The following is a 288,358-nucleotide window of genomic DNA, read 5'->3' as shown; positions in this document are numbered from 1 at the left end:
TGCTCAATTTATCATCGCATTCTTTAATGTAATGTACAACTTTGCAAATTGTATTACTCTTTGAATGTACTGTTAAATATCTTGCTTACTAATTTTCAATAAAGCGAGTTTAAAAAAATGTGGATTGGATAAATTACATATACTACAATCAGCAAAGGTTTGTAAACTATACCAGAGATGCATTACAAGGGGTAGCAGAAGAACTACACATTCCAGAATTGAATGGTGTTGGATATGATTCTTTCAGAGAAGGGCGGAGTGTGCCGAGTATTGACTGATCCAACCTCCTGTTGCACATACATACTAAATAATACTGGCCCCACTGGTAAGGTCACAATAGCTATAAAAAAAAGCTGGAAGATCTGTCAATAGAACTGAAAAAGAACTCAGGTATAAATAATCCATGGGATCAATACTTTGCGTGGTTCACAAGTTGGAAACAAGGTCTCATGCAACTAGGGATTGTCATACTAATAGTAATTGTAGTAATAGGTGTAGTAGCATTATGTGTTATTCCTTGTGTGAGACGAATGCTAGAAAAAGGGCTCTCTAATATGTCATTATATCAGACTACTCTACCCCAGGAGGATCGAAGCCCAGATGGGTATAAGAATTACCTAATATCATATAGAGAAAAAAAGGGCAAGAAAGAAAAGAACCATGTAGTGTGATACACTCAGGGCCGGTACAAGGCAGGGGCCGAAGGAGCGGGTGCCCTGGGCGCTACCATTTGCGGACAGGAGGGGGGCGCAGGTGAAGTGCCCCCCCTACATCATGCTGTGTGCCCCCCCAACTAAAATGACCCCCCCCCCCAAGTGAGCAGCCGCCGCCGGGCACAGGGAGATGAGCGCTTCCATTGCGCTCATCTCCATTGTAAACTGTCTGTGCCAGCGGAGGTGCAGGGGAGGGAGAGGCGTGTCCCTTCCCTTTCCTCTGATAGGCTGCAGGCAGGCACCGAAGTGGAGGAGAGGCCCCGCCCCCTAATTACTCCTGTTTACCTTTCTAAAGCTAAAGGACCTTTGATGATGTCATCACAGGTCCTGTAAGGGAACTGCACTGTGTAAAGTGTAGTTCCCAGGTTAGAACAGTGCATCTGCCAGGACCTGTGATGACATCATCTTCAACATCACAGGTCCTGCAGAATCTAGCAAAGGAACTGCACCAAAAATGGTGTAGTTCCTAGGTTTCAAAGGTACATCTGCCAGGACCTGTGATGACATCATCACAGGTCCTTCAACCCCTAACAGCAAGTATTAAAAGTTCACAAGCAGCTCTGTATTGATCCATACAGACTGGAATGGAGAGGTAAGAGGAGGTCCTCCACTTTTCATCATTTACCCCCCCCTCCCCCTCCATGCCCTGTTTTTACTCATTGCTCACTCATGTATACTACTTCAGACAGTTACCACTACCTCATGTACCTCACAGTGACTATAATGCATAACTGACCACATATTTCTATAAACACTGCATCTACAGTATTATACCTTCTATGTGTCACATCAATACACTGCTCTGTATATATATATATATATATATATATATATACACACACATACATACGCACACACACTGCATATATTACACAGTATTATACATGCAATATGTACAGATATATAGTATATACCGCAGTGCACTGATATGTGAGGTATAATAGATGCTGTGTGTACAGATATCAGTACACTTCTGTATATACTATATATGTGAGGTACGAGGTATAATAGATGCAGTGTGTACAGATATATAGTATATACAGCAGTGTACTGATATGTGAGGTACGAGGTGTCAATACACTGCTGTATTTACTATATACCTGTACACACTGCATCTATTATACCTCGTACCTCACATATTACACTACTGTATATACTGTATACACTGCATATATTATACCCCGTACCTCACATATCAGTACACTGCTGTATATACTATATACCTGTACACACTGCATCTATTATACCCTGTACCTCACATGTCAGAACACTAGGGAATATACTATATACCTGTACACACTGCATCTATTATACCGCGTACCTCACATAACTGTACACTGCTGTATATAATATACATCTGCATCTATTATACCTCTTTTGTGTGCCAGGGCTGTTTTGTAATCCCATTCCGGCCCTGATGGCATAAATTATAAAACGCAGCAGCAAGAATAGTTCATGGAACAAAGGGAGGGGCTATAAAAGGGGAATGGGGGCCCAATTTAGATTCCTGCTATGGGGCCCAGTGATTTTTATGTACGCCCCTGGCTGCAGGCACTAGGCCGGCAGCCTATCAGAGGCCGGCGCAATGACGTCATCGTGGGACACAGGAAGAGGCTGCATCGCATCGCTGACACTTAGGTAAGTATAAGTGTTTTTTTTTTGTTTTTTTTTACAATAGTGTTACTGGCACATTGGGGGGGCTTATTACAAAACTGGCACATGATGATGGGGGGGACTTTATACTGGCACATGATGATGGGGGGGAACTTTATAGTGTCTGTGACTTTCAAAGTCCCACAGTCCTTTGTTCTATTGCTTTAAGTATATTCTTGTTTTGAAACAACATTGATTCTTTCTTAAAAACGGGGGGGGCGCAGTTTGCCATCTTCGCCCTGGGCACCAAATGGCCTTGTCCCAGCCCTGGATACACTAAAGGTTCTAAGAGGGGATTTGAAAGGAATCCATGTTTTTATATGTTAAAACGAAATCTGCTTTCTGTTAAAGTTTCATTTCTCTGTTAGAAACTAACTCTGATTGCTGTTAAGTATCTTTTCTCTGTAACCCTGAATTTTATCTCTTTGACACTACTCCCGGACAATATTCCTAATATGGAAGTTCCGTTTTTGTTTCTCTTTTGCTGTCTGTAGAATAGAACGTGTTAATATGATAGGTTGAATAAACAACTTACGTTGATATGCTAATAAAGGGGGTAAAACCCCCTCTATATAACCTGTGTGCATTAAAAATAAACTTCAGAGTGTTCATTCAGTACACCATTGTTGTGTATTTTATTCCTTACTGAGTGAAGCGCTCTCCTGACGTCAGAACAAGACTCAAACCAAGCCGATACTAGAAGTTTGGTGCCAGGGGTACCAAGTGGGACGTTGAGATTTCCTATCAGTAACTCCTGTTAGACAAAGTTCATGGCAAACAGTCTCATATCATAATTTGTTAAGTACTCACTATTTGGTAGTGCGCAGCTCTGTGGTGTCCCACATGTTAAGGCGCTTACCTCGGTGTCGATTCAGTTAGATGCAGACGGTAGAGTATGATTACTTGCTGATGTCATAGATCGGAACTCCGTTGGATCACTTCTATTCTCACGAGATGAGCTGTTAACTTTCTTTCGTATAATACAGACTCAAAATCGCAGTTTATGTATGTTTTTATGTTCTAATAAATTGCACTATTTTATTTTATTTTATATTGGTCTTCTGCGTGAACCCATATGTTTGAGTGCCGGTCTAATTAAATACATTTTTATCGTTTTTGAAAGAATAATATATCATGATTCTAATTTTGTGCAGATCAAGTCGTCATTATATTTATGCACGTTGTTTCACTTCGGATTCCAACCTAAAATTCTTAATATTAGTCTCTGTTTCATTAAATCCGCTATATCTGTTAAATGATGACAACGTCCATAAATATAATGATGACTTGATCTGCACAAGATTAGAATCATGATATATTATTCTTTGATACAATATGGCTTAACGTAATAAAATTTTGTAACTTCTATACTTTTGTTATGTTTGTTCTATACAGTCCTGCGTGACTTTCCATTGTATGATTTGTTATTTTAATTTTGCTATGTATAACAGAACAAATTAAATATAAATTCCTTAGCAGATTAACTATATAAAAGTGCCTATATATTACACCGCCTGTGGACAATGAGTCTGATGCACAGTACGTCTATGTATAACTGAACAGATTAATTAATAATGACACAGCAGATTAACCAAGTACACACGCCTATATATTAGACCGGCTATTGAGACTAATTCTGATGCACAGTCAGTTTTTGTATATCAGAACAGATTAAGAATGAAAGGCACAGCAGTGGAATAAGATGCACAGGACAATAAAAAAAATCCTGCACTGGCCCTGCAGTCTCCCTATGCTTTCCCTACAGTGTCTCAAAACTTTCCCTATGATATCCCTACACTGTCCCTATCCAATATTGTACAAATTAAAAGATTGCTAAAACACTGTCCCTAGCACTTGCCACGTCTCTCCCTATGCTCAGTTCATGGTAAAATGCTTTTTATCCCTGCGTTTTTATCATGATATGCTTTTTAAAAGCTATATAACCAAATAAAACAAACTCTTTTACTGTTACGTCCTGCACAAGGTGTTTTATCTCTCTATTTTTTTCCCCTGAGTTGCCACTTAAGCACGAGGGTCCACAAAATAGCTATAAGTGACGTCATCTAAAAATTTCCTCTCCCGACAAAGGTGGATTACCATATCGAATGCCCGGAGGGAATAAGCTATAAAGACCAATGGACAGCTGAAGTGACAAGTGGAATTTGGCCAGCACTGCAGACCAACTTACCAGGAGGAGAGACTGAGTATCACCAGTGTAGTGGTGAGATTTATCTCTCAAAACTGATCCTATTTTAAATAGACTTTATTTTAACAGTGATATCTGCACGCTCCAAGTCGTCGTACCCTATTGCTTTTCTATGTCTCCCTGATCACGGGAGTGTTTTGTGACTTGTTCTGAGCTGTATGTGATCCGTGTATTTTCTTTTGATTTTACTATCAGTATAATGCCACCTGCTGTTTATTCTTTTCCTTATTTTCTATTATCCTCTGTAACATCACTGAGGTGGATACACATGCTTAGATCTGTCCTTCAATTGCCACAAATTAGATCCTCTGTTAGCTGTGACAGAGGGAGAAAGCTGCAGCTCTCTCTTTCTGCCGCAGAAAGGACACACCCCCTTAGTAGGGACATGTTCCCTGAGCTGCCAACTTGAAATAAAAAGATCCATGTGAGGTACAGGGCTAGTTCTAGCTTTCCTAAAAAGAGATTGTCATGTAATTTTATTATTATGTCTGATTTTAATGATCTTTACATTAATTATGGGATAACCCCTAAGATGAGATCTTTACAGTTTTGGTACATTTACGGTTAAGGGTGGAGGACAGTAAATTGCTGATAAGAGACAGAATAGCCACATGTAAAATGAAGTGAGAATGATCAAGAAGCAAATTTTACGTACAGTTCTCAGTGATCTGACTACTGATATTACCCTTCACTTTTGTGTAATAAAACATGGTTAGGTCTCTGGTGATAGGAAGAATGAGCAGATTGTAGAGTTTGCTGTTGTAGGTGATCCCTGAGGAAGACAAAAAAGTTTGTTGTCCAAAAAAATGTCATATTCAACATAGTAACATAGTACATAAGGCCGAAAAAAGACATTTGTCCATCCAGTTCGGCCTGTTATCCTGCAAGTTGATCCAGAGGAAGGCAAAAAAACAAAACTGTGAGGTAGAAGCCAATTTTCCCCACTTTAGGGGAATAAAAAATTCCTTCCTGACTCCAATCAGGCAATCAGAATAACTCCCTGGATCAACGACCCCTCTAGTAGCTATAGCCTGTAATATTATTACGCTCCAGAAATACATCCAGGCCCCTCTTGAATTCCTTTATCGTACTCACCATCACCACCTCCTCAGGCAGAGAGTTCCATAGTCTCACTGCTCTTACCGTAAAGAATCCTTTTCTATGTTTGTGTACAAACCTTCTTTCCTCCAGACGCAGAGGATGTCCCCTCGTCACAGTCCTGGGGATAAATAGATGATGGGATAGATCTCTGTACTGACCCCTGATATATTTTTACATATTAATTAGATCTCCCCTCAGTCGTCTTTTTTCTAAAGTGAATAACCCTAATTTTGATAATCTTTCAGGGTACTGTAGTTTCCCTATTCCAGTTATTACTTTAGTTGCCCTCCTCTGGACCCTCTCCAGCTCTGCTATGTCTGCCTTGTTTACAGGAGCCCAGAACTGTACACAGTACTCCATGTGTGGTCTGACTAGCGATTTGTAAAGTGGTAGGACTATGTTCTTATCACGGGCATCTATGCCCCTTCTGATGCAACCCATTATTTATTGGCCTTGGCAGCAGCTGCCTGACACTGGTTTTTGCAGCTTAGTTTGCTGTTTATTAAAATTCCTAGATCCTTTTCCATGTCAGTGTTACCGAGTGTTTTATCATTTAGTATGTACGGGTGACTTGCATTATTCCTTCCCATGTGCATAACCCCGGGGTATTTGGCAGATTGGCACCGTTGTCGCACACCACTTTACCAACTGTCAAATTGAGCGGGATTAGCCACTGATTGGCCTTTGACCGCAGAGCTGAAAGCAGTGCTGTACAGCATGGCAATGTTTCACCTGGGACGTCGAATAGGTTCTGGGGACCTTTGGGGGTGCAGCAAAGAGGGGGTAGCAGTGGAAAAGGAGGAATCAGCCAGGGAGGAGACGGAGGATGGAGTAGGAGGAGGAGAAGAAGAGGCAGGCCTACATGCAATCCTTGGCGGTAACACCAAATTCACACCGGAGCCACGGGTTACATGCTTGACGGCCGTCAGAAGGTTCACCCAGTGGGCAGTAAAAGTTATGTACCTTCCCTGCCCGTGTTTGCTAGACCACTAGTCTGTGGTCAGATGTACCTTGGCACCGACACTGTGTGCCAGATATATATTCACTTGCCGCTGAACGTGGCCATATAGCTCTGGGATTCCCTTCTGGCAGAAATATTTCCTTCCGAGGACCTTCCATTGCGGTGTACCAATGGCCACAAATTTTATAAAGGCCTCCGAGTCCACCAGTTTATATGGCAGTAGTTCGCGGGCTAGCAGTTCCGACAAGCCAGCGGTCAGCCGTTGGGCATGAGGGTTATCCGGTGTCATAAAATTTTTATGCTCGAACATTTGGGCCACGGAAGCCTGCCTTTTGCCAGATGAATGCGACGAGGGCACGGTGGAAGGTGGAGTGGAGTACAAATGGGAGGAGAGAGGAGAAGGAGAAGAGGCAGGACGTGGAGCTCCGTGAGTGTGGCTTTGTTGGTTCTGACGGCGTTGCTCCCACTGGGCTAGGTGATGGGAGACCAGGTACCTTCTTAAGGCAGTCGTCCCTAGGTGAGTGTTAGGCTTACCGCGACTTATGCATTGACAGCAAGGGCTGCAGATGGCAACACTATTGTCAGCAGCTGACACGTTAAAAAAATCCCACACTGCGAAGCCATGTGCCGGCTTCCTGGGAGCGCTAGAAGTGACTGTGCATGGTGGATGGCTCGCTCCAGATACATTTGCAGTCTGTTTTTGCCTCCTGTGCCCTGCGAGCTCTGCCTGCTTCTCCTCCTTCTCCTCCCTCACTGCTGCTCCGTATCTCCCTCTGAACTCCCCTCCTTATTCCCCCTTTGTGGATACCCACGTGACGTCCATTGACACGTCATCATCATCACCTTCACCACCACTGACATTAGCGATCTCGGAATAGGCAGCAACAGTGGGCACCTCCCTACTTGGGCTGATCTGGGTACTGTCGTCAGACCACTGGGTGGCGGCCGTTGCTACCTCCTCTTCCTCATCCGATGTCAAAAATGGCTGTGCATTGGTAAGGTCTGAGAATTGATGGGAAAATAATTCCTCTGACTCGAGTGGAGGGGCTATGGTGGTGGTGGTGGTGGTGTATTTGGGGGGGCACACAGCAGAGAGTGAGGAGGGTGCAGATACAGAGGATGAGGAGGGTGCAAAAGTGGAAGGGTGAGTGACCCACTGAACCTGCCTGTCATTTTCAAAATCCCTAGAGAAGAGCAGTATTTGTGGAAGCAGGTATATCGCAGCCCCCAATCAGTATTTTGTGGAAGAAGGTATAGCACACCCCTCAATCAGTTTTTTTGGGCTCAACAGGTATATCATACCCGTTGCAAATAGTTCCAATAGTGCTTGTCCCTCTATATAGCTGTGGTATCACAGCAGAACTGCACACAACTGCTGCACAATACAAATGCACTATAATAAACTTTCTATGTTAGAAAGTATATTATAAGTATATCACACCCCTCAGCATATCACACCTATCGATAGCAGACCTATTCTAGTCCTTAAAAGGACTTTTGTGGCCCTATTAGCTAGCATTTGGTGTCCCTAACAGCCTGTCCCTGCTCCACAAAGCAATCTCTCCCTACACTGGCAAAATACAGAATGTAAAATGGCTGCCAGATCGGGTTCTTTTATAGGGCGCGGGTGTGTCCATGTGCTGAAACGTCTCAATTGGCTGTCCTGTCCCACTTGATGGATGTGTCATAGGTCAAAGTTCGGCACAATGCAAAAGAATATGGCGCCGGCGGACATTGCCATATGTTCGCATGTTTGGCGAATCACGAACGCGCAAAGTTCGCCGCGAAATGACCGTAGGGCGAACCTCAAGGCCATCTCTAGTGACATGTACTGGTCACATGATGTTGTACAGAGAGACCTCACACGAAATGATTATAGATGAGCGAATCGAATTAGACAAAGTGGAATTTGATCAGAATTTCAGGAAAAATTCGTTTTGCAGGGAATGTGAATTTCCTCGCACTTCGTGGTAACGAATTGCAATTTTTCCCATAATGGCGGCTACACGTGTGAGGACATGGGGCAAGAAACTCTGGGAAGGCCCTGTGATGTCACAGCCCTATAAATACGGCAGCCATTTTAGATTCTGCCATTTTCAAGCGTTCTGAGTGCAGGGACAGACGTGAGAAGACGCTAGGGACAGCAATTGAAAAAACCTCATTGTGAAAAAAGAAAAAAAAAAAAGATTTATAAGTGCAGGGAAAGGATAGGGAGGAATCATTTCACAGCATCTTAGTGCAGGGAGAGACGTCAGAAGGCGCTAGGGACAGTGCTAGAAAAGCGATTTACAAGTGCAGGGAAAGATTATTTGGGGATCCCTCCAAAATTGATGAAAAGACGAGAAGAAAACTGCTCTGGGAGGCTAGCAAGAGGCCTACAGCAACATTAAAGAGCTGCAGGAATATCTGGCAAGTACTGGCTGTGTGGTGCATGTGACAACAATCTCCCATATTCTTCATATGTCTGGACTATGGGGTAGAGTGGCAAGATAAAAAGTATTTTCTTACGAGAAAAACATCCAAGCCAGGCTACATTTTGCAAAAACACATATGAAGTCTCCCAAAAGCATGTGGGAAAAGGTCTTATGGTCTGATGAAACCAAGGTTGAACTTTTTCGCCATAATTCCAAAAGATATGTTTGGCCTAAAAACAACACTGCAGATCACCAAAAGAACACCATACCCACAGTGAAGCATGGTGGTGGCAGCATCATGCTTTGGGGCCGTTTTTCTTCAACTGGAACTGGGGCCTTACTTAAGAGAGAATTATGAACAGTTCCAAATACCAGTCAATATTGGCACAAAACCTTTAGGCTTCTGCTAGAAAGCTGAACATGAAAAGAAACGTCATCTTTCAGCATGACAACAACCCAAAGCATACATCCAAATCAACAAAGGAATGGCTTCACCAAAAGAAGATTAAAGTTTTGGAATGGCCCAGCCAGAGCCCAGACCTAAATCCGATTGAAAATCTGTGGGGTGATCTGAAGAGGGCTGTGCACAGGAGATGCCCTCGCAATTTGACAGATTTGGAGTGTTTTTGCAAAGAAGAGTGGGCAAATCTTGCCAAGTCAAAATGTGCCATGCTGATAGACTCATATCCAAAAAGACTGAGTGCTGTAATAAAAATCAAAAGGTGCTTCAACAAAGTATTAGTTTAAGGGTGTGTACACTTATACAACCATATTATTTTATTTTTATATTTTTTCTTCCCTCTACCTAAAAGATTTCAGTTTGTTTTTCTATTGAGTTGTACAGTTTATAGGTCACATTAAAGGTGGAAAAAGTTCTGAAATGATTTATCTTTGTCTCATTTTTTTACATCACAGAAACCTGACATTTTAACAAGGGTGTGTAGACTTTTTATATCTACTGTATTTCATTCCAGCAATTTGGTCTTGGGGTGCAAGTGCTATGTTGAAAAGCCTTTAGTGGCTTATATCTTTTCAAGCAAGACAAATATAAACGCAGTTCACTTCTGTAGTTATATGTATTGAAAGCGTACAGAAAGAAAAAAATATTCACACTTCACTGGTGCACTTATTTGTGGCAAAAGTATTTAGTGGCCTATTTCAGTACAGAAAGAAAAATATATAAGCTCTTTACTGGTGCATTTATTTCTGCTAAAAGCATTTACTGGCCTATTTCAGTACAAAAAGAAAAATATATTATCAGTTCACTTTTGCAGTTATATGTGTTGAAAGCGTACAGAAAGAAAAAAAATATATACGCACTTCGCTGGTGCACTTGTTTGTGGCAAAAGCGTTTAGTGGCCTATTATAGAAAGAAAAAATATATACACACTTCACTGGTGCACTTATTTGTGGCAAAAGCGTTTAGTGGCCTATTTCTGTACAGAAAGAAAAATATATTCTCAGTTCACTTCGGCAGTTATATGTCTTGAAAGCATTTAGTAGCCTATTTCAGTACAAAAAGAAAATATATTCACAGTTCACGTCGGCGGTTATATGTGTTAAAAGCATGGCTGGGAGTCAGCAGGGTGGCAGCAGCGGCAGTTCGGGAGCCAAACATGCCCGGGGTAGACCACCCACTTTGCAGCAGCCTACCTTCCCGGGAAGTAGTGGTTCAGGAGTTCACGGAAGTAGCGGCGGTAGCAGCCCGTCAGTGCGGCAGTTATATGTTATTTTGTATTTCAGTACAAAAAGAAAAATATATTCTCAGTTTACTTCAGCGGTTATTTGTAGAGATGGCCTTGCGGTTCGCACGGCGGTCGTTTCGCAGTGAACTTTGCTCGTTCGCGATTCGCAGAACATGCGAACATATGGCAATATTCGCACGCGCCATATTTTTTTGCATAGCCCCGAACTTTGACCTATGAGACATCCATCAAGTGGGACAGGACAGCTTATTGAGATATTTCAACACATGGACACACCCTCACCCTATATATAAACCCAATCTGGCAGCCATTTTACATTCTGTTTTTTGCCAGTGTAAGAAGAGGTTACTGTGTGGAGCAGGGACAGACTGTTAGTGACACCAAATGCTAGCTAATAGGGCCACAAAAGTCCTTTTAAGGACTCGTATAGGTGTGCTATCGATAGGTGTGACATACAGATGGGTGTGATATACTTATGATATACTTTCTAACATAGAAAGTATATTATAGTGCATTTGTATTATGCAGCAGTTGCGTACGGTTCTGCTGAGATACCGCAGCTATATAGAGGGACAAATGCTATTCGAATAACTAATTGCAACTGGTGTGATATACCTGTTGCCCCCAAAAAATCTGATTAAGGGGTGCGATATACCTGCTTCCACAAAATACTGATTAAGGGGTGTGATACACCGGCTTCCACAAAATATTGATTGAGGGGTGTGATACACTGGCATATACCAAATATAGATTGAGGCCTACGATACACCAGCTTCCACCAAATATTGATTAAGGGGTTTGATATACCGCTTCCAGCAAATACTCATTATTGAGTTATATATACCTGTTTCCACAAAATACTGATAGAGGGGATTGATATACCGGCTTCCACCAAATATTGATTGAGGCCTGCTATACACCAGCTTCCACAAAATATTGATTAAGGGGTTTGATTTACCGGTTTCCAGCAAATACTCATTATTGGGTTCTATATACCTGTTTCGACTAAATACTGATAGAGGGGATTGATATACCGGCTTCCACAAAATATTGATTGAGGCCTGCGATATACCTGCTTCCACAAATACTCCTTTTCTATAGGGACTTTGTCACAGGGTCATTTTGAAAATGACAAGCAGAAGAGACAGGTTGGTAGGGGTTGGGCAGGTGCACCAGGCCGGAGCCTAAGTGGGAAATTGGAGAAGCTGCGTGCGATTATGTCAAAGGACGCACCAGAGTTGGTTGAGCAGGGCGCTCCACCGCTTCCAATTTAGTGCAAATGGGGGCCTTCATGCTCCAGTGTTTGAAGAGGGACCCCCGTATAAAAAGCATAAAGGGCAAGGACCAGTACTGGGTGGCAACGTACTTAGACCCCCAGTACAAACACAAAATGGCTGACATGTTACCAGCATCACAGAGGGCTGGCAGAATGCAGCATTACCAGGCCTTGCTGCGAGGGATGCTGCATTCTGCTGTTGCGGGCGCTGGCAAAAAGAGGGAGGTTTGAAGATGTGTTGGTCACTTCGGATATGAGATCATTCTTGCACCCAACCCATCGACAGCCGCCCTCCGGATCCAGCCTCAGAGAACAACTAGACCAACAAGTGTCCGACTACATCGGGTTAACGGCCGATGTGGATGCTCTGAGAAGCGAGGAAGCCCTAGTCTACTGGGTGTGCAGGCTTGACCTGTGGCCAGAGCTGGCACAATTTGCCATGGAACTCTTGGCTTGCCCCTCGTCGAGTGTCCTGTCCGAAAGGACGTTCAGCGCAGCAGGGGGATCGTGACCGATAAGCACACTCGCCTATCTCACGACAGTGTGGATTACCTCACATTTCTAAAAATGAATGGGGCTTGGATCTCGGAGGAATTCAACAACTCTGATGACCACGTGTAATTGAATGTCCTCATGCCAGCCCACACATATCCGCCACAACCCAGAACAAATAATCGTCCCTGTCTTATGTAAATACAGCGGCATAAAAGGCCTTTTCTGTCTGGTGAATGGGGTTTGTTTTTTTTTTCAAGAGGAGGGGATTTTTGCCAATGTTTTTAATCCAATTTTATATTTTTAGTTCTTTTAAACATATGTATTTGACATGTATTTGTACTGGCCTGCCGTAAAATTGATATCCAATGACCATCTAATATACCTCCAGCCACATAATCACTTGCTCTTTTCTGTACTGTGAATGCATAATTTTTGGGGCCCATAATCTAACTGGCCAACAGTAAAATTGTTATACGGTGACCGCCTAAGGTACCTCCAGCCACATTATCAATTGTTCTTTTCTGTACGGTGAATGAATAATTTTTGGGGCCTGTAGTCCACTGGCCTGCAGTAAAATTGATATCCATCGACCATCTAATATACCTCCAGCCACATAATCACGTGATGTTTTCTGTCCGGTGAATGCCTAATGTTTGGGGCCTGTAATTCCGTGGTCTAAAATAAAAAATTTCTAGGCTCCAGCAGGGCACATTTTTGACAGTTTCCCTTTAAGACGCATAAAAATTGCCCCTGATTAAAATACATATGTTTTGTGGGAATTTTTGCCATTAATCCCCCTCTGGTATGTCACTGTCCATGTTGTGGGATGATTTGTGCACTTCTAGTAAGTATTTGGTGGCTGCAAATATGACCTGAAGGTTTTTCAGGTTCGTCTGCCATTAAAGTGAATGGGGCCCGCCGCGAACATTTGCAGCCTGGAATGCTGCGAATCGTCCTGGCCGATGTTCGTCCATCACTAGTTATTTGTGTTAAAAGCATTTAGTGGCCTATTTCAGTACAAAAAGAAAAATATATTCTCAGTTCACGTCATGCCATCTCCACACTATGTCACCTTGCCACTCTATGGTATCCTGATGCTGCTGCTGCTGCTACTGCCATCTCCACAATTAGTCACCTTGCCATTCTGTGGTATTCTCCTGATGCTGCTTCTGCCATCTCCACACTATGTCACCTTGCAACTCTGTGGTATTCTGATGCTGCCTTTTACCATCTCCACACTAGGCCACCTTGCCACTCTGTGGTATCCTCCTGATGCTGCTGCTGTCTCCACCTCCACATTCTGTCATTGGGCCACTCTGTGGTCTCCTCATGCTGCTGCCAACTCCAGACTCAGTCATTGTGCCACTCAGTGGCCTCCTCATATGGCTGCCAACTCCAGACTGTCAGTGTGTTACTCTGTGGCCTCCTGATGCTGCTGCCACCTCCACAATCTCTCATCGTCGTGCTACTCTGTGGCCTCCTGATGCTTCCGCCAACTTCAGAATCGTTCATTGTGCCATTCGGTGGCCTCCTCATGATGCTGACGCTGACGCCACCTCTAGACTCTGCCATTGGGCCATTCTGTGGTCTCCTAATGCTGCTGCCAACTCCAGACTCTGTCATTGTGCCACTTGGTAACCTCCTCATACTGTTGCCAACTCCAGACTTGGTCATTGTACCACTCGATGGCCTCCTCATACTGCTGCCAATTCCAAACTCGGTCATTGTGCCACTCAGTGGCCTCCTCATACTGCTGACACCTCCACAATCTCTCGCCGTCGTGCTACTCTGGCCTCCTCATGCTGCTGACACCTCCACACTTTGTCTTCGTGCCACTCTATGGCCTCCTCATACTGCTGCCACCTCCAGACTTGCTCATTTTGCCACTCGGTCTCCTCCTGATGCTGCTGCTGCCACCTCCAGACTCTGTCATTGGGCCACTCTGTGGTCACCTCAGGCTGCTGCCAACTACAGAATTGGTCATTGTGCCACTTGGTGGCCTCCGCATACTGCTGCCAACTCCAGACTCTGTCATTAGGCCACTCTATTGTCTCCTCATGCTGCTTTCACCTCACTATTATGTCATAGGTCCACTCTGTGGACTTCTCATGCTGTTCCCACCCTCCCCACTTCATGACTGGGCCACTATTTAGGCTTTCGGCCTGGCTGACATAATCATTTATTTAACCTTTCTCATCTGTCAGAAGGAAGGAAAAATGAGACGCACAACAGATCCTGTCTGTGTAGCAGCTGTAAGGCCTGTATGGTCCCATCAGAATTGGCGTATGATTTGGTAGCCAAAAGCAGGAGTGGGTACAAAACACAGAAACATGCAAATATTCCATTCACGTGTCATCTCTGTTTAAGATCCACTCCTGTTTTTTTTTTGCATTAGCAATACTGATGGATTATTGAGCAAATGCTGACAAAGTGAAGGCGTATGTTCCACAGACAGGATCCGTTTTTTGGGGGTTATTGTTCTGACGGATCAGAGGAAGGGCAAATTAATCAGTGACGTCAAAACAAACTTACTGCTGACACCATCTTCACTCTGTCCAGGGGGCTTTGCTTGTATACGTGTTTAATAGAACAGGTTCTGTTGACATCTCTGTCGACGGTGTAAAAGAAGTGCACTTCTTCTTGGCGCTAACAAGCCAGAGTTCATACTTGAGTTATTTGGTCAGTTTTGGCCCTGTGACTGCCCCAATAAGTGAAGTGTGCAGTGATTCGAAGAGCGACGCCTGTCATCTGCATGTCATACGGACTAACAGTATTTTTTCACTACCAAAGCAGACACCCTATGCATGTTACTACAAGGCACAGTGTTCTACACCACAATAAAGGCTCTCAGCAGCCAGGAAATAGAAGTTTTTTAACGTTATTCGCTGCAAATATATTCGGATCGGACCAAATTTTTCCCAAAAAATTTGGCGAACCGAATTTTAAAAAAATTCGCTCATCTCTAGAAATAATGTATGTAAAAACCCATAGTTACCATAACGTAAACACTATGGGTTGGTGAACCGGAAGGAACAAAATGTCACAAGAGGTGACTTGTATCTGGACAGGTTCCTAGGCAGCCTGGAATGCCGATAACCATAAAGAGCCATGTTAGTTATAACCTAAGTTTTAAACTCAAAAGGAGGGGGGGGGGGGCAAAAATATGGACACAACATACATAACATACTGGCTTGGTTTATAATACAGAGGGATCATCATTTAGATAACACAGTTCCACTGTTATTAATGTGTCCCTGTGTAGAGTGGCCGGAATTTTTTTTGTACTGGGATCAATATTTAGGTGACCCCTTCCTAGTACATCTTGAGTGTTCCAGGCAAACTAGTAGGTTGCCTACTGCCAACCTCCCAATGAACCTATTAGTCCCCACACTTAGACAGGGAACAGAGTGGAAAGGCACACATTCTCATACTCATCCAAGGACCATCTATATAATGCTGCAACCCACAACTGTAACTTGTTGGCTCATGATTGGAGGTACTAAAGGAGTATACAAATTAGTAGAAGAGGCCCTGAAGTTAATTAATGAAGGAGACTCTGAAAGTTAGCCACTGTAAAATAATATAATTACCACATGCCATCACGCTGACATCCAAGACCTGGATTCCTCGGGATGTCCAAGGTGTCAAAATATCTGAAGAGAAGGTTAATGAAAAATACTTTAAAGACCTATCAGCACAACATACACTCACCTAAAGAATTATTAGGAACACCTGTTCTATTTCTCATTAATGCAATTATCTAGTCAACCAATCACATGGCAGTTGCTTCAATGCATTTAGGGGGGTGGTCCTGGTCAAGACAATCTCCTGAACTCTAAACTGAATGTCAGAATGGGAAAGAAAGGTGATTTAAGCAATTTTGAGCGTGGCATGGTTGTTGGTGCCAGACGGGCCGGTCTGAGTATTTCACAATCTGCTCAGTTACTGGGATTTTCACGCACAACCATTTCTAGGGTTTACAAAGAATGGTGTGAAAAGGGAAAAACATCCAGTATGCGGCAGTCCTGTGGGCAAAAATGCCTTGTGGATGCTAGAGGTCAGAGGAGAATGGGCCGACTGATTCAAGCTGATAGAAGAGCAACGTTGACTGAAATAACCACTCGTTACAACCGAGGTATGCAGCAAAGCATTTGTGAAGCCACAACACGCACAACCTTGAGGCGGATGGGCTACAACAGCAGAAGACCCCACCGGGTACCACTCATCTCCACTACAAATAGGAAAAAGAGGCTACAATTTGCACGAGCTCACCAAAATTGGACTGTTGAAGACTGGAAAAATGTTGCCTGGTCTGATGAGTCTCGATTTCTGTTGAGACATTCAAATGGTAGAGTCCGAATTTGGCGTAAACAGAATGAGAACATGTATCCATCCTCTGATGGCTACTTCCAGCAGGATAATGCACCATGTCACAAAGCTCGAATTATTTCAAATTGGTTTCTTGAACATGACAATGAGTTCACTGTACTAAAATGGCCCCCACAGTCACCAGATCTCAAGCCAATAGAGCATCTTTGGGATGTGGTGGAACCTGGAGCTTCGTGCCCTGGATGTGCATCCCTCAAATCTCCATCAACTGCAAGATGCTATCCTATCAATATGGGCCAACATTTCTAAAGAATGCTATCAGCACCTTGTGGAATCAATGCCACGTAGAATTAAGGCAGTTCTGAAGGCAAAAAGGGGTCCAACACCATATTAGTATGGTGTTCCTAATAATTCTTTAGGTGAGTGTAATAGTTGGGTACATATTTAATACACTTTACAGTTCAAAAAATGTGTATCCCATCTTAAATTCCCTATTAAGACCTTTTGGCTCTAACTCCACCTCAATTCAAATCTTTTAAGAATGGCTTCATGCTCCCCCATCTATGATCCTAAATCTCAGTTGTGAAATATTATGTCTGAATCAAATAAAATCTGGTACCAGAAAATTAGTCTGTTTGCTAGGTACAGTATGGTATATTTGTGGTGGGCCATTCTGCTGTTAATCCTTGAGTGGTCTCACCTACATATAGGAGTCCAGAAGGACATTGAAATCGGAGTCACATGTAAACAATTGTTGAATACCATAGCATCTGCTGGTGTGAGGGTGTACAAAACTACTTCCCCTACTCATACTACTGCAATTGCAGCATTTGAGACAACGGAAACAGTCCTTTCTACTGGTAGTAATGGTTTTACCTTTAATGCTCTCGAAACATACCAATTCATGTTTCAGGCTACCGGTTTTCCTGTATGACATCAGTGGAGAGGCTTTGAATTCCTAACATATCTACGTCAGAATCTGCCATTTTTTTTCTAACAACAGATGCTATTTCCTGACATAAATGGGTATCATTTGATGCAAATAATATCCTAGTACCGTTATCCTTCTTATCCCTGTCCTTCCTTTCGTTTAAGTCCCATAACACGTATCTGATATCTCTGTACCAATGTTCTAGAAACAAGCCTTTGGCTCTTCTCATTAATTCTGTTGTTGACAAATGTTTCCACCGCCACTATTCTCCTATACCTCAGGAGTGGGCTATATAAAGTAAATTGAATCATTCCTCATGGATGTAAACTCTCAAATCTCAGGACCCAGTAGAACCCGCCTAATTTGGAAATGGAAAACCTGCAATATTCATTTTGCATTGTCCACTGTGCATTAACTTTAGCAAAAGATCTGTGCTGTCAAAATGTTCACTCCACTCCTTAATACCTGTAAAAATTTGGTCACTTTTTAAGGGTTTCACTTATTATTTTACCGCAGAGCCTTTACAGTTGTCAGCACAAGCTGCATAAATCACTACATTCGGCCTCAAAATGTGCATGGTGCTCTTTTACTCAGGCAAAAAATTAGGACTATATGTAGAGTGTTTCTAACACCAGGATATACAGTACAATAATAAGAGGGCTTACCTTTTACACTGGCACACCCTGGGCACTGAAATCTGTGGAAGAATTGCAATTTTCACCATCAGTTGTGCATTAATTTTTGCAAAACACCTGTAGAGTCAAAATGCTCATTACACCCCTTAATAATAATCCCTCTGGCATGCAGGATGGGCACTTGTCAGCTGAATATAATGCTTTTAGTCTCATTCCTTTTGTATTTTAAATGTGAAAAAAACACAGGGCCAGATTTATCATTATTCTGACAGCTCACTCCACTTTCACATATGGCTAAAGTCAGTTTTAGCTAAGTCAGATTTATGATTGGCCTTTTAAGAGTGTAATAAATGTAAAAAGCCTTTTACGGACACAGGGCAACCTGTATGCCCTGATGTCCGGGTTCTTAAGGACACAGGGTGTACAGGTATGCCCTGTGTATTTCCGATCACCGCCGCGCGGTCATTGGAACCAGAGTGTCTGCTGAAATAATTCAGCAGGCACTCTGTGACAATGCCGAGGGGGGTCCTGTGACCCCCCCCCCCCGTATCGGCGATTGCAGCAAACCGCAGGTCAATTCAGACCTGCGGTTTGCTGCGTTTCCGGGTCATTCGGGTCTCCGGTGACCCGATAACCCGGAATAGGATGGTGATCAGTGGTGTGATAATACACCACCATTCACCATCCTTAGATCCTGAGAGGTGGCGGTGACATCACCTCTCAGAATCGCTATTGGCTGGATGGGCGGGAGTGGGTTAACTTCCCCCAGCTCTGCTCTCCTCCTCCACATTGCTTCCGTGGAGAGAGGAGCATCCGTCCACCCGAGCCCAGCACCTCCAGCACCCCCACATGAGCCACTTAAAGTTCGCAGGGAAAGGTTAGATTAGGCAGGGATAGATTTAGGGGGGAAAAAATAAGAAATTAAATAAATTGCTTTTTTTTGTCACCTTACATCACAAAAAGTGTAATAGCAAGCGATCAAAGAGTCATATGCACCCCAAAATAGTGTCAATAAAACAGTCCTCTCATCCCGCAAAAAATGAGCCCCTAACTAAGACAATCGGCTAAAAAGAAAAAAAAAACTAAAAACTGACTCTCAGAGATACTAAAAAGTTTTTTTTTTTTTGTTTAAAAAATGGATATTATAGTGTGAAACCTAAATAAATGTAAAAAGTAGACATATTAGGTATTGCCATGTCCGTAAGAATCTGCTCTATAAAAATAACACATGACCTAACCCCTCAAATAAACAGTCAAAAAAATAAAAACATCTATTTTTTGCCAAATTTTCCATTTTAATCCATTTTTTCCATTAACAAAGCAAGGGTTAACAGTCAAACAAAACTATATTTATTGCCCTGATTCTGTAGTTTACAGAAACACCCCATATGTGGTCCTAAAATGCTGTATGGCTAAACGGCAGGGCGCACAAGGAAAGAAGCTCCATATGGTTTTTGGAAGGCAGATTTTGCTGGACTGGTTTTTTGACAGTTTTTTTTTTGTCCCATTTGAAGCCCCCCCTGAGGCACCCCTAGAGTAGAAACTTCATAAAAGTGACCCCATCTAAGAAACTACACCCCTCAAGGTATTCAAAACTGATTTTACAAACTTTATTAGCCCTTTAGGTGTTCCACAAGTGGAGATGAAATGTAAGATTTTTTTTTAACCTTGCCTCACAAAAATGTAATATAGGGCAACCAAAAATCATATGTACCCCAAAAATAGTCCCAGCAAAACTGCCACCTTATCTGATAGTTTCCAAAATGGGGTCACATTTTTGGAATTTCTACTCTAGGGGGGCATCAGGGGGGCTTCTTTAAATGGGACATGGTGTAAATAAACCAGTCCAGCAACATCTGCCTGCCAGAAACCATATGGTGTTCCTTTCCTTCTGCGCCCTGCTGTGTGCCCGTACAGTAGTTTACAACCACATATGGGGCGTTTTTAAAAAACTACAGAATCAGGGTAATAAATATTGAGTTTTGTTTGGCTGTTAACCCTTGCTTTGTTACTGGAAAATATGGATTAAAATGGAAAATTTGCCCAAAAATTGAATTTCTGAAATTTCATCTCCATTTGCCAATAACTCTTGTGAAACACCTAAAGGGTTAACAAAGTTTGTAAAATCAGTTTTAAATACCTTGAGGGGTGAAGTTTCCAAAATGGGGTCATTTTTGGGTGGTTTCTATTATGTAAGCCTCACAAAGTGACTTCAGACCTGAACTGGTCCTTAGAAAGTGGGTTTCGGAAAATTTCTGAAAAATTTCAAGATTTGCTTCTAAACCTAAGCCCTGTAACGTCCCCAAAAAATAAAATGGCATTCCCAAAATGATCCAAAACATGAAGTAGACATGTGGGGAATGTAAATTAATAACTATTTTTGGAGGTATTACTATGTATTATAGAAGTAGAGAAATTGAAACTTGGAAATTTGCTATTTTTTCCAACTTTTTGGTAAATTTGGTATTTTTTTTATAAATAAAAATGATTTTTTTTTACTCCATTTTACCAGTGTCATGAAGTACAATATGTGATGAAAAAAAAATCTCAGAATGGCCTGGATAAGTAAAAGCGTTTTAAAGTTATTCACACATAAAGTGACACTGGTCAGATTTGCAAAAAATGGCCTGGTCCTTAAGGTAAAAATGAGCCCAGTCCTTAAGGGGTTAAGACTGTAATAAATGTGGTTTGACGGTAGCAGTTTATCTTATGCGACCACGTCACGGTGTCTCAGCAAGCATGGGGTCCTACCACTCAACTACCCGTGGTGTGTGAACAGGGTCTGAACAGTGCTAGAAACCAACTCACAGCCAGACTCTCACATGCCTCCATAGTGGTATCACCAATGCACTGTGAGGTAGAATAAAGCTGTGACGTGGTGCATGAGGGGCTCCGATATGTTCCTGACTGGAAGATATTGGCGAAGTTCTCAGCTTTTAACATTGGCTTGAGGTATTAGATAGTATTGTCAGTTGCGTATCATTTTGGTGCATTTTTTTCAGTGATTTGTGTATGTATATATTTTTTCATCTGCACAATGTATCATTTTGTGTAAGATGTTCTTGTGGTGCATGCGGTCCGCCCTGGTATCCTCCATTGTATGCATTTTTTGCTGGGGATTGCATGTGGAGGAATTGCTCCCCCGGTTATAGACACGCTACAGTGTCTGGGTTTGGAGCATTTCCACCCCTTTAGGCCACTTTTTTCAGTGAGTTTTTGTCATTATGTGTATGGACTGTGCCACTTTATTTTGTTGGTAACATTCTTTTGCACCTGGTAGCTTCTGTGTCACATGGTCTGTTGTGGGTGTGGCTTCTGTGTCACATGGTCTGTTGTGGGTGTGGCTTCTGTGTCACATGGTCTGTTGTGAGTGCGGCTCACAGCTTTATTCTACCTCACAGTGCATTGGTGATACCACCATGGAGGCATGTGAGAGCCTGGCTGTGAGTTGGTTTCTAGCACTGTTCAGACCCTGTTCACACACCAAGGGTAGTTGAGTGGTAGGACCCCATGCTTGCTGAGACACCGTGACGTGGTGCATGAGGGGCTCCGATATTTTCCTGACTGGAAGATATTGGCAAAGTTCTCAGCTTTTAACATTGGCTTGAGGAATTAGCTAGTATTGTCAGTTGCGTATTATTATGGCAACATGGCAAGAAAAGCAAATGTGTAAACTCTCCCTAGAATCTCACTGCAAGAAATCAGGATATTCGCTCTGAAAAGGATGGCGCCGTTCCCTGCTGCTGTACCTAGTATATTAAAGTATAACTTCTGCAAATTTAGCCGTATCTTGTGATCTTACATATCGTGACTACTAAAGTCTTTTAACGCTAGAAGCTTGGTGAACAAATTGGCGGGGTCCAATACCCTAGTTTTCAGAAACAGATTGAGAACGTAAAGTGGCACTGGAAAAAAACTAAAAGTATCCCAATGTTGTAGGTAGGTCAAAGTGACAGAAAGTGGGGATAATGCAAGAAGGTGGGGACAACACTGGTAGGCATGCCAGCAGTAATAGATATTATAATAAAGCACAAAATATCACAATACCATAGTGCAGTGTGAAATACGGCTTTAGCAGCACCAAATAGCCGCACAAAGTACCTCCCCAGAAGCAGCACAAAGTACCTCCCCAGATTATATGGCCCCCTCAGAGCCATGATCTCAACCTCATCAAATCTGTCTGGGGTTACATGAAGAGACAGTAGAAGTATTTTGCCAAGCCTTCATCCACAGAAGAGGTGAAGTTGACTTTTCTTATCCTTTGGACTTTCTGTGGATTGTCTTGTGCACTGTAGATTTGCAGACTGTAGGGATTAGATACTGTATATTGGTTTTGTCCACTGCTCTGTACATAATATAATTGAAAGTAACTTGGAATTAAGTATTTCTCTGCTACTTTCATTTTGATGACTTTTTGTGTTCTCAATCTCTTATACATCTACGTTCTAGCATTTTTTAAGATGGCTTCTTTTCTGTAGAGAAGTCCATGGGAAAATGGCAACAAAAAAAAAGGCACATCAAGAGAATGCTGTGATTTGAAATAACATCAAGGAAAGAAAATGCCAGGAAGCTGTTACAGTGGCAGTTCATGGCTGTCGCTGTCCTGTGCACATGGGCGACGGCTTCCTGTATGTGAATTAGGGCCATTGCTTGTTGTTGTCTCACCTAATTTGCAGTTCTGCAAGAATTAACCTTTTTTTGCTCTGTGAGGTACTGCGTAGCTGTTCCCAACTGCTGATCAGCCTGGGCTATTTAAATTCTGATATTTCCTCACTTACTTGTCCTTGCCTGAGCAAGTGATATCTGTAGTTGTTGCCAGGTCTCTCTAGTCCACAAGGGCCTGTAAACAGCAATAATCCATTTGTCTGCCTGTGTAATGATGGCTGCCTGTTTCCTGGTCCTCTGTCCCATGGCATGATCTGTCCCTGTTCACTGTACTGATCTTGTGCCACCATTTTGGATCGTTTCATGGACTTGCATGAACTCTGCCAGCCTTGACCTCTTCCTTTTTCCAGACTCTGTGTTTTGCCTCATCTCTTGGTGCTTTGCAATGGTATCTCTGATTCCCATGTGTAAGCAGCCAACCACACCACGACTGTTCCAAGACGTAGTGGCCCATAAGTGAAGGTCAGATCCCTGTAAAGGAGATAAAGGGTGAAAACCAGGGGACCACCAGGATAATGTCCTCAGGACTAGCCCAAAGTCAAACTTGGTTGGCACAGTGAATACACATCCAGTGCCCGTAACAGAAGCTATCATAAAATGCGACACAAAAACTATTTTTGTAGGGCATTTTATATTTTACTGTTGCCCAACATGTAACACCTGGACTTTACAAAAAATGCAATTAAAAATGCCACAGAAATGCTATGGAGAAACCTGTCACCACCCTTTCCCATTAAAGTTCTTCCCATTAAAGTGCTTTTCTTCAAGGTTGTTCCTTTAACCACTTGAACTGCCCCACCTTAAGATCCACTGAACAATATAAATGTTCTGTACGGGAAATTGGAAAGGACATTTCAATCTTGTGCTGTGCAAGACTGTCAAAACTGTATTGCACAATATTTCCTTCCTTGACTCTTAGACAAGAGCAATAAGATTGACAACATTCTAAGTGTTACCACGTAGTACAGTAAATTACACCTTACAGCTTTAGAAAAATAGTTATTAAACTTCACACAAGATGTTTCCACACTGCCATGTTTAACTTGTCTGACAAGAACAACACTGAAGCTGTAGTCTAGAGATCCAAAAGTCCCCTACATACACTGGGACAGATATACTAATACTGTCTAAGGGCTCATACCGGCCCGTGTGCGTTCCGCAATTTGCAGACCGCACATGGGTGTCACTCTCATAGAAAATGCCTATTCTTGTCCGCAATTGCGGACAAGAATAGGACATGCTCTATATTTTTTGCGGGGCAGCGTAATGGAACAACGGATGCGGGCAGCACGCGGTGTGCTGTCTGTATCTTTTGCGGCCCCATTGAAATGTGCAGAACGGGTGCGGAACAAAACATACAGCCGTCTGAATGACTTCTAATTCATAGATAGCAAAAACTTAGACTAGACATTCTAAGGGTACTACCAAGTGGTGTGGTCATGTTGCGGCTGTGATGCAGCCGTGCTGCGGTTGACTACTGCTGTGGTTGTATGGGCAGCAGTTGTCTCTAATTAACCCCTTAAGGACCTCTGCCGTACATGTACAGTAGAAGTCCGGTCTCTAAACATGGCGCCCGCTCGCACATGCAGTGGGCGCCATAGCTGCCTTGTCTCTGCCATTTTAAATACATACTTACATAAGGCTGATCGCAAAGGGATCGATTTTCCCTTTCAGATGCCGTGGTCAAATGTGACCACAGCATCAGAGCAGTCTGGAGGCGGAAGCCGCGCGCTTCCACTCCGGTAACAGCGTTCCCCAGCTGTGATCGGGGAACCTGTTACATTGCTCCAATAGACCGAAGCCTATTTTGGCTTCAGAGTCTATTAGATGAATATACCAATACTGGCCACTAGGTGGCAGCACTCTAATGTTCTATTGAAAATTAAGTGTTCAGTGGTGGCTATCAATGAACACAATGGGCAATCTAATGATTGACATTTATAGTCACTGTGAGAGGTAGCTTTATTTCAGGGGGATCATCCTCACAAATACCTTCGCAGACAACAGGTTTTAAGGTCCTTTTCTTTAAACAGTGCATTTATTGTGGCACATCAGCAAAAGCAAAAAAAAAACAATAAACACTCGCCCGTCCAGGCTCTAACTAATACATAACGTCCCTGACTCACCTATTAGGTACAGTTCACAGCCCTGTGATCCCATGCGGCTTTCCCAGTCAATGTCCCACAGCCTCCTGGCCAGTGGCGTAGCTAGAAATGACTGGGCCCCACAGCAAATTTTTGAATGGGGCCCCCCTCCTGTGGCTAGTAAAGATTGCTCTCTCAGACCAGGCCTGGCAGCTGTTCCATCCGTTTCCTACACTGTCTATACTGTCACTGTATATAAATGCATTGTGTAATACTGTTGAGGGGGCCCTGACAAAATCTTTTAGTCCTCCCCCTGGATGGGCCCCTTCTGGGTCAGGGCCCCAAAGCAGCCACTTCCCTTATAGCTACACCCCTGCTCCTGGCTGTAACAAGCTCAATGTCTCTTGTGGGGGATTGGGGCTCAGTAGTCTGCCTGACTATGGGCCTGCGACCCTCCCAGGCATCGCTTTGTCCCCCAGGCTTTCTCCCAGCCTTGTGGTCTCTCAGCCTCCTGTCTGAAACCACACATCCAGAGCCTCTGCCAGACTCTGCTTCCACACTCTCCAGGATCACACTTCCCAGGATCACACTCTCCACCCTCTCTCACTCTGAGGTTTATTTTATGCTCAGGTGATTGTGGCACCTGGTATTGCCTCAGGCCTGGCAAATGACGGGGAAGATATGGAAAATCCTGACATACACCTCCCCTAACAGCCATGAGGCCTGTCACTGCCTCACATACCCCCTCCCCATCCTTTGTTCAAACCTGTGAGGGTGAACACATGTATAAACATGGGAGGTTGGTATGAGGGCATCTCCACTAAGCAAAGTCTTCCCCTGGTTCATCCACAACCACGCCAGCAGAGCCCAGTTTATCACAAGCACCAAGCTCACCATCTTGCCACTCATTTAGTCACATACCACAGACGTCTGGTTGCCCTTAACAACCACCTTTGTTTCACAGGACTTAGATGTGGCAAGCTCACTCTCTGAGTTGATACGCAACTGACAATACTAGCTAATTCCTCAAGCTGATGTTGAAAGTTGAGAACTTTGCCAATATCTTCCAGTCAGGAACATATCGGAGCCCCTCATGCACCACGTCACGGTGTCTCAGCACGCATGGGGTCCTACCACTAAACTGCCTGTGGTGTGTGAACAGGGTCTGAACAGTGCTAGAAATTATCTCACAGCCAGGCTCTCACATGCCACCATAGTGGTATCACCAATGCATTGTGAGGAAAAATAAAGCTGTGAGCCGCACCCACAGACCATGTGACACAGAAGCTACCAGGTGCAAAAGAACGCTGCTACCACCACAATGAAGTGGCACATTCCATACACATAAAGACAAAAACTCACAAAATAAAGTGGCCTAAAGGGGTGGAAATGCTCCAAACCCAGACACTGTAGCGTGTCTATAACCGGGGGAGCAATTCCTCTGCATGCGGTCTGCCTGTAGGTGCTGTGTGGCCATTAACAAAACAGACCCACTGATTAATGCAGTCTTATTAGTTTAATTACAGGTAGCTGAAGCCCATATGACAGCAGCAGTACTTGACCGCAGCATGGCTTACTCTTGCAGGCAATGTTAAGGTGCGGGCAGATCTCCGCTGGATCCGGAGAACTCAGAACTCAGAGAACTGCCTGCTGGAATGCTGTGCTGCAAATGTAAAACTTTCTTAAATCAGTGTGATATTTTGTATGTACTCCCAGAAAACCCCTTACATTGAACAAATACACTTTACATGCTAAGAAACATCATTGATATATTGAAAAGTGAAGCATTACTCATAAAATGATATCTAACCGTATGAAGCATGATTGGAATACTTTATTCTTGACATGGCACAAATAGAACCTCCACTGCTCTGTGTGAACAAAGTTATATGGAGATAAGGACAAACCACGATTAGATGATGTGGAGATTGTACTGTAATTGCCATCCATATGTACTTGTCTGATAAGAGATAACATGGTGTCTTGATAATTGAGAGCTCATTTTCTATGTGATATAAGGTATCATCTGTAGGACACAGAATGCAGAGAAGAAAGGAAATGCACCGTGGGAATTATTTCAGTGTGGTTCATGTTAAAGATAAAGCAAATATAAGACTTTTGTTGTGAAAACAAAGAGGGAGTAGTTTCTTCTTTTCTTTTTCTTCATCATGTCATTTGGATAGTTTTATATTAGTTCTAGGTAACAATATGCCAGCTTCTATATTAGACCAGCACTCCTAACATTTACTGGAACAATGTAATCTATTATCTTAATCAAGTTAAATATAAAGTCCAGTAAATATAGCATGACTTCCGCACACCACACGCCAGGAACACCCAGTACATATTGAATAAGGCCCTGCTAAAACAAAGAAAACAGCTTCTCTACAAAGCAATGCCAACCTATCTGCTATAAAAATAAAGTTCACTGGCAAGTGTAATTACTGCTTTGTTATTGGACTCAAAAGTAGCACACTAGTTATCCCCTTCCTGACGCATCAATTTTCCATTTTCTTTTTAATTTTTTTACTCCCTGCCTTCCAGGAGCCATAACATTTATATATTTTCCATTCACCTAGCGTACGAGAGCTTGTTGCACTTTCTAATGCCACTATATATATATATATGGGCTTGAGGAAGGCTCCTGTGTTAGAGCCGAAACGTCGCTACAGCCTTATGGGTAAATAAAGTTTTTTGATTTTTAATCTACTGGAGTGCTGCCCTTTTTCATCGTCTATATATATATATATATATATATATATATATATATATATATATATATATACGATATAGGGGGAAGTTGGAAGAAAATTCTAAATGGGGTGGAATTGGTAAAAAAAAACACAAATCCACACAAATTGTTTTATGGGTTTTGTTTTTACACCATTCCCTAGGCGGTAAAATTGACATGTTAACTACATTCTGCGGGTCAGTCTTTTTTTTTACAGCAATGCCATCTTTTTATAGTTTTTTTGTGTTTTAATAAAAATTTAGATTTTTTTTTTCTTTGTATCACCATATTCTGACCCCTATAAATGTTTGCTATTTATATCTACGGGTCTGTACTTTTCATTGATATCATTTTGGGGTCTGTATGACTTTTTGATAATTTCTTTTTCACTTTTTAGCAGAATTGAAGCAACCAACAAAAAAAGAAGGCGAATCAGCCATTTAGATTTTTTTTTCCATCAAGTTATTTACCGGGCTGCATACATACTTTTAATAGTATTTGGCATTTTGTCAATTTACTTTATTGGGGAAAATAGGGTGATTTTAATTTTTATCTTTTTTTATTTTTATACGATTTTTATTTTTTTATTTTTCACTTTTTTCATCATCTGATTGCTTAACTCATAGACTGCAATAATTTACCATTGGAGTCTATGAGAGAAGCAATCTAATGATTGCTTGTTCAGGTTCCCTAAACTATTAAAAAGTGTAAAAAAAAGAAAAAAGGGTAAATTTTTGGAAAAAATATATAAAAATTTAAATCCTCCTTCCCCAAAATAAAAATACATATATATATACATACATACAACAATTAAAAAAATTAACATCATGGGCATCGCCACATGTAAAAACAGCTGTACTATTAAAATCTAAAAATATTTATCCCATATGGAAAATGGCGAAATAAAAAAAAAGTCAAAATAGCCAATTCTCAGTTTTTTGCTTGCTTCACCTCCCACAAAAAATTGAATAAAAAGTGATCAAAAAGTCATACACACTCTAAAATTGTATCAGATCGCCCTGCAAAAATTAGCTCTCACACAGCTCCATATACATAAAAATAAAAAAGTTATGGTGGTCAGAATATGGCGATGCAAATAAAAAAATTTCAGTATTGAAATGCAAGAAAAATGATACATATATAGTATTGTTATGATCATGCCGACCAAGAGAATGAAAGTAACAGGTCGACTTTACCGCATAAGAAACACTGTAAAAACAAAAACATAAAACTGTAGCAGAATTGTGTTTTTTGGATAATTCCACCCCATTTGGAATTTTTTTCCTGCTTCCCACTAGAAATGGTACCCTAGTCTTAACAGCAAACCCAACTGGCATATGATGCGTCAGATGTATTAAAAAGTAAGAATTCTGTCCCACAGACCAGAGTTCCATGCACCAGAGAAAGAAATTTACACTAGCAAGGGAATTAATTGGTGTAGATTTTTAGTGCATTTAACATTTTCCTGCTCACTTTTAATAAAAGTTGCGAGGGAGGTAGAAAAGGGCAGAAAGTCAAAAAAATTTATGCAAAATGTCACTTGCGCCTAAAATTGTGTTTCAACTAGCATGCAAATCAAGTAATTGGAAGTAACAAGCACCTGTCTAAATGTAGGTCTGCAAAACTTTTAACAGTGAAGGATGGACGCTACCATGAAAATTATTTTTATCACATATTTAGGGCTCATGCACACAATCGTATGTATTTTGTGGTCCGTATTTTGCAGAACGGAACAGCTGGCCCCTGATAGAACAGTACTATTATTGTCCGTAATGCGGACAATAATTGGACATGTTTTATTTTTTTGCGGAATGGAAATACAGACATACGGAAACGGAATGCACACGGAAAAACCATTTTTTTTTGCGGACCTATTGAAATGAATGGTTCCACATACAGTCCACAAAAAAACCTGAAACAGACACGGAAAGAAAATACGTTCATGTGCATGAGCCCTTACAGTGTTTATGTGTGAATATTATGTGTTTTTTTTTTTTACAAAAACAGGTGGATGGTTTTCTGGATATCATTTTCGAAGTTAGTCCATGAAGTTACTCCTCCCGGCAATCGTCAGATAGCTAGCAGAAGCCAGAGCTGCTATTACATACTGCAATGTCCTGTGTGACATGGGGAGGAGTAATCTCTATGCCATCGCTTGTCCCCATACAGGGCAGCAGTGTGCCGGCAGCAGATCACTATTACACAGCGCAATCTGCCGCCGGACCCATGGTGACTTTTAAGCATTCTTAAAAAACACAATTGCCTGATGAACGAACGTTTCCTCATTCATCTGGCATTTGAAGGCAGTATTAGACTTCCAGATGAACGCTAATGAGTGTTCATAGGCCAGAATATCTGCCCATCTAATACACCCTTTACTTTCTGTTCTAGTTCTTATCTGCCTTTTTTGGCTAGACTTCCATCATGGCAAACAGCCTCATTTGACTTTCTCAGTTGGATTAGCCAGAGATAGAAGAGGGATGAATGACTCAGTTAGAGAATCTCACACTAAATTGATAAGTGCAATGTTCTACTGTGGTCATTTTTATCTAGGCCTATCAAGAGAACAACAGAACTGCCATACTGTCATTCTAAATTATACACCTACTATTATACTAACAGATAACATTTTTCCCTTGCATCAGCAGTAAACTAAATAATGGACTACATATCTATATAGGAGTATTATGCCTTGGTGCTCACTGCACTCAAATTTTTCAGTGAAGGTAGACATTGCTTTTATTCACCAATGTGACATTTCAGCTCAGCTATAGTGAGTTTTAGGGTTTTTAACTCTGCGTGAGTAATTGCCACATAGAACTGTTCTTCTTGAGAGTTACACAAAAGACTTGTGTTTTTGCATCAGAATCTGTGTTGCGACATTCCTGTCAGAAAAGTACCGCTCCTCTGCACCATTCGCCAGCGATTACACATAGGAGATAGAGAGCACATTAAAGCAATTTTTGCCGCACTCTTAATCATTTTCCCACTGGGTCAGAAGTTAGAAGATATCCCACTTGATCACTATGGACTGAATACTTACCGGCAAAGTAATTACAAGAATGTAAGTGAGTTCAGTAATGTAAGTTCAGTCAGTGCAAGAAATAATAGACCTGGATCAGAATAAACCATCTAGATACCACAGAGAATACTAAATAAACCTTGGAATCACTTTATATATTATATGAATTGCCTGTTGATGGACAGGGCCAGACATCTCTCCCCGTCCTGATAATGTTGTTCCTGCACCACTGCTCCAAGCAGCAATTGCGCATGTTCCACTACACTTCCGGGTAGAGGCACATAAACAGTTGCTGCTCCCAAAGCAGTGGCGCAGAAGCGACATTGTCATCTTGTCCAACCTTGTCAATCAATAAGCAGGTGGGTTCTTCTTCACCTATGGGGACAGGTGAAGAACTCTTGCTATCGAGATGCATCGATTCATTAGAATCGATTCGCTCATCCCTAATTGGGAGACTTTTCCACTAGATCATCAGATGTTGGAAGCTATATCATTATGGACTGGACACTTACCAGCCGAGTTACTATTGGCAGCATGCTATGCACTCCATCAGGAAAAACTGAATGACCTGCCACAGGGTCATTACAAATGGACAGGGACATATTCAGGATTTTGTCAATAGGGAAGGGGGTTGACAGGAATAGATGCCTATAAATACATGTTCACACCCATAGACATGTACATACTTGCCAGAGTTCCTAAATCATGCCAATACACTGTACATATAAATAATCTCACCATATATTTTCTAATGCCATACAGATAGCGCCTTCAAAAGTAGGGCCATACAAAATAGTACCATGCACACAGCACTCCTGAAAAATATCACACAGGTAGCATCACCTTATCTCCTAAAATATTGTCATACAGAGTACACCTTGAAATAGCCACTATTCATACTCATCTGTTCCTACTTCGTGAGGTCACTGGGTCTGACATAGAAGTGGCCAACAACATCATATGGTTCCACTCTGCATGTAGAGATAGTTTCTTATGTACAACCTACAAGGTGTATGATGGGGCTTGGAGCCAATAGTCTCAAAATATGACTGTGATTTTATCCTTGTGCTGGTTTTTGGCCTACAAGGTGAATGGGGTGGGTGGGGAAAGGGGGGGGGGGGTGTTGGGAACTGTTTTTCTCTGATCCAGTTTCAAGGCAGCCATTGGTCCTGGAGGACTGGCAACAGTTGGGCTGATAGACCTCCCCAAAGTGAAGAGCAAGAGGCTGAATTTAATCCTGCAACTCTTCTTGAGTATGCCTTTGTGAATTAAAATATTCAGAGTTAAAATGAGCAAGATACTTTGCCACTGAGCGACCAGGAACTGCACTGTAACCTGGTTATTTACCAGGGGCTAGATCAGAGGAGGGCAAACTTTTTGACTCGTGGGCCACAATGGGTTCATATATTGGACCCAGGGGCCGGACCAAAAGTAGATGGATGGGGCGTTTGTGTGAATTAATATAAATTAATTTCGTAACATTAAAGGTTTAGTTTAATTCAAGGTAGAAAAGCATAAAAGAAAAGCATAAAAAGAGTTATTGTACAAAACTTTTATGCAATGTATTTCTTTCATAACATAGTATGTATAACTCACCTTCAATTTTAGTAGGAACAGTGTTGTTGGTCTCCCTTTTTTGCTAAGGCATCAAAGTCTGGAGTTAGCTTTGTTGTTTCAATTCGCAGAATAAATACTGTGCCAGTATATAGGGCCCCCATAGTGCCCCCCATAATGTGCCAGTATATAGGGCCCCCATAGTGCTTCCCCTCTTCTCCATAGTGCCCCCCCCATATAGTGCCAGTATATAGGGCCCCCATAGTGCTTCCCCTCTTCTGCATAGTGCCCCCCTATATTGTGCCAGTATATAGGGCCCCCATAGTGCTTCCCCTCTTCTCCATAGTGGCCCCATAGTGCTTCCCCCTCTTCTCCATAGTGCCCCCCCATATTTTGGCAGTATATAGGGCCCCCATAATGCTTCCCCTCTTCTCCATAGTGACCCCATAGAGCTTCCCCTCTTCTCCATAGTACCAATCCATATTGTGCCAGTATATAGGGCCCCCACCCCCCTTTTTGCCACAGTATACTATAAATAATAAAAACAATAAACACATATACTTACCTTTTGCTGCTGTCAGTAATGCGATGCAGGCCTCTTCCGGCCTGTGTCCCGCTCTGTACGGCTCAGGCGGCGCGATTACGTTATCGCGCTGCCTGCACCGGCCTCTGATAGGCTACAGGCACTAGGCCTGTAGCCTATCAGAGGAACGGGCAAGGGAGATGCCTCTCCCCTGCTCTTCCGCACCATTCATCTGCATCGCTGTCCTGAAGACGGCGATACAGATGAATATGGAGATGAGCGCTTCCACAATGGAAGCATTCATCTCTACTCCTGCTGCCTCCAGACAGCTCTGCCGGCCGGATAAAAAGGGGCCGTAATTTGCCCATCACTGGGCTAGATACTATACCAATGGGTCAACAAGGACCGGATATTCTGCCAGGTTCTCATTAAAGTGGCTAGAACCTTGCCATTCTGTGAGGTGGAATACCACATCATGGACACCAGGGAAGAGGCTCAATTGCTAGGCATTAAGAAATGTTGCTAAACACTCTTTTTTAAAGTCTATCTCCATTGGTTATCATGACTCTACATTGTATTAGGATCATCAGTGACATAAATATTTATGTACAAACTCAAAAACACAAATGCAATAGCACTCTGCAACCAGCACTCTGCCCTGCCTCTATGCTGGATGATTCATTGGTGTACATTTTGGCCAAAGCGTAATAAGCCACTCACCACGTCAAGGTCGCCTCTATGAGTGGTCCCTAACACTAGCTCCTACCTGTTTATGGGCCATGATAGCCACACAAAGTCCAGGGAGCGCAGGCACATATAGTGGGCTGAGCATGCATGTTGGTACTTGCATCCCTGAATCCGATGAAAGCTGTCACGGCACCGGACAGGGTTAAAAGCAGAGTGTGCCTGGCGTGCATGCTGTGCCTGCGCTCCCTGGACTTTGTGTGGCTATCATGTGCCGCTCATAGAGGCGACCTTGACGTGGTGAGTGGCTTATTACACTTTGGCCAAAATGTACACCAATGCCTCATCCAGCATAGAGGCAGGGCAGAGTGCTGGTTGCAGAGTGCTATTGCATTTGTGTTTTTGAGTTTGTATATGTATTTCGCCATAGCGATGTGCACCTGCATAAAGGGTTGTGCTGACTGAATCCCCCACATAATTATTTATGTGCAAATTTAAAAATTACCAGACCACATGAAATATAAATATAATTTATTGACACAGTTCATAAAACACAGTCCATACATAAAACCTAGTGCAAGGAAAAAGGCGACATCCACAACAGGAGACACAAATGGGGACTCAATCCCAGATGTACATAATAATAAAGTGCAAGTGCATAGGGCATATAAATGTCCAATACATATCATATACAGAGTCTATTTACTAGTGTTGGTCGAGCACCAAAGTGCTCGGGTGCTCGAGCACAATGGAACTCAATGGGAGAACTAGAGCATTAAACCAGGCACCCCCTGCTCTGACGAGGGGAGGGTGTCTGGTTCACAGGAAAAGGTCTGAAATTGATGGAAACACCACTGAAATGGTTCAGGAACAGCATGGGGAGGGTAGTCTGGATGCATCTTGGACTCCCAGGTCGCTGCTGGGAACGATGTTGTCCGAGTAGTACGACACTTTTACAGACTAACAATAATACGCACAAAACCATAAAAGATAAAATCGATTTAAGAGGAAAAATTGTTAGGAAACATTCTTTCCTGTATATTTGCTTGTATATAAAGTGCAAGTGCTGCCAAAAATTACAAGGAAAAGGCACTCCGATACAACCTGTATATCACATAAAGGAGGGCCTCATTCACATTGTGGTACAATTGTTCAGGTGGTGGGACTCCTACTCTCATAAAGCCTATGCACTAAGTGAAAGGGCTGCCAAAAATTACAAGGAACGGGCACTACAATACACCCTTTGTTACACATAAAGGAGGGCATCCTACACACCCTTGAAGAATTATGATTGATGGCCTGCTGGTGACCCTCAAAAACTATTGGAGCGGATGCGCTTATCAGTTATTATGACCCCAGCAGCACTAAATACACGCTCTGACAAAACGCTGGCGGCGGGGCAGGCCAGCACCTCCATGGCATAGAACGCCAGTTCGTGCCACGTGTCCAGCTTGGAAACCCAATAGTTGTAAGGCACAGAGGGATCACTGAGGACGCTAATACGGTCTGTACTCCTTCACCATCTTCCAAAATGTTTCCCTCCTTCTGACACTAGGCCGCGCATCAGGTTGAGGGTGCTGGCGGGATGTCATAAAACTATCCCAGGCCTTTGAGAATGTTGCCCTGCCTCTGTTGGAACTGCAGTGTGTTCCCCTCCTTGGTTGGCCAAGGAACTACGTACTCTGCAACCAGCGTTGTCAGCTGGAAATTTTTGGAGCAATTTTTCCACAAGGACCTTCTGGTATTGCACCATTTTGCTCGTCCTCTCTATCACAGGAATGAGAGATGAGAAGTTCTCTTTGTAGCGGGGGTCGAGTAGGGTGAACAACCAGTAATCGGTGTTGGCCAAAATGCGTACAACACGAGGGTCACAGGAAAGGCAGCCTAACATAAAGTCAGCCATGTGTACCAGAGTCCCAACAGACAAGACTTCCCTGTCCTCATCAGGAGGATAATTCTCAATCTCCTCATCCTCTTCTACCCATCCACACTGAAAAGATGAAATAAAACTTGCATGGGTTCTACCTCTGAATCGGAGGCAACCGTCTCTTGCTCCTCCTCCTCCTCATCATCCAATTCGCACTGAGAAGACGAACTGAGGGTGGTCTGGCTATCACCCTGTGTGCTGTCTTCCCCTATTTCCACCTCTACAAAGCGTCTGCCTTAATTGTGAGCAGCGAGTGTTTGAGTAGACACAGAAGTTGGATGGTTACACTGATAATAGCGTTATCGCCGCTCACCATCTGTGTTGATTACTCAAAGTTGCGTAAAACCTCACATTGGTCAGACATCAATGCCCACTCGTCAATTGTGAAGAGCGAAAGCTGACTGGAAAGGCAACGACCATGTTGCAGCTGGTATTCCAGTACTGCCCTCTGCTGCTCACAAAGAATGGCCAACATGTGGAACGTCGAGTTCCAGTGCGTGCTCACGTCACACAACAGTCGGTGAGCTGGCAATTGCAAGCACTGCTGCAGCGTTGCCAGACCGGCAGAAGCTGTCGATGACTTGTGGAAATGGGCACACATGCGGCGCACCTTCACCAGTAGCTCAGGCAAATTGGGGTAGGTTTTAAGAAACCGCTGAACCACTAGGTTGAACACGTGGGCTAGGCATGGTATGTGTGTGAGTGTTACAGCCATTATCATACACAACCATGCCTGGTTCTAGGTTGAGTGGCGAGAGCCACAGCTCAGTCTGGTCTCTTATCCCCTGCCACAGCTCTGCGGCGGTGTGCTGTTTGTCACCTAAGCAGATCAGTTTAAGCACAGCCTGTTCCTGCTCCAGCACTGCAGTGCTTCCAGCTACTGACTGATGTCTGACTGGTGCTGCAAGATGATAATTCAGAGGTGGAAGTGGAGGAGGTGGCGGAGGAGGAGAAGGGGGGATGCAGCCACTAACGTAGGTGGTGGCGGAAGACCTAATGGAAGTAGGGCCTGCAATCCTTGGCGTCGGTAGCACCTGTGCCATCCCAGGGTACGACTTGCTCCCGACCTCCACAACGTTCGTTAGGGAAATGTAGCGTCCCTGGCCAAAAGCACTTGTCCATGTGTCAGTAGTTAAGTGGACCTTCCCAATAACTGCGTTGGTCAGGGCACGGGTGATGTTACGGGACACATGCTGGTGTAAGGCTGGGACTGCACACCGTAAAAAATATTAGAGGCTGGGGACAGATTAACGCGGGACGGCCATGTGGCAGGTGCAGCACTATGAAGTGCCTTTTGCGCTGTGGCATTAGAATATTTTTTTTTTCTAACCAGACTGTCTATTACTCTGTAACTCCTCTAGCGCCGTTCTATGGAAACACTAGGTTTAAAAAGCACACCAAATGCTTGAAATGACTTCTTTATTAACTTCAACTTTTCTTCATATAACACTGCCGCCTCCGCAGCAGATACTCCATGTACAAAACACGTGTTGAAAAGATATCACAAAATGGTGGTATGCATAAGATGGTGGTTCAAATGTTCAATCTTGTCATTCAACATAAAATGGTGGATATATTTCTCTCTTCAGTATCTGTACTATCACTTTAAGTTATTTAAGCACTTTATGATCTCTCTGAGAGGTATATCTGAGGTCTAACTAATAATTCTACTTGCAGTATGCAGTTAGCAGTGACTATTTGCAGATTGGTTGAGTATAATCTGGTATGGTTGTGTGCAATTTGGATTGCAATAGGGAATCTGAATGCTTGCAATTTGTAGCTTGCAATTTGTATTTGCAATTGTATGGTTGCAATTGGTGGAACTATAAGTAAACACATATATATCTAGTTCAGTATACAGTTCTAAACACAATACTAACAATATGAACATTATATAACTGTCGTAAATACCTATATTGGCCTCTTGTTCCCATAAAATTCAGCTCTCAGTGGAGTGAAAGTCTCTTCAGCTCCTGTCTTTGGTGAATAATGATTCTAGCAGCTCCGGCTAGGGGAATTCCCAGACAGGCTGTGTGTGAGGCTGGCTGTGATTTGTAAAACTCTTGCTGTGTGAGAAGCTGGCTGTGATTGGTCTAGACTTCTGCCCAGCAACAACAGATTAACATTATGATTTGGAAAATAAAATATATATTTATATAAAAAAAAAACAACAGATTAACATTATGCTTTCTGTTGTTTCTGCTGTGTCACTGAACTTACCTTACATTACAAAATTAATCTTAAAGGCATATTATCTTTTTCTGCTTCTGTGAACACAAAATATAACAGTAATATGACATCCAAAACATGATGTCACAGTAAATAAATCTGCTTTTGTCTCTAACACATAAACATAGGAACTGTATTAAGGTTATTGGTAGGTACAGCTGTATACACATATAAACCATACTAGCAACCTTGGACAGGTCCTAGCTGGCCAGCTATAGGCCACCGCCATCAGACTGCAGAAAGCCTCAGTGTCCGCAAGCCTAAATGGCAACATTTCCAGGGCCAGCAATTTGAAAAGGTGCGCATTTAGTGCTATGGCCTGTGGGTGGGTGTCTGGGTATTTGCGCTTTCGTTCAAAGGCCTGGGGTTTAGACATCTGTACGCTGCACTGGGACACAGAAGTGGATGTGCTAGCTGATGGTGCTTGCGAAGGTCCAGGTGCATGGCGGGAGGCACTTGGGCCTGCGCCTTGGACAGGGGATTGGCCAGCATGTAACACAGGGGAAGAGGAGGTAGTGGTGTGACCCGCAGACATTGATTGTGGACCCAGGCGTTCGGCCCACCTATCAAGGTGCTTTGATGCCATGTGGTGGATCATGCTGTTGGTGGTGAGGTTGCTAGTGTTCACGCCCCTGCCCATATTAGTACGGCACAGGATGCAAATGACAATTCTTTTATCGTCCGTGGTTTACTCAAAAAAGCGCCAGACTGCGGAACACCTACCCCTTGGCAAGGGAGATTTCCTTAAGGGGGTGCTCTGGGGAACAGTTGCGGGCCTGTTTGGTGTGGCCCGCCTTCTCCCTTTTGCCACCCCACTGCCTTTTCCAGCCTGTTGCGTTGCTGCGGATCCCTCCCCCTCTTTACGGCTGTCCTCGCTCGGCTTGACACCTTCCCAGGTTGGGTCAGTGACTTCATCGTCCACCACCTCCTCTTCCACTTCCTCACTCTGGCTATCCTCCTGACTTGTTGACCTAACAACAACCTCAGTTATTGACAACTGTGTCTCATCCTCATCATGAACCTCTTGAGACACTAATTGCGGTTGACTTATTGGCAACCTTGTCTCATCATCATCATTATCCACCTCGTGAAACACTAATTATTGTTCCCCACCGTCATCTTCTTGTGAATGTGGATGCTCAAGAGTGTGGGAATCAGGGCACAATATCTTCTCATGTCCCTCTTCAAGCGGGCTTGTCGAGTTGCCCAAATCAAGGAATATCAATGAAAAGAGCTCCTCGGAATATCCGAGTGTGAGATCACTTGTTTGCCAAGACTCTCCCTGGTGGGAGGAAGGAGTATCAGGGTGAGGATTCTGTTGACCAGACTCTTGGCTACTGAGACTGGACTTTGTGGAAGACAGGTTGGTGCTTAACCGACTGGAAGCATTATCTGCTGCAATCCAACCGACCACATGGTCGCACTGGTGTGATTTCGAGAGTGGTGTCCTGCGCCGCCCTGCAAACTGGGACATGAAGCTAGGTATCTTAGATGAGTGTGTTTCTTGTGCTCTGGCAGCAGGCACAGTTTCACCGCGCCCAGGGCTACGGCCTCTGCATGCACCATCACCAGCACGGCCACTTCCCCGTCCCTTACTGCATGTCACACGTACAGTAGCGCAGGTTTTGTAAGTGTATGCGCAAATATACACAGAATGTCACAGATATTTTTAGGATGCGCACACGCTAAACAGGAGATGTAGCACAGATAATGTCGCTGTCCGCAGCGTCTATGAAAAAAGTACACTGAATGTCACAGATAATTTTAGGATACACAAACTTTATACAGGAGGTATAGTGCAAGTAATGTCGCTGTCACCAGTGGCTAATTAAAAATTACACTGAATTAATGTCACTGATATTTAGGATGCGCAAACGTTATACAGGAGGTATAGCGCAAGTAATGTCACTGTCACCAGCGGCTAATAAAAAATTGCACTGAATGAATGTCACTGATATTTAGGATGCGCAAACGTTATACAGGAGATGTAGCGCAAGTAATGTCGCTGTCACCAGTGGCTAATAAAAAATTACACTGAATTAATGTCACTGATATTTAGGATGCGCAAACGTTATACAGGAGATGTAGCGCTGGTAATGTCGCTGTCACCAGTGGCCAAACAATTGCGCTGAATGTCACAGATATTTAGGCTGCGCAAATGTAAAATAAAAGGTGTAGCAGAGGTTGTGTCACTATCAGAAGCGGCACTAACAATTGCACGAAATTTAACTCAGGTTGCGCTAATAATATATATTGCAGCCAGATACAACTATAGTCCTTAAAACGACTTTTGGGTCTCTAACAATTCCATGCAATTTAGCGCAGGTTGCGCTCATAATTATATTGCTGCCAGATACAACAATAGACCTTAAAAGGACTTTTGGGTCTATCTAACAATTTCAACGCAATTTAGCCGAACACCGCGTTGTGCCGAGCATCGTGATGCTCGAGTAAAATTAGTGTTCGGCAGAGCATGCTCGCCCAACACTACTATTTACCCATTATGTGTCTCCTCTGGGATGGCGCCAGCCCTGACGTGCGTTTCTGCGGACCATCCCAGAGTAGACACATAATGGGTAAATAGACTCTGTACATGATATGCATTAGACATTTATATGCACTATGCACTTGCACTTTATTATTATGTACATCTGGGATTGAGTCACCATTTGTGTCTCCTATTGTGGATGTCGCATTTTTCCTTGCACTAGGTTTTATGTATGGACTGTGTTTTATGAACCGTGTCAATAAATTATATTTATATTTCATGCGGTCTGGTAATTTTTAAATTGGCACATAGGTATATATTCTTTGCCACAGGCATGAGTGGATTGTGTTATGCATGGTATATATATATATATATATATATATATACGGGCGGTTGTTCCATTTTTTGATGACTATTGGCTTACAATTCTTTTGGGTGTATGTACATAAAACGAGATTTTTGTATAACTTACCAGTAAAATCTCTTTCTAGCTCTTCCTTGGGGGACACAGGAGACCTTGGGTATAGCTCAGCTCCCTAGGAGGCGTGACACTAAGTGAAAACTGTTAAGCCCCTCCTCCAGCAGCTATACCCTCAGCCTGGAGAGAGAGACTGCCAGTTGCGTGTCCAAGTAGTGAGAAAAGGCAATGACCAACAATGTGGAACCAACCAGCCAACTACCCAACGGGGTAAACCAAGTCTGTAACCGTGTAGAAAAAACCAATGAATGGGTGGGTGCTGTGTCCCCCAAGGAAGAGCGAGAAAGAAATTTTACTGGTAAATTATACAAAAATCTCGTTTTCTCGCCCATTTTCCTTGGGGGACACAGGAGACCTTGGGACGTCCGAGAGCAGTCCAAGAGGGGAGGGACCACAGCTCCAAGGCGAAGCACCCATAGGCAACAAGGAACCGCACAAAAATCATCACTACCTCAGACCCGAGCGAACGGACTACCAGTACAGTTAGTAAGAGACTACGGCCTACCATTTAAGGGCCAATATGGCAAGGAATAGAAGGTAAGTGCTGGAAGCGCTACCGTTACCACTGTAGAGACACAGATTCAAGCCTGGGGGTCAACTTACAGTTTACAGTTTACAGCAGGACCCCCGCCTAGAACGGAAAAACGCAATCTGTCACCTAAACGTGAGGACAGAACGCGGTAGGCACGGTAAGTGGGCACACGGCCAGAACAGCTAGTGTGAGCGAGGGAGACGGTCCGAAGTCACAACAGGAACTCCGGAACCATCCAAGTCAACAACCATACTCTCCCGAGGAGAGGGCTGTGAAGGAACAGCCTCTGAAGCCTGACCAGGGCAGAAGCCACATCGGAAGGGATAGGTTCTGAGCAGGAGCCAAAACAGAGCCGGCGAGAAGAAGCAGTCGAGCCAGACGCCGGCATAACCCCTCCAACCGAAAGGAGGAGTGGGTAACAGGGTAGTCAGAGTAGGACAGCTCAAAAGCAGAACACCCGATACTCTTTGTGTCGCCCCGGCTCACCGCCTCGCAGAAGGCGAACACCCTGAAGAACCCAAGGTGGAGGTCCCCGGGACCTGGCATAACCGAAGCACCCAAGAAAAGTTGGGTGACCTTCCAAAGGAGAGAGACCTGAACCTGGCAGCAGAGCGGCACTAAAGTGCAGAGGGCGCCCATAGGAAGGACTCATACCACACCACATCCGAAGAGGAGGGAATGGTAGTAGGTGAGGGAACCGTAGTCCCGCCAGAGCCAACGTAGAATTCGAAGGGCGCTGCAGACAGCCCTCTCGTCCATGAGACCGCTTGCGCAGAAAAGTAAAGCAGCAGGAGGACGCAATGGGTACGCATCCAGCAGCCATGAACACTCCACGGGTGGAAGGGCCAACGAGCATGGTCGATACTGCCACAAGCAGAACTGCAAAATACTGTCCAAACCCGAGAATGAGCACCGCCTAGCTCGGTGCAGGCAGAGAGCAAGTAGACCGCGTCCATGGTGGAAGCAGAATGATCTCTCCGGAGAAGAGTGTAAGGCGTGCGGCTAGCATCTTATCCCAAGGGAAACATGTATGTCGCGGGAGGAAGGGGGACATACGTATGGTCAGTGAGAATGCCAACCCACCTACGGGAGGAGAAGGCATATACGGCCCATACAATGCACAGAGCGCGCATGAATGTTCACCCACTGTACATATTCACTCTGGGAAGGGGGCCATCGACAGAGTCCCACCCCGTGGCCGGAAGAGTCAGGCGACCGGGAGCCCGTGAATCCCCATGGCAGGGGCGGGCAGAGGAGGGTTTGGGGCGGCTTGGCACGGGCCTCCCGGCCCTGCCGCAGGAAAAGAGGCAGAGCGGCTATACCATGGCTGCCGCGGAGGAGCGGTGAGGTGACCGCCAATGTCCCATGGAGGTAGGGGGGCAGGAGAAGAGGGGAGCTTGGAGCATGGATTGCAGCCCTTGGACACCCCAGGAGCCAGCCTGCCCCCCGAGTATGCCCCCTGTTATCAGCCATTTCAGGGGAGAGGATGATTGTAGGACAGGAGCCAGCCTGCCCGAGTATGGGGGTCAGTCACGTAGGAGACCGTGTAGGGGGGGGGGGGGGGTTGAGCTGGAGAAGCCACTCTCTCACCATTAGCCGCCTTCACCCGCGGTCTGTTCCAGCAGGGTCGCCCCTTTAGCTACTGGCACCGTAGTGGCAGGATGCTGGAAGAGGGACTTGGCGTGCGGGCGATCGGGCGACCCTTACGCTGGAGGGATGCAGGGGAGCTAGGCTGCCCTGGTCCACCTTGCCTTCTGTGGGGGAGGCAGCAGTGCGGATGACCGGCACTGGCGCAGCTCGACCCCTGGAGAAACAGAGAGGTATAGCGCGTCTCTGTTGTCCCTGAAGAAAAGAATAAAAAATAAATAAAAAAATGATAAGGAGAGAAAAAAACAGCCCTGCAGAGCAGGGAGTGTCTTGCCTCCTTGAACACTAAGCAAAAACTGGCAGTCTCTCTCTCCAGGCTGAGGGTATAGCTGCTGGAGGAGGGGCTTAACAGTTTTCACTTAGTGTCACCCCTCCTAGGGAGCTGAGCTATACCCAAGGTCTCCTGTGTCCTCCAAGGAAAATGGGCGAGAAATATTTATTACATAGAGGATGTCCCCTAGATATTGGTTGTGATAAAGAGCAGAGCCGATGAATGATGAAACCATAAAAAAAAACTGCTGGGACAGACCTGCTTCTGCTGTGGTAGACTTCTGGTCAGGTGACACTGTGGCTGCTTTTGGTGTAAGCTTAAAAGCTAGATAATTAACTCCAAAAGGTCCAGACTGCACTATAAAGATGTGAAATGATGTGAAGGCCATATACAAGTATGCAATGCTAGAGAGAAAAGACAGTGTTAGAAGGTATAAGGAATCATCGTGGATGATGATGTCACCGAGGTTCCTGGCCTCGGTGGAGTAAGAGACGGTTTTTATGTGTCAGCAGCAGTTGCTGTTTGACACCTTATACTTAGTATGGCTGTAGTCAAAGTGCTGGGTGGGTGACTACTCCCCATGTTCCAGGCTGGGTTTTGCCAGGCCTAAAAACCAGCCAGCACTTCCAGGTGAGGAGGATTACCTACAGTAAGTCTGACAGTGGAGCTCAGAAGGTGTGTTTGCTGGGATCTGAGGTTTGTGCTGTGCTGGATGGACTTTCCATTGTGTGTGAACTAACACCAAGGCTGCAAAGTGACGTTTTGTTTTTGCTTCATGTGTGAATAAACACGGAAGTTTGATTTAAGAATTTGCCTCTGTACTGCGTCCGCACACCCTGTCTACCAGAGCGAATTCCCACAACAGGCACAGAGCACTTCATAGGGCGATATGTTTTAAAAAAGTATGGTGAACAATGAGCTTCTGAACATGCATAACTATGCGTGCACCCACAGTCCTGACCATTACAAAAGGCTGGTGCTCCTAGAGTTTGCTAAAATGGCCACCGTTGCTTTATTGCAGCAGTCTCCATAACCCCTGGAAACGAGCAGTGTATATAACGACTGAAAATTTAATCAAGCCAGCAAAGGACACTTGGAGTAGCTGTTATGGACAGGGTGAGTACACGTCTTTGATGGCCCATTTGGTCAATATTTTTTGTGGCAGTGGCAACGCAGCACTGCAGCAATGAGGCTGTAGCTGTTGGGCACCCACACAAAGTCCCATGGAGAAGAAGGATGAATTGCTACCACTGGAGAAGGAGGAGTCTGATGATGATGATGACTCTGGGCATGGAGCTGGGGTGGACCTGGAAATAACTGGGTCCTCGGCCACACTGGCAAGCATGGTAAGCTGTATGTTTGCTTACCTACTGAGAGGCATAGCATATCCCTATCATCAAGCAATCTGATAATTACTGAATAGCCATGCTTTTAGGCCCTCCCTATAAAAGCAAAATGGGGGAATGTTTTCCTGTTGCTGAAAAGGAGGCCAAATTGCTTTTGGAAAGCAGATGCCTGATGCCCGCGTTTCTGTCCAGGAGGCTCCTTTACGCCCCATCCCGCCGAGTCACCCACCTCCTGCCATCTACGTTACCACAAACAGTAGAATCCGTAGCAGCTGCAGTCAGTTCAGTATTATGAACATGATTAAGCAGTTTTTTTTCGCGTGCCACGCCAGACTGATGAAAATCAGTAAATGGAGACCTACCGCCTTAACACCTAGGTTCAGATCTACCTGAACTGTGGCCTTTCTCTGGCATATACCATGTTTCCTGATCCCATGGACTGCAGATTGGAACTGGCCTGGTATGCTCTCTCTGTACTGTGTTGTCCAGCCTCCATTGTCATCTCAGAGAGGGTTTGCAGCATGCCAGGTGGCATTGTCACACCCCAATCAACAAAATTATCCTCCCTCACTTTTGTCATAATGAATCAGGCATAGATCCTTGAGAATTTTCACGCTCCTCCAGCTGACACTGAAAATAGATCTAACATTGCTGACGGTGGCCTCATCACGCCACTGCTGATGTCTGCCTGCTTACCATCATGTTCTGTACATTATGGCTGCTGCTGCCACCACCCCACAGCTGCTACTCCCCACTGCTAATCCCCCTACTGCCACTTCCATTACCCCTACTGCAAGTACCATTACTTCTACACAGCTGCCACTACTATACTACTACCCCAGCAAAGCCTTGCACATATCTAATTGCTGCCTTGTCTGTTCCATGCTGTGCTGCTACTGCTGGCACTACTATTGCTGCCACTATTATCCCTACACACCGTACCTTTTCCACATCCACACTTTACTACTGCTACCTCTGAATAAAAGGGAGAATTTTTACAGGTTTGTTGAACTTCAGAACAAGCCACTGTTTCTTCTGACAATTAACATTTGTGTGTGTATATACAGTATAAGGGTAGACATTCTAGCCCTGTTAACAAATTTTTTTTGGACGCTTGTGAAGAATAATAAAAAGCATAACAAATGCGATGATGCAGTGTTTTTTTACACACTACTTATTAACACTATCAACCATGCATTTACCCATAGCTATATACTGTATGTCAGTGTCACGCTGACATTATTTGCGATTACTGTCATTAGGTTAACCCGTACTTGCAAACAGATATAATTGTATGTCCAGATGCAGTCTTTTAACATGGCACCTGCTCAGCTTCTTTGTAGAGATAATGTCCACGATCAGAAATAATGCAGATAGTGGACATTTAACACCTCAGATGCCATAGTCAATTGCGGCAACGGCATCTGAGAGCCTTTTCCCCAGGAGTACTCCACTGCACTTTTAAAAATTTAAAAAAAATCATAGGCATTGCCATGTCCCAAAATGGCAGTGCTATTAACCGCTTGAATACCGGAGTTTTTTTTTATTTTCACTTTTTTTTTTTCTTCCCTGTCTTCAAGGAGCCATAACTTTTTTATTTTTCCATTCACATAGCCATATGAGGGCTTGTTTTTTGCAGGGAAAGTAATACTTTCTAATTTCACTATTTAATATGACATACAATGTAGTGGGAAGCGGCAAAAAATTCCAAACTGGGTGAAATTGGGAAAAAAAACATCGTTTTACGGGTTTAGTGACAAAAATGACCTGTGCCTATTATACTGGGTCAGTACGATTACAACAATACCACCTGTGTATAGATTTTTTGGTGTTTTAATACCGAAAAAAATGTTGACAAAAATTTATATTTTTTTGCATCGCCATATTCTGAGCACATCATTTTTTTTTATAGCTATAGGTACTGAGCTGTGCAGCTCACTTTTTTCATGACAATCTGTAGTTTTTATAGATATAATTTTAAAGGGCGTGTGACTTTTTGATCACATTTTATTACGTTTTTTGGGTAAGTGAATTGATTTGCCGTATGGGATCAATATTTTAATAATATGGGTGTTTTCGTACGCGGTGATGCCCATGATGTTTATTGTACGACCCTGGAAGCTTAAGGGTTAAAATATAAACATATGTATCCTGTACGGTGAACCAGTGTTTAAATAGACTTAAATATAAAAAAAAGTTATCGGGGATCAGAATATGACAATGCAAAGAAAAAATTAAGTTTTCTAATTTTTTTAAAAGTATTAAAACACAAGAAAAACTATGTAAAGGTGGTATCACTGTAATTGTACTGACGCGGAGAATGAAAGTAACATGTCAGTTTTACCGCATATGGTAGGTAATGCTATAAAAATGAAAACCACTGTGGTGGAATTTAGTTTTTCTCTTCAATTCCACTCCATTTGGATTTTTTTTTCCAGCTTCCCACTACATTGTATGCAATATACATATGTATGCATTGTATGCATAGTGCCATGATAAAGTACAACTTGTCATGCAAAATATAAGCCCACACATGTCTATGTGAATGAAAAAATAAAAAGGTTATGGTTATGGGTGCAGGAAGGCAAAGTGTTAAAAGCAAAAATAAAAAAATTGAAAATGGCCTTGGAATGATGGGGGGATGGAATGGGATAGAAAGAGTTAAAATGTTTTAAAAAAGTGACAAAATATATAAAATCTGAGTCGTAGAAGACCTCATAGTGTCATAAACCAATGTTCAAGGCAATTAGAGCACATTTAATTTGTGTAGAATCAATTTGGCCAAGAATCAAATTTTTACAAAAAATTTGTCGAAAGGGACACAAAACGAATTTCAAGAAATTTGCTCAACTCTATCTTTAATGTTTAGACTTTTTGGGACACTTTTCAACACATTTTATACCTGCTTTCCCCTAGTAATTTTATACAGAGTCCTAACATTTTGTCACTCACATGGCACATTCCATATGTCAGTTCCAGCTGATCGTGTTTCATTTTCCTTTTTCCATAAAAATAAAAAAAAACAAGCTCCCTTACAAACATGAGCCTTATCAGACCTCTCCACCTGCACACACTAAGCCGCTCAAATGCCCAGGGTACTCCAAAGAGCAAGGACAAACAAAGGACCAGACAGGACTCTACCAGATATATTCATCTGGAGGAAAAAGATATGTCCCATGGTGACCGCATTATATCGGAAAACTATATAAGAAAGCTTTGTTTTGTATTTTATTATTTAATGATAGAGGACTCTGTGAACAGTACCATCAACAGTAAAATATATTACATAGCAGAAAGTGTTAAGTACCGTAATCCGTATAGTTGGTACTTTGAGAGGAAAGAAAAAAAAATCTACCGTAATTTTATTATGTGTCTATTTTTATGTATTGTTAGATAACATTTTGTTTACCCCCAGGTTTATTTGTCTACAAGGATAGCACAAGAATAAATATTAATATTGATACTACAGTATAACTATAACAATAATGGCATAAAACTACTACTAATTATACTATAACTAATAATATTAACAAAATTATCATTATAATTGTTGTTCTTTTAGTTATAATTGTCCCTTCTTGTTACACGTCACGTGTGTTTCACCATGCCTAAACAACCTGTTGCTTCAGAAGTCAAGTCAGGGTAGAGTGACTTGTGCATGGAGAACACTGCTATCTCACAGACCATATTTAAAGTTAGTCAACCCGCCTTTTCCACTTGACAAGTGCTTTACATAAGGCCAAGAGATGGACTCAGATGAGGGTCTTGTTTTTAGTTTTTTCTAATATTGAGACTACTGTATTTTGGATGCAAACTTGAGATCTGAAGAATGAGTCACCAAACTTTTTGCTTCATCCTGCCCAGGACTTTTATGAATGTGCTGCCCACAGGAAAATGACGCCTTGAATCTGATAAAAGAGGGTTTTCTGCTCTCAACTTAATTTTGATGTGCCGGAGAAAGAACTGCAGCTGCCAAGAAGCTAACAGTGGGGGAGTGTTGAAAGACTTCATGATATGAGGACACAAAGTACTGTGCACTTGGTCCTGCTGGAGGCATGTCTACTGCTCCTGTTCTGTACTCAAGGCTTTACTGGTGAGTCTCAGCCCTGTGAGACAGTGGCTGCTTATGGATGTATTACTTTCTGGAGAGAAAAGGACTGTGTCTTGGGACAGCACTGATTATTAGAAGTATGCATTTTCGTCTCTAATACAATGTAATTAATTGCAGTTATAACAATTATTATTATTGTACCTGGCAACCAAATGCATACAAGTCAATCATATTCCTTCTCGTCACTCTGCTGGGTTCACATGGGGTTATTCTAGTGCAGTTTACATTTGTTTGAATGGGAATTTATGAATTACAGAATTACCATAAAGTCCACTATACACTTCTCTACTGCACTTATTCCTTTCATTTTACATGGATCACCACCAGCCACATTACAGACGTAATTTCCCAAAGAAACAATGCTAGAAATACCTATCATATATGTTGCAGTATAGAGGCATAGTATGGCATCACACACAGAGCCTATGGCTGGAGCCTTGGTTAGTCTGTGTGCTATCATAAGGCTTTGTGCACACTGATCTGCACTGTGCATAAGGCCTTATACTCTTTGATATCATGGTTATTATTCTTGGCTACCTGGGCTATGCACGTTTCTTATACCTCATGGCTTCTATATTAAATTTATATTATAAGACAACTTCTCTTTTTATTCATATTTTCATGCATTTTTCACTGAATGTTTCATTCCAGCAGATTAAATGAACTAAATATGACAACTTGTAAATTTCATTGTGAACTTCTACCATAATGGTTAGTCGGGGGTGGGGGAGTTTGTTCTGTATGGACTACAGAAGCAGCAGAACAGAGTATGTCCATTCACCATGATATTATGATGTATTTATTTTGGTTTTACACAGGACTATAGATAGACCTACTGAGCTATCTTAAAGATGCTCAGTCACCTTTAGAGTACGGCCACACATTCAGGTGTTTTGAAGGCAAAACCAAAAATGAATTCAAAAAGAGAAGTGGTATCTATCTTTTATACGTTCTCTTCTTTTATGATCCACTCCTGAATTTAGCTTCCAATAGTGCATCAGGAAACCTGACTGTGTGGCCGTACCCTTAACAGGATATTAATATAAAGGTTCACTCTTATTGTAGGACCAACCTTAAATAATAATATGTAGCCAGAATGCACTAGTAAGCAACACATAGGGCACATAAGCAGAGGTGCTCGTCACGAGTCTTGTGCTACTAAGTTTTACTTCATGTTCTAGTAAATATATTGCTTTGGGAATGTTTTAATGCAAAATATTAGCTCCTACAATGTCTGAAATCATAGCCACCACACAATGAACACACCTTATTAAGGAGATCTTTAGGAACTGCATTGTATTTAATATTGAATTTATATTATATATCATGTACTAACTGGATAAACGTGTTGGAGAGCGCTTCTCGGCGTATAAAGAAAGCTAGTTCAGGTCCAGGGATTAGGTTCCAGTGCCAGTTCAGGGGTTGCCCTTCTCAGGGCGGGTTCTCAGTTCATGTCTGGCTGTAGGCTTAGAAAATCACCTGCAGCAGACAGCTAGGGATGTTGTACCGACTCCGCTCTCGTGATATTTAAGGAAAAATATTTGAACCCCTAATCACTAATCCATTCAGAAGCCACGCATATTGATCACTTTGGTTTACAAAGTTCAGTTTTTATCCTAATGACAATAAACTTTATGTTTTAATTATCACGTTAGCTGCATGTTCCACCTCAGTATTTTTTGTTTTTCTAAGCTGGAAACATATTTGGACTGGGCGCACGTATCATTATACGTTTTTTTTTACCTTTCCCTTTTTAAAATAGGGACATATCAGGGACATAGATTTATAATGACGCACTAGAAAGCGCTGAATTAAAGTGGTCTATTGACACAGTAAAATGCATTGAATTAAACTGGTATATTGATGATGAATTAAACTGCTATACTGACACATTAGAATGTGCTGAATTAAACTGGTATACTGATGCAGTGAAATGTCATTGAACTGTGCAATTTTAAACCCTAGCAAAATTGCAACAGTTTTTTAGAAAAAGGTGCAATTGTGTAGAGTATCCAGCAAAATATAAGCTGCTGGAGGTGCTGGGAATAATTGTGTACCTATAAAAGACTTATGAACTGTAATAGTGTAATCGACCAACTGTGGCAACTAACTGGTTTTACTTTGGGTTATTACCGAGGACATTGTTCTGGTGGTCCCTTAATTTTCACCCTTTAACCCCCATACAGGTATCTGCTCTTCGCTGCAGGGGAGCCACCAGGTTGCTACCTCTTAGAATAGTCCTGCTGTAGTTGGCAGCTGACCCACAGGAATCAGAGACACTGGTACAAAAACCAAGGGATCATGCTATACTCGTAGTCACGAAACAGGCTGAGTATGTAAAAATCTGAATACAGTCCAGAAGTAAGGTCAGGCATAGGTCAGGTTAGTCAGCAGAGAAACAAAGTCCACGAGACAGAAAGAAATCAGTACACAGACAGACAAATGGATTACAGTGTCTGTAGAGACCTATTGCTCAGGCAACCAGCGAAGGAAACGGCTAGGTATATATATTGGAATAGCTAATTAGAAATTGGACACAGCCATTTAGCAGCTCACAGAGCAGGACAAGATGAACCCATGCAATGTTGCAGACAGGTTCAGAGAATACAATTCCTAATACACACAGGACATTGATACCCTGGGCTGCTGCCAGAGTGCTAGAACTATGACAGACACATGGGGAGTGGGGAATATATCCCTAAACTATCCCTACAACACTCTAATATGGCTGGCTTGTGTCTGCAACTGATGTCTGCCAGACTCGTGGTAAACACATCCTCTCACATCACTGGCTGAGCTCAGAATGGCATCTGTGCTTTACACATAGCACGGAGCCTGAAGGACTTCTCAATATCCTGCCCCCTGATAGGCTGAGAGACTGCCTGTTAAGCATTGTGGGCAAACCTGCTAGCTAGGGCTCCTCCCAGAGTCATGTGATTCTTCGTCTTCATCTTTCCTGCCCTGTTGATCTCACAGTTACTTTAAAATGGCTTAATTTTTTTCAAAGCGTATGCCCAAAACTTCATCAGAGTCATTTTTGTTAAACTTGTGACAAATCTGACTCATTTACAGTTGGCTCACTCATTTTTAATAACAATATATTTCTATTAGTCAGTGGGAACATTATAGGTCAGTGGTGGCGAACCTATGGCACGGGTGCCAGAGGCGGCACTCAGAGCCCTCTCTGTGGACACCTGCACCCTGGAAAAAGTCTATGTGGTACCAAGATGCCTTAGACTTTTCCTGCCATTGATCAGCAAAGGGCGCTTTGAAAGCAAAAGGCAGCGCATTGAATGTAGGCAGGATATTATAGCTAATGATATTACATGGAAGATATACCATATTGGACTGTAGTATTCAGGTTAAATTGTCGCGTTGGCACTTTGTGATAAATAAGTGGGTTTCGGGTTGCAGTTTGGGCACTCATTCTCTAAAAGGTCACTATCACTGTTATAAATGGTCAGTTTGTTTAAGCAATTGTTTCAGTTGTGTTAGGCCTCATGCAGATGTAAATTCCATGTCCCTCTGGAACCATAATATGGTGCCTATACAAATCCACGGACTGACAATGTACCTTTCTGGGCCTCCTATTTCATATGGAGGCACACACAGATTTTTTTCTGATGAAGTAATATAACACATTTCATTGCTGTATCCAGAGTTGAGAGAATCCAATCCAACGGAGTGGAATTCGTTCCAAATTTCAGGATAAATTTGATTAGCTGCAAAGCCGAATTTCCTCGTGCTTTGTGGTAGCGAATCAATTTAACCTGAAATAATGTAAAAAAAAAAAAAAAAATCATACTTACCTCCTCTATTTGCTCGCAACAGGCCGGCTGCCGCCATCTTGATTGAAGATCTTAGCCGAAATCCTGCGTGTGGTGACATATGACGCCAGCCGGTGTGACAACGTCATCTGGGGCCGCGCCATGGCTGCGTCCATCTTCAAGCAAGATGGACGCAGCCATTCAGCAGCTCACAGAGTAGGATAAGATGAACCCATGCGCTTCGTGACAAAGTAATTCATCACAAAGTGAATTTAAGATTTGGCGAAGCAGCTAAATCGAATTTTTAAGAAATTCGCTCATTTCTAGCTGTATCATGTAGGTACTATACAGTGGCACTAAGACTGCTTATGGGTTTTTAATATGAAACCTTTAGGAATCCTTGTGCTACCATACAGGCTTAGGCTCCATTCACACGTCCGTAATAATGGGTCCACATCCTTTCCGCAAATTGCAGAACGGGTGCAGACCCATTAATTCTCTATGGAGCAGCGATGGATGCGGACAGCACACAGTGTGCTGTCCGAATCCGCATTTCTGGAGCGCGCCACCGATCTTCCGGTCTGCGGCTTCGGAAAAAAATAGAACTTGTCCTATTCTTGTTCGCAATTGCGGACAAGAATAGGCATTTCTATGGGGGTGCCGGCCGGGTGTATTGCGGATCCGTAATGCACTACGGACATGTGAATGGACCCTTAGTGCATATGGTTTTGCCAAGTGCATGAGGCCTTATAAAGTTAGAATTTATATCTTTACTTATTCCTTATAATAGTCAGCAATAGAGAACGGCTCACCTAAATAGATCCATGCAGAAAAACATAAACTTCTCTCTTTTTCATAAATTGTGATGTTTCTTCATCCATATCCTGTCATATGACCACAAACCATAAACCATAAAGCCCAAAAATAAAGATGTTTTTTCCCTTTTATGATTGTTAAAGTGCAGTGAGATAATGAAGCTCTACTGTTGCAAGCAAATATTGTTGTACCACGTTATACACTAACTTGTGTAACATATCTTTTGTAATTAATCAAGAAAAATGTCCATAGAATTAATTTGGGAATTGATAATACTCAAATCAGCTTGAGTATAGGTCATTAATATCAGATTGGCGGGTGTCCAACACCCAGCAAAGACCATATACCAGGGGTGGCCAACCTTACAGACACAAAGAGCCAGAAAAAAAAAGAACGTATGACTGCGAGGAGCCACAAGCTATACATTCACACAAATATGCGTGCACACGACAGTATTACTGCAATTGAGTTTTCAAACATTTAAAAGTGTATTTAACCACCTCAGCCCCTATAGCTTAAACACCCTTAAAGACCAGGCCACTGTTTACACTTCTGACCTACCCTATTTTCACCGTTTATTGCTCGGTCATGCAACTTAGCACCCAAATGAATTTTACCTCCTTTTCTTCTCACTAAAAGAGCTTTCATTTGGTGGTATTTTATTGCTGCTGACATTTTTACTTTTTTTGTTATTAATCAAAATTTAACGATTTTTTTGCAAAAAAAAGACATTTTTCACTTTCAGTTGTAAAATTTTGCAAAAAAACGACATCCATATATAAATTTTGCTCTAAAATTATTGTTCTACATGTCTTTGATAAAAAAAAAATGTTTGGGTAAAAAAAAAATGGTTTGGGTAAAAGTTATATCGTTTACAAACTATGGTACAAAAATGTGAATTTCCGCTTTTTGAAGCAGCTCTGACTTTCATGTTTCCTGAGGTTCTACAATGGCCAGACAGTACAAACACCCCACAAATGACCCCATTTCGGAAATTAGACACCCTAAGGTATTCGCTGATGGGCATAGTGAGTTCATAGAACTTTTTATTTTTTGTCACAAGTCAGCAGAAAATGAGGATTTATTTTTTTTCTTACAAAGTCTCATATTCCACAAACTTGTGACAAAAAATAAAAACTTCCATGAACTCATTATGCCCATCAGCGAATACCTTGGGGTGTCTTCTTTCCAAAATGGGGTCACTTGTGGGGTAGTTATACTGCCCTGGCATTCTAGGGGCCCAAATGTGTGGTAAGTACTTTGAAATCAAAATCTGTAAAAAATGGCCGGTGAAATCCGAAAGGTGCTCTTTGGAATGTGGGCCCCTTTGCCCACCTAGGCTGCAAAAAAGTGTCACACATGTGGTATCTCCGTACTCAGGAGAAGTTGGGCAATGTGTTTTGGGGTGTCATTTTACATATACCCATGCTGGGTGAGATAAATATCTTGGTCAAATGCCAACTTTGTATAAAAAAAATGGGAAAAGTTGTCTTTTGCCAAGATATTTCTCTCACCCAGCATGGGTGTATGTAAAATGACACCCCAAAACACATTGCCCAACTTCTCCTGAGTACAGCGATACCACATGTGTGACACTTTTTTGCAGCCTAGGTGGGCAAAGGGGCCCACATTCCAAAGAGCACCTTTCGGATTTCACCGGCTATTTTTTACAGATTTTTATTTCAAACCACTTCTCACGCATTCGGCCCCTAAAATGCCAGGGCAGTATAACTACCCCACAAGTGACCCCATTTTGGAAAGAAGACACCCCAAGGTATTTTGTGATGGGCATAGTGAGTTCATGGAAGTTTTTATTTTTTGTCACAAGTTAGTGGAATATGAGACTTTGTAAGGAAAAAATAAAATAAAAAAAATCATCATTTCCCACTAACTTGTGACAAAAAATATAAAGTTCTAGGAACTCGCCTTGCCTCTCACGGAATACCTTGGGGTATCTTCTTTCGAAAATGGGGTCACTTGTGGGGTAGTTATACTGCCCTGGCATTTTCCAGGGGCCCTAATGTGTGGTAAGTAGGTAAATGACCTGTGAAATCCGAAAGGTGCTCTTTGGAATGTGGGCCCCTTTGCCCACCTAGGCTGAAAAAAAGTGTCACACATGTGGTATCGCCGTATTCAGGAGAAGTTGGGCAATGTGTTTTGGGGTGTCTTTTTACATATACTCATGCTGGGTGAGAGAAATATCTCGGCAAAAGACAACTTTTCCCATTTTTTATACAAAGTTGGCATTTGACCAAGATATTTATTACACATTGCCCAACTTCTCCTGAGTACGGAGATACCACATGTGTGACACTTTTTTGCAGCCTAGGTGGGCAAAGGGGCCCACATTCCAAAGAGCACCTTTCGGATTTCACCGGCCATTTTTTACAGATTTTGATTTCAAAGTACTTACCACACATTTGGGCCCCTAGAATGCCAGGGCAGTATAACTACCCCACAAGTGACCCCATTTTGGAAAGAAGACACCCCAAGGTATTCGCTGATGGGCATAATGAGTTCATGGAAGTTTTTATTTTTTGTCACAAGTTTGTGGAACATTTTTTATACAAAGTTGGCATTTGACCAAGATATTTATCTCACCCAGCATGGGTATATGTAAAATGACACCCCAAAACACATTGCCCAACTTCTCCTGAGTACGGAGATACCACATGTGTGACACTTTTTTGCAGCCTAGATGCGCAAAGGGGCCCACATTCATTTTATGAGGGCATTTTTAGACATTTGGACCCCAGACTTCTTCTCACGCTTTAGGGCCCCTAGAATGCCAGGGCAGTATAAATACCCCACATGTGACCCCATTTTGGAAAGAAGACACCCCAAGGTATTCAATGAGGGGCATGGCGAGTTCATCGAAATTTTTTTTTTTTGGCACAAGTTAGCGGAAATTGATATATATTTTTTTTCTCACAAAGTCTCCCTTTCCGCTAACTTGGGACAAAAATTTCAATCTTTCATGGACTCAATATGCCCCTCACGGAATACCTTGGGGTGTCTTCTTTCCGAAATGGGGTCACATGTGGGGTATTTATACTGCCCTGGCATTCTAGGGGCCCTAAAGCGTGAGAAGAAGTCTGGAATATAAATGTCTAAAAATTTTTACGCATTTGGATTCCGTGAGGGGTATGGTGAGTTCATGTGAGATTTTATTTTTTGACACAAGTTAGTGGAATATGAGACTTTGTAAGAAAAAAAATAATAATTTCCGCTAACTTGGGCCAGGAAAATGTCTGAATGGAGCCTTACAGGGGGGTGATCAATGACAGGGGGGTGATCAGGGAGTCTATATGGGGTGATCACCCCCCTGTCATTGATCACCCCCCTATAAGGCTCCATTCAGATGTCCGTATGTGTTTTGCGGATCCGATCCATGTATCAGTGGATCCGTAAAAATCATACGGACATCTGAATGCAGCCTTACAGGGGGGTGATCAATGACAGGGGGGTGATCAATGACAAGGGGTGATCAATGACAGGGGGGTGATCAGGGAGTCTATATGGGGTGATCACCCCCCTGTCATTGATCACCCCCCTGTAAGGCTCCATTCAGATGTCCGTATGTGTTTTGCGGATCCGATCCATGTATCAGTGGATCCGTAAAAATCATACGGACATCTGAATGCAGCCTGACAGGGGGGTGATCAATGACTGGGGGTGATCAATGACAGGGGGGTGATCAGGGAGTCTATATGGGGTGATCACCCCCCTGTAAGGCTCCATTCAGATGTCCGTATGTGTTTTGTGGATCCGATCCATGTATCAGTGGATCCGTAAAAATCATACGGACATCTGAATGCAGCCTTACAGGGGGGTGATCAATGACAGGGGGGTGATCAATGACAGGGGGGTGATCAGGGAGTCTATATGGGGTGATCACCCCCGTCATTGATCACCCACCTGTAAGGCTCCATTCAGACGTCCGTATGCGTTTTGCGGATCCGATCCATCTATCAGTGGATCCGTAAAAATAATACGGACATCTTAATAGAGCCTTACAGGGGGGTGATCAATGACAGGGGGGTGATCAGGGAGTCTATATGGGGTGATCAGGGGTGATCAGGGGTTCATAAGGGGTTAATAAGCGACAGGGGGGGTGTAGTGTAGTGTAGTGGTGTTTGGTGCTACTTTACTGAGCTACCTGTGTCCTCTGGTGGTCGATCCAAACAAAGGGGACCACCAGAGGACCAGGTAGCAGGTATATTAGACGCTGTTATCAAAACAGCGTCTAATATACCTGTTAGGGGTTAAAAAAATCACATCTCCAGCCTGCCAGCGAACGATCGCCGCTGGCAGGCTGGAGATCCACTCGCTTACCTTCCGATCCTGTGAGCGCGCGCGCCTGTGTGCGCGCGTTCACAGGAAATCTCGCGTCTCGCGAGATGACACGTATATGCGTGACTCTGCGCAGCGCTGCCACCTCCGGAACGCGAATCTGCGTTAGGCGGTCCGGAGGTGGTTAAACCACCTTTCCTACCTGTAGTGTAGACAGCTTTAGTGAGACTTCTGGCAATCTGTGTTTTTCATAATGTGCTACAAATCTGGCTTGTATTCAGTCGTTGCTACTCGAGGCAATTCTTTAAGGCTACTTTCACACTAGTGTTAAAGTTTTTCGGTGTTGAGATCCGTCATAGGGGCTCAATACCGGAAAAAAAATGCTTCAGTTTTGTCCCCATTCATTGTCAATGGGGACAAAACTGAACTGAACGGAATGCTCCAAAATACATTCCGTTCCGTTCAGTGAGTTTGCCAGACCGGAGAGAAAACCGCAGCATGTTGCGGTTTTCTTTATATCCAGGGATGCGGAGGAAGACGGATCCGTCATGACCCCCAATGCAAGTCAATGGGGACGTTTTCTCTGGCACAATCTGCCACAATAGAAAACTGATCCATCCACCATTGACTTTCAATGGAGTTCATGACGGATCCGTCCTAGCTATGTTAAAAATATGTTAAAGATAATACAACGGTTGTATTATCAGTAACGGAAGCGTTTTTGCTGGACCCTTGCCGGATCCAGCAAAAAAGGCCTCTTTTACACGGGCGAGATTTCCGCGCGGGTGCAATGCGTGAAGTGAACGCATTGCACCCGCACTGAATCCGGACCCATTCATTTCCATGGGGATGTGCACATGAGCGGTGATTTTCACGCATCACTTGTGCGTTGCGTGAAAATCGCAGCATGCTCTATATTGTGCGTTTTTCGCGCAACGCATGCCCCATAGAAGTGAATGGGGCTGCGTGAAAATCGCAAGCATCTGCAAGCAAGTGCGGATGCGGTGCGATTTTAACGCATGGTTGCTAGGAGACGATTGGTATGGGGACCAGATCATTATTATTTTCCCTTATAACATGGTTATAAGGGAAAACAATAGCATTCTTAATACAGAATGCATAGTACAATAGGGCTGGAGGGGTTAATTTTTTTTTTAAAATTTAACTCACCTTAATCCACTTGATCTCGCAGCCCGACTTCTCTTCTTCTTTGATACCCAGAAGGAAAAGTACCTGTGGTGACGTCACTGCACTCATCACATCATCCGTCACATTGTCCATCACCATGGTGATGGATCATGTGATGGATCATGTGATGAGCGCAGTGACGTCACCAAAGGTCCTTTTCCTCCGAGGTCATCAAAGAAGAAGACAGAAGAGAAGTCGGGCTGTGCGAACAAGTGGATGAGGTGAGTTAAATTATTATTTATTTATTTTAAACCCCTCCATCTCTATTTTACTAAGCATTCTGTATTAAGAAGTCCGGGTTCGGGTTTGGGTACCAAACATGCCGATTTTTCTCACGCATTAAAACGCTTTGCACTCGCGCTGAAAAATCACGATGCCCGTGTGAAAGAGGCCTAAGTCAGTAAGTTATCATCTCAATTTGAGTTGTTGCTTTATCTGTCACCAGAGGGAGTTTCAAACAAATTATGTGAGATGGTACTTTGGGGGTCACTTACTATTAATGTGAGGCACATGGGGTCCAGTCCAAAAGCATGTGCCCAGCCTGACATTAAAAATAAATGACCTCCATCATGTTTAAAACATGGCAGTGGCAAGATTGGGGATAATGAGTCACCACTCAGGAGGAGGAGGAGGCTGCTGCTGCTGTTCGCTGAGCTCACAAGCTCAGACGGCGCAGCAGTTTGTTCCCTCCCCCTCCCTCCTCCTGCTTTAATTAGCCGCCCATTCATTGGTGGCAGTGGTGCGGGCAGCTTCAGAGCCCACTCTTTTCATTGTGCTCAGTGGCGGCCGCGTCATAGCAGGGAAAGACTCCCTCCCTCCGTCCCTCCCTCCCTCTCCACTGTCTGGACGGAGAAAACATAGCGCACGGCACACGCCATGTTCTCTTATAAAAGGAGATACAGTGCAGCCTAGATAGTAAGAGCTGGCCGGATCGCTCCCCTGCGAGCCACAAATGAAGGAGCACGGAGCTGCATGCGGCTCGCGAGCAGTGGGTTGGACACCCCTGCCATATACCTGTCACGGATGAGAGTGGGGGAAACCCTCATCCGTGCGATGTTATGGAATAGGGTAGCTACTAGGCCAGGACCACAGGATCAGGGAGCAGGTCACCTCCTATCGCGTCCCTAATACTGACCCGTTCCCCTGAAGACGCCAAGGCTTTTGGCGAAACATGTCGGGGGGCAGTATCCTGTAAAGTGTTTTAACACAGCATCAGTTTGCAAGGTTCTATAACAATGACTATTAGCTAAGCAGTCAGATAAGGGTAAATAGGAGGAGGGCACGCCAGCTACTAGTTAAGTAATAGATAGGAGTGAGAGTTAGTAAACTCCTGTGACGGACCACAAACAATAGTGGTATAATAAAATTGGAGCAGCACAGCACGTGCAGGAGCTGCTAGATATAAAGCAGCCAAAACAGAGCAGTGACCTGTGACGGACCACAATTGGTGGTATAACAGAACTGGAGCAGCATAGTATATGCAGGGGCTGCTAAATAAAAAGCAGCCAAAGCAGAGCAGTGATCTGTGACGGACCACGAACCAGTGGCATAACTACATTAGAGCAGCATAGCACGTGCAGGTGGCTGCTAAATATAAAGCAGCCAAAATAGAGCATCTATATTATACTACAACATCTGATAGCTGGCAGCACCTCCAAGAGGTACCCCCAAGACGCTAAAAAATTAACAACAATGAAGTTTATTTAGATTGCAAGCTGAGCTGATAATTTTAATTGAGAATGTTATGTCAAACGATTTATTAACTGATACAATAAATGTTATGTTTTATTAAAAATATTATCACATGTGTCAATTTAGAGACAGCCATTGATCCTAGCAATCATTTGAAAAATCCTAATACTGACCCTGACTCCTAACTGTATGAGCCAACCCAGATGGTAGGAGGGCTCATACTCTGGAACCTAGGGTCCCTACTATCCCTCAGGAAAACCCTGTGCTAGAAGCAGGGTAAGACGACCTGTTCCTCCAAGACACGGACGAACAGGAGTCTCACTGGCCAAGCTGCAAGGAAGGGGGAACATATACAGACATATGGATATGGCAAGTGAACTACACCAGTTCCAAACCTACCTGTCACAGCCTCGCTGACTGGAACCCATGCACCAGTACTGCTGTCCACACAAACACTAAGGACACAGCACACACCACAAAACACACAGGTAACCAGGACATCCATAGCTGCAATAAACATAGAAAGGATAACAACATCAACTTAACATCATGCATAACTTTTATGACCACAAGGGTGGCCCTCACTGGACAGATGGTAAATGAACCAGGAGGATGACTCCAGCATAAAGCATGTCAGGAGTACCCCTCAGACTTCTGGCTTCCAGCAGGAGCTAAATAGCCCAAGCAGCCACCCCCCCACACACACACACCAGAAAGGTAATTGTCACTTAAAGGAGAAGTGTACACAGAACAAACTCCCTAACACCAAACATAGAAAGTGAACACTTAAAATCACACGTTGCCAGAGGCAACTGCATGCCGTGACAGCGAGCCGCCTAGCCACCAGCTCCAGCTGCTACACTGCCAACAACCATATGTTGCCAAGGGCAACCACACGTGAGGCAACAAACCCAGAGCCCTCACCTGTGGTTGACAACATAGAACAAACCGCTGACAACTGCATGCGACCAAAGAGTCACGACCATAACCATGGTCGTGACAATACCATAGGGATAGGGCTGGGAGATATGGCCTAAAATCTATATTGCAATATAATTTGAAGCACGTGTGATATAACAATATATTGCGATATATTATTTTCTTCTGTATGTATACAAATTACATGGCCATCATCATTTATGTCCCCCAGCCAGCACCATCAGCCCCATGCCATTGCCATTTGCCATCATCCATGTCCCCCAGCCAGCGTCATCAGCCCCATGCCATAACCATCCACCACCCAGTAGATTCGGGCCCCTGCTAATATACTTACCTTTCCTGCAGGTTGCGGTCTGGCTGATGGAGTCCGCAGGAGACGGACCACGTCTTCTTCCCAGCATGCACTGGGAGGGACCTGACGTCACAACCCTACCATAGACCATAGACCACAACAGCGGACAGGAAGAGAGAAGGTAGATGGCACGTGCACACTGCGCACGCCGTCTCCTCATACAGCTGATCAGTAGGGGTGCTGGGTGTCAGACCCCGCCGATCTGATATTGATGAGCTATCCTGATGATAGGTCATCAATAGTAAAAGCCCGGACAACCCCTTTAATGTGAACCTGTGCAATATTGAAGGTTTCTGAGTGCTGAGACCCCCACTAACAGACAGTGCGTATGGACCAATTGTGACAACTCACCAGTCCCCTGGTATTAACCCTTTAACCCCTGTACTGTGATCTGGACTTCACTGCAGGCAGGGACGGATTGGGAACTCAAAGTGACCCTGGAAAAAAACTTAGAAGTAGTTCAACATTGTAGGTGCAGCCAAACTGGCAGAAGGTGTGGCCAAGCCAAATAGGCGGCGTCACTTTTTACATTGTAAATTTAAAAATGACCCTTATATTGGGCCAATGATATGCGGGTAAACCTTACAAAGCATGACCTGTTTTATATATAACATACACATCACCTGAGAAGTCTCAATAACAAATGACAACTGTCTTCATGCCCCTCAATACCAACTGTATATTGGCACGAACGGAGAAGTTCTTCTGGAGTGATCTCCACCCTCATTATAGAGTTTTCCCTGAGTTTTACAGTGATGATGTATAGGTCATCAATAGGCGAGGGTCAAACTCTTTTATCCCATGCTGCTCAGTTGTTTGTCTTCACTGTTTTCCTGCTCGCCATTGAAAACACAGCTCGCAGCGACGAGCAGGTGTGATTACAGCTCCTCCATCCCATTCACTTCGAAAGGAAGAAGCAGTAAACTGGCTCACCCTTTTACCAACCATCATCCTAACAAGACAGCAAATTCATGTGGAATACATCTCCAGGCATTGTGAAGATGGTGATAACACTTTAGCAGCCAACCAGAGATTAAGGACCCTGGCAGAGTCATAAACTTTTTCTGAGCCCTAGGCACTAAGAAGCAGCCCAGCACCTTTTAAGGAGCTAAGAATTAACCCCTTAAAGCAAAATGCCGCACATGACCAAGATCATACAATGACCAAGATTGGCAATGACGCTGAAGCCATTAATTTAATCCCTCTGATGCCACGTTCAATAGCGATTGCTGCATTTGGGGTTAGGCAGTGGCATGCTCCCTCCCCTGCCTTCTGATCGGAGCCTCCGCAGTGAAATTGCGGGGCTCCCATGGGTTAGTTTGACGATATGGGTCCTGCTGAAGGTTCCCAGGTTTGACATGGTAAACTGTCTGCAAAGCTGTGCACCAAGCACAGCTCAACAGGTAGCGCTTTTACTTTTAAGGGTTAAAAGTAAAAAAAAGTTTCATAATAAACACAAAAATATTAAATTCAAATCACTCCCTTTCATAATTTTACATATAAAAACAAATAAACAATAAAAAAAACATGTATTACTGCATCCAAAAATTAAAAAAACGACTAAAATGTAAAATATTTTTTCCTGCGCAGTGAACGCCATTTTTAGTCACCTTGTCCCCCTCTAAAAAAAAATTATAACAGTGATACAAAAGTTGTATGTATCACAAAAATGGTACCAATAAAACTAAAAAAACAAGCCTTGCAGATGGAAATATAAAAAAGTTATGGATCTTAGTTTATTTTATTTTTTATTTTTTTTACATTGATTTTTTTTTCAATTTTGTTACACAAAGAAGTTTTTTCCCTTTTTTTTGATATGGCTATTGGAATGTAGGGAGGAGAAATAAGAAATGCAAAAACGAAAATAGGCCCGATTCTTAAGGAGTTAACCCACTAAACTACTTGAATCTAAAAACAGAGGTGAGAAATTCAGAGATACCATGACCAAGCGGTCAGCTGGTGTAGTAGACAAATAATCAGATGCAGTAGACATGTCAGATGTAGCAGACCTGAGCACAGCTCATCACCTGTGTCTTTACATAGAAATGCACGTCACAGTCAGGAGCCGTAGACTTGAGGTCAGTAGCTCTATCAGCTAATGTGTAGTAGAGATGAGCTAATCAAATTCCACGAAGTGGAATTCGCCTTGAATTTCAGGATAAATTCGATTTGCCTCGAAGCTAAATATCCTTGTGCTTTGTGTTAGCGAATAGATTTTACCTGAACTAGTTTAAAAAACAAACAAACAAAAAAACATACTTACCTCCTCCATTTGCTCGTGATGGGCCGCCAGCTGCCGTCTTGGTTGAAGATCTCGGCCGAAATCCCATGCATGGTAACATATGACGTCACCATGCCGGCTGGCGTCTTGATATAATCTCGCGCAGCGCGAGATTTTGCTCCAGTTCTTCAAGAAAGATGGCGGCGGCTGGCCTGTCGCAAGCAAATGGAGGCGGTAAGTTTGATAAAAAAATAATAAGATGTTAATTTCTCACTCAGGTGCCGCGATCATGTATGAACGCGGCATCTGAGGGATACAATGATGGGGGCTGCGCTATCGTAGCTCCCTGTGATTGCATCCGCTACTTACAAAAAAATGCACTTTGTGGTGAAGTAATTCGTCACGAAGCTAATTTTTTGGAAACATTCGGCGAATCAGCCGAATCGAACGTTTCATAAATTCGCTCATCTCTACTCACAAGCGCTGAGGACATGACTTCTGTGCGAGGTTACAATTTGCAACAAGGACATGTAAATAGCGGCTGCCTGAAGGGCATTCATTTTCAGGAGACCAGCCAGGTCTGTGGTAGTCCTGATGTAGTTGGCATCTAACCCACAGGGGTCAGAGACACCAGTGTGAACCACCAAAGGGGTCAGGCAATACTTGTAGTCAGAAAACTAGCCTAAGTTCAGGGCAGCCAGGGTTCGTGTGTATCCACGAAACAAGTCCAAGGACGAGGCAGGCGGCAATGGGACAAAATGGTAAACAGGCAAGGGTTAGGACATGTGGAGGGGAATGGCAGGAATTCTGTACATACGTAGTCAGACAGATAATAGCACCTTCACTTGGAAAACTAGAGAATAGGAACCTAACGTTCAGGCACCCTCCCCTTGGGGAGGCTGCCTAATATACCACTGAACATCCATCCATTGGCTGGGGAACATTTTGGCTGTGCACATTCTGGCCTTTGAAGAGGCTGAGAGCCTAAGGAACAAGTCAGAGAGTCCTCACGCACAGGAGCAGCTTGCATCACACAGCAGACACTGACAGCTAGGAGTGCTACCGGCAGTAGAGTAGGACAGAACAGGAAGACGGCGGTAAGTATCTCAGCGTCCATAAGCAGGGAAGCAGTGGGCATGGACCTCCGGCATTACAATGTCTCTCCTCTCTGCTGAAGATGGACTTGAGTTGGGCATATAGACTTTCTATTGAGCCCCTCTTCAGCAACAAGGAGAGACAGTGCTCTGTGTGAGTGCTTCATTCTTATTTTAGCGATGGGTTGGGGTATTAGCACTTGGACCACCATGATAAAACGTTTGATATGCCACTATCACATATCAAATGTTTTTTTAAAGTACATGTACACTTTAAAGGGTTTATGATGGCAATAAATGCCTTAAAATAATAATAATAATAATAATAATAATAATTCCTATACTTTTTTCTCCCCTCTATTTTCTGCTCCACAGCTCCAAACCTTCTCCAACTGTTTATGTACAAGGTGTCAGCAGTGATGGTTCATGCCATATACTCCTGAGTACAGTGATTGGCTGCAGCAGTCATGTGCCATATACCTGCATGTCACCACTGTAGCCATGTATACAAACAGCAGGAGAAAGACAGGACTGGTGGCACAGAGGACGGTAGGGAAGAAAGAGGTGAATATAGGATTTTTTTTTTTCTATTTTAAGGCATTTAGACTGGGACTACAACCTCGTAGTAGTAACAACACCCCTGTGCAGTGTGAACTGTGTTGCCAGTGCTGTTTTGGGGGGCTCTAGGAGAAGAGGAAATTGTGTTTGCTTACATATAGGCATCCATGTTTGGACATGCACTGATCTCCATGTTTGTATCTCAACCACAGCTCCCATAGGGACATAAATAATTGGTCATAAATAAAGGTTGAGAATAGGAAAAGTAAAGGTTGGACTGCAATGTAAGTGCATTATTGTGTGGCAGTCTTTCTAGGTAGATGTTTCCCAGATGAACCTTTTCTTGCAGTAATTTGCATATGGTTGGTTAATAATGTCCTTACTTCCAGCATAAAGTTCTTACATCCTTGCTTCTTAATGACCTAATCCGGAAGGTTTCAATATGATTAGCACCTGTCATAGACAGAGTTCATGCTTTATGTTCTTGATTTCCTCCTTTTCAAGTCATTTCTCCTGTAAACAATAGCACTTGAAAGTCACCAGAAGTCTCTGTAATACTTCCTCCCTTTAACACTCGCCAATGTGTCATTGTTCTGGTGACAGCATTCAGGATTACATGCTGTTAAATGCTGTTATCTGCTGCGCAGAATTTCCCATTTGTCTATACACTGTTTAGTGAACTACCAGGAACTGTGCTCTGTATGACCATATATGATCATGAATTGTTTAGTATGCAAATATCAAATTTATACATTTTAAAGGTATTTTATTTATTTTACACATCACAATATCACCCCATCAGCTCCAAATAAATGCTAAAGTGAAACATTAGCTACCCCTCAACACCAAATAAATACTATAGTGCAGGCATGCACAACCTGCGGCCCTCCAGCTGTTGTAAAACCACAACTCCTACAATGCCCTGCTGTAGGCTGTTCCGGCATGCTGGGAGTTGTAGTTTTGCAACAGCTAGAGGGCCGCAGGTTGAGCATGCCTGCTATAGTGCAACAGAAAATACCTAACTAACAGTGCCAAATGAATACCACAGTGCAGCACAAAATACCTCCCAGCAGCATTGTCCCCTAACCACCTTTCCCCAACCAGCAGCAGAATTGTCCCCTAACTACCCTTCCCCCACTGGAAGCAACATTGTGTCGGTAACTACCCTGCACACTTGCAGTTGCATTGTCCCTCTAACTACCCTTTCCCAACTGGCAGTAACACCCAGTAGTACCTTTACTGCAGACTGCTGGAAATGTATTTGTAAACTTCTAGCAGGAATAATAATAGAGTCATAAGAATAGATGCTCCAGAATTGTTATAACATGGGGAATGCAAATAGTTACTAAGACAGACATGTCAGTAGAGGTGACGGGTCCTCTAAGTTGTTAATTATTGTTAGTGTAAGTGGGACTATCAGTCGAAAAAAGCTAGTTTAATTCTTGATTCATTTGTTGGCAATGTGACATTATATTGACGGGGGAGCTGCCTCTCAATAATGTGGTAAAACAAATTGGGAAATATTTGGAAGGAAATGGACAGCTCATGAATTTCTTGCTCCCACAAAGACAACTTGCTGAATTTGCATGGATTGCAGTCAGAATTGCATTAACTTTTGGCTTTAAGAAAAGAAAATCTAAGCTAGCAACAGAAGCTGATTCCAGTGTTGTCTGTTCTGTTTTTATGGTTTATTATGTGTAAATTTTGAGAAGCGTACACTTTAGAAGTTGCAGTGCTTGAACCCTCTTAATGTACTAAGTCTTGATATTCATGAGTTATGAGCTACCCTCTTGCTCCAGCCCTTGATTGACAGCTTTCTTCCTATGATCAATAATAGGGAGAAAGCAGTCAATCAGGGGCTGGAGGGTGCGGTTTGCTTGCACCTCATGAATATCAACTCTCATGCATAACGAGGAGAGGAGTGGAACTAATAAACTGTATGTTACTCTAAGCTACATTCTACCCCCCACCCCCCAAATAACAGTATGAAGATAGCAATATATTCCATTTGATAATGGTTCAGTATCCTAAATTAGCAAATGTGCTTCCAGAAGAGTTTGCTCAATTGTCGCCTGATCAGGGGGAATGTTTTCACTGGGCGAACATCAGGAATATTTGTCTGATCCCATGTAAAAGGGTCTTTAGTTTGTAGATATAGCAGCTCAGTGACCTAATGGGTAGCACTGTTGCACTGCAGAACTGGGGTACTCGATTTGTATCTGACCAAGGGCAACAATGGCTTTGAGTTTGCATGTCGTCTCTGTGTTTATGTGGGTCTCCAGGTACTCTGGTGTCCTAACATATTTCAAAAACATACATTAATTTGGAATTTAGACTGTGAGTCTCAATGTGAACTGGGAAAATTTACTTTAAGGGTCCATTCACACGTCTGTGTGTGTTTTGCGGATCCACAAAACACGGACACCGGCAATGTGCGTTCCACATTTTGCAGACCGCACATCGCCGGACCTTAATAGAAAATGCCTAATCTTGTCTGCAATTGCGGCCAAGAATAGGACATGTTCTATTTTTTTTCAGGATCGGAATAGCACAGGATCGTGTGGCCCCATACAAATGAATGGGTCCGCAATTCCGTTCCGCAAAACGCGGAACAGAATTGCGGACGTGTGAATGGACCCTGAGTATTAATGCAGCGAGTCCCTAAAGAGTGGTGGGGTAGTGGCCCTGATGGTGATTTGTCACAGTGTACTCCCTCAGACCATTTCTCCCTGGGGATCGGTGCAGTGAAATGGTGGATTTAAGGAATCAAGACAGAAGTAATAGAATAAAGGTCTCTCTTTACTTAGTGCAAAATAGTTAGTACATCCAGTAGTAGTTCTACACAGTTCAATTTCTCTCCCACATGATGGGGTATGGTGGCTGCCAGAGTAGCTGATAATGGCACCTATGGTATGCTATCTTGCTGATGTCTCTCTCCTGAACTTCTGGTTCATAGCTGCAGGCTAGCATTTGTGGCTGTAGGTGTCCACTTGGTGAAAATACAGACTTTTATGAGTTGGCCTGGATGTGATCTAAGGTGATGGATGACTGAACCATAGTCCCTCATTTGCAGCAGGGTCTGGTTAGCTATGGTTGCTGGTCACTCTGCTGACTGTAATGCTGTAGCTCTGCAGAATATCTGTAGTTTTTGGACCGTCAATCTCACTGGAGTAGTGATCTTACAGATGAGTTGCTTCTATGGTCCTTAAAACACTTGGAGCAGGAGCAATATGACATGCTATCTCACTCGTCACTATCCTAACTAACACTGCCCGTCTTGACAGGAAGCATGACCAGCCCACTCCTACCAAGAGGGGAGGAATGGAGTGGTTAGCCCCATCCCTATGCCAACCATACCTCACCTGCTGGTGTACAGTGCAAAAATGACATAACATTACAAACATTACATAAGATATCAAACTTTGCAGATACATCCAGGTCTGAAGCACTGCACTAACAATCTACGTAAAGTGTTTCACAATATATTGGCAATATATGAATGAATAACATAATAATGGTCTCTATGCATGTTTAAGATTATAGATATATTATCCAGGAATGTTGAATCTTCACCAAAGGACCATTTACACTGGACAGTTATCACTAGAATTCACTTGCTTATTAGTGATCATAATAATAATTGGCCAATAATCGGCCATGATGAATATCAGCAATTTATGTTAATGCTATTGTTATCAGTAGCAAAATAAGAAAATGTAAGTGATAATCTTTATTTATACAGTGCCAATGTAATTCTGCAGCACTTTACAGAACATGCTTGACAAAGGCTCACACCTGAGCCGAAACACGTGTCGTATCAGCGCTGTTTCCTCCATGCTTCAATAAAGCCACAGATTTGTTCATCAGTGAAGTGCCGGTCCTTTGTTTCATATTGTGAGTGGGCTTTCATACCCTGGACACGGGCACCACGACTCTGCCAGAGGAGTGCCGACCGTCTTCAATTTTTGCACTTTACAGAACAGAGGGAACATGTACAAGCAAATCCATACATTACAGAGTAGCAAGAATTGTATTGGTGGAAATGTCGTATTCATAGATCCCTCTTTGGTAGTTTTAAAATTTGTAATTTGTCTGTAAAATTAGGTAAAACAAATTTTCACTTAAAATATTCTCACAAAAATTCTCCTGTGTCTAGACATTGCTGTTACATACTTCTTATGGCTCCATGCTTGTGTCCAGTGCAGGTAGGAGCTGCTTTTAAGTAGTTAATTCTTATTGGCTGTCCTTCACAATATCAGGAATTGCTCCACCACTAATATATAAAACTATCTAGGTGGTGGTACTAAGTTACTGGACATGTGTGTCCACTGGCTTTGGACACATTAGAAAGAAATTCTGAATGGGAATGAATAAAGAAAGAAATGATTCCAATTGGCTAATAATGTTTTGCGCAATCAGATAAATAAAATGTTGAACCGCGGGACAAGCCATTTAATTGTGCAATGCATTTTGTATGTTTGAATATATTCTCATTTATCCTTTTAATCTTCTAAAAACAAGGAACCAGCTTGAGATATGAGCTCATCATTCAGGAAAGGTCCTTCATTTCAGCCCTCACTGCAGTCTACTTGTAGATATTTTCTTGTATCGGTTATCCTGTTGCGCTGAAAGTGAGAAGGAAGCTTATTAGAAGCTGGAAGGAAGTCCAAAACTTACAACAGATTAGGTTATAACAATGAACAGTGTGTTGACATAATGACGTTTATGATTCTTGTGATGAGGTCAGGGGAGGAAGCAGCAGTGTACTCATGTGGTGATTGCAGCATCATTTTTACACAGCCAGGTGCTGAAAGTTGGAAAATAAGGATTTTAACAAACCAATGTCTAGAATGAAGCAGCTCAAGAATGAAAGCTACACTGAACAAAAATATAAACGCAACACTTTCGGTTTTGCTCCCATTTTGCATGAGCTGAACTCAAAGATCTGAAACATTTTCTACATACACAAAATACCCATTACTCTCAAATATTGTTCACAAATCTGTCTAAATCTGTGTTGGTGAGCACTTCTCCTTTGCCGAGATAATTCATCCCACCTCACAGGTGTGGCATATCAAAGTGCTGATTAGACAGCATGAATATTGCACAGATGTGCCTTGGACTGCCCAGAATAAAAGGCCACTCTGAAATGTGCAGTTTGATCACACAGCACAATGCCACAGATGTCGCAACGTTTGAGGGAGCGTGCAATTGGCAAGCTGACTGCAGGAATGTCTACTAGAGCTGTTGCCCATGCAATGAATGTTCATTTCTCTACCATAAGCCATCTCCAAAGGTGTTTCAGAGAATTTGGCAGTACATCCAACCGGCCTCATAACCACAGACCACGTGTAACCACACCAGCCCAGGACCTCCACATCCAGCATGTTCACCTCTATGATCGTCTGAGAACAGCCACCGGGACAGCTGCAGCAACAATCGGTTTGCATAACCAAAGAATTTCTGCACAAACTGTGAAAATCCATCTCAGGGAAGCTCATCTGCATGCTCGTCGTCCTCATCGGGGTCTAAACCTGACTGCAGTTCGTCGTCGTAACCGACTTGAGTGGGAAAATGCTCACATTCAATGACGTCTGGGACGTTGGAGAGGTGTTCGGGTCACTGATGAGTTTTCACTGTTTAGGGCAGATGACAAATAGCGTGTGTGGCATCCTGTGGGTGAGCAGTTTGCTGACGTCAACGTTGCGGATCGAGTGGCCCATGGTGGCGGTGGGGTTATGGTATGGGCACGCGTATGGTATGGACAACGAACACAGGTGCATTTTATTGATGGCATTTTGAATGCACAGAGATATAGTGACGAGATCCTGAGGCCCAACCATCACCTCATGTTGCAGCATGGTAATGCACGGCCCCATATTGCAAGGATTTGTACACAATTTCTGGAAGCTGAAAACATCCCAGTTCTTGCATGGCCAGCATACTCACCGGACATGTCACCCATTGAGCATGTTTGGGATGCTCTGGATCGGAGTATACAACAGCGTGTTCTAGTTCCTGCCAATATTCTGCAACTTCGCACAGCTATTGAAGAGGAGTGGACCAACATTCTATAGGCCACAATCAACAACCTGATCAACTCTATGCGACGGAGATGTGTTGCACTGCGTGAGGCAAAGGCACACCTGTGCAATATTCATGCTGTCTAATCAGCACCTTGATATGCCACATGAGGTGGGATGGATTATCTCGGCAAAGTAGAAGTGCTCACTAACACAGATTTAGACAGATTTGTGAACAATATTTGAGAGTAATGGGTCTTTTGTGTACGGTATGTAGAAAATGTCTGTGAAGGTTCTCATTTATCCAGGTCATGGTATATCTGTAAAGAATAAATCAAGGCAACTGGACTTACTGTGGAAACGTTTTCAAGAAATCCACAGTAAGTCCAGTTGCCTTGATTTATTCTTTACAGATATGTAGAAAATGTTTCAGATCTTTGAGTTTAGCTCATACAAAATGGGAGCAAAACCGAAAGTGTTACATTTATATTTTTGTTCAGTGTAGTAACCTTATAAGACTGACGGCTATCCCTGTAATAATTTATATTTAGGATTTTAGAAAACAATGTATGTACAATTGTGTAAAGCAGTGGTGGTCAACTCAACAAATTGTGGGGGCTTTAAATGCTCATCGCATTCAGTTAAAGTCAAGAGGAGACACATATTTTTGCACAGTTGTACTGGCAGAAAGGAAAAAAAAAACTATTTCTAAAACAGATCTTTTTAAATCTGTTTTTGATTTAGGTAACAAACAAATGTAGTGAACACAGACCACAGGCATAAAAAGCTCATACCAAAACACATATACAACATACACACAACACAACTTTTTGAGATGGGAAAGATATGACAGAGTGCCCTTATAATATTTATTATTTATTTCAGTGGTACCGTTATTTAGTTTCTTTTGGAAGATATGTATATCTCCCTTCCCTGGCATCCCATCACCAAACCATGACCACGGGCCTGTTCATCGTGGCCACAGTGACACAAATATGTATCAGGTTTGTGCCGATTCATAATTCCTTATAAACTGCCGGCCCCAGAAAGTCAGATAATTTCCATTGAACTGGGGAATGGACTAGACCTCCTGCAGAGAGGTCTTTCCTGTTCCATTAGCTGGGTTCCTGGCTGACTGAATGGAAGTCTGAAAAGTTGTAAACACTGGTGGACTGCTAGAGGTCCTCTGCCATCTGCTGGCTTTGAAGCAGGGCCCCCCTGTGGAGCTCACTAACTCTGCTGCCTTTCAGCAAATGGTGGGTGTGGGAACATGGCTGACAGTAAATAATAATCCATATTCCTCACAAGCTCTGAAAAATAAAAGGTGGAACCTGGTTGTCTTTACGCCAGTTTTGATAAATCTCCCCCTTAGTTTGCAAGTATGTCTGATCCAGTATTTTATTTGTAGAAGATCTACTTCAAAGATATTTGTTTTCTGAGTTTAACCACTTCACATCCGGGCCATTTGCCTTCTTCCTGACCAGGCGTAATTGAGCAAATCTGACATATGTCACTTTATGTGGTAATAACTTTGGAACACTTTTACTTATCCAAGCCATTCAGAGATTGTTTTCTCGTGACACATTGTACTTCATGACAGTCATAAATTTGAGTCAATATATTTCACCTTTATTTATGAAAAAAAATAAAAAATTACCAAAAATCTTGAAAAATTAGCAATTTTCTAAATTTCAATTTCTCTGCTTTTAAAACAGAAAATGATACCTCATGAAATATTTATTACTTAACATTCCCCATATGTCTACTTTATGTTGGCATCATTTTGGAAATTTAATTTAATTTTTTTAAGAAAATTGCCAAAACCCACTTTTTAAGGAGCAGTTCAGGTCTGAAGTCACTTTGTGGGGCTTACATAGTGGATACCCCTATAAATGACCCCATTGTAGAAACGACAACCCTCAAGTTACTTAAAAACTGATTTTACAAACTTTGTTAACCCTTAAGGCGTTCCACAAGAATTAAAGGAAAATGGAGATCAAATTTTTAAATTTCACTTTTTTGGCAGATTTTCCATTTTAATCTATTTTTTTCTTTAACACATTGAGGGTTAACAACCAAACAAAACTCAATATTTATTACCCTGATTCTGCGATTTACAGAAACACCCCACATGTGGTCATAAACTGCTGTATGGGCACACGGCAGGGCGCAGAAGAAAAGGAGCGCCATATGGTTTTTGGAAGGCAGATTTTGCTGAACTGGTTTTTAGATGCCATGTCCCATTTGAAGCCCCCCTGATGCACCCTTACAGTAGAAACTCCCAAAAACTGAGCCCATTTTGGAAACTAGGGGATAAGGTGCCAGTTTTATTGGTACTATTTTTGGGTACATATGATTTTTTGATCATTCATTATAACACTTTATGGGGCAAGGTGACCAAAAAATTTGTTGTTTTAGCACAGTTTTTATTTATTTATTTTTACAGCGTTCACCTGAGGGGTTAGGTTATGTGATATTTTTATAGAGCTGGTTGTTACGGACGCAGCGATACCTAATATGTATACTTTTTGTTATTTATTTCAGTTTAACACAATAATAGCATTTTTGAAACAAAAAAATGAGGTTATTGTGTCCATGTTCTGAGGGCTATAGTTTTTTTTTATTTTTTGAGGGATTTTCTTATGTAGGGGCTCATTTTTTGCGGAATGAGGTGATAGTGTTATTGGTATCATTTTGTGGGACATACGCCTTTTTGATCACTTGGTGTTGCACTTTTTGTGGTGTAAGGTGACGAAAATGGTTTTTTTTGACAGCTTTTTTTTATGGTGTTTATCGGACTGGGTGGATCATGTAATATATTTATAGAGCCGACTGTCATGGATGCAGCAATACCAAATATGTATATTTTATTTTTTTCTTTCTATTTTTAACATTTTTTTTTTATTCCTTACTTGGGGATTTTTTTTTTTTTTACATGTGAAACCTTTTTTTATTTTAACACTTTATTTTTAAACTTTTTTTTCGTCCCCCATAAGGTCATACAAGACCTCTGGGGGACATTTAACTTCACTTTTTTTTTTTCACTATTGATTTCTCCTGTAACTGGGGCTGACATAGTAGCCCCAGTTACAGGGGAAATACACCCCCCAGAGAGGCTGTACAGCGGTATACTGCGCTGTACAGCCTCAGTGCAGGGCCGATCGAGGTCTGTGTATACAGCGATCTAGAGGCCAGGGACACCTGGGAACTGTCCCTCCCTTCTCTAAGGGTTGCCTTGCTGTCACTGACAGCGGGCAACCTGATCTGCAGCTGCACGATTAGCGTGCAGCTGCAATCTCTGAATGGACGTTCAGAAACGTCCATTCAGACATATAGAACCACCTCTCGGACGTTTTTAGTCAACGTGTTGACGGGAGGTGGTTAATTAATCTTTTAACACTCTACTCTTTTTTTCCTTCAGCTCTACTATCAAGGGATCTATGTAATTCTTGCCACCAGAATGCCACATGTATAGAAAAAGATAACAAATATTCCTGTATGTGTAACTTTGGATTGATTGGAAATGGAAGGACACATTGTTTGGGTAAGTAAAAGCAATCTTTTTTTAATATTTCTTTCTAATAACAGATTATTATTATTATTATTTATTATTAAAGCGCCATTCATTCCATAGCGCTGTACATATGATAAGGGGTGCACATACATAATACAGACAAGTGCACTAAGCAGGAACAAGACGAGTTACAGACTGGTACAGAAGGAGAGAGGGCCCTGCCCGTGAGGGCTTACAATCTACATGGTATGGGAGAAGGACACAGTAGGTGCGGGTTAAGTTGGTCATGGCGGTATAGAGGCAGCAGGATCACGGGTTGTAGGCTTGTCTGAAGAGGTGGGTTTTCAGGTTTCTTTTGAAGGATTCCACTGTAGGTGAGAGTCTGATATGTTGGGGTAGCGAGTTCTAGAGTATGGGGGATGCACGGGAGAAATCTTGGAGTCGATGGTGGGAAAGAGTCAATAAGAGGAGAGGAGAGAAGGAGGTCTTGTGAGGATCGGAGAGTGCGTGTGGGGGTATATCGGGAGAGTAGCTCAGAGATGTAGGGAGGGGACAGGTTATGGACGGCCTTGTATGTATTTGTTAGTACTTTGAAGTGAATTCGTTGGGCAATGGGGAGCCAGTGAAGGGATTGGCAGAGGGGAGAGGCAGAGGAGTAATAGGGTGAGAGGTGGATTAGTCGGGCAGCAGAGTTGAGGATAGGTTGGAGGGGTGCGAGAGTGCTAGATGGAAGGCCACAGAGGAGAATGTTGCAGTAGTCTAGGCGGGAGATAATGAGGGCATGTACAAGCATTTTCGCAGATTCAAAGTTAAGGAAAGCACGGATGCGGGAGATGTTTTTGAGTTGGAGGCGGCAGGTGGTGGAAAGGGCTTGGATGTGCGGTCGGAAGGAAAGGGCAGAATCCAAGGTCACTCCAAGGCAGCGGGCTTTGTTGACTGGGGAGAGTGTGCAGCCATTGATCATGATAGATAGGTCTGTTGGGGGGGTTGAACAAGATGGGGGAAAGATTATGAATTCTGTCTTATCCATGTTAAGTTTAAGAAAGTGAGAGGCGAAGAAGGATGATATCGAAGATAGACATTGTGGGATTCTTGATAGTAAGGTGGTGATGTCTGGACCAGAGAGGTAGATTTGTGTGTCGTCAGCGTAGGAGTGATACTGAAAGCCATGGGACTCTATGAGCTGTCCCAGGCCAAAAGTGTAGATAGAGAAGAGCAAGGGTCCTAGGACAGAGCCTTGCGGGACACCAACAGAGAGGGAATGAGACGAGGAGGTGGTGCGGGAGTGGGAGACGCTAAACATCCGGTCTGTGAGGTATGATGTGATCCAGGAGAGGGCTAGGTCAGTGATGCCAAGAGATGAGAGAGTTTGCAACAGAAGGGAGTGGTCAACAGTGTCGAAGGCAGAGGACAGGTCAAGGAGAAGGAGGACAGAGTATTGTTTCTTGGTTTTGGCTGTCAGTAGGTCATTGGTGACTTTGGTAAGGGCAGTCTCGGTCGAGTGGTGGGGTCGGAAGCCAGATTGTAGGCGGTCAAAGAGGGAGCAGGAGGAGAGGTGGGAGGACAGTTCTGAATGGACATGTTGTTCAAGTAGCTTTGAGTCATACGGAAGAAGTGATATGGGGCGATAACTGGACAAGGAAGATGGGTCAAGTGAAGGCTTTTTGAGGATGGGTGTAATGGTAGCATGTTTAAAAGCAGAGGGGAAGACACCAGAGTTTAGTGATAGGTTGAAGAGATGAGTTAGGGCTGGGATAAACACTGTGGTGAGGTTAGGGATGAGGTGGGATGGGATTGGGTCAAGTGCACAGGTGGTCAGATGAGATTTGGAGAGTAGAGTGGAGAGTTTTTCTTCTGTAATGGTGGAGAAGCGGGTTTTGGGAGAAGAGGACCGAGCAGTTGTGTAGAGGGTCTGTGGGGACTGTGCAGTAAAGCTTTCTCTGATGTGGACTATCTTTTGTTTGAAATATTTGGCAAAGTCCTCAGCTGAGAAGAGTGGAGAGGGTGGGGGCGCTGGGGGACGGAGAAGGGAGTTAAAAGTGTTAAAAAGTTGTTTAGGGCTGTGTGACAGGGAAAATATGAGAGATGACAAGTAGGCCTGTTTTGCATTAGTGAGTGAGGATTTGAATATGATGAGGGATTGCTTGTATGCGGTGAAATGATCATTTGAATGGGATTTCTTCCATCGCCGCTCAGCAGCCCTGGAAGCTTGTCTGAGTTTTTTGGTCAGGTTGGTGTGCCAGGGTTGTCTGTTGATTTTCCGGATTTTGTTGTGTGTGAGGGGGGCAACAGTGTCGAGAGCTGTATTTATTGTGGTGTTATATAGGGTGGTAGCAGCATCTGGGTCTTGGAGGCAACAGATGGTAGAGAGTGGGAGAAGAGAGTCAGAAAGCAATTGAAAGTCGAGATGTTTGAGGTTCCTGCGGGGGTGTGCTAGTGTGTGGACCGGGGGAGCTGCAGAAGAGACCAGTGAAGAGAAGGTGAGTAGGTTGTGGTCGGATAGGGGGAGAGGCGAATTAGAAAGGTTAGATAGGGAGCAGAGGCGGGTAAAGATCAGATCCAGAGTGTGACCATCTCTGTGGGTGGGAGCTGAAGACCACTGTGATAGGCCGAAGGAGGAAGAGAGTGATAGGAGTTTAGAGGCGGCTGAGTGGCAGGTGTCAATAGGGATGTTGAAGTCACCCATGATGATAGTGGGGATGTCGGAAGAAAGAAAGTGTAGTAGCCAGGTGTTAAAGTGGTCAAGAAAGATGGTGGCTGGGCCTGGAGGGCGGTAAATGACTGCTACTTGAAGGTTGGAGGGAGAGTAGATGCGGACAGAGTGTACTTCAAATGAGGTGAGCGTAATGGAGGGTGGCAGTGGAGTTGGGCTGTAGGAGCAGGTGTCTGATAGGAGAAGACCAACTCCTCCACCATGTTTGCAGCTGGGGCGGGGGATGTGAGTGAATTGAAATCCACTATAAGAGAGTGCAGCAGGGGAGGAGGTGTCTGAGGGTGTCAGCCATGTTTCTGTGAGACCCAGAAAGGAAAGGTTTTGAGAGATGAAAAGTTCGTGAATGTACGACAGTTTGTTACAGACGGAGCGCGCGTTCCATAATGCTCCTGCAAGAGGAACCAAAGGAGAAGGGGTCAGAGGAATGGTAATTAGGTTTAAGGGGTTGGAGAAATTTGTAGAAGGAGATCTGTAGTGGGACATGGAGGTGATAGTGGGGATTTGCTGAGGGGGTCCTGGATTTGGAGAGATATCACCAGCAGTAAGGAGAAGCAGAGAAAGTGTTAATAGATGAGAATAAGAGAGGGCATGAGGTGTCTGTGTGTGTTTGGGAAGGAAGTGTTTTATGTTGGCAAACAGGTTTGTGCAAAGGGTCAGATGAGAAGGTAAGATGGAGGAAGAGATAAATAGTTCCTTGCTGGGTGAATGGATGTGGGGGTATTTCAGGAGGTTGTGGAAAAGTAGGAGGAGTAAGAGGAAAAAGTGAAACATTGTTTGCATTAACTATGTCTGTAATTACCTGTGGTCCCCTTCTGGTCCAATTCTGGTATAATTCAGTCAGTGCACTTAAGATTTGCACTTGAGAGATGTTGCATGTGGAAAGACCAAGGTCTAAAAGACCTAGGATCTTAGATTTATACCACTCAGTGTTCAATCAGGTGTGACCAAGAGGGGAGGGGGCTACATATGTCCTAATCAAGGAGGGCCAGATACAGGGGTGAAATAGTCAATGTAAACAAATACTCAATAAATCCAGCAGGGAAAGAGACATTAATAGTTCAGACAAGACATACCAGGATTTAGAAGGAGAGATGAGAGGGATGGACAAGATCTAATAAATAGAAGAAACTTGGACAACCATTTAAAGGTATTTTTAAACACTGAAATAAGCATTTTAGATGCTTAGGATGTATGAATTTGGTAGCTTGCAAGTATGTCCAAATATAACACAACCATCAATTTCCCATTAATTTCTAAAATCACCCAGCAGATCAAACAATCCTCCATTTTTCCTGGCATTGTTCGCATATTTATCTATTATAAATTTATTGGCAGAAATATACTTTTTCTAATACAATTGAAGTATAGAACTCAATAAATTGATTAACTGATCTCAAACTTAAAAAATAATGCAACACACTCCCTAGCTTTTCGCTCTAGCATAAATGTACAGATTTTCAACTAATTAGAAAAATGTTTTCCTATCCTTTCTGCACTTAAAGGGGTTGTCTCACTTCAGCAAATTACATTTATCATGTGGACAAAGTTGATACAAGGCTCAAATACAGGGTGACCAGGAAGGGAACTGCTGTACATGCGTGCCTATGTGCGCTCCTATGGCCCTGGCCATCAAAGAGGCTGGTGTTTTTTCCCATAGCGTGCAAGCATGACCATCGCTGCTGGATTAGAAGGTGGCCTTAGCCCCTGGAAACAAGCAGTGTATATTGTGTTTGAAAAATGAACCAAACCAGCAAATATGGAGAATCACAATACATTAGTAAGTGCCTTGTATTAACTTTCTCTACATGATAAATAGTATTAGCTTAAGTGAGACAATCCCTTTAAGTGGTTGTCTGGCCTTCATGCTAACAACCCCTTTGGTCCAGACTTGTGCCCCTGAACATAAAAAGGGAAGACTCACCTGACTGCGGTGCTGCCACTCATCAGTTCCCATGACCCATCCACTCTAGTAGGGGGCAGCATAAAAAAATAAGTGGAGCAGCATTTCTAGACAAAAATTTGGGATTTAAAGATGTGCCAAATTTAACAATCAACATGAGCTGTTTAAGTATGCATCAGATGTTACCATCTTGATAAATCCCCGCCTATGTGTATATACACAATGACACAAACGTCACTGCTATAGCCAGTACCTCTCTATTCTATAACTAGACTCCACCGCAGAAATAGTAAAGTTACTGAAGAAACTTATTCCGATGGTAATATATGAAGTCAGTTTTGCTTGCGTTGGCATATCTTCCATCAAATTTATCAAATACCATACATTGTTAAATGTGCTGCATCTTTAAACCTAACACTTTTTGTCTAGAATCGCTACTCCACTTTTAGGACTCTTTCACACGAGTGAGTTTTCCGTCTGGATGTGATGCGTGTCCTGAACGTATAGCTTCCGGACTGAATCCTGACCCATTCATTTCAACGGGTCTGTGTACATAAGCCTTATTTTTTACGCATCATCTTTTCCTTTCAGAAAAATTGCAGCATGTTCTATATTGTCAGTTTTTCATTCAGCCGCCCACTTTACAAAACTGGAGTGAGTGGTGTAAAAATGTAAAAAGTTGCATCATTTTGGCCCAAACAGTTGCAAAACTTTATCTTGCGACTTTTTGAAGCCAGAATTCCGATTTTATGTTATTTCTATGCTTGATCTCAATTCAACTACAAATTGACCTGCACAGATATCAGGAATAATAATTTGCTCTTCTTAAGATTCAGTTGGTATTTAATTTTCAAGTTCAGGGAAATGTTAGATGAAGATGTGACATATTTACAGAATACTCTCAAATTAATCTGTTCAAAGCAGTGTCATTGTGTACTGCATATGGCCTTTACAAGTGTGTTGGCTGAGATGGAAAAATATCTCTCTGCCTCCAATTATACTTACTTTGAGGGTATGTAATAGTATTCCTGTAATATCCTTTAGGATCTCGAGAGACTTAGCAGGTAGTACCTATTATATTTTATTATATGTTACAGGATGATGAATGATGAGGGTATGATGGGATTAACGAATATGGAAAAGTGGAATTTATTTATTAAACTTATTTATTAAACTGAACCTCTAGTTTATTTCAACCAAATATTTCCAGAATTATTACAGAGGTCAGAGCTATGTATTTTCCTAATACATTCCTGTACACTACCATCCTGTAAAAAAGAGGTTGGCCAATTTGTTAAAAATGTGTTGCAATAACCCCTAATCTGTTGTTGATACATCTGTATAGTACATCTGTATATCAAATCATAACTTACCCCTGCCATGCTGTAGAAGGCCCTCTGGTCTTCATCTGTAGCCCATGTAAGCACTTCCGATCCTCCAGCACTGTGCCCATAGGTCGGAAGATGGAGGCGGTGATTCAATTCACTCATGTTACCGTGTTCAACACTATCACAGAAGAGGATCTCTCCAGAGACACTGAAGAAAGTAGTGACGTTGGTGAATCACGTCACTGCCACTATCTTGCGACCTATGGATGCAGAGCCGGAAGATCGGTTTACACAGTCCACAAATGGGGACAAGGGTGCCTTCTGCAGCACAATAGGAGTAAGTTTTAATGTGACATACAGATGTATGTCACATCAACAACAGATATAGGGCTATTGCAAAATTTAATTAACTAAAATTGCTATGTCTTCAACTGCCACTTTAAGGGAATATCTCACCATGATTTTGGACTATTACCTGCAGTGCAACATGAGTAGTGCTGCACATAAGGAGTCCAGATCGATATTTATTTTTTTCTTTCAGTCTCCTGCAGCCCCACTATCAGCTCTAGATGCTGTGCAGAAATACATTTTTAGGGACTGATGTGCACATGTTAACATAATGGAGAGTACTCCTGTGCATGTGCACAGCAGTCCTGACATTGTATTTTTTGGCATCTTTGAGCACTGACAGTGGGCAGTAGGAAAATAAAAAATAGCAGCTCATTGTTTTTTCCTTAAGGCCAAAAAGATTATATTTTCTTTCAACAGATTACATTTTCTTTCTACAGATAAAGATGAATGTCAGATGGGAGCACACAAGATATGTGGCGAACACACAGCCTGCCATAACACACATGGAAGCTACTACTGCATCTGCCTAAAAGGGTACCTACCATCCAATAACCATGAAAACTTTATACCTAATGATGGCACTTTTTGTGTAGGTAAGTAGCAGAACATAATACGTAGATTGTATACATGTGAGATGAGTAGTAAGAAAGAATACAGAGGTCACTGTCCAGCACCACCACCAGCAAACTCTTAATCTGCTATCTTCCTTCACCATTCTGGTTAGTAGATCTAGGGCTACCCCTACGTGTTCACCAGAACCCACTTCAAGGCAGATCAGATTTGGCTGCTAGGGACCCAGGTTACCTGCAGAGTCAGGCAGCAGAAAACAGGTGTGACGAGCTCACAGATAGCAGACCTATAAGATTGAAAGGAGTAGCAGGAAAGAAGTGCAAGTCAGAGTCTAAAGGTGGATTTAGACAGGACAATTCTTTATCCAATTGTTGGGAAGGAAGCGTTCCTTCCCGACAGTTGGCTGCTTGTTCAGTAAAGGAGACCGCTGCATTTACATGAAGTGATCTCCTTCACTGTATGAGGACGAGAGATCACAATTACAATCCCTCATCCTCACACAGATTCATGGTTTCTGAGCAGCAGATCGCTGCTGCCCAGAAACTATGATTGGTGGTGCCTGCATAAATGACAGGATGATCGGCAGTACATTTACATGGGAAGATTGTCGTGAACCACAGGAACAGTTGTTCCGGATAATCTGGACGATTATTGGCTCGTGTAAATGCAGCTTTAGCCAGGAAAGTCAGTGCGAGTTGAATCAGTAAACATGGGGGTTAATCCATATATAAGCCAAAGTCATTTCATCAGGAGAGACAATTGAAGCCCAATCAGTAGACAAGGGGTTAATCCAGAGATAAGACAAAGTCAGTTCACTAAGAGTTCAAAGCAGTAGTTGAAAGTATCAGCATGGACAAATTAAATAACAGGAGCCTGGACACATATAAATCACATGCAGAGACAAGCAGCAAATTCCAGTCTTAAATCCCCCTCCTAGCTCTGGGATTGGACGCCAAGCTAGGAACCTGATTGGGTTGGTGTCCAGGCTTACTAATAGGTTGGCCAGCCCGCGCTTGACTGGTAGACAGACAACTGCGTGCTGGATCGTAGCTGGTTAATTTTCGGACAGCTTTATAATAAAAGGGTTTTCCCTTTCCAGATAACCTCTGTTATTGCATATTTGTGAAATGGCTTGACGATTTGAATTGTTGAATAATTTTTGTAATCATCACCCTTCTGAAGAATTCATCACCCTTGAAAATAAGTAACTGACCCTATAAATCTAGCAGAAATAATTGTAACCAAATACTTTTTATTGTTTGTCTGATGTTTGATTTCATACAGAGGAATATAAAGGATTTTTTTTTCAATTGAACTCCTACAGAACTGAAAGAATGAACATTGTCTGGATGCTGTATTTTCCCCTAGAATTTTTGTTTTTAGAGAAGAATATGGTCATGATATGGTGCCAAATGATGGCACCATCAAGTGGCACATGGAATGCGTATGGTTCCATAGTATGAACCAGGACTCCATGTGCCTTTCTGCTGTGTACATTAGGCATGATTAAAACTCTATGAATTCTGACCTTTTGGTTTTATTTTTTTAGAAAACTGTCTTGTGAATATAAAGCTAGCCTTGAAATATTGTTGCGTTAAAAGACATTCTGCAAAGTGGGCTACTATTTCTTGTGTTGAACCTTCTACCCCCTCTCCCCTTTAACGTTTTAATCAACCCTCCATGTACTATATGGAGTTCATGTTGGGCTTCATACACATCTGTTAGGTAAATTCAGTAGTCCCTTCTGGCAGAGGAACTACCAGAGTTAGCGTATCTAGCATAGTAAGGCACCGCCATTTTCTATTATGCGATCTCGCGGGTTTCCAGTATAAATGCCAGAAAACTGCCCACAGTGGTATTTTTCCGCCAGAAATCCGTTATTTATGTAGGAAAGCTGCCGGATCCCATTATAATGATTAAGGATCTGCCAGTTCCCGGCTATAGTATGAACACAGAAAAAACGTATGCCAGTCCTGTTCTTCTGCTGGAACAGACTACTGGATTTACAAAATGGAGATGTGAACCTAGCCCGACACTGTGATAGACTTTATACACAGCAATCTGATGAGGCAAAGCATAAAGGAAGGCGCGGCAGCCTGGACCGGTGATGAGACAGGAGGTGTGTCTCTGACTCTCTGTAGGCACTTTAGCTAAGCTGTAGACACAGATCAAAGCAATAACCCAAATGGAGCTAAAACGCAGCCAAGCAGCAAAATGTAAGGAAAATCAATAACAGGTGATTATTCCCTGAGTACAGATTGGATATAATTGGTGGAGGGTCAATTTAAAGGGATTGTGGCACGATCAGTGTGGGGTGGAAAACTCAACACTGAACACAGGAGGAAAGGGGAACAGTAACTGGGCCTGGAAACTAGGGAAGAAACCGGTCACCTCCTAGACAACCCTAATCCGTGCCTGACTACTTATCAATATGAATAGACCTTGAAGGTAGGAATATTCATATGCAGTATACCTAGGCCCTGATTTCCCTATAAGGCCCTGGAATAAGTATAGGACCAGAGACAACCCATTCCTCCACAGATGGACGAATGGAAGTCTCTCTCTCAGGCCCAGATACAACAACAGGGAATATAACAAATACAAACAAACACGACACTTAACTTCTGTAGAGATGGAAGAACAGGAATACCAGAGAGGACCTCACACCAGCTCAGCCAAACCCGAATGAAGCTATCAACCGCATAGTCAGAAGGGTGGGGTGAGACTATAAAGGGTAGAAGTGATGACCACTGAGCAACAGCTGAGAAAAGGGAAGTGGTCATTAACCCTATCAACACTAAATCAAGAGAAATTAAGGAGGCTGTTAGATTCCTCCATGCTCAGCCAATCTCCTTGATTTATTGAGATCAGTCACCTGAGGGACCGTGACAGATTGTGTCATCAGAAAATAACAAAATGTGTCATCAGAAAATGACAAAATGTTTAAAGCTACTTTTTATGTTAAATATATATATATTTTTTTCCTTTGGTGATTCAAATTTTGCATGCCCCTATCTATATTGTATAAAATCTAAAACCAGCCAGTTTTAACACTGACCATGAGGCCTAAAATATGTCAAGATTTCCAATACTTTGAGAGCAGCCATATAGGCCATACAAACAATGGACAGGAGGAGACATCATTGACTTCTGTGGGAGAGCTTTCTGGGCATGCTCTGTGACCTGTGTAGAGGTCAGGAAGGAGTAGACAAGTTTTGACTATCCTTTATTGTGAATGGTGGATCTTGTGTTATCTGTACAGAGGTGATATCTGTCATTGTATTTCTGCTATGATGATAATGAGATGGCTACTGAAATTTTACCTATGCAGAACAGGAAGTCTCAAAATTGTTTTAGGCCTAGTGTCAAGTGCAAAAACTGTAGGACTTTAGATTTTTTTTTAAACTATAGATAGCGACATGGAAACTTAAAACAAACATCACTAAAAAAAATTTAAAAAAATGTTTAACATAAAAACATTATTTAAACAATAGATCACTTTCCGATGAAGCTTTCCCTTTTTTTTTTTTTTTAATAAGTAATTGTATTTGTGATAAAATGTCATTTGTGTCATGTCCTATTAGACCCTGCAGAGGTCATATTAGTTTATATGTTCCCCGCCCCCTAAGTGTTACTTTAGATTTAGAGCAACTATTTGCAATTATTGCTACTAAAGGTAAAGAAACCATTTAGTTTAGTAAAACTGCTACAGTTCCATATGTTTTACTCCTATTTAGTATATGATTAGAATACGTGTCCCTTATTTGCAAACGGTACAGCTGCACTTGAAATTAAATGGGTATATTTTCTAAATGGATATCATCAGGAACAGATATCCCTCATGTTTTCCTTGTTTGAATTGAACAGGAGTCTTGTATACATTTTGTTTGGTTGGAAGATTTAAAAAATTATATATGATTTTAAGGATTCAATCGGCACAAGTGCTTATTATGAAGAGAATTTTACTTTCCTGTATGAATGCAGGTTGTGATAGATACACTGTTATCAGTCTCATTCAACAGAAGAAAGGTGTTTTCTATAGACTCACACCTGCCTTGTACAGTGCTTTATGGTTTTTACACTTTCTTTTTCTTGTGACATACAAATTTAACAGACTCTTAAATACCATTGCAATTTAACCGTTTCATAATTTTAGATGGAACATTTCTAATTGCTTTCGGATGTATACATTGCCTCTATATACTAATCAAACTATGGTTCATTTTTGTTCTTCAATGAATTCTCTAGATGAGTTTTTGTATTCTGTAGGTATAACTTGCCTACAAATGAGTGTTTGATGACCTGTATATATACATGGGCCAATTATTGAAAATGAGCATTTATACGAATATTCGTTACCATTAGTTGGCCTGATCATCTGCTGGTGTGAAAAGGCCCCATCTCCAAACTATGTAAACAAGACAAGACTGCTAGCACTAGGGTGTTACAATACAATATACTGTAGCATTTGTTGTTACATAGTTAATACAGTTGAAAAAAGACAAACGTCCATCAAGTACAACCAAGGGATAGGTGGGGACGTGAATCCCAGAAGGAAGTGAGACTCAGATTTCTACACGTTTTCATAAGCATTTATATTTTTTACTTTTAAGAATTCATCTAAACCCTTTTTGAAACTGTCCACTGTTCCTGCTGAGACCACGTCCTGAGGAAGTCTATTCCACAGATTCACAGTTCTCACAGTAAAAAAGCTTTGAGTCTTTGACGCTTCTGGAGACTGAACTTTTTCTTCTCCAGTCGGAGGCAGTGCCCCCTTGTCTTTTGAGCACATTTTACATGGAACAGCTTTTCGCCGTATTTTTTGCATGGCCCATTTATATACTTGTTGTGAATAGGCCCCTTCATCACCTTTAAATTAATCCATGAGGCTTGACTATAGGTTGTGCAGAGGTAGCAGTCACAGCCGGGCCCTCTGCCATATAACAAGACACCAGAAATATAAATTATACTACATAGTAGGTGAAGAGTCCTATTATGAGTGTTGTACTGGGGGCCAAAAGCTTCAAGTTATGCCTCTGAATTAACCCCAAGTATCATTACTCTATGGCAGTGGCAGGCATAGAGGAGACTGTGCCCAATATTAAGAACGGGCAACTTCTGGTGCAGGTTGATGTCACCGAGCTGTCCTGTTAACAGGACAGTCTGGTGCTTGTTTTTCTCCCTACAGTACCTACTTCTTCCAGAACAAAAGGCAATTGTGGTCCTCAGGCTGCTTTCTCCATTCCCCTTTCCTAATATGGAGGTCATACCTGATTTTGGCCCCTTTCTTTTATTTTTTAGTGGTGCAAATACATATTTTGAATGCTATAAAGCTGACCACACTTTTCATTTGTGGCAGGAAAATGGGTATGGCCTTCCATTTACAAAGCATTGTTTTTGAAAAGTGGAGTATAAAAGAGTAGGCCATCAATATGTGATCAACGAAGGTTTGACACCCAACACACCCGCCGATCAGCCGATTGAGTAGGCACAGCCCTCTGGTGAGCCCTACAGCCTCGTTGCATTTTACCAAGCACTGCACTGTCCATTGGAAAGTGGCTGCACTTGGTATTACAGCTCAGCCCCATTCACTTGGGGAATCCAGTGCATGTTAAGTCCTTTCATTTGAGTGCTGCTTAGTCAGTAGGCCAGTATTCATAAATAACCTATTTTATGTGGGTTATTGTAAATGAATGGGATGTAATACAGTAAATGTGAAAGCTCAGTATGTTTGCAACTGGCAGAGGCATTGCATCATTACTTGATGCTCTGATCTACATACCTATATTTTGATAGATTATATTTATGTTAGTCAATACATTCTCACTTAAAATGTTCTTATATTTAGAAATTCAAGAATTTTATCTGTAAAAAATGGTTGTTATTATTCTGCCAAAATCAAGCCATGTTAATTTTCAGGTGAAATGCAGAATTAATGCAGCTGTGATCCTAACGTTGATAAAATTAAACTTTAACTGTGAAGATTCCAATAACATTACCCCATTTATTAACCGGTGCATTGCTCAAAGTATGTTTTTAGCATAACACTGTATTTTTACTTTTCTCTTGTAGATCTTGATGAGTGCGAAGATCCTGATATATGTGGGGTTAATGCGAAATGTAAAAATATTCCTGGAAGTTATGAATGCTACTGTAAGGAAGGATTCGGTTTACAAAACGGTTCTGGCCCATTTCAGGCAAATGGTGCTCAGTCTTTGTGCAAAGGTAAATCAATAAAAGATAAGTCCAAATGTAGGCTTTTCTGGAATATTTTGCTTCACTGTTCAGTCTTTGGTTCTGTATATCTTTGCTTTGCAGTCATTTTATTCACTTACACTAAGTGAATCATTTTTTAAGAAAAGACTTTATCCACGATACAGATGTGGCACCCTGTCTATGGTGCCAAGGTTTGCTGTGCTATTTGTATAAGGCCTCATGCACACAACCGTTGTGTGCATCCGCGTCCGTTCCGTCATTTTTCACAGTTTAGCGGAGGTCCCATTCAAAAAATGATAGTCCTCCATTTTTTCTCCTCGTCCGTGATCCATGATTCCAGTCCGTCAAAAAAATATAACCTGTCCTATTCTTGTCAGTGAAAAACGGAGGACGGACCCATTCAAGTCAATGGGTCCGTCAAAAAAAACGGATGCACAACTGGTATGTCATCCGTCTCCGCGTCCGTGTCCGTTTTTTTCTACAAGACCTTGGTGCAATAAAATTACACTTTTCATTAACCTTCCTTTTTTTCCCCCTGTCAAATAAAAAAAAAGGAAGACACAAGGAAACACAACTGAAGCAAAATCGGACACGGACCACTGAAGCCAAATCACTGACAGTGAAAAAGCACTGTCGTGTGCATGAGGTCTAACGCTGATAGTAAAATAGAGTACAAATCTGTTTGTACAAATGGAGAGTGCTAGATCTGTATTTAGGAGTCTTGTAATACTTGTAATGCTGCTGAATTGCTTTTTTTTTTATGACCATTGCAAGTACACTGACCAAAAATATAAACGCAACACTTTCAGTTTTGCTCCCATTTTGCAGGAGCTGAACTCAAAGATCTGAAACATTTTCTACATACACAAAAGACCCATTACTCTCAAATATTGTTCACCAATCTGTCTAAATCTGTGTTACTGAGCTCTTCTCCTTTGCCAAGATAATCCATCCCACCTCCCAGGTGTGGCATATCAAGGTGCTGATTAGACAGCATGAATATTGCACAGGTGGGCCTTAGACTGCCCACAATAAAAGGTCACTCTGAAATGTGCAGTTTGATCACACAGCACCAGGGGCGTCGTTAGGTCAAAACATTGAGCCCCGGATGTTTTGACCAGTGCCCCGAATGTATTGCTGGCAGTGCACTGGCAGGGTCGGCTGGCGCATTGACTCTCCTGCGCTACAGCGGCCCCGCCGCTCATGTCCTAATCCGCCTGCAGAGTGCAACTGCAGACTTAACTTAACTTGAAAGATTATCCGAACTTAGATTCCGCAGTCCGCAGGTGATTCCTACTGCAGCTCCGCCTCCGGTAACGACAGGCAGTGCGGGCGGCGCTCGCTCACTGACGTCAGGCGCCTGCTACTCCCACTAGGCGACGCAGGCGCGTGACGTCAGTGAGTGAGCGCCGCCCGCACTGCCTGGAGGCTGGAGCTGACTAGCTGTGGGAGACTCTCTGACTGAGTAAGACTAGACTAGGTCACTATCATTCATCATCACTATGAGCAAATTAAGTTAAAGGATTACAGTTTAAAATAATGTAGAGGGGAGGGGGATCTGTGGTGGATGGCACTGTTATGTGGAGGGAGGGGGATCTGTGGATGGCACTGTTATGGGAAGGGAGGGGGATCTGTGGATGGCACTGTTATGGGAAGGGAGGGGGATCTGTGGATGGCACTGTTATAGGGAGGGGAGGGGATCTGTGGTGGATAGCATTGCTATAGGGAGGGCTGGGGGATCTGTGGATGGCACTGTTATGGGGAGGGCTGGGATCTGTGGATGGCACAGTTATGGGAGGGGTATCTGTGGATGGCACAGTTATGGGGAGGGGGATCTGTGGATGGAACTGTTATGGATGATCTGTGGGGTTGCCCAGATGGCTAGGCCCTTCACTGTAGTTATCAACCCCAGTCAGCAGTCCCCCATTCACTGAAGGAGGGACTGCTGAAAGGGGTTAATAACTACTGTGAAGCCCCCCCCCCTTTTTGGTGGTTATGAGGAGAACGTGGCTTCATGGGATGGGGGCGTGGCTTCATGGGATGGTGGCGTGGTTTCACGTGGGCTCGTGCCCCGGATGTCTTCAGATCCTAGCAACGCCCCTGCACAGCACAATGCCAGAGATGTCGCAACGTTTGAGGGAGAATGCAATTGGCATGCTGACTGCAGGAATGTCTACCAGAGCTGTTGCCAGTGCAGTGAATGTTCATTTCTCTACCATAAGCCGTCTTCAAAGGCGTTTCAGAGAATTTGGCAGTACATCCAATCGGCATCACAACCGCAGACCACGTGTAACCACACCAGCCCAGGACCTCCACATCCAGCATGTTCACCTCCATGATCATCTGAGACCAGCCACCCGGACAGCTGCAGCAGCAATCGGTTTGCATAACCAAAGAATTTCTGCACAAACTGTCAGAAACCGTCTCAGGGAAGCTCATCTGCATGCTCATCGTCCTCATCGGGGTCTGGACCTGACTGCAGTTTGTCGTCATAAGCGACTTTAGTGGGTAAATGCTTACATTCGATGGCGTCTGGCACGTTGGAGAGGCATTCTGTTCACAGATGAGTCCTAGTTTTCACTGTTCAGGGCAGATGGCAGACAGCGTGTGTGGCGTCGTGTGAGTGAGCGGTTTGCTGATGTCAATGTTGTGGATCGAGTTGCCCATGGTGGCGGTAGGGTTATGGTATGGGCAGGCGTATGTTATGGACAATGAACACAGGTGCATTTTATTGATGGCATTTTGAATGCACAGAGATACCGTGACGAGATCCTGAGGCCCATTGTTGTGCCATTCATCCATGACCATCACCTCATGTTGCTGCATGATAATGCACGGCCCCATATTGCAAGGATTTGTATACAATTCCTGTAAGCTGAAAACATCCCAGTTCTTGCATGGCCAGCACACTCACCGGACATGTCACCCATTGAGCATGTTTGGGATGCTCTGGATCTGCGTATACGACAGCGTGTTCCAGTTCCTGCCAATATTCTGCAACTTCGCACAGCTATTGAAGAGGAGTGGACCAACATTCCACAGGCCACAATCAACAACCTGATCAACTCTATGCAACGGAGATGTGTTGCACTGCGTGAGGCAAATGGTGGCCACACCAGATACTGACCCCCCCCCCCCAGTAAGGCAAAACTGTGCACATTTCAGAGTGGCCCATGGTGGCGGTGGGGTTATGGTATGGGCAGGCATATATTATGGACAATGAACACAGGTGCTTGCTTATTTATGCATTTTGAATGCACAGAGATACCGTGACGAGATCCTGAGGTCATTGTTGTGCCAATCATCCATGACCATCACCTCATGTTGCTGCATGATAATGCACGGCCCCATATTGCAAGGATCTGTATACAATTCCTGGAAGCTGAAAACATCCCAGTTCTTGCATGGCCAGCATACTCACCGGACATGTCACCCATTGAGCATGTTTGGGATGCTCTGGATCTGCGTATACGACAGCGTGTTCCAGTTCCTGCCAATATTCTGCAACTTCGCACAGCTATTGAAGAGGAGTGGACCAACATTCCACAGGCCACAATCAACAACCTGATCAACTCTATGTGACGGAGATGTGTTGCACTGCATGAGGCAAATGGTGGCCACACCAGATACTGCCCCCCCCCCCCCCCCAGTAAGGCAAAACTGTACACATTTCAGAGTGGTCATTTTATTGTGGGCAGTCTAAGGCACACCTGTGCAATATTCATGCTGTCTAATCAGCACCTTGATATGCCACACCTGGGAGGTGGGATGGATTATCTCGGCAAAGGAGAAGAGCTCAGTAACACAGATTTAGACAGATTTGTGAACAATATTTGAGAGTAATGGGTCTTTTGTGTACGTAGAAAATGTTTCAGATCTTTGAGTTCAGCTCATGCAAAATGGGAGCAAAACCGAAAGTGTTGCGTTTATATTTTTGTTCAGTGTATTTACCAAAATAGATGTGCATGGAGAGCTGATTTGCTGCCTTGACAATTTATACACTTCAAGAATACACAGTTATACACATATATACTTTGTGGCAGTACCCAACTTTCATATTGTAAAAATGCCACCCAGCATGTTATATTTATAGCTGCAACTGTACTTAAGTGCCCAGGTGGCATACAAACTGATGAAACCTTTGAAATACATTAGACTTTAGACAGAGAAATCAGCATGTTTTTCGTGTGACAAATTTACAAATGGTGTACATTTCAAAAATTTGTCACAAAAATAGCTTCAAACAAAGCATAGCAAAACATTTTTTTTTCTATAAGTCACATTTTTATACTTTACCTCCCAAACTAGACAGCCTTAAACTGCACCAGATTTTTCATAATAGCTGTTGCTGGATGATCCATCTGTCACATATTATGTCTAGACCGACTTTACACCATTTATTTGTTGTTTTACAAATCACAGTGTGCTCAAATAATGAATTATTCACTGATAATAAACAGAAGAGCTGTAATGAAATCACCTACATTTACTGGTATGCATTAATTGGGTTTTCCTGGAGTGCAATATTGATGACCTATCTTCAGGATAGGTCATCAATATCAGATCAGTGGGGTTCCAGCACCCAGCACCCTCAACAATCAGCTATTTGAAGAGGCAGAAGCGCACGGCGAGTGCTGTATCTGCTACACTGTATCCGCTCCATTTCATGTATTCTTTTAGAGTAGACAGAGGAATAAGCATGCAGAGTGATAGCGTGTGATGACTGCAGTCTTGTAACTGATGATTTATACAGTATATCCACTCTATTTTCTGTGTTCTTTGAACATCTCAATAGCAGGAATATGATAATAGGGACTATAGCCAGATAGCTGCATATAGCACTTATATTTGCAGAATGTTATTCTACATATTTTTTACTGAGGGGATGTAAATGCAGTTTCATCTCCTCAGACGATCTAAACAACTATCGGGAACATCTGGTTCATTCCTGATAATTGCACGTAACACCGGCCCATTTAAAAGGACCATTACTCTGCATCTTTATCCCACTATGGGAAGTAATACCAGCCAAAAATAAAATAAAAATGGAAAAACTAAAATTGAAATGTAAGTACCTTTTTGACATTTCATTTGCCACCCCATGCCAAAATTAAAAATAAAATAATTAGCAATTTTATTTTTAACTCAAGCATGTAATATGTGACAAAAATGAAATAAAAAAATAAAACGCCTTTTCTAGATTTTTCTAGAGTATCTGATTGGTGGGGGTCTGACACTCGAGGCCCCCGTTGATCAGCTGTTTGAGAAGGCAGTGGGACTCCTGTGAAGCCCACCAAGCACTTGAATGGGGTTGATCTGCTCCTAGGCTACATGACACATGAACATGTCATCACACGGCCTAGGAAAAGCTGAGAGAAGGCTGCAGTGAGTGCCGCTGCCTTCTCAAACCCCTACTGATCAGATACGGATGACCTATAGTCATCAGTATAAAAATCTCTGAAAACTCCTTTAATTTTCATTTTTGTCATTTAATTTTCATTACCCATATTGGTATTTTATGGCCAATAAAAAAAATTGAAAATGGATAAATGAAAGGCAAAGCAAGATTTCATTGCAATTTTAATACTTAAATTAAAATTAAACAGCGCCACCAGGTGCTAATTTTTTTCATTTTCAAGTTTTCCAATATTCAAGTAGAATAGTACTAATAGTTCAAATTAGTACTAGTGGGCCAGGCTCAACATGTAAATAAATGTTGATCAGTCCCAGACTGAACATAGAGCACCCTCTATTGGAATTACAGACATATGAGCTGAAAACGAGTTGCTCCTGAGAACGACTCTGTCATTCTAATACAGGGTACTCTGCACAACAACTTTAATAGCACATTCCTCTGCTCGGTCACACACGGGTCAATGGAAAGCTTCTGACAGCTCGTACCTGGCTTGTGTATCTGTAAATCCAATAGAGGGCGCTCTACACAACTATGTATAGAGCTCTACACAGTACTGACTAAGTGATGAACAACAGCAGTGGTGAATGGGTGGGTAGCATCAGGAGAGGAGGGGCTGGAGTACCAGCCTGACTATGTGACGAAGGGACGAATGGCCAGGGCAGACCAGCGGTGAATGGGAGTGCTGTGTCAGGAGAGAAAGAGGAGGTGAAGCTCCAACCTCAATAGGTGACTAGCCGGTGGTGTAATGAGGAATAGATATGACAGGGTGGCAGGGCCCCTTAGCACTCATGCACACAAACGTATGTATTTTGCGGTCCGCAAAACATGGATCTGCAAACAATACGCTTGACGTCTGTGTGACATCCGCATTGCCTCCGTTTTTTTTTTTTGCGGATCCATTATAACAATGCCTATCTTTGTCCGCAAAACAGACAAGAATAGGACATGTTCTATCTTTTTTGCGGAACGGCCATGTGGAAACGGAATGCACATGGAGTTATTTCTGTTTTTTGGACAAAAAATTGGTTTGTGTGCATAAGCTCTTAGTCCGTGTTGTGTACAGCGCTACATATAGTTGTGTAGAGCACCCAGTTACAAGATTGCAGTCACCACAGGCTATCACTCTGTATGTCTATTTCTCAGTTTAAGGGCTCACGCACACGACCGTATGTATTTAGCGGTTCCCAAAAATAAGATCTGCAAAAAACCCGGATGACGTCCGTGTGCATTCCGTATTTTGCGGAATGGAACAACTGGCCCTTAATAGAACAGTCCTATCCTTGTCCGCAATGTGGACAATAATAGGACATGTTCTATTCTTTTGCGGAAGGGACATACGGAAACAGAATGCACACTGAGTAACTTCCGTTTTTTTTGCGGACCCATTGAAATGAATGGTTCCGCGTACGGTCCACAAAAACAATGGAACGGATACGGAAAGAAAATACGTTTGTGTGCATGAGCCCTAAATGAATGCATAAACAAGCAGATTTTTGGCATCTTCTTATTGTGTCCTATATAAAACATAGTAGGTTATAACTCAAATTTATAACTCTATTTAATATAACTCTTTTTAATGCATACCAATACATTTAGGCAATTTTATTACAGCTCTTCTGTTCAGGCACATTTTTGCCTCACAATAGCACATTTCTAAGGCCTCTTTCACACGGGCGTTGCGGGAAAATGTGCGGGTGCGTTGTGGGAACAACCGCGATTTTTCTGCGCGAGTGCAAAACATTGTAATGCGTTTTGCACTCGCGTGAGAAAAATCGCGCGTGTTTGGTACCCAAACCCGAACTTCTTCACAGAAGTTCGGGCTTGGGATCGGTGTTCTGTAAATAGTATTATTTTCCCTTATAACATGGTTATAATGGAAAATAATAGCATTCTAAATACAGAATGCATAGTAAAACATCGCTGGAGGGGTTAAAAAAAAATAAAAAAATTGTTTAACTCACCTTAGTCCACTTGTTCGCGGCCCGGCATCTCCTTCTGGCTCCATCTGATCTCTGTGCAGCAACAGGACCTGTGGTGACGTCATTCCGGTCATCACATGGTACGTCACATGATCTTTTACCATGGTGATTCACCATGGTAAAAGATCATGTGACGTACCATGTAATGACCGGAGTGACGTCATCAAAGGTCCTTGATCCTATAATTAATGCTCACCACAGGTCCTATTCAGTAAAGGGGACAGAAGGAGATGCCGACATCGCTATCAAGTGGATTAAGGTGAGTTAAATGATTTTTTATTTTTTTCAACCCCTCCAGCGCTGTTTTACTTTGCATTCTGTATTCAGAATGCTATTATTTTCCCTTATAACCATGTTATAAGGGGAAATAATAACGATCGGGTCTCCATCCCGATCGTCTCCTAGCAACCATGCGTGAAAATCGCACCGCATCCGCACTTGCTTGCGGATGCTTGCGATTTTCACGCAACCCCATTCATTTCTATGGGGCTTGCTTTACGTGAAAAACACACAAAGAGGAGCATGCTGCGATTTTCACGCAACGCACAAGTGATGCGTGAAAATCACCGCTCATGTGAACAGCCCCATAGAAATGAATGGGTCAGGATTCCGTGCGGATGCAATGCGTTCACCTCCCGCAACGCATCCGCGCGGAAAACTCGCTCGTGTGAAAGGGGCCTAAGGGTGTGATTCTTTCCCCATGAAGTCACACCCTTCTTAGATGAGCTGCAAAAAATGCCTGAAATGTGGTGCAAAGCATATCCCCCCTTTTTTTGCGCAAATAATGCTAGAATTCTGGCGCATTTTTAAACATAAATCTCCCCCATTGAGTCAACAAATGGTCTGATTAGGTACTGGGGAAAGGGGGTTATATACTGTATAAAACTGCTCAATATCTATAGTAGAAAAAAAACAACTTAAATATGGCAACCAATCAGCATTTCCAGCCTGATTGGTAAGGGTCCATTCACACGTCCGCAAAATGGGTACGCATCCATTCCACAATTTTGCGGAATGGGTGCAAACCCATTCATTTTCAATGGGGCCGGAATGTGCTGTCCGCATCCATATTTGCGGATCCGCACTTCCACATCCGTGCTATCGTTTCCGGAAAAAAATAGAACATGTCCTATTCTTGCAATTGCGGACAAGATTAGGCATTTTCTATTATAGTGCCGGCAATGTGCGGTCCGCAAATCGCGGAATGCACATTGCCAGTGTCTGTGTTTTCACTTACGGACGTGTGAATGGACCCTAAAAAAGAGTGAGAGACGCCTAGAAGAAAAGTTCCTATATCTTTCCTCTGGGGCCCCTGGAAAGAGGCACAAGAGTAGAGATGACAGTCATAAGCTGTGAACTTTCTTCTTGATGCCACTTGCAGCTTCCAGCCTTCCAACCCTCCCTTAGGCTACTTTCACATTCGCGTTGTTCATTCTTGTATTTTGCACATCAGGATGCATCCGTTCCGTTAGGATGCGGTTGCGTGAAATCAAAATGGAAAAAAACGGGTCTGTCACTAAATACATTGAAAGTCAGTGGATGATGGATCCGGGTTTTTAGGCTGCTAAAAGAATGGATCAGTCACCATTGTCGTACATTGTTTTCAGTGACGGATCAGTTTACATTGCAGCGTTTTTGTGTCCGGTCACAAAACGGAATGCTGTCAGAAGGGAAGACATTCTGATGCACCCTGGAGGATCCTCTGCCGCACAGTTAAAGTAGCCTTCTAGGAAAAAAGTAAACCAAAAAGTAAAACTCTTGGTGCCCTCTGCCTTCAACCAATGCTGCACCCTGAATATTGCACCTAGAATACTGATATCACTTTAAAGCTATATCTGCGCTCTATCTGCAAATATAGCTGCAGCGATTAAAGTTCTGATGTTTTACATACTGTATGTCTATGTCAGTGAAAGGTTTAATTATACATAAAGGAATGATGTGTTGTTTACCCACCACAAGGTTGACTATGTACATTTTAAGTCAAGTTTCCCTCTAATTTGTCTTTGCTTCAACACACAGAGGTTGATTGTGGACCACCTCCTTCACGTCTTAATTCTGCCATGATACTGTCAACCAAAACCACATTTGGGAGCCAAGTGACTTACACATGTACTTCTGGATTCGGTCCTGATCATGGAGTCAGTACCTCTGTCTGTACAGCCAGTGGGATATGGAAAGGTGCCACTGTGAGCTGCACAGGTAGGGATAGCAGCTTGCCCATAAGCAACATAGAATTTGTACCATTAGAAATATTGTATGAACTTATCATTGGCGATTGGCATATCCAGATTGTACGGTGACTTATATTGTAATGTTTGGCTTTATAAAGCCCTAAATAATATGAAAATAGTAACAGCCAGTATAAAATATAGACCACCATCATTATCAAAGAGGTTGCTCCATCTCACCTTTAATGACCGAGATGGGGATAATCGCAGCAAGCACTGGCCAGGGCAGGCAGAGTATGCGCCACTCCTTTGCTTCTGTAACTCCCATAGCAGTGAATGGGAGATATACGCAAACAGAATACCACAGCAAGCTACACTCTTTTCGTAATTTAGGAATTATGGAAACATCACAGCTTTATGTGCTACTCTGTTTGCATAGCTCCCATACCCTGCAATGGGAGTTACAGAAGCATAGGAGTGTCGGCCGCTCAGATGTTGATGTAAGTCCATTGACTCCTGGCTGGCATTACTGCATTTATTTCCATCTCGGCCTTTCATGGTATGGACACCCCCTTGTGATAATTTGGTTGTTACAACTGGTTGCTATACTTTTTCCTAGAAACCTAAGGGGGCTGAGACAAGGTGATTAACCATGATCTATCCATGCAATACTATTGATCACACAAATATAATAAATCTCAACATTTTACTTTAACAATGCAACATCAGAACAATCAACCTTTTTGCACTGTCCCTGTTCTAGGGTACTTCAGTGGCAGTCATTTTTAAAGGAATCTGGTGGAGATCCAGAATGGAGCCAGCATGGGAGAAATGTAGGGCACAAGGGATATTAAATATACATGTATCATTTGCAGTCAAACTTTATGTTTAGTAGGGTCACTTTAAGACATCACATAAGTGGCTGTAGTATGGACCTATACAACATTCATATGAATCCTTCATATGGCGTATCCATACACCAGTCTTGATCTTTCTGCACGGGCGTGAGATGCGCCTAATTTATTAAGAGGCAGATGTCTCTTAACAAATCAGGCACATCTCTGCCCTGATGTGCGCCAGATACTGAAGCCTACAAAAACTGTAAAGTAGGGGGAACACCACATAAAGTACGGCAAACCACTGCATCAACAAGAAACCATACAAGAAAAGAAACGCCGCACACACAGGCTGCACATCTTATTTAAAAATCTATAGTTTATTTGTAGGCACAAAGCCCAAAAAGTTCAAACCATTGTATACAATTAGAACATTGTGTTTGGATCAGAAATAAGTCCAACACACACAGCCACAAACACCAGGTTCAACATAAGAACATTTGCAAAACCGCCAAGAAGATATACAATTCATAAGTATAGCATCAAAGACAGTGCAAGATACTTATCAAATAGAGAAGTAGGTGATCATGGTCTGCTGGTCATACGCCCTGAAGATACTGAAGCCTATGCCAGCTACAGGCTGATGCAGACATCAGCTATAACTTCCAACACTTTCTGGCGAAAGCTATAGTAAATGCAAAACCTTGGCCCCTTCCACCTTTTTAAGCCCCGCACCTTTTTCTTCGCCACTTCAGAAGAGAAACCTAAAAAAGTCATAAATTATATATATATCCTCCTAGCAAGTATGATAAATAATCTTTGAAATATGGTGTAGCACATCTTAAAACAAAATAAAAATTTGGAAATAGTAATTGTAATGTTCCCCTTCCAAAGCTTCTGCTCGTCTCTACTTCCTGTTCCCACTTTGACACACAGGAAATGCTTGGAAATCCAATCACTGGCCAGTGAGCCTCCTCATGCAGTGATTGGATGAGTGAGCATTTCCTGGACAAACCCTTTAATGAGACAGTTTTTGTATAAATAGTAAAATGGTAAGCGGACATGTTCTTCTATATGAACATTTCACAGCATATGCCTAGGTTTAAAGCAGCCTTATACATCATAAATGTGTCAAAAAAGATTTCATTTTTTCTGTTTATAGATATTGATGAGTGTGAAGTATCTGAAACCTGCGGTATTAACAGTGTTTGTAAGAATCTTCCTGGTAGTTTTAAATGCTCCTGTAAAGAAGGCTACAAGTTGCAAAACAGCAAAAACACTTCACAAAGCAGTCTCAATTTTACTTGCCAAGGTAAGGAAAAACTACTGTAAATGAATGATTTCATCTTTATATGAGTTCAATATTCTCATGATCATTATTACTATTAATATTATAAATTATTGCAATACTGAAATGGTTTAGTCAGGGTCATAACTATAATTTATAGGGCCCCATAGCAAAATAATAATAATAAAAAAAAAAGAAACATAAATAGCAAAATAAATTAAAGGTATGTATAATAGCTCAATAAAAAAAGCCCATAGTTTAGTGTAACACCCCTTGGAGCTGACCTCTGTAGACAGGGTGTGTGGTAAGGTAGTTCTCACCTCGATATGGTGCAGTGCCTCCACCCAAATCTTACTTGAAGCTCTTCTGCCAGGGGGTCGACTTGGGAAACTCCTGCCCAGCTCAAATACACACTCACTCCAGAAAAGAAGTAAACTAATCAACTGATTTATTAGAAATGGGTGAACAAAGATGAACAACATCTGGGTAAGGTAAACAAAAAGGTAATAAACAGATTACAATTCGGCATAAGGGAGACCCCTAGTGGTGGGGCTGTACTAATGGTACCATACACAATAATGGCAGTCACACACAATCTCTGGTGAAAGATAAGGACAGCATACTCCTCCTATCTACCCCTATCCCTCTGTAGTAGAGGCTTCTGTCCATAGACGTGCGCACGGGGTGTGTCGGGTGTGCCTGGGCACACCCTGATCAAGCCTGCTGGTCGGCGACTAGTGATGAAGCGATTCCATTTGGAAGCGCTCATTAGTACCGGAGGACCAGAAAGTGAACGCTATGTACTTCCTGGTCCTCAGCTGTGCAGGGCTGAACACAGCGTTAGGCGCCTTGTGATGTCACGCTGTGCGTGCCAGTTCAGAGCACAGACGACAGCAGGAGGAAGAGGATCGCGGGCGGCGAGGAGCTCTCTCCTCTCACACATAGCTGGGCTCTCTCTCCTCTCACACATAGCTGGACTCTCCTCTTACACAGGGCTGGGCTCTCTCCTCTCACACATAGCTGGGCTCTCTCTCATCTCACACATAGCTGGACTCTCTCTCCTCTCACACAGGGCTAGGCTCTCTCCTCTCACACATAGCTGGGCTCTCTCTCATCTCACACATAGCTGGACTCTCTCTCCTCTCACACAGGGCTGGGCTCTCTCCTCTCACACATAGCTGGGCTCTCTCTCATCTCACACATAGCTGGACTCTCCTCTCACACAGGGCTGGGCTCTCTCCTCTCACACAAGGCTGGGCTCTCTCTCCTCTCACACATTGCTGGGCTCTCTCTCCTCTCACACATAGCTGGGCTCTCTCTCATCTCACACATAGCTGGACTCTCTCTCCTCTCACACAGGGCTGGGCTCACTCCTCTCACACATAGCTGGGCACTCTCTCCTCTCACACATAGCTGGGCTCTATCTCATCTCACACATAGCTGGACTCTCCTCTCACACAGGGCTGGGCTCTCTCCTCTCACACAAGGCTGGGCTCTCTCTCCTCTCACACATAGCTGGACTCTCCTCTCACACAGGGCTGGGCTCTCTCCTCTCACACAAGGCTGGGCTCTCTCTCCTCTCACACATAGCTGGACTCTCTCTCCTCTCACACAGGGCTGGGCTCTCTCCTCTCACACATAGCTGGGCTCTCTCTCCTCTCACACATAGCTGGACTCTCTCTCCTCTCACACAGGGCTGGGCTCTCTCCTCTCACACAAGGCTGGGCTCTCTCTCCTCTCACACATAGCTGGGCTCTCTCTCCTCTCACACATAGCTGGGCTCTCTCTCATCTCACACATAGCTGGACTCTCTCTCCTCTCACACAGGGCTGGGCTCTCTCCTCTCACACATAGCTGGGCTCTCTCTCCTCTCACACATAGCTGGGCTCTCTCTCATCTCACACATAGCTGGACTCTCTCTCCTCTCACACAGGGCTGGGCTCTCTCCTCTCACACAGGGCTGGGCTCTCTCCTCTCACACAAGGCTGGGCTCTCTCTCCTCTCACACATAGCTGGACTCTCTCTCCTCTCACACAGGGCTGGGCTCTCTCCTCTCACACATAGCTGGGCTCTCTCTCATCTCACACATAGCTGGGCTCTCTCTCCTCTCACACATAGCTGGGCTCTCTCTCCTCTCACACATAGCTGGGCTCTCTCTCATCTCACACAGGGCTGGGCTCTCTCCTCTCACACAAGGCTGGGCTCTCTCTCCTCTCACACATAGCTGGACTCTCTCTCCTCTCACACATAGCTGGGCTCTCTCTCCTCTCACACATAGCTGGGCTCTCTCTCATCTCACACATAGCTGGACTCTCTCTCCTCTCACACAGGGCTGGGCTCTCTCCTCTCACACAGGGCTGGGCTCTCTCCTCTCACACAGGGCTGGGCTCTCTCTCCTCTCACACATAGCTGGGCTCTCTCTCCTCTCACACATAGCTGGACTCTCTCTCCTCTCACACAGGGCTGGGCTCTCTCCTCTCACACAAGGCTGGGCTCTCTCCTCTCACACAAGGCTGGGCTCTCTCCTCTCACACAAGGATACCAGAGGCTGTTTGGGATGTAGCTGAACCTCTCTTCTGTCTGCTCTGATTCTGGGCTGGAGCTGAACCTCTGCATAGTCTGCTGGTAGGCAGGATTCATTTCTATCAAGGTAGATCTGTCAGTCTCTCTGTATCTGTGCCATGATTCTCTCCCCAAGATGGCTGCAGTGTCTCCCCCTGTTTCAACCTTCTCCCACAATTCCCTGCTCAGCCAATGAGTTTTCATGGGATTTGTAGTCCCCTTCACCTGAGAAGAATCGGCACTAATGTCTGCAGGTGTGAGTCCCTGCCTCGAATGTACAGCAGACACATCCACTTTACACACTGCTTTCACTGCAGGTGTTACAATAGCAAAAAGCTTCCATATTGTTATTCCATAGAAAAAGGTACAATGTTCTTGCACCTATTTGGGCCCCTTCAACCTCTGGGATCCATAGTAGGAGCTATGGATATAATTACGACCATGGGTTTAGTCATAGATTAATAGATCACTTGTAGTATAAAACTTAAAGGGGTTAACCAAGCTAAAATGTTAATTATACTAGGGTCAGTGAAATAATAAAATAACTTCACTAGCCTCTCTGATCCAGTACTGCTGCTCCTTCATCTTCCCTTTCTGCAGTCAGTGGTCCATTGTTGAGGCTGCAGCAGTGACATCCTCTCTGCCTCTGCAGCCAATCACTGGCTTCATTGTCTGAGACTGCTGAGGCCAGTGATTGGCTGCAGCTGTATTTGGGACATCATTGCTGCAGCCACAACAGTACATATACCTTTTTAGTTATCAAAGCAATGATTAAGTATAATAAGTAAACAGTCAGTTCAAATCAATGTAAGTTATAGTTTGTGATATAAATGTTTCTCGATATGTAGTAGTAAACACTATAATCATATCCTTTACTGCAGTATATGGGAAATACAAATGTGTAATATTTCCAACTAAGATTTTCTATGGGAATTATTAATATAATTGTGCAAACCTCTTTCCTTGCAAACATCCCAGTTACAAAAATTCTGGAAACTCATTGTACCTTGCCAAGTTTTTTTAACCAGCGTTAGTCTGGGAGTTAGCATAACATCATCGTTAAAGGAGTATTCCCATCTGGGAAAGTTTCCCTTTGGGAGGAGATGAAATAGCAGATGACAAGAATTATGACTGTAGAGAAACATTGTCATGTAATGGTTACAGTTACCACTTTTTGTGTGACCGAAATGGATATCCGTCGGAATTCAGAAAAAGCACTAGAACACTATAGCGACAACCCCATGTACTGTAGAGACCATTGAACTGCACGACAAGAACCATTTAAAAGCTTCCATTCTGTATCTCATATTACTAATAAGTTTACATCCTGTAAAATGGACCGAACACAGAACATTAGTAGAAAGCCAGGAGTATGCAAGCTTGTATGAAGAGTCCTCGTTCTCTACCTCGTGAAATATATTAGCTTAAATGATGAAAAAACGTTTTATGTGTTTCCTCAGCTGTTGACTGTGACCAGCCTCCAGTTCTTCCTGACACTGAAATGGTTCTATCAGGAGCCACAACATTCTCTAACCAAGTGACTTACACATGTATTTCTGGTTTCTTTGGATATGGCCACAACACATCTGTCTGCAATGCTAACGGAACGTGGGAAGGCGCGACTCTGGTCTGCACAGGTAACATTTAATATTTGCATCCTGATGACAATTGAGGGGCTGTTCATGTAGTACCCCAGAAGTACCATTTCAAATAGTTAATTATTATTACAAGATTTAATGCAATGTCAATGAGTTGTGATTTATTGTGTTTTATATGTACTTAATAACAATGTGTACACAACCAAATAGTTAACATATTGGGCAACTATTTAAATTACCGGGGTAATGGATTGGGTCCACACCATGGTTAGTTGAGGAGAGTAGTCTGATCAGAGCAAGGGAGAAGACGTGTGCGTGAAAGCTCCTGCAGACCAGGCCAAAGTTCAGAGAATATTAGTCTTTGGGACTTCATCTGAAGCAACTCTACTACCAGAGTACCCCAGGAGGAAAGGGATCTGACATTTTAGAAGGTCTAGAAACTTATCAGGGCTGTGTTAAAGTCAGTAAGATATTCACTTGTTTATTCGATAACATACTTTAGTGCTGTGGAAAGGATTATTGCCTCCGGTACCTACCACACTTTGAGACAGACTGAAATCTGCACCCTTAAGTCTTTAGAGAGGGAGTACTATAACCACCAACATTGATGTGGTCGTCCGTATGCTGCTACTGAGAGAATATGGTACTGTGATATACTTTGGAACTGTGCCTTTTGCTGCTATTTGTACTAAAATCCCTCTCATCAACTTAGTAAATAGAGACTTTTTTTATGGCAAACAACAGCCTGATTATTGTCTCCATTGTTCACCAGTCTTGCTATGCACCCACCAAAACATCCAACGTTAGGGGCATCCCAATAGACACCAGGCAGGAGCCTCAATACCAGGGCGTGCCGTGAGCGAAGATAGGGTGCATCCTTCACTTGCTGCATGGCCCTAGGTAACGTAAGTGTGGAGATCGCCACTATAATTCGTGAATACTACAACCTCCCTCAGAACCACAACTGCCACTCCCATCCTCCATGCACTTCCCAGCAGCCTGCTGCAACAGCACACTCCCTATGCAGAGAATAGGGAATAAGTGTCAGATTGCTGGGTTTTCAACTGCTGGGATGCTCAGTGATCACTTCTATGGGAATGCCGAGTTAGCACTGAACACTGTGCTAAGTAGTCCCATATAAGTTAATGGAGTGGGGGGTCACACATGGCACCGTGGCTTTATTCACATAGGGAGCCTCCATTCTTATGATTGCTGGAGGTCCAAGCGGTCAGACACCCAACGATCAGACACATACAGTACCCTATCCTGTAGATAGGGTATAAGTGTGTTTAGTGTAAAAACCCTTTAAGACTGCCATATAGGTAAGACTAAATAGACACAATTTTGCTAGATCCATCAGTATTGGTGGGAATGGCTGACCCTCTCAAGTGTATGGGGGCCTGCATACTGTCTCCCAAAGGCTGGGGGTTTGGGCATGCTTAATGGGTGTCTTTCTCCTCTAAAATGCATGTGTATGACCATTTAATACCAAGTCATGCTTTACCTTTAGAGAACCCTTTATAAATTTGTGTGTTCTATATGTATTTTTGTCTTTACAGCTATAGACTGTGGACCACCAGTGGCCATGCTGAACACCGAAATCCACAGGTTTAACAGCACCACATTTGGGAGCAGTGTGACATACATATGTGCAAAAGGATTTATTTCAGTGGGTGGTTACAATTCGTCTGTATGCACTGATGCAGGACACTGGGAAGGAGCTAATCTTGACTGTAGAGGTAAGGCTGGTAAGGTCATGTTTAAATTGGTTATAAATAAGTAAGTAAATATAATGTATAAGTATATAAGTAGCAGAATAAAATGGCATACTATGGTAAGGCTTACTGTCCATCTAGAAGAAGAACTAAGAATCTGTGCACTGTAAATGAATAAATCTTCATTTTGCAGAAAATGGATAGCTCCTCCCTCTGTCAATCACAGTGACACCTCTTTACAGGGCATTATCAGTGGTTGTCAGTGCCTCTGATGTGTACTAGTACTGCCAGTAACTTGACAGGGCTGACACCTTTTGACATCCCCAATCAATGAGTTGGACTGTGATTTGGATCCATTTGGACGCCAAGGCAAAGCAAGAAATGTGAGGGGTTATTCAGGATTAAAAAGAAAGGTGTGCATTTTGAAAAAAAAAAAAAAAACAGACACACTGACCTTCTGACTGTCTGGTGTAGCTCTGTTGTTTATGGCTGAAGACTTATGTCTGGAAAACTGCTTATTCATAGACTTGCAATGAAGCTCTATATAAGTCTATGGTAGACAGAAATTGTAACTATGTTTCTGTTTAAGCTGTGTTTCTCCAAACCAGCCCTTTCACTAGAAGGATCGTGTTCAGTTAGAAACTGTATATAAGGATAGCAGTTAGAGCCCTTATTTGTCAGCAGATAAGGACCAATGCTTAATAGGAAATAATCTGCCAGACTGTATGAGTGACAAGAAAAAGATGCAGAGACAGGGATGCTAAGCCCCAGACCCTGGGTTATCAGCCTGTTGACCAGGGCTCCAGTCAGACAACTTAGCCACAGACCATGGGCAAACAGCCTTTGGCCACGGTATCTGACTTCTGAGAGAGAGGGACAGCTATCTCAGGCCATTCCTCAGCATCAAAGCTTTTTGTGCCCAGGAGGAGACCGGAGAAGCCAGCTTAGCGCCTTTACTTTATTGTTTTGCACTTCAGTTCCTCCAGTAAAGAAGCACAATGGTTTACTACAGACCCTGACTCTCTGGGCTTATTTCCCATTGAGGTGCACCATGCCTTACCATCCCTTCCGGAGGACCCAGCGTAGTGTTGGGGCCATCTGAGACCCAGCCACTGTACAGGAAAAAAAGCCTTCAAAACAGTAAATCAATTTGCTCAGCTCCTCCTTTGCCCTACAACACTGTGCTAGCGGATAGGACAGCATATCCAACATCAAAGATCCACTTTAAATGCCTGTAAGAATTTTTGTTCAATTTTTCTAACCAAAAAGAGGCTTTTATCGCTATTGCTTGCAAAAATACTTTTGGATATTCAAACCTACAACATAAATATTTTGCCTACTTTTGAATTAGTATAATAGGAGCATCTAAATTACACATATATAAGATTGTTTCATTTTAATGTTCTTTTCTTAGCTGCTGATTGTGGGCCTCCGCCATCCTTTAATTACACAAAAAAAAATGAAATATTAAATACTACCTATGGGAGCACTGTACAGTTTCAATGTTTGCATGGCTTCGTTATGGACAGCAAAAATAAAACTGCCACCTGTAATGCAAATGGAGAATGGGTAGGCGATAGCATTGTATGCAGAGGTAAGAGCATATTATACAGTATATACCTAATATATACATCAGTCATTAAACAGGTTGTCTCACTTCAGCAAATTGCATTTATCATGTAGACAAAGTTAATACAAGGCACATACTAATGTACTGTGGTTGTCCATATTACCTCCTTTGCTGGCTTCATTCATTTTTCCATCGCATTATACACTGCTGATTTTCAAGTCTTATGGCCACTGCTGCAGCGCAGATACGAGGTGGCAAGGACAGGAGCTTCCACCTTCTGTTAAACACTATGGAAGTTCCAAATATAGTTGATCCCGGGCTCAGCTATTTCCAGTAGTTCCATAGCGGTGAATGGAGAGGTAGCCATGCTTGTCCTGTGCACTCTCTACTTTTGGACCTCCCATAATGATGAATGTAGAGCACATTGTGCATGCGTGGTATGCTCTATTTCCCTTCGGGGGTCCCGTTCTCTCGATAGGAGAGAACGATAGGAGAGGGTCCCAGAGGTGGGACCGGCACCTATCTGACATTAAAGCATGATATGCTTTTGTTGACATCCAGATTGTAGTGAAATACTTACTGATGTACTAATGTTGTGTCTGACTCTATTCTGCTAAAAGCATGGGTCATTTTTTGCACTCAGTCATGTTCAGATTGTGCACCACACTAGCTGCCAGTAGTGTTGTGTGTAGGCGTTTTGCGTATATACAGTACAGACCAAAAGTTTATACACACCTTCTCATTCAAAGAGTTTTCTTTATTGAAGGCATCAAGGCTTTTTGAAGGCATCAAAACTATGAATTAACACATGTGGAATTATATACATAACAAACAAGTGTGAAACAACTGAAAATACGTCATATTCTAGGTTCTTCAAAGTAGCCACCTTTTGCTTTGATTACATTCTCTTGATGAGCTTCAAGAGGTGGTCCCCTGAAATGGTCTTCCAACAGTCTTGAAGGAGTTCCCAGAGATGCTTAGCACTTGTTGGCCCTTTTGCCTTCACTCTGCGGTCCAGCTCACCCCAAACCATCTTGATTGGGTTCAGGTCCGGTGACTGTGGAGGCCAGGTCATCTGGCGCAGCACCCCATCACTCTCCTTCATGGTCAAATAGCTCTTACTTTCAAAGTTTTCCCAATTTTTCGGCTGACCGACTGACCTTCATTTCTTAATGATGGCCACTGTTTTTTCTTTACTTATCTGCTTTTTTCTTGCCATAATACCAATTCTAACAGTCTATTCAGTAAGACTATCAGCTGTGTATCCACTTGACTTCTCCTCAACGCAACTGATGGTCCCAACCCCATTTATAAGGCAAGAAATCCCACTTATTAAACCTGACAGGGCACACCTGTGAAGTGAAAACCATTTCAGGGGACTACCTCTTGAAGCTCATCAAGAGAATGCCAAGAGTGTGCAAAGCAGTAATCAAAGCAAAAGGTGGCTACTTTGAAGAACCTAGAATATGACATAGTTTCAGTTGTTTCACACTTGTTTGTTATGTATATAATTCCACATGTGTTAGGGCCCTTTCACACTTGCGTTGTCCGGATCCGGCGTGTACTCCATTTGCCGGAATTACACGCCGGATCCGGAAAAACGCAAGTGAACTGAAAGCATTTGAAGACGGATCCGTCTTCAAAATGCGTTCAGTGTTACTATGGCACCCAGGACGCTATTAAAGTCCTGGCTGCCATAGTAGTAGTGGGGAGCGGGGGAGCAGTATACTTACAGTCCGTGCGGCTCCCGGGGCGCTCCAGAATGACGTCAGAGCGCCCCATGCGCATGGATGACGTGATCCATGCGACACGTCATCCATGAGCGTGGGGCGCCCTGACGTCACTCTGGAGCGCCCGGGGAGCCGCACGGACGGTAAGTATACTGCTCCCCCGCTCCCCACTACACTTTACCATGGCTGCCAGGACTTTAGCGTCTTGGCAGCCATGGTAACCATTCAGAAAAAGCTAAACATCGTATCCGGCAATGCGCCGAAACGACGTTTAGCTTAAGGCCGGATCCGGAATAATGCCTTTCAATGGGCATTAATTCCGGATCCGGCCTTGCGGCAAGTGTTCAGGATTTTTGGGCGGAGCAAAAAGCGCAGCATGCTGCGGTATTTTCTCCGGCCAAAAAACGTTCCGGTCCGGAACTGAAGACATCCTGATGCATCCTGAACGGATTTCTCTCCATTCAGAATGGATTAGGATAAAACTGATCAGGATTCTTCCGGCATAGAGCCCCGACAACGGAACTCTATGCCGGAAGAAAAGAACGCAAGTGTGAAAGAGCCCTTAATTCATAGTTTTGATGCCTTCAGTGTAAATCTACAATTTTCATAGTCATGAAAATAAAGAAAACTCTTTGAATGAGAAGGTGTGTCCAAACTTTTGGTCTGTACTGTATGCAGAATAAGAGCAGGTACTGAGAATTACACCCAGTATAAAGGATAGGAGAAGTGATACTATGCAGTGTCCATATATACATATTAAGAGCAAATTATGAGAATTATACCCAGTATAAAGGACAGGAGACATGTGCAGAATAAGAGCAGATGCTGAGAACTACACCCAATATATGACAATAGAAGTGGTACTGTGCAGTCCCCATATATAAAGAGTGAGCACAAATTGGGAGAATTACACCCAGTTTACAGGACAAGAGAAGTTGTACTGTGCAGCACTCATATGTGCAGAATAAGAGAGGATACTGAGAATTACACCCAGTATAAAGGATAGGAGAAGTGGTACTTTAGTGTTTATGCATACAGAATAAGAGCAGACACTGAAAATTACCCCCAGTATACAGGACAAGAGATGTGGTGCTACGTAATCTCCATATATACAGAGTAAGAGCAGATACTGAGAATTACCCCCAGTATACAGGACAAGAGAGATAGTACTGTGCATTGTCCATATACACTCACCTAAAGAATTATTAGGAACACCATACTAATACGGTGTTGGACCCCCTTTTGCCTTCAGAACTGCCTTAATTCTACGTGGCATTGATTCAACAAGGTGCTGATAGCATTCTTTAGAAATGTTGGCCCATATTGATAGGATAGCATCTTGCAGTTGATGGAGATTTGAGGGATGGACATCCAGGGCACGAAGCTCCTGTTCCACCACATCCCAAAGATGCTCTATTGGGTTGAGATCTGGTGACTGTGGGGGCCATTTTAGTACAGTGAACTCATTGTCATGTTCAAGAAACCAATTTGAAATGATTCGAGCTTTGTGACATGGTGCATTATCCTGCTGGAAGTAGCCATCAGAGGATGGATACATGTTCTCATTCTGTTTACGCCAAATTCGGACTCTACCATTTGAATGTCTCAACAGAAATCGACACTCATCAGACCAGGCAACATTTAACCAGTCTTCAACAGTCCAATTTTGGTTAGCTCGTGCAAATTGTAGCCTCTTTTTCCTATTTGTAGTGGAGATGAGTGGTACCCGGTGGGGTCTTCTGCTGTTGTAGCCCATCCGCCTCAAGGTTGTGCGTGTTGTGGCTTCACAAATGCTTTGCTGCATACCTCGGTTGTAACGAGTGGTTATTTCAATCAACGTTGCTCTTCTATCAGCTTGAATCAGTCGGCCCATTCTCCTCTGACCTCTAGCATCCACAAGGCATTTTTGCCCACAGGACTGCCGCATACTGGATGTTTTTCCCTTTTCACACCATTCTTTGTAAACCCTAGAAATGGTTGTGCGTGAAAATCCCAGTAACTGAGCAGATTGTGAAATACTCAGACCGGCCCGTCTGGCACCAACAACCATGCCATGCTCAAAATTGCTTAAATCACCTTTCTTTCCCATTCTGACATTCACTTTGGAGTTCAGGAGATTGTCTTGACCAGGACCACCCCCCCTAAATGCATTGAAGCAACTGCCATGTGATTGGTTGACTAGATAATTGCATTAATGAGAAATAGAACAGGTGTTCCTAATAATTCTTTAGGTGAGTGTATACAGAATAAGAGCAGATACTGAGAAGTAAACCCAGTATACAAGACAAGAGAAGTGTTACTGTGCTGTGTCCATATATACAGAATAAGAGCAGATATACATATCTGTGTCCAGGAGTGTAAACACTTTGAAAATGCTGCCACAACTATGAGGGGACCTGCAAGCAATATTTTTACTAAAAACCTACTTTAACCCCTTAACGCATTTTGCCGTACATGAACGGCAGGGAAAGCAGTGCCAGACCGCATTCCACCGTACATGCACGGCGGGCTGATCGGGCGGTGCAGGAGCTGCGCCCGCCTGATCCACGGCAGGGGTCCGTCAGTCACTGATAACCGGACCCCTGCTGTATGTGAAAACAAACAGATGCCGGCGCATTAACCCTTGATGTGCTGCGGTCAGCGCTGTCCGCGGCACTTGCGATGTCCTTGCGGGGATCGGAGCAGACATCGGGCCCCCGCGCTGCTGTGACAGGGATCTGATAGCAAGCTGGCTGAAGTGCATTACATTCAATAATACAGTTACAGTCAATGCTTTACAATACAGTATTGTAAAGCATTGTAAAGGGGATCAGACCCCCAAAAGATGAAGCCCCAGAGTGGGACAAAAAATAAAGTAAAAAAAGAAGTAAAAAAATAAAGTTTTACAAAAAAAATTACAAGTTTCAAGTAAAAAAAAAAAAATGTCCTTTTCCAAAAATAAAGTACATTTTTTTTTTATAGGGAAAAAAAGAAAAGTACACATATTAGGTATCGCCGCGTCTGTATTGACCGGCTCGTCAAAAAAAGAAATAAAAAACTGTGCTAAAAAAATATTTTTTCGTCACCTTACATCACTAAAAGTGCAACGCCAAGCGATCAAAAATAGCATATGCCCCCCAAATCATACCAAACTAACCGTCACCTTATCCCACAAAAAGTGAGCCCCTATCTAAGACAATCGTCCAAAAAAAATATATATATATAGCTCTCAGACTGTGGAGACACTAAAACATGATTTTTTTTGTTTCAAAAATACTTTTATTGTATTAAATGTAATATTTTTTTTTTTAAGTAGACATATTAGGTATCACCGGGTCACAAAAAGTGTCATACCAAGCGATAAAAAGTCATATGCACCCCAAAAGTACCAATCAAAACTGTCATCTCTTCCCACGAAAAATGAGTTCCGCCCAAAAAATAAAAAAAAATATGGCCCTCAGAATATGTAGACACTAAAACATGATTTTTTTCAAAAATGCTTTCTTATGTAAAACTGAAACAAACAACTAAAAAAAGTATACATATTTGGTATTGTTGTGTCTGTAACAACCTGCTCTATAAAAATACCACATGATCTAACCTGTCAGATAAACATTGTAAATAACAAAAAATAGAAATGGTTCCAAAAACAGCTATTTTTTGTTACCTTGCCTCACAAAAAGTGTAATATAGAGCAACCAAAAATCATATCTACCTTAAAATAGTACCAACAAAACTGCCACCTTATCCCGTAGTTTCCAAAATGGGGTCATTTTTTGGGATTTTCTACTCTAGGAGTGCATCAGGTGGTCTTCAAATGTGACATGGCAGCTTAAAATTATCCCAGTGAAATCTGCCTTCCAAAAACCATATGGCGTTCCTTTCCTTCTGCGCCCTGCCGTGTGCCCGTACAGCAGTTTACAACCGCATATGGGGTGTTTCTGTAAACTACAGAATCAGGGCAATAAATATTTAGTTTTGTTTGGCTGTTAACACTTGCTTTGTTAGCGGAAAAATATTGATTAAAATGGAAAATCTGCCAAAAAAGTGAAATTCAGAAATTTCATCTCCATTTTCCATTAAGGCTAGGTCTACACGACGACATGTGTCGCGTGACAATACATTGCGCGACACATAGGGCACAACTACACTGCAACATGTGTCGCGCGACATTGATGTCGCACCAATGTCGCACGACAATTTTTATAATGATAGTCTATGGTGTTGCACTGCGACATGCGACATGCTGCGACTGCGATAGTCGCAGAAAAATACATTTCAAATGGATTTTTGGCGACTGTTGCGTCGCAGCCGCAGCATGTCGCATGTTGCAGTGCAACACCATAGACTATCATAAAAATTGTCGTGCGACAAAATGTTGCGCGACAAATGTCGTCATGTAGACCTAGCCTAATTCTTGTGGAACACCTAAAGGGTTAACAAAGTTTGTAAAATCAGTTGCAAATACCTTCAGGGGTGTAGTTTCTAAAATGGGGTCATTTTTGGGTGGTTTCTATTATGTAAGCATTACAAAGTGACTTCAGACCTGAACTGGTCCTTAACCCCTTTAGGACACAGCCTTATTTCACCTTAAGGACCAGACCATTTTTTTACAAATCTGTCCAGTGTCACTTTAAGTGCTGATAACTTTAAAAAGATTTGACTTATCCAAGCCATTCTGAGATTGTTTTTTCGTCACATATTGTACTTCATGACACTGGTAAAATGAAATCAAAAAAATTAATTTTTATTTATAAAAAAATACCAAATATACCCCAAATTTGTAAAAAAATTGCAAATTTCCAAGTTTCAATTTCTCTACTTCTATAATACATAGTAATACCTCCAAAAATAGTTATTACTTACATTCCCCATATGTCTACTTCATGTTTGGATCATTTTGGGAATGATATTTTATTTTTTGGGGATGTTACAAGGCTTAGAAGTTTAGAAGCAAATCTTGAAATTTTTCCGAAATTTTCAAAAACCCAATTTTTCGGGACCAGTTCAGGTTTGAAGTCACTTTTTGCGAGGCTTACATAATAGAAACCACCCAAAAATTACCCCATTCTAGAAACTACACCCCTCAAGGTATTCAAAACTGATTTTACAAACGTCGTTAACCTTTTAGGTGTTCCACAAGAATTAATGGAAAATAGAGATACAATTTCAAAATTTCACTTTTTTGGCAGATTTTCCATTTTAATATTTTTTTTACTTTTACAAAGCAAGGGTTAACAGCCAAACAGAACTCAATATTTATGGCCCTGATTCTGTAGTTTACAGAAACACCCCATATGTGGTTGTAAACTGCTGTACGGGCACACGGCAGGGCGCAGAAGGAAAGGAATGCCATACGGTTTTTGGAAGGCAGATTTTGCTGGACTGGTTTTTTTGACACCATGTCCCATTTGAAGCCCCCCTGATGCAACCCTAGAGTAGAAACTCCATAAAAGTGACCCCATCTAAGAAACTACACCCCTCAAGGTATTCAAAACTGATTTTACAAATGTTGTTAACCCTTTAGGTGTTCCACAAGAGTTATTGGCAAATGGAGATGAAATTAAAAAATTTCAATTTTATGGCAAATTTTCCATTTTAATCCATTTTTTCCAGTAAGAAAGCAATGGTTAACAGCCAAACAAAACTCAATATTTATGGCCCTGATTCTGTAGTTTACAGAAACACCCCATATGTGGTCGTAAACCGCTGTACGGGCACACGGCAGGGCGCAGAAGGAAAGGAATGCCATACGGTTTTTGGAAGGCAGATTTTGCTGGACTGGTTTTTTTGACACCATGTCCCATTTGAAGCCCCCCTGATGCACCCCTAGAGTAGAAACGCCAAAAAAGTGACCCCATTTTAGAAACTACATGATAGGGTGGAAGTTTTGTTGGTACTAGTTTAGGGTACATATGAGTTTTGGTTGCTCTATATTACACTTTTTGTGAGGCAAGGTAACAAGAAATAGCTGTTTTGGCACCGTTTAAATTTTTTGTTATTTACAACATTCATCTGAAAGGTTATATCATGTGGTATTTTTATAGACCAGGTTGTCACGGACGCGGCGATATGTAATATGTATACTTTTTTTTATTTCTGTAAGTTTTACACAATGATTTCATTTTTGAAGCAAAGAAAATCATGTTTTAGTGTTTCCATAGTCTGAGAGCCATAATTTTTTCAGTTTTTGGGCGATTACCTTGGGTAGGGTATGATTTTTGCGGGATGAGATGACGGTTTTATTGGCACTATTTTTGGGTGCGTGTGACTTTTTGATCGCTTGCTATTACACTTTTTGTGATGTAAGGTGACAAAAAATGGTTTATTTAGCATAGTAGTTTTTATTTACATTTTTTTACGGTGTTCATCTGAGGGGTTATGTCATGTGATATTTTTATAGAGACGGTCGATACGGATGCGGCGATACCTAATATGTATACTTTTTTTTATTTATTTATGTAAGTTTTACATAATAATATCATTTTTGAAACAAAAAAAATCATGTTTTAGTGTCTCCATATTCTGAGAGCCATCGTTCTTTCAGTTTTTGGGCGATTATCTTAGGCAGGGTCTCATTTTTTGCAGGATGAGATGACTGTTTGATTGGCACTATTTTGGGGAGCATATGACTTTTTGATCGCTTGCTATTACACTTTTTGTGATGTAAGGTCACAAAAAAATGTTTTATTTAGCACAGTTTTTATTTTTTACGGTGTTCATCTAAGGGGTTAGTTCATGTGATATGTTTATAGAGCCGGTCGATATGGATGCAGCGATACCTAATATGTATACTTTCTTTTTTCTCCTATTTTTTACCAATTTTATTTAACTTTATTTGGGGAAAATTACGTTTTTGTTTATTTTTACTTGAAACTTAATATTTTTTGGGGGGAAAACTTTTTTTTCAACTTTGTTTTACACTTTATTTTTTGTCCCACTTTGGGACTTGAACTTTTGGGGGTATAATCCCTTTACAATGCATTCCAATACTTCTGTATTGGAATGCATTGGCTGTTTGAGTAATACTGTGTGTATTACTCATACAGCTTCCGGCCTGTGAGATCCAGGGGGCTGGATCTCACAGGCTCGTCACCGGAAGGCAGAGTGATGCCTTCCTTAGGCATCGCGCTGCCTTCCATGCCACCGGGTCCCCCCTACAGCTGCATCGGGACCCAATGGCACCGCCGATCGCCGCCGCAAACCGCAGGTAAAGCCGCAAACCGCAGGTCTGAATTGACCTGCGGTTTGCGGCGATCACCGACACGGAGGGGTCACGGGACCCCCGCGCATTTAGCCAAGGTGCCTGCTCAATGATTTGAGCAGGCACTGGGTCCCGATCACCGCCCGCTGGGCGGCGGTGATCGGAAATAAACATGACGTACCAGTACGTCATGTGTCCTTAAGTACCAGGACAACATGCCGTACCGGTACGTCATGTGTCCTGAAGAGGTTAAAAAGTGGGTTTTGCAAATTTTCAGAAAAATTTCAAGATTTGCTTCTAAAATTTTAAGCCTTCAAATGCCCCCCAAAAATAATATGCCATTCATAAAATGATCCAAACATGAAGTATACATATGGGGAATGTAAAGTTATAACTATTTTGGAGTTATTACTATCTATTATAAAAGTAGAGACATTGAAATTTGCAAATTTGCTAATTTTAGCAAATTTTTGGTAACTGGTATTTTTTATAAATATATATATTTTTTTAACTTAAATTTACCACTGTCATGAAGTACAATATGTGACGAGAAAACAGTCTCAGAACGGCCTGGATAAGTAAAAGCGTTTTAAAGTTATTACCACATAAAGTGACACATGTTAGATTTGCTGGTCCTTAAAGGGATTCTGTTATGACATTTTAGCCCTATAACCTAAACATATGGCCAGGTCCGTACAAATAACATGAATCCCAAACTGTACTTATTAAATTGGCCTGTGGCTCTATTAGCACATAAAACAGGTTTTTATAACCGCTCAATCGCCTACCTAAGGAGCCCAAGGGGACGTCAGTTAATACAGAGTGCCCGGCCGTCTGGTGCCCAGCGCCTCCTTCCCAGTCTTAATCGCCGCCCTCCTCACCTCAGCGCCGCCTCCGCCAGATCTGGCCGGCCCTCTGCTAGATCCGGCGCCTGCGCACTATGCTCAGCCTGATGCGCCGCGGACTCCTGGCAGCGGCTTCGTTGAGCGAAGTGCGCATGCACCCGGGCCAGGCGCATGCGCACTTTGCTCAACGAAGCCGCTGCCGTACATGTTATTTGTACGGACCTGGCCATATGTTTAGGTTATAGGGCTAAAATGTCATGACAGAATCCCTTTAAGGTGAAAATTGGCTTGGTCCTTAAAGGGTTAAAAACTGTTTTCGCCCTCAACTCATGTAAATCAGTAAAAAAAAAAAAAAAAGCTTTAATGTTGTCTATAGCCTAAAAGTATATATTTTTTTCCTTTTAAGAAATAGACTGTGGTCAACCGCCATTACTTTCAAATGTAATTATGAAATGGAATGGAGCTACAAATCTTGGAAGTGAGGTTCGATATACATGTCAGAAAGGCTTTTATAATCCTGAAATTTGGCATGTGTCAAGATGTACTTTAAATGAAACATGGGAAAACATAACTTTTTCATGTACAGGTAATGTATGGGCTGTATTAGGTTGACAATGGATTTCGGGGTCAGCATGCCCCAGTTCACGCGTCACTGCTATGAAGATAATCATGTAGCTAGTTGTGTCTTTTAATGCTGTATGGGGAGATCATATATGATAGTGTTATACATTCCATTCAGCAGAGACAATCAGTAAATTATTTAGCAAAATATGGCATTTAAGAAGAGTGAAAAGTAAAATAGACTTCTAGAAAGTATCTTAGTCTGCTTTGCACTGTATGTTCAATTTCCTTCTAGGCTTCTTTCACACTAGCCACTATTGATTTCCAGTATTCTGTTGTTTTGACTATAATGTAATCTCTCGGATTCCTGTCAGTCATTTTACATGCCAAAATAATTATGCATGTAGGAATTTTTTGTCCAATATTTTTAATGGAATCTGCAATGGAGGCCCCAAATGGAGCCTCTGATGCAGATGTGAACTTAGCCTTATCAAGACAGTTCAGCTTATTATATGGAATGTGGTGGCCCTATGTTTTGCATTAAATGTATAAATAATTGTATGTTTTCTATTGGAGAGGTTGACTGTGGAATGCCTTTTTTGATTGAACATGCTGATTGGACGTGGACTAATCGGACCACCCTGGGGAGCTATGTCTATTATCACTGTAAGCCTGGATTTAATCACAATGGCAGAAAGAACTTTTCTGTATGCCTTGAGAATGGTACTTGGGAAGGACTGAATATGACCTGCTCAGGTATGGTATTTTACTAAGTTGAAGAAAAATATATTTAAATTTATACAAGTGTGGGTAAAGACTACACCTAAAAATGCACAGGCTGATTGTTATACTGTATAACCAATTCGCCTGTGCATCCAAATTTACCTTGATCAGGGATTTAGTCAATCAACACAATCTTATAACACAGTAAATAGTTTTAAAATGTTTAAAATAACTATATAATAATAATATTTAATAACTATAAACGTCATCTCCCTCCTGGGCGACTGTAACATATTCCTCTGTGGCCTCCCATCTGGCACTCTTGCACCTCTCCAATCTATCCTCAGCTCCACTGTCAGGTTAATCCGCCTCTCCCCTTGTTTCTCCTCTGCCTGTTCCCCGTGCCAGTCCCCTCACTGGCTCCTTATTATCCAGCAAATTCAGTTCAAGATAATAACAACTACATATAAGGCCATCCACAATCTGTTCCCTTACTTACTTCTCTGACCTGCTTTCCACACATAACCTCTGATCCTGACAAGACCTCCTTCTTTGTTTTCCTCATCTGTTCCTCACGCAATCACCTACAGGATTACTCGCATGCATCCCCCATACTCTGGAACTCACAACCCCAGCACATCAGACTCTCCCCCAACATCCAAACCTTCAAAAGTTACCTCATTTATTTTAAACTGGAAAGGTGCCTTAATTACATGGATCCACACTGCTACAAATTAAGCAGAGCGATAACATTTCTGTTGAAGTCTCTGAAATAATTTAATACCTATTAAGCTTTTGTAGCACCAGTGACCAAAAGCTCCCCACCCCTGGGGTGCAGGGCCACTGGAATTCTCTCTATTTTTGCTTTCTCAGTGAACCATGCTGACATCTTCCTACTCCTTCCCAGCAGACAAAGCCACTCAAGTTTCTGACAGCTCCATGTCACATCCAAATCTGCCACCAGCTAATGGTTGCCTTTTCTGAGTTATTTAAGGCATTTTTCCCTAAGGGAGTGTGCCTGAGCAAAAAGGTTATCTAGTTTGATAGTCCCAGCAAAGTTTTTTTTGTTGATATCTGATTTTCTGAGTCTGACCTCTGCCGATTAACTGCAATGTACTGGCCACCCTGACCTTTGGCCTGTTTACTGGATTGAACGTACTCTGCCTGCTCCAACCTCAGCTTTTCCACGGACTAACAATTCTGCCTGAACCCTTTGCTGCAACACACTGGTGTCGCTTGACTCACCTGGGCCAGCTGTCACTTAATGGAGAACCACCAAGAGGTAGTTTTCTGGCAGTGGAGACCAGGTCTTTGTATAGGGTTGAAAGTGCAAAAACTGGGGGAGGCAATTAGAAAATGCCCTTAGTAGTAACCCTAAGCCAAATACGTTCCTTGACACAGTCCACACCCAAGGCCATGGACACCATGGGTCTCCCAAGTTGGGGATACAGGATGTATTCAAAGATATGACTAATCAGTGTAGTCACCAGAAGCAACGTCTGCAATATGTTAATACTGTTTCTGCTTGCCTGATCTGTATGACTGTTTCCACTTCCACTCCACCTTATCAAGTCACAGAGTCTGCACCACAGCCTTAGCCAGTTACTCATTCTGGTAGCGCTAGATTGCATCTACCACCACAGGTCTTGGGATCTCCCTCATGGCATTTCCTGTGCTATGAGGGAGATCCCAAGACCTGCTGTGGGTTTTCGTACCAATACACAATCCATTTGAGTTACAGGCCCACCAGTTCCCCACAGATCCACAGATTGTGCCAAGGTTGCCTTCCTTGTGTCCCTTATGTCTGGTGTAGCCTGGGCCATACCCCTCTGCCAACGAGGAAATCCCATGACATCTAACCCACAATAATTCTTGTCGACCTTCTGGGATCTTTGAAGAACCTGGCTGGACTGCCTTCACAGGATCTTCCTTATTATGCCTCCTCCAGTGTAACTTTGCTGTCGGGCAATATGCCATCCAATTCTGTACTCTGTCCTTGGAGTTGGTCTGGAACAATGAGGCTAGGGAGATGGTTTTGTGAGGCCCTAGCACACCACATCAAAGGTGAGGGTTTATCAGCTACCCCGGATGACTTCATCATGCTGGACACATGTAATGATCTCCTAACCTTTACTGAAATGTCAGAGCATGTTTTTCATTGACCACCCTTTCTGTGATAGGATTGGTGTCTAGATTGAGCCTCCAGGATAGGCGGTGCCAGCGCCATATATAACTCTGCACTTACAATAGTGGCCACTGCTGCTATCTGTCCCATATACAGACCACGCACAATGACACTGCCTGATGAGCCTATAAGCATGACGAAACATGTAGGAGAAAGGAGTAGGTTATGCTGCAGATAAAGCTAGGGCAGGTCAGGTCTAGGTTACAGTGGCAATATTTCCACTATATGGCTAAACAGTGGAACAGTGATCTAAGCAAGACTAGGGTTTGTAGCCTATTGTATGCTAGTCTGAGAATACTGACCCCATCCAGCACAGCACCAGTGAACCTCAGAACTACCTGATTACCTGGACATTTATACAATATTTTCTTATACAATTTCTGGGTCTGAGATACTCAGTTTTATACTGCATTACAATAAAAAAAATAGGTTCTGTGGGACTACAAAAGATGGCTTCTTTTTCCCCAAAACAGCACCACACCTGTTCATTGTGTCTGGTATTGTAGCTCATTTCCATTTAAGTAAACAGGGCTGAGCGGTAATACCCCACAAAACCTGTGTATGGTGCTGATTTTTGAAGGAAGCAGACATCTTTTTGTAGTCCTGGAGAACCCCTGGAAATGTTTTTACCAAACTCATTATATTGTATATAACCAATCCAAGGTTGGTAATATCACAAGGGTTATGGTATATCAACACATAGATCGCTGCTTCAGGTAAATGTTTCAAGGAGAGGAGAGAAGACTTCCATGACTGGCACCTTCCTTCCAAAGGCCCTTGCTCCCCTAATCATCAGCTTTGCAAGTGGAGTCTATGCAACTGGATATAGTCAAGCTGCCCTAGCAGGTGCACCAGCACAGACGCAGCAATAATTTGTGCCTTTACTGCCATCGTAGGTACCATTTGGTGAAAAGTGCCTGACATCAGCCTGTTAACCACATTGTATGTGTTTTGCCTGCTTTGACCTTTGCCTGTTCATCATACTGACCCTGTGCTACCTGCCCTGACCTTTGACCTTTTTACTGGACTGACCGTACTCTGCCTGCTTCGACCTCAGCTTGTCCACTGACTATGATTCTGCCTTTTTTCTTTTGTTGCTCTGCATAAACGGAGACCGCTGCAAGAGGTAGCTGCCTGCTGGTTCCCCTTCAGTGAATACCAGATCATTGTATAAGGGTGAAGACCAGGGGGCTACTTAGATAACGTCCTTAGGAATAGCCCCAAGTCAAATCCAATAAGTGACATAGTTGGTCTACACCAACTGTGTTACAGCTTTGCTCTTAATATTGAGAAAAAGATGACTTGGGATGAACTGGTTTGGATAGTGCACCGCAGGTCTGTATCATTGCTATTTTAAGGAATTTAAGACAGAACGTGCCCTTTAATGAAAAAAGTATTTATTACAATTATTAAATTGTTCTGGATATATCCTAAAGGGAATCTGTTACCAGTGTATGCTGCCCTTTCTCAGGGAAGACAGTAGGTTATTTGCAATTCCAATAGCAATTAGTGGCAGGGGGCGGACAGAGCTGGCAGGTCTTGAATATGAGGACTTCCGAGCTTGCAATCTGCAATCCAGCAGTGGAACTGCTCAACACTCATTTTTAGCAAAATGACTGAGCCTGTTTAAGTAATTAACCTAGCATTTTGCTCATGGTCTTTCTCACCAGTTTATACTGCCCTCAAATTAAACTGGTCACAGATTCCCTTTAAAAATCCCTTTCTTTCTACAAGGGTTCCCTGATGATGATCACTGGGTTGTTCAACTGTTAGTATCCCTAGCAGTAAGCTGTAATCTGGGAATTTGCGCCACCACAGGAAAAATTAAGCATTACGCAAGTTCTCATCAAAATCACTGGGATGCCAATGTAATGCATTGGGTCCTCCATAGCAAGATATGTTCTTTGAAGCCATTTCACCCATTTTGTAGCCAACAAATGCAGGTCTTCTGATTACTCCCTAATATGGCATATGAAAATACATTTTCTGAATCAGAAAAGCAAATAATGATGGATTTTGTAAACTAGATAAACCGATAGAAGGACTCTGTATTCAGAATTATATTGCCTATATCAATGTAACATAAAATAGCTATTTTATTTGCAATTTTTTTCTATATCATACATACACTAGTTCTGTGATGAAAAAATAAACCACAGTTTAATTTCTTTTCAGTAAAAGAAGATCTAATTAGTAGCTTGAGCATTTTTAATGAAACCTGTCTGCAATGGCATGAGAGTACTGATATATCTGGTTGGGAGATTTTGTATAAGGTAAGTCCAGACAGTTGACAATTTTATATATAACGGAGCCAAAAAGTAAATGTTAGGGTCACTTCAACAGATTGGTTTCTTATTTCTTACAACAGTTCAGTATATATGGAATTAGATGGAACGATAAAGACTTTGTTGACAAGAAGAGTTTGAACTACACTACAGACAATGACAATCCAGTTGTATGCTTGGATCTTCTTCCTGATACTAACTACACAGTGTCTATGGTGGCAGTCACTCCCACTCTTCCAGCCATACAGCTCAACATTACGGTGGAAACAACTAGTAGGTAACCATTTATTTTAAGTAATACGTTTATAAATTCAATTTGGATAAGACATTATTGTTACACTGATCTTCTACTGTAAGTTCCTTTGTAAGTAATGATATGGAAAACAATGTGTCCTAGGTTTTTTAAGCAGTTGCCTGCCATATGCTTTTTTAGAGGTTTTTAGGACATATTTTAATATGTCCACAATTTTTGGGCAATCAGTGCCATGAGTCATGGTTATTAAAAAAGAAGCTGTGCTGGTGCTTCACTATAACTATGGAAAGACTGTCCATTTAAATGTGTTGCCTCTGAGCTGACACTCGCTATCTTATGGGCCTGTGGCCCTGAACATAAAAAAGAAGACTCACCTGCCTGCATCCCCTGTATTGCTCAGTTCCCGATTCTTTCCACTCGCCACAGGATCAGGAAGCGACTGGGTCCTGTGACCACTGCGGCCAGTCACAGGCCTCAGAAGTCACATTGGGTTTAATGGCACTCAGAACTGTGATGTAACATTCAACCTGATGTGATGTGACTCAGCCACTTCCTGGTCTTGTGGGGGCTGCGGACAGGTCAGTCTTCAGTCTCTTTTTTTTGTGTTCAGGAGCACAGATCCGGACTCTGTAGCATAAGGGTTGTTGGCTCCAAGGCTGGAAAATCCATTTAACACTTAAAGCTGGCCATCAAAATGAGAGTTTTGGCCAACCATTGTTTGAGAACAGATTCATTTGCAATGGGCAAAAATATAATGTTAAGGGCATGGTTGGCTGAATTCAGGCAATCATTTGCCTTTGTGCTCAGGGACCAGGGGGGGGGGGGGGGGGGGTCAGTTAAAAAATAAATAAAAAAATAAAAAACACTCCTAGTTTGGTCTGGCATGCTGCTGGTGGGATAGTTCAGTTAAACGATCCCACAGATGACTGATCATTGCAACATATCCAATAATTGTCGTGTGTAAGGCTGGCTTTTGATGCTGCAAACAATATTGATTGCAGGCCTAAGATTCTAAAGCAACGGGAGAGAACTGCCATTACTTTAGATATGCCCCATCAAATGCCTGCTATTTTACATGCAAAGACTGTAAGGTATTAGACTCTAAAGATACACCAAAGCATTAGAGTTTTAAGTCAAAAGTGAAAGTCCGTTAGGGGAAATAATACAAATATAAATTAAATAACACATAAAAAAAGAAAAAGCTTTATACTTTAATAAAAAATATATTATTATAGTAATATCACAAAAAGAATAATACATACAAATTTGTTATCCTTGTAACTATGACAACTTGAACTGTATATATTTTTTTTAGAATAACATGAATTTTTATATCCTGAATGGCACACCGTTTTAATAGAAGAATGGTATATGCCTTAGAAATATGTATACATTGTAAAAGTTTAAAACGTAAGCACTAATTTAGATGACCCTTAAATGTCTAAAAATCTACAACACATACAATAGTTTTGCAAACAAATAATGTAAACCGTTATAGCTATCCAGCAGCAGGAAGATGAAACCACTGTATGAAGTTGAATGGAGAAGTGTTGAAATCTATGACCAAGCTGATAATAATGTTGTAGGTGCCTGGGTCAGATAAGTGCTGCATTTTAATGCAATATGGGGCGATTGTTCATTTCTCAAGTATAATGCCAAACATCAGAGATCATTCTTAAAACCCTGCTTGTCCCATCTATGTTACAAAGTGGCCATTGGAATCAGTAGACTTTTCATGTAATGGATGCTATCAGATCATCAAGGGGAGAACTCTTTGCAGAAGAGAAGTTTCTCATTGCCAGAAGAATTTGTGAAGGTGGTTACATATATAAATCAGAGATGAGACAGTAAAATAAACAATTCGAACTGTTACGTTGCATTCACATATATCGTCATTTTCCGCTGCTATCGAATCTGTTGTAAAATCCAAAGTGATTTTGATGAGGATTTCAGGTGGGATTTCCAATGCAATGCAAAGGTGAATCTTCAGCAACTCCATTGCAAATCCACATCAAAATTGAGTTGGATTTGTCGGTAGTAGAAAATTACTGTGCTATGAAAGGACCCTTAAACTATACATAATAATTTAATCTTTTTATTTGGCAGTGAAACAAACATTTGGTGACATTTTGGTACTGAATAACACATGCTTGACATGGACAAGGAGTTCCTCAGCAAGATCACCTGAAGTGTATACAGTAAGTAGAGGATATGTGAGTATCAGTATAAAAGCCAAATATTACTTACTGTACCTGTTGCCTTCTGGGCTATGGTCTTGAAATTTTCAATTGTTCATTGCTGAAAAGTCCCACCTACCTGAACTGAAGTTCAGGGCAGCATATCTTTAATGAATTTTTTCAGAAAAGGTCCTCAAGAGGTGAAGTAGTACTAATGGACATACACACCTTTTTATTGTACTGTTGATTTAAGAACTTTAAGAGCTAGGAATAGTCTACACTTTCTTGCCTAATATACGTTATACTGTTCCATGCCATAATCTGACTTCTAAAAGGGTGGCTCATCCATCACCTGTAAGAACTAAGTCTTTACATCCTGCCATGCCAAAATGATGTCTATAGTTTTCCTCGTATCTACCTCTACTGCATCAAAATCAATGACATATCCACCCAAAGTGTTATATATGTTGTTGAATGAATAGTACAGTTATTTTACAGTTGTAATATGCTGCATATCATTCTCTTGTAGGTGTTTATCCAAGGAAGGACTTGGTCTTCAGTTTTACTCGACAGTATAATGTTTAACTTCAGCACAGACAAAGTTGCTCCAGTGCTCTGTTTGGATTTGTCTCTTGCAGCAGAATACTTTGTTAATATTACAGAGCCATCCACAGAACTGTCTGCATCTACTTATATAAACGTAACAAGTGATGGTGAGTATGGATGCCTCCAAGTTCCAAAAATGTATTTAGTGGTTTTGGTGTATCTGTGCATGAGTGGTGGCATTTTTTTATTTTGTGGTATCTTCCAAGTCTTGTGAGAAGCCTAATGATGTTTTCTGGTATGCTAATAATCATAATTTTTAGAAAGATAAAAATAAAAGTGCATTATGGGACAGTATTGTAGAAAAGTAAATTAATGCATTAATTATATGGATTGCATTAGTGATGAGCGGCAGGGGTCATATTCGAATTTGCGATATTTTGCGAATATTTTGTAGAATATTCGTCGAATATTCGTTATATTCTACATTCTTTTTTTTTACTCGAAAATCGGTAAGGTAATGATCGCATAATATGCAAATATTATGCGATCAATACAGGCGTGGGTCAAAAACGAATATATAGCACTATAGAATATAGTGCTATATATTCGTTTTTTAGAATATGTGTCATTTTTTTTCCATCTGAAGCCATGATTCCTCCTGCTTAAGTTGCTTGTGGGCCAATGACTCATTGGCCCACAAGCAAGAAGCAGGGAGGAATCATGTGTTCTGATGGAAAATTGCAACGAATATTCGAAAAACAAATATATAGCACTATATTTGAAATATTCACAAATTCTCGAAGTGTCGATATATGCGATTAAAATTCGTAATTCAAATATTCGCGCTCAACACTAGATTGCATGTATCTAATTTAACTTATGAGGGAGTATGTGGTATTACATATCAAATTACCCCACACCAGAGGATAGATCTTCAGTTGGAAAACCCCTTTAAATCACATACTGAAACTCGATAAATTGTGTAGTTCATTGAGAAAAAAATTAGTTATCAATAGTCAGTGGAAACCAAAGTTATTACACGATTGAGCACTGGACTACCCTGAAAATGAAAGTAAAAACTTAAAATCACAGGCGGATCCAATCTGTGTGAATTTCATCATTATAACTCATATTGTGTCTCAGTAGTGTGTGACCCCCACATGCCTATATGCATTCCCAAATGCATATGGGCATGATCCTGATGAGATGGTAGATGGTGTCCTGAAGGATCTGCTCCCAGACCAGGATCAGGGCATCAATGAGCTCTTACACAGTCTGTTGCCCTATTTGGTTAGATAATCAGATAGGATGCACTGACCCAGAATGTCCCTGAGGTTCTAAGCTGGATAGAGGTTTGGGGAACATGAGGGCCAGTCAATGGCATCAATGCCTTTGTCATCCAGGAACTGTCTACACACTTGTTCTACATGACACCGGTCACTGTCCTGTATTAGGAGGAACCCAGAGTTTACTGCACCAGCATAAGGTCTGATAATGCCTCTAAAAATGTAATCCTGGTACCTAAAAGAAGTAAGGGTTTTGTTGGTATCACATGGAGGTTCGTGCCACCCTTCAAGGATGTGTCTCCCCAGATCATCACTGATCCACCACCAAATTGGTCATGATGGATGATTGCAGGCAACATTACATTCACTGTGGCATCTCCAGACTTTTTCATGCCTCTCACATGTGTTCAGTATGAACTTGCCAGTGATGGACAATTAATTCTGGTGTTCTCTGGTGAATGATAATTGATCTACTCGGTGCAGGCCTGTGAGCACAAGTCTTACTGCAGGATGTCAGCCCCTCATGACACCTCATGGAGTATGTTTCTGCCAATTCCGTCAGAAACATGCAGAGCAGTAGCACACTAGAAATAATATTGAAGGGCTCTGGCAGTGCTCCTCCTGTTCCTTCCACACAAAGGAGCAGATACCGGTCCTGATGCTAGTTTATATCCTATCCAGCTCTTTTCATGTAATAGCTCATGTCCTCGAATTATCTCCATGCTCTTGAGACTGTGGTAGGAGACACAGCAAGCCTTCTTGGAATGGCATGTATTTATGTGCCATTCTGGAGAAGCAGGACTACCTGTGCAATGTGATTGGGCTGCAGGTGACAAGGACACTAAGCAAATGTATAACAAGAGAAGAATCAGAAAGTAAGGATAAAGAGAGAGCAATTGTCTGTGGCCACCACCTGCAAAACCATTCTCTTTTGGGGGGTTATTTTGCTGTTTCCTCTCCAGTGCACCTGATGTCATTTTCATTTGCACCAAACACATTAAATTGATAGACAATCGCTTATGTTTCTTTACTGGACAGATTACAGTAATTCCTGAAGTTTAAGTAAATTGGGGTTATACAGTCATGCTTGAACGGATTGTCCAGCTTCAAAACTATTCTCTTCATCCCTTCCTCCTTGCTAGACCTGTGGAGGACAGGACACATACCTACTACACGCTGCTGTGTTGCAGCTCCTTTGAGCCCAGTGACCCAAAGGAACCAGAAGCAGTTAAATATCCTGTGCTCCACAGGTCTGGTGGGGGAAACGTGGGGGGGATGGTGAAATTTGCTTAAATGTTGGACAGCCCCTTTAAGTGTTCTCTTAGTGCATACATTAAAAAATAAAATAAGTAAAAAAAGTAAAAAAAGTTATTCCTCCTATCAAGATTCTGGATGGAGTTTTCACTCTGATATTCTAGGAAACTTTTCTGCTCATTTATTATTCAAGTTGAAACTGGTATGCAAAGAGGTATCTCCAAAGAAAGAGAACCTTCTCGCCAATGCCACCTATCTTGGCTACCTGTGAGTCAAGATCTGACTTTCCAACAAAGGATTTCACAAGAGAATATAGCCAGACAGCTGTTTTAGGGTGCTTGCCACTCATCAGTATGGAGTAGGATTCCGGCTGGTCCAGTGCGATGCCTTGAAATCGGCTTAGGCAGGGTGCTGAATCTTCTTAAAGAGACTTGTCCTGTATGGAGGTATACTGGAAGCAAGAGGAAGTGGAAACTGGTTAAGACAAACTGTTGGTGGTATGTTTGTTTGGCACAAACAAAGTTGGTAAAAGGGTGACGGTTATTTCGAATTATGTATGAATGTTCCATTTAAACCATTTAACTAGGTGCACCCCTGTGTGATAAACAGGACAAGAAAACATTTACTGTAGGGTACCGAGCTTATGTGTTATTGACCAGCTGTGATTGCACCTAAGCACTGTCCAGGTCAGGAGCATAGAATAATCAAGCGACAGACAAGAACTGCTGTACATAACTTGTTTTTAATCCAAGGAGGCTCAAAAGTGTAATGTCACAAATAGATCTGCTTCAAAGCCTGTCCAAGTCTAATTGCCTCCAAATGCTGCCCAGGTCAGGAGCACTGAATAATCAGGCAACAGAAAAGAACTGCTGAACATAGCTTGTTTTTAATCCAAGAAGGCTCAAATTGGTACTATGCAACAAGGTTTCAAACTGTGGCAAATACCGATCATACTACAAGGAGGCTAGAAGTTATTCTCTCTTAGTTTCTGTCAATTATCCAGATGACATGATATTTTAACTGTGTGATTAGAATGGGATGGTGGCTCTTTTTCTCTTATCTCCACAAACAAATACAACTATCGGGATTGGCTGCTTTCAGTCCCACAAGGTACCCTGAACCCTACACACCTTCACTTGACTGGTGTGTTCCACTGGTCCTCTGCACTGAACTAAGAGGTGACACAAATAGGCAGCTCTGTCCCTATCTCACACTACTGGACTTCTCTCCAGGAATTGTGACATGCACTCAGATACTTAGTCCACAACCTGAGCATCACATCAACACATACTACCTCCTTTTTTTTCAGAGACATCCATTTTACAGCTCTAGCCAACAGCTGTGCATCCTAGTGATGTCACCACAAGAATTTTGTGGCCACGAGGAGTCTTGCCTCCCTCATATTACAGACTCAAACCTCTGACTAGTAAAGAACAGCCATCTCATTATACATATGAATATTCTGAAAACAGATAACCATTGCCATCCCCACAGTTCAACCTACAGTATATGGGAAGGAAAGACAGAAAAGTTTGTCTAACCAAGATATCCTGTAACATAAGGCAAAAAACCACCTTGTGAAAAGGTTGTTTATCTTTTGGGTGTAAATTCGAATGTTTTCATCCTTTGACAGAGTTGCATTATAGGGCAGAAGGTACAGTTACTTCCACAATTCAGTCCCTCCAAAACTACCTATACACTCCCAGCAGCCATGGGAGTTTCATCATCATAGCCAATATATTACATTTAGTATAATAACCATAGCCAATATATTACATTTAGTATAATAACCAATCAGCAACTGTAAGTATAGGTATCCAAGCATTTCTATTTAGAGGTAGACCTAGAGGGACAAACTCATTTAGATGGAATTGGTAGTATGGATTGGCTGCTCCAGAATGATAATAAAACAGAATGGATGCCCAATATCAGATCCCCAAATCAGGACCTCACATCAGATCCTCATATCAAGAACTCAGTTCAGACCCCCATATTAGGACCTCACATCTGATTCTCATATAAGGACCTTACATCAGACCCCCATATCAGGACCTCACATCAGACCTCCATGTCAGACCCCTATCAGACCTCCATGTCAGACACCTATTAGACCTCAGATCAGACTTCCATGCAGGCCCCTATCAGAACTCCCATGTCAGACCCCTGTCAGATCAGACTTTTAAAATAAATAACATCACTTTATTCTCCTGCTCTGCCGTTCCTCTCCAGGTCCTGCGGTCTCTGCAGAAGTTGTGCTCCCTTGTCTTCTCCGGGCCCGTGCTGCACTGTACGTGGTCGGGACCTGAGGAGCAGCACAGCCCCAGGGAAAAAGACAAGTGATGTTGAGTACAGGGAAGCACTTACAGTGATTCACTCCCCGCTCCCCTCACCTAGTGCATATTGCAAGCACTCACTAGTATTCACTTTATAGGAAGCACTGCCATTTTCTCCCCACTTTTGGAAGGGAAAAGTGAGTCTTATAAAGTGAAAAATACAATAATTAAATTACTGCACTTGAGTGGCCTCCCTCCTTCTTCAGGCTCCATAGCAAATGATCTGATTGCTCTGAATGTAGTTACACTCATGCTGCTGTTTGCTGTCAGTGAATGGGAACATTCTTGTTTACATCTACCATAAAACCTATAGAATGTCTAAAATGGTGAAAATGCTAAAATGCTGAAATCAAAGCATAAAATGAAGACATCACATTTTGTTCTTCAGAAGTTGAAAATTCGTCAAAAGAACACAAATTTAATGAAACTTGTCTGTGGTGGAATCGAAGTTTAGATGGATTACAAAAGATATACAAAGTAAGTGATTATCTTTATACTCCTGTGACTATGCAAATATGTTGTATGGAGGTTCTATCAATTTTAATAATGATGGCTAAGTTACCAGAACTATTACAACCAGGTCTGAACTGAGACTGAAATTCAGCCCTGACATTTTATAACAGACAGGCCCGCTTTTTGTTGCTGCTCACAGACGCTCTCCATCCAGTCCGACCCAGCCTGAGGTATTGTGCACAGAAGAAAGGGCAAACATTTCAGCCTCTAGATGTGCAAAGCTGGTAGAGACATACCCCAAATGACTTGTAGCTGTAATCTCAGCGAAAGGTGGTCCTACAAAGTATCGACTCAGGGGGGCTGAATACAAATGCACGCCACACTTTCCAGATTTTATTTATTAAAAAATCTGAAAACTATGCAGCATTTTCTTTTTACTTCACAAATACTTGCTACTTTGTGTTTGTCTATCACATCAAATCCCAATAAAATATATTTATGTTTGTGGGTGTAACATGAAAAAATATGGAAAAGTTCATGGGGTATAAATACTTTTTGTTTGAGATAGGAATACCCCTTTTAGTGGTACTTCAGTACCATATCATATTAGGCTATATTCTCTAATTGGGGAGAATGGTTCTCTAAAATGTCATTTAATGAACATACCATAATATATTTCAGATTCATATGGAATTCCACAGAATAAAACTGTATGTATAGAGTCATAATCATACAGTGATACAATACAGCCCTATAGAGTTCTTTGAGTGCCGTATTACAGCACCATAAAACTAAGATCCTGTACAGAGCCCAGAGCCATAATATCACTGCATGTATAAGTCCTAATGAAAACATTTTCCCTGGGACTGTGTCCCTATGATTAGTCTTCATTTGCTGGATTTTATAAGTGTATAGAAATGTGAGCAGTACATATGGTCTGCTAGTAGGCTATATCCATGACTGACATTTAGTATGTAATAAGTATCTATAACTAATTCTGGGCTGGTAATAAATGAAATTGCATTCAGTCTTGTAATTTTATCTTTGTACTTACAGCTGTATGCTAAAGGGGAGAGGTGGTCTCCAAAAGAATTATTTCAAGATCTGATGTACAAGATTAATACAGACCATAATATAAGTGCAATATGTGTAGACATTCCCATGGATTCCCAGTATATCAATGTGACTGGAGCCTTTTCCAACCTTGTTAGTAAGTTAAATATTGTATTATAATTCCATTTACATTGTATGGATCTATATGTCCCTTTAGTAGAAAAAAAAGATTTAAAATTCATTACAGTTCCAATGTAAGGCTATAAAATCATATCGCTCTGTAAAGTCTCAAATAAGCTTAAAAACATTTTCATACTATCTTTTGCCTTTATATTTTATAGGTGGAGAACCAATTCAAAACCTAACTGTGTTCAATGAAACATGTCTGGTTTGGAGAAGACACTTCAGGTCAAAAGAGCTCTATGTGGTAAGGTTATAGATTTCTGACATAAATGGGCAAATATACTAGGACTGGCGTTACATACGCCAGTCTTATTAATAAAGTCCGTCAGCGCAGAATGCCTAAGATTTACAAAGAGGCACAGGCCTCCAAAAACTTTAGTTTTCAGTGAATCTGAACCTTTTGGGATTCATGCCAAGCAAATGGCTCAAAATGGCATTCACCATTTTACAAATCAGAAGACAGGGAAGATTAAGAAGAAGGAACTCATGACCCCATCCTGGTGGGCTTGTCCATGATGCCTTGCAGTCAGCCTCAGCAAATCACGAGGGACTGTAGGTCTGATGTAGTGATGACATCCTAACCAGGAATTGCATGTGTTTTTTTGGCTTATACATTGGAAGGATAGGATGTCTGGCAAATCGAGATAAGAGATTTTACAACACAGAATACAGCTAGTTTAGTGTTAGAACGTTTCTTTCACAGTGAGGAAAAGACAATAGCTAGTTAGATATATAATTAATTCACAGACAGATAGGTTTTAGAGACAGGAGTCAGTGTGCCATAATTTAAAGCTATACTACTCTATTTTCATCACATAATTTACAATCACAGACACACATCTTTTACAATATTAATCCTGGTGCCTGATGTATTGTCCTGCATCACAGTTACCGTTTATTGTGCTGGACTCCCAATTGACCATTTTTATAAAAAAAGAAGTTTAAAAGTTAATTTAAAAAATCTGTTGATCACAAACTAGTGTGCCTGATGTATTTTTCTGCATCACAGTTATATTGTACTGGACTGTCCAACTGACCTTTTTTCTTCTTCAAACAATTTTTAAAATTTAATTTAATAAATTCAGTAGATTACACACTATTTTGCCCTGATGTACTGCTCTGCATCACAGTTATATTGTACTGGACTCTGTCCAACAATACAGTGTGCTTTTAGTGGATAGACTGTGTGACTTCTGATTGTTTTCCTTTATAAATATCAGGTTAAAAATAAAATCTCTGCTAAAGGACAGACTGCCAATGAATGGAGCAATGTAAGAGGAAACGACTATGCCACATCATCCACCAGTGAGAATGTGGGTGGCTGTAAGCAGCAGCAGCATAGTCAGCACCAGCCGTCCATCCAGTAGTAGCTGTAGTAGGCACAGTTGTCCCTCTCCTCTAGTAGGCGATGAACTATTATTTTGCCACCGATATATGTGAGAGAAGTCTCTGATGAGGGACAATCTCTTGTACAAGCAATGGAAGATGAACTCGCTATAATCATTCCCTAATAACATTAGTTGCATGTAGAATTCCAGTAAGGGGGATGCAATGGATAAGTCTTTAGGTAATTTATTAAATGAAATGGTGTTAAAGGTCAAAGGAAAATCCTCTCTCCAGCTCTGTGATGCATGTCTGACAAACAGGAAAAGACTGAAAGACACAGGATGTGAGCTCACAGAAGAGGAATTACAAGATGAACAACATAATGAATTACAACCAAAGATAACTTACATAAACCAAATATAACAATGGCCACTAAATGGCAGCAAAGTACACCAAGCATAGTGGTTAACAGATATAACACAATACATTAATGATAAATTCTAATTGAGAGTCATAGCTGGGACAGAACAACTATTTGTCACGGGGTAGAGTCGCGGGTATAAAGATAGAGCGGAGATGCACCCCCTGAGCTGCCACCCGGTCCCCTGTCCCTGCCTACTTGCACCACCCTAGGTGACGGGGCACAACTGGGCGACAGTCCCTGACCTGAGTAAGTGCAAGCAGAGAGATAGAGACATCAGGGAAGCGGACAGCCAATGAGAGGTAGCACTAGAGCGGACAGAGAGGTGGAACAAGCAAGGTACCACCAAAAACGGAAGGGCGAGGCGGGTCAACTAGCCGGGGTCAGTCCAGGAGGTCACATCAGTACAAGAGGAGAGACAAAGACAAAATCCAAAAGCAAGCCGAGGTCAAAATCCGAGAGGTAGCGTCAAGGTTCAGGGAGCAGGCAGAAAAGGTGTCAGGAAGCAGATCAAGGGTCAAATCCAAAGGTAAGCTAAATAACAATAATAATACACAGCCTAAGGGACCAAAATCACAGGCAACCTGTAGCCAGCAGGTTGCCTGTATTTATAGTGGGGAGTGAGGGTCATGACCGACAGACAAACAAGTCTAGCACCGAGTGATCAGCTTGGCGCTCAAGGCAGACCTACGGGCAGGGAGCCTTCCAGCTAGCAAAAGCCACCCTGGGAACGAGGCTGAACACAGATCCTCGCTCCTGAAGCTAAGCAGCAGGTCTGCGGCTGATGGGAGACCGAGTGCGCCTTCGGCGCCCCGTTACACTATTATTGTGGATGACACTGTGAACTGGATGGCTTACTCATCTCAGTAACAGCAGGATGATGTTGATGGTACCTCTCAGTCTGGCCAGTGGAAAAAAATGAAAATAAAAATGGATAAAGTGTCTATTTTTTATGCCTGGCTATTTGTATTTAACACCAGTTTTTTTTTTTTCATTTTACATCTTTTTGTAATGTCTGTTAAAAACGGAATTAAATTAAATGTCTTTTTTTTTCTTTTAACACAAACCCCTGCTTTGCCCTCAGTATATATAATGCCCTCAGGAAATATAATGTCCCCTAAAGTGCCCACAGTATAAATAATGCCCCTATGTATTGCCCCCAAGATATGTAGTTACCGGTATTAATTAATTTTACTAACTTATATAGTGCTGACATATTCCACAGCATTTTACTGACATTAGCATCACTCTGACCACAGTGGAGCTCACAATCTAGGTTCCCTAGAGTGTGGGAGGAGATCGGAGAACCTGGAGGAAACCCACGCAAGCACAGGTGGAACATGCAAACTCCATGCAGATGTTGCCCTTGGTCAGAACTTAAAACCACTTAGAACCACTTTTTTACTGATCAGTGGGGGTCAGATGTTTTGAGAAGGCAGCTGTGCTCCTGTGAGTAACTGCCTTCTGGCAGCTTACCAAGCACATCACCGTACATTGTATAGTGGCTGTGCTTAGTATTGTGCTCAGCCTCATTCACTTGAATGGAGCTGAGCTGCTCCTAGACCACGTTACACATGAACGTGTCATCCAGGGGTGTTGCTAGGGTCTCAAAAGATCTGGGGCCCAAGCCCTAATGAATATGGCCCAGTTCTCTAAGTTGCCCCCCCCCCCCCTCTCCTGCTCCCACACAACGCATTTTGCTATGCTTGCTATACAGCAACACATACCTCTTACTTTCAGTGCCTCCCAGGTGATGTCTCCTCTGATGTAGATCTTCTCTGTCATCATCTTCTCCATTTGGTCTGTACAACTTCTGTCAGCTGGGCCTTGTCTCTGCAGAGTTTGACACACAGACATCATCCCCCAGCCTTGAGTCCCCACAGTGTTATCCTGCTGCTCGCTGTGCTCCCCAATACCCCCAAATACTATCCTGAAGAAATAACAGTGCCATACAGATAGTCCTCCCATAGCAATAGTGCTACCCAATACCCCCAAATACTATCCTGAAGAAAAATTTGTGCCCCCATAGTAATAGTGCTCCACAATGGCCCACCAATAGTAAATCTCTCATTAGTAATACTGCCCCCTACAGTTCCCCCAACCGTGATAATGCTCCCCAAGAAGTTCTGACATTAGAAGAAGAGCCCTCCAGTATTAATAATACCCTCACAGAGCTCCTAGTAGAAATAAGGCCCCCTATTGTTCCTCCAGTGGTGATAAAACTGTCTACAGACCCCACAGTAGTAATAAGACCCCCCATAGTGCTCTTAGTAGAAATAAGGCAGATCTATAAGTCCCTCCTAGAGAGCCCCCAGTAGTAATAAGAATGCCTATAATATCCCCTGGATTTATAATACTCCTACAGTGCCCCTAGTATTTATACCGCCCCCTACTGTTATAATGCTCAGCCTTAAATACAGTCCCATCTAAATACCATCACTGCCTCCCCCAGCAACCTCCGACATACAGTCCCATGTAAATAACATCACTCGCTCCCACAGCGGCCTCCAACATACAGTTCCATGTAAATAACATAATCCCCTCCCATAGCCGCCTTCAATATACAGTCCCATGTAAATAACATCACTCCCTCCCACAGCCGCCATCAACATACATTCCCATGTAAATAACATCTCTCCCTTCGGCCCTAACATACAGTCCCAGTTAAATAACCACAACTTCCAGCATTGTATCAGACCTCACCACAGCTACTTCCCCCAGGACTTCTCCTCTTCACTGCCTTCCTCTCCTGCACTGGTCACATGATGGTGACATAATCGCAGGTCATTCTCAACCACTGCTTGTTTTACTGGTCACATGACCTGTGATGTCATCACAGGTTCTTTCAGCTCTTGCAGGGCATTAGATTCAATTGTATTGCCGTCCTAAAGATGTATGTATCTAGCAGGCAGGACATTCTGGGCCTGGGACAAAACATTAGGGGCCCAGGCCCCGAATGTTTTAACCTAGCAACGCCTCTTGTGTCGTCACTTGACCTAGTTAAAGGAGAGAGAAGGCTGCGGTGCTACTGCAAGCACCACTGCCTTCTCAAACTGCTGATCGGCGGGGGGCTTCGGTGTCAGACCCACACTGATTAGATAATGATGACCTGTCCAGAGGATAGGTATCAAAGAAGATGGGTCGGCACTGCGATTTGCACGTGGTGCACGCATCCAGGGAAAGTTTTCTTTTTTGTGATGGGGCAGGAAGCCATCTGATAACACCAATGGCCACCAGTCAGGTACATGTCAAGTACCTGATGTTCTCAGCGTTAATTAAAGCTTGAAGCATGAAATTAACCACCTCCGGACCGCCTAACGCAGGATCGCGTTCCGGAGGTGGCAGCCCTGCGCAGAGTCACGCATATATGCGTCATCTCGCGAGACGCGAGATTTCCTGTGAACGCGCGCACACAGGCGAGCGCGTTCACAGGATCGGAAGGTAAGCGAGTGGATCTCCAGCCTGCCAGCGGCGATCGTTCGCTGGCAGGCTGGAGATGTGATTTTTTTAACCCCTAACAGGTATATTAGACGCTGTTTTGATAACTGCGTCTAATATACCTGCTACCTGGTCCTCTGGTGGTCCCTTTTGTTTGGATCGACCACCAGAGGACACAGGTAGCTCAGTAATAAGTAGCACCAAGCACCACACTACACTACACCCCCCCGTCACTTATTAACCCCTTATTCACCCCTGATCACCCCATATAGACTCCCTGATCACCCCCCTGTCATTGATCACCCCCCTGTCATTGATCACCCCCCTGTAAGGCTCCATTCAGAACGTCCGTATGATTTTTACGGATCCACTGATACATACGGACGTCTGAATGGAGCCTTACAGGGGGGTGATCAATGACCGGGGTGATCACCCCATATAGACTCCCTGATCACCCCCCTGTCATTGATCACCCCCCTGTAAGGCTGCATTCAGATGTCCGTATGTTTTTTACGGATCCACGGACACATACAGACGTCTGAATGGAGCCTTACAGGGGGGTGATCACCCCATATAGACTCCCTGATCACCCCCCTGTCATTGATCACCCCCTTGTAAGGCTCCATTCAGACGTCCGTATGTTTTTTACGGATCCACGGATACATGGATCGGATCCGCAAAACACATACGGACATCTGAATGGAGCCTGACAGGGGGGTTATCAATGACAGGGGGGTGATCACCCCATATAGACTCCCTGATCACCCCCCTGTCATTGATCACCCCCCTGTCATTGATCACCCCCCTGTAAGGCTACATTCAGATGTCCGTATGTTTTTTACGGATACATGGATCGGGTCCGCAAAACACATACGGACATCTGAATGGAGCCTTATAGGGGGGTGATCAATGACAGGGGGGTGATCACCCAATATAGATTCCCTGATCACCCCCCTGTCATTGATCACCCTCCTGTCATTGATCAACCCCCTGTCATTGATCAACCCCCTGTAAGGCTCCATTCAGACATTTTTTTGGCCCAAGTTAGAGGAATTATTATTTTTTTCTTACAAAGTCTCATATTCCACTAACTTGTGTCAAAAAATAAAATCTCACATGAACTCACCATACCCCTCACGGAAAACAAATGCGTAAAATTTTTTAGACATTTATATTCCAGACTTCTTCTCACGCTTTAGGGCCCCTAGAATGCCAGGGCAGTATAAATACCCCACATGTGACCCCATTTCGGAAAGAAGACACCCCAAGGTATTCGCTGAGGGGCATATTGAGTCCATGAAAGATTGAAATTTTTGTCCCAAGTTAGTGGAAAAGGAGACTTTGTGAGAAAAAAAAATATCAATTTCCGCTAACTTGTGCCAAAAAAAAAAAAATTCTATGAACTCGCCATGCCCCTCATTGAATACCTTGGGGTGTCTTCTTTCCAAAATGGGGTCACATGTGGGGTATTTATACTGCCCTGGCATTTTAGGGGCCCCAAAGCGTGAGAAGAAGTCTGGGATCCAAATGTCTAAAAATGCCCTCCTAAAAGTAATGTGGGCCCCTTTGCGCATCTAGGCTGCAAAAAAGTGTCACACATCTGGTATCGCCGTACTCAGGAGAAGTTGGGCAATGTGTTTTGGGGTGTCATTTTACATATACCCATGCTGGGTGAGATAAATATCTTGGTCAAATGCCAACTTTGTATAAATAATGGGAAAAGTTGTCTTTTGCCGAGATATTTATCTCACCCAGCATGGGTATATGTAAAAAGACACCCCAAAACACATTGCCCAACTTCTCCTGAATACGGCGATATCACATGTGTGACACTTTTTTGCAGCCTAGGTGGGCAAAGGGGCCCACATTCCAAAGAGCACCTTTCGGATTTCACAGGTCATTTACCTACTTACCACACATTAGGGCCCCTAGAATGCCAGGGCAGTATAACTACCCCACAAGTGACCCCATTTTGGAAAGAAGACACCTCAAGGTATTCCGTGAGGGGCATGGCGAGTTCCTAGAATATTTTATTTTTTGTCACAAGTTAGCGGAAAATTATGATTTTTTTTTTCTTACAAAGTCTCATATTCCACTAACTTGTGACAAAAAATAAAAACTTCCATGAAGTGAGAGAAATATCTTGGCAAAAGACAACTTTTCCCATTTTTTTTTACAAAGTTGGCATTTGACCAAGATATTTATCTCACCCAGCATGGGTATATGTAAAATGACACCCCAAAACACATTGCCCAACTTCTCCTGAGTACGGAGATACCACATGTGTGACACTTTTTTGCAGCCTAGGTGGGCAAAGGGGCCCACATTCCAAAGAGCACCTTTCGGATTTCACCGGCCATTTTTTACAGATTTTGATTTCAAACTACTTACCACACATTAGGGCCCCTAGAATGCCAGGGCAGTATAACTACCCCACAAGTGACCCCATTTTGGAAAGAAGACACCCCAAAGTATTCGCTGATGGGCATAGTGAGTTCATAGAAGTTTTTATTTTTTGTCACAGGTTAGTGGAATATGAGTAAATGTATAAAAGGATTGCGCTGCAGGAGTGGAATATGAAACATAGAAACATAGAAACATAGAATGTGTCGGCAGATAAGAACCATTTGGCCCATCCAGTCTGCCCAATATACTAAATACTATGGATAGCCCCTGGCCCTATCTTATATGAAGGATGGCCTTATGCCTATCTCATGCATGCTTAAACTCCTCCACTGTATTTGCAGCTACCACTTCTGCAGGAAGGCTATTCCATGCATCCACTACTCTCTCAGTAAAGTAATACTTCCTGATATTACTTTTAAACCTTTGCCCCTCTAATTTAAAACTATGTCCTCTTGTAGCAGTTTTTCTTCTTTTAAATATTCTCTCCTTTTTTATCTTGTTACTTCCCTTTATGTATTTAAAGGTTTCCATCATATTCCCTCTGTCTCGTCTTTCTTCCAAGCTATACATGTTAAGGTCCTTTAATCTTTCCTGGTAAGTTTTATCCTGCAATCCATGTATCAGTTTAGTAGCTCTTCTCTGAACTCTCTCCAAGGTATCAATATCCTTCTGGAGATATGGTCTCCAGTACTGAGCACAATACTCCAAATGAGGTCTCACTAGTGCTCTGTAGAGCGGCATGAGCACCTCCCTCTTTCTACTGGTAATTCCTCTCCCTATACACCCAAGCATTTCCTGCTGCTCTATGACATTGTCTGCCTACCTTTAAGTCTTCTGAAATAATGACCCCTAAATCCCTTTCCTCAGATACTGAGGTTAGGACTGTATCACTGATTTTATATTCTGCTCTTGGGTTTTTACGTCCCAGGTGCATTATCTTGCACTTATCAACATTAAATTTTAGTTGCCATATTTTTGACCATTCCTCTAGTTTTCCTAAGTCCTTTTCCATTTGGTGTATCCCTCCAGGAACATCAACCCTGTTACAAATCTTTGTGTCATCAGCAAAAAGACACACCTTACCATCGAGGCCTTCTGCAATTTCGCTGATAAAGATAGTAAACAATATGGGTCCCAGAACAGATCCCTGAGGTACCCCACTGGTAACAAGACCTTGGTCTGAATATACTCCATTGACTACAACCCTCTGTTGCCTGTCCCTCAGCCACTGCCTAATCCATTCAACAATATGGGAGTCCAAGCCCAAAGACTGCACTTTATTGATAAGCTTTCTATGTGGGACAGTATCAAAAGCCTTACTAAAGTCTAGATAAGCGATGTCTACTGCACCTCCTCCATCTATTATTTTAGTCACCCAATCGGAAAAATCAATAAGATTAGTTTGACATGATCTCCCTGAAGTAAACCCATGCTGTTTTTCATCCTTCAATCCATGGGATTTTAGATGTTCCACAATCCTCTCCTTAAGTATGGTTTCCATTAATTTCCCCACTATTGATGTCAGGCTTACTGGCCTATAGTTGCCCGATTCCTCCCTACTACCTTTCTTGTGAATGGGCACAACATTTGCTAATTTCCAATCTTCTGGGACGACTCCTGTTGCCAGCGATTGGTTAAATAAATCTGTTAATGGTTTTGCTAGTTCAACGCTGAGCTCTTTTAATAGCTTTGGGTGTATCCCATCAGGCCCCTGTGACTTATTTGTATTAATTTTAGACAGCTGACTTAGAACCTCTTCCTCTGTAAAGACACATGCATCAAAAGATTCATTAGTCTTCTTTCCTAACTGAGGTCCTTCTCCTTAATTTTCCTTTGTAAAAACTGAACAGAAATATTCATTGAGGCAGTCAGCTAGTTCTTTATCTTCTTCTATATACCTTCCTTCTTTTGTTTTTAATTTGGTAATTCCTTGTTTTAGTTTCCTTTTTTCATTTATGTATCTGAAGAATGCCTTCTGGCCTTTTTTCCCTGACTGAGCTAATTTCTCTTCTGCCTGTGCTTTGGAAGCTCTTATAACTTGTTTGGCCTCTCTCTGCCTAATCTTATAAATTTGTCTGTCATCCTCGTTTTGTTTTTTTTTATAATTCCTAAATGCTATCTTTTTGTTTTTAATGATTTGGGCCACTTCTGCTGAGTACCACAGTGGTCTCTTCCTTTTTTTGCTTATACTGACAAGCCTAATGCAATTTTCTGTTGCCTTCAATAGTGCCACTTTTAAGTAGTCCCATTTCTCCTGGACTCCAATGAAACTGTTCCAGTCTGATAGGGACTTGTATACCACTAATCTAATTTTAGAAAAGTCTGTTTTTCTAATATCTAAAACTTTTGTTTTTGTGTGGTGTGACTCAGTCACTGTACTTATAGTAAACCACACTGACTGGTGATCACTAGGTCCCAAGCTTTCCCCTACAGTAATATCAGATACCAAATTCCCATTTGTGAATACTAAATCTAAAATGGCCTCCTTCCGGGTTGGCTCCTCCACTACTTGCTGTAGAGATAATCCCAGTAGGGAATTTAGAATATCTGTACTCCTGGCAGAACTATCTATTTTGGTTTTCCAGTTTACATCTGGAAGATTGAAGTCTTCCATAATGATAACTTCCCCCTTCAATGTCATTTTAGCTATTTCCTCAACTAGTAGATCATCTAATTCTTTGACTTGGCTAGGTGGTCTATATATCACACCTACACGAGTTACCTTATGATTATCAAGCTGCACGGTAACCCAAACTGACTCTAAATTGTTCTCGCTAACTTGTATCAAATTAGATTTTATGTTATCTTTCACATACAGGGCCACCCCTCCCCCCTTCTTGCCTTCTCTGTCTTTCCTGTATAGAGAGAACCCTGGTATTGATATATCCCAGTCATTACTCCCCTTGAACCACGTCTCAGTAACAGCCACTACATCTATATTCTCAGATGCCATTATAGCCTCAAGTTCATTGATCTTATTCCCTAGACTGCGAGCATTTGTAGACAAGACTCTGAGCTTGTCATTTCTTAACCTTTGTGCTACTGGCCTCTTCTGGCATTGTTCCGGGGGGCAGTTGGACTGCTGGATTATCACTCTTTTGCCCCCCTTTCCTAGTTTAAATGCTTCTTAGCAAATACCTGGAACTGTTCACCGAGGACATTCGTTCCTTTGAGAGAAAGATGCAAACCATCTTTCTTGTACAGTTCTTTTCCATTCCAACAAGAGCTAACATGAGACACAAAGCCAAACCCTTGGTTCAGACACCATTCACCAAGCCATACATTGAATTCCTTAATGCGCATCTTCCTGTCATGCTGAAGGTTATGCACAGGCAAAACTGCAGAGAATGAAACAGTTGATGCAACCTCCCGTATATCCTTTCCAAGTGTGTGAAAAGCTTCTTTCACCTTTGAAACCTCATTGCAAGCCAGATCATTTGTCCCAAGATGGAGAATAACATCCACTTCCCTTTCCTGCTTTGCTTGCCTAACAATATTAAGGATCCGTCGTCTATCCCTGCTAGCGGTAGCACCAGGGAGACATCTCACAACACCATTCTTCTCAAACTTCACACCTCTTATGATGGAATCGCCCACCAACAGCTGCTTACTATCAATCCTCACCTTCTCCTTTTTGTCTTTGGCTGCAGTCTTACATACTTTAGGCATGGGAGATGATTGTTTCTCACCCACTGTGCTTGAGCCATCCTCCATGTTGCTCTTGCACTCTGAAAGTGCTGCAAATGAATTATGGAGAGCCACAGACTGTGGGACATGCCTTCTATCCACAACTCTCAGTCTACCAGAACCTACAGTAACCCATCTCCCTATTCTAGGGGGCCTCTGTGGCAGTGGCATTGCAATGTTCTTAGTCTGAGTTTGTTTAGTGGTTAATTTCAAAATCTCATATTTCAAAAAGGTAATTTCCTGCTGCATTATGGAGAGCTGTCTACAGATCAGACAGTATCCAAACCTCTGAAGAGTGGAACCTGAAATAAAAGCACAACAATTCCTGCACAGAACCAGGTCTGCCATTGTAAAGAGGGGAAAGATTTTAAACAAACAAATCTTACTTGTTTAGATTGTATCCACCTCCAGATTACCTCCTGAGTATCTCCTGAATATCTCACTGCTCTTGTAAATCAGCTCTTGGTAAGCAGTCTTGGAAAAGCAGCAAGCTATAATTAGCAAGCTAATACTGTGTGGGTATATATACACACCCTCGCACAAAGGCTCCTCCCCCAACAGCAAATTAACACCTTACTTGCCTATGCTCATTTGCAATCAGACAATAGAGATACTGTGTCTAGCAAATTCCTTACCTCTCTTGAAACACAGTGTCTGAGAATTCACCAGAAACACCACTGAAGTTCTCTCTTGAAACACAGTGTCTGAGAATTCACCAGAAACACCACTGAAGTTCTGCTCTCTTGAAACACAGTGTCTGAGAATTCACCAGAAACACCACTGAAGTTCTGCTACAGTGGAAAAACTCTGAGTTAGACTAAGTTGGTCTCCTGAATATCTCAATGCTCTTGTAAATCAGCTCTTGGTAAGCAGTCTTGGAAAAGCAGCAAGCTATAATTGAGACTTTGTAAGAAAAAAAAAAAAAAATCATCATTTTCCGCTAACTTGTGACAAAAAATAAAAAGTTCTATGAACTCACTATGCCCATCAGCGAATACCTTAGGGTGTCTACTTTCCGAAATGGGGTCATTTGTGGGGTGTTTGTACTGTCTGGCCATTGTAAAACCTCAGGAAACATGACAGGTGCTCAGAAAGTCAGAGCTGCTTCAAAAAGCGGAAATTCACATTTTTGTACCATAGTTTGTAAACGCTGTAACTTTTACCCAAACCATTTTTTTTTTTACCCAAACATTTTTTTTTTTATCAAAGACATGTAGAACAATAAATTTAGAGCAAAATTTATATATGGATGTCGTTTTTTTTGCAAAATTTTACAACTGAAAGTGAAAAATTTCATTTTTTTGCAAAAAAATCGTTAAATTTCGATTAATAACAAAAAATGTTAAAATGTCAGCAGCAATGAAATACCACTAAATGAAAGCTCTATTAGTGAGAAGAAAAGTAGGTAAAATTCATTTGGGTGGTAAGTTGCATGACCGAGCAATAAACGGTGAAAGTAGGGTAGGTCAGAAGTGTAAAAAGTGGCCTGGTCATTAAGGGTGTTTAAGCTAGGGGGGCTGAAGTGGTTAAGTACCCAGCTGGTGACTGTAAGTAGTGATGGAAGAACATCGGCCAGGACTGTTCGCGAACGCGATCAAATGTTCGCGAACCGCAAATTCGCGGCTGGCCCCTTTCACTTTAATGGCAGGCGAACCTGAAAAACCTTCAGCTCATATTTGCAGCCAACAAATACTTAGTAGAAGAGTACAAATAGTCCCACAACATGGACAGTGACATACTAGAGGGGGATCAATGACAAAACTTCCAACAAAAAATATGTATCTTAATTGGGGACATTTTTATGTGTCTTAAAGGGAAATTTTATAAAATGTGCCCTGTTGGAGCCTAGAAATTTTTTATTTTAGGTCACAGGAGTACGGGCCTTAAAAATTAGGCATTCACCTGACAAAAAATAAATTCTGATTACGGTATGTGGTCAATGGATACACATTTTACTGTAGCCACTGGACTACAGGCCCCAAACATTAGGCATTTAATGGACAGAAAAGATCAAGTGATTATGTGGCCGGAGGTATATTACACGGTCAATGGATATCAATTTTACTGCAGGCCAGTACAAATACAGGTCAAATACATATGTTTAAAATAACTAAAAATATAAAATTGGATTAAGAACATGGCTAACGAAATCCCCCCTCTTGAAAAAAAACAACTAATGATAATAGTTGAAATTCGATAACACGTGGTCGTCACTGGTGTTGAATTCCTCCGAGGCACCCATTATTGGGTATTCACCATACAGAAAAGAACAAGTAAGTATGTGGCTGGAGGTGGATTACACGGTCATTGGATATCAATTTTACGCAGCAAAACCGCAAACAAATGCTGCACTACCCAAATGCACTATATAGAAAGTATATTATTAGTATATAACACCCCTGCCTCAATCACTGTTCCAATAGCGTTTGGCACTCTGTGTGGCTGCTGTATTGCAGCAGAACTGCACACAACTGCTGCACAATACAAATGCACTATAATATACTTTCTATGTTAGAAAGTATATTATAAATATATCACACCCCTCAGTAACACATATCGATAGCACACCTATATCAGTCCTTAAAATTACTTTTGTGGCCCTATTAGCTAGCGTTTTGTGTCCCTAACAGCCTGTCCCTGCTCCACACAGCAACCTCTCCCTACACTGGCAAAAGACTGAATGTAAAATGGCGGCCAGATCAGGGGGTATGTCCATGTGCTGAAACGTCTCAATTGGCTTTCCTGTACCACCTGATGGATGTGTCATGGGTCAAAGTTCTTCACAATGTAAAAGAATATGGCCACATCGCCATATGTTCGCCCGTTCGATGAATTGCCAACGAGCAAAGTTCGCTGCGAAACGACCGCCAGGCGAACCGCAAGGCCATCTCTAACTGTAAGGAGGGCTCAGATGGCCACGTGACATCGGCCGACTGGGAGTTTTTTCTTTAGGGTCTATGGCCAGTTGGCCCCTGAATGGAGGCAGCAGGACCTGACACTCTTAGGCCTCTTTCACACGGGCGTTGCGGGAAAATGTGCGGGTGCGTTGCGGGGAACACCCGTGATTTTTCCGCGCGAGTGCAAAACATTGTAATGCGTTTTGCACTCGCGTGAGAAAAATCGCGCATGTTTGGTACCCAAACCCGAACTTTTTCACAGAAGTTCGGGCTTGGGATCGGTGTTCTGTACACTGCGTGCAGAATTATTAGGCAAATGAGTATTTTGACCACATCATCCTCTTTATGCATGTTGTCTTACTCCAAGCTGTATAGGCTCGAAAGCCTACTACCAATTAAGCATATTAGGTGATGTGCATCTCTGTAATGAGAAGGGGTGTGGTCTAATGACATCAACACCCTATATTAGGTGTGCATAATTATTAGGCAACTTCCTTTCCTTTGGCAAAATGGGTCAAAAGAAGGACTTGACAGGCTCAGAAAAGTCAAAAATAGTGAGATATCTTGCAGAGGGATGCAGCACTCTTAAAATTGCAAAGCTTCTGAAGCGTGATCATTGAACAATCAAGCGTTTCATTCAAAATAGTCAACAGGGTCGCAAGAAGCGTGTGGAAAAACCAAGGCGCAAAATAACTGCCCATGAACTGAGAAAAGTCAAGCGTGCAGCTGCCAAGATGCCACTTGCCACCAGTTTGGCCATATTTCAGAGCTGCAACATCACTGGAGTGCCCAAAAGCACAAGGTGTGCAATACTCAGAGACATGGCCAAGGTAAGAAAGGCTGAAAGACGACCACCACTGAACAAGACACACAAGCTGAAACGTCAAGACTGGGCCAAGAAATATCTCAAGACTGATTTTTCTAAGGTTTTATGGACTGATGAAATGAGAGTGAGTCTTGATGGGCCAGATGGATGGGCCCGTGGCTGGATTGGTAAAGGGCAGAGAGCTCCAGTCCGACTCAGACGCCAGCAAGATGGAGGTGGAGTACTGGTTTGGGCTGGTATCATCAAAGATGAGCTTGTGGGGCCTTTTCGGGTTGAGGATGGAGTCAAGCTCAACTCCCAGTCCTACTGCCAGTTTCTGGAAGACACCTTCTTCAAGCAGTGGTACAGGAAGAAGTCTGCATCCTTCAAGAAAAACATGATTTTCATGCAGGACAATGCTCCATCACACGCGTCCAAGTACTCCACAGCGTGGCTGGCAAGAAAGGGTATAAAAGAAGAAAATCTAATGACATGGCCTCCTTGTTCACATGATCTGAACCCCATTGAGAACCTGTGGTCCATCATCAAATGTGAGATTTACAAGGAGGGAAAACAGTACACCTCTCTGAACAGTGTCTGGGAGGCTGTGGTTGCTGCTGCACGCAATGTTGATGGTGAACAGATCAAAACACTGACAGAATCCATGGATGGCAGGCTTTTGAGTGTCCTTGCAAAGAAAGGTGGCTATATTGGTCACTGATTTGTTTTTGTTTTGTTTTTGAATGTCAGAAATGTATATTTGTGAATGTTGAGATGTTATATTGGTTTCACTGGTAAAAATAAATAATTGAAATGGGTATATATCTGTTTTTTGTTAAGTTGCCTAATAATTATGCGCAGTAATAGTCACCTGCACACACAGATATCCCCCTTAAATAGCTAAAACTAAAAACAAACTAAAAACTACTTCCAAAAATATTCAGCTTTGATATTAATGAGTTTTTTGGGTTCATTGAGAACATGGTTGTTGTTCAATAATAAAATTAATCCTCAAAAATACAACTTGCCTAATAATTCTGCACTCCCTGTAGATTGTATTATTTTCCCTTATAACATGGTTATAAGGGAAAATAATAGCATTCTGAATACAAAATGCATAGTAAACTAGCGCTGGAGGGGTTAAAAAAATAAATAAAATAATTTAACTCACCTTAGTCCACTTGATCGCGGCCCGGCATCTCCTTCTGTCTCCTTTGTTGAATAGGACCTGTGGTGAGCATTAATTCCAGGAACAGGACCTTTGATGAATTAATGCTCACCACAGGTCCTATTCAACAAAGGAGACAGAAGCGATGCCGGCTACGCGATCAAGTGGACTAAGGTGAGTTACATTATTATTATTTTTTTTTTAACCCCTCCAGCGCTGTTTTACTATGCATTCTGTATTCAGAATGCTATTATTTTCCCTTATAACCATGTTATAAGGGAAAATAATAATGATCGGGTCTCCATCCCGATCGTCTCCAAGCAACCGTGCGTGAAAATCGCACCGCATCCGCACTTGCTTGCGGATGCTTGCGATTTTCACGCAACCCCATTCACTTCTATGGGGCCTGCGTTGCGTGAAAAACGCAGAATATAGAGCATGCTGCGATTTTCACGCAACGCACAAGTGATGCGTGAAAATCACCGCTCATGTGAACGGCCCCATAGAAATGAATGGGTCGGTATTCAGTGCGGGTGCAATGCGTTCACCTCACGCATCGCATCCGCGCGGAATACTCGCCCGTGTGAAAGGGGCCTTAACGTTGTGATGTCACATGATCACACTGGGGGTGTCAGGTTCTGCTGCCTCAGTGCAGATCAAATTTTCCCACCTGTGTCTGTGGTGAGATGAATATTTATTTTCCCCATTGTGCTAAAAACAGGCAGATTGATTTCAATGGAGTCTATCTGGGTGTTAAAAGCAGCCAAAAATAGGATGTCTTAATTTTGGACGTTGGTTAAATAGCACCACCACAAAAAACTTGGAGGACTTGTCACATTGTGGCCACATTCTTATGTCTGTAGCCAGTTTGAACTTCTATCCTGATATAAACATACCTCTTAAGGTCCATTCACACGACCGCAAAATGGGTCCACATCCGTTCCGCAATTTTGCGGAACAGGTGCAGACCCATTCATTTTCAATGGGGCCGGAATGTGCTGTCCGCATTTGCGGATCCGCACTTCTGCATCCGTGCTTCCGTTTCCGCAAAAAAATAGAACATGTCCTATTCTTGTCCGCAATTGCGGACAAGATTAGGCATTTTTTATTAGAGGCGGCAATGTGCGGTCCGCAAATTGCGGAATGCACATTGCCAGTGTCCGTGTTTTGCGGATCCGCAACTTGCGGATCCGCAGGACACTTACGGACGTGTGAATGGACCCTTAGGCTTCATGCACACAACCATATTTTTGGTCTACATCTGATCTGCATTTGTTACGGACCGAATGCGAACCCATTCATTTCTATGAGGGCTAATGCACACAAACGTATTTTCTTTTCGTGTCTGTTCCGTTTTTTTTGCGGACTGTATGCGGAACCATTCACTTCAATGGGTCCGCAAAAAAAACTGAAGTTACTCCGTGTGCATTCCGTTTCCGTATATCCGTATTTCCGTTGCGGAAAAAAATAGAACATGTCCTATTATTGTCCACATTACGGACAAGGATAGTACAGTTCTATGAAGGGACAGCTGTTCTGTTCAGAAAAATACGGAATGCACACGGACGTCATTCGTATTTTTTTGCGGATCCGTTACTGAGGCTGCAAAAAATGCGGACAGCAGACGAAAGTCTGCCGCCAACTATAGGACGTGTCCCATTCTTGCCCATATTGCGGACAAGAATAGGCATTTCTATAATGGGGCCCGTAAAAAGTGTACAATGAACATGGACATCCGTATTTTGCATATCTGCGATTTGCGGACTGCAAAATGGATACGTTTGTGTGCAGGAAGCCTTAGGGTGGGTTTCCATGTATACTATATTTGTAAAATGTTTCACATTCGGCATAGTAACTGCTTTGCCAGGGGGATCTTTGCAGTGTAGTAACTTGCAAACCACTATTTGGAATACATGAAAACTTGTAACAAGCGCTTAAATTATAAATCAATGCTACTTACAAATAAGCCTATATTTGGCACCAGTTTGAAATTCAATATGTGCGGCCAGCCATGTATTCATTGGAGCCCTGCAGTCATTGCTTTTGCCTATATTACTAATGCAGTGTTCTAACAGTTCTACCCATTTTTTCTATTTTTCAGTTTTTTATCTACGGTTATAGAACAGATGAAAAGAGCATCTCACACAAGCTGCTGTTTAATCTCACAACGGATGAGAAACGACCTGTTGTGTGTTTTGAACTGCAAAAAGGCATTAACTACACAGTGGATGTTGTGTCAGCATTTTACCCTCAATCTCCCGAGCAAATCTCTATCTTTACCCCAAGTTCAGGTATGCATTCTATCATCACTGCACTGTTTCAGATGGGAAATGAATCAGAGAATGTCTTTACTTGTTGAGCCAAGCAACAGATATGTCGTCAAGTCGATTCGCATAAAACTTTGTTCTAATACTGTACGGAGCAGGAGCTCCATACAATATTAGAATGTATTGGCTCCGATGAGCTGAAGTTATTGCTTCGTGAAGTCTTGCGCATTCTAATACTGTACGGAGCTCCTGCTCTGTACAGTATTAAAACAAAGTTTTATGCGAATCGACTTTGGATGTTTCATCCGAAGTCGATTCGCTCATCCCTAATTATCATAATACAAGGCACTTACTAATGTATTGTAATTGTCCATATTGCTTCCTTTGCTGGCTGGATTCATTTTTCCATCACATTATATACTGCTTGTATCCAGGGGTTACGGCCATCCTGCAGTCCAGCAATGGTAGTCGTGCTTGGACACTATAGGCACTTTTTTCTATAGTGTGCAAGCACGGCCGCTGCTGCTGGATTACAGGGTGGTCGTAACCCCTGGATACAAGCAGTGTATAATGTGATGGAAAAATTAATCAAACCAGGAAAGGAAGCAATACGGACAATCACAATACATTAGTAAGTGACTTGTATTAACTTTCTCTACATGATAAATGCCATTTGCTGAAGTGACACAACCCCTTTAAAGATAAATAATTTGACACACAGATTAAGGCCTTATGCACGCGACAGTATTTTTTCACGGTCCGCAAAACGGGGTGCCGTTGTTCCGTGATCCGTTTCCATTTTTTTCTCCATGTGTCTTCCTTGATTTTTGGAGGATCAACGGACATGAAAAGTGAAAAAAAAATCTAAGTCAAGTTTGCTTTGGAAATGATAGGAAAAAAACGGACACGGATCACGGACGCGGATGACAATCTTGTGTGCCTCCGTGTTTTTTCACGGACCCATTGACTTGAATGGGTCTGCGAACCGTTGTCCGTGAAAAAAATAGGACAGGTCATATTTTTTTCACGGACTGGAAACACGGAAACACGGCCGCGGATGACAAACGGTGCATTTTCCGATTTTTCCACGGACCCATTGAAAGTCAATGGGTCCGCAGAAAAACACGGGAAACGGAACAACGGACGCGGATGCACACAACGGTCATGTGCTCGAGGCCTAAAAGTCTTAAAGGGAATCTGTCAGCCCATACCTTGATATGAATCCAGCTGCCTTGGGAGATAAGGGCTGAGCAGCCTAGTCTAACCCAAATTGTCCCATGTAGATCCGTGGTGCCATTCTAGAGATATGCTAATTATCCCCTTGGTGCAAGAAGGCGTTGCCGTTGCACTTGGAGCTCCAGTAGTGTATGCGCCGGTCACGCCCCCTCCACTGTGAGTGATCTGCAATGTTTGATCTGTGCACTGGCTTACCATAATGAAGCTTGCTGAGCGGATGGAACCTGTACTGCGCATGCATCCATTATGTACACTTCATCAATATGTCCAGCATGCCACCACAAACACCATATCCATTACTACATTTATTTACCTTTTCAGCTATTTTCTAAGAATTTTCAGTGTTACATTCATGCTGGAATCTGCAAAGGGTTTTCTTATTCATGGTACGGACAGCTTGCTTTTCTGCCCTTTTCTAATCCAGTAAAAGCTATAATGCTGTGAATGGCTGGGTGGGGGATCAGCCATGTTAGATAATGTGCGAGATTTATTTGTAGCTAGCCTGAGCCTATTCTAACAAAATTATAGAAATTATGTTATGCATAGATCCTGGAGATTCTGGTATTACATTTTTATATGTGTCTATATTGGGAAATCACTGGCACCATTGTGGCTCAGTGGTTAGAATGGGTTCTTTGCTGCACTGGGGTCCTAGGTTAAAATTCAATGAAGGATAGCATCTGAATAGTTTGTATGTTTGTGCTTCTTTTCTCTGGGTACTCCGGTTTCTTCCCACACTCCAAAGACATATTGGTTGGGAATCTAGACTGTAAGCTCCTTTGGCGAGAGTGAGCGATGATAAATTCTGTAAGACGCTGTAGAATATGTTAGCTCTATGTAAATAATATAATCAAATCTTTGTCACTTCAGCGAATGTCATTTATCATGTAGAGAAAGTGAATACAAGGCACTTACTAATGTATTGTAATGATCAATATTGCTTCCATTGCTGGCCTGATTTATTTTTCCATCGCATAGCTGCCAAAGAATTTTTTTTATACCGCACAGACAGACCAAAAAGCATCAAATTTATACATGTATGTGCACCTCTTAAGAAATTTGTTACATTGTCCTCCAATGGATTTTTGACTATGCCAGTTCTAGTAAATCTGCCCCCAGCCTATGCTTTGGCTTGAAAAACTGCATCAAAAACAGCTGAGCCTTAGATATAACATAGTTGACGTCTGGTAAGGAGATATCATATAGTTACTTTTATGCAAGAAAATGGCTTCATTGTCATGTGAGTTCCTTCTTTTTAGCTGAAGCTATGTGTAAGCCAGTTAATGGTAATGTGAGAAGAATGGGGATTTTCAGGATAAGCTCACATGCTGGTCTACAGTCACATGGACCTGTGAACACAACAGATGATTCTATGATGTGCCTTTGATGTAATGAAAATGCCTTTGTTTTCCAGTCTGTTGGGCTCTTACAGCTTCCTCCGTTGGACCCGGCGATCATGTAAATGTCTCGGGGGCTTGGGAACTGGCATATGAAGCCCCCTTAGAGACCTTACATGTCTGGGTCACTATCTCCACCATTAGTTTGCAGCCACAGCTATTACAACCATTGCCCTGTTCCTGTTCACATAGACACACTTGCACGATGAGCAGAACAGGTTTGCTCATGTTATTGCATAGCCACTTAAGATGTGCGTACTGGCCCTGTGTTGTGAACCAGTTAAGTAACATTTGATCTGGTCATAGCAATAGGGGGTAACCTTGTCCACCTTCAGGATATGATGTTCTGGATTTCCTTGGCAGGATTTGGTTCTGCAAATATATTGCAGTAAATGTATATTGCACATATAATATATGCACATACTGTATATTGAACATATTACCAGGACTGGTTTTAGACAAAGTGTGGCCCTGAGCAAAGTACCGACGATGCTGTCATATTCTCCTCCCCAGTTTCAATGGAGTGGCATGCTGTTGCATAATTCAGCTCTATGGGGCTGCCAGAGATAGCTAAACACTTGTACACTTGTACCCTATCCCCAGCAGTCCCATAGTCCCAAGGACTGTCACTGATCAGACATGTGTCCCCTATCTTATGGCTAAATGGGACAATCCCTTTACCACCCACCCCCATGCTTCCATACTTCCATACTGAATATAAAAAATAAAACCACCATTGCCACCACCTAATGATTCAAAAATAATTACCATACTATTACTTAAATAAGAACGACTATGCAAAGATCAATAATACCAACAAACAAGAGCCAAATATAGTAACCCTCCAAAAAAAGTGACACACATGCAGTACCCCTGAAAACAACAGTACCAGCTAGACAGTGCCGCCAAAAAAATAGTGCCATGGAACTCTATGGTGATGGATGCCACTGTATGGCACTGGTCAGAGGCATCTATTTAATGCATACATTTTTTGAACACATTAAACGTAAGATAAAAAAGTGATGTGAACCCAGCCTAATATTCCCCTTTTGTACCTTCAAAAAGTAATAATGTCCCATTTGTACCAATGTGTTTCCCCTAGAAGTTAATTTTTTTAAAGTTTTTTGTGCTGCACAAACGATCCAATTACCCAATGAACAAGCATTTCGCTAGTTCATGTGGTAATCGACCGTACATTTACATACTGGCAGATCATTGCTAATGAGCGATGCTGCCTGAGACTGATTTGAACCCTTTTGCTACCAGCGCCGTACATGTACTGGCCAGCAGATCCCGGTAAATAAAGGCTTTAGATACTGTAATCAAGCGAGATCACGGCATTTACAGTGTCAAAAACCCTACCGACATCCCCTGCTGCCAATGGGGATGTCGGTAATTGCTTTGAATGCTCTGAGTCTCGCTGACAAGACCCAGAGCATTCATGCTGCAATTCTTATTTTTGCCACCAGATGGCAGGCCAACATAAGAAATGAGCAATAGACACTAGTAAACTCATTTCAAAAATACATGATTGTTCAAAATTCCAAAACAGATTTTATAGGCTCATATATGAGCTTTAAAATTATTACAAAAAATAAAAAACCTTAAAATATATAAAAAATTAAAAAAGTATAAAAGTTTAAATCACCCCCTTTTCCTTATAATAAAAAAAAATAAAAATAGCAAAAAATATAAATATCATTGGGTATCACTGAAACAAAAATGCCCATACTATTAAAATATAAAAGTATTTTTCCAATACGGCGAAAAAAACTGAAAAAAGGGTCAAAATGGCTAATTTGCCATTTTTTCATTGCTTCTCTTACCAAATAAATTAAATAAAATATGATCAAAAAGTCACACACACTCCAAAATGGTATAAAAAACTACAGATTATCCCGCAAAAATGAGCTCCCACACAGCTCAGTAGATATAACTACAAAAAAGTTATAGGGGTCAAAATATATAGATTTTATTTTTCAATGTTTACATTTATTTTTATACTATTTGCACATAAAAAAAACTATACATACGCATTGTTGTAATCGTACTGAATGAAGGGCATGGGTCAGTTTTGCCACAAACGAAATGCCGTGGGAACAAAACCTGGAAAATGGTAGAGGAATTGCGTTTTTTTTCCAATTCCACCCCATTTGGAATTGTTTTTACTGCTTCCCACTACATTCTATGTCATAACTAATGGTGGCATTAGAAAGTACAACTTGTCCTGCAAGAAATAAGCTTTCATACAACTATGTGAACGGAAGAATAAAAAAGTTATGGCTCAAGGAAGATAGGGAAGAAAAATGAAAATGCAAAAACGAAAAAAAAAAAAAAAAAAAAAATAAACCTCCAGTAGTGAAAGGGTTAAAATGTGAAGATCACTGCTGGGGGACTGGGGCCCTGGGCAGTTGCCCAGTTTGACACCTGCCCCCATCCAAACCAGCCTTGCATATTACAGAGGTGTGAATAATGTATTTAAAATAATAAATAACTGACAAAAGGATTGGACAGACATAAAGAGGGATCTTTTCTCAATCACCTTAATGGTATATTTTTTAGCACTGCTGTCTAACATTCAGTCTTTTTGTGCTATTATCCAGGACCACTGATGAAGTTGATAGGATTTCTTATAAAGCAGCTTATGTGTGCATATGTGAACATATGATACAATAATTCTCTGCAGAACTGGTTTTGGAATTCAGCACCAGCAAACTGAATTTTCACCAGTTTGTGATTTAATTTTTGTACGGCTTTATGTACACAAAGCCTGTGTGCTATCCGCATTTTTTTGGCATAGCGCACTGACCCATTTATTTCTATGGGGCCATGCACACATCCAGATTTTTTTGCAGAGCCGTGTGACTGTCACACAAACCTATAGAACATGCCCTAATTTTGTCTGTACTTTCTATTGATGGGGGGGGGGGGGGTGTGGACCATGGAAGGTGGATTTTGTGGATCTGTTGTTTGTGGACTGAAATGCAGACATGGCTGTGTGCATGAAGCCTTACGATGTGGAGATCTACTTATTTAATTTAAGAGTTTCCTTCATCTGTTAGTAGCAAAGGATAATTAGTAGAAAGTAAACTACAGGTTAACACACTGCAAATAAAACTAGTCAACATGAAAATGTTGGTGGGACAGTTTCACACGGCCACATGTGAAGGTCCATATCACAACAGTTGAAACTCTCTCTCGGTTCTACTGAATTGGATTTAGACCAGCATGGGGGAGGGGGGACTATGTTCCAGGTCACTACACCTTGAGGGTTGTGGCTCTTGTGGCCATAATACACATGCGACAATGAAGCCTCATCATGTGCTGACCTTACTAGAAATCATCATCTAGAAATGCTAGTTGCATTCAACTGCCATTAAGACAATCAGCTGTATTTTAGCATTACGTCCCATTTTAATTACTGTCCATTGTTTACAGTATATTGTGAGTGAAAGGACAGAGATTAATGCAGAAATAACATAATTGGTCATTAGCTGTAATTAGCTGTCCAAAAATGACCTTAATGATCATATAAAGATCTAATTTTTCTGTGCTGTTTGGGAATAAGCTTAGATAATCAGTGCTTAATTAAGAAGAAACAAGAGACATAAGTGAAAGAAAGAAACTACAAAAGCCCCATTTTATAGATTACAAGTACAGTCCCCTGAAAGTGTGCACTTAGTGCTTAACAATGCTCTTTTATGTGATCAAATCAGGACAAAATTCCCATTTTGCGGCTGGGGACAGAGCCACAAACGTGAGATGCAGGGGGCTGATAGAAATGGCTAATGTTGTTATCAGCAGCCAGAGTACCAATTTGTGTCCAGTCAAGCATATCTTATATCTAGCATGATATAGAAACAACACATGTAATTGAATATATTAGATAAAGGCGGTGTATTAGATGTGCTCGCACTACCCTATACACACACTATATGGAGAAAAGTATTGGGACACACCGCTTAATCACTAAATTAAGGTGTTTCATGCAGTCCCATTGCCACACTTGTATAAAATCCAGCACCTGGCCATGCAGTCTGCCTTTACAAATATTTGGGAATAACTAGCTTGTTCTAAATAGCTCACTGAATTCCTGTGTTGTTCTGTAATAGGATGTCACTGTTGTAACAAGTCAAATGTCTTCCCTCCTAGATATTCCACCATCAACTATGAGTGGCATTATTGTAAAGTGGAAATGTTTAGGAACTACAGCAAGTCAGTCACTGTAGACCACAGAACGGGTTCACCGAGTGCCGAGGTGCATAGTGCATAAAACTCACCAACACTCTGCTGACACAATAACTGCAGATTTCCAAACCACCTCTTAAAAGGGTTGGCTCACTTCAGCAAGTGGCTTTTATTATGTAGAGAAAGTTAATACAAGACAGTTTTTAATGTATGTCTTATTATTAGTGATGAGCGAATCGATTTAAACTGAAATAGTGCAATCCAGCAGCGGTGGTCGTGCATGCACAGTATAGGAAAAGGCTCTAGCCTCTCTGGTGGCCGGGATTATGTGAGTGCACATAGGCTACTGCTCTTCATATAGTATGCAAACACAGTTACCACTGATGGATTGCAGGGTGGTCGTGGAAGCGAGCAGTTTATAACGTGATGGAAAAAATGAATCCAGCCAGCAAAGTATGCAATATGGACAATCACAGTACATTAGTAAGTGCCTTGTATTAACTTTCTCTACATGATGAATGCCATTTGCTAAAGTGAGACAACCCCTTTAACATTAACATAAGCACAAAAACTGTGCTCCGTGAGCTTCATAGAATGGGTTTCCATGGATAAACAGCTGCAAGCCTCATATCACCAAGCACAATGCCAGGCATCAGATGGAGTGGTGTAAAGTATGCCACCACTGGAATCTGGAGCAGTGGAAATGTGTTCTGTGGAGTGATGTATAATGCTTCTCTACCTGGCATACTGATGGATGAGTCTAGGTTTGGCAAATGCCAGGGAAACGTTACTGCCTGACTACATTGTGCCAACTTTAAAGTGTTTGGTGGATGAGGGACAGTGTTATGGGGTTGTTTCTCAGGGGTTGTCCTAGGCCCCTAAGTTCCAGTGATGGAAGATCTTAATGCTTCACCACACCAAGACATTTTGGAATATTGTATGCTTTCAACTTTGTGCCAAATAAGACACTCAAAGCTGCTGTGCCTAACAAACTTGTCATGGAGTGGGTGTGGACTCACTGTGTCACTGAATAGATTAGACTTGGGGCTAAATCTAAGGCCTCCTGCACACAAACGTATGTGTTCCGTTCTGTGCAATTTGCGGTCCCCAATGCACGGAGAACATTCATGCGGCCTCCGGGACGGATCCAGACCCATTCAACTTAAATGGATCCGTGATCCGCCCCCGTTCCGCAAAAAGATAGAGCAAGTTCTATCTTTTTGCGGAACGGAAGAACCCCACAGAAGCACTGGGTTCAGTTCAGTGCTTCCATTCCGCACCGTTCCACATTTCCGGATTGGCGGACCCATTCAAGTGAATGGGTCCGCATCCGTGATGCGGAATGCACACGAAACGGTGGTAGATAGCTTCATTTGGGTTTGGCTGAGCTGGTGTGAGGTCGTCTCTGGTGTTCCTGCTCGTCCATCAATTCAGAAGTTAAGTGTCCCGTTTGTTTGTGTTTTGTTTTCCCGTCCTTGCTTGTTGTTACTAGGCCTCAGGGAGACGCTAGTTCCTTCATCGGGGAAGGAACAGGTTGCCTCAGCTCTGACAATATTCTATGGGCATTTCTACCTTCAAGGGGTGCCCATATGGTTAGGAGTCAGGGCCAGGAGTAGGGTTACTAGGAGGTGACCTTTTCCTGTCCCTAGCGTTGAGGCCTAGTGGCTTTCGCTGTCAGTTTGGTGTTTCCTTCTACACCTCATCCGTTACATCTATGTTAAGTGACAGCTGGGTCAAGAGATACTGCGTGGCATACGGGAGACAAAATTGTAGTCAGTGGACAAGCCGAGGTCAGGGCAGGCAGAGAACATTCAATCCGCTAAACAGTCCTTAGGTTGGTACAAGTAACACAGGGTCAATAAGGGAGTCAGGTAGATGTCAGGTCAGACAGCAGACGGTCAAATCTGGTAAATGCATGGGAAGTTAAAATGTGATAACGGTGCACCTTTACAGGGACTAGCAAGGTAGAGACAGCAGGGAAGAAAAGACAGGAAGACGCCAAACAGAGGAAAGACAACTCTGGTGGCCACGCTCGCAGGGGGGAGAGATGGGCTAATGAGCATGGACTGCCTCAATGCCGGGGACATTGAATTGGTGTGTTCTGGTGGCCAGGCCTATCGGGAGAGGTAAGACAACGGAGGGCATGGACCATCGGTATAACTAAACTGTGCTTTGCTACAAGATCTTTGATATGATGTTCTGTTATTTTTTAAATGTCTATTCATTCCACCATGTCTCTGTTCTTATTGTATATATATTGCTGTTTCTTCATATATTCTTGTAGTACGCCTGATGAAGGGACTGGTGGTGATGTCTCCAAAGCTCGCTATGTAACATCATTACTTCTATTTTTGTTAGCCATTAAAAGGTATCAAACCTGCAATACTCTTATTTTGTTTCTCTTAATGAGAGCACTAAACTAGATTTCTATTGGCTAACACGGTACCAGACTTTTTCCTTTTTCTTTTGCTACATCCGTATACTATCAAGGGATAATGTAGTTAATTGGCTGACTAGTCCATCCTGGGCAGGATCAGATTTGGCATTTCTGGTTATCGCTTTGGCCCCTGTCACAAGCTCCTTCCCTACGCTAACTGCCAATCTAAGCTTAATAGTAAAGCCTGGTAACTTTGGCTACTGCTCTACAGCTGGGAAGGACCACCTCACTTATGGGGCCCCTGTGCAGCCCAACCGGCTGCACAGGTGGTATGTCCAACTTTTTATTCGTTTCCTTTCAGCCAAACGGTCTCTGAGGCCCCAAGCATATGCTTGTTTTTTTAGTGGTAAAGTTCACCCTTATTGCTATGCACATGCAACTGCATATTAGCAGTTGATCAGTAGCGGAATTTCAGTGTTGAATCAATGATTTGCAGCTAAAGTACATTAAATATATGCAAATGGGGTTTAACAATCTACTACATCCACACTGATGTAAAGGTTGTAAAACTATATGATTAAATCTCTGTTTCCATCACGGGATTCAGATGCATGTGTATGCACACGACCGTATTTTTTCACGGTCCGCAAAATGGGGTTCCGTTGGTCTTCCTTGATTTTTGTCGTTTTGGTGTCCGCCTGGCCGTGCGGAGCCAAACGGATCCGTCCTGAATTACAATGCAAGTCAATGGGGACGGATCCTTTTGACGTTGACACAATATGGTGCAATTTCAAACGGATCCGTCCCCCATTGACTTTCAGGAGTCCCTATTATACCATCGGATCAGAGTTTTCTCCAATCCGATGGTATATTTTAACTTGAAGCGTCCCCATCACCATGGGAACACCTCTATGTTAGAATATACTGTCGGATATGAGTTAGATCGTGAAACTCATATCCGACAGTATATTCTAACACAGAGGCGTTCCCATAGTGATGGGGACGCTTCTAGTTAGAATATACTACGAACTGTGTACATGACTGCCCCCTGCTGCCTGGCAGCACCCTATCTCTTACAGGGGGCTGTGATCCGCACAATTAACCCCTCAGGTGCTGCACCTGAGGGGTTAATTGTGCATATCATAGCCCCCTGTAAGAGATCAGGGGCTGCCAGGCAGCAGGGGGCAGACCCCCCTCCCTCCCCAGTTTGAATATCATTGGTGGTCAGTGTGCGGCCCCCACCCCCGGCCCCCCTCCCTCCCTCTATTGTGTTATCATTGGTGGCCAGTGTGCGGCCCCCCCTCCCTCCCTCTATTGTATTATCATTGGAGGCCAGTGTGCGGCCTCCCCCGGCCCCCCCTCCCTCCCTCTATTGTAATATCATTGGTGGCCAGTGTGCGGCCTCCCCCGGCCCCCCCTCCCTCCCTTTATTGTATTATCATTGGTGGCCAGTGTGCGGCCCCCCCTCCCTCCCTCTATTGTAACATCATTGGTGGCCAGTGTGCGGCCTCCCCTCTCCCCCCCCCCGATCATTGGTGGCAGCGGAGTGTTCCGATACTTACCTGCTGCGCTGTCTGTGACCGGCCGGGAACTCCTCCTACTGGTAAGTGACAGGTCTGTGCGGCGCATTGCTTAATGATCTGTCACTTACCAGTAGGAGGAGCTCCCGGCCGGTCACAGACAGTGCAGCAGGTAAGTATGATGCTTCTAATATTGTAATATTGCTAAGTAACCATGGCAACCAGGCCTGCAGTAGCGTCCTGGTTGCCATGGTTACCGATCGGAGCCCCAGAGCGATTAAACTGGGACTCCGATCGAAACTCTCCGCTGCCACCAATGATCAGGGGGGGGGGGAGAGGGGAGGCCGCACACTGGCCACCAATGATATTACAATAGAGGGAGGGGGGCCGGGGGGTGCCGCACTGGCCACCAATGAAATTAAAACTGGGGAGGGAGGGGGGTCTGCCCCCTGCTGCCTGGCAGCCCCTGATCTCTTATAGGGGGCTATGATATGCACAATTAACCCCTCAGGTGCAGCACCTGAGGGGTTAATTGTGCGGATCACAGCCCCCTGTAAGAGATTGGGTGCTGCCAGGCAGCAGGGGGCAGTCATGTACACAGTTCGTAGTATATTCTAACTAGAAGCGTCCCCATCACTATGGAAACGCCTCTGTGTTAGAATATACTGTCGGATATGAGTTTTCACGAAGTGAAAACTGATCTCTGAAAAAGCTTTTATGCAGACGGATCTTCGGATCCGTCTGTATGAAAGTAACCTACGGCCACGGATCACGGACGCGGATGCCAATCTTATGTGCATCCGTGTTCTTTCACGGACCCATTGACTTGAATGGGTCCGTGAACCGTTGTCCGTCAAAAAAATAGGACAGGTCGTATTTTTTTGACGGACATGAAACACGGATCACGGATGCGGCTGCAAAACGGTGCATTTTCCGATTTTTCCACGGACCCATTGAAAGTCAATGTGTCCGCGAAAAGAAATGGAGAACGGCACAACGGCCACGGATGCACACAACGGTCGTGTGCATGAGGCCTTATAGGGTTCTTATATGGCCTTTTGTCCAGATGTAATGTTAGGCCTCAGTTTCCTGAGTGTATTACAGCCCTGTACAATGTGTAAGCTCTACAGAATACTCTACCTCTATAATATGGCAACCTACAAAGCATTTAAAATACTAATTATTAGTTCTATCAATCTGGATCAGTTGTGTAGATGAACAAAATGATAAACTAGGGACTCAGCTCCCTAGACTCCTGTGAATACAACTGAACGTTTGTTTCTAAATAATAAACATGCCATTATAAAAGCATGCATTGTCATAATAAGAAATATTAAAATCTAATCTGGGGTGCGGATGGGCATAAAGTGGATAACCCAATCACATTACTTGTTATCCGTACCATTCTTAACTTCTTAATGGGAGTATAGATTTTAATGTAATCACAAAATGGTACAGCCAACATCTGTACCCTAGATGGCGCTGTACATCAATACAAACTAACTGCATAATCTTTTGAAACAATAGCAAAACCGGAAAAATGCACACAGCAAGAACATTTAAAAAAGGCTTGGTTTCACAGTTTCAGCAGTGTGTTGCATTTTGCAGTTTCTACTCTTGAAGGGGTTCTTTAAGAACACTAACCCATGGTTAGATGGCCCAGCAGGGTGCAAAAAAAAGACTCATCAGTCACGGGTGCTCTGGGTCCAGTGCCCAGCACCCTCTCCACTGCATCCGGTCCTGCTGAACTGGAAATGTGAATTGCCACCTACATGCATTTCACAGCTGCTGGCCAATCAAAGGTATCAGATGTGACATGCGCAGGCACGGTCATCGATTGGCTGGCAGTGGTGACCTGCATGTAGATAGCACATCTACTTCTAGTCCGGCAGGAACCAGAAACGGTGGAGAAGGAGCTCAGTGATGGACCCGGAGCACCTAGCCATCTAAAGATGGGTTCCCAAGGCTAACACAGTGGAAACTGTGACATGTCATCCAGAGACCATAACTACTCCTCATGGCAGTCTTTAATCAGACAGAATTTTAAAGGCTGTAAATAGAAAGAGAAGTTAAATAATGAATTCCCTTACAATGAATACTGTAAATAGAAGCTTTTATAACCTTGCAACTTCCACCACTCGCTGGGACTACTTGGAAGCCCCCCATTATCATAAAGTGTTGCCAATAAGCTACTGCAGAGTTTAGAGGGCATCTACACACAGTTATGCAGACATGAGACATTCAGTGTGTATTAAAGTTGTATCGTAAATTTCACTTTTCTATGAACTTGGAGCAACTTGCTTCTTCCTTGGTCTTGTTTTCTTGAATAAACCCTGGTATATTCTGTTATACATTTTCAGATGTCCTACTTCCTAAACTGAAAATCGTGCCAGCTCACAGTCAGCTGCCAAAAATTAATTTTCAGAGAAGTGATAGAAATGGACCAATTAGGTAAGTGTCCTTTCAACTTTAGAAACCACATTAATTTATTGCTTGCACAACCACACTGTAGATGCCAAGGGCATGAGGCTCACAGTAGCAGTATTGTCTTAAAATTGCCATGTGACAGATTTTTTTATGGGTTGGTTTCTAAATGAGAAATTTCAGCAAGAAGAATTTTTATTTTTTTTGTGAATGCCAGAGTGAGGAATGCCATACTCGCTTAGGAAGATAGTATGTAGTCAAGCAGACTGATGAGGCTCGAATCCATATATCTGACAATTACACTACCATGATAAATAAAGCACTAACAGCTATAGCATTTTTGAAGGTGCAAGTCAGTGACAGCTTAAAGGGTCGGAGTATTTCTGATGTAACAAGTTATCCCCTATCCACTGGTATCCTCAGCTATTTCTGGCAGTTCCATGGAGATGAATGGAATAGCAGTGCTCCTCCATTCATTTCAGGGGGCCCTGCTGGGTAAGGAGTCCTTGTTCTAATGATTGGTGGGAGCCCAACTGTCTAGCCGGGCAGCCATTTCCTCTCCTTCTTGATTGACATGGCCGAGTTCCTGCATAATCATCTCACCCGGCCTTGTCTATCAAGAAGGAGAGAGAGTAGAAGAAGCAGGAGGAAGGTGCATAGAGTGGCTTGGACCTGCCCACTAGGGCATTTAACTGCTTATTTGCATATAGATTAAAGGTACTATTTCTCCTAAAAGGTATCACTACAATCAGCTGAGCTAGCCCTACAAAGCAATGTGCTTAGTTTCTCAGCGAATTTCTAGGTGACACACTCCCAATAATTTCATGTCAATCTGCTCAGCTCCTCCACCATAACATGCCTTCTGCATGTTCGACAAAATGTTTACTTTTAATTCCACAGCATCTAATGTATAGAGGATTTTTTGAAGAATGTACAGGTATTCCGTCTATAAGATATCCTAAAAGGGGTTGTACCAGCTGGACAATCACTAAAGTGGGGATATAATAGTCAGGGAAGACATCTATTAGCCACAATGTTCTCGATGAGTTGATGTGACAATGTATTACAGTACATGATATCCCATTCATTTACATGGGCACTTCGTAAAGTTATATGTAAATTCAAGTTTTTGTAGTTTTGTTGCATTTCTTTCTTCTGCATGCAAACCTTATTTATACGGGACACTTGGGGACTGAGGCTGAGCAACACTGGTTTAAATAATATGCAATATGACATTGAGTATTTATTGCTACATGCTCTATGCAACTAAGTGCATTTCGAGACCTCCCCCCACAATAACCACACATAATATTTAATAATTGAAATTGTTCTCTGTAACATTCTATGATGGTATAATTACATTAATACTGGATACATATAGTAATATCTACTTGCTGGTAGGGCGTACAATGAGTAGCCATTCATTTTTATGACTTTACCAATTTCAGTTCCTACCAGGTGTTTGTGGTCCCATTGGTCCGCCGGTGCTCCTTTACCTGTGAGTCTTTGCAGGCTGTCCCATACTTTAATAATACATCAAAGACACATGGATATGTCACGGCTGAGTTTTTCCCTAAAGATGATCCCGACCATCTGGAATTCTCCATTGGAGACAGACAATATTATGGAGAATTCTATAATGCTCCTCTAGAGAGAGGAAAAGATTACTGCATAATATTACGAACTATAACAAAGGTAAGTCTAATGTAAAATCTCATTACGTCCAATTATGTAATAGATAATGATTTTTGCCACTTTTTATAATGGCACGTTGTGGAATATGCAAGTTAGGTATTTTCTCTTTGCAAAGCAACAGCTAGGTTTGTCTCATGCCCAGAAAAGCTATTTTTTACACTAGAATGTGGCCTTTTCAGGACCTAAATTGGTAGAAAATGTTTGCTTTAGGCTACATGCACACAACCATGTGTGTTTTGCGGTCCACAAATTGCGGATCCACATAAAAAAAATGGATGACATCCGTATGCCATCCGTTTTTTTTGCGGATCCATTGTAACAATGACTAAAACGGACAAGAATAAGACATGTTCTATTTTTTTTCTGGGGCATTTTTAGCGGACCCATTGAAATAAATGGGTGCACATCCTATCCGCAAAAAAAACGGAACGGACACGGAAACAATCAACATTCGTGTGCATGTAGCCTTATACTGTAGCTATTACAAGAGGATAAAATATGTCTTATTGGAAATGAATAACTTGGATCCCTTTTTGGCAGTATTTGAAAAATTAAGGTGAACTAAAATGTCATTTCTACAGAATAAAATATTTCAATGAGTAAAACTTTACTAAAGCTTAAAAAAATTAAAATGTGCCAAAAGTACTCAAATGGAAAATTCGGAATCCGTACACTACTGACATGTGTAATCTTTTTGCTGATGAGACAAAGATTTGTAACAGGGTTGATGTTCCTGGAGGGATACACCAAATGGAAGGATTTAGGAAAACTAGAGAAATGGTCAAAAATCTGGCAACTAAAATTTAATGTTGATAAGTGCAAGATAATGCACCTGGGGCATAAAAGCCCAAGAGCAGAATATAAAATCAGTGATACAGTCCTAACCTCAGTATCTGAGGAAAGGGATTTAGGGGTCATTATTTCAGAAGACTTAAAGGTAGGCAGACAATGTCATAGAGCAGCAGGAGATGCTAGCAGAATGCTGGGGTGTATAGGGAGAGGCATTACCAGTAGAAAGAGGGAGGTGTTCATGCCGCTCTACAGACCATATCTCCAGAAGGATATTGATACTTTGGAGAGAGTTCAGAGAAGAGCTACTAAACTGGTACATGGATTGCAGGATAAAACTTACCAGGAAAGATTAACGGACCTTAACATGTATAGCTTGGAAGAAAGACGAGACAGAGGGGATATGATAGAAACTTTTAAATACATAAAGGGAATCAACAAGGTAAAAGAGGAGAGAATATTTAAAAGAAGAAAAACTGCTACAAGAGGACATAGTTTTAAATTAGAGGGGCAAAGGTTTAAAAGTAATATCAGGAAGTATTACTTTACTGAGAGAGTAGTGGATGCATGGAATAGCCTTCCTGCAGAAGTGGTAGCTGCAAATACAGTGAAGGAGTTTCAGCATGCATGGGATAGGCACAAGGCCATCCTTTATATAACAAGGGCCAAGGGCTATTCATAGTATTCAGTATATTGGGCAGACTAGATGGGCCAAATGGTTCTTATCTGCCGACACATTCGTGTGTCGTATATGTTTCTATGTTTCTATGTAATGATGTACGGATTCCACTGGGGCTGCATTTAGTGTGGTACAGGCTGGAGCACACATATCTGCTTCAGCCTGTACAAGTGCTGTACAAGGCAGGAGCAGTGACATGCTATGTGAACTCTTGCCTGCGCCTGCTCACTCCGTTCTGCTGACATGTCAACGGTATGAGTGTACAGGTTCCAAAGCGCTAAAGGCACCTGAACGTCTGGTGCCTATTTCACAAAGAAAATGAAAGTATACTGTATAAAATTTCATTTTAGAACATTTAGAATAGGTTTTAATAAAGTTGATTTAAAGTTTACCTACACTTTATGCAGCATGTAGTATACTAATGTCCCAGCCAATTAGATATATAATATTAATGAGTATTTTTGCTATTAGATGTATGATATTAATAAGTATTTTTTGCTATTGTTTTAATATTTTAAGGGAATAGAACACTACTTTGTATCCTCTTCTTCAACCTCTCACACACTTGGGCTTAACTGAATGCATGGAGTGAGATCATGGGCTATGCCTGCTCTATACACAGCAGTGACACTCATACCAAGGAGCCAGGATACCTGGTCATGGAACACCCCAGATGCCACAGACAATAGGGACTGTAGCATCTGAAAGGTTAGACAAAGGGAGGGGGCTCCCTCTGTTCTCCTCTTAACAGCACCCAATGCAGTTGAGGAGTGCCAACTGGTTGCTATGCTAGCCAGGGGCCTGATAAGTTTCAAATCCACCTCCATCTGAGAAACAAGTGAAATTATTATTTATTGCTGAGATAATGTAAAATCATGTACAAATATTGTTTAAAGAATGAAATAGATGATCATTGAGAAAAACTTGCATGTGCACGGAACTTATCTAGTATTCTGACAGGGTTGAAGAACCTTTTTCTGGTCGCACCGCAGCAACCTATGGTGTGCTTCTCCAATATACATTCACTATAAAGTTTAAAATCCAGTTACAGGGTATTATAGAATGCTGGCAAAATCGCTATAATACAAGAGATAAAACAATTGCATATTCAAGTCTCAAGAGAACTAAGAAAAAAGTTGTTAATAATAAGAAAAAAAAAGACAAATATGAAAAGTTCAGAACCTCTGCTTTCCCATTTGTCTTAAAAAAAAGAAAAAAATAATAAAAAAGATAAGCATAATCGTTGTCCAAAATATTAATATGTCAATAACAATAAAAAAAAATCCCAATGTCAGAATTTCTGTTTTTGGTTATTACATTGCCACCAAAACTTAATAAAAAAATAAAAAACATACATCTTCACCAAAATATGCTCCAAATTAAAATGAACCTTTAGACGCGTGTCTCAAAAAATTTTAGGGAGTCAGAATATAGTGGCACAACATATTCTTTTTTGTAAAAAAAAACCATTTTACTTTTTTTTTTAAAAGGTGTAAATAGAGATTAGAGAGTCAAGTCTAAACATATTAAATTCATTATGAATTTTCCACCAAAAATGTGGATTCTAGTGAATCCGAATGGAGGGACTATACTGACAATGACACTATAGTATATAAAATCCTACCCTGGACATGCTTGTCTTTTCTGGGGTTATCCAGCGCTCGGACAGAGAGAGAAAAAAGAAATCTTTAAATGCAGAATACGACTAGTTTAGTCTTAGGGAGAGTTTATCGAGACAATAGCTACTTAGATAGATTTAAAGCAGGCATGCTCAACCTGCTGCCCTCCAGCTGTTGCAAAACTACAACTCCCAGCATGTTCGGACATTCAACAGCAGGGCATGATGGGAGTTGTAGTTTTGCAACAGCTGGAGGGCCGCAGGTTGAGCATGCCTGACTTAAAGTGTACCTAAAGTAATATTTTTTAAACTGTTAGAAACACAATAGTAATAATTTTTTGTCCTTCCTGAACCACTTTTCATTGCAAGCTAAAAAACACTTAGGGGAACAGAGTTTAGTGTTTTTTAGCTTCTGAAACCTGTCTGTTCCAAGTGAAAAGTGCAGTCTAGCGTCAGTACAGTTCCACAAGTGAATAGTGGCTGAATTATACTAACATACACAGGATGTTTAAGCACTGAGTGCTATATAGGTAGCAAGTGTGTGACCTGGGGAGTGCACCCCCATTGGTCATAGCAACTATAGCACATCAAGCTCACTACAGACTAGGCATCAGATAGTTTTAATCCTCTTTAGCTCATAGTTATTTAAGTATTTCTTAAACACTTTATTAAAAGTTAAGTTTTATCATCTGGGACAAGTGAGGTTATTGGCCGAATTAGGCTTTAGTTGTTTATGTGGTGACAGGCGCATTATTCACAAAATTATAGCACCATTGTACTCACTATGTTCCTTGGTAGCAGAAATAAGCCACTGCTGCCTTGCCTCTGCGGCTTGAGACACCCTGGCCTTATTAGAATAAAATTATCAATACTTCCCCCTCAGCTTACCACTGTATTCTAGTTTAGGACTGTCTTTCATAGCTATATCCAATGCCTTTTGTGCTGTATTTGATTTTTTATTTGATTCAACTTTAATGTCATAAGACATGTATAAATACAGGGTAACAAAATACAGTTTGCATCTATTCAGAAGGGCAAAGAGTCCTGAATATTTATGAGCTCCTGACTCTCCCCGCCTACCTGCTGCTGATTGACAGTTATTTTCCATATGAATCAGCAGCAGGTGGGCAGGGGAGTGGCTATAGCGCTGAATTAAATATACGCTGGACTCAATGACATCACGCTGGAATCAAATCAGCTCATTAGCATGCGGCATGTGCCATCTTTGTGTGTATATTATGAGGTAACCATCTGTCACACCAGTAAGTGAATACATCTAAGGTACTTTTTAGTAGTTAATGATTGTATATAATTAGTTAGATTATAATCAAATATCCACATGACAGGTTCCCTTTAAATCCAAGTTGCAAAAAATGAGCATCCATATACAGTGGAAAGAAAGGTCTTGCTTGCATCTGCTTCTGATTTATGCCCACAATATATGCAGCGAGCTGTAGGGGAGGTGGAGAGGATGGGAGTAGTTGTAGTCACAGTGGCAGTCCTCGCTATGTAGTTCCCTGGGCTGGGCACTTCCAGGCTTTGGGAATTTTTCTGTCTAATGGTAGTTTGGTAGTGTTAGGTTTTGATGTGCAAGGCAGGGTTCCCAGAAGTATTAGTCAAAGATGAGGCTGGGTTTAGTGTAACAAGTCCACTGTACTTCATTGAAGCAATTCGATAGATGGTTTACACAGGCACTGTACACATGTCTTGAGTATTGAGTATATGTAGTTCTCAAGGCTGTATAAGGGGCTGGTCCTTCACTATTTTCAGTCAGGCTGTAAAAACTCTCCTTTCCCAGCCTAAGGGAAGATTCAGAGATTCAGTAAAATGTGTAATTTATTCATTTAAATTCCTGCCTATTCTGGGCTTTGAAGTCAAGGAGGCAGTCCTATGAGTGACTGACAACCTTCCCTCTTTTACTGTCCGTACATAAAGAGCTGTCTCCTCCTTGACTTCAAAGCCCAAAATGAGCAGGAATTTAAATGTATAAGTTACAGATTTTACTAAATATTTTTCCATGAAACTATATATCAGTCTGCTCAACTCTTCCTGCTCTATAACTTAAGGATGCAGTCCAGATACCATGTTCAATGTGATAGGTACCAATCAAAATGTATCTTTATTAGAACTAAACAACATAGCATTATCCATCCTCCACCAAAGTTTACAGTTCACACAATGCAGTCAGGCAAGTAACGTTTTGCATTTGCCAAACCCAAACTTATCCATCAGACTGACAAAGTGTGATTTGTTCCTCCACAGGACACATTTCCACTGCTCCAGCATCCATTGGCAGCATGCTTTACACCACTCTATCCGATACTTGGCTGTCACCGCCAGTTCTGTGAGAAGATCTGGCAGACGTTCTTCTCTACCTCTTGTATGATGTTCTTTGTTTTGGTTTCACTTTCTCCATCTCCTTTCCTTCTGCCAGGTGTCACTTATTTCGACTAATCGTCTTCCTTTATAATCCCTCCCATACTGCCTCACTTTGCGGTTTATACTACTTCCTGGATGAGGTGTTCACTGCTGGAGGCTGCTTCTGCTGTTTGTTCAGATAAGTCATTTACTTTATTGTGTTTCCTTGCTGGCTTGATTCTAGGTGACCCTGACTCCGTCCGTATTAAGTGCAGGGAGCCGGTGGTCATGTCCCCTCACTATTATAGGGTTTTCAGGTGTCACACAGTATTAGGTACGCGGGCATGCAATCGTCTACCATACAGACCCTTGCATGTGCATAGCAGTCAGGGAGAGCTCTTAGTGTTTTATAGGGCTCACCTATAAGCTCCTTAGTTTGGGATCAAGCCAGTCGCTCGTTTATTTATATGTTCCAGCTATCTGCTAACTTCATCCGTGACATTGGCATTATGCTTGGTGATGTAAGGCTTGCATGCAGCTGTTCGGCCATGGAAACAAGGGGCAGATTGGCCATAGACCTTACAGATAAATTTCCTGATGGGCTGATGTATAAGGCGCCGCCTGGGCCCTCTTCCCGGTCGGCCAGTGGAAGTGTTTTGGAGATGTATTTTGTGCTGCTGGCAGTATTTTATGATGGACTGTGGTATTTGGCTCTGTTGGGGTGGTATAATGTGCCACAATATAGTACTGCTGGCCTTGCCTTCCATCAATTTGGACCCAACTAAAAAGCCGACCCCTGATGGAAACCCATGCCATTAAACGTACAGCGTACTATTTTTGTGTTGTTGCCAATGCCAAAGGAGGTTTAGAGCTTAACAGAGCATTGGTGAGATTTATGTGACCCTGCTCTGTGACTTTATATAGTCTGCCACGTCGTGTCTGAGTTGCTGTGGTTCCTAAATGTTTCCACTTTGTAATAATACCACTCACAGTTGATGGTAGAATGTCTAGGAGCGAAAAAAATTCACAGACTGACTTGTGGAATTGGGAAGAATACAACACTTTTTGGTCCAGTTTGATTTGGCCTCTACTTCCCATTAGCTATTAATCACCATTTGGCTTTTCTTGTTTAAGGACATTAAAGGGCATCTGTCAGCAGATTTATACCTGGACCCGGCTGACCAGTTGCATATGCTTTGCAGCTGAAGACATCTGTGTTGGTCCCAGGTTCACATGTGCGCACATTGCTGAGAAAAATTATGTTTTAATATATGCAAATAAGCCTCTAGGAGCAACGTGGGTGTTGCCATTTCTCCTAGAGGCTCTGTTTTTTCTGCAACTGCTGTGCCCTCTTCACTTTGATTGACAGGGCCAGGCAGTGAAAACTTCATCACATATGATCCTGTCAATTAAAGTGCTTGGTGCTTGAGATAACCTGCAGCGAGCTTAGTAACAAGCAGGTTCGGACTGGCCCACAGGGTTACAGATTAAACCCCCTTGTGGGCCCCTGAGAACTGTGGGACCCTATTCTCCCTCCCTCGACACAAGTGGCTCATAACACAGTAGACTTACTGCATTACATACATATATATTCAATGTACAGCACCTCAACCAACCTATGTTCATATAAAAAACTTGATAGATTATTAAAGAAACCCCAGTTTATTATTATAGACACGATCAGAGCTGAGATGACTTCTAGGTATAGAGGAAAGCTGTCAGTGTCCTCTTCTCCCCAGGACCTACCTTTTCAAAGTTGCTGCAGGGACCCCCGTATTCAATCATCTGGTAGCATCTTGCTGCTGTGTGAGCAGGTAATATTTCAATGTATCCTTACAGTGGGCCCCTAAAATACATTTTACTAGTGGGTCCTAGGGAACTCAGTCCGACACTGGTAACAAGAGAAGACAAAAGTGTTATAAACGGACATGGTAGGTGGGGGTCTTGTTACACATTTTGCATCGAACATAGGAGTCAGGAGCTATCTGTGATAGTTATCCTGTCTGCAGGAGTAACTTAAACAGGCCCAGGCTATAATAAGGCACAACAAGATGCTGCCTTAGGGCACAGAGATGCTGAGCCAATGGGGAGGGGGGCGGCAAAATAAAACTTTTAAAAAAAAAAAATCACTTGTGCGCCGCCGCCTACCCGCAGCTTTTCTCCTATGTGTGGTCCTGGTATCTACTCTCTGGGCTCCCGACAAGTTTGAGGACCTTTCCCACTCAGCCAATCAGTGGCCGCAGCTGTGTCACGTGTCTGGCCAGTGATTTTCCACTGAGCCAATCACTGGCCTAACACGTGACACAGCTGCGACCACTGATTGGCTGAGTGGGAAAGGTCCTCAAACTTGTCGGGAGCCCAGAGAGAAGATACCAGGACCACAAAGAGGAGAAGAGGAACTGCTGCAGACGGGACCAGGGCCAGGTGAGAATAATGTTTTTTTAGACAACATTAATGGGGGGAGGGGGGGTGACATGGGAGGGGGGAAATGTGCCAAGGAGGGGGAGAAATGTGACATGGGGGGGTGATGTGACATGGGGGATGATGTGACATGGGGGATGATGTGACATGGGGGATGATGTGACATGGGGGGGGTGAAATGTGACATGGAGGGGGTGAAATGTGACAGGGAGGGGGAGAAATATGACATTGAGGGGGAGAAATGTGACATTGAGGGGGAGAAATGTGACACTGAGGGGGTGAAATGTGTTATGGAGGGGGAGAAATGTGACATAGGGGGGTGATGTGACATGGAGGGGGAGAAATGTGACGTGGGGGGATGATGTGCCATGGGAGGGGAAGAAATGTGACACAAAAGGGGTGATGTAAAAAGGAGGGGGTGATGTGACATGGAGGGGGAGAAATGTGACATTGAGGGGGAGAAATGTGACATGGAGGGGGAGAAATGTGACATTGAGGGGGATAAATGTGACATGGAGGGGGAGAAATGTGACATGTCACATTTCTTCCCCCATTTCACATTTCTCCCCCTCCATGTCCCATTTCACCCCCTCAGTGTCACATTTCTCCCCCTCAATGTCACATTTCACCCCCTGCATGTCACATTTCTCCCCCTCCATGTCACATCACCCCCTCCTTTTTACATCACCCCTTTTGTGTTACATTTCTTCCCCTCCCATGGCACATCATCCCCCCATGTCACATTTCTCCCCCTATGTCACATTTCTCCCCCTCCATGTCACATCACCCCCCTATGTCACATTTCTCCCCCTCCATGTCACATTTCTCCCCCTTCATGTTACATTTCTCCCCCTCCATGTCACATTTCTCCCCCCTCCATGTCACATCATGCCCTCCTTGTCACATTTCTCATTCCACCCCATGTCACATTTCTCCCCCTGCATGTCACTTTTCTCCCCCTCCATGTCACATCACCCCCTCCATGTTACATCACCCCCTCCTTTTTACATCCCCCCCACCGAGTTCTGGTGGTGGTGGGGGAAGGGGGTGGTTGCCAAAATGTAGCTTTGCTTGTGTTAGCAAAAATCCTTGCACCAACCCTGAACTTAAAGGTAATGTGTCATCAAAAAATGATGTATTGTTTAACCCCTTGAGGACCTCCGCCATACATGTAAACATGGCACCTGCTCGCACGTGCAGCGGGCACCATAGCCACCGGGTTTCTGCCATTTTAAATAGCCGAGCCCCGCAGCACATGTATGTGATCGGCCATAAGGCTGTTCACATACATTTTCCCCTTCAGATGCTGTGGTCAAATGTGAGCAGTCCGGAAGCGGAAGCCGCGTGCTTCTGCTCCGGTAACAGCGTTCCCCCGGCTGAGATCGGAGAACCTGTTACATTGCTGAAATAACCCGAAGCCTCAAGCAGGCTTCGGAGTCTATTTAAGGAATATACCAATACAGGCCACTAGGTGGCAGCATTGTATTGTTATATTGCACATTAAGTGTTCAATGATGGCTATATATCAATGAACACAATGGGCAATCTTATTGTCAACCAAGGTGACTTTAAAAAAGTCTATTTTTTACAAATATATAAAAAAAAAAATCTAAAAGTTCAAATCACCCCTCTTTCCTTAATATAAAAATAAAAATACTTAACCAATAAAAAACTTAACAAAAAAAACAAACATCATGGGTATCGCCGTGTGTGAAAATGCCCATACAATTAAAATATAACAATATTAATAGCAAATAGCGCAACGGAATAAAAAAAAAGCAGCCATTTTTTGTCACTTCAACTAACCAATAATTTTTTTATAATAAGTGATCAAAAACTCGCACACACTTCAAATTGGTATCACTGAAAAGTACAGATCATCCCGCAAAAAATGAGCCATCACACAGCCCAGTACACATAACTGCAAAAAAAGTTATAGGGGTCAGAATACAGGGAGTGCAGAATTATTAGGCAAGTTGTATTTTTGAGGATTAATTTTATTATTGAACAACAACCATGTTCTCAATGAACCCAAAAAACTCATTAATATCAAAGCTGAATATTTTTGGAAGTAGTTTTTAGTTTGTTTTTAGTTTTAGCTATTTTAGGGGGATATCTGTGTGTGCAGGTGACTATTACTGTGCATAATTATTAGGCAACTTAACAAAAAACAAATATATACCCATTTCAATTATTTATTTTTACCAGTGAAACCAATATAACATCTCAACATTCACAAATATACATTTCTGACATTCAAAAACAAAACAAAAACAAATCAGTGACCAATATAGCCACCTTTCTTTGCAAGGACACTCAAAAGCCTGCCATCCATGGATTCTGTCAGTGTTTTGATCTGTCCACCATCAACATTGCGTGCAGCAGCAACCACAGCCTCCCAGACACTGTTCAGAGAGGTGTACTGTTTTCCCTCCTTGTAAATCTCACATTTGATGATGGACCACAGGTTCTCAATGGGGTTCAGATCAGGTGAACAAGGAGGCCATGTCATTAGATTTTCTTATTTTATACCCTTTCTTGCCAGCCACGCTGTGAAGTACTTGGACGCGTGTGATGGAGCATTGTCCTGCATGAAAATCATGTTTTTCTTGAAGGATGCAGACTTCTTCCTGTACCACTGCTTGAAGAAGGTGTCTTTCAGGAAACTGGCAGTAGGACTGGGAGTTGAGCTTGACTCCATCCTCAACCCGAAAAGGCCCCACAAGCTCATCTTTGATGATACCAGCCCAAACCAGTACTCCACCTCCACCTTGCTGGCGTCTGAGTCGGACTGGAGCTCTCTGCCCTTTACCAATCCAGCCACGGGCCCATCCATCTGGCCCGTCAAGACTCACTCTCATTTCATCAGTCCATAAAACCTTAGAAAAATCAGTCTTGAGATATTTCTTGGCCCAGTCTTGACGTTTCAGCTTGTGTGTCTTGTTCAGTGGTGGTCGTCTTTCAGCCTTTCTTACCTTGGCCATGTCTCTGAGTATTGCACACCTTGTGCTTTTGGGCATTCCAGTGATGTTGCAGCTCTGAAATATGGCCAAACTGGTGGCAAGTGGCATCTTGGCAGCTGCACGCTTGACTTTTCTCAGTTCATGGGCAGTTATTTTGCGCCTTGGTTTTTCCACACGCTTCTTGCGACCCTGTTGACTATTTTGAATGAAACGCTTGATTGTTCGATGATCACGCTTCAGAAGCTTTGCAATTTTAAGAGTGCTGCATCCCTCTGCAAGATATTTCACTATTTTTGACTTTTCTGAGCCTGTCAAGTCCTTCTTTTGACCCATTTTGCCAAAGGAAAGGAAGTTGCCTAATAATTATGCACACCTAATATAGGGTGTTGATGTCATTAGACCACACCCCTTCTCATTACAGAGATGCACATCACCTAATATGCTTAATTGGTAGTAGGCTTTCGAGCCTATACAGCTTGGAGTAAGACAACATGCATAAAGAGGATGATGTGGTCAAAATACTCATTTGCTTAATAATTCTGCACGCAGTGTATGGTTATAATTTTTTTTTCCTCAAAGGTTTAAAAAAAAAAATCAGTATTAATTGATCTGGAGAATGAAGATAACAGGTCAATTTTACCGCACGCATAGTGTACAGTGTAAAAAAATAATAATAATAAAAACCTTTATCAGAATTGCATTTTTTTCCAATTCTACCCAATTTGGAATTTTTTTTCCGCTTCCTACTACATGGTATGCAACCGTAAATGGTGCCATTAGAAAGGTGGGGAGTGAAAAACGAAAACGCAAAAAAGGAAATCTGAGGGTCCTTAAAGGGTTAAATCACATTTTTATGTTTAACATGCTTTTAAAGAATTTTTGATTATGTTAATTTTAATTTTCCATGCCAATATGGAATAATTTCAGGGAGAGCACTGCTGCAGCCAGACACTTCCTCTGCCAGTCAGGGGAATGTCAGCTTCAGTAAACAGGGGACCAGGAGAGCAGGGCAGGCCAGACAGTTACTGGTAGTGAGAGACTCAATTATTAGGGGTACAGATAGGGTGATCTGTCACAAAAACCGGGATCGCCGAATGGTGTGTTGTTTTCCTGGTGCTCGAGTTCGACACATCGGTTGACAGATTACTGGGAGGGGCTGGAGAAGATCCAGCGGTCATGGTCTATATTGGAACCAATGACAAAGTTGGAGGTAGGTGGAGCGTCCACAAAACTGATTTTAGGGATTTAGGTCACAAGCTTAGCGAAAGGATCTCAAAGGTAGTGTTTTCCGAAATACTGCCTATACCACGAGCCACACAAGAAAGGCAGCAGGAGATTAGGGAGGTTAACAAGTGGCTCAAGAACTGGTGTATGAAGGAGGGGTTTGGGTTCCTGGAGAACTGGGCCGACTTCTCTGTCGGCTACAGGCTCTATCATAGGGATGGGCTGCACCTCAATGGGGAAGGGGCAGCTGTTTTGGGGGAGAAGATGGCTAGAAGGTTGGAGAAGTGTTTAAACTAGGGACTGGGGGGAGGGTAATTACGTTATAGGATGGGAAGATAGTGCACATAGAGACCGGGGGCAAGGTAATGGGACTAGGGGAGAAATGGAAGGAGGGACTAGAACAGTTCAGAAGGAAAGTTGTAGGGTAAAAAATATACATAAACCTCTCAAATGTATGTATACCAATGCCAGAAGCCTGACTAATAAGAGTGGGGAACTGGAATTAGTGATGTGTGAGGAGGATTATGACATAGTGGGAATAACTGAGACATGGCTGGATGATAGCTATGACTGGGTGGTTAACGCACAGGGTTACAGTCTGTTTAGAAAGGATCACCAAAACCGGAGAGGGGGGAGGGGTTTGCCTTTATGTAAAGTCCTGCCTAAAGCCCACACTCCGGGAAGATATAAGTGAGGGACATGAACATGGGGAGTCACTGTGGGTAGATATTAAAGATGAGCGAATCGAAGTTGCCAGAAAAATTCAATTCGGACCAAATCCGAATTTCATCAAATTTTTTCCTAAAATGGCTGCTGCACATGTTAGAACATGGAGCTAAGAACTCCTGGAACGAGGGATAACCCACAATGCCATGCATGCAGCCAATCAGCAGCCAGCCAGCACTGTGATGTCACAGCCCTATAAATAGCCTCAGCCATCTTGGATTCAGCCATTTTCCAGTGTACTTAGTGCAGGGAGAGACGTCAGCAGGCGCTAGGGACAGTGGTAGAAAAGACTTTAAAACTTTTATTTTGCTGAATAGAAGTTCAGGGAAAGAGCATTAGAAGTGTATGGAAAGGATAGGAATTATTCCATAGTATTGAAGCAGAACAGGGTTCTGGAGAGTACAGCCTGGGTAATAGAAACAATCCTATTACACCTTGCTGCTCTGACTGGGGCTCCAAATTGCCATTATACTGCTGCTTTCAGGTTTGCAATAGATGATACCTCTGTAATTTCAGCAAACCGTTCTTTTTATATGGGTGAAAGTGCTGTGTGATACAGCCATTAACAGGGTGTATTACTAGGAAATATTTCTATGTCTTATTAGCCCTTGTGCGTTGCAGTTATATGTTCTAAAGCCTTTATTGGCGTGTATTAGTGGCAAAAAAGGGCTTATTAGCCGTTGTGTGGAGAAGTGACAAAATTACAGCCCTTTTTGGCGTGTATTAGTGGCAAAAAAAAAAGGATTATTTGCCGTTCAGTGGTGCAGTTATATGTTCTAAAGCGATTTTTGGCATGCATTAGTGGCAAAAAAAAGTATTATTTGCCGTTCAGCTGTGCAGTTATATGTTCCAAAGCCATCTCCACACTATGTCACCTTGCCAGTCTGTAGCCTCCTCATGCTGCTGCTGCCACCTCCACACTCTGTAGTTGTGCCACTCTGTGGTCTCCTCATGCTGCTGCCACCTCCACACTATGTCACCTTGCCAGTCTGTGGCCTCCTCATGCTGCTGCTGCCACCTCCACACTATGTCACCTTGCCAGTCTGTGGCCCCTTCATGCTGCTGCTAACTCAACACTTTCACGTTGCCAGTCTATGGCCTCCTCATGCTGCTGCTGCTGCCACCTCCACACTATGTCACCTTGCCAGTCTGTGGCCTCCTTATGCTGCTGCTAACTCAACATTATGTCACCTTGCCAGTCATAGTCATTCTTTACAGTAAGAGCAGTGAGACTATGGAACTCTCTGCCTGAGGAGGTGGTGATGGTGAATCCACTAAAAGAATTCAAAAGGGGCCTGGATGTATTTCTGGAGTGTAATAATATTACAGGCTATAGCTACTAGAGAGGGGTCGTTGATCCAGGAAGTTATTCTGATTGCCTGATTGGAGTCGGGAAGGAATGTTTTCCCCTAAAGTGAGGAATTTGGCTTCTACCTCATGTTTTTTTTTTGCCTTTCTCTGGATCAATTTGAAGGATAACAGGCTGAACTGGATGGACAGATGTCTTTTTTCAGTCTTATAAACTATGTTACTATGTTACTAATTTAAACAAAAAACATAGAATCCTGTAGTTTTCGCGCTGGCCACTAAGCCAAAAAATAAGCACCACTTCTTGGTCTGTACAGATCACTTTACTGCAGTTACCTGCTTATCTATACGTAGAGGTGATATCATTGCAGGCAGGATTAGAATGACAGATAAGACAGGATCCACCATTCACAATAGGTGATTGTCAGAGCTTATCAATTCTTTCTTCTTATAATGTCCTCTGCACAGGTCACAAAGCATGCCTAGAAAACTCTCCCATAGAAGTCACTGAGGTCCCCTCCTGATCATTGTGTCTATGGACCTCATAATCATGTTCAGGATTAGGAAAAAATGTATAAAAATTGTAATCAGAAAATAAAATCAGATTAGAAAAAAGAATATGTGTTGCTATCTAGTTTTAAGTGGCATATACTGTACATTTTTTTGTGACACAATTTCCTTTAAGATAACCAAGGTCACTGCACTCTGTGATTTTATATGAAAGGCCACACAAGATATAGATGCATCAATGTGTTTGTCTTTGATTAGCATATTATGGTCCTTAATATAAAATGAGCAGTCTCATTCAACAGGACATGTATCAGCTATTGACTTTTGCTGATAAAACTGTTTGCTCAAATGATTGTTTGTAAGAAGATTCACTACCTTCTTGCTGTAATTATTTTTTCCTATTACTTATAGAGTGCCAACATATTCCACAGTGCAAGTATGATTTTAGACAAAGGGTGGCCCTGGGCAAAATTAATATTAGGACCCCAAATACTGGATTATTGTACCAACAACACACTCATCAGTCAGTTCAAAAGGAGTTGTGAAGAGATCTCTCGCGCTTCCAGGGGCATTGTTAGGGTATATGCCCCAAACACAGTAAAAAAATAATTTATCATATTTATTTTTCAGAAATTACCACTATGCAAGAACCAAATATTACTTGCAAATAATGATTGAATATCACCTCTATACTGTTCCTGAGCAAAATGCATGGTGGTTCAGGGGTTAGCAGCTGTCCGGTTCAAGTCTAACCAGGGGTGCACCTACAGGGGTGTCCAATGGATCTGGAGCACCCCCCCAGAAGCAGTCTGAGATAAGCGGGGGGCGGCGGCGGCAGCAGGTCCGTGGGAAATTAGTGTTTCCATTGTGGAAGCGCTCATCTGTTTACATTCATCCTAATCGCTGTCCTCACGATAGCGATACTGTTGACTGCAGTGGCATGGCACAGGAGCTGTGTCTCCCTTCCACGTTCCTCTGACAGACTGGCACTAGGCCTGAAGCCTATCAGAGGCCGACGCAGATGGCACAATGACGTCATCATCATCGCGCCGCCTGAGCTGGGCAGCGTACAGTGCTGGACACAGGCCAAAAAAGTTCTGCATCGCATCGCTGCCAGAAGCATGGTGGTAAGTATAAGGCTGGGTTCACACCTGAGCGTATTCGATAAGCGCTTTTTACAGGCTTTTTTATCGGGCGTTTGTATGGGGCGTTTTTAATGGGTGGAAACAAGCAAACGCCCATTTAGGCGCGTTCCCGCTGAAGTCTATCGGCGGGAACGCGCGACAATACGCCCCAAAGAAGCTCCTGTACTTCTTGGGGCGTAGGGCGTTTTACAGTGCGTTCGTACGCGCTGTAAAACGCTCAGGTGAGAACCATGCCCATAGGGAAACATTGGTTTTTGCCTGTTGAGCGTTTTACAGCGCGTAGGAATGCGCTGTAAAACGCTCAGGTGTGAACCTAGCCTTTTTGTTTTTATTTTTATTTAGTACAATGCTGTTGGGTGCACTATTGTGGGGGCACATAATGGGGGTCACTATAGGAAAGGAGAGGACAGAAGAACTATGGGGGCATCTAATGGGGCACTAATAAGGGGTATTTCATACTGGCACATTATGGGAGACACTATGAAGGCATCTCCTAGGGGCACTATATAGGGGCCTTTTATACTGACAATTATGGGGGGTACTATGGGGAAGGGGCAAAGGGGAGCACTATGGGGACATCTACTGGGGGCACAATATAGGGGCATGTTATACTGGCACACATTATAGGGGACACTATGGGGATGGGCAGAAGCACTATGGGGGCATTTACTGGGGGAACTATATAGGGGCATCTTATACTGGCACATTATAGGGGGCACTATGGGGAAGAGGGGAGAGGAGCACTATGGGTATTTACTGGGGGCACTATATAGGGTATTTTATACTGGCACACATTATGGGGGCACTATGGGGACATTAGCTCAACTGGGGGCACTAAGAGGGGGTATTTTTTGTAAATTATTAACTTAAATGGGCACCTTGGTATAATGACTGTTGAACTATAACCTATAGAAGAATATGTACTGCTTTGCATTGCTGTGTTTGTGCCTGACAACCGAATATTTGGAGTCATTTATCAAACTGGTGTGAAGTAGAACTGGCTTAGTTGCCTATAGCAACCAATCAGATTCTACCTTTCATTTTCCAAAGGAGCTTTCAAAAAAGACAAGTTCCAAAGTTATGTAAAGGCGTATGGCAGGGCTCCATAGGAACTAATGTGCAGCAGCCTCTTGTTACTTATCTGGCGCACACTGCATCTTGCTCCCTAGATCCTTGCCGGGTGGAGCTGGAGCACACCTGGAAGTTGTGTTAAAGACTCAACATGTTATGTACTATTACGTCACATGTCAGGAAGGGGTTAAAGGAGAAAAGGGGGCATTTTTTAAGATATGTGGCTCGTGGGTCTCCTTCAGGGGTGGATTGGCTATAGACCCTAGAGGGAAATTTCCCAGTGGGCTGATGCCTAAGAAGGCCACCCAAGCTCTCCTCATGGCCGGCAGCCGGGTTCATAATGAACTGATTTTTTCTTACACGTTTGGCCATCAGCAGCAGGTGCCCTCCTGTATTCAACTGTATCGACATCCTCAGGACAGTAATAGAGTTGAATATTGTGGAGCAGGTGGTAGTATTTTGCACTGCACTGTGGTATTTGGTTCAGCTGGGGAAGTATGTTGCCCCGCACCATGGTATTGCTTGCCTTGCCTACTTTTGTTGTCCCGGCCTATATATCTTGGCCCTGCCTAATTATGTTGCCCCATCTTCTGTCAGTTTGGACCCACCAGCAACATGGGGCCACTTTTAGCTTCTTTTCCAGGGCCACTTTTAGTTCCCATTCCCCCTCTGGTCCCCTTTGTGGACAAGGCCTGGGCTTTTGCCCAGTTTGCCACCTAAATGCCAGCTCCACATACTGTACATTTGTATAATAATAATAATATAACAGGCCATTATTGTCTCCAATAGCATATCAATATGTGCACAAATATGGATAAGTCCAAATAAAGCAATGGATGTATCGAGACACTGGAGACTATTCTTGTATTTCTTTCAGTTCTTTCCAGTTGCTGCCATATCCTACATAACTTTAGACATAATCCGATCATTGGACAAAATCCAACTGCAATCCCATATTGATCAGAAAGACAGATTCTTGCTCAAGGGGCAGATTAATAAATGCTTACTGAAATTTGGACAGTGTAAATGTAGACTAGGCAGCCTAAAGTTGTGCCAGATGTATCACAGTGGCTGATGCTGGATGATACATTTGGTGTTCTAGACTGTCAGATCTAAGTCTATACCACCTATTAGTTGGCTTAAATTGTGGCAAAATGTGGCAACAAAATTCTGGCATAAATGTTGTGCCCACAATGCTGTAATTTAAAGGGGCATTTCAGTTAGATTAAGTTACCCCTACCCACAGAATAGGATATAGCTATTACATTGGTGTGGGTCCTACCACCTGCAGCCCCCCTGAAATGAATAGAGTGGCTGGTCATGCATGCGTGAGGCTGCTCCATTCATCTCTATGGGAATTTCAGAGATACCCCTTTAAGGCATGCCCCTTTCTGCTAAGCCATACCCACTTCCTCTATAAACTGCACGCTATTGAAGTGAGAGATGCAAAAAGTATCTGACATTTAATAAATGTAGCAGGCATATGCGCCAGTATCCTGGTTCAATATATTCTATTGTGAATTTACTCCAAAAATAAAATGTAGTCCAATATTGCTGAATAGATCCCAATGCAATCCTCCCTTTAGTCCTGGTCCTTCCTGACTCTACTAATATAGTTGATGAATAGAAATAATTGATGTACACTGTTCAAAAAAATAAAGGGAACACTTAAACAACAAAATGTAACTCCAAGTCAATCACACTTCTGTGAAATCAAACTGTCCACTTAGGAAGCAACACTGAGTGACAATCAATTTCACATGCTGTTGTGCAAATGGGATAGACAACAGGTGGAAATTATAGGCAATTAGCAAGACACCCCCAATAAAGGAGTGGTTCTGCAGGTGGTGACCTGACCACTTCTCAGTTCCTATGCTTCCTGGCTGATGTTTTGGTCACTTTTGAATGCTGCCGGTGCTTTCACTCTAGTGGTAGCATGAGACGGAGTCTACAACCCACACAAGTGGCTCAGGTAGTGCAGCTTATCCAGGATGGCACATCAATGCGAACTGTGGCAAGAAGGTTTGCTGTGTCTGTCAGCGTAGTGTCCAGAGCATGGAGGCGCTACTAGGAGACAGGTCAGTACATCAGGAGACGTGGAGGAGGCCGTAGGAGGGCAACAACCCAGCAGCAGGACCGCTACCTCCTCCTTTGTGCAAGGAGGAACATGATGAGCACTGCCAGAGCCCTGCAAAATGACCTCCAGCAGGCCACAAATGTGCATGTGTCTGCTCAAACGGTCAGAAACAGACTCCATGAGGGTGATATGAGGGTCCGACGTCCACAGGTGGGGGTTGTGCTTACAGCCCAACACCGTGCAGGACGTTTGGCATTTGCCAGAAAACACCAAGATTGGCAAATTCGCCACTGGCGCCCTGTGCTCTTCACAGATGAAAGCAGGTTCACACTGAGCACATGTGACAGACGTGACAGAGTCTGGAGACGCCGTGGAGAACGTTCTGCTGCCTGCAACATCCTCCAGCATGACCGGTTTGGCATTGGGTCAGTAATGGTGTGGGGTGGCATTTCTTTGGAGGGCCACACAGCCCTCCATGTGCTCGCCAGAGGTAGCCTGACTGCCATTAGGTACCGAGATGAGATCCTCAGACCCCTTGTGAGACCATATGCTGGTGCGGTTGGCCCTGGGTGCCTCCTAATGCAAGACAATGCTAGACCTCATGTGGCTGGAGTGTGTCAGCAGTTCCTGCAAGACAAAGGTATTGATGCTATGGACTGGCCCGCCCGTTCCCCAGACCTGAATCCAATTGAGCACATCTGGGACATCACGTCTCGCTCTATCCACCAACGTCACGTTGCACCACAGACTGTCCAGGAGTTGGCAGATGCTTTAGTCCCGGTCTGGGAGGAGATCCCTCAGGAGACCGTCCGCCACCTCATCAGGAGCATGCACAGGCGTTGTAGGGAGGTCATACAGGCACGTGGAGGCCACACACACTACTGAGCCTCATTTTGACTTGTTTTAAGGACATTACATCAAAGTTGGATCGGCCTGTAGTGTGTTTTTCCACTTTAATTTTGAGGGTGACTCCAAATCCAGACCTCCATGGGTTAAAAAATTTGATTTCCATATTTTTTTTGTGTGTGATTTTGTTGTCAGCACATTCAACTATGTAAAGAACAAAGTATTTCAGAACAATATTTAATTAATTCAGATCTAGGATGTGTTATTTTTGTGTTCCCTTTTTTGAGCAGTGTACAATCTTTGAAGAAGGAAACATTTCTTCCATCTAGTAACAGCCTAATGAGCTGGTGAAAACCATTTGGCCTCATCTAAGGTGAGGCTTTCTGCATTTAAGTGAACCAAAATAATTGAAACCGTAGTGACTCCCATTATATCCTATCTACTATTTGTCTGTGCTTGCTTCTTTATTAAATTGCATTGCCAAAGCCATCTGCAGAATACAAACTGTCCGTTAGTTTCCTGCAGAGCTGAATTCTAAAGGAAGCCGCTGCGATCATGTGAATGCAGTATGTGACTTGCCAGATGTTCTTTCTAAAGGCAGGGATGAAAGTTTGGATTGTGAAAAAAAAATAAAGCACATTGAAGTTAGGCCACTTTCACATTAGCGTTTTCAATTCCACTATTGAGATCCGTCATAGGCTCTCAATAGCGGAAGAAAACGCTTCAGTTTTGTCCCCATTCATTGTCAATGGGGGCAAAACTGAACTGAACAAAATGGAATGCACCAAAATGCATTCCGTTCCATTTCGTTGCGTCCCCATCGCGGACATAAAAATGCTGCAAGTAGCGTTTTCTGTCCGCGATGTGGAGAGGAGCAAGACAGATCCGTCCTGACACACAATGTAAGTCAATGCAGACGGATCCGTTTTCTCTGACACATCCGTCATGGCTATAGTAGACATAATGCAACCGGATCCGTTCATGACGGATGCATGCGGTTGTATTATGGGAATGGAAGCATTTTTGCAGATCCATGACAAAAAACGCTAATGAGAAGGTCGCCTTAAAAGCATTCAGTAAGTTATGTGGAAATGTCATCCCAAAATGTATGAACTCTTACCAGCGCAGGGTAAAAGGGATTAAAGCTGCTTATAAAGGCCTTATTCATTCAAAAAGGGGATTGAAGGGGCCCTACATGTATATATTAGATCAGTGATGGCTAACCTCCGGCAGTCCAGCTGTGGTGAAACTACAACTCCTAGCATGCGCCATTCTTTTCTATGTGAATAAAAGTAAGACCACATCACGACATCCACTAATGGCTTTTGTGGGTGCACGTGCCAAGTTAATTCCTTCCACCACAGAAATCTATATATATAGTTTCTTTTGAGTTTAAGACAGCATGCCAAAGGAGTGATATTCAAGAGTTCAGTTTTTATTCATTCAAATTTCACCACCAGTGGTACATTTCTTACATTTATTACAACGTTGTAATAAATGTAAGAAATGTACCACTAGTGGTGAAATTTGAATGAATAAAAACTGAACTCTTGAATAACACTGCTTTGGCAGCAGTCTCAAACTCAATAGGAACCATTCTTTTCTATGGAGTTCTGAGAACAGCCAAGCAAGCGTACGTCTTGGGAGTCGTCGTTTTACAACAGCTGGAGTGCCGGAGGTTAGCCATCACAGTATTAGTAACATAGTTTCTGAGGCTGAAAAAAGACATTTGTCCATCCAGTTCGGCCTGTTATCCTGCATGTTGATCCAGAGGAAGGAAAAAAAAAAACTGTGAGGTAGAAGCCAATATTCCTCACTTTAGGGGGAAAAAAATTCCTTCCCGACTTCAATCAGGCAATCAGAATAACTCCCTGGATTAACGACCCCTCTCTAGTAGCTATAGCCTGTAATATTATTACACTCCAGAAATACATCCATGCCCCTCTTGAATTCCTTTATTGTACTCAGCATCACCACCTCCTCAGGCAGAGAGTTCCATAGTCTCACTGCTCTTACCGTAAAGAATCCTCTTCTATGTTTGTGTACAAACCTTCTTTCCTCCAGATGCAGAGGATGTCCCCTCGTCACAGTCACAGTCCTGGGGATAAATAGATGATGGGAGAGATGTCTGTACTGACCCTTTATATATTTATACATACCGTAGTTATTAGATCTCCCCTCAGTCGTCCTTTTTCTTAAGTTAATAACCCTAATGTTGATAATCTTTCCGGGTACTGTAGTCCACCTATTCCAGTTCTGAACCCTCTCCAGCTCTACTATGTCTGCCTTGTTCACAGGAGCCCAGAACTGTACACAGTAATCCATGTGTGGTCTGACTAGTGATTTGTAAAGTGGCAGGGCTATGTTCTCATCATGGGCATCTATGCCCCTTTTGATGCAACCTATTATCTTATTGGCCTTGGCAGCAGCTGCCTGACACTGGTTTCTACAGCTTAGTTTGCTGCTCACTAAAATTTCTAGGTCCTTTTCCATGTGAGTGTTACCCAGTGTTTTACCATTTAGTATGTACGGGTGACTTTATTTATTCCTTCCCATGTGCATAACCTTACATTTGCCAGCGTTAAACCTCATCTGCCACTTATCTGCCCAAACCTAGATGAACAATTGCATCAGAGGCTCAGAATAGCAATGGCTATCCATAAGCATGCAGCAATATTCTTTCTGATGGACACCATAGCAGAATCCTGATGGTCTCGTTATAAGTTAGTGAGGTCTCTGGGGCACTGTTAGTATCCTCTGTACGGCAGCTGTATGGAAGCCAAGACGCAGTTTTCTTATACCACTGAGTGCATGTAGTTTGTTAATATTGTGTTGTGTTGCTATTTGGTTGCTTAAATGGATAAGTGGGAAAGCAGAGTTGGTGGGTCATGCATCCTAGATGCTGGGCAGTGGTGGATGGCATCAACAAATCACATATTTAGATCCAGGACTAGGGCAGCAAACAGAATTTTTGTCCTGGGTGAAGTATAGCCTAGCTGTATACACTGCATGAATGTATGTGGTGTCAGGGACTAGCTCTATCTCCAGGGTCTCAGTTGCAATATTCTCGCTGACAACCGTGTTGAATGTCAAAACAGTGCATTTATTTTAACACCAGCACACACAAAACAATACAAATGAACACCTACCCGTCTCTAACTAAACATAAACAAAGTATCCCTGACTCACCTATAAGACATAGTTCATACATGGAGCCAGATGAGGCTTTCCCGGCCAGTCAGTCCAACAGCCTCCTGGCTGTAACAAGCTCAATGTCTCTTGTGAGGGATTGAGGCTTGATAGTCCGCTTGACTATGGCCCTGCGACCCACTTCCCAGGCGTTGTTTTGTCCCCCAACTCCAGGCTATCTTCCAGCCTTGTGGTCTCTCAGCCAAGCTCGGCTGAAATCACACATCCAGAGCCTCACCTGGCCTCTGTTTGCACACTCCCCCTGACTGACAGTCTGGGCTGGGCTCTTATCCCAGACTGATTGTGGCACCTGGTGCTGCCTCAGCCCTGATGATTGCCGGGGAAGACATGGAAACTCCTGAAAAGTTGAATGGGCACTCTGATAGATGGAATCACATAAATTCTATGTACAATCAATGGAATTTTAATGTTAAATACAATCAATATAGATAAAATCAATGAGTATGTGATATATAAAAAAATATATCAAAGAATATAAAAAATATAAAAATAAAATAAAAATAGAAGTAAAAAAGTTATAAAAACACGATGATATCCAGAATGTCAAGTAGTGCAAAAGGCTTGAGAGTAGAATCGATCCAGATGGTAAATTGCATCTGAGGAAGTGTGATATATAATCACTGTAGTATATCTTATGATGTTATAGACGTCTTATGCAATAGTACATATGGGTAAGCAAAAAAAACTAAGTAGGACGTATAGGTCCTCCTAGAAAGTGCTGATTAAAGTTGGTAAATTCCCAAATGGACAGCATAATCAATATAAATTGATATAGTTGGTTATAGTCAGAAGGTGTCACTCATTCTGTCTTAAACATTGTTTCTTATATTGGTATTATGAAAGAAAAGAAAAATCCAGCTTGATTTAGTCACAATTGTTGCAATATATCTCTCGTTGTTGGTTTGTGATAGCTACACATTCAACTAAAATAATAGCAAGATGTTGTTATTCATAATAGATTTCTCTGTGATTCAAATGATCCTCCAATGGATATTACTTGATCAAACTGTTTGGTCAGACTTGGTATAAGTGGTACTCACATTTCAGTGTTCGTTCGTGGCATCCCATGTGTGATGGCTGAAAGGTAAGCTTACCAATGGCTGTATTAGGTACGGGGATCCCTCGTTTAGATCATCTATACAGCAGGTACATTCCGCTATGTCTTTGTAGCGGTCTTATACTATACCAGGCTGTTGTTTTGTTGCAGTCCCGAAATCCCGGCTTACTGCTCTATCGGCTCCGTCTCTTGAGCGTCCCACGTGTCTCTGGCCGTACAGAACTCAGGTGCTGGGAATATGTTGGCTGAGTGTTTTTTCCTATAGAGAGTCGGCTACGGGCTCCCGCTATTAGTAGATGACTTCAGTGGAGCGCTTTACTTAGTGATGCATCGATTGATGTTTGCAGTCATATCTCCGGCTATTATGGCAAATGACCAAGTATGTCGTCTACGCCGGACGCGTTTCGGGGACTCTACTGTCTCCTTCCTCAGTGGCTTCACTTGGTCTTAATGGTCAGCCGGGTTTTATATGTATCCTATCCGGAATAGTTGGAAAATATGAACTGGATTGGGTCATGTGAGTATTCATTCCATTGCGATTTTCTTGCGATTTTAATGCGTTTTTTTAAATGTTTGTGCGTTTTTTACTCTGAAGTGTCTTCAACTACTGTGAAAGAACTTCTATGATTTATTTTCAACTGGGCACATTGCATTGGTATTATAATGCCTTCTCATAAGGACACTTATTACAAAAAGTCATTATACATATACACACAGTCCGAAATAACTGAAAAATATGGATGTGAATTGTGCTTTTCACCTCCACTGCAATTTTCCTGCGACTTTAGGTGCTTATGTTTTTTTTTTTTCCTGCCATAAATCCCCCATAGCAGCTATGAGGCCTGTCACTGCCTCACAGCGGTTACACAGTTTTTTTTTTCGTAAGTAAGGGCTCAAATTGCAGATTCGCACAACATGGATACCGGCCGTGTATGTTCTGCATTTTGTGGAATGGAAAGTCCTGCCATCTATAGTCCAGTCCTATCCTTGTCTGTATTACGGACAAGAATAGGACATGTTGTATTTTTTTGTGGGGCCACGGACTGGACACATGGATGCGAACAGCACATGGCTCTCTATCTGCATCATTTGCGGCGCCACTGAATTGAATGGGTCCACATCCCATCCGCAAAAAACACGGAACGTATGTGGACCAAAAATACATTCATGTGCATAAGCCCTAAAGCAGTACATACTGAATTTGCATATAACTGGCATATGCCTATAGGTGTCACTACAGGAAGAAGCCTGGTACAGGGAAAATTTTTATATGAAAATATGTCAAAACATTATTCATTATATGGGAGGGAGACCCCTCTCCTCTCATGCTGTTTGTTACAAAGCAGGCCATCTCATCGATGTATCTGAAGCTGGGAAGTAGAGATGAGCAAATTTCTTAAAAGTTCGATTCGGCTGATTCGCGGAATTTCACAAGAAATATGTGCTTCGTGAGGAATTACTTCATCATGAAGCACATTTTTTTGTAAGTGATAGAACCGCCCCCGTCATTGTACCCCTCAGATGCTTCGTTCGTACATGATCGCGGCATCTAAGTGTAAAATTAACAAAAAATATTTTTTTTGATCCAAACTAACCGCCTCCATTTGCTCATGACGGGCCGGCTGCCGCCATCTTCCTTGAAGATCTAATCTCGCGCCGCACAAGATTTCGGCCGAGATCTTCAAGCAAGGTAGAGGATGGGGGCCCGTCGCGAGCAAAGGGAATTTGTCACCAGTGAGCTAAGTATTAAACTGTACACATGGCTGTAGTCCACCTGATTAAAAAAGCCTTTCTTTTGTTGAGCCAAGCCTCTGTTCCCAAATTAAGATGCTTTTTCTTAATATGCAAATTAGGCCTTTGGTGCAATGAGGGCGTCACTAGTGCTCTTGTTGCATCCAAGTTCCACTCCTTTCTATCTCATATCTGCAATATTGATCAATCGATCTATCTGACTGTCTGTCTATCCATTATATCAACAGGATCTATCTATCTCATATCTATCTATCTATCTATCTATCTATCTATCATCTACATTTATCTATCTTAATATTACATTTCCATTCACAATAACATCATGTGCAAATACAAAGTGTGTTAGGGCTGATTAATATAATTAGTCAACAAATTGCTAAATTATTAATTTCAAACCTGAAAGCAAAAAGGCATAGTCTGACATTCCTATGAGAAAGTCATACCACAGCATGTGACTCCCTCATGCTTTTAACGAAGTCACATGAATTCTCATATCTGGCCGGATGCTAGGATCATGGTGCATCACATGTTTTCTTTTCTTTTCATTCACTTTTATTGTATCACTTAGGCACTTTTTTTTTATTTTTATAATGGTCTTATTTAAAGGGACACTGACAGGCCAAATCAACATATATAGTTATATATATGACATTACAGGTCTTATAGAGTCTATTAAAAGCATCTAAGTATCCCCCCTGTCCACCTTCTAAATACCAAAATATAAAGTTTTATAACCTGCTTGTCTCGTCTCCAATCTGCCCAAGGGGCGGCGTTTCATCTCAAAATGCGCCCAGCCAGCTGCCGTTCTGAAGCCCCGCCCAGCTCATCAATATTCACTTCGCTGGGTGGCGGCTACAACTCTCCACAGTCACGATCCTGCGCATGGGCAATTGAATCCTCCTGGCATCGTTCATGTCAAATCTGCCCATGCGCAGGATCGTGACTGGGGAGAGTTGTAGCCGCCGCCCAGCGAAGTGAATATTGATGAGCTGGGCGGGGCTTTAGAATGATGCCAGGAGGATTCAATTGTCCATGCGCAGGATCGTGACTGGGGAGAGTTATAGCCGCCGCCCAGCGAAGTGAATATTGATGAGCTGGGCGGGGCTTCAGAACGGCAGTTGGGAGCGGCTGGCTGGGCGCATTTTGAGATGAAACGCCGCCCCTTGGGCAGATTGGTGACGAGACAGGCAGGTTATAAAACTTTATATTTCGGTATTTAGAATGTGGACAGGGGGGATACTTAGATGCTTTTAATAGACTGTATAAGACCTGTAATGTCATATATATAACTATATATGCTGATTTGGCCTGTCAGTGTCCCTTTAATTTCTGGATGGAGATGACCAGAGGAATGGAATGCACAGTGTATACACCTATGTAATACATATTGAATGTGCGGTTGTTTAACCCTTATAGAGACTGGTTGTACTGGGACCCATGAAGTAGACCACAAACTATATACAGTGCCTTGAAAAAATATTCATACCCCTTGAACTTTTCCACATTTTTTCACGTTACACCCACAAACTTAAAGGGAACCTGTCATTAACTTTATGCTGTCCCTACTAACGGCAGCATAAACTAGAGCCGGGTGAGTTGATTTCAGCAGTGTGTCATTTAAAAGTTAAAAGTAAGTGGTTACCGAGAACCAACATCACAATCATTGCAGACTGGGTCTGGAAAAGAGTCATGGCCACCTGAGAAGAGTCATGGTTACTCATGAATTCCTGCTCTCCTGCCCACCTGCTGATGACTGACAGGCTTCTACCTAGTTTTCTCCCTTTCTCCATAGGAGAGAACTGCCAATCATCAGCAGGTGGGGAGTGCAGGAGATTAGGAATAACCATGACTCTTCTCAAGGCCTGGGCTGCAATGATTATGATGCTGGTTCTCGGCAACCACTTACATTTAGCCCATGAGTGACACACCGCTGAAATCAGCATTTCTGTCACTAATTTATGCTACCCTCAGTGAGGTCAGCATAAAGTTGATGACAGGTTCCCTTTAAACATATTTTAGTAGTAGCAAGAATGTGTGACGTGAAAAGAAAATCGATTTTCAACATTTTTAATAAATAGAAATCTGGAAAGTGTGGCGTGCAAATGTATTCAGCCCCCATGAGTTAATACTTTGTAGGACCAGCTTTCGCTGAGATTACAGCTACAAGTCTTTTGGGGTATGTCTCTACCAGCTTTACACTTCTAGAGGCTGAAATGTTTGCCCGTTCTTCTGTGCACAATACCTCAGGCTGGGTCGGACTGGATGGAGAGCGTCTGTGAGCAGCAATTTTCAAGTCTTGCCACAGATTCTCAATGGGATTTAGGTCTGGACTTTGACTGGGCCATTCTAACACATGGATATGCTTTGATCTAAACCATTCCACTGTAGCTCTGGCTGTATGGTTAGGGTTGTTTTCCTGCTGGAAGGTGAACCTTTGCCCCGGTCTCAAGTCTTTTACAGCCTCTACCATGCTTTCCTCCAGGATTGCCCTGTATTCAGCTCCATCCATCTTACCTTCAACCTTGTCTAGCTTCCCTGTCACTGCTGAAGGAAAGCATCTACACAGGATGATGCTGCCACCACCTTGTTTCACGGAGGGAATGGTGTGTCCGGGGTGATGTGCAGTGTTAGTTTTTTTCTACATATAACATTTTACATTTAGGCCAGAAAGTTCAGCTTTGGTCTCATCTGACCACAGCACCTTCTTCCACATGTTTGCTGTGTCCCCTACATGACTTGTGGCAAACTGCATACGGGACTTCTTACGGCTTGCATTAAAAAAATATTTTTTTCTATTTAAGCCAGATTTGTGGAGTACATGATTAATAGCTGTCTTGTGGACAGATTCTCCCTCTTGAGCTGTGGATCTTTGCAGCTCCTCCAAAGTGACCATGGGCCCCTTAGCTGCTTCTCTAATTAGTGCTCTCCTTGCCTGGGATGTTAGTTTAGGTGTGTTTCCTTGGTTTTCATAATGCTGTTTCATGACCAATGTTCTCTAACAACCCTCTGAGGCCTTCACAGAACAGCTGTAGTTATACTGAGAATGAATTGACTAATTAGGTGACCTCTGAAGGTAATTGGTTACACTGGATTTTATTTAGGGGTATCAGAGTACAGGGGGCTGGATACAAATGTACACCACAGTTTCCAGATTTATTTATAAAAATTCTTTAAAACCATGTATCATTTTCTTTTTACTTTACACATATTTGCTGCTTTGTGTTGTTCTATCACATAAAATTCCCCCAAAATACATTTAAGTTTGTGGGTGTAACATGGAAAAATGTGGAAAAGTTCAAGGGGTATTAATACTTTTTTAAGGCACTGTATAAACATATGAAAGTGACAGCAGCACATATCCCTTACTGATGAGGCTTATGATTTTTTTTCATAATTACCCAATCGCATATTTTGATTATATGGACTGTGTGCGGAATGATAATGGCCAAGTTTACAGTATAATGAGATTAACAGCACATATTTAATTGCTCATTATAACTTTCTAGAAAATGGTCTGGAGGTCTGGAGGTACTACAGCCTGAAGCATCTTTAAATGATCAGACCATTTGAATAATTTTTAGTCTGTGCAGTGATGACAGAAACCATTAAAATATGTTTTTCAATGTTATTTGATGGTGGTATATTTTAATATATATTAAATTGCATAGTCTATTTAATAAGCTGTTTTACTGGGCTTTATTCAGCAGAATTGATTTTAAAAAATGCTGTGCGAAAGCTGCCTGTATTGACAATTTACAGGTCCGGTACCCGTTATGATGTACCTGTTTGCCTTGCCCCCCCATCCCTTGTGATGTCCTCCAATGTCACCTCTGATATAGGCAACCCCTGGCTGCAGCTGGGAGTACTTTTAGAGGGTTGGCTTCCCATATGATGTCACCGTCCACCATTACACGTGACATCACCACCCAGTTTGTGGCGTTGAAGAGAACAAATTAGACAAATTCTAATTGCTTATTGGGACATCAGCTGACTATTTATGTAAACTCTACCACTTACTGTACTAGGCCGCATGCACACAGCCGTACCGTGTTTTGCAGTCCGCAAATCGGGGATCTGCAAAACATGGATACCAACTGTGTGCGTTCCTCATTTTGCAGAATGGAAGGCTGGCCCTCAATAGACCAGTCCTATCCTTGTCCGTGATACGGACAAGAATAGGACATGTTCTATATTTTTTTTCTGCAGGACCGCGGAACGGAGGTATACTGTATTCATATTATTGCACTCACGTGGAGATGGAGGTAGCTCTTACTTTCCTACTGGGTGTCCTGCTGTGAGTAAGAGCCAGTCATCTAATTTATGAATGTTCATCCTACTGTGCCAAATCTTGTGATAATTACATTAATCACCATCAGATACTTAAAAGGTTACTCTAACCTAGAACTGCAGACTAAAGTAATCTGTATGACATGATAACATGATGCTCCAGCCAGTTGTGGATGTTGGATGGGTATAAAGACTGTGATTTTTCAAAGACCTGACAGTTCCAGTCTTATTATTATGATTAGAGATGAGCGAATTTCTCAAAAATTCTATTCGGTCGGTTAGCCAAATTTTGCGAAAACATTTGATTAGATAGAAATTCATTAGCGGCAAATCGCGTTAAAAAACAGCTATTTCCTGGCTGCAGAGAGCCTGTATAGTGGTGTAGAACACTGCGACTTGCAGTAACACGCATAGGGAGTCTGCTGTGGTAGTGAAACAATATTGTGAGTCAGTATGACACGCACATGACAGACGTCGCTCTTAGAATCACTGCACACTTCACTTTTTTGGGCAGTTACAGGGCCAAAACTGACCAAATATCTCAAGTGTGAACTCAGCCCTACAGGTCGATGTTAGCGCCAGGTATAAAGAACCGCGCAGAGGCCCAAGATCCTACTGTAGTGTGAAAGAGCGCACTCCTTTTACACCGTCGTCAGCTGATTCCACAAAGATGTCTACAGAATCTGTTCTATTAAACACTTATACAAGTAGAGCCCCGCTGAGTAGAGAGGGTATCAGCAGTAAGTTTGTGTTGATGTCACTGATTATTTTACCCTTCCTCTGATCCGTCAGAACAATAACCCATCAAAAAATGGATCCTGTCAATCGGTCAGCATTTGGTCAGTAATCCATCAGTATTGATAAAGCCAAAAAAACACAGGAGTGGATCCAAAACAGAGATGACACGTGAATGGAATATTTGCTTGTTTTCTGTGTTTTGTACCCACTCCTGCTTTTAGCTACCAAATCATAGGCCAATTCTGATGGGAACATACAGGCCTTACAGCTGCTACACAGACAGGACCCGTTGTGCGTCTAATTTTTCCTTCCTTCTGACAGATCAGAAGAAGGGTCAAATAAATAATTATGTCAACCAGGCCAAAAAGGCAAAATAGTGGCCCAGTCATGGAGTGGGTAGGGTGGGAGAACAGCTTGAGAAGTCCACAGAGTGGTCCAATGACATAGTGTTGAGGTAATAGAAGCTTGAGACCACAGAGTGACCCAGTGACATAGTGGGGAGGTGGCATCAGCATGAGGAGACCACAGAGTGGCCCATTTACATAGTGTGAAGGTGGCAGCAGCATGAGGAGGCCACAGAATGGCCCAGTGACATAGTGTTAAGTTACCCACTAGATTTGATCACCAGGTTATAATGAATATATAGTGCTGAGAGCAGCCCAAACAATTCAATGTACTAAACACACCAAAAATTAGCACCAAACACATGTATATATAAACATGAAAAAGTCTTTATTTAACATACATTAATTTAACATATATAAAAATATACTTTGAAAAAACAGCAGCAAGGAAGGGGGAAACCTTCAGTGAGGAAAAAACAACCCTAGAGGAGGTTGAGGGGCCAACACACAAGGGTATATAGATTGCAGAGAGAAGCCACACACAAGCAAGCCAGTAAGACAATAGAAGCCACATGTACCAATTAAAGCATAGACATTTAGGTACCATTTTAGACATCTCCCAAACTATCAAATTTATGGTATTGATAATATAATAGACCTTGTACTCTCACACACATGTTTGTCTTCCCTGTCACTTCAACGGGTAATTGTTAGTTAAAATAACACAGCCTCCCCTGAATGGAGACTCATTAACAAAATCTATACTTAAAATTCTTCTCATCATATTTTAGGAGTACATGCGTTTCTAGTAAGAAATATATAAGATAATAGATGCATTGACGTCCTTCGTAATATTTAACAATATAAAACAATACATATGTCCTATTGATTATCTTATACAAAAAAATAATAATAAGGTTCATTATATGTGTATACAGACACCACAGATTTTCTGCTTCACCAATAGACATCAACTGTAGGGTTAATTAGTTCCAGATACATCTAGAGAATATCTTTATCTCAGTGATAAATCTATAAGGAGACAAGAATGACTCTTCTCAGACTGGAACATCTATAGAGAAGAAACCTTATGAACAGTGTCCTTTCCATGAACCTCTCTCGGCCAACTTTAAAATACATACAAAAATGGTGAATATATCACAATATGGCCTCTTATATATAATCAAATCCACTATAATTATAATATTTAGATATAAATGTTATATACCTATGAAAAAGCACGACAACTGCTCCTACCCCCCCACCCCACCACAGCAGCCATGGCAGTGGAACGAGAGTGCAGTGGGCCCCCCTGGTTAGACCTGCGAGAGGATGGACGATGGCGCAGATAGGCAGGGGCCAACTGACTACATAGGATGTCTCTATAGTAGTTCAGTTTGTCCTCCCTCTCAGCGGGTATAAAAAAGGCCCCCATTTTGTACTGGCAGCGAGGGTCCACCAAGGTGGAGAGCCAGAAGTCATCCCTCTGCCGAATGGTGAACATTCGTCTGTCACTACCCAAACAAGTGAGCATGCAGCGGGCCATTTGCTCAAGTGACTCAGAGGGACTCCCTGCCTCCATCTCCACTGCATACTGCTGTGGTATGCCTGGGTCATCTGCCTTGTCTTCCTCATCTCCCCCTTGCTCCTCCGGCCGCTCCTTCTCCTCCTCTCCTGTCACCTGTGTAGAAAAACCACCCATTTCGCTACACATTGCTTGTGCTCCAATGTCCTTCTCCTCCTCCTCCAGTTCAGCCCCCACAGGGCTCATGTGGCCGTGAGATGTAGGCGCCACTTCTCCAGTCCCCTGACCAGCCAGATTTACCAGCATCTGTTCCAGGATATGAAACAGTGGAATGATGCTGTTCATCCTGTAGTCCTGGAGACACAAATAACATGGCATCCTCAAAGGGCCTGAGAAAACAGCAGGTGTCACTCATAAGCTGCCACTGGCTGACATCGAAGTTACACAGGGGAGTACTCCAGTCCGCTTGGATCATCAAGAAAGCGTTTATGGCCTTTCTCTGTTCGTATAGTTGGTCCTACATATGAAGAGTGGAATTCCAAAGGGTGGAACCGTTGCATATCTGCCTATGTTGGGGGACGCCGATCTGCCGCTGCAGCTCAAGGAGGGTGTTCTTTGTGGTGTACGAGTGACTGAAGTGCATGCAAAGTTTCCTGGCCCTTTTTTAGGATGTCTTGCAGATGGGTGGAAGACTTCAGGAACCGCTTGACAACCAGATTGAACACGTACACCATGCAAGGCGCATGGCTCAGCCCTCCTTCACGTAGCGCCGACACCATGTTCTTCTCGTTGTCGGTCACCATGGTTCCGATTTTGAGTTGTCGCGGAGAGAGCCAGGATTCGATTTCTTGATGAAGGACACAGAGCAGTTCCTCCCATGTGTGACTCCGGTCGCCCAGGCAAATGAGGTGTAGAACAGCATGACACCGCCTTTCCCTGAACATGTGGTATGTTGGAGGAGCACTGTGAATTGTCCCTCAAGTGGAGGCTGAGGACAGAAAAGGAGAGAGGCAGGTTGAGGACAGGTGAGGGCACAGGGCCTGCTTTTGGGCCATGCCAACTAAGGGTTGTGTCTGATGAACCCACCGACTTTTGGTTGGGGGTGTCTGATGTCACTTGGGAAGAAAGTGGATGACCGAGTCAACCATTCAAGAACCGCTGGGTTGCTGGTCAAGACACGACTGCTAGATGACACTGGGAGCTCAGGCTTCTTGAACTGACCCCTGCTCCCATGACCCCTGTGCATGGCCTGTCACTGACATACTGTTAGTTTAAATAAATAAATAAAAATAAAATTAATTCCCTTCTCAAAAAAGTCTGTAATTTTCTCACTTTACCACACAACGACTAATAAGTGCATCCCAAAAAAAAGGCTTTAGAACATATAACTGCACCGTTGAACGGCAACTAATACTTTTTGTTTTCCACTAATACACGCCAAAAAAGGCTGTACTTTTCTCACTTCACCACACAATGGCCAATAAGCCCTTTTTCCCCACTAATACACCTAAAAAAAGGCTTTAGAACATATAACTGCACCGTTGAACGGCAAATGATACTTTTTGTTTTCCACTAATACATGCCAAAAAAGGCTGTAATTTTTTCACTTCACCACACAATGGCAAATAAGCTTATTTTTGTCCACTAATACACCCCAAAAAGGCTTTAGAACATATAACTGGACTGCTGAACCGCAAATAAGCCCTTATTGTTTTCCACGTATACACCCCTAAAAAGGCTTTAGAACATATCACTGCACCACTGAATGGCAAATAATACTTTTTGTTTTCCACTAATACACGCCAAAAAAGGCTGTACTTTTCTCACTTCACCACACAATGGCCAATAAGCCCTTTTTCCCCACTAATACACCTAAAAAAAGGCTTTAGAACATATAACTGCACCGTTGAACGGCAAATGATACTTTTTGTTTTCCACTAATACATGCCAAAAAAGGCTGTAATTTTTTCACTTCACCACACAACGGCTAATAAGCTTATTTTTGTCCACTAATACACCCCAAAAAGGCTTTAGAACATATAACTGCACTGCTGAACGGCAAATAAGCCCTTATTGTTTTCCACGTATACACCCCTAAAAAGGCTTTAGAACATATAACTGCACCATTGAATAATACACGCCAAAAAAGGCTGTACTTTTCTCACTTCACCACACAATGGCTAATGAGCCTTTTTTTCCCACTAATACACCCCCAAAAAGGCTTTAGAACATATAACTGCACCGCTGAACGGCAAATAAGCCCTTATTTTTTTCCCACTTATAAATGCTAAAAAAGGCCTTAGCACATAAAACTGCACTGCTGAACGGCAAATAACCCCTTATTTTTTTCCACTAATACACCCCAAAAAAGGCTTTAGAACATATAACTGCACCGCTAAATGGCAAAATAGCCCTTATTTTTTTCCACTAATACACCCAAAAAAAGTCTTTCCTAGCACTTTCCCTAGCGCCTGCTAGCATCTCTCCCTGCACTAAGTACACTGGAAAATGGCTGAATCCAAGATGGCTGAGGGGATTTATAGGGCTGTGGCATCACAGGTCTGGCTGGCTGCTGATTGGCTGCATGCATGGCATTGTGGGTGATCCCTTGTTCCCAGAGTTCTTTCCTCAATGTTATAACATGTGCAGCAGCCATTTTAGGAAAAAATGTGATTCGTTACCACGAAGCGTGAATCAAATTTTTCCTGAAATTCGGATCGAATTCCACTTCGTCAACTTCGATTCGCTCATCTCTAATTATGATGATTGCCACGAGATGACAAAATGGACATGTTTCCTTTATATCACTGATCACAATAAGAGGAAAGACATTCCTTTGGTGACAAATGTTATTTACACATAATAATCGGTAGCAAAACAGGTCTACCCCCATTTTCTTGTAGGTCTCAGTGACAGTGTATAAGGCTCACAGATGATGAACATTTTAGTCATGGACTTTAAACAGTCAGTATATTGTATTTGGCATGTTGCCACGTCATTCCACACAATAACTAGAAAGCTTTAGACATGTTTCATTGAGGATTCCAGTTCAACATTTAAAATTGGCAATTTATTAGTAGATAACAGTGAAAGCCAAAGTGAGGTAATTACCGTATTTTTCGCCCTATAAGACCCACCGGCCCATAAGATGCATCTAGGTTTTAGAGGAGGAAAATAAGAAAAAAAAAATTTTTCATTACACCTCAGGTCAGATCACCAATCAGACCCCCAATATTAATCAGACCTCAGCTGACAGCCCCAATCAGATCCCCAATGTTAATAAGACCTCAGATCAGAGCCCAATATAAAGAAGACCCCCAATCAGACCTCAGATGAGACCCCCATGCCTCATATCAGCCCCCAGCCCCAGCCATATGTTAATCAGCCCCCAGTCATATAATTCAGCCCCCAGCCATATATAATTCAACCCCAGCCATAATGCAGCAGCCCCCAGCCTCAGATCACAAAATAAATAAAGCACTTACCTCTCCTGCTCCTGGACCCCTCCGCTCTTCACCGCCCGCGATCTTCTTCCTTCTCCTCCGTCGGCTGTGCTGTGAACTGGCGCACACAGCGTGAGTTCACAGAGCGCCCTCATGCTGTGCGCAGCCTTCACAGCCAACAGCCGAGGACCAGGAAGCGGTGAGTACAGAGCCTTCACCGCTTCCTGGTCCTGGTCCTCTGGTACTAATGAGCGCTTCCAAAATGGAAGCACTCATTAGTATTCGCCCCATAAGACGCAGTGGCATTTTCCCCCCACTTGTGGGGGGGAAAAGTGCGTCTTATGGGGCGAAAAATATGGTATGTATCTTTTTATTTCAGAGATATTGAGATTTTAATTTCATTGTGCTAAAACTTAAGTGTAGTGCAAAAGTGTAGTCGTAATGGTTGTGTCACTCTTGTATTAGATGTTATTAGATGTTATTTTTCCTTTACCATTAAAGTGGTTTTTCCAGTGTATAATACTTATAACTAGTGTTGAGCAAATTAAAGTTTGCGAAATGGACTCCGATCTGAATTTTAGCAAAATTCAACTCACTGTGAAGTCGAATTTCCTTGTGCTCCATGGTAAAAAAATAGATTTTACTTAAAAGGAGGTAAAAAAAAAAATCATACTCACCTCATCCATTTGCACGCAAAGAGTTGGAAGCAGCCATCTTGACTGAGGATCCCACTGCGAAATCTCCTGCGTAGTGACATTTGACATCACCTCACCGGCTAGCATGATGATGTCATCACGCACCGCGCAAAATTTTGTCCTGGATCTTCAATCAAGATGACCGCAAGCAAATGGATAAGGTGAGTATTTTTATTTTTTTAAATAGATTAAACCCTGCCAGTCCTCAATGGTCCTCTCAGATGCTGAGATCAGCTATGTGGCATCTGAGTTGTTCAATTACGGGGGACAGCACCATCGCCATTCCCCGTCATTGCACCCGCCACTCACAAAGAAATGCACTTTGTGACGAAGTAATTCCACACAAAAGAAAATTTCTTTGTGACATTTGGTGAAGCAGCCAAATCAAAGTTTTAAGAACCTCGCTCATCCCTATCCTCAGGATGTAATCTCTGGGGGTCCAATGCCCAACACCCCTACCAATCAGCTGAAGAGGATAGGTCATCAGTTTTAAACACTGGGAAAACCCCTTTAAAGCTACCCTACTGTCAGTAAACCAAAACCAATACCATATAGTAATCAGGAGTGAAAACTAAAAATAACCTCCCTAATTAAAAATTACCTTTTAATAAATGTACATTAAAACACGAAAAACCTACTCAAAAAGTGCAGTGTTATGACATGCCTATACCTTTTCTTAAATAAGAAAATGGGTCAATATTAGGGCAATTACAGTATATTTCACATATGATCTGGATTGCAAACTGGTCAAATGAGAGGTGGGACATTAGATGTCCTTTTCTTTACACACGGTATGTTTACACAGGATAGTGCAGGAGAATGGAGTTTAAGCAGTCCCTTGTGTTCACTGTTTTTGCTGTACTACAGGGTGGGCCATTTATATGGATACACCTTAATAAAATGGGAATGGTTGGTGATATTAACTTCCTGTTTGTGGCACATTAGTATATGTGAGGGGGGAAACTTTTCAAGATGGGTGGTGACCATGGCGGCCATTTTGAAGTCAGCCATTTTGAATCCAACTTTTGTTTTTTCAATAGGAAGAGAGTCATGTGACACATCAAACTTATTGGGAATTTCACAAGAAAAACAATGGTGTGCTTGGTTTTAACGTAATTTTATTCTTTCATGAGTTATTTACAAGTTTCTGACCACTTAGAAAATGTGTTCAATGTGCTGCCCATTGTGTTGGATTGTCAATGCAACCCTCTTCTCCCACTTTTCACACACTGATAGCAACACCGCAGGAGAAATGCTAGCACAGGCTTCCAGTATCCGTAGTTTCAGGTGCTGCACATCTCGTATCTTCACAGCATAGACAATTGCCTTCAGATGACCCCAAAGATAAAAGTCTAAGGGGGTCAGATCGGGAGACCTTGGGGGCCATTCAACTGGCCCACAACGACCAATCCACTTTCCAGGAAACTGTTCATCTAGGAATGCTCGGACCTGACACCCATAATGTGGTGGTGCACCATCACATTCCCTCCTTTATGTGTAACAAAGGGTGTATTGGAGTGGCTGTTCCTTGTAACTTTTGGCAGCCCTTTCACTTAGTGCATAGGCTTCATGAGTGTAGGAGTCCCACTACCTGAACTATTGTACCACAATGTGAATGAGGCCCTCCTTTATGTGATATACAGGTTGTATCGGAGTGCCTCTTCCTTGTAATTTTTGGCAGCACTTGCACTTATAGACAATATACAAGTAAATATACAGGAAAGAATGCTTCCTAACAATTTTTCCTCTAAAATCAATTTTATCTTCGGTTTGGTGCGTATTATTGTCAGTCTGTAAAAGTAGCGTATTACTCGGACAACATCATTCCCAGCAGCGATCTAGGAGTCCAAGATGCATCCAGACATCCTCCCCATGCTGTTCCCGAACCATTTAGGTAGTATTTCCATCATTTTCTGACCTTTTCCTATGAACCAGGCACCCTTCCCTCTTCAGAGCAGGTTTAATGCTCGGGTTCTCCCATTGACTTCCATTATACTCTACCGAGCACCCGAGCATCTTGATGTATTCGACCTCAGCACCCGAGCACTTTTGTGCTCAATTAACACTAATAGGCATGTCATAACACTGCGCTTGTTGAGGAAGTTTTTCATGTTTTAATGTACATTTAATAAAAGGTAATTTTTAATTAGGGAGGTTATTTTTGCAGTTGTTTACTTTACTGTCAGACTTAACAATGTAATGTTATCTATCTAATACTTAGTAACGCTACCTGGTGCCCTCCTTTTCATTCCATTGTGCCAGCAATCCAGCTATTTCCAGGCCCCTCTTGTAAATGTCAATGGCCATTCAGAGAGCAGGGAGAATGTCTAAGACTACCCAAGCACAGTGTGCATCTGGCAATCTGAGAAGCACTGTGGCAATGTTGAGGGATAGGAGAGACTAAAGGGATGTCCACACAAAAGAGAAGACTGCCATTATCTCTGTTGGGTCAGAGAAGACTGTCAATATCTCTTTAGGGTCAGAAAAGACTGTCAGTATCTCTATAGGGTCAGAGAAGACTGTCATGAGATAAAGAAGCTGAAAGGTAATCTGCAAGGTATTTACCAAAGTCTGAATAATGTATGCACTGCATTAACAATTGGCATAACTGTTTAAATTAGTCATAGATGTTACATTTTATATGTTTAGCAACTTATTTTTTTTGTTTGTTGTACTGGCAAAAATGATATAGACATGCACCTCATAAAGGGAGTACAGAATTTTCATAACCATTAGAGTATAGTCACATGTGGCATATTTTCGACCTGAAACTTCTGTGACTACACATTAGTCCTATTCATCTAAATGGGGGTGTTTAAAAGGCATCTGTCACCCCCCAAACACCAATATTCAGTTTTTGACTTATTATATTTGTTAATGTAAGCAGATTCCATATATGCCCCTCTTACCTTGGGCTGTGCAGTTATTTCAGTAAAAAACATACTTTTGTGATATGTAAATTTCTTCACTACCAGCAAGTTGGGCGGACTTGCTGGTAGCCGCCGCATCCTCTGTCTGAAAAAAAGCCCCCTCCTCCACTTGATTGACAGGGCCAGTTAGCGCTTTCATCCTCCAGCTGGCCCTGCCTACAGCTCAAATCCCGCGCCCGCGCCGTACCACTCCTTTTATAAGCGTTGGTGGTATAGTGTGTCTAAATATATTTTTTTACAAATATTGGCACCCCATTTCGTTGGTGGTTGTAGTGGCTGCATGATTATTAGGCAGATACTTACCTAAATCACGCATCCAGCGATGTCACCGGACTCTTCACCTCCTTACCAGCGATGCCGGCGTCTTCTCTTCCGGGTGTAGGGCTGACGTCATCGGCGGAGGCGCACTAAGGAAGGATCGGCCAAGCGAGCGTCCTTCTCCCAGAGCGCCTGCGCCGAATGAGGACTGGTACGGCACAAGTGCGCCATTTGAGCTGCAGGCAGGGCCGGCTGGAGGATGAAAGCACTTGCTGGCCCTGTCAATCAAGTGGAGGAGGGGGCGTTTTTTCAGACAGAGGATGCGGCGGCTACCAGCAAGTCCACCCAACTTGCTGGTAGTGAAGAAATTTACTCAAAAGTACGTTTTTTACTGAAATTACTGCACAGCCCGAGGTAAGAGGGGTATATATGGACTCTGCGTACATTAGCAAATATATAGTCAAAAACTGAAAATTGGTGTTTGGGGGGTGACAGAAGCCCTTTAAGCAGCTAGCACATGGATTTCTGCAAGCCCCAACTGCAGACTTTCCTGCAAGAATTGTGCCCCATGTAAATGTACCTTTTAACAGCCAATTACACCTCTGACCTGAAATACATTGTAGAAGGGCTATGGTTGTTTTGGCTGGTCCCATTTACTGCACAGCTCTATGTCCTACTGTCTGGTGGGTGTATACTAAATTATAGTACAATCTTGTATGAACATCTTAAAATTTTGGTTGGATTTAAGGGGTTATCCCACAAAAAATATCAATTAAATATCCACAGATTAAGTGATAGATATTGAATAGTGGTCTCACTGGTACCCTCCCCATAAACTCAAGATAAAGGGGTCCTTCAGTTTCCCCTCTGCTTCTATTGACTGATGAAGTACTGGATCTATTTGCACACTACAGCTCCATTCAGAGAGGGGATGAGGTCACCCCTTGTTGTCAGGATCACTGGAGGTCCCAGCGGTGCAGCCCCCGGAATCTGATATTATCATCTATCCTTTGGATAGGTGATAAATACTTTTCGTGGGGTAATCCCTGTAACTTCTCTCATATAGTTGCTGAATACTAAAATATAAAATTTGGCAGCTGCATATGAAATAACATAAGAAATAGACCCACACCTATTGAATCCACAGGCCGCTTTAGTGCTCCCTCCTGGCCTCTGTTCACATTGCAGCACTGATGATCATGTGACATACTGACAGGTGACCACTGAAGCTAATGACTGCCTGCAGTAATAAGGGGCTTTTAAATAGACTAAATTAAACATGGCAATATGGTAATAGAGTCCCTTATTTATAATATTTACCCAATACTTGCTATATATGATGTTCTGAATCAGCACTGAAAGCTATGTCTCATAAAAGTGAATTTCAACGTTACTACATTTGCATATGTTTCCTTTTCAGATGAAAACACAGTCATGTACAGTTATGGCACAAATTGAAGGTAAGAATAATGAGAAAACTTACATTCTACATAAGTCTATTTGTCATTACTGCAGAAAATAAAAGAGGACAAAATATTTACCGGTAGGAGACCAATTGTAAAGTATTTATGATCTGAAAATCTTAAAAACGGTGAGACACATTTAATGTTTGACAACTATCTGCCAGCTTGGCCATGAAGGCTGACTACTTGAGGTTTCTGATACATTCAAAAAGGGGTTGTGTTCATGAGATAACCTAATAAAGGGGTTATCCAAACCTGTAAATCCCCCCACAATGCCCGGGCCTCTCATACAGAGAATACTTACCTGGTCCCCGATGCCTGTGTTCTTCTGTATCCCTCAATGGCCATCAATGCATCTCCCCGTCATGCAGATCACATCATCGGACGACAGGGGGTGCAGCCAATAGCTGGCCGCGACGGTGACCTGCTCCCCTGGCAAACATCTCTTTAAAAAGTGGTGTAAATTGGAGCATCTAGGCTTTCTACACTTTTTTCTGACATGCTTGACAAGCGGGTGAGGCTTAGTAGAAAGTGGGTGGTGCTTTATGAACAAGAGATGGGGCCTATGATGCACCTTTTTGCATCAAATTATTGGTGCAATTTTGGCATAAAATGTGCCTCAAAGTAAGCCAACCAATAGTTGGTATAGACTCAGAGAAAAGTGTCTATCCCTGTGCCAGATATATTGTCCAGCCTGAGCCCCTGTGATAATTTTGGAGCAGGTCTAGACAAACTGTCTAAGCTTATTCTTATTCTTATCTTTAGGATTAGTATAACCTATTAAACCATCCAATAGATGGAAAGATGCATGACAACACATAAAATGCCGAAAAAGCCAAAAGGGACACACATACAAAATGAAATCTTTATTAGGTAGTAAATAATGACAACAACTCATTAATCAGAAATAGATAAAAAACATAGCAGCAGTGCAGGCTGGCGCTGCGACAAGCAGCTCACCTGCTGACCCACAAGGTATGAGACCCACACGGATTGCAATGCTCTGTACAGAATGACTCAAAAGAGCAATAACAAAAATAACAAAAATAACCCACAAGGAAACAACAACATACACCCGAATGCCAAATGTATACACATCCACCTGAGACCCAATCAGGGGGACCAACTGTGGATGTACTAATAGCAGGCAACTAAGGAGAGAAAAGCTATTGAGATACCTGGGTAATAATCCAGTGAAAGGATCGGGCCTCTGGTCAGCTGGGAGCGCACGTTTCGCTCTGCTTCTTCAAGGGGCGTGTCATCTTTGGGATTAGTAAATCTGGGCCAATGATTCTCTTTGTGGTCGCAAACCGACCTGATGTGATGCGGTCTTCTAATAGTTCTGAAGTTGAGTGAGCCGGCTCGAGGTCACGACACAGAGACACATACAAGATGTGTTCCCTCTTTATTATAATGAGCAGTGCACATATTTATACACAGACAAACACAGTAAAAGTGTCATAGTGGAGACAAGCTTGGAGTTACTACAGGTATGTTTAGTTTGAGATAAGAAAATAAATGGTTAGCATTGGAGTAGTAGGGGCCCACAGTGGAATTTGTACTCCTTCCTTCCAAGGATAAATCCCCCTGTTATCTAAGTGCAGCTGTATAAATAGATATAAAATGAATATATACTGTATACAAAATGAACGACTTTAAGCTTTCCCTCACACCCTCCAGTCTATTGTGTCTCTTGCCCATGGTGGTTGTGGTAAATTTTTCACTGTAAATATGGTTAATAGCAGCCCAGACAAGATGAGCATAATCATGTACAGAAAATAAATGAAAAAAATATTTCCAATCAGAAAATAAAAACAGATTAGAAGAAAGTAATATATTTCATTTAATTAGTAAAAAATGGTGATATATTACCTCTATGCCAACCCAAATAATTACTAATAGATAGAGATGAGCGAATTTTTGTAAATTTGGATCTCCCTCTCTTTTAAAAAAATTCTCACAAATCAATTTACAGTACCTAAAATTCTGATTCTACAGAATCTGAATTTTTCAAAAAGTTGGGGACAAATTCTTATCCTGTAGACCCGATTCGCTTATCTCTATTAACGGCTCAAAACAGCAGCTATTTAAAAAAAAAACAGTTCAGTCAGTTTAGTACTTTGTTGCAGTACTGTTTATTTTAATTAAGGTCAATTTCCCCCCAAAATGGAAATTAGGATATACATTATTGCATCAAATTTTGAGAGAAAGTTTGATAATTTATTTCTGGAGATGCTAATATTTTTCTTTCTATTGTTGCATATATTTCTGAAAGAAGTGCAGCCATATTGGTTGTCTTTTTCAATTTGCTTCTCAAAAACGGACTTTGTCAGCATCTTCATTACTTTTTCACTGGTTTCACACATTCAGTGTTGAATTCAAAGGTCACAAATCACTGTATGGCAGTATTATTGGTTATAGTGGTACTTGTATAGTGGTAGCATAAATTTCTCTTAGACTAAAAAAAAAATTGACCCCTGTCCCAGACCATGTGATTACCTGTTCCTATGTTCCACTTTTATTCTCTATATTGTGTTGATAGTGTGGCCAGGGGTGGTCTTTTTTCAGTGGACCAATGCACAGGGGACCATCCAAGCCCTCCTCTCTTCTGCTAACTGAGTACATAATGAGCTCTCAATGGTAATTAATGCTGTAAGAATCAGTTACTCATGTACCTGCCCGGCGACTGCACATGCCATCCTGAATTCAACTACTTTGGCCTGCATCTCACCTCCTAAGGGTACTTTTACACTAGCGTTTTTCTTTTCCGGCGCTGAGTTCCGTCCTAGGGGCTCAAATCCGGAAAAGAACTGATCAGTTTTATCCCCATGCATTCTGAATGGAGAGTCCGTCCTTCAGGATGCATCAGGATGTCTTCAGTTCAGTCTTTTTGACTGATCAGGCTTTTCAGAAAACCGTAGCATGTTGTATTTTTACCTCCGGCCAAAAATCCTGAACACTTTGACTGAACGCCGGATCCGGTCTTTTTCCCATTGACTTGCATTAACGCCGGATCCGGCGCTGTGTGTTCAGTCAAACCGGATCCGGCTTTTGCATGTTAAACCCGAAAAATGTGAAAAAAAAGTTAAAGTCCATAAATGGCGGATCCGTTTTTTCCAATGCATTTTTTCATTGTGATCAAAATCCTGATCAGGATTCAAATGTACTCAGTTTTCACACGTTTTTCCGGATCCGGCGGGCAGTTCCAGTGTCGGAATTGAACGCCGGATTAAAACAACGCTAGTGTGAAAGTAGCCTAAGTCCCTAATCCATATCTCAGTAAGAGACAACTGGAGGAAGAGGACAGAAAATGGCAGCTATTGATGGCCACTACTGAAGGCCAGCTTGTGGGGCAGTATATTGTGCTGCACTGTGGTATTTCGTTCTTCTGGGATGAAATTTTGTACTGTGGTATTACTGACCCTGCCTACTTGAGTTATCCCGCCTTCTGTCAATTTGAACCCTCCTTCAACATATGGCCAATTTAAGTTTTTCTTTTCCAGGGCCACTAAGTTCCCAAGTGACTTCCCACAAATTGACTTACTAGTACGTCATGATGATCGGGCGGGCACAGGCACTGTAAGCTCTTGATCAGTGCAGGGGCTCAGCTGTGACTGACAGCCGGGACCCTGCTGTATCCACCGGCATCACTGTAAACTTGGATCCCGGCGGATTAACCCCTTATATGCCACTATCAATGCTGACCACGGCATATACAAGGATCACAGAAGGAGGAGGCTCCCTCTATCTCCCCATTGCCCCTCGTTCTGTGGTGACAAGGGGCCAATGACTGAAATGGCAACCCCTGGTCTCGCAAATGTATGGAAGCCTATGAGGCCCAGCTACCTGGCTGGGTCTCAGAGGCACACTGTCAGTATCAAACTGACAGTTTCCATGTAGTACAATACAGCATCAGAGCCTCAAAAAGTGAAGTCCTATACTGGGACAAAAATACAAAGTAAAAAAAGTGAAACAAAGTGTTTTATAAAAATAAAAAAATGACAGTTTCCAGTAAAAAAAAGTGTCCCTTTCCCTTCACCAAGAAATAAAAAATAAAAGAAAATAAAAAAATGAAATATTGGGTATTATTGTGTCCGTAAAAGCCGACTCTATAAAAATATCCCATAATCTACCCCGTCATGTGAAACTGTGCCAAACAGCAATTTTTTGGTCACCTTGCCCCACAAAAGTGTAATAGCAAGTGATCAAAAATTCATATGTACCCCAAAATGTTACGAATTAAAATGTTAACTCATCCCGTAAAAAACGAGCCTCACGCACGACCATCGCCAGAAAAATAAAAAAATATAGCTTTCAGAAAATGGCAACACAAAAACATGTTGTTTTTTTTTTAAATGATTTTATTGTGTAAAACTAAAACAAAAAAATAAAAATAGACATATATTGCTGCATTTGTAACAACCTGCTCTATAAAAGAATATCACATTATTTATCCTGTCAGGTGAACACTGTAAAAAAAAAAATCAATATGGGGAGAAAGATGGCTAGAAGGTTGGAGGAGTGTTTAAACTAGGGACTCGGGGGAGGGTAATTACACAATAGGAGGGGAAGATAGTGCACATAGAGACCGGGGGCAAGGTAGTGGGACTGGGTGAGGAATGGAAGGAGGGACTAGAACAGTTCAGAAGGAATGGTGTAGGGTAAAAAATATACATAAACCTCTCAAATGTATGTATACTAATGCCAGAAGCCTGACTAATAAAACTGGGGAGCTGAAATTAGTGATGTGTGAGGAGAACTATGACATAGCGGGAATAACTGAGACATGGCTGGATGATAGTTATGACTGGGCGGTTAATATACAAGGTTACAGTCTGTTTAGAAAGGATCGTCAAATCCGGAGAGGGGGAGGGGTTTGCCTTTATGTAAAGTCTTGTCTAAAGCCCACACTCCGTGAAGATATAAGTGAGGGACATGAACATGTGGAGTCACTGTGGGTAGAGATACATGGAGCTAAAAACAACAATAAATTACTAATAGGAGTTTACTATAAATCACCTAATATACCAGAGACCACAGAAAATCTACTACTAAACGAGATAGACGAGGCGGCAAATCATAATGAGGTGGTTATTATGGGGGACTTCAACTACCCAGATATAGACTGGGAAATTCAAACTTTTATATCTCATAAAGGAAACAGGTTCTTGGCAATAACAAAAGACAATTACATCTCCCAACTGGTTCAGGACCCGACTAGAGGGACGGCCATACTGGACTTCGTATTAACCAATAGGCCTGACAGAACAACAGACATGCAGGTTGGTGGACACCTGGGAAATTGTGACCATAAAGTAATAACCTTCCAATTATCATTCAAAAGAGCGTTTCTACAGGGAGGAACAAAAATACCAAACTTCAAAAAAGCTAAATTTAGCCAACTAAGAGTGTCATGCCCCACTCTGACGATGTGCGGAGGTCAGCCAGGATTGCAGCACGAGTCTAGTATTTGTTTTGATGCTGTGCTGGATCCGCCCCTCATCAGGTGCACTGGGTGGAGTCATTAGTTAAAATAGTCTCCAGCCAAGGTGCTCTGAGCGGATTATACTCTTCATTGTGGTCTTGGAAGGAAGGTTGGCTGTTTGTTCCTGCTCTCAGCAGATAAGTGTATTTTCTTGTTTGGTTGTTTATGTCATCTTACCCATCCAGGTTCTGTGCGAGCTGGCAGCTCCTTTCTCCCCACTTCACCATCTCAGGGAGTTCAGGGTTCTGTTAGCATAGGCTGGTGGACACAGCAAATCTACCATCATAATTTGGTCTGTGGGCTGAGCATTGTAGGGAAAGAGGTCAGGGATAAATTAGGAGGTGACCCTTCCCCCGTCTCTCGTCCAGAGCCTGGTTGGTGTTTCATCTAACTGTGCATGTCCGCCGTGACATTATAATCTGCCATACTGTGACCGCCATTTCTCTGTTTATGGGATGGCGTCAATTGAAGCACTGGTTGACCGCATGCAGGGTTTGTCCCTGGAGGTTGCGGATCTACGTAGTACGGTCACACAGTGTCAGAGGGTGTTGGCTTCAGGTACAGGTCAAATTGTTGGGGAGCCTAAAGTCGCTCTTCCGGAGAAATTTGCAGGGGGTACTGATGATTTTTTCAGTTTCAAGGAATCATGTAAGCTGTACTTTCGTTTGTGCCCATTTTCATCAGGTAATGAGGATCAGAGGGTGGGTATCGTCATGTCTTTGCTGAAAGGGGACGCACAATCCTGGGCTTTTTCCCTGCCGCCCGATTCTCTGGCTCTCCGGTCGGTGGAGGAATTTTTTAAAGCCCTGGGATTGATTTATGATGACCCAGATCGAGTTTCAATGGCAGAGTCAAAATTACGTAACTTACTACAGGGTAAACATACTGCTGAGGTTTACTGCACAGAGTTTAGGAGGTGGGCTACTGAGTCAGGGTGGAACGACCCCGCGTTACGTAGCCAGTTTTGTCAGGGGTTATCTGAAAGGTTGAAGGATGCTCTGGCTTTTCATGAATACCCTGATACTTTGGAAAATGCAATGTCTTTGGCGATACGTTTGGATAGACGTATCAGAGAGAGGGGTAAGGGTCCCTCTGTGCAGGGGATTCCTCCCGCGTGTAGTTTTGTTCCACCAGCTGCCCAGGGAGATATTGCTTGTTATTCTGGCCTAGGAGAGGAACCCATGCAGTTAGGTCAGATATCTTTTCATTCGGATAGTAGAGACTTTCGTAAAGGGCACAATTTATGTTTCTTTTGTGGAAAGAGGGGTCATTTTGTTTTTTCTTGTCCGTATGTTGAACCACAGGGGAGAGTGATAAAGAAAAAAGAAAAAGAAAAAAAAACCTCCCTCACACTTGGTGGTATGAATGGTGTGGTGGAGCAGACTGGTGTGCAAGTTCCCTGCAGTTCCCGTTTTCTCCTTTCAGCTATGGTGGCGCTAGAGTCTCGAAATGTGTTTGTTGATGTTTTTCTTGATTGTGGTGCTGGGGTAAATTTAATTGACTTTCTGTTTCTTCAGGGTTTGGGACTAAGTATTTGCACGTTAGAGAACGAGATTCGTGTTTTTGCCATTGATTCTTCCCCTCTTTCTCAAGGGAGCCTTACTCACGTTGTTCATGATATTCATTTAAGGGTGGGTGATTCACATACTGAGATTATTTCCTGTTTTGTCATGAAGGATTTGCCAGCTCCAATAGTTTTGGGGTTGCCATGGTTGTCTAAACATAACCCAACTATAGACTGGCAGGCGAGACAAATCATTGGTTGGAGCAAGTTTTGTTCGGATAATTGTCTTGTCACATCTATTTCTGAAGTGTCCGTTACGGCCTTGCCTCAGTATCTCTCAGATTTTTCGGACGTGTTTGCGGAGGGTGGGGCTCAGGAATTGCCCCCTCATCGTGACTATGATTGTCCTGTGAATCTCATTCCTGGCGCCAAGTTGCCTAAGTCTCGGCTCTACAACCTCTCTCAACCCGAGAGAGAGGTCATGCGAAAGTATGTCGCCGAGAGTTTGGCAAAGGGTCATATTAGACCATCTAAGTCTCCAGTGGCTGTAGGTTTGTTCTTCGTTAAGAAGAAAGATGGATCACTGAGACCGTGTTTGGATTTCCGGGAGCTGAATCGTATTACAGTCCGGGATCCATATCCCCTTCCTTTGATCTCTGATCTTTTTGATCAGATTGTTGGAGCCAAGGTGTTCTCCAAGTTGGATTTGAGAGGAGCATACAATCTGATCAGGATCAAGCAGGGGGATGAGTGGAAAACGGCCTTCAATACGCACGAGGGTCATTTTGAGAACCTGGTAATGCCTTTTGGGTTGACGAATGCGCCAGCGGTATTTCAGCGATTCGTCAATGATATTTTTCATCATTTGGTGGGGAGGTTCGTAGTAGTCTACCTTGATGACATTTTAATTTATTCTCCTGATCTGAAGACCCATCAGGATCATGTGAGACAGGTTTTGACGATCCTGCGGGAGAATAAGTTATACGCCAAATTGGAGAAATGTTTGTTTGCGGTGCAAGAGCTTCCATTTTTGGGATACATGCTTTCTGATTCTGGTTTTCGTATGGACCCTGAAAAGGTCCAGGCGGTTCTGGAGTGGGACCGACCGGAGAATCAGAAAGCTTTGATGCGATTTTTGGGGTTTACGAATTATTATAGAAAATTTATTTTGAATTATTCCACGCTAGTCAAACCTTTTACTGATATGACCAAGAAGGGCGCTGATGTCTCTGTCTGGTCGGATGAGGCATTGCAGGCCTTTTCGGCTATTAAGGAGCGTTTTGCGTCTGCTCCCATTCTGGTGCAGCCGGATGTATCTCAGCCATTCGTGGTCGAGGTTGATGCATCAGAGGTGGGGGTTGGGGCGGTGCTTTCGCAGGGTCCTTCTCCTGGCAAGTGGGTCCCGTGTGCCTTCTTCTCCAGGAAGCTCTCGGTCGCTGAGAGGAATTATGATGTTGGAGATAGGGAGTTGTTGGCGATCAAGTTGGCCTTTGAAGAATGGCGTCACTGGTTAGAGGGGGCTTCTCACCCCGTTACTGTGTATACAGACCATAAGAATTTGGCTTACCTGCAATCTGCCAAGCGTCTGAACCCTAGACAGGCCAGATGGTCATTGTTTTTTACCAGGTTCAATTTCGTGGTTACCTTTCGCCCAGGGGTCAAGAACGTCAAGGCAGATGCCTTGTCTCGCAGCTTCCCTGGGGGAGGTGATTCAGAAGATCCAGCGCCGATTTTGGCGGATGGAGTGGTGGTCTCCGCTCTGTACCCTGAATTGGAGATGGAGGTGTTGGAAGCTCAGGAGGGGGCTCCTGGTTCGTGTCCCCCAGGGAGGTTGTTTGTTCCTGAGGGCCTACGATACAAGGTGTTCAAGGAACATCACGATACTGTTCTCGCTGGACATCCTGGTGGTAAGTCCACCTGTGATCTGGTGTCCCGGAGGTTCTGGTGGCCAGGTTTGCGTAAGAGTATTGAGAATTACGTGGCAGCTTGTGAAACCTGCGCTCGGTCTAAGGTTGCTCATACTCGACCGCCTGGTTCACTTCTTCCATTGTCTATTCCATCTCGTCCTTGGACACATTTGTCCATGGACTTTATTACGGACCTACCGAGTTCCTCCGGGAGAACAGTGATCTTGGTGGTAGTCGATCGTTTCAGTAAAATGGCTCACTTTATACCACTAACAAGTCTGCCTAACGCTAAGACTCTTGCGCAGATTTTTGTGGATAATATTGTTAAATTGCACGGTATTCCTTCGGATATTGTCTCTGATAGGGGCACGCAGTTTGTCTCCAGGTTTTGGAGGGCGTTCTGCTCTCGACTTGGCATTCAACTTTCTTTCTCGTCGGCTTTTCATCCACAGTCGAATGGTCAGACGGAGCGTACTAATCAAAACCTGGAGACCTACTTGAGGTGCTTTGTGGCTGAGAATCAGGAGGACTGGTCCTCATTCTTGCCCTTAGCAGAATTTGCATTGAATAACCGTAGGCAGGAGTCCACAGGTAAGTCGCCATTTTTTGGCGCATACGGTTTCCATCCTCAGTTTGGTACCTTTTCTGGGTCTGGTTCCTCCGGGATGCCAGAGGAGGAGAGATTCTCTTCTGCCTTATCCTCTATCTGGCGGGGGATTCAAGGGAATTTGGAGAGGATGGGTGAGAGGTATAAACGAATGGCTGACAGGAGACGTGTGACTGGTCCGGACCTGTGTGTGGGTGATTTGGTGTGGTTGTCCACTAGGAATATCAAGTTGAGAATGCCATCTTGGAAACTGGGTCCAAGATTTGTTGGTCCATATAAGATTTCTGCTGTGATCAATCCTGTGGCATTTCGACTTGATCTGCCGCAGACTTGGGGGATCCACGATGTCTTCCACAAGTCTTTACTAAAAAAATATGTTAAACCGGTGGTACCATCGCCATTGCCTCCTCCTCCTGTTCTGGTCGAGGGAAACTTGGAGTTTGAGATCTCCAGGATTCTCGACTCAAGAGTTCTGCGGGGTTCCCTCCAGTACCTGGTTCACTGGAGGGGATACGGTCCTGAGGAGAGGATGTGGGTTCCGGCGTCAGATGTCAACGCCAGCCGTCTGGTGAGGGCCTTTCATAGGTCCCATCCGGATAAGGTTGGTCCAGGGTGTCCGGAGGTCACCCGTAGAAGGGGGGGTACTGTCATGCCCCACTCTGACGATGTGCGGAGGTCAGCCAGGATTGCAGCACGAGTCTAGTATTTGTTTTGATGCTGTGCTGGATCCGCCCCTCATCAGGTGCACTGGGTGGAGTCATTAGTTTAAATAGTCTCCAGCCAAGGTGCTCTGAGCGGATTATACTCTTCATTGTGGTCTTGGAAGGAAGGTTGGCTGTTTGTTCCTGCTCTCAGCAGATAAGTGTATTTTCTTGTTTGGTTGTTTATGTCATCTTACCCATCCAGGTTCTGTGCGAGCTGGCAGCTCCTTTCTCCCCACTTCACCATCTCAGGGAGTTCAGGGTTCTGTTAGCATAGGCTGGTGGACACAGCAAATCTACCATCATAATTTGGTCTGTGGGCTGAGCATTGTAGGGAAAGAGGTCAGGGATAAATTAGGAGGTGACCCTTCCCCCGTCTCTCGTCCAGAGCCTGGTTGGTGTTTCATCTAACTGTGCATGTCCGCCGTGACAAAGAGAGGCCAACTTAGACAGGCTAACTGGAACAAAGTCCTCAAAAATAAAAATACAGCCACAAAATGGGATATCTTTAAAAACATCCTATAATTTCATTGTGAGAGGTACATACCGTGTGGGAATAAAAGGTTAAGGAACACAAAGAAACCAATGTGGATAAATAGAACTGTAAAGAAAGCAATAAATGACAAAAAGAAAGCATATAAATCACTAAAACAGAAGGGTAGCACGGAAGCACTGAAAAACTCTAAGGAAAAAATAGAACATGTAAAAAACAAATAAAAGCGGCCAAACTAGAGACCGAGAGATTAATTGCCAAATAGAGTAAAACTAACCCTAAAATGTTCTTCAATTATATAAATGTTAAAAAGTATAAAGTGGGGAAAATTGGCTCCTACCTCACAGTTTTTTTTTTTTGCCTTCCTCTGGATCAACTTGCAGGATAACAGGCTGAACTGGATGGACAAATGTCTTTTTTCGGCCTTATGTACTATGTTACTATGTTACTATGTAATCAAAACTGTGCCAAAACAACAATTTTTTGGTTACCTTGCCTCACAAAAATCATAATATCAAGTGATCAAAAATCAAATGTACCCCAAAATAGTACCAATGTCACCTTAATCTGTAGTTTCCAAAATGGGGTCACTTTTTGGGAGTTTCCACTTAGGGGTGCATCTTCAAAATGCGACATGGCACCTGAAAATTATCACAGTGAAATCTGCCCTCCAAAATTCATATGTTGCTTCTTCCCTTCTGCACCCTGCCATGTGCCCATACAGCAGTTTACGGCCATGTATGGGGTGTTTCTATAAATTGCAGAATCAGGGTAATAAACATTGTGTTTGGCTGTTAACCCTTGCTGCCCTACAGGAAAAAATAGATTAAAATTGAACATCTGCAAAAAAACATTTATATTTTCCTTTTTTCCACTATTTCCCTTTAATTCTTCTGTACCACCTAAAGGGTTAACAAAGTTTTTAAAATCATATTTGAATAACTTGAGGAGTATAGTTCCTAAAATGGAGACATTTATGGGTAGTTTCCATTATGTAAGCCCGTCAAAGTGACTTCATAACTGAATTGGTCCCTTTAAAAGCGTGTTTTGGAAAGTTTCTTAAACATTTAAAAAAAATGCATCTAAAGTTCTAATCCATCTAACATCCAAAAAGAAATAAAATGACATTTAAAAAGTGATGCCAACATAAAGTAGACATATGGGGAATGTAAAGTAATAACTATTTATGAGGTATCACCATCTATCTTAAAAGCAGAGAAATTCTAATTTTGGAAATGGCAAATTTTTCCAAATTTCAGGTAATTTGGGATTTTTTTTCTTTTTTATAATTGTGAAACATATCGACTCAAATTTTCCACTGTCATGAAGTACGATGTGGATAAGTAAAAGGGTTCCGAAGTTATCACCACATAAACTGACATGTCAGATTTGCAAAAAATTTCCTGGTCAGGAAGATGAAAACTGGCCTGGGGTAGAAGGGGTTAAGAGTGGTGAGGGGTGTTACCAAAGAAAGCTAAAATCACTGCACTGTCCAGTGCATGCCATTTCTTTTCTGCAATATAGGGGGGTGATATTGCATGTGGGCTGGTGGGGTCTGTGTGACAGGGCTGCACATGAGTGTTAATGCCAGCACACAAGTCTCCTTTTTGGAGCTGTTATATTTGCATAGGAAAATGTTTCAATAGATATCTTTTTTTGCCTGGTAAGTGATGAAGAAGGATCTTTACCCCTGTTAATAATTGAGAAGGGAAACAGAGATTCTTCTCCACAGTCCTCTCCATAGGGTTTCCATGCATGCATTATTCATCCAATGAAGTGGTAATGCTGACAATAAATATATAATTACAGCTCTACCCTCAAGTGTCCCTCCATTGTGAAGTTAAGTGAATAATGGTGGTTGATTCCATCGAGCTTATCAATATCTCGGATGAGTCCTCAGATGCATAAATCAATTTTCACATATGACTTTTTTGGCCACATGCAGCCGGATGTCTGCGCCTTATCATAGAAACAGTTCTGGCACAATAGACTGGAAGATTTATGCTTTAGTCACTTTATAGCATATCAAAGTCTAAGTAGCCATTTCATGATCTAGTTATAAAGCAATTTCCCATGGTAGCTTTTCTGCCACTTTACTTATCCTGACATTTAGCTAGATGATAATTTGGTGTCCCATGCCCTTCCCCTGGCAGAGAGGGCCAATGACATTTGCTGTGCCAGACTTCCAGAATCAGTTCATTGCTTTCCTCTATAATTCCCATTTTCAGTACCACTGTAGTATGTGCTCCCCAGCTAAGTTCACATTCAGTTGTCATAGCAGCTCTGACATCTCAATATACTTTAAAGGGGATGTCCACAAAACATATTCTGCATTTTTAAAGCAGCACCTGGATCTGAATACCTTGGAAATGCATGTAATTAAAAATATTGTATAGTCACTGAGTCAATAAATGTATAGCGCCACCTGCTGTTTTTTCTTTTCCTTACTTTTCCGTCCACCTCAGTAATATCACTGAGCTGGGCGCACATGCACCGTTCCACCCTTCAACTGCCACCAGCTGTATCTACTGTTACAAGCTGTTACAGGGAGAAATCTGTAGCAAAAGGGACACACCCCCTGAGCTGCCAGCTTGAAAAAAATCATATAGAGCAATGAATTGGGTGAGCTCTGGATTCATGTGAGGTACAGAGTTGGCTCTAGATTTGCTAAACAGAGGTTTTCATGTACTATATGATGTCTGATTTTCATATTTTACATTATTTATAGGACAACCCCTTTAACCTTATGTAATTCTTTAAGTTACAAAATAAACATTAATTCTTCACACAAGAAACCCTAAGCTTAAGTTAGGAATACGAAGATCTAGAAAAAGATCATTGACTAAGTAGTAAAAATGGCATTCTGCTGCATATATGTCTTACAATTGTGACCCAAAGTTTTGAGACTGACACAAATGTTGTTTTTCACAGAGTTTACTGCTTCAGTTTTTATGGTGGATTTGCATGGACTCTAGATTGTTATGAAGAGTGATGAGATGAATTGCAATTAATTGCAAAGGCATTCCTTACAATGAAAACTAACATTTAGAAAAAAAAACATTTGCACTGGATTTCAGCCCTGTCACAAAATGACCTGCTATCTGGACAGGGCTGGCCAACCTGCGGCTCTCCAGCTGTTGTAAAACTATAATTCCCACCAGGCCCTGCTGTAGGTTGATACCTGTAAGCAGTCTGGGCATGCTGGGAGTTGTAGTTTTGCAACAGCTGGAGAGCCGCAGGTTGGCGTGTTAGAAAGTGTTAATGAGGACAAGGCAGCTGATATCACTCTGTCATGCTGACTGAATTAGACGAGCAGACTGGTTGCTTTGAAAGGGGTGGTGTTGTTTGAACTCATTATCTTCTGTTAACCATGGTTGCCTCCAAGGAAACGTGTGCAGTCATCATTGCATTGTAGCAAAAGAGCTACACACGCAAAGACATTGCTGCTTCTACCTAAATCAACCATTATTGCACCTAAATCAACCATTTATTAGAAAATCAGGAACTTCAAGGACACAGGTTCAATTCCTGTAAAGAATGTTTCACAGCGCTCAAGAAGGTCCAGAACATACCAGTACCATCTCCTAAACAAGACTTGTAATACCCCAGAGTAGGGGCATTACTATTGTTGCACTGATTTATTGTATTTCAGATAATTTGGATGTAATATTAATATATGACATGCTAGGTACCTAGTTTATCAGCAGGTGGAGTATGGCTGGCCATTACATCCCTAACCCTTTGGTAGAAGTGGGCTAGGCTGACTTCCTGCCAATGGTGGGGGTTGAGCTGGTCCAGTCAGTTGAGAGGAGAGTGAGGTGAAGGCGGAATGCGTTTGGCTCCTCTCCAGCCAGAAGGAGTGTAGGAGCAGCTCATAGAGCACCCACTCCCTGCATATACAGAGAGGGAAAACAGGCCAAGGACACCCTCATCACCATCAAGCGACTTTTAGGCCAGCGTTAGCTAAGTGCAGAAATCATCACCAGGACAGCCTGCCACCATACCTCCTCCACAGACGTAATTTTCACTAAAGCCTTCTGAATATGTTTGTATTCTCAACCAATGGCCTGAGGTAGCACACCATGATACAGCTACAACTCTACATCAGGGCCACCACCATTCCCATCCTCTACACCGGCTCCCATGGGGCTCACTTCAGATAGAGCTAATGGATCAGGTCACCACCAGTGCAGAACTTGCTCAGGAATGGCAGCAGGCAGATGTGAGTAAATCTGCATGCACAGTGAGACAAAAGCCTTTGGAGAATGGTCTGGTGTCAAGAAGGGCAGCAAATAAGCCTCTTATTTCCAAGAAAAACTGATGAAGCCCCCTTCAGACTGTGACTTTGGGACATCTGGAAAAATGATTGTCCAGAGAAGAAAAGGTGAGTGCTACCATGAGTCCTGTGTCATGCCAACAGTGAAGCATACTGAGACCATTAATATGTGGGGTTGCTTCTCATCTCAAGGGGTTGGATCACTCACAATTTTGCCTAAGAACACTGCCATGAGTAAAGAATGATATCAAAGCATCCTTCAAGGGCACCTTCTCCCAACGATTTACTGTAGGAGCAATTTGGTGAAGCATGATGCAGTACCATGTCACAAGGCAAAAGTGATAACTAAGTGGCTTGGTGAGCAAAACAATTAAATTTTGGGTCCATGACCTGAAAAATCCCCAGATCTCAATCTCATTAAGAACCCGTGGTTAATCCTCAAAAAGTGGGTGGACAAACAAAAAACTCTAACACCAGTCTATGATTAGGCAAGAATGGGTTGCCATCAGTCAGGATTTGGACCAGAAGCTAATATCCAGCATGCAAGGGCAAATTGCAGAAATATAAGGGTCAACACTGGAAATATTGAGTCTTTGCATAAATGTGATGGATTTGTCATATAATAATAAAAGTGGAAAAAAAAACCTTCTGAAATGCTTATAACTGTGCTTCAGTAGGCCTCATGCACACGACCGTTGTGTGCATCCGTGTCCATTGTTCCGTTTTCCGTGATTTTCTGCGGACCAATTGACTTTCAATGGGTCCGTTGAAAACTCGGAAAGTTGCACCGTTGTTCATCCGCGTCCGTGATCCGTGTTTCCTGTCCGTCAAAAAACTATGACCTGTCCTATTTTTTTGACGGACAACGGTTCACGGACCCATTCAAGTCAATGGGTCCGTGAAAAAACACGGATACACACAAGATTGTCATCCGCGTCCGTGATCCGTGTCCGTAGGCTACTTTCACACAGACGGATCCGCAGATCCGTCTGCATAAAAGCTTTTTTAGATCTGAGTTTTCACTTCGTGAAAAATCTGATCTGACAGTATATTCTAACATAGAGGCGTTCCCATAGTGATGGGGACGCTTCAAGTTAGAATATACTAAGAACTGTGTACATGACTGCCCCCTGCTGCCTGGCAGCACCCGATCTCTTACAGGGGGCTGTGATCCGCACAATTAACCCCTCAGGTGCCGCACCTGAGGGGTTAGTTGTGCGTATCATAGCCCCCTGTAAGAGATCAGGTGCTGCCAGGCAGGAGGGGGCAGACCCCCCTCCCTCCCCAGTATTTAATTCATTGGTGGCCAGTGCGACTCCCCCTCCCTCCCCTGTATTACATTCATTGGTGGCCAGTGCGGCCTCCCCTCCCCCCTCCTAATTAAAATCCCCCCCCATCATTGGTGGCAGCGGAGAGTTCCGATCAGAGTCCCAGTTTAATCGCTGGCACTCCGATCGGTAACCATGGCAACCAGGACGCTACTGCAGTCCTGGCTGCCATGGTTACTTAGCAATTTTAGAAGCATTATACTTACCTGCGCTGTCTGTGACCGGCCGGGCGCCACTCCTACTGGTAAGTGACAGGTCTGTGCTATAAGCAATGCGCCGCACAGACCTTTCACTTACCAGTAGGAGGATCTGTTTGGCTCCGCACGGCCAGGCGGACACCAAAACGACTTTTTTTTTACTTTCCTTCATGTCCGTGGATCCTCCAAAAATCAAGGAAAACCCACGGATGAAAAAACGAACACGGATCACGGAACTACGGAACCCGTTTTTGCGGACCGCAAAAAAAGCCGGTTGTGTGCATGAGGCCAAAAATATCTAAAAACACTGAAGTGGCCAACGTTGTGAAAAACTAAATTTGTGTAAGTCTCAAGACTTTTGGTCACTACTGTACATGTAGCTACATTTATGAATATCTCATACATAGGAATTAATAAAAACCTTACATGAAACATAACATGTGTTAAAGACGACCTGTCAGCTCTCCTCACGTGTCCATTTTAGTAAATACTTTACTTGTATTTCACATTAGATAACAATTCAAGAACATCTTTTCTTAGACCTATGTGTTGTCCCTTTCTTCTGTTATTCCACCTGGAAATGAATTGACATTGCTGAGTGTGTATGTATGCATTACTTTGACAAGGAGAGTGGTAAAAACCCAGTTTGTAGATACATTCTCGGGAGGAATAACAGAAGAACAGCACAAAAGTTCTAACATTTCTTGGGGAATGCTAGAATTTAATAAGGCATACAGTGCATATCACGGGAGTTGATAGGTCCTCTTTAAGGAACATGCATAGATCTTACATAACTGAATTTGTCATTTAACTGTTCTGTGCGCTGTGATAACTCATTGAAATTAGATAATACAGCAGATTCTTTTGAAAAATAAATAATGGATGCTATCACTGATTAAGAGATTACAGTGCCCAATGTTTTAGCTGTTTTTCAGCCCTCACCCCAAAAAAAATAAAAATAAAAAGTTTTTACTACAATAGTGCATAATAAGTCCCCTACAATGGGGCTATTAACTCCTTAGGGACGCATGCGGTTCCCTGTCTCAACGCCGGGGGGGGTAATGTGACCCCCCTGTATCGGCGATCGCCGCAAACCGCAGGTCAATTCAGAACTGCGGTTTGCGGCTTTACCTGCGGTTGCGGCGGCTGTGCGGCGGTGCCATCTGGTCCCCATGCGGCTGTAGGGGGGACCCGATGGCATGGAAGGCAGCGGGATGTCTAAGGAAGGCATCGCACTGCCTTCTGGTGAAGTGCCTGTGAGATCTTCACTCTGATCTTCAATTGTCCAGTTTAATGTCCAGCCACTGTAACCCCACCTTCCTATTTATAGCTGTCAGGTGTAGAACCCGTGGGATCTTTTACTATAGCTTATTCACTTTAAGGTTCTACATGCTCTATGTTCAGAGAAGCTCTTCTGCATGCATTGATATTGCTTGTTTATTGAGTTTGTCACCTTTCTGTTACATTTTGCCAGTCTGACGCTTTCCTTTGACTTTCCTTATGATGGTTTGATCCATAGAACTGGTCTTCATTGGATGTTTTATATTCTGTGTTATGCATGAAAATCCTAGAGAGTCATCTATCCCTAACGTTACTTCTCCAGTTTGATGTTTGGTCTGTAGAACAACAGAACCTCTTGACTAATTCAACCTGCTTTTAAGCATTATACTGGTGCCGTGTATAATCGGTGGATTTCATATTTTAATTAATGAGCAAGAATATTTTAAGGAACGTTAAACATAGAAAATGTGCAAAAAAAATAAAATAAAAAAGAATCTCCTGACAATTCCTCCATCTCTTCCCTTCATTTTATCCTATTTTGTCTCATCAACTAAGTCTGAGAAATGAATAAAGAAATCTTCCCTGTGTCACAGGAGGTCAGCCAGTCTTCACAATCCTGTGTCTGGCTGTAAGACAGCTGGCCGGAAAAGAAGCCTCCTCACTTTGTCTGCAGTAGGACAGAAATATTGTTAAGCCCCTGACCCTCAGTCGGTTTCTTGCAAAACCGTATGGCCATTAAGAATATGCAATCAATTTTTAAGGATCTAATTATGAAATTCTGTTATCTGTGGTCCTGTTCTTTGTTTCCAATGTTACTTAGCGTGTTTCCTTTACTAGCAACCAATGTGCATTTCGTTCTTCTCTTGTAGAGCTCTCAAACATTCGTCATCACATGGCTGTGGTTTTATTAGGATCCATTGCTTTTGTGTGCTTCATAGTATTTATCTCTTACTCACTGGCACGGTAAGTATCTTATATTTAATACATAACTGTCTTAAGTGAAAATGTATTTTCCTTCGCAGCATCGTTGTATTATGCGCGCTATAGCATTTACTTTCTTCCAGATAAGATTATTTTAATATGGAAAATACCTGAGGTGTGACTCATAAATGCAGTACAATAGTTCAAATGACTTGCATGATTATAAAATTCTGTAGCCTACAGCTGCCACTAGGGGGTGTTAAGGACTGCATACTTACTGCGTGCACACAGGAGTTTATAGAAGCAGAGTGCGACCCCTAACCCTTTAAGAACCTATTTTGACATTAAAAGGGTTGTCTCACTTCAGCCAATGGCATTTATCATGTAGAGAAATTTCATACAAGCCACTTACTAATGTATTACCGAATATACACAGGAGTTTATATAAGCAGAGTCTGACCTTTAACACTTTAAGAATCTATTTAGACATTAAAAGGGTTGTCTCACTTCAGCAAATGGCATTTATCATGTAGGGCAGCGCTAAAGCCTGCCCATTAGTACTGGTGACGTCCTCGGCCTGCGCCTAGCAGAGACCTTAGACATCACCGGATCTAAAGAAGAAGCCCTTGTCCTGCCCGATTTAGCGCAGGGCAAAGGAAGAGCATCGGAGCATGAAATGCTCCGATGCTCATCTCAGAGCTTTAATACTTGCAGTGCTACATTGGTGATCACGCTGCCTTTTTAGATGTTTCATTCTAGCTTTCCAAACTCTGCATTCTACTTTCAGATAGCCTGTTTTCTTGCACACAAAACATTGGTCTCCTTTAAATGAGCTTTGCTTATGACCAGATCCTGTGTCTTTAATGCAGATTCTGCTCTGTGACTATTATTTTCATTTTCTGATTTTCTCTTGAACTCATCTACAAGCTTTCCTTTAACATACTCCAGAGTGAGCTCATTATCTGAACGTGCATCTCGTGCGGTCACAACTTTCTAGAAGACCGCTGAGTAACAGTGCAGCCACGTGGAAATCTTTTATTTCTTCTCCAATACCTCGCAGGTGCTCTACAATTTCTAAGGTATTTCTTATATAGTCCTGCATGTTCTGGCCCTTGCTTAACTTAGACTGGTACAGTTGTATCAATAAATAGCTTGTTGATGAGATTCATTCTATCATGCACTTTTTGTAGCTCCTTCCACAACTCTTTTGCAGGTTCATATTTACATATGTGCACAATCTGACCATCATCTTTACTGAGGGAGATAGGGCTCTGTGCTTTCTGATCCTTTTCCAGCCAATCCTCTGATAGTGGATCTGTTTTACATTCCTGTGTGTATTTCCACAGACCTTCTCTTATTAGAAGGATTCTAATATTTCCACGATTGGTAGTTCTGATTAGTCACTGTACACTGGCCCTCTGAATTTCACTGGGCTGCTGCTGGTGGCCATCTTTTCTTTGTACAGAAGGGGCCTTGATTGGTTGAATCTCAGTCTCAGGCATTGCATGCTAAGTCTGGTTTCAACTTACGATGGGTCAGAAAAGACCATTGTATGTTGAAAATACTGTATCCTGAGGCCATTGTATCTTGAGGGATCACTGTACACTGTTGTCCTTCTGTATGCTGTGTGCCTCTGGGCCCATAACCTGTTGGCAGTGGATTAATCAGGTCTTTATCAGGAGTAGCATGAGGAACAACAGGGTTTTATTCAGAAATAATAAAACAACATATGAATATAACTTTCAATAAGATCAGAATCTCAGCACATCTGCTTCTGGCTTTCTTCTCTCTCAGCTCTCTCTCTGTACATGTGCAGCGAGTCTCCGCCCCTTCCTGCCTTTTCTTTTTAGCAGTACTTTATTAACAACATAACACTGTGTCTGGAAACAGGCAATTACATAATGTAGTTGTGAGTGAAATGAAATCCACTATAAGAGAGTGCAGCAGGGGAGGAGGTATCAGACGGTGTCAGCCATGTTTCTGTGAGACCCAGAAAGCAAAGTTTTTTGAGAGATGAAGAGGTCATGAATTTAGGACAGTTTGTTACAGACAGAGCGCGCATTCCATAATGCTCCTGCAAGAGGAACCAAAGGAGCAGGGGTCAGAGGATTGGTTATTAGGTTTAAGCGGTTGAAGACATTTGTCGAAGGAGATTTGTAGTATTTGGAGGCGATGGTGGGGATTTTCTGAGGGGGGGCCTGGATTTGGAGAGATATCACCAGCAATAAGGAGAAGCAGAGAAATTGTTAGTAGGTGAGAATAAGAGAGGGTATGAGGTATCTGTATGTGTTTGGGAAGGAAGTGTTTTACATTACCAAACAGGTTAGTGCAAGCGGTCAGGTGAGAAGGTAAGATGGAGGGAGAGATGAATAGGTCCTTGCTGGGTGAATGGATGTGGGGATATGTCAGAATGTTTTGGAAAAGTGGGAAAAGTAAGATGGAAGATAGAAACATTGTTTGCATTAACTATTTTTGTAATTACCTTTGGTCCCCTTCTGGTTCAATTCTGGTATAATTCGGTATGTGCACTTGAAAGATGTTGCATGTTGAAAAGACCAAGTTCAGAAAAGACCCAAGGACTTAGATTTATACCACTCAGTGTTCAATTAGGTGTGAACAAGAGGGGAGGGGTACATTTGGCCTAATCAAGGGAGGACCAGATACAGGGTGAAATAGTCAATATAAACAAATACTCCATAAATCCAGCACAGAAAGAGACATTAAAAGTTCAATGCAGACATACCAGAACATGAGAAGCAAAGGTGTGGACAATATCAGACTCTGGAAAAGTTGGGTGCAGCAGTTAGATTTAATGCAGATATACCAGAACATGGGAAGGAAAGCCATTATGTTTGCTTTTTCATATTATGTTTGCTTTTTGTAGGTGCTGTAACAACTAACAGGGATATTTGATATTTACAGTAAGTACCTATTTTATATTATAGCTTTCTATCTTAAAGGAGTATTCCATTTGTGTGAAGTCATCTGCTAGGACCTCCAACAATCACGGGAATGGTGACCCTGTACCTCATGGAGCCCCATGCATTGACCTGGGCACCTGGTCCGGTATGCATACAGCCGATTTATTGCATTTCTGCGGGAGGTCCTGATATAGCTGAGCGTTCTACTCAGGTATCTCCGGACCTCCCATAGAAATTAATGGAGCAGAAGTGTGCAAGCTCGACCAGCTGCTCCATTCATTTCAAGGAGCTCCGCAAGGTACAGGGTCCCCTTTCTTTCGATTAGATGGGGCCCTACAGGTAGGACCCCCACCAATGTAATAGTTATCCCCTATCCTGTGGATAGGGGCAACTTCACACAAGCAAAACACCCCTTTAAGTGATTGATATTAAAGCAAACCTGTCAGGTGATTTCTGTGGCCCTATATGATATAGGGTCATAAGCTGAGCTATGTGTTATATAGAAGAGTAAATCCTGACAGGACTCCTAGGAGAGACAGTGAGAGTCCTGATTATTCCACTCACAGGATGACTGACAGCCTTCTCTGTATGATGTAGGGAGAACTGTCAATCATCATGTGTGGACCGTATAATTAGGAGTCTTAATGTCTTTCCCAGGAGTCCACTCTGAACTCTTGCTCCTAATCATACACCCCTAAAAATTAAAGAGTTCAGCTTCTCTGCCTAAGGGTCTTTTTTTTTCTTTTATAACCCATGCTTGTCCATGGACCATATCTGGTATTGTAGCTCAGTTCCATTCAGGTAAACGGTCTGTGCTGCAATACTAGAAACAGTTTGTGGACAGGAGTGGCTTTTTTTCAAGGAAATTGGATTAGGATGGGCGTCACTCAATATCAAGCAACCATATAGACCAGATGGATTGTATCAGATAAATTTTATATCACACTCAAAATTATTTACAACATGTTGCATAAATCATATACATTAAAACCATTAAAAACAGTTATGTTAAAACCTATGGCACTAAAACGCTGAGAGGGGCTATTAAACCCTGAGAGGGGCTATTGAGTCGTAACTGTTAGTAAATGGCCCCAAGCACTGTAGTCCAGAGACACTTGTAGCTATAGATTACACAGTTCATGAAAAAGTCATTGATATATCCACAAATTGTAGCAGTATTTAAGTGTTGTACTTTGTAAAGGGTACTTTACCGCTCCTATAATCGGTCCGCTTGTGCACCAGGTTGTCAAGTGTAGTGCTCTGCTGTGAGCTTCAAGGACCTGTAGGTAGAGTCTATGTGTAAAGTTCCCCACGCTCCTGGATATTCAATATAGCGGTGCCGCTTGCTTTCACCGCTCTGACCTTCCAGGACCTGTGTGGCATCCCACGTGGTTTGCTGGGCAGGTCAGATGACTTGTAATTCCGGGTGGGGTTTTCAAATGTCTTTAGCGTGGATGATATTGATCCATAGCTGCTTTAACTCCAAATGTGGATATGCGATCGTAGATGTTTCTTCTTAATAATCCCTCACTGTCATTACCATACGCGTTTCGGGGTAAAGGGACCCCTTCCTCAGTGGTGTAGACAGTGACGGCTAGACGTTCTTTTTATATCGTCCATAATTAGCGCATTGCTCGTTGGGACAGCGAGGGAATCAGAAGACATGGATATGGATTTCAGTTTCGAATGTATAGTTTAGATTCTTATACACCGATTATTTCATAAACAGTTCGACTTCAGTGTTCTATATAAGTTTAGGGACTTATAAAGAGACGCATATGCGGTTTATTCATACTTTCGATATATTTCTCATAGTACCATATATAAATTGTAAAGGCTTATGAAAAAGCAATTAAAAAAGCACATATGCGATTTCTTCAATATATTACTCTTAATAAAACAATTCATATTAATGGCTACAGATATACACATGAATCTAACTAAAAACGTATGTAATTAAATATAAAAACATATATTAAATCTAAAAGGCTATAAAATTGAAAAACACATCATAAAATTGAAAAAAACGCACTTGCGGTTTCTTTGCGTTTTAAATGCGTTTTTTCCAAAAATGTTAAAATAATAAAATTGGAGACTGATGGTGTTAAGCTGGAGTATAGTTGTGTGTTCATTCAATATGGTATATGTGGTATAAGTGGGCATGGAGTATATGGGGGCGCGGGCCTACCAGGAAGGGGAGATCTGGGTGCTGGCCAACGTCCCCATTAGAGGAATCCAAAGAGTTCCATATCCGCATTTAGACCCTTTGGAATTAGGGAATCAAATTTGAATATCCTCTTTGATTCTTTTCTCGACATTTGGAAGATGTGATGCCCCCCTCTCCATGAATGTCCAACTCTCTCAATTGCCATGTATGTGAGGGTAGATGGATCACTTTTATGGTAGTCCCTATAATGCTTAGATAAAGAATGCAATTCGTATCCCTTTTTTATGTTGGCAACATGTTCTCATATTCTCTTTTTTAAAGTCCGTTTAGTTCGTCCTATATATTGTTTGAGACATGGACATTCTATCAGATATATTACATTGGTTGAATCGCATGTTAGGCCCTCTTTAATGTCTAGAGTGAATGTATGACTTACTCGGATGGAAGAATTCTCCTCCGGCTAGCCTTACCAAACCCCTTTTCCTACCAATAACCAGACAGAAACCTTCTTGCTTTGGCAAAATGACCATTACGGCCAACTTTATTATACACACACAATAATAATAATAACAATAATACCAACAAGCATTTTAACACATCCTTCAACCTTATGAGCCACTGTACCGTAACAAGGATCCTGGAGGGCAACCCAACAAGCGGTATCTTCCTTAAACATCTCTCCTTGTACTTCAAGGTTACCCTTGGCCGCACTCACCGACCCAAGGGCACCAAATCCTTGAAGTATCCATGTATCTCCTCCTGTAGGCCTTTCAGCCCAAACAGGAGCCCCATCCTCGGCAATCACCATCCACATGAGATACAGGCTCCAACATGTCCTGCATCTCTTAAAACCATTGTATTGCTCCCCCAGGATCCCATATCAATCAGCCACCATCACACCTCCATTAATTATACCCTTCTCTACCCAAACAAGGGCGGGAGGGCGGGAAACACTCTAGCTTACACTGGCAACTGCCTCACTAGCTCCACCCATAACCTATATACAGCCCGGGAAATTGCTACTCCTCCCCGTTCACCTGAACCTAACCCCCAACACACTTCCAACCATTAACCCTCTCCTAGCCTGCGGTCTTCCCCCCAAGTCAAGACGCACTCCACTATGTCTGCGCCTCGCTCCGTTGCTATTCTGACTTACTCGGATGGAAGAATTCTCCTCCGGCTAGCCTTACCAAACCCCTTTTCCTACCAATAACCAGACAGAAACCTTCTTGCTTTGGCAAAATGACCATTACGGCCAACTTTATTATACACACACAATAATAATAATAACAATAATACCAACAAGCATTTTAACACATCCTTCAACCTTATGAGCCACTGTACCGTAACAAGGATCCTGGAGGGCAACCCAACAAGCGGTATCTTCCTTAAACATCTCTCCTTGTACTTCAAGGTTACCCTTGGCCGCACTCACCGACCCAAGGGCACCAAATCCTTGAAGTATCCATGTATCTCCTCCTGTAGGCCTTTCAGCCCAAACAGGAGCCCCATCCTCGGCAATCACCATCCACATGAGATACAGGCTCCAACATGTCCTGCATCTCTTAAAACCATTGTATTGCTCCCCCAGGATCCCATATCAATCAGCCACAAGAAGACCACCGGTGACACCTCACCTGTGGGCGTCACGCCACACCCTCAGGGCCGTTTCCAGACCCTCCTGAATACCTAACGCCCACATATCAATCCCGATATCATTAAGATGCACACCATCGGATCTCAAGAATTGAGGCGATGTAGCCTCCAATTCCCGATGTCGAACCACCAGACCACCCTGTCTGCGAACAAAGCGTCCCACCTCCTTATTCAACTTGGCCCGCGCTTTATTGAGCCGCTCAACCGACCTGGCAAACCGCCAACTACTCCTCGCCACCACCTCTGACCACACCACCAGCAACTCCGGAAAATCTGACATCAAACGCAAAACGTCTAACTTAATATCCCGTATCACATCACGGGACCGCCGAACCCCCAAATCATTACCATCCGCATGAAGAACTAAGATATCAGGCGGGCGATCTAACAGTACATTGGTATGGATTTCGGGCAAAACACGCCCCCAGAGGAGCCCCCTCAAACCAATCCACCTGACCAGCAAATCCTCCATCGGAAAACCCAATTGACGACCGTTCCGCCGCACATCCGCTCGCAAGGCCCCCCAGTAGACGTACGAATGCCCGAAAATCCATGCCAAGCAAGGCGCCGCCCCTGCAAAAAACGAACATAGTCAAAAAAACAGCACTGCAAAAAACAAATTTAATAAAGAACAGACACAAACCCAACTCCTCCTTGTAACACTATAACAGATGAGGCCTGACATATGATCGAAAACAATCGGACTCCCAACGCCCGATTCGCTTTATAACCTTCTCCCCTAGGCCCCACCTGGAAGCCTCAGTCGCGGCCCCAATCCTGAATGAGTGAGATGCAAAGTCCTTTGCAGGAAGACCCGCGGCAGCCAAACATTTTCTGAAAACAGCCACAAATTGGAAACGCGACAACCGCGAACCATCCCTATGAACCAGCAACGCACCCGGACCGCCAGGACGCAGCTCCAAAAATTCCTTCACACAATGCACTGGACAAAAAACTGACCCCAATAGCGGCCTAAGCCACAAAACCACACCCTTACCATCCTGATCAGTCTTAGACTTGCGGAGCGTACATCTCAAAGCCCCCTCTACAATCCAAACATCCTCCCACAACAAACCACCATCACCCATGCGACTAGCTGCAACCAATTCCGATATACGAAAAGCCCCGAAAAAAGCTAACGCAAAAGCCGCCCTAAACAGACATACTTCATATGCCGACACACAAACAGACTCAGCCACCTTCCATAGCATCTGCAACACATCAAATGAAACCGGCCTACGACTATCCTTCCGTAACGCACTACGACGGTAACCCTTTAAAGCTTGCCGCACCATAAAACATTTAGACACGTCAGCCAGTCCCCGCAGGCGCAACCAGAAGGCAACAGCCGCTACCCTCTTAGATGCAACCGAGAATGACAAACCCGCAGCATAAGACTGACCCACCCAAAAAACCAATAACGTCTGAAAATCCTCTAATGAACTACTGCCCCCACCTACCTGCTCGATCAACTCCTCCCACAACGCCCACACTGATGAATAGGCCGACCACGTACCTCTACTAAGAGACTGCCTAATCAAGTCCGCCGATACCCCAAGGCCACGCTCCAGAGCCACTGGGGGCAAGGCAACCCCTGTAACTCGGCACCCGGCGCCAAGCTGCGGAAACGGTCCCACTGAAAACGAGAAAGGGAATCGGCGAGTGAGTTATCAACTCCAGGAACATGAACCGCAACAAAACATGCATTCAACTGCAAACCCCGCAATACAAGATGCCTCAGTAAATTCAACACCGGAGGCGAGTTCGCCGTTTGGCTATTGATCGCCTGCACCACACCCATATTGTCACAGTAGAAACGAACTCGCCGATTCCTGAGCCAGGTCCCCCACAACTCAGTAGCCAAAACAATCGGAAAAAGCTCCAACAGAGCCAAGTTAGTAAGAAAACCCGCCTCCCTCCATTCAACCGGCCACGCCCCAGCACTCCATTGTCCTCTACAGAAAACACCATATCCACACGAACCTGATGCATCTGAGAACAATTCCAAATCCACATTACTAATCACTGCCTCCATCCACATAGACCGCCCATTGTACTCCGACAGAAACGTCTCCCACACCGCCAAATCATCCTTCACTGCTGCTGGTAAACGCAAGTAGTAAAACGGGGAAGTAACCCCCGCAGTCGCAAGCGCCAAACGACGACAAAAAACCCGCCCCATCGGCAATATGCGACACGCAAAGTTCAATTTACCCAGAACCGATTGAACCCGCTTAAGCTGAACCTTCTTTGCCTTCCGTAAGTACACAACCTCATCCAACAAATCCGACACCTTGTTGTCAGGCAAGCGACATTCCATAGCCACACTATCAATTTCGATGCCCAAAAACCTCATAACCGTGGAAGGGCCTTCCGTCTTTTCCGCAGCTAACGGGATACCGAAGCGCGCAGCCACCCTTTCCATGGTATGTAACAAAACAGCACACACTCTGGACCCAGCCGGACCCAAAAACAAAAAATCATCCAGGTAGTGCAAAACCGAACTCCATCCTGCCTCCTGTTTCACCACCCATTCCAGAAAAGAACTAAACGATTCAAACAATGAACACGAAATCGCACAACCCATCGGCAAACAACAATCAACATAATAACTGCCATCCCACTGAAAACCAAGTAAATGCACGCTATCGGGATGAATAGGCAACAAACGAAAAGCGGCCTCAATGTCCGTTTTCGCAAGCAGGGCGCCTCGCCCAAAACGCCGGACCCACCGTACCGCCTCGTCAAAAGACGTGTACGAAACGGAGCATAACTCGTCCGCTATACCATCATTCACTGACCCACCTAACGGATAGGACAAGTGATGAATAAGCCGAAATTTATTAGGCTCCTTCTTAGGGACTAAGCCCAAAGGGGAAACCCACAAATCCGGCAACGGACACACAGAAAAAGGACCCACCACCCTTCCGGCAGAAACCTCACCATCAATCTTATTTCTCACAACTGCCGGATGGCGAAGAGCCGATGACAAATTCCGGGGTGCCCGTTGCGGCCCAACCAATCCGCACGGAATGACAAAACCCTTCGTAAACCCTGCCAACAACAGCTGCGCTACCTCCTTATCTGGATACTTCTTTAAATAGGGCTCCATCTCTTCCACCCTCACCGGCGTCACCCCTCTTCTGCACAACCTCGGGTCCCTTACCTTTGCCGCGCTTGAAACACCGCGACAAACTATGGGAGCCGCCACAACCGGAGCACTCATGCTTGTACCGGCAATCAGACAAGAACCTGCAATGCCCTTCGTTGTACTGCCAGCAACACCCCTTTCTATTACCCCCATGCGACTCAGAGGCCGAGGTGCCCCCGGCCGTTCCACGAAAGGGCTGAGGGCCCATCCTAGGTGCCGCCATCAACCGCATCCACAGACCAATGTCCTTATGGTCCCAACGAATGCTAGGCCTGACCGCCTTCCGCTGCCGGAACTGCTCGTCATACCTAAGCCACGCAACACCCCCATACGTCCGATGCGCCTCACCAATAGCATCCATATAGCAAAAGAGCGCGGAGCAGTGCTCAGGCGCCTTTTCCCCAACTACGCTAGCCAAAATTGCAAAGGCTTGAAGCCAATTTTGAAAAGTACGCGGGATAAGCCTGTACCGCCTCCTCTCTTCCTCCTCTTTCTTACTCTCGTCCGGCTTTCCCCTATCTAAGTTAAATTTTTCCAATGGAAGCAACGAAAAAATTTCAACGTATTCATCCTTCCATATCTTATCCTTCATCTCCTGCTTCAAGTGAGCCCCCAGCGGCCCCTCAAAACACACATAGATCTCCCCTTTCGCTGCATCCGCCAACCGCACGCCATCACCCATGTCACTCCTAACACCCGCAACCGCCCCAGATCCCTGGGTACCAACCGCCACACCGTCTTCCACTGTCCCCATTAAACCCCGCACCGGCCCCTGTTCCAACGAACCCGCTTGCGCCGGAGCCCAGACTGGCACCGGGGACGCAACAGATCCCGTACCCAGCCGTGACAACAATGACATCATGCCTGACAACACCTCCCGCACCAAAACATCAGAACCCCCCGCATTATGAGACACAGCAACCCCACCTCCCCCAACAATAGTCTGACCCGTAGATCTCTCACCTGGCCGTCCCCGGATAGCACCTCCGGCAGCCGCAGAACTCCTCCCAGGTGTCCTCAGTAGCGCATCCATCCTGCACGGCACGGCGTCAACATCCAGCGGAAAGTCCAAAGCGCCTGCCGCCAATTCTTCGTTTGGGCCGACTTCTCCTTCTTCCAATGGTGACATCCCCCCGTCACCCTGCGAATGCAGGTGACCGTCATCCGCTAAATCGACTGCAGCACAGGCCTCATCACCAGGCCGCATATTTTCTCCTCTGTCACCCATCGAAATTTCGGGCCCCACAGCAGGAGGGCTGTGAGCCGCATCCAGCGACAAAATGCCAGGAGACGAAGCAACAGCCACAGTCCCTGCCATGCCGCAATGTCGCCGACCCACCGCCAGGGGGCGCGACGCACACTCACTCCTACCAGCTCCTTCCTGCTCACTGGACCCGGCGCTTGCCTGCCGCCGACCGGAAGCCACCGGCCGCGGCGCAGAAGACCTCTCCTCCCCGACTGATGGAAGGCCCAGGCCGCCGGACCGCCCGACCGTACTGCTCCTCCTCTCCGACGGTAAGGCCGCCATGGTTCGCTCCTCACAACGCCGCACCTGTGAAGAGACACCCGCCTGTCTGCGCTCTCTTCCTCTCACCGCCGGGGAGACCGGGCCGGGGACATCCCGTCCCTCACCCGCTGACCTGCTTCGCGCCGACACACTCCTCCCGCTGCGTCTGGGCGCCAAACCGGGCACAGGCACCGCAGACTGCAGCGGAGGGGCCATAGGGGGGCTTCTAAGGCGACGACGCACCCGAGGTGTAGCCTCTGGACTCAGGCGCTCTGGGGGAACCGACCTCCTGGTCCTGTGTGGACGCGCCGGCAAGGCCGCCGTAGACGGGGGGATCAAAGCAGCCTGTATGGTCTGCTGCAAGCGCTCCGCTCCATGTACCTGAACCGCAGCACGGACCGCTTCCAATAACTCCTCCAGAGACGACATCTTGACCCTAAAACACTCTAGCTTACACTGGCAACTGCCTCACTAGCTCCACCCATAACCTATATACAGCCCGGGAAATTGCTACTCCTCCCCGTTCACCTGAACCTAACCCCCAACACACTTCCAACCATTAACCCTCTCCTAGCCTGCGGTCTTCCCCCCAAGTCAAGACGCACTCCACTATGTCTGCGCCTCGCTCCGTTGCTATTCTTTTGAGTTGAAGCTACTTTTAGTTTTTTTTTTCGGGAATGTGGTAATTCTACAATTAGAGCAACGCCCACATCTATGGAAACAACTGAAGGATAGCCAATTTTGTTTATTTTGTATACCTTGGTTTTTATCTTTTATTGAGGGGGCCACCTTTAAACCCAAATTAGAGGCCCTGGTATAGGTAATCTGAGGTGTATTTGTAAGCATTGGGCCAACTATCTTGTCCCCAAGTAGATGGTGCCAACATGGGCGTCCGCAGAAATTTTTCCAGGGGGGGGCATAATTTTATTGACATCCATACTCTGCTTGTTTCTGAGAATGTAATGAAGCGGAGGGGCATATTCATTATCACAAAGTATAATAACGCATGAGCTGTGCAGTGGCGGATCCAGAGCCTGGTCTCGGGAGGGGCACTTCCAGAATATTTTCACATATTTAACATAAACATATTTCACCTGAAAACTTACAATTACTAGGCTTGGCCCTTGAGGATCTCGGACACCACTTCAACACTTGGCTGGGGGGCTCGGCGGAGCTGATGTTGCGTTTTATCCTAATGAGAAATATTTCATAAAAAGGATTTGGAGAAGGGGCAGAGGAATAGCAGAGCAGGGAAAGGATGGTGCTGCTACTAGGGGGTCATACCATGTGGGAGTAATAAAGCCCACCATAATGCCCCCCAGTAGAAATAATTCTCCTTATAATGTGACAGTGCAAAAAATACCCCCTTGTAATGTCCCCAGTTGAGCTAATCTCCCCATAGTGCCCCCATAATGTGCCAGTATAAAATACCCCTATATAGTGCCCCCAGTAAATGCCTCCATAGTGCTCCTCTCCCCCCTTCCTCCTAGTGCCCCCCATAATGTACCAGTATAAAATGCCACAGTAGATGCCCTCAGTGTCCCCCATAATTTGCAAGTATAAAATACCCCTTCTTAGTGCCCCCCGTAGATGACCCCATAGTACTCCTCTCCCCCTTCCTCATAGTACCCACCATAATGTGTCCCAGTATAAAATTCTACTGTACAGAGCCCCCCATATAAAACACCCCTTCTTTGTGGCCTCAGTAGATGCCCCTATAGTGCCCCCAATAATGTGCCAGTAATAACAGCCCCCCCATCATGTGCCAGTAATAACAGCCCCCCCATCATGTGCCAGTAATAACAGCCCCCCCATCATGTGCCAGTAATGACAGCCCCCCCATCATGTGCCAGTAATAACAGCCCCCCCATCATGTGCCAGTAATGACAGCCCCCACCTTGTGCCAGTAATGACAGTCCTCATTATGTGCCAGTAATGACAGCCCCCCATTATGTGCCAGTAATGACAGCACCCCATTATGTGCCAGTAATGACAGCCCCCCCATTATGTGCCAGTAATGACACCCCCCCATTATGTGCCAGTAGCCAGAGACCCCCATTATGAGCCAGTAGCCAGAGCCCCCATTATGTGCCAGTAGCCAGAGCCCCCCATTATGTGCCAGTAGCCAGAGACCCCAATTATGTGCCAGTAGCCAGAGACCCCCATTATGTACCAGTAGCCACCAGTATTGTACACAAAAAATAAATAAACACTTATACTTACCTCCTTGGCAACGATGCGATGCAGGCCTCTTCCGGCATGTGTCTCGCGCTGTACGGCTCTGGCTACTGGCTCTGGAATGGCAGGATCATCCTCAGTGTCTCATCGGTCTCCTGTTTCTGTTTAATGGTGAAAAAAATCCTCCCTCTTCATTATTTTAACTTGCCCCAGTGACTTTTCCTAATTATGGACTGGATACTGTTTATCAATAAACTGCTGTTTTAGGACTTCCGCTTCTAATACGAATTGTTCATCCTGAGTGCAATTTCGCTTTAGCCTTTAGTTATTTCAAGGAACAAAACAGACCTTTTTTTTATCCTTGACAAGCCCTTTAAGTACAATTAATATTTTCTTGGTGTGTTTTTTCAAATTTTTGATCCAACCATCTTACCATGTTTGCACTAAATGTATAGGCAGTTTATATGGCTAGAGCATGAATTTTGTTTTATTACTCTTCCAGTCTCATAAAATGTGAACTTAGGATTCAGATAAAGTATGTCAGATAAGCATGGATCATCACATTCTTTCCTGATGAGTAATACCATACAATGAATAAATTCTATTTTATGGCTCTGAGTTACTGAACAATGATTTAACTTTTTAACCCCAATAATACTATCATGTGCCTAGTAAGGAATGCACATGTCTCTTGTGTCATAAAGTCTGGTACCGTGTTAGCCTGTAGTTAAAGCGGTTGTCTCACTTTAGCAAATGGCATTTATCATGTAGACAAAGTTAAAACAAGGCACTTACTAATGTATTGTTATTACACATATTGCCTCCTTTGGCTGGGTTCATTTTTCCATCACATTATACACTTCTCGTTTCCATGGCTATGACCACCCTGCAATCCATCAGTGGTGGCCATGCTTGAAATCTATAGGAAAAAGCACTCTGGCGGCCAGGATCCTGGAAGCGCACATATGCACGCATGCGCAGCAGATCCTATCCTGGTCATCTTGTCTTTGTGCTGCAGCAGAGGTCTTAACACCTGGAAATGAGCAGTGATGTGATGGAAAAATGAATCAAAGGAGACAATATGACAACCACAATACATTAGTAAGTGACTTGTATTAACTTTCTCTACATGATACATGCCATTTGCTGAAGTGACACAACCAAAATGTTTTATCTCACTCTCTATAAAGGGCAAATATGTCTTGCAGGTATGATACCTTTTTCATGGTTAATAAAAATATAAACAATGATACATAGCAAGCTACTGAGACAAATTAGGCCTCTTCATCAGGCATAATATAACAGTGTCTGAAGAAACACATACAATTTAAAATGCTATTAATATTTAATTTCAAATCCCAAAGTGCAAGGGAATATACATTTTTGACACTCTTATGACACACTGAACACCGGACAAAGGGGTTATGTTATGATTGCTGTAAAAATGAAAATTAGACAAAATATAGTACAGGATAATCTTTCTAACAAATGTAGAGCCAGCCCTGTACCTCACACAAAACCAGAGAACCCCCTATTCATTGTTCGAATTGCTCTGCTAGATTTTCCTTTCTGCTGCAGCCATCTCCCTATAACAGCTCAGGGGGCTTGTCCTTTCTGCTGCAGCTCTCTCCCTATCACAGCTCAGGGAGTGTTTCCTCTCTGTTTCAGCTTTCTCCCTGTCATAGCTCAGGTGGTGTGTCTTTTCAGCTACAGCTCTCTCCCTGTTACTGCTCAGTGGGCGTGTCCATTCTCAGGGGGCATGTCCTTTTTGCTACAGCTCTCTCCCTGCAACTTTCACAGCTTCTGACAGTAGGTCCTACTAGTGGCCTAAAGGATGGAACTGAGCATGTGTGTACACCTCAAGGAGGGAATGTGCACGTTACTATACAGATTATACACCAGGGGGAAACATTGTAATTAGTGTTAAGCGAATCGGGCTTTGGATCATCGATCCAAAGTCGATTCATTCAAAAACTTTGATTTTAGTGATGTCTTCGTACACCAATGTATTGCTTCCGTGGAGGAAATATTTGTTTCAGCCGAAGTCGAGTAAGACTTCGGAGAATGAATTCGGTATTCATTTCTGCATCTTTAAAACATTTAAAATTAGGACTTGGTACCGACTTCGGCTGAAACTAATTTCCCCTCCACGGAGGCAATACATTTTAATGCTGTACGGAGACACCTCGGCCTTCTCACTGTTTACCGCCGGCCCACTGACGTCACAACTAGTATCAACTAGCGTGGGCGGGCTAAGCTCCATTCAAGTGAACAGAGCTTAGCCCCACCCACGCTAGTTGATACTAGTCGTGACGTCAGTGGGCCGGCGGTAAACAGTGAGAAGGCCGCGGCGCTGCTGGAGCGCCGCTGCCTTTTCAAACAGCTGATCGGCGGGGATCCCGGGCGTCGGACCCCCGCCGATCAGATCAGAAGCTGATGATCTATCCAGAGGATAGATCATCAGTTAAATGAAAGTGTTGAACCCCTTTAATTTTTCCCAAGGATTTATGTCATGTAACAAGATCTAAAGAATCTGCTGCAGAGATAGTGGGGGCACCAGATGTTTGAAATGACAACAATTAGATACAATATTTTCCCACTACTGATCTGTATGATAATTAAGGACCTAAGAACCCTTTACTTGGGCCGACACAGCAAGCAATTATCAAGAAGGAACCATTCAGTCCGGATAATTCCCTACTCCTCAGAAGAAAGAGAGAGTCTTTTACATGCATTACAGTTTGACCCTGCCAGATTCTGCAGAGAGGAACTCTTTGTAGCTGTTGAGTTCTACATTTTAACAGCTTCCCCACCCCCATATAAATGTGTGTATGATAACAGCATCCTCGCCCCCATATAGATGTATGTATGATAACATAATCCTCACCTCCATATAGATATATGTATGATAACAGCATCCTCACCCCCATATAGATGTATGTATGATAACAGCATCCTCGCCCCCATATAGATGTATGTATGATAACATAATCCTCACCTCCATATAGATATATGTATGATAACAGCATCCTCGCCCCCATATAGATGTATGTATGATAACAGCATCCTCACCCCATATAGATGTATGTATGATAACAGCATCCTCAACCCTACAGTATATAGATGTATGTATGATAACAGCATCCTCACCCCCAGTCTTGAAGGAGTTCCCAGAGATGCTTAGCACTTGTTGGCCCTTTTGCCTTCACTCTGCGGTCCAGCTCACCCCAAACCATCTCGATTTGGTTCAGGTCCGGTGACTGGAGGCCAGGTCATCTGGCGCAGCACCCCATCACTCTCCTTCATGGTCAAATAGCCCTTACTTTCAAAGTTTTCCCAATTTTTCGGCTGATTGACTGACCTTCATTTCTTAAAGTAATGATGGCCACTTGTTTTTCTTTACTTAGCAGTTTTTTTCTTGCCATAATACAAATTCTAACAGTCTATTCAGTAGGACTATCAGCTGTGTATCCACCTGACTTCTCCTCAACGCAACTGATGGTCCCAACCCCATTTATAAGGCAAGAAATCCCACTTATTAAACCTGACAGGGCACACCTGTGAAGTGAAAACCATTTCAGGGGACTACCTCTTGAAGCTCATCAAGAGAATACCAAGAGTGTGCAAAGCAGTGATCAAAGCAAAAGGTGGCTACTTTGAAGAACCTAGAATATGACATATTTTCAGTTGTTTCACACTTGTTTGTTATGTATATAATTCCACATGTGTTAATTCATAGTTTTGATGCTTTCAGTGTGAATCTACAATTTTCATAGTCATGAAAATAAAGAAAACTCTTTGAATGAGGTGTGTCCAAACTTTTGGTCTGTACTGTAGATGTATGTATGATAACAGCATCCTCACCCCCATATAGATGTATGTATGATAACAGCATCCTCGCCCCCATATAGATGTATGTATGATAACAGCATCCTCGCCCTCATATAAATGTATGTATGATAGCATCCTCACCCCATATAGATGTATGTATGATAACAGCATCCTCAACCCTATATAGATGTATGTATGATAACAGCATCCTCACCCCCATATAGATGTATGTATGATAACAGCATCCTCTCCCCATGTAGATGTATGTATGATAACAGCATCCTCACCCCATATAGATGTATGTATGATAACAGCATCCTCTCCCCCATATAGATGCATGTATGATAACAGCATCCTCACCCCCATATAGATGTATGTATGATAACAGCATCCTCACCGCTGCATAAATTTATGTATGATAGCAGCATCCTCACCCCCATATAGATTTATGTATGATAACAGCATCCTCGCCCCCATATAGATGTATATATGATAACAGCATCCTCACCGCTGTATAGATGTATATATGATAACAGAATCCCCACCCCGATATAGATGTATATGTGATAACAGCATCCTCACCCCCATATAGATTTATGTATGATAACAGCATCCTCGCCCCCATATAGATGTATGTATGATAACAGCATCCTCGCCCCCATATAGATGTATGTATGATAACAGCATCTTCACCGCTGTATAGATGTATATATGATAACAGAATCCCCACCCCCATATAGATTTATGTATGATAACAGCATCCTCACCCCCATATAGATGTATGTATGATAACAGCATCCTCACCGCTGTATAGATGTATATATGATAACAGAATCCCCACCCCCATATAGATGTATATGTGATAACAGAATCCTCACCCCAATAACAGAATACCAACCTCCAAGTTTAGTTTGGCTGAGCGGTGTGAATAGGGAGAATGCCGCCATCACCTCTTTTCGGATGAAAAAATGTACTTTGCCTGATCCTTTGGACATAGATGTGGAAGCTCCTCATACACATTAGAGTGACAGCTGAACAGTTTGTTCTCAGCAGCAGTCGGGTAACTATAGGGGTCACAGTGGTCGCAATAGCAAGAAACAAGTGGGGCACCGGCAGGGCCGTGGGAAATGAGCGCTTCCATTGTAGAGGTGCTCATCTTGCTATATCCAATTGTATCTCCCTCCTCAGGGTGGTAATACAGTTGAATGCTGCGGCGGCCTGAAGCCTATCAGAGGCAGGCACAGGCAACACAATAATCATCATCGTGTCCCCTGAGCAAGGCAACTACAGATCCGGAAACAAACTAGAAGAGGCCTGCACTGCATCGCTGACAGCCACATGGAGGTAAGTATTTGAGTTTATTCTTTTTTATTTTGCACCATGCTCTTGGGCCACTATGGAGGACAGAGAGGAGCACTATGGGGGCATTGTTTCTACTTGCGGCACTAAATAGGGGCATTTTGCACTGGCCCAAATAAGGGGGCATATGTTTGTACTGGCACACATTGTGGGGAGCACTATGGGGATATTGGCTCTACTGGGGACACTAGGAGTGGGTATTTTTTGTACTAGCACACATTTTAAGGGGACATTTTTTGCACTGGCACACACTATAAGGGGGATTTTTTTTGCACTGGCAAACATTATAAATAGGTATTTGTTGTACTGGTGCACATTATAAGTGAGTATTTTTGTACTGGTACACATTAGGGGGCATTTTTTTTACTGCCACACATTATAAGGAGAATTATTACTACTGGGGGGACTATGGGGAACATTATTACTAATATAGGCACAATATGGGCATTATTACTATTGAAGGCACTGTTAACACTAAGTGCACTTTGGCAGTGAACTATTACTATCGGTAGGAGCACTATTGCTGTGGGGGGCACTGGCACAGCATCAGCCCAATTATTTTTGGGGGACATTCTTTTCTGGGCACAGTTATCTGTGTGGTACTAGTATTTACAGGGTTACTGTTTCTGCTGTATAGTATTGGGGAGCACAGCGGGCGCAGTATTGAAGGTGGCAGGATGGGGTGTTCAAAAACTGGGAGGATGATGTAAAGTAGGAAACGAAGATGTCTGTTTGTGAAACTGTGCAAATACAAGAGATGGCTGAAATAAATTATCATGGCGGTCTGGTCTGAATGGAGAAGATAAGGAAAGAGAACGTCTGCATCAGAGGAGAAGTTACTGGATGTAAGAGGCATGTGGTGCAATATTACCTTGTATATTTTGTAGCTCTGTATGTAATATTTTTCAAGTATGTCTTTAACAGTAGTGCTGGAAGGAAGGGATTAGGTTGAGAATTTGGTACGGGGGTGAGGTGTCGTTTCAATTTTGCTAGGTGCACCCCTTCATCTTGCCACAAAGCATTGACAGACTCACCGTGACTGCAATATTGAATTCTTGCTCCCAGCCAGTGCCATCTTTACACTACACATGCAGCGTGCAGCACAGGCTGCCTAGAAAGGATGGGAAGGGCCACAGTGCACTTGAAAGTCTTACAGCAAGCGCAAATCAGCACTTCCAGACCAGACTTGCTGAGGATGCGTGTTGTGGAAGACAGCCTGGACCAAGTCAAGGTGTTTTGAGGTATCAAGTTGAGGTTGAAGTTGAGGTGGAAGGGGTATTGAGGGTAGGGGGCCCAAGCTGAACCCTTGCACCAGGGTCCATGAGCCTTTAGCAACACCCCTGCTCAGTAGGTTCTACAGACAACATGCTAATGTGTATTGGGGCCTTAAAGCACCCTGTGAGATAAAATATCTATTATTAATGACTTTCTGTGCTGATACCTTGTGTACCCAGTGGAAAGTTTTCAGAGCTATGCCCCTCAAGGTTGTCAATATCTTTATCAGTAGCATACTTTTTACATTACTTGCTGTTACCATATCTGCCTTATATAGTACACATCTCACTTTTAACTCATCAGTTGCACAGCACTTATGCAAATATAGTAATGCAGTGTACCACAGGAGTGTTTGAGTGCAGATGTGGCCTTATGGGTGTAGTAGTAGTTGTAATCATGGTTCTGAAGCTTCCTGGGTGCACTGGTTCTTCCCTTCGGGGCACCCTTCGGTTCTTGGGATCCTCCTGCCTGATGGTGGTCAAAGTGCCCTTGGTGTTGATGGTTTTACAGTGTGAAGCCGGGTCCCTGTTGTCATGATGCCAATACCTTGTGGTGTAAATGTGCAGCGTACTCAAGTTGTGTGTAGTAGGTGTTTCTGGGTGATGTAGTGCAATAGACACTAACCTGGTATAGCTGACTCTCTGCAAGGGCAGGTATAGGTAGAAATAGTTCGTGACGCCAGTGCCAAGTAAACGGTGGCACGCCGTTTGCGGATGCAGGAATAAATTGAGGAAACGTAGCTTTAAAACAAAACTCCAACTTTAGTAGTTTTCCAAGCAGAGACAATATAGGAAATGCAGTTCCTAAGCATACAGTTGATTTTGCAATTCGGTCGATGCAGGCAATTCAGTTATAGCAGGGTAATTACAGAGTGTTGAACACAGGACTTGCAGCACAGGAGCTAGCACTCTATTTCTGTCTGATCCTGGAATATAGCATATCTTCACCAAGGCCCATTAACCTAATTCTGGCTTTATATCCTTGGCTATGGCTTCTATAAGTACCTCCTCTGTCTTTCTGAGTACCTCTGGCTTTCCTGATCTTTGCCTCTGTCTCTCTCAGCTTCTGGACACTTCCTCAGGCTCTTGAGCTAACATATTCCTGCTTCTGCATATGGGAATTCAGGAGGGAATCTTCTCCTGAACAGCAGGCTTCAGGCCTGGACTTGTCTCAGACATTGTCTAATCTCCAACTGTAGATTACAGACACTAGACTCCGTCTGCCTTGCACTTCCCTGACTGGGCTTTATATAAACTAGGGCTCCCTAGCTCCCTCTATGGACTAGAAGTAGGAATGACACCCCTAGCAGGCCTGTAAGTGCAAGTTTCAGTGACAGGGAAATACACACATTACATCACATTTTATAAAACTGGCATACAACAACTTCCCCATAATTAGGAGGGACGACAGCACACCAAGTGACACTTTGGTAGTGACGGGTATTACAACTCCCGTACACTACATACCCCACTGCTTTAAGCTGAGTACGACCTCGTACTCCATCATGGGTCGCCCAACTGGAATCTCTACCTGAAATAGAAAAAGAGACATGCAGGCATACATATATGTCATTCATCTGCATTTACATTTACATCAGGTCCAATTGGCAAAAGTGAAGGGTAGTGACAAGGGGCGTCGTTCTCTTCTCTCAGGATAGTGAATGGAACGGGGGCGCTGACCTGGCACAGCGTAACATTATAACCAGGATAGTCCATGACAATGAATAAGTCCATGATAAAACAGTAGAAAACGGTATAAAAGTTCTTGGAGGCTCAAATAACAAACATGAGTCCGTACCCAGGTTATTTCTCATTAAATCACAGAGGCTCTCATGCGGTGGAGTCCATCTCTGGGCACAATACTTTTAAAAGAATAAGAATCTCAGAGGCTCAGGTACTTTTGAGTCTGTCTCCGGGCACGGTTCCTTAGTATCAAATTGCACTATAAAAGGACAGCAAGAAAAGTGCTGTAATACCCCTGATCAACCTGAAAAGGGGGGAAGGGTAAAAGGTGCAACAAAGGAACAGGCACAACTTGGCGTGGGTAGCAAAAGCAGGCAGGAGGTCCTGGAAACAAGCCTGGCCTTGCTGACTTTATAATTTCAGTGGTCAACACCTACCACTGAGCCGTGGACAAACTGGCAGCCGCAACAAAGGACCAGGAAACGTAGGACTCCTGTCCTGGAAGGGTTAACATGAAACTTCAGAAGAAATAAATCAAAGGCCTAGCAGGCTGATCACAGTGGCATATTGTAATCACTTGACTCCGCTGGCAAGTATCGTCTGTAGTAGTCCTCTACAGGAGGATGGGCCCACATAACAGTGTCAGGGGGCAGCTGTAGAGTAAAGGGGCCCCTAATAGGTATTGGCCCCATAGGCCTAGGGGTGAACCCTCTGATGGACCGTGCCGGCCCTGGCATGATCACTGCAGGGTGTGACGTGCTTGGCACCGCTGCAGCAAGCGGTCCGGTGCTCTGGGTGCAGCAGTTTACGGCAATCGCGGGTCCGGTCTGGGGCACTGACGGAGCGGTGGCAACAGAAGGCGGTTTACGGGTGGTGACAGGCACCCTTACCTCATCCTTCCTCGGCGGTGTCTGGATCCTGGCGGTGTATGTCTTGCGCAACTCCCGCAACTTCTCCTCCAGCCGGACGATCTGCTCACCGATGCTGTCTGTGTCGGAGTCGCTGTCCTCTGCTGGCGCCGCCGGCGCAGGTACAGTCACCGATGACGCGGACTCGGCCTCTGCAGGTTCTGGTCTCCGTCCCATCCGGATGTTCTGGAAGGTAGCACTAAGTCCTTTCAACTGCTCCAGCTCAGATATTGTCTTCTCCCGACGAGGCAGCTCGGGGGAAGGATAGGGGCTCACCCATTTCTCCAACACGGTTGGCTGCCAGAAGACGTTTGGCCCAATGAAGGAGCTCCGCTCCTGAAAGGCGTGATGGGCCGGCTCTGGAGAGCGTTCCGGTTCTCGCTCGCAGCCAGAGTAGTCTTCTCTTCCTTCTGCCTCCCAGTCCTCAGGGTTTCGCTTGGGACGGGTCACAGCAGTCGCATAAGGGCCTCGCAGGCTCTCGGCAGGGGTGTACTCCACTTCCTCTCCCTCACGGAGGCTGTGCTGGTACGAAGGGAGGTAGTCTCTTTTGACAGACCTTCGATTAACATAGAGGTCTCTGCCAGTTAGATAGTCCTGAATAAACCCGTAGCCACGGGGTTTGTCAAATGAAAGCACCACTCCCTTTCTCCTTTCCAGGCGGGGTTGGGTGTGCGTATGCTTCTCATGTATGGTCTTGGTCAGCTCCTCATAGACGATTTTAGTCTTTGTATTCCGCTTTATAGCGGCCTCTCGGATCTCCGCCATCAGGGAGGACCATTTAAACGATGGTTGGAAAAAGTCCCTCCACGAGCCATAGTAGGACTCGGGTTCTTTCTTCCTTGGGCGGCAGGCGGGTTGCTCCGGTCCCGGAGCGTAGGCCGGTGGAGCCTCCTCTGGCTCTACACCAACATTAGACATCTGTGTAATTTCAGGTGCGGACATTGCAGCAACGCTCTGTTCACAATCCAACATGCTCGATCCTTCTGAGGAGAGCGATAGGGTCGCGTCAATTAGAGTAGCCAGCTCCTCCCACTGCACTGGAGAGCCGCCCCCCAGGTATTCCAGTATATGGAAGGCGGTGTCCATGCTGGCAGACATGCAAATGTCCAGATAAGCCGTGGCGCCTGCCCTTGACCTTCTTCCCGCTTTTTCCTCAGAAAGGCGCCAATTTTTCCCGCCTTTTCGGGATGAAGGTGACGCAGCAGTAAATTCAGCAAGCTCAGCGGCCATCTTTAGGTACAAACGCTGTCTATTCACTGACAGCAAGCAGGAATGTTTAAAGTCCACAAAACCACACTCCAATGCGGCGATTTTCTTCCTCTGTGCAGCGCAACACTGCACAGCGCTTTTTAGAGGTTTTTGGTACACTTTGGGTATGATTTTCAGTCCACAAAGTCCACTTGAATAAAACAGGTAAATTGTCACTTTGGTCACAGGGCAACTGTATAAGGCACAAAGTTCACGCTTCTTGCACTAGAAAGCGTGCGTATCCTGTTCGTGACGCCAAAAGAGAGGTGCAGCGTACTCAAGTTGTGTGTAGTAGGTGTTTCTGGGTGATGTAGTGCAATAGACACTAACCTGGTATAGCTGACTCTCTGCAAGGGCAGGTATAGGTAGAAATAGTTCGTGACGCCAGTGCCAAGTAAACGGTGGCACGCCGTTTGCGGATGCAGGAATAAATTGAGGAAACGTAGCTTTAAAACAGAACTCCAACTTTAGTAGTTTTCCAAGCAGAGACAATATAGGAAATGCAGTTCCTAAGCATACAGTTGATTTTGCAATTCGGTCGATGCAGGCAATTCAGTTATAGCAGGGTAATTACAGAGTGTTGAACACAGGACTTGCAGCACAGGAGCTAGCACTCTATTTCTGTCTGATCCTGGAATATAGCATATCTTCACCAAGGCCCATTAACCTAATTCTGGCTTTATATCCTTGGCTATGGCTTCTATAAGTACCTCCTCTGTCTTTCTGAGTACCTCTGGCTTTCCTGATCTTTGCCTCTGTCTCTCTCAGCTTCTGGACACTTCCTCAGGCTCTTGAGCTAACAAATTCCTGCTTCTGCATATGGGAATTCAGGAGGGAATCTTCTCCTGAACAGCAGGCTTCAGGCCTGGACTTGTCTCAGACATTGTCTAATCTCCAACTGTAGATTACAGACACTAGACTCCGTCTGCCTTGCACTTCCCTGACTGGGCTTTATATAAACTAGGGCTCCCTAGCTCCCTCTATGGACTAGAAGTAGGAATGACACCCCTAGCAGGCCTGTAAGTGCAAGTTTCAGTGACAGGGAAATACACACATTACATCACATTTTATAAAACTGGCATACAACAACTTCCCCATAATTAGGAGGGACGACAGCACACCAAGTGACACTTTGGTAGTGACGGGTATTACAACTCCCGTACACTACAAATGTAGTGCAGGAAACAATAATTAGACAGTTGTGCAGCAGAACGTTTTCTTTACTGGGGAATTTAAATGGAAATAGTTCAGGACAGGTCTTACCATAATAGACATTATAGATATTACACAGAAATCCAGTATATGGGTGCCATAGAGTCAATTAAGTCTTTTATAAGACTGGTCACCTCTACAGTTCTTTCTCTACACCTCTCTTGCATCTGATCCACTTTCTGGTGATATTCTGGCACTATCATGGATGGTACCATGTCCTGGATGAGCTGGACTATCAGCTACACAGACACTCCCTTCTCCTAGCCCGTGCTAGGCTAGACTAGGTTATACTGGCTGGAATAGACTGAAGTAGACTGGCTCTAGAATGTTCTGCCCTCTCTTATATAGAGGGTGACACCAGAGCCATTTAGTGGTGGCTAAAAATATGGCCTGTGATTACCATGTGCACATACATACATATGCAGGTATTACATATTAAAGTGTATACATTTTGGTAACCCCCTGCAGTTTGCAGTATATGGTGAATCACTACTCTTGGAGCAGGATACTACAGGTACATTTCCCAATAACCAGAAGTATAAAAAGAATACGCTATATACTATAATCTGTGCTCAAATTTTAAAACTAAATCTTGATCAATATGGGCTATTTATGGTGTATATACTGTTCTTCCTGCTATTTACTCTACAGACAGATTTTTTGCAGGGGAGTGAGGCTGTTTCTGAATGGGAAAGGTACTAAAGGCTACTGGCAGAGAACGTTGTTGGCACTTTCACCTAATAACAATTATTACAAAATTTAACATATTCACATGTAAGGCCTTATTCACACAGCCAATGTTTGATCAGTGATTTTCATAAGTAATTCTGAGCCAAAACAGTAATGGAGCCTAAATAGAGATAAGGTATAATTGGAAGATCTGCACTTGTTCTGTGTTTTTGACCCTCACCTGGTTTTGGCTCATAATCACTGATGGAAATCACTCACCAAATACTGACTGTGTGAACTAGGCCTAAGGGTACATTCACATGATCGTATGTATTTTGCAGTCTGCAAAATTGGATCCACAAAATACGGATACAGTTTATGTGGCATCTGCATTTTTTGTGGACCCATAGACTATGGTGGGTCCATGGTCTGCATTTGTATGGACAAGTATAGGACATGTTCTATCTTTTGTAGAACGGACATACACATGCGGAAAACACATGAAAGACATCATTTCCACTTTCTAATGTCACCATTTTAGATTGCATACAATGTAGTGGAAAATTGGAAAGAAATTCCAAATGGTGTGGAATTGGAAATTGGAAAACGCAATTTCACCACAGTTTTATGGGTTTTGCTTTTAAGGCATTTCCTATGTGGTAAAACTGACCTGTGCCTTTCATTCTCTGGGTCAGTATGATTACAATGATACCACATTTGTGTAGTTTTCTTGTGTATTAATACTGGGGGAAAAAACTTTTTTATTCTTTTTATTGTCATATTCTGACCCTCATAAATGTTTTATATTTAGTTAAAGTGATTTTTATTGAAATATCACAAATAAAAGTCAATTTCGACATAAATGATATAAATTGCATGTGGGTTATTATTTATTACATGTTATTGCTTGCATAACTTTAGTATTATCCACATTATGATACATTTTGTGTCATGTCTTGTCGATACATTTTTGTTTGTAAGAAAAGGTAAAATATAGTTAACCTATCAAACATTTTAACATTTTGATGTTTCAACTTTCTTTTGTCATTTTTAACATATAAAAACAGCATTGATCGTATATTGACCTTTATAATATCAGCCATATCTCTGGCTTGAAAGTAATTGTTACAGATTCAATGTAACTGGTAATTTTTAACTGTATATAACCGTTAATAAAACAGTGACTTAAGGTTGATCGACTCTTGTCAATATCCCACCTCCCATTATTTTTCTGGATAGTGCTTTAACCAAGTATCCCAATTTTTTTTAATATAGGTGCTTTTTCCTAAACATGTTCCATACATTTTTTCATTTATGTAATTCCTTGAAACCATCTCAATTACGTTTTCTATCTTAGGAATAGTGATTGACTTCCAATTCTTAGCTATCAATAACCTGTATGCTATACAGATATGTGTAAGAGGATATTGTAGTTCTAAATCTATAGTTTCCATTTCCAGGTTGAGTAACACCAACTCAGGGGTTATTTTAATAGGTTTCCCCGTTATCATATTAATTAAGATCTCTAGATCTTTTTTTAGTTTGGCAAGTTTTGGGCATACCCAAAAGGTGTGCAATAAAGTGCCCCTTTGGTTGCATTTTCTCTAGCAATTGTCTGAGCAAGTGTTATAGAATTGGTGGAGCTTGACCGGAGTGTAATACCATCTACTATGCATTTTGAAGAATTGTTCTCTGTGGTTCGTGCAGATAGTGGCAGATGTGTCACCTTGTTCCAGCTGTTCAGTGTTATACTTCTATTTAGGTCTACTTCCCATTTATTATGATATGAGACGTTTTCTTGTATTACATCGTTATTGCAATTGTCATATATCTTTTTGAAGTTGTTTTTCCTCTCGCCACTTAGAGAGTGGTTTAGGAGGTCAGATAGTTGTTGTGGAATCTCTGTTTCTGTTGAGGGGTATTTTTCCCAAATGTTTTTTATAGCTTTGTGTATGTCTCTGTCTGTTTCTGTTATATTGTATTTTTCTTTAAGGGAGTCATAGGTTTTGAAGTTGTTATCTTCGATTAATTGTCTTAAGTGGACTAGTCCTTTAGACGTCCAGTTTTCTATGTTTTTGAGTGCGATGATGTGTTTTAGTGATGCTATCTCCAAAGGATGTTTTGTTGTGTTTGGTGATTTTTTATGTTTGGAAATTTGTGTGTTCCAAGCTTCTACGGTACATTTTACAGTGGGTAGAGTCTTCTTTGATAGTTCAGGGAATTTGTTAGCGTTTAGTATGAGGTGTGTCCAGTTTTTGACTTGTCTCAGATTCGATTTCTACCCAAGGTTTTGGTTCTTTTATATGTCTTATCCAATCCAATGATTGTTGCAGTAGATTGGTGTTATGATAGGCTTCTATGTTAGGAAGGGATATTCTGCCAAACTGTGTCTTGTTCGTAATGACTTGCATTGGGATTCTAGGTTTCCGTTTGTTCCATACAAAGTTGTTGACTAGTGTTTGGACGTTTCTTAGTATTACAGAGAAAATGAAAAACACTCCTGCGCTCCCATACAAGAAATCTACCAACCTCCAGTTGGAGGTCCGCTGTATATAATGGGCTTTGCTGCTAACGCCCAGGATACAAAATTGATTAAATGTTGATTTACCTTACGGTAAAAGCTTACACTGGCGCTGGTAGGTAGAAATATAACACATTAAATACAGTGGCTGGATGAATATTCTGCTATAGTAGAAACTGAATATCAATTGACGATCCAATGAAATAATCACTGCGATGATAATTACCTTTTCTCTAGATGTGGGCTGGAGAAATAGTCTAGGTTCTTTAAATGTTTGCACGGTTCCCGTTCCTGTGTGTAGAGAGGTGTGAAGAGAGGCAAAACTTCACTGCTCACCTACCAGCATTCACACTGCTCCAGGATGAACTTTGATCTCTGGGAGCACCAGTAGTACTTTGCGGTGACGTCACACGCACAGAAAATCCTGGACGCCGAACCTATAGTCTGCTCCCTCGCACCACACAGCTACCGGCCGGAGCAGTGTGAATGCTGGTAGGTGAGCAGTGAAGTTTTGCCTCTCTTCACACCTCTCTACACACAGGAACGGGAACCGTGCAAACATTTAAAGAACCTAGACTATTTCTCCAGCCCACATCTAGAGAAAAGGTAATTATCATCGCGGTGATTATTTCATTGGATCGTCAATTGATATTCAGTTTCTACTATAGCGGAATATTCATCCAGCCACTGTATTTAATGTGTTATATTTCTACCTACCAGCGCCAGTGTAAGCTTTTACCGTAAGGTAAATCAACATTTAATCAGGTTTCTTAGTATGTATTTTGGTACGGAAATGGGTATTGTTCTGAATTTATAGAGCACTTTAGGCAGGATGAGCATTTTATAAAGGGTTAATCTTCCAAACCATCTCCATTCTTTTAACATTATCGTGTCCATGTCTTTTTTGAGGTTTTTTAATAGCGTGTGGAAATTCTCTTTTAGTAAGAGGTTTCTGTCTGGAGCTATTTCTGATCCTAGAAAAGTTATCGTTTTGTGATTCCATATGTAATTGAATTCTTTTTCAATCTTGGTTCTGATGTCTTCTTTGATGTGAATCCCTAGTATATGAGATTTGTTTTGGTTTACTTTGTGTTAGGAAATTTTCCCAAATCTATCTAATTCTTTTTGGGTTTCTCTAATGGACCTGAGTGGATCAGTCAAGGTTAGTATCATATCATCTGCGAATAATGTAGTTTTATATGATTTATTAGTTGTTTTAATGCCTTTTATATTCGGGTTCAGTCTTATATGTGTTATCAGAGGTCCAATTGCTAGAATGAATATAGTTGGGGATAGTGGACACCCTTGTCTAGTTCCATTACTGATAAGGAAGGTATCTGAGTATATGCATTGCACTGGACTCTTGCGGATGGATTTTTGTATAGTGAAAAGATAGCTTTGATCATTGAGTCAGGGAGATTGTATTGAGACAGGGCCAATTTGACATAGTCCCATTGGATCCTATCGAACGCCTTCTCTGCATCCAGGGAAAGAAGCAGAGAAGGCGCTTTTTCTGGTTTTTGCCCAGAAAGCCAGATCAATGATCTTTCTAGTACCATCATATGGTTGCCTGTTTTTGGTAAAGCCTACCTGGTCTAAATCAACTAAAGACGGTACCAAATCTTTCATCCTGTATGCTAGAATGTTTGCGTATAGTTTGACGTCCGCATTTATTAATGAAATTGGGTGGAAATTTCCTGGGCTAGTGGGATCTTTTCCTTATTTAGGGAGTGTTATTATGTTGGCTGATAACATTTCTTGAGGGAATTGTCCTTGTTCCATTGCTTTGTTAAATGTTTTGGTTATATGTGGGATTAAGATGTCGTTGAAGATCTTATAGTATTCGGATGAAAATCTGTCTGGGCCAGGCGCTTTTCCTTGTTTTAAAGATCTGATTGCTAATTCAGTTTCTTTTTCAGAAATAGGAGATTCCAGTGATTTTTTAATTTCTGGATTAATATTTGGGAGTTTGCACTCCTTTAGGTAATCAGTAATTTGTTCTTTAGTTGGTTGGTGTGTGTTTATATAATTTTTTAAGTTGTAAAGTTTTTCATAATATTTAGCTATTGAGTTAGCTATTTCTACCGGATTAGTTATTTTTTCTTTTGTAATCTCATCTACACTGCGTGCAGAATTATTAGGCAAATTAGTATTTTGACCACATCATCCTCTTTATGCATGTTGTCTTACTCCAAGCTGTATAGGCTCGAAAGCCTACTACCAATTAAGCATATTAGGTGATGTGCATCTCTGTAATGAGAAGGGGTGTGGTCTAATGACATCAACACCCTATATTAGGTGTGCATAATTATTAGGCAACTTCCTTTCCTTTGGCAAAATGGGTCAAAAGAAGGACTTGACAGGCTCAGAAAAGTCAAAAATAGTGAGATATCTTGCAGAGGGATGCAGCACTCTTAAAATTGCAAAGCTTCTGAAGCGTGATCATCGAACAATCAAGCGTTTCATTCAAAATAGTCAACAGGGTCGCAAGAAGCGTGTGGAAAAACCAAGGCGCAAAATAACTGCCCATGAACTGAGAAAAGTCAAGCGTGCAGCTGCCAAGATGCCACTTGCCACCAGTTTGGCCATATTTCAGAGCTGCAACATCACTGGAGTGCCCAAAAGCACAAGGTGTGCAATACTCAGAGACATGGCCAAGGTAAGAAAGGCTGAAAGACGACCACCACTGAACAAGACACACAAGCTGAAACGTCAAGACTGGGCCAAGAAATATCTCAAGACTGATTTTTCTAAGGTTTTATGGACTGATGAAATGAGAGTGAGTCTTGATGGGCCAGATGGATGGGCCCGTGGCTGGATTGGTAAAGGGCAGAGAGCTCCAGTCCGACTCAGACGCCAGCAAGGTGGAGGTGGAGTACTGGTTTGGGCTGGTATCATCAAAGATGAGCTACTGGGGCCTTTTCGGGTTGAGGATGGAGTCAAGCTCAACTCCCAGTCCTACTGCCAGTTTCTGGAAGACACCTTCTTCAAGCAGTGGTACAGGAAGAGGTCTGCATCCTTCAAGAAAAACATGATTTTCATGCAGGACAATGCTCCATCACACGCGTCCAAGTACTCCACAGCGTGGCTGGCAAGAAAGGGTATAAAAGAAGAAAATCTAATGACATGGCCTCCTTGTTCACCTGATCTGAACCCCATTGAGAACCTGTGGTCCATCATCAAATGTGAGATTTACAAGGAGGGAAAACAGTACACCTCTCTGAACAGTGTCTGGGAGGCTGTGGTTGCTGCTGCACGCAATGTTGATGGTGAACAGATCAAAACACTGACAGAATCCATGGATGGCAGGCTTTTGAGTGTCCTTGCAAAGAAAGGTGGCTATATTGGTCACTGATTTGTTTTTGTTTTGTTTTTGAATGTCAGAAATGTATATTTGTGAATGTTGAGATGTTATATTGGTTTCACTGGTAAAAATAAATAATTGAAATGGGTATATATTTGTTTTTTGTTAAGTTGCCTAATAATTATGCACAGTAATAGTCACCTGCACACACAGATATCCCCCTAAAATAGCTAAAACTAAAAACAAACTAAAAACTACTTCCAAAAATATTCAGCTTTGATATTAATGAGTTTTTTGGGTTCATTGAGAACATGGTTGTTGTTCAATAATAAAATTAATACTCAAAAATACAACTTGCCTAATAATTCTGCACTCCCTGTATTAAGTGTTGTATTCTAAACTGAGTTCTAATATTTTTGGATTGTTTGGCCATTAGTTTTGTTGGTTTATTAAAGTCCCTGTAGTAATGTGCTTCTATTCTTTTCCTTGATTTTAGATGATTCTTTAGTAAAATGTTGTGAAGTTTCAACCTAGTTTTGGTTAGGGCTTCTAGTGTGGGAAAAGAGTTGTCTGTTTTGTGTTTCTTCTCCAGGGATTCTAGTTCTTTTAATGTGTTTGTGATCTCTCTTTTGTGTAACTTATTGAATCTGGCCGTCTGTTGAATTATTATTCCTCTTGAAAAGGCTTTATGAGCTCTCCAAATCATGATAGGGTCAGAATGTGAGGAGGAATTGAATGAAAAAAATTATTTTAAGTTTTTCATAATTGCTTGGTTTGTTTCTTCATTGTTGAGTATGAATATGTTATTTTTCCATGAGTAGGATGCGGTGGATGGTGCTGTAGTTTTAATTTTTAGCAATATTGGCGCATGGTCTGACCAAGTTATGCTGTTTATGGTACTCGATATGATATGGTTGAATGTATCAGCTTTAGTTAAAAACATATCAATTCTTGCGTATGAATTGTGGCATTGTGAATAATGCGTATAGTCTTTTTCAGTAGCATTTAAGCATCTCCATATGTGATATAGTTCTTTGTCTTTTAGCCAATTATCTATAAAAACTCAGTTTTTATTTTTCCCACTGCTTGTATCCAAGATTGGGTTGCGTATTGCGTTAAAATCGCCTCCCAACAAGAGAACACCTTTAGATATCTTGTCTATTTTTTGTGTAGTTTGTTCAAGAATCTTATTTGTCTGGTATTGGGGGCATAAACGTTCACTAGCGTGTATGTGGTACTATTTATTTTGCAATTTAGGATGATGAATCTTCCTTCATTGCTTTTTGTTATTTTTTCCTCTTGGAATGTTATCGTATCCTTAATAAGGATAGCTACACCTGCTCTCTTGTTTGCTGCATTGGCATAGAATGTTTGAATAACCTTTAATTTTTATTTGTGGGTTGTCACCTTCTTTGTTGTGTGTTTCTTGGATAAAAGCTATGTCTGGTTTGAGTTTCTGTATGTCATGTTTCAGGTATGTTCTCTTTTGAGGACTATTTAGGCCTCTTACATTATAACTAAGTAATGACAATGTCATTCCACTTTCCTGTATCTAGGAGAGACAAGAAAATTGAATATTCTTAGTGGGTGTGTTGAATGAGGATGCAGAATATGTCAGAAGAAAGTCACTTACGTTTGTAGTCTTCCTTATTTCTGCGAACACGGAAGGTTTTTCAAGGTATACACCGGTGTATATATATAGGTTATACTTTACATAAGAGCACAACATATGACAAGAGCCGATCAAACCCAACCTAAACAGTAAATAGCCTCACAATCTATCAGATTATAAAGGTATTCGGGTCAACAAAAGTTAAGAAAAGGTAGTAAGTAAAAGGTATAGGATGCGTAAGCACCAATGTGGCAATCCAAATTTTAAAAAAAGATTACCCCACAAGGGCTCACTATAGTGATAGAGAAAAGGAAATTATAGGAGTTATAGAAGAGTAGCCTTAGCTACACAATTAGGGTCAATTGTAGGAAAGGGAAAGGAAAAGAGAGTAAGTACACTTGGAGTCTTGGTGATACATATACTCTAGTGTATACTGCAATAACTGTATATATTGTCAACATGTTTTAGACTACTGGAAAGAGACACTGAATGGTATATCGTTTCTTCAGCGCGGTCTTTCTCTTTTTGATGGTCTTTCAGGGGGACGATCTTCTGGTTTGGGTGAAATGTCCCATTTATTCAATAGTTCCAGACCTTGTTCTGTGGACGTGATTATCCTTGTTGTTCCTCTATCCGGAATCAATAGCTTTACAGGGAAACCCCATCTGTAGGGTATATTTGCGTAGAGTGTTAGTTACTGTTTGGTATTTTTTCCTCTGTTGGATTGTGAATTGTGATAAATCTGTATATACTTGTATATTTTTAAATTCCTCTGGGAGTTGTTTGCATTTTCTGAATTCTTGATTGAACTTTTCTTTGATTTTGTAGAAATGTATTCTGGCAATAGTTTCTCTTGGGATTGAAGGGTCTAATCCTCTTGGTTTGGGTAAACGGTGGGCTCTGTCTATTTCAAAGTCGTGTGAGGAACAATCTGGTAATACTAGTCCCAGTAATTTTTGTAAATATTGTGTTAGTTCCGAGGGCAAAACAGTTTCTGGGATGCCCCTGAATTTCAAATTATTTCTTCTATTTCTGTCTTCTAGATCAGCTATTTTGAGTTGTAACCTTTCAATTTCATCTGAGTTGCAATTAATGGTGTCAGCGATCTCATTGTGCGACTTGCAGATCTGATCTATTTTGTTTTCTATGTGTGTTACTCTGGAATCCATCTTTTCCAGCTTTGAGTTAGTTGACAAGAAGACGTTGCTTATCTCTTTTGTAAAGGACTTGTGTAGTAATAATATTGTCTCTTTTATGAAGGACTCTGAAGCAGCTTTGTCAGTAGCGATGATGGAATTCAGGTCTATTCCCGGACTGGATTCAGGTGTAGTTTTGACCTGTTCTGTTTGATGTGTCTGAGTTTCCTCATTTAAGGAGTCGCTGAATGATTTTTTCCTTGCTCTCTGTTTTTGAGGACTCGCCGTGTCTGAGGAGTTGTCTGAGATATTGTCATTCTCAATATTGTCTTCTTGTTCCTCATTTCCCAAGCTTTTGTTGTTAATAGTTTTAAGGCCTTTGCTTTTGGGACATTTTGTCTTGTTTTTCTGCGAGCTTTGCATGTTGTACATGTCTGGGAAATCTTCCTCCAAATAATCTTTGGAATGATAGTTTTTTTTTATGAGGTTCGCCAAACCTCAGAGCTGTTTATTCCTCTGGTGCGATAAGGGTGGTTGTGTTTCTGTTGCTGTTGCATCCCATACAGTATCTGTATTGTGTAACTAAGAGTGCCCCCTTTTTTTTTTTTTTTACTTTTTTTTTTTATATATATATATATATTTATTTGTGGGAGGAGCTGAGCGAGGAACAGAATAGGCAAGCCTACGTACCGTCCTGACCTAACTGGCTGGAGTGTGCCCGACGCCAGTGACGAGGTAAGGCCTGAATAAGTGGGCCACCCAAGAGGAGAGTATGAAAAAGGGGATGGGAGGGAGGGGCAAGAACCGGCCGCCCTCCTGCTTGTAGGAGGGGGTTTAAATACGCTAAGTGCGCTCCTCCCACAATTACAGGCTGCAAGCAGCCTTCAATATTTGTGGGAGGAGCTGAGCGAGGAACAGAATAGGCAAGCCTACGTACCGTCCTGACCTAACTGGCTGGAGTGTGCCCGACGCCAGTGACGAGGTAAGGCCTGAATAAGTGGGCAAAAGAGAACTGGCACGTTGCAGGGTATGGAATATTTATTGAAGCCTTGAGGCCTACAAGGCCAAGGAACAAAAGGCTCTGGATGTCTCAGCCTGTGGATTCGGAATGAACCTTGCGAAGCAGGACAACCTCCAATGGCCCATCTTGCGGATGATGTGCGCCGATACCTGGTGACTAGAAGCTGCGGACGCGGCCCCTAACGAAAGGAGTGCCCGGATATCGTGCTAGGGTTGGGACCCAACCCTGCGGCCAGGGTGCGGATGTTGGAGATGAACAGGGTTGAAGACAGGGGCTTACCGTTGACCGGGAGCAACGGGTCGTCTAAAGAGGGAGATGGAGGGAGGCCAGGAGCTCCTGGAGCACCTTGATAGGACACCAACAGTTGGCCGTAGGGTAAAAATTCCACCTCCATGGGAGGACCGGCTTGATTGGTCTTGGAGGACGGAATGGACAGGATGAAGTGGTCAGAGTGCCAGGCGAGATGTCGCCTTAGCAGGGTTGCCCGGGAGATGGCGCTGCAGGTGAACTCCCCGGGTCTGAGGAACCCATAGAACCCGAGGTACATGGCCGCTTGTAATGCTTGCTGATTGGCCAAAAGGGAGACCGTCTAGGCCTACAGACAATCTGCGGAACCCGCCCGACACTGGTTGCCTAAGTACCCGGACCGCCGCACTAACGCTGAGGGGCTTGGATGCCTCAAGCCTGGCGAAAAGCTGGAGCAACTAGCCCAGCCCGAGGGGACGCCCTGAGGTCCCCTGATCAGGAATCAGGGTGCAGACCGCCCAGGTGAGATTGAGCAAACCATGATGTAGCAAAGAACACAAGAATGCCGCTTGAGTGGGAGCAGAGTACAATACCTGATGTAACCATAGTTGTCGAGATAATGGATGACCATGTCCAAACCCCCGTGGTGACCCGGATCCAATGCAATCAGGGATTCAAAAATGCGGAACCCGAACCGGATAACAGAAACCACTGGATACTGCTGGAAAACCCAGAGCGTCTCAGGCAAATGTATCGGATCCCGAATGATTCAGGCACATGTGTACCAACAGCGGGAAGAGACCTGAGTGATTCAGGCAAATGCGAACAACCTGCGGGAAAAAGAGCTGAGAGAATCATGCAGATGCGAACAGCCTGTGGGCAAAAAGACCTGAGCGATTCAGGGAATACGTAACCTGGGTGAATCAGGAAAACATACGACCTGGAAATACCGCCAACCTGAAAGAAACAGGAAAATACCGAACCTGAGTGATTCAGGGAATACGTAACCTGGGGAAATCAGGAAAACATACGACCTGGAAATACCGGCAACCTGAACGACAGAGGAAAAATACAAAACCTGAGCGATTCAGGGAAACCTAAACCTGAGCGATTCAGGAGAATACCTGACCTGAGCGATTCAGGGAAACACCTGACCTGAGCGATTCAGGGAAACACCTGACCTGAGTGAATCGGGGAAAACGTAAACCTGAGTGACCTGGGCACATACACAACCCGATCCAGATACATGAACCTGGGCGACTCTGGAACATGAACCCGAGATCCAGGTAAAACATGGACCCGAGCGATTCAGGGAAATGCATGAACCCGAGCGATCCAGGAAACACGCAACCCGCGCGACTCCGGGGAATTTAGACCTGGGTGAAAGGGTAATACGTGAATTTTGAGCTAATCTGGGAAATACATGGACCATGTCCAAAACCCCGAACCTGAGAATCATAAGGAAACGGAATGAACATGGTATAGAAAGGATCGCAACCCAACCGAATCAACGAATAGCGCTGCCACCTCTTCGGTGATACCGGAGACCTAGGAATGGAGGTTTGTGATGAATGAAGGAAGGCTCTGAGCTGCGGAGGAGCGTCATGCCGCCACCCGGCTGGAACCTACCTGAAACCCGGCACCGTGGAGTGACCGGGCACGGAGGAGCGCTGCGACACAATTGAGGATGGATCGAAATTCCGGTGGCCTGAGGCCCTGCTTACATGAAAATAAACTTGCGTTGGTACGAGACCCGGAGAGAGGTGCGATCTGGTGGCACTGGAAAGAGGCAACGGAGAACCAGGATGCAGCCTGGACGCCATGGCCAACTGCTGGGTGACCCTGGAGAGCCAGAATCAGAGCCCAAGTCGCGCTGCATGCCACAACCTGCGGAACAGGAATCCAGACACTAACCGGGCAACCAGGAACCAGCCGGACGTTGCTTGAACAAACCCCCGAGCGCTACAGGCTGATGCATGGAAACCGGCGGTGCACTGACTCCCGAGCGGTTCAGGCAACATGGAATCCCACTGGGAGACCAGGGAAACAGAAGCCTGAGCGGATCAGGCCCACCTGACCTGAGTGAATCAGGGGTAAACATGACCAGACTGTTCAGGAAAATGTGCAATCTGGGAACAACCGACCTGGAAGAGGAAGGAAAAACAAAACCCGAATGAGGGAGAACATGGCACCTGAGCGACTCAGGGAAACATGACCCCCGAGCGACTCAGGAAACACGCCAGACCTGAGCGATTCAGGGAACACGCCAGACCTGAGCGATTCAGGGAACACGCCAGACCTGAGCGATTCAGGGAACACACCAGACCTGAGCGATTCAGGGAACACACCGGACCTGAGCGATTCAGGGAACACCCCAGACCTGAGCGATTCAGGGAACACACCAGACCTGAGCGATTCAGGGAACACACCAGACCTGAGCGATTCAGGGAACACATCAGACCTGAGCGATTCAGGGAACACACCAGACCCGAGCGATCCAGGGAACATCACCCCTAAGTGACTAAGGGGAGGCAAACCATCGATTCAGGGAACCTGACCCCTGAGCCACCCAGGGAAGACATGACACATGTGACTTTGGGAACATGACATCTGTGAATTGGAGAAAACATAACCTTGAGCAAATCAGGGAAGACATGACACCTGCGATTCGTGGGTAGATGACACCTGCAATTTGGAGAAAAAACACGACGCCTGAGCGACTCAGGGAAGGCAAACCTGACTGAATCAGGGAAGACATGACACCTGCGATTCCAGGAACATGACACCTGCGATTTGGGGAAAAACATGACACCTGCGTTTGAGGAAAACATGACACTTGATCGATTCATGGATCTGGGAAGACATAACACCTGAGCGATTCAGGGAGACATTACACCTGAGCGATTCACGGGGACCTTGCACCTGAGCGATTCAGGGAGACATTGCACCTGAGCGATTCAGGGAGACATTGCACTTGAGCGATTCAGGGAGACATTGCACTTGAGCGATTCAGGGAGACATTGCATTTGAGCGATTCAGGGAGACATTGCACTTGAGCGATTCAGGGAGACATTGCACCTGAGCGATTCAGGGAGGCATTACATCTGAGCGAAACAGGGGGACTTTGCACCTGAGCGTTTCAGGGAGACATCACACCAGAGCGAATCGGGGAGACATTGCCCCCGAGCGACTCCGGAAGACATACACTGGAGCGCTTCAGGAAAGACATTTTCCCTGGGTGGTACTGGGAACATTGCAAAGCGGATTGGGGACCTTATTTCATGGAGTGAATACGGGATTACTAGCGCCCGAGCACCTCAGGGAGCACGTCATGCCTGAGCGAAACGGGGATGACATTGCCCCTGAGCGAGTCAGAGGACAAATGACACCTAGTGGCTGCAGGGACTTATTAATTTATTATTAATTTTTCACCAGCATTGCGGGGGTTAACAGGTAGCAGGCCAACAGCCAGAACAAGCACGGTATGAATCAAAGGTTCCTTTTCTTTTATACAACAGCAGTGCGGGGCTAACGGGCAGCAGGCCAACAGCCGGCAGACAGCCGGCGATTCGTTCATAGGAGAACGGAGCCCCCCCCCCGGGGGTGCAGGGCCGCTGCGCTGCTAGTCCTGGCGCCCGGCACCCCCGCACCGGGAAAATGGCAGGAAGACCGCATGGATGGTTGCATTGACAACATTGACAAAATGGGAACACCCCTGGCTTGAATGAACCATGGCCTGATGTGCATGCTTGTGGAGCCGTCCCCGCTTGCCCCCTTCACTCTTAGTGAGGCGCGCCGCCCCAACTTGCGGCGCATGCGCCGGAGGGCCCGGTACCTGGAGGGGGGAGGCGTCGCGATGTGCCCGCTCCGGCAGCTGCCGCGACAGCGGGACCCAGTGGAGCTTCAGGTCGGCCTGGATCGGGGAACACGAGGTGCCGGTGGTAGGATTGTAGCATTTTCCAGAGCAGTTGCGGCGGCGGGCAGTGCGGGGGTTTGACGGGCAGCTGCGCGCTGCCAACCCTGGGAACACGAGGTGCCGGTGGCGGCGCATCCGACCAGGCCGCAGAGCGGCTATACCTATAACAAGAAACGCGGCTGGCAGCACGAATGGGCTGCGGGGAGATGCCCCGCCGGGAGACGCGACCGGAAGTGACGTCTGGCGCTGAAGCTGCTGGAGCAAGAACCGGCCGCCCTCCTGCTTGTAGGAGGGGGTTTAAATACGCTAAGTGCGCTCCTCCCACAATTACAGGCTGCAAGCAGCCTTCAATATTTATTTTTTTCTATTAATATAGATAGAAATGTTCAATGAATATGGTGATAGGGGCGTAGTTATATTTTTGCATTCCCCTTTAAAACAGAGTTATCTTTAACACTGTGTGATGTAGCAATCAGGGATTTTTCTTATTGCTAGGGGAGTGCACTGTAAGAGGCTTTATTTTTTTTTTGCAGTTTGTTAAGCAATGAACCCCGCTTTAGTAAGAATAACCCACAGTCCTACCAGGTTACTTTTTGTAGCTGTATTTTGCAGCCAGTCGCTGGGTCCTGATGGATTAATGTCTGTGACTCCCCGTGTAGTATCGGAGTCTTCAGGGTTGTACGTCTGCTTTTTCTTCTTGTCTGCACATAGATGTACAGTAGGTAAGCCTTCTCTGTTGGATCGTTTACCGGAGGACTTCAGTGTTTTTTTTTTTTTTTTTCTTCTATGGTACTTTGCCACTCTTCACCCCACAGTGGGTTCTTCAGAGTCGCGTCCGCTGCAGCTTAGTTGAATGACTCCGAGAATGGCTCTTTGTAGCGCTCACCGCGCTTTGCTTGAGGAGTCTATGACTCTTTGCAGCCTCTTCTCGCTGTTGCTGTTCTTTTGCGTGGGCTTTATATTCTCTCTATCTTGCTTAGGGCTCGTATAAGATGTCTCCCTCGTCTCTTCCTGCGCTGGCTCCACCCCTTCTATGATGTGTCCTTTTGCGCCTTTTTTACTCAGCGCCGCGGCTTTTCTTTAGATGTTTTAGATATGCCTTTTGCTTGGCCTTTCTTGCCGATACCGTATCCAAAAGGTAGCTCAAATATTCCGGTCGCTTTCTATGGCTGCTGACGCTTATCTGACAATTATAAGTCGCTGTATTCTGTAGCTTTGGCAGATATACACCGGGAGCTGTGTCTAGCTGCTTCCTCTCTGCATGGCCTCCAAGCTCCGCCCCCCAATGTTTTATATTTAAAGGGTTTCTGTCACACCAATTTTTGCTATCAAACAGGCTGACATTATAGATGTGAAAATGTCACCTGAATTCAACTCTGCATTTCTTTTATTCAAGTATGCCCCCGTTTTCGTGTAATTTAAACTTTTATTATATGCAAATGAGCCTCTAGGAGCACCTGCTCCTAGAGGCTCCGTTCGCCCACCTCATTTCTATGCCCTTCTGTCTTGTTTGACAGGGCCAGGCCAGCATTGGTTCTCCTGCTGGCCCCGTCTGCCGTGTAAATCCCGGGTCTGCGCCGCCCCGTTCAGTATTCGGTGCAGGCGCAGTGAGAAACCCTTTAAGTCTATTTAGCTGTTTGAGGGCTATGGTATTTGACTATTGATAATTTTTTCGGGGGGGGGGGAGGTGAAGCAACAGAAAAATGTCAAAAAGGTATTTTTGGATGTGGTGATGTCTATGATGTTTTTTTATATATTTTTTTGTTTTGTATTTTGTATGTTTTTTATATATTTATTTTTACTTTTTTTTTTAAGTCATCCTAGGTGACTATAACAAGAAATCATTAGATTGCCATTTGTAGTCTGTAATTGCAATTTGCGGATCCGCAAAACACCTACGGACGTGTGAATGGACCCTAAGAGAGGTTTTCCTGGATTAATATGGATTTAACAGATATGCTCATGTAGTTGCTTACCTCATGTAACTCTTCCTCATGCTTTTCTTCTGATTTTGGACCCTCCTGATCTGTTTTAACCATGTAAAAAATTCCCTCGGGTTTGTTTCCATCCTGTATGTAGCACTTCCTGTTGCTGTATCCAGCCAAACCCAAGATGCTCCTTTCTGTGCCACAGCTCCAGCCCCGCCCCTAACAACGCAGATAGTTTATAACTCCTCCCACCGAGCTAGTTACTTAGACACTCCCCAATCACTGCCCCACCCATGGACATAACATCACAGGAAATAAGAAAGAGCTGCATGGACATGGTCATGTGACCACAGCCCAGAACAGAAGATAGGAGCAATAATGGTAAAATAAATACATTACACATTTATAGCTCCCTTCATAAATGATTATTTTAAAGAATGTTGATGCAAATCAGAAAATCCCTTTAAGGAGTGTCAGTTACATCTTCATCCTTAGGTGCCAGCTCCTGTGCCCCAAAACAGTTGCAGACACAGTGCCCCTACAGCAGCTTCGGCCATTTCACCCAAGTAACTGTCAGAATCAAGTGACCTTACATAGTTCCAACCAAACTGCTCTTATAACATTGTCAGCCATAGTGTCCATATATCAGTAGCCCCATGCTACAATTCCCTATTGTTAGCCTTCCAATAATACAATTCCCTATTGTTAGCCTTCCAATGTTACAATTCCCTATTGTTAGTCTGTGATTCAATGAGAATCTGTCTTACACTTGTAGAATGATAAAACACCACAGAATAAAATTTGTTTCTAACTATATTTTCTATTGTTTTCCAGGATTACGAGCCATTCCAGAATCATCCTGAAAACCAGCATTTAAATGTGAAAAAGTTTGCCAACAGTCTTTAATGCTTACCTTGGGATGAAGCAGGCAACAAGAATATTGCTTTACCTACAGTGGGATGCGAAAGTTTTGGCAACCTTGTTAATCGTCTTGATTTTCCTGTATAAATCGTTGGTTGTTACGATAAAAAATGTCAGTTAAATATATCATATAGGAGACACACACAGTGATATTTGAGAAGTGAAATGAAGTTTATTGGATTTACAGAAAGTGTGCTATAAGTGTTTAAACAAAATTAGGCAGGTGCATAAATTTGGGCACCACAAAAAAGAAATGAAATCAATATTTAGTAGATCCACCTTTTGCAGAAATTACAGCCTCTAAACGCTTCCTGTAGGTTCCAATGAGAGTCTGGATTCTGGTTGAAGGTATTTTGGACCATTCCTCTTTACAAAACATCTTTAGTTCATTCAGGTTTGATGGCTTCCGAGCATGGACAGCAGTCTTTAAGTCACACCACAGATTTTCAATTATATTCAGGTCTGGGGACTGAAATGGCCATTCCAGAACGTTGTACTTGTTCCTCTGCATAAATGCCTTAGTGGATTTTGAGCAGTGTTTAGGGTCGTTGTCTTGTTGAAAGATCCAGCCCCGGCGCAGCTTCAGCTTTGTCACTGATTCCTGGACATTGGTCTCCAGAATCTGCTGATACTGAGTGGAATCCATGCATCCCTCAACTTTGACAAGATTCCCAGTCCCTGCACTGGCCACACAGCCCCACAGCATGATGGAACCACCACCATATTTTACTGTAGGTAGCAGGTGTTTTTCTTGGAATGCTGTGTTCTTTTTCCTCCATGCATAACGCCCCTTGTTATGGCCAAATAACTAAATTTTAGTTTCATCAGTCCACAGCACCTTATTCCAAAATGAAGCTGGCTTGTCCAAATGTGCTTTATCCCACCTCAAGCGGCACTTTTTGTGCTGTGGGCGGAGAAAAGGCTTCCTCTGCATCACTCTCGCATACAGCATCTCCTTGTGTAAAGTGCGCCGAATGGTTGAACGATGCACAGTGACTCCATCTGCAGCAAGATGATGTTGTAGGTCTTTGGTGCTGGTCTGTGGGTTGACTCTGACTGTTCTCACCATTCGTCGCTTCTGTCTATCCGAGATTTTTCTTGGTCTGCCACTTCGAGCCTTAACTTGAACTGAGCCTGTGGTCTTCCATTTCCTCAATATGTTCCTAACTGTGGAAACAGACAGCTGAAATCTCTGAGACAGCTTTCTGTATCCTTCCCCTAAACCATGATGGGGAACAATCTTTGTCTTCAGGTCATTTGAGAGTTGTTCTGAGACCCCCATGTTGCTACTCTTCAGAGAAAATTAAAAGAGGAGGGAAACTTACAATTGACCCCCTTAAATACTCTTTCTCATAATTGGATTCACCTGTGTATGTAGGTCAGGGGTCACTGAGCTTACCAAGCCAATTTGGGTTCCAATAATTAGTTCTAAAGGTTTTGGAATCAATAAAATGACAACAGTGCCCAAATTTATGCACCTGCCTAATTTTGTTTAAACAATTATAGCACACTTTCTGTAAATCCAATAAACTTCATTTCACTTCTCAAATATCACTGTGTGTCTCCTATATGATATATTTAACTGACATTTTTTATCGTAACAACCAACGATTTATACAGGAAAATCATGACGATTAACAAGGTTGCCCAAACTTTCGCATCCCACTGTATATCAGTATTACTGAATCAATGAGTGTTTGCTCATGAGAGTCAGAAATCTCTAGTTGTGGCAGCCAAGTCAGGGTCTAAGAGAGCAGAGGACATATTTGGCTATGGTGACATGTAGTCATGTGCCATGCAAGCATCTCTTTGATTTTAACCCTGGTGTAAAGCCTCTGTCCCTTGTATGAAAAGTGATGCAGCTGTTCACTACAGATTCTTCCCATAATGAAAATATACTGATCCGGTGGCGTATGTTCATTCAGATACAAGCTGCACTTTCACCAACATGAATTGTTGGTTAACTTTGTTGAACTTTTCATGGAGTACGATTCCTAGGTGATCATACATTTCTTAGTTGTACATTTGTATTAAAGGGGTATTCCAGGATTTTGCTATTGATGGCTTAGGCTAGGTCTACACGACGACATTTGTCGCGCGACAATAAGTCGCGCTTCAAATTGGGCGCAACATTTTTTCGCGCGACATTTTGTTGCACCAATGTCGCGCGACAATTTTTATAATGCCAGTCTATGGTGTCGCACTGCAACATGCGACATGCTGCGACTGCGACGCAACAGTCGCAGAAAAATCCATCTCGATGGATTTTCTGCGACTGTTGCGTCACAGTCGCAGCATGTTGCATGTTGCAGTGCGACACCATAGACTGCCATTATAAAAATTGTCGCGCGACATTGGTGCAACAAAATGTCGCGCGACAAATGTCGTCGCGTAGACCTAGCCTTATTCTCAGAACAGGCCACCAATATCTGATGGGCGGAGATCCGATCAGCTGTAGCTCCAATGCCAGAAGTCAGTGCCAGTACTACATAGCTCTATTCATTGTATAACAATCAGAGCTGGAAACTGCAGCACTGTTCTATCAATAGTAAAATCCTGGAATACCGCTGTAATAATGCAGAGGTGTTCTTTACTTTTATTTATTTTATACAATTATTTTAATAAAAATGTTGTTTTGATGTTTTTGTATTTTCTTTGTTTCTTTATTTAACATCTTATTGTTTCACATTTTAAAATCAACTAATGAAAATCAGACATTGCTTTCCAATTGTGGCTCATTAGAATAAATGTAAAAAACAAACTAATGAAACTGCCCTAGAAAAAAATGATGGTACCCCTAGAAAAGATGGAAAATAATTTGTCCATAGGGATATGTTAAACTAAGGTGTGTCCTGTAAATAGCATCACAGGTGTCTTCAAATTTGCAATAAGTCAGTCGGCCTATTTGAAGGGTGAAAAGTAGTCACTGTGCTGTTTGGTATAATGGTGGGTACCACACTAAACATGGTCCAAAGAAAGCTAAGGAGAGAGTGGTCTAAGGAGATTAGAAAGAAAATTATAGACCATAGACCATCTCCAAACAGCTTTATGTTCCTGTTAATACAGTTGCACATATTATTCAGAGGTTTAACACCTACAGGACTGTAGCCAACCTCCCTGGATGTGGCCGCAAGAGGAGAATTGATGATAAAGTGAAGAGGCAGATAATATAAATGGTAACCAAAGAGCACAGAACAACTTCTAAAGAGTTTAGAGGTGAACTCCAAGGTCAAGGTACATCAGTGTCAGATCGCACCATCTATTGCTGTCTTAGCCAAAGTGGACTTAATGGAAGACAACCAAGGAGAAAACCACTGTTGAAAGCAAATCATAAAAAGCCAGATTGGAATTTGCCAAAATTCATATTGACAAGCCGCAAAGCTTCTGGGAGCATGTCCTTTGGATGGATGAGACAAAACTGGAGCTTTTTGGCAAGTCACATCAGCCCGATGTTCACAGACACAAAATTGAAGCATACAAAAAAAAGAACATTGTACCTACTATAAAACATGGAGGAGGCTTGCTTATGTTTTGGGGCTGCTTTGCTGCATTTGGCACAAAGTGTCTTGAATCTGTGCAGGGTACAATGAAATCTTAAGACTGGAGTTAAATGTGCTGGTCAGTATCAGAAAGCTTGGTCTTAGTCGCAGGTCAGGGGTCCTCCAACAGGATAGTGAACCAAAACACACAGCTAAAACATCCAAGAATAGCTAAGAGCCAAACATTCGACTATTCTGAATTGACCTTCTCTGAGCCCTGATCTAACTCCTATTGAACATCTTTGGAAGCTGAATCATGCAGTCTGGAAAAAGCACTCTACAAAGATGAGACAGCTGGAGCAGTTTGCTCACAGGTGAAGAAGTCTTAGGGTACATTCACACGTCCGTAAGTGTTTTGCGGTTCCGCAAATTGCGGATCCACAAAACATGGACACCTGAAATGTCCGATTCGCAATTTGCGGACCGCACATCACAGACACTTTAATAGAAAATGCCTTTTCTGGTCCTCAATTGCGGACAAGAATAGGACATGTTCTATTTTTTCAGGAACGGAATTGCGGATCCCAAAAAAACGGATCCCAAAAAAACGGATGCGGATTCGGAAATTGCGGATGCCGGAAATGCGGATTCGCATCCGTTCCAGCCCCAATGAAAGTAAATGGGTCCGCAAATTGCGCAATGACTGCGGATCCAAATTACGGACATGTGAATGGACCCTTAGGCTCCATTCACACATCTGCAATTCCATTCCGCATTTTGTGGAACGGAATTGCGGACCCATTCATTTCACTTCCGGGTCCGCAATTCCCATCCCGAAAAAAAATAGAACATGTCCTATTCTTGTCCGCAATAGCGGACAAGAATAGGCATATTCTATTAGTGCCGGCGATGTGCGGTCTGCAAAATGCGGAACGCACATTGCTGGTTTCCGTGTTGAACGGATGTGTGAATGAACGCTTATTGAGAGTTACAGAAATCACTTAATTGCAGTGATTGCCTCAAAAGGTTGTGCAGCAAAATATAAAGTTAAGGGTACCATCATTTGTGTCAAGGCCAGTTGATTTTCAGTAACTTTTTATTTATTATTAGTTTTATCAGTTTTAAGTTATTTCAGTGACCATTGTGGATTTTCCTTTCTTTAACAGAAGGGTACCAATGATTTTGTACATGTGTGTGTCTATCTATCTATCTATCTATCTATCTATCTATCTATCTATCTATCTATCTATCTATCTATCTATCTATCTATCTATCTATCTATCCTTGAAATGAGTTAATGATGTGGAAGGTAGTGCAGTTATTTGTTCAGTTTTTGTCTCTGTTCACAGACTCTGTCCCAGGTTCCTTTACTTTTAACAACATGAATGGCTCAGTATGCAGTGATATGCTTGCTAACTATAGAAAACCTTGACAAAACCCAGATGGACCTCATAATAGGGCAATGGTTTCCATCAGATGCTGTTTGCATCTGTCACTATGGGTGCCTTTGGATCTCTGGCTCTGTGTCCCTGATGTTCTTTAGGCAAGGGGGCCTAAAGAACACAGGGACATCAGGGAACTGCCTCTAAAAGAAGACTTTGTTCACTACAGTATGAATTCCCATGAAATAAACACACAATACAGAGTGAAATTGTAAAATCTAGAGCTCTGCAGGTGTGGCTGGCAGATAGCGTACTAGAGTGAAGCCTGTGTACTCCCATTAACTACCAGAAAAGCCAATGGTTAAATATAATGAATGAACATCACTGTAACTAGCTGCTGGTCAGTTAATACACTGTGCAACTGCTGACAGCCTCAGACATAGTGCAGGAGAGGAGACTAGAGATGAGCGAATTTTTCTTGAAAAATTTGGTTCGATCCGAATATATTCGCAGCAAATTACGTTAAAAATGGCTACTTCCTGGCTCCTGAGTAGTGTAGAACACTGTGCCTTGCAGTAACACACATAGGGAGTCTGCTGTGGTAGTGAAACAATACTGTGAGTCAGTATGACATGCAGATGACAGGCGTCGCTTTTAGAATCTCTGCACACTTCACTTATTAGGGCAGTCACGGGGCCAAAACTGACCAAATAATTAAAGTATGAACTTTAATTCAGCTGATTCCACATAGATGTCTACAGAACCTGTTCTATTAAACGCTTATACAAGTAGAGCTCCCCCGGACAGAGTGGAGAGGATGTCAGCAGTAAGTTTGTGTTGACGTCACTGATTATTTTGCCCTTCCTCTGATCCGTCAGAACAATAACCCCTAAAAAAGGGATCCTGTCTGTTGAGCATCCGCCTTCACTCGGTCAGCATTTGGTCAGCAATCCATCAGTATTGCTAAACACATGTCTTCTGTGTTTTGTACCCACTTCTGCTTTTGGCTACCAAATCATAAGCCAATTCTGATGCATAGGGACCATGTCATGCAGGCCTTACAGCTGTTTCATAGACAGGATCCGTTGTGCGTCTCATTTTTCCTTTCTTCTGACAGATCAGAAGTGGGGTCAAATAAATGATGTTAGCCAGGCCGAAAGGCAAAATAGTGGCCCAGTCATGAAGTGGAGAGGGTGGGAACAGCATGAGAGGTCCACAGAGTCTGGAGGTGGCATCAGCATCAGGAGGAGGCCACAGAGTGGCACAATGACAGTGTGTAGGTGGCAGCAGCAACATCAGGAGGAGGCCACAGAGTGGCACAATGACAATGTGTAGGTGGCAGCAGCAGCATCAGGAGGCCACAGAGTGGCACAATGACAGAGTGTGAAGGTGGTGGCAGCAGCATCATCAGGAGAAGGCAACATGGTGGCACAATGACAGTGTGTATTTGGCAGCAGCATCAGGAGGCCACAGTTTGACACAATAACAGAGTGTGGAGGTAGTGGAAGCAGCATCAGGAGGAGGCCACAGGGTGGCACAATGATAGTGTGGTGGTTGCAGCAGCATCAGGAGGAGGCCACAGAGTGGCACAATGACAGAGTGTGGAGGTGGCAGCAGCAGCATCAGGAGGAGGCCCACAGGGTGGCACAATGACAGAGTGTGGAGGTGGCACCAGCATCATAAGGAGGCCACATAGTGGCACAATGACAGAGTGTGAATGTGGTGGCAGCATCAGGAAGAGGCCACAGGGTGGCACAATAACAGAGTTTGAAGGTGGCAGCAGGAGCATCAGGAGGCCACAGAGTGGCAAGGTGACATAGTGTTGAGGTAGCAGCAGCATCAGGAGACCACAGAGTGTCAAGATGATATAGTGTGGAGGTGGCAGCAGCATCAGAAGACCACAGAGTGACCCAGTGACAGAGTGGGGAGGTGGGTGGCAATACCAGTACCATCTGAAGAAGGTGGGTGAAAGCAGGAGCACTTGACATCAGATGTGTGGCATCAGGCGGGTGGCAGCATCAGAATAGTAGCTGAGGCAGGTAGCCAGAAGAAACCGGTCTCTTTTGTCAAAGTGTTGGTGTGGCACCATGGATGATCTAATCTGATGCATCAGGCATTGGTGGGTGGAAATCCTGGCTGATCCATGCCTGATTCATCTTGACAAAGTTCAGTCTCTCCACATTTTGGGTGGACAGGCGAGTTCTTCATGGGGTAACTATGGCCCCCGCTGCTCCAAAGTCCTCCTCCAGTTCAGCCCCCACAGGGCTCATGTGGCCGTGAGATCTAGGTGCCACTTCTCCAGTCTCCTGACAAGCCAGATTTACCAGAAACTGTTCCAGGACATGAAGCAGTGTAATGACATTGTTCATCCCATAGTCCTGGTGACAGACAAATAGCGTGGCATCCTCAAAGAGCCTGAGCAAACGGCAGGTGTCACGCATGAGCTGCCACTGGCTGATATTGAAGTTACACAGGGGAGTACTCCTGTTCGCTTGGATCATCAAGAAGTCGTTTATGGCCTTTCTCTGTTCGTATAGTCGGTCCAACATATGGAGGGTGGAATTCCAACGAGTGGAAACGTTGCAAATCAGCCTATGTTGGGGGATGCCGTTCTGCCCCTGCAGCTCAAGGAGGGTGTGCTTTGCGGTGTACGAGTGGCTGAAGTGCATGCAAAGTTTCCTGGCCATTTTTAGGATGTCTTGCAGATGAGTGGAAAAATTCAGGAACCGCTTGACAACCAGATTGAACACATGTGCCAGGCAGGGCGCATGGCTCAGCCCTCCTTGAAGCAGCGCCGACATCATGTTCTTCCCGTTGTCGGTCACCATGGTTCAGATTTTGAGTTGTCACAGAGAAAGCCAGGATTCGATTACTTAATGAAGGACACGGAGCAGTTCCTCCCCTGTGTGACTCCGTTTGCCCTTGCAAATGAGGTGCAGAACAGCGTGACACTGCCGTGCCCTGTACATGTGGTATGCTTGAGGGGCACTGTGAATTGTCCTTGCAGTGGAGTCTGAGGACATGGTAGAGAATGAGGAGGCAAAGGCGGACATTGTCGCAGGACCAACGGCATGAGAATGTGGAGGCAGAAGCGGAGTCACCTGGCCATGTTGATGGTCTGGCTGTGCAGGAACCACATTCACCCAGTGGGCCGTAAAGGACATGTATTGCCCCTGACCGTAGTTATAGCTCCACACGCCGGCGCTGCCGTGCACTTTGGCAGACACCAACAGGATCAAGGACTGGCCCACCTTCTGTTCTACATACGTGTGCAGGGCTGGTGCTGCCTTTTTGGCAAAGAAATGACGGCTTGGGACTCTTCACCTCGGCTCAGCACAAGCCATCAGTTCTCTGAAAGGTGCAGAGTCCACCACTTGGAAAGAGAGGGACTGCAGCACCAGCAACTTGGCCAGGAGAGCATTCAGCTTCTTCGCCATTGGATGAGTGCATGCATACTGTTGTCTCTTGGCAATCCGTTCGGTGATCGATTGCTGATGGAATAACTGACGAGGAGTAGGAGGAGGAGCAGGAGCATCAGGACCAGCAGATGATGGGAAGGACAGACAGCTCCTTTCGGCTGAGGTGGTGGAGCCTTGACTGCCTGAAACTGGGTGGTGCCACTGGGTGATGCAGCGGTTGCTGCGGCAGGCTGGACCACTAGATCAGAGCCACAGTTCTCCCAGGCCACTTTATGGTGACGCTGTATATGTTGACGCAGGGGCCGTGGTGGCAACCTGGCCACGTTTTCCCCCTTCTGCCCACAGATTCTACAAATGGCCATGTTCACCTCCTCCGGCGGATTTTACACACAACACTCCACACTGACTGACTGCTACTGCCGCTGCTTCCGTGAACCCCTGCACCACTACTTTCTGGGCAGGTAGGCTCCTGCGATGCGCATGGTCTACCCTGGGCACGTTTTTCTCCCAACCTCCCACTGCTGCTACCCTGCTGACTCCTGGCCACATTAGCGACTTGCTGGCTCCACCGCTGCCTCATGGGCAAGTTGCCACCCTCTTCTCCCGATGATGATGAAGCGTCTAATTCACCCGGCTCCCAAGTGCGATCAGCTACATCATCATCATCGAGTACTGTCTGCACGTCACTGATGTCCTCCTCAACGGTCTCTGGGTCAGGAGCCTGACCGCTCGCAACACCAGCTTCCACGCCACTCTCCTCATCAATACTTGCCCGCCTACCTCAGGAAGCAGCGGATGTCTCCTCCACATCTTGGCTGGCCAGTAGCTGCTGACTGTCCTCTAGTAGCTCGTCCTCGCTGTATAGTGGATCTGAGCCCACAGCATATAAAACTTGCCTGGCTGAGGGAACAGAAAAGGACAGAGGCAGGTTGAGGACAGGTGAGGGCAGGTGAGGGCACAGGGCCAAGTAAGGGCTGTGTCTGACGAACCCACTGACTCTTGCCTGGGGCTGTCTGATGTAACTTGGGACGAAGTGGATGCCAGAGTCAACTATTAAAGCACCGCTGGGTTGCTGGTCAAGACACGACCGCTAGATGACACCAGAAGCTCAGGCCTCTCGCTGCGACTCCTGCTGCCACGTCCCCTTACTCTTCTAAAACCTGTGCCTATGCCAGAAACATTTAGGCCTCTGCTACTTTCCTGTTCAAGGCCTGGCACTTCTCTGTCTGACATACTGTTAGATCAAATAAATAAATAAATAAAAAGGAAATTAAAACTCCCCAAAAAAGGCTGTAATTTTCTCACTTCATTACACAACGGCTAATAAGCCCTTTTTGTTTTTCCACTAATACACAGCAAAGAAGGCTTTAGAACATATAACTGCGACGCTGAATGGCAAATAGGCCCTTACTTTTTTCCACTTATACATGCCACAAAAGGCTTTAGAACATATAACTGCACCGCAGAACGGCAAATAATTTATATTTTTTGCCACTAATACACTCCAAAAAGGGCTTTAGAACATATAACTGCACTGCTGAACGGAAAATAATATATTTTTTTTGCCACTAATACACGCCAAAAAGGGCTGTAATCATCTCACTTCACCACACAATGGCAAATACTTTTTTGTGCCACTAATGCACGCCAAAAAGAGCTTTAGAACATATAACTGCACCGCTAAACGGCAAATATATATTTTTTGAAACTAATACACGCCAAAAAGGGCTTTAGAAAATATAACTGCACTGCTGAACGGCAAATACTTTTTTGTGTGCCACTAATACACACCAAAAAGGGCTTTAGAACATATAACTGCACCGCTGAACCGCAAATATGCATTTTGTATTTTCCACTTATACACGCCACAAAAGGCTTTAAAACATATAACTGCACCGCTGAATGGCAAAAAGGCTCTTACTTTTTTCCACTGATACACGCCACAAAAGGCTTTAGAACATATAACTGCACCGCAGAACGGCAAATAATTTATATTTTTGCCACTAATACACTCCAAAAAGGGCTTTAGAGCATATAACTGCACCACTAAACGGAAATTACCGTAATATATATTTTTTGCCCTTTAGAACATATAACTGCACCGCTGAAAGGCAAATAGGCCCTTACTTTTTTTTACTTAAACATGCCACAAAAGGCTTTAGAAAATATAACTGCACCTCTGAACGGCAAATAATCTATATTTTTTTGCCACTAATACACGCCAAAAAGGGCTGTAATTTTCTCACTTCACCACACAACGGCTAATAGGCCCTTTTTTCCCCACTAATACAAGCCAAAAATGCTTTAGAACATTAAACTGCACCGCACAAGGGCAAATAAGACATAGAAATATTTCCTTGTAATAAACCCTGTTAATGGGTGTAACAGCGCTTGCACCCCAATAACAAGAAGGGTTTGCTGGAATTACAGATCTGTATAATGGCAATTTGGGTCCGCAGTCAGAGCAGCAAGGTGTAATAGGATTGTTCCTATTATCCAGGCTGTAAACTCCCCTACTGAACCCTGTTCTGCTTTAATTCTGTGGAATGATTCCTCCCTATCCTTTCCCTGAACTTCTACACAGCAAAATAAAAGTTTTAAAGTCTTTTCTACCACTGTCCCTAGTGCCTGCTGACGTCTCTCCCTGCACTAAGTACACTGGAAAATGGCTGAATCCAAGATGGCTAAGGCTATTTATAGGGCTGTGACATCACAGGGCTGGCAGGCTGCTGATTGGCTGCATGCATGGCATTGTGGGTGATCACTCGTTCCCAGAGATCCTTGCTCGATGTCCTAACACGTGCAGCAGCCATTTTAGGAAAAAATGAGATTCGTTACCATGAAGCGTGAGGAAATTTGGATTCGGTGCAAATCGAATTTTTCTTGAAATTCGGATCGAATTCCACTTTGTCAACTTCGATTTGCTTATCTCTACACATTCACTTCAATGGGGCCGCAAAAGATTCGGACAGCACTATGTGTGCTGTCCGCATATGTTGCTCCATTCCCCAGCCCCACAAAAAAAAAAATTAGAACATGTCCTATTCTTGTCCATTTTGCAGACAAGAATAGCCATTTCTATCATAGAGTGAAACATTCTGTTCCACAAAATGAAGAATGCACATGGCTGGTATCTGTGTTTTGCAGACCACAAAACAAGGTACGGTCGTGTGCATGAGGGCTAAAAGGTATGTTTGGACTGCTCTCCCCAGCCACTACCTGCTGTCAGCAGTTTAACATAGTCAAAACTGTCAACAGACTCTCTTTAATTTATCATATAAATTTCCTATGTCTAATAGACAGTTGCAGGCTACTTGGGGCTTTTAGGCTACATGCACACGACCGTACATACAGCGGGTCCGCAATACACGGGCACCGGCCGTGTGCATTCGGCATCATCGATCGTGGACCCATTCACTTGAATAGGTCCGCAATCAAGGAGATGCGGATTGGAGGCATGGATCGGAACCCCACGGAAACACTACGGAGTGCTTCCGTGGTATTTCTGGCCGTGCCTCCGCACCGCAAAAAAGTAGCGCATGCACTACTTTTTTGCGGTGGGACCGTCGGATGCGGGTCGCGGACCCCATTCAAGTGAATGGGTCTGCGATCCGCTTGTGGCTGCCCCACGGTCTGTGTCTCAATTTGTGGTCCACAGCACGGGCACGGAGCCCTAATGTTCGTGTGCATGTAGCCTTAAAGTGACATTGGTTTGATTACCCACTGGGCCCCTGTGCAGTTTCACAAATTATATGTGTTCTTCATCTGAATGGTGAAAATGGGGAACAGTAGTATGATGTCACCAGCTACTAGAATATTGCTGTAATATTGTTGATACATTACTGACTAGTATATGGCAGACCTTCGCCACTCTGAAGATCAGTGAGAACCCCCGCCCCCCCCCCCCCCCCTCTCTGGGCCACGTGAGAAAAAACAATTAACTGTGACTTTACAGTTTTTTTTTGGCTAAGTTTTCCGGCTGTATAGAGGTGAAATCTGTTTGTCTCCTTTCCTTTTGTCTTTTTTCCCCTTGCGGTGTTGGAGAGGGAGGGATAGAGGGGTGAATAGAGGGGGAAGAGAGGAAAGGAAAGGAAGGGGCTAAAAAGAGGAATATACAGGGAAGAATAGGAGAAGGGGGGAAAGAAGCAAAGGGGATAAAAAGAAGAGTAGAAATTTAAATAAAAGTAGGTAAGGAAGAGGCGGAAAGGAGAGACGGAAAAAAAAAAAAAAAGGAAAAAAAAAGGAAAAAAAGAATGGCCCCAAAACAACGGTCGACTGACTCCTCTGTAACAAAATTGGGGTCCAAGACTCCAGAGAATAAAATTGATAAGTTTTTGAAGTCGCCCTTTCTAAACGAAAAGAACTCAGCTAAAACAAAACTCTCTGCTAACCTGAAGAAATCTGTTAAAACTCGTCAAACTGATGAACTCTCCGAGGACGGTTCAGCGGAGGTAGATCAGGAAGAAGGGGGGGAAGGTATCTCTGCACAGATGCGAGCTGAATACGACCCTTCCGTTTTGGAAAAAATCCTTTGTGCCGTGGAGAATAACGGCACCTTAGTGCAAGAGATGTCCACCCAATTAGGGTCTGTGCAGAGCGACATTTCTCTAATAAGAGAGAACCTGGTAAAGATCCGCGATCGAATCTTTAATGTGGAAAAAACTGTGGACTCACTGCAAACCGATATTGATATGTTAAAATCTAAATCTTCGCTTTTTGCTTCAGAAAATCAAGCACTCCAAAATAAGCTAGAGGACTTTGAAAATAGGTCAAGGCGTAACAATGTCCGCATAATTGGCTTCCCAGAGGGAGCGGAGGGCCGACATCTAGAGGAACAACTTAAAGATGTGGTCCTGCATAACCTTGGTAGTGACTATTTTTCCTCTATGTTTCAAATAGAAAGAGCACATCGAATCCCAGGAGGGAAACCTATTCCAGGGAGGCCGCCGCGTGAAATTTTAATGAAATTATTATCATCCGTCGATAGAGATATGATACTGAAAAGAGCAAGAGAATGTACTCCCATTGAATATCAGGGAACCAGGTTGCTCTTTTTTCCTGACTTCGCTCGGCAGACTCAGGAAAAAAGAAATTTTTTTAGAGAGATAAAGAAACGCCTGGCGTCCAAGGAGATTAAATATTCCCTTCAGTATCCAGCGAAACTAAGAGTGATCCATAACGGGACTTCTCTTTTTTTTTAAACACCACAGCAAGTGTTAGATTGGATGGAGCAAAGGGGTATCTGAAATTGTGCATTACTATGATAGAAGAGTTGGAGGGGAGATGGGGTGGGGGAGGGGGAAAATGGCCTGAGGTTAGAGGTTCGCTGACTGGGCGGATCAACGGAGAGGGGGGTGGGAGGGAACGGGGAGAGGGGGGAGGGAAGGGGGGGAGGGAACCCACCTTGCAGGAATGGGGTTTGTTTTTGTTTTGTTTTGTTTTTGTTTTTGTTTTTTTTTTCTCTTTTGCTGTGATTGATGTCCACTAGAATTGTATCTTGGAACGTCAGAGGGCTTGGGGAAAGGGTTAAAAGGCAAGCGATTATGGATGCTTTAAAAAGATATCTTCCAGCAATTATTTGCATAGTAGAAACTCATCTAACTAAAGAAACCTTGTCCCGTCTGACAAAGGGATGGCAGTCTCAATCGTATCATTCTACCTTTAGCGGTTCCTCTAGGGGTGTCTCAGTTCTTATTCATAATTCCATAGATTTCACCCTCATAAAATCCCATATAGATGATCAGGGCAGATTCATCTTCTTGCATGGTAAGCTGCATGGCTACAGTTATATCCTTGCTATTTTTTACATTCCTCCGCCATTCTCAATGTATCCACTGCTTCAGTTAATGCTTTTTTTTGAAAAGAGACCTGAATGTCGTTTAATCTTGATGGGGGATTTTAACGCGGTTATGGACCCCAACAAAGATAGATTTACATTAGACGCAGAAAGGGGGAGGAATTTTTGCAATTCCTCGTTACCTCAGTTCTGCTCAGAGGTGGGAGTGGTGGATATATGGGAACATCTTGGAGGAGGAAATAGAGTATACTCCTGCGTTAGCAGGGGCGGCAGAGCAATGTCTAGGATTGATCTAGCATTCACCAACGAGAGCAACTTGAGGAATATCCGGAAGATGCGTTACGGAGTAAGAACAGTTTCGGACCACTCACCCGTACAAGTTGAGGTTCGCACCGGGGAGAATAAGTACTTTAGGGGGCTAGGATTTAAGCTGAATCCATACTGGCTCACTATTATGGATAACCTTCAATCTATTAAATTATTAATATCCTCCTTCTGGGAGGTGAATCTTCCCTCTGCTAACATCAATATAGTATGGGATGCTCTGAAAGCATATCTGAGGGGGGTTTTCATAAGTGAGATTGCTGCAGCAAAGAGAACATTTAAGAAGAAAGAGGAGGAATTGGCTAAGATTGCTGCATCTACAACTGAGCGATACACTAGTCACCCCTCTGAGTACAACAGGGAAGAGATGCAGAAGGCTAGCTGTTCTCTGGAGAAACATGTAACAGAGAAAGCAAACCACAGGGTATTCTTTAAGGGGCTCAATTATTTTTTCAAGTCTGGACGTCCGGGCAAGCTTCTAGCCAGAATAATTACACAACAAGACAAGAAAAAGCAATCTATCATTTCGATCCGCAATGCAGAGGGAAAACTATAACAGATTTAGAGGGAATTGGGAACACCTTTTTACAATACTTTGCTCAGATATATAGATCCTCTCCTGGTTTGTCATCTGAACTGGCGATGCGCTTCCTGGAGAAAATTCCACTTTCTACTTTAAATAAAGCTCAAATAGAATATCTGGAAGAGGAGTTGTCCCTTACGGAGCTGCAGGAGGCCCTTGGGTCCATCTCGGGGAACTCGTCGCCAGGGCTGGATGGCCTTCCATACGAGGTCTATCGTAAGTATAGCGATGTGATTCTCCCTCAGATGTTAGAGGTTTTCTCCCAAGCAATACAGGGAGGGGGACTACCACACTCTATGATGGAGGCTCTCATCGTTTTAATTTTAAAAAAAGATAAAGACCCGGCAGAATCTCCTTATTAAATACTGATGCTAAGTTACTATCAAAAGCTCTGGCTAGGAGGCTCTCCCGGGTTATACCCACCATTATCTACCCAGACTCAAATGGCTTCATGCCAAAAAGGGGTACCCACCACAATTTGAATAGGCTATTTATGAATATTCAGTCCCCGGGGTGTGGCGCTCGCTCCATCCTGTCGTTGGATGCTACTAAAGCCTTCGACAGGGTGGAGTGGACTTTTCTCTGGAAGGTGATGAAAAAAATGGGCTTTGGCCCAAGATTTATGACGATGGTCCAGTTACTTTACAATTCTCCAGCTGCCAGGATTAGGATCAATGATTCGACGACAGAGAGTTTCATCCTGGGAAGAGGCACCTGTCAAGGCTGTCCCCTCTCCCCCCTTCTATTTAATATTTATATTGAACCTCTAGCGGCTATGATAAGACACGACCCAAGGGTGGTCGGTTTTGGCACAATGGGGAAGCATGACCGTGTATCCCTCTATGCAGATGATATACTGGTTTTTATCCATCAAACAGACATCACTCTCCCTCGTATAATGGACCTGGTTGGGCTCTTTTCCGATCTGTCTGGATTGGAGATCAACTGGGATAAGACCGTTCTCCTCCCTATAGATGAGTTGCGAGGTGAATGGGAAAATCAGTTAACGATCTCTGACTCTATAAAGTACCTGGGGATAACAGTTTCTGCCAAACCTCAGGAATACTTACATCTTAACCTGATTCCCCTGCTGATGAAGTTGAGAGCTAAAATTAGGGTATGGCAAAAAATTCTGCCAGCAAGAGCGGACAGAATCTCATTAATAAAAATGGTAGTGCTGCCCCAGGTTCTTTATGTCTTGCGCAACTCGCCTGTATGGATCGCAGATAAGTATTTCAGATTGATAGAGCGGATGCTTAATGATTTACTATGGGGGAGGAAGCGCGTGAGACTGAAGCTACTTTACTTTTCCCCGCCCTACAATCGGGGAGGTCTTAACCTCCCCTACTTCAGGGGCTATTTTGTGGCCTCCCAACTCTGCCTTTTTAACGACTAGGAAAATAGCCCTTTCTGCAGTAAAGTGGTGAAAGATTCTGGCTTTTCTGATTTTTTTACAGTACTGGAATCTGACTACCTATCAAATACATTAAGTGGGTACACACTTTTTCGCAGAATGGCTATAAAGACTTGGCTGGCCATAAGGAGTTGGTGCAGAGTTAAGGCATCACTTATCTGCACCCCATTATGGCATAACCCAAAACTTTTTAACTTAAATGATCTAAGCTGCTGCAAGTAGCCAAAAATGTTCAGTACTTACATCAAGTAGTCAGGGGTGGACAAATTTTGCCCCTCACGGAATTAAGGGCAAATTTAGGGGAGGTGGCTTGGTACGCATATTTTCAATTGAGGTCAGCACTTTTTCGCACTCCGAATAGCCACTTTTTTACTATAGATACTCCTGTATTTCTACATGATTTAATTTGTAAGAAAACTGTCACGAGAATTAAATTATCATATTGTTATAGACACTTAATGGATAATTTTTTTTGGGATGTTCTCTCTCCAGGACAGAGAGCCTGGTCTTCTCTTTTTTCAGGGGTGGGCCCTCCAAACTGGGAGAACATAGGGGAAAACTTAAAGTTGGTTTCACATAACTTCAACCACACCGTTGTACAATTTAATATTTTGCACAAAATTTATGTGACACCCATATGGTTATATAGAAGAGGACTTAGGGCCTCCTCTGACTGCCCACGTTGTGGTGATTCCGAGGCAGATCACTTACATCTGTTCTGGGATTGCCCAATGGTGAGTAGGTATTGGAGCTTGGTCCAAAAGAACCTGGCGCATAAACTTAAAATTGTTGTTCCTTTGTCCCCCAGGATATGGGTCCTGGGAGATTTATCTGAGGTTAATTTTCAGCCTATGAAATGTCATCTGTTGATTAAGGTGATGTTCTTAGCTATGCTCCTTATTTCTAGATCTTGGTTTTGCTCTTCCGCCCCAGATTGCAATAACTGGTTGGGCTTGGTTGAGAAAGTGAAAAGTTATGAGAAGATCCTGTATAAACAAAGAGGATCCTACTCAAAGTGGAATAATTTATGGAAAGACTGGGATACGGTTAATTAATTAGGACCCTTTTTTCCTTTGTTATTTATCTTTTTATTAATTTTTTTATTTTTTTCTTCTCCCTTTTCCTGCAAGGTGGGGGGGGGGGGCGGTGGTTGGGTGGGGTAGGGTGAGCTGGGGAGAATTATTTTTGTTCGGTCTCCTCTATATGTATTGTATTGGTGAAGAATGTGAAGGTATACTCGAGCACAGGAGGATCTCTAGGACTGTTGGAGGATGGGGGGACCTTCCGGCATTAAATAAAGGTCGGAATTCTCATTTATTCATAATATCGAGCGGTATATGGGCGGGGGATCGGGGCTCGGGACCTGGGGGCGTCCGGGTACCGGGCGCGACTCGGGGTACGGCTCTTCCCGTCAGACACGAGGTTCGACTTCGGGCAGTGATATGACACGCGTGGTGGGCGCGCTACTACGTGCTCTTTTAATGGGTCAGAGCGGATCTCTGGCTCTGCTTCTTGTCTATATCCTTTTCAACTGCCGGTGACTGCCGTGCGATACTCGATTCGTGCTTCTGCCACATGAGATATTAATGTGAATATACGCGAGGTACGGCGAACCACGGCATTGATATTTAATTCAACTACATTGGGATGAGGCAGTAAAATAAGTGAGTGGGTTTTCTACCACTGTGATAAAGGACTGCTGGACCCCCCTTTCCTGTTTTATCAAATGCTTGCGATTAAAGATCGCTGTAAGCTCGCCTCTCACACAGCATGTGAGTATTAAGCGATCGGCCACATGAGTGTCAATCCCGCCGATTGTGCTTGCCTGTGTCTGGCGGGGGGGGCGTGCGCGAGGCGCGCTCGCTGCTTGGAGGCTGTCTGGATTTCAGGCCTCTTATCCCTGCCGCTTATAGAGAACTTGGGCTAAACTAGATGCTTTATCTATCTGTTTTACTAAGTTTTGTATGTCGGGTGAACCCTGCCATCCTCCTCAGTAGGAGACCTCCACTTGATTTTTAAATGTTCACACAATTATGGACACTTCTATGCAATTATTGTTAATTATGCCCATAGATCAGAATTGACGGACTTATGCACTTTATATGTAATATGGATATAAATTTTGTATTATAAAAAAATATATATATAAAAAAAAAAAAGATACAGTAAAAAAAATTCTATCCTTGTTTTCTCTACAGCTGCTGAGATGGGGTACACAGTTTTTGCTCACTATATATATTTAGTACAAAACTTTAGTAACAGTGCTCATAGAAACAGAATGGGGGAGATTTATCAAACTGGTGTAAAGTAGAACTGGTTTAGTTGCTCACAGCAACCAATCAGATTCCACCTTTCATTTTTCAAAGGAGATGTGAAAAATGAAATGTGGAATCTGATTGGTTGCTATGGACAACTAAGCCAGTTCTATTTTACACCAGTTTGATAAATCTCCCCCAATATGTTTAATCTAGTGTCTAAGCCTATCTTATCATCATACCAGAGTGACGGTTCTCATTAGAGAATATAGCTTGGTCAGCAAATCAAGTTTTCTATTAGGCCAAGTTTGCACTTCAGTTATTGTTATTGTGAGCCAGGGGTGGGTCAAAAACAGGTGCAAATCTTTCCTTTACACCTGATCTCTGAGTAGGCTTCATTACTAATTTTGGCTTACAATTACTGATGGAAATAACTGACCAAATAACTGAAGTGTGAACTTGGCCTTAAGACTCGTTCACATGAACGTTTTCTGCGATCTGTATACAGGCCGTTTTTATAGTTTCGTATACGGTCCGTATACGGAACCATTCATTTCAATGGTTCCGCAAAAAAAACGCAATGTACTCCGTATGCATTCCGTTTCCGTATTTCCGTTTTTCCGTTCAAAGATAGAACATGTCCTATTGCCCGCAAATCAAGTCAATGGGTCTGCAATGTATTCCGTATGTCTTCCGTATCCGTTCCATTTTTGCGGAACCATCTATTGAAAATGTTATGCCCAGACCAATTTTTTCCATGTAATTACTGTATACTGTATATGCCATACGGAAAAACGGAACAGAATGGAACCGGAAACACTACTGAAACAGAAAACTAAAAAACGGATCCGTTAAAAACTGCCCGCAAAACACTGAAAAAGCCATATGGTCGCGTGAACAAGTCCTTAGAAAGCTTTTACAGAAATCCACAGCAACTATTTTAACCCCTTAAGGACACAGCCTTATTTCAACTTAAGGACCAGGGCATTTTTTGCAAATCTGACCAGTGTCTCTTTATGTGGTGATAACTTTAAAACGCTTTTACTTATACAGGCCATTCTGAGATTGTTTTTTCGTCACATATTGTACTTCATAACACTGGTAAAATGGAGTAAAAAAAAATCATTTTTATTTATAAAAAAATACCAAATTTACCAAATTTTTTAAAAAATTTACAAATTTCCAAGTTTCAATTTCTCTACTTCTATAATACTTAGTAATACCTCCAAAAAAAGTTATTAGTTTACATTCCCCATATGTCTACTTCATGTTTGGATCATTTTGGGAATGCCATTTTATTTTTTGGGGACGTTACATGGCTTAGAAGTTTAGATGCAAATCTTGAAAATTTTCAGAAATTTTCAAAAACCCACTTTTTAGGGACCAGTTCAGGTCTGAAGTCACTTTGTGAGGCTTACATAATAGAAACCACCCAAAAGTGACCCCATTCTAGAAACTACACCCCTCAAGGTATTCAAAACTGATTTTACAAACATTAACCCTTTAAGTGTTCCCCAA

General features: G+C 43.0%; 1 protein-coding gene across 6 annotated transcripts; it reads left to right on the top strand.

Annotated features, from left to right (window-relative positions):
* The first annotated feature begins 48,300 nt into the window (after positions 1 to 48,300).
* Positions 48,301 to 270,249, top strand: SUSD1 (sushi domain containing 1). 6 transcript variants are annotated; one of them, XM_040417307.1, is made up of 25 exons: positions 48,301 to 48,694; positions 75,077 to 75,199; positions 81,899 to 82,054; positions 88,104 to 88,256; positions 97,662 to 97,841; positions 99,809 to 99,958; positions 103,957 to 104,133; positions 105,654 to 105,842; positions 107,224 to 107,403; positions 117,544 to 117,723; positions 118,275 to 118,454; positions 122,782 to 122,879; positions 122,975 to 123,164; positions 125,251 to 125,342; positions 125,851 to 126,034; positions 131,129 to 131,217; positions 132,250 to 132,403; positions 132,588 to 132,673; positions 150,679 to 150,868; positions 163,923 to 164,013; positions 165,435 to 165,681; positions 207,076 to 207,115; positions 225,767 to 225,860; positions 268,101 to 268,216; positions 269,856 to 270,249. In XM_040417307.1, the coding sequence occupies exons 1-24, from the start codon at positions 48,616 to 48,618 to the stop codon at positions 268,141 to 268,143; spliced, it is 3,345 nt and encodes a 1,114-aa protein (XP_040273241.1). In that variant the 5' UTR covers positions 48,301 to 48,615; the 3' UTR covers positions 268,144 to 268,216; positions 269,856 to 270,249. The 6 variants fall into 6 exon arrangements, with proteins under 6 accessions (XP_040273241.1, XP_040273238.1, XP_040273236.1 ...); XM_040417304.1 differs by having other exon boundaries at positions 125,251 to 125,357; XM_040417302.1 differs by having other exon boundaries at positions 125,248 to 125,357.
* Positions 270,250 to 288,358: the final 18,109 nt, after the last annotated feature.

The sequence above is a fragment of the Bufo bufo genome, chromosome 2, assembly GCF_905171765.1.
Source record: "Bufo bufo chromosome 2, aBufBuf1.1, whole genome shotgun sequence".
NCBI lineage: Eukaryota > Metazoa > Chordata > Amphibia > Anura > Bufonidae > Bufo > Bufo bufo.
The sequence above is the reverse complement of the archived record's forward strand: the minus strand, read 5'-3'. Positions and strand labels throughout refer to the sequence as shown.

Coding starts and splice junctions, on each gene's coding strand:
- SUSD1 (XM_040417302.1), top strand. CDS start 48,616: ATGAGGACACAAAGTACTGTGCACTTGGTCCTGCTGGAGGCATGTCTA. Junction 105,843..107,223: donor TGACTGTAGAGGTAAGGCTG/GTAAGGTCATGT, acceptor TTCTTTTCTTAG/CTGCTGATTGTGGGCCTCCG. Junction 132,674..150,678: donor GGTCAAAAGAGCTCTATGTG/GTAAGGTTATAG, acceptor TCTATTTTTCAG/TTTTTTATCTACGGTTATAG.